Source organism: Thermobia domestica, chromosome 5 (genome assembly GCF_964235325.1).
Source record: "Thermobia domestica chromosome 5, izTheDome1.hap1.1, whole genome shotgun sequence".
NCBI lineage: Eukaryota > Metazoa > Arthropoda > Insecta > Zygentoma > Lepismatidae > Thermobia > Thermobia domestica.
Genome location: NC_137458.1, coordinates 37,840,917 through 38,129,274, shown reverse-complemented (window position 1 = coordinate 38,129,274; position 288,358 = coordinate 37,840,917). Strand labels below are relative to the sequence as shown.

At 36.5% G+C, this 288,358-nt stretch overlaps 2 protein-coding genes across 2 annotated transcripts; one reads left to right on the top strand and one right to left on the bottom strand.

The window, feature by feature from the left end:
- Positions 1 to 101,256: 101,256 nt before the first annotated feature.
- Positions 101,257 to 141,965, bottom strand: MED17 (mediator complex subunit 17). The gene is made up of 10 exons (XM_081758529.1): positions 141,766 to 141,965; positions 127,736 to 127,921; positions 126,941 to 127,076; positions 124,369 to 124,549; positions 121,101 to 121,292; positions 117,309 to 117,514; positions 115,768 to 116,027; positions 113,540 to 113,849; positions 104,923 to 105,071; positions 101,257 to 103,383 (listed from the first exon to the last, which is right to left on the bottom strand). Exons 1-10 carry the CDS (start codon positions 141,852 to 141,854, stop codon positions 103,173 to 103,175), a joined length of 1,920 nt encoding a protein of 639 aa, XP_081614655.1. The 5' UTR covers positions 141,855 to 141,965; the 3' UTR covers positions 101,257 to 103,172.
- Positions 141,966 to 142,008: 43 nt separating this feature from the next.
- LOC145685868 (pecanex-like protein 4) lies at positions 142,009 to 278,489 on the top strand. The gene is made up of 14 exons (XM_081758528.1): positions 142,009 to 142,250; positions 230,429 to 231,051; positions 234,405 to 234,589; positions 236,797 to 236,932; positions 239,147 to 239,318; positions 242,816 to 243,292; positions 247,125 to 247,258; positions 248,108 to 248,363; positions 254,646 to 254,888; positions 255,702 to 257,012; positions 260,518 to 260,656; positions 263,913 to 264,111; positions 273,699 to 273,848; positions 276,258 to 278,489. Exons 2-14 carry the CDS (start codon positions 230,554 to 230,556, stop codon positions 276,393 to 276,395), a joined length of 4,038 nt encoding a protein of 1,345 aa, XP_081614654.1. The 5' UTR covers positions 142,009 to 142,250; positions 230,429 to 230,553; the 3' UTR covers positions 276,396 to 278,489.
- Positions 278,490 to 288,358: the final 9,869 nt, after the last annotated feature.

Here is a 288,358-nt window from a genome sequence, read left to right as displayed (position 1 = left end):
GTTTACAGAAGCTATAGTTTATGTTTACAAGTGGAGCGCTACCACCACGATACCATGACAATTGCTATTCAAACTCGTATCATTGCCGAAAGCCACTCGTTTTCACTACATTAACTGACGCGCCTGCTTCCTTCGCTCGCACCCCCTGACTGACGTTCGGGCTCCGGCTTCGCCCTGCTCTGACTGTTAGATAGCATTCGTAGTTTCCAGCGGCCACCTAGCACAACTTGGTTTGCGTTTTTTGCACTATAGTTTTTATGCTATATATCCGGACCCCGTATTTGTACGCAAATCGTAAAAGAATTGTAGTTTATCATCAATTGCTTGTGATGGTTCTCTTGAGGGATTTTATTTATGCTACGTGAATAATTTTCATGTCGGTTAACGTAAATCATTTAGGAAACAGTGATAAATTATAATTTTTCAACAATTATTTCGAGTGGTGCACCTAAAGTTAACCTGTACGATCAGACGATACCTCCTCAGTTGTGTTTTCACTTGTTTTGTTTTCACTTTCTCTCACCTGATGTCGCTTAAATCGAAATCTTACGAATTTTCTTTCCGAAATAGAGCGTGCTCTAAACAAGAGAAATCTCATAGGATCGTTCAGAACACAGGAAATGACATGAGATCTGATGCCATACACGTTGAGATTTTGACTCTAGGACAAATCGTAAGAGATTTCCTAGGATCTATCTTATAGTGTATAGCGCGCCTAAGGCGCGCTATACATTACGAGATCAATCCTAGGAAATGTCTTAGGATTTATCTTCGGAAAAATGTTATGACATATCTTGTAGGATATCTTACCCTTGTGTGCCATACACGTGAAGATTTTTCCTGTCTGACCGAATGACGTATATCAACATTGTGAAATAGTTCTATTTAATAAAAGTATAAAGTTGAAGAATTACTATGCTAACCACACTGATATTAATATCAGGCGCTATATTGTTAAATTGGATACCTCTAAAAAGAAAGAAAAAAAAAGCATAAGTCAGAAGGGTGCTGGTATACTTTTGGCGCACCACATTTTAGAAGATTTACAAGTAAAATTTAATACTTTGCATGAAAAGACATATTTATAAGGAACAAATTTTTTGGAAGCAACATAATTTAATACAAAGAAATACACCTGTATTTTATGTTTACAACTGTAGGGTTACTAGTGTAAAATCATTATAAATGTTTTAACGAGGATAAAATAGGTTAGAGACAATGTTGAGCAGAAAGGGTCCAGCTATTTTTTCTAAGAAATGCTATAATTTTGGTAGTTTATATTCACATTAGTTTAGTTTAGGTTGGTTCAGGTTAGTTACAGTTATGTTACGTTAGATTATATTAGTACATGGGTCCAACACAATTTTCAAAAAGTGATAGAATTTCGCTTACTTCTATTAATATTAGGTTAGTTTAAGCTAGTTAACTTCATTAGGTTAGATTTAGTTAGGTTGTGTTAGGTCTAAGTACTTGCATCTTCCATTTCTCCTGTAAATTTTGTATGTTCTGCTTACTTCTGGACCCCTTCTGCGAAACTTTTACGTAAGTGAGTGCATATGAAAGTTGACCGGTGTTACTATTTTCCACCACCGGTGTATTTCTGCATAGTTTACAGAAGCTATAATTTATGTTTACGAGTGGAGCGCTACTACCACGATACCATGACAAGTGCTATTCAAACTCGTATCATTGCCAAAACCCACTCGTTTTCACTACATCAACTGACGCGCCTGCTTCCTTCGCTCGCACCCTCTCACTGACGCTCGGGACTCCGCTCAGCCTTGCTCTGACTCGGTTAAATAGCATTCGTACTTTCTAGAAACAACCTAGCACAACTTGGTTTGCGTTTTTTGCACTATAGTTTTTATACTATATATATATATCTTGACCCCGTATTTTTACGCAAATCGTAAAAGAATTGTAGTTTATCAACAATTGCTTTTGTTGGTCCCCTTCAGGGATTTTATCTATGCTATGTAAGATATTTTCATGTCGGTCAACGCAAATCATTTAGGAAATAGTGACAAATTATAATTTTTCAACAATTATTTCGAGTGGTACATCTAAAGTAAACCTGCACGATCAGAAGATACCTCATCATTTGTGTTTTCATTTGTTTTGTTTTCACTTTCTCTCACCTGATGTCGCTTAAATCGAAATCTTACGAATTTTCTTTCCGAAATAGAGCGTGCTCTAAACAAGAGAAATCTCATAGGATCGTTCAGAACACAGGAAATGACATGGGATCTGTTGCCATACACGTTGAGATTTTGACTCTAGGATAAATCGTAAGAGATTTCCTAGGATCTATCTTATAGTGTATAGCCGGCCTAACTTTAAGCTGGAGATTTATGATTCATGTATCCTTGGCTTTGTAAGGGACAGTAAACTGCAAAACAAACAACCATCAAAACTTCAAGAGTAAAATACTATCTACGAGTTTGTGAATTAGTATTGCACGAGCAAGTGAATTGGTTTGACAATCCTACGAAAGTAGGTCATTAGGCTTGTAATTTAATAGTAAGTACCTGCAACGGCTTAAAAACTTGTGTAACTTTGCAAGTATTCACACCCTTGTGCTCTTCCATTGATATAATTAAAATAAAAAGGACTGCATTGGTTCAGTGATATAGCGTTCTGCTCTGTCCGCTTCCTGGTCTGATCAAGGGCATTTGAGTTTATAACGAACAACATCGTTACTATGGACCTTTTCGGGGTACTTTCGTTTCTCCTACATTCTAACTCCACACACCATGAAATCAAATTTTAGTTATTTTAAACCCTGATTGATGTGCATGAAAGAGTTGGCAATATAGCGTAGGTCACAAAGCAGAATGTTGCCTTTTGTTCACGTGTTATTTTTGGCTTCGCTCTTTCTAATGTACGCCTGTTCATAGAACATCCTTTAAAAACGGGGGCTTACGTACAGTCACACCTTCACCGTGACTGAAAAAAAAGTTTGTAAGTACTTCCCTGTGACGGGCTGGAGATAAGGAAAAAGGCTGGAGTTTTAAATTTTAATACTGACCATGCGTGTTTCGCATGAGGGAAACGGGATGAATATATTCTGCTCTTTCCAAAAAAAAAAAAAAAAAAAGACTAATTCAAATTATTTCAAGGCCAAAGGAACTAGGAAGAAAAATTTTGTTCCAATATATTTGCCTTGTGACTCCCATATAGAGATTATTATGAAAGAAAACATAACACTTCCTAATACACTTCATCATCTCGGAATTTATGATCTCCTGGTGTATGATTCGTAACTTTTTTTATTTTGCAAGCATTTAGGCATGGTCAGATTAAAGGGGCCTTAGGGGGCTGCACGCCCGGGCCTGCAGATGAACAGGGAACCCTACTCTGATCAAAATTTCAACTGACTATCTAAAAGGAATCATAAAGATACAATCATAAAATAAAATGTGATAAAAAATTTGAAATATGTTCCCTTAACTTTCCTAGTGAAGTTTCACAGAAATATATTAGCTGAAGTCAGCAGGGGCCATAGCATATTTTTTCTAGCCCCGGGCCTCCGGATGGATTAATCCAGCCCTGCTGGTTTGGTTCTTTCTAGGATCACCCAGCCCTTACATACAATGTAATCACACATTTCTCGTGACTGAATCAAGTAATCCGTTTTGAACGGTGCGCGGGATCTCAGGTGTAGAGTAGGGCTGTTCCGATAATCGAGTAATCGATAACAATTCGATAAAATTTCAAAACCGTTTCATCGATAAAGAATTTTAATTTTATCGAATTATCAAACTTTCGAGATTCCCGAAATGTTTGAGACTCTCGAAATGTTCGAGACTCTCGAAATGATCGAGACTCCCGAAATGTTCGAGACTCTCGAAATGATCGAGACTTCCGAAATGTTCGGGACTCTCGAAGTGTTGGAGGCACTCGAAATGTAAGAAACATTAGACAACTTCGAGGCACTCGAACTGTTCGAGAATCTCGAATTGTTTGAAAGCAGAAAATACAGAAATATATCAATATGATCGCATTTGTCGAGTCGCTTGAATATTTAGAAAAGTTCGGGATTATCTGAGTGTTCGAAAGAAACGATGTATTCGAGGTTATCATAATTGTATATAATATGTATTACATATATGTATTAAAAGTTCTCTCCTTAGCAATGTAGTGAAGGAAAAGTTTTTTCCCCACAGATCTGTACAAGGTTTAAGCAGTCTGTCAGAAGAGAGAAAGAGGAAGAGAAAACATGCATCACCCGAATGGAATTGGAATCCAAAACAACATTAGTCTACTAATAGTCACTTTGCCGATTGCGCCAATAACGGGGCAGGCAGAAAAATAATTCCATGTCGAATATGATTTCAACAAATACAACTTTGCAATAACTTATCAGATGAAAAAAGTTGTTTGACTAGTTTGGCTGCAAGAAGAAATCATTGGAGAGGTGAAGGAACCGAACTGTTCATCAGTACTTTTGATAATACCCGAAACTTCGATAATACTCGAAATGTCGATAATACCCGAAACTTCGATAATACTCGAAATGTTGATAATACCCGAAACTTCGATAATACTCGAAATGTCGATAATACCCGAAACTTTGATAATACTCGAAATGTCGATAATACCCGAAATGTCGATAATACCCGAAACTTCGATAATACTCGAAATTTCGATAATACCCGAAACTTCGATAATAATCGAAATTTCGATAATTTCAAATACTCGAATGGTTTCGAGTAACCGATGACAACTCGATAAATTTTCACTCCCGAAGTTCGATAGATCTTCAGCCTTATCGAACACTCCTAGTGTAGAGGAAGTAGGATGAACCCTAAGCTCTAAGTCCTAACGTGGGAAGTGGCATGATTTGTTCTGCTTCTCGTATTTCTGGATATTACCTACATTTATGGCCTTATACTCGTCACGTCTGAGGGATGACGTCCCCCGGCGAGCATACTATCCGAACGAAAGAGAAGGAAGAAAGGGTAGCGGCTTGCCATCTATATGATGGAACATCCTGGGAATTGTCTGAGTTAAAAGAGGAAAACCGAGGGAAAACCTCACTCAGAATGGCGGGCCTGAAAAAGCTGTTACACTTTGTCGACCGACTTTTCCCACCAGGGGTCGAGTATGGAATCAAAGCTGAGAGTGTTAGCAGTCAGTATTTAAGTTAGTAGTTTGTAGCAAGAATCCCACAAGGTTGAATGGATTATACCTTACATAGCGTCATTGAAATTTTAAAGGGCCTTTCAAAAACAACTTAAAAATAAATTTAAAACTCATTAAAATTAAAAAAAATGTTAAAACATACCTGAAATAAGTAGGTCCTATAATTAATACAAGAACAATATGTTTTAAGCAAAGCTGGGCCCTGGAAGAGAACCGGCCATTGAGGTACCAGCCATTAAATTAGTTAAAAGCAATAACTGAGACATTTTGAGCATCTGTGTTTGCGTTCTAATGCAACGTCGTAGTTATGAAGTAAAGACGGTCTATTTTAACGTAGGTTGAATCCGATGCAGTTGGGAATGCACAGACTACCATGCAAACTTAACCATCACAATAGAGCATTGCTCACCATACTATCTCTTTTCCCAGAGTTCGGAGGAGAATTTAGGATTTAGATTTCTGGGCGTTCGACATCTATGGCCATTTAGCCCGTCACGTATGAGGGATGATGTCCTTCGGCGAGCATACTATCCGGGGAAAGGGAAGAAAGAAAGCGGCCCGGTACTTATAAGTTAGGTACCATCCTGGCATTTGCCTCGTGTGAATGAGGAAAACCCAAGAAAACCTCATTCAAGATGGCTGGTCTGAAAAAGCTTTTTACACTTTTCCGACCGAGTGCTCCCACCGGGAATCGAACTAGGAACCGCTTCCTCCGAAGGCGAGAGCGTTAGCGACTACGCTAAGCTAGAGTCATTTCCAGAGAGTTCGATTACAGCAATGGTTCACAACCATTTTTGACTGACGACCTAATTTACTGAACAACCACTACATCGCGAGTATAGTGCTCTCAACGGGTCGGGTTGAAGACCGACCCGACCCGACCCGTAACCCGAATTGACTGACCCGACCCGAGCTGACCCGACAACCCGATCCGAGCTGACCGGACCCGAGTCGGATCGGGTCGGGTCAACCCGACTCGTTTGAGAGCACTATGGTCACGACACAGGGTGAACGCCAAAATGCACTCCCATTGGGAATTAAACCCGGACCACGTGTACCGAAGTCTTACACGTTAACCACTAGCTAGATCAAGCGGGAGATTTGTATATGCATCTTAATGAATATTCGGCACTTTTGAGGTTTGGTTATTTCTTTTTATAACTGATACTAATGTCCGACGTGGGAGAAATTTATTTTTTTTTTTTTCTTGCTTTAGTTCTATGTGACGAAATTTTTCTTCAAGGTCAGTGTTCTCACCTGCTCGGACGGCAGGGGGTCTTCTCGGAAGGCAGTAGCAAGAGTCTCTTGGCGGAGACAAAAGGAAATCGTTTAACTATAATGATAAGGGTTGAGGAAACGGGAGTATTACTGGGAGCTGGCTTTAATGCGAGGCTGAGGAATTCAGAGTTGATTGACAGGTGCCCCACCCCCGTCATCCAGAAACGGTCACTCGGTGGACCTGGGCAGGGTTGCCAGTGCGCTGTAAAAAATCACCTAATACTCACTTAATTCAAAGAGTTTATGCAAACTGTGCAATCCCTATCGAAAGATTTTTTTTTTTAATTTGCGTAAGCAGTTACCGTGTTTGAATACATTTTGCATATTACTCACCTTCTATATTTTATAACCACCCGCGTGGCGGAGCGGTCTAGCATTTTAGTTTCGATTGCAACATAAAGGGTCAATTCCATTGGGGATAGTTGAATGCGATGGTTCAAACCCTGCTTTATGCAAGAAAAATGTAGATCCTACATTTAGAAGCTTCTAAGCTTGTTTAGAGCGATAATTCTTATTAATATAATAATAATAATAATAATAATAATAATAATAATAATAATAATAATAATAATAATAATAATAAATATTAATTCTTATTAATAATAATTATATCTAAGAATATTCCACTCTTTCGGAGAATTTTTGTTAGCTCTAAAAATAGCATTGTCTTCTTATAATACATTTATTTACAATCTAATTACAGAGCTTATACATAACACTTGAAATATATAAATTATATACATAATTTCCTATTAACAGTTTAGAAGTGCAATGAAGAATATACCGGTATGTGTTATGTTTATGTTCGATTAATCATTATCACTAGAGACCAGGGGCCTTATGCAGAGTCGTTTTGACGTGTGATTAGTGACATGCTAAAGAGTTCGACTAACATATGTTTCCTGCAGTACTCAGGTCTTTAGTATGACACTAATCATATGCCAAAACGACTCTGCATAAGGCATCAGATGTTTAGGCATTAAAAACCTGGAAAATAGGTGGGCAAATAGGCACTTAAAATTTACAAAATAGGCAGTAAAATAGGCTCTAAAATGTAACAGAAAACAATGAAGATAAATACTCAATACAATTTTAAAAAATTAAGTCATAAATAATGTTCAAAGAATATAGAAACGTGTATACGTGGACACACGCAAATTAGACTGTGATTGTGATAACAGATGCTTCAGTTTTTTTTTTTTTTTTTTTTTTTTCTCATTCGCTTCTTCGTCGCACTGCACAATGACCTTCCTTATTACTTCTTTAGCTTTGCTATGTATAGTTTGCCCCCTCTTACGCTGTGAAACCATTGTCAAATGAATAATAAGCAACAAAACCGCGACCACAACAACACTCAACAAATAATCAACTAACTCTTCAGAATGACATTTATTTTACGACCGGCAACGCTGACATAGAAGGAGGGTAAGGGAGTGTCGCAAGAGTCAGGCAGAAAAAAATGTTGAAAATTTCCCCCTCTACCTCAGCCCCCGCTGATAAACAAGCTAGCTCCTTATAATACACCTGTGATTTTTCCCAACCCTTTAACTTTCATTCCAAAATAGGTTCTTATAATTCCGGGACCCGCGCCACTTTGATTTTTCTTTCTCGGTAATTAAAACGTATTTTACAGTATATATAGATGCAAGTAAGAAGATACAGAATATGAATTTTGTAATTTAAAATTTAAAAATACAGTATGATAATTAATTATAGAGTACTAATTTTATCTCATCACTTTCAGCCCAACAAATGAAATTCAAACAATTCGCACCCTGGGTCTTGGTCATCAATACTTCGTCTTATTCTTTGTCTTGCACAGTCAAGTCTTGGTCCTACATTTCGTAGTTTTGATGGTCTTTCATGATATACAAGAGCCAAGAATGCTCGCCTCATCGGTACAAATGAAGACCAAGTGTGATTTTGATTATGGTCTTTCAAACTATACGGAAAGCAAGAAAATATGCTCATCGCTACTTGGTGATCACCAAAACATGGCCAAGAGCAAGATTACTATGCACTTCGGTTTGCATATCCAATCTTTATCTTGTTTTTGTATCGATGTTCTTGGGCTTAACTAACTAACTAACTAACTCTATGGCCTATGGAACCCAGAGGTTCAATGCCGCGTTCACAAAAGCTCTCCACTGACTTCTATCCTTAGCTAATTGCATCCAGTTTCTACTTTGTATTCCTATCTCTGCGAGATCCATCTTAATATTATCCTCCCATCTGCGCCTAGGTCTTCCTAATGGTCGTTTTCCTGTGGGTCTACCAGTCAAGACTTTGAAAGCGTTTCTACTTTCTTCCATTCTAGCTACATGACCTGCCCACCTAAGCCTCCTAGACTTGACGACCCTAACAATGTTGGGTAAACCGTATAAACTATGTAGTTCCTCGTTATGAAGCTTCCGCCATTCCCCATTCTCGTTCCTCTTGGGTCCGAATATTCTTCTCAGGATCCTGTTCTCAAATACTTTCAGTCTATGTTCTTCCCTCAGAGTAAGCGACCATGTTTCGCAACCATACAGAACAACAGGCATGATTATCGTTTTATATATTTTAAGCTTCAAATTCCTCGACAGAATTCGCGACGACAAGAGATTTTGAACCGAGTAGTAACACGAATTCCCTGCTTTTAGTCGACATTTAATTTCTTCGTGAATATGATTTTCCTCTGTTAATATTGATCCTAAATATTTGAAAGTATCCACTTTTTTTATCAAAAGCATTATTTAATATTTTAACGCCTCCACAATTTGCCGTATTACGGTCCCGACGCACTTCCATGTATTTAGTTTTCTCTGCATTTACTTCTAAACCCATGTCCCTGCAAGCGTTTAATAAGATCTCTGCATTTATTTCTACTGTTCTCCTATCCTCCCCTATTAAATTTACATCATCAGCATATGCCATAACCTGGTGAATGCCGTTCAACTCTAGGCCCTGGTTGCTATCTTTGATTTTCCTTATGGCGTATTCCAGCACCCGGACTTTACTTTGGGATTCACTTAAACATATCTTAATTAATCTAATTAGCTTTCTCGGTATTCCAAGTTCTGTAAGAACGTTGTATAATGTTTCTCTCCTAACCGAGTCGTAAGCCTTTCTAAAATCAATAAATAGTTGATGTACCGGGGTATTGTATTCCCACTTCTTTTCGAGTATTTGGCGAATGGTAAATATTTGGTCGATAGTTGATCGATTTCGTCTAAATCCGCACTGATAATCTCCAATAATTTCATCCGCGTATGGGGTCAATCTTGCTAACAGAATATTTGAAAGGATTTTATAGGATGTTGACAGAAGAGAAATGCCTCGATAATTATTACAGTCAGTTTTGTCGCCTTTCTTGTGAATTGGAACAATGATTGACTCTTTCCACTCTTGTGGCAATTCTTCCTTGTTCCAGATAAGGAGAATGAGTTTGTGTATCTTGTTCCACAATTTTTCGCCTCCAGCTAAAATTAACTCAGCCGGGATTTCATCTACACCCGGAGATTTGTGTTTCTTTAATTTCTTTATAGCGGCTTCCACTTCTATTCGATTGGGTTCTGGAATATACGGTTCTGCGGTGTGTATCTCCTTTTCTCCACGCACATTAGTTTTTGGCTGCGTGTTCAGCAAATCGTCAAAGAAATCTTTCCATCTATTTAAGATGCTATCCGTATCAGTGAGCACTGTTCCGTCAGATTTCTTTAATATATAAGCACGAGGTTGATAGCCTTTCTTAAATTCGCTGATCCCCTTATACATGTCCCGAATATTTTTATTTTTACTATTATCTTCAAATTCCTTAATTTTAGCTTTCAAAAAATCCCGTTTCTTTGTTCTAAAAGTTTTGGAAGTTTCCCTCCTGATATCTGCGAAATTTTGTGTGTTCTTGGGCTTGGTGAAATAAAATGAAATATTCAGTTTAAGGTCCCTCGATTCTGCACCGAGGCTAAGGGATATGGTGACCATGAGAAATGAATGAAATGGTGGAATGAAGGAAGTGGGAGGAAACAGGAGAACCCCGAGAAAACCCACTACACGGCGTTTCTCCACCACAAAGCCCACTTAGCACAAGCTGGGATCGAACCATGGACACCATGCACCAGAGTTGAATTTTCTACCACTGAGCCACCGCAGCACTGCTTGGGCTTGGTCGTCCATATCCAATCTTTCTTTTGACCTTGCTTAAACAACTTCTAGTTTTGTTCTAAACCTAGACTCCATATTGGCGTAGATATTAATATTACAGTCGATTGGTAAAATCAATCTTCCACATTTTAAAATTAAAGTACACAGAAGTACAAAAATAAGCATTTACCATAAAAAAAAAAAACACTAGCTGCAAGTGTTCAAAATAGATTTATGGTTTCTATAAAATCAATTGAAAATTGCTATCTTTGATTAGGCAGCTAGTGAAAAACAGCAGCTTTCGACTCCAGCCGAGTTTAAGCTCAACCTAAACTCAGTTGACCAAAGTGAACTGACCCGACCCGACCCGACAACCCGACCCGAGCTGACCCGACCCGAGTAGCCTGACCCGACCCCACCCGTTTGAGAGCATTAATCGCGACACCCTTGATTTCTTTTATTAATAATATTATGAATTTTAGTAGCAGGGAAGAGAGGGAGATTATATATCGAAGTGGAAGATGGTTTATATACCAATCGAAAGCACTAATGACGCCTATTACAAAACTGTAATAAAAATTTTCTGAATGCATATACTATGCGAGTTATATGGATATATAGAATGTCCAGATAATCCGTTACCACCCTTGAAATCGCAAACGATAAGACAGATGCCAAAACTGGAAAACATGTGTTTGATCATTTTAAAAGTACAACGTATCAAAGCAAAAATTCTTGTCACAAGGCCACCCGCAGTGTACTGGGCGGGGTCCAACTCAAAAATTACAAAAGGTAAGGGTGTCAAGTAGCGTTTCAATATCGTTCGAAACTTCTTGGGAAATGAAAGAAGATGGAACAAGTCTCAATACTCTAAAATTACCTTGTGCAAATGGCGGCCGGTCAAACTGTCAGCAAAAACGTCATTGTAAAGTCGATGGCCACCCCCAAAAAAATCCTGAAAGGGTGAGGCAGATGTCAAAACAGGAAAACATGTGTGTCATCATTTCAAAAGTACAATGATTGGAAGTAAAAATATTTGTCTCAGGGTCCTCCACAATGTCCCAGGCGGGGTAATGTTCAAATTGTTCAAATGGCAAGGGAGGTCAAGTAGCACATCGTTTAAAGCTGTTATTAAATGAAAGCAGATAGAACAAGTATGGACGCTCTATGATAATACTGTGCAAACATCTTGCATTTTAGTTGTTCTTTCTGTAACCGGGTTTTAGTTTATTTTCACTTTAATTCTTGTACTCAACGGAAAGAAAGGAAATGCCCCTACTGTGAGATTCTGCTCTTTGAGCCCAATAATATCTAAATAAAGAAAAAAATATTAAAATAAAAGCAAATTAAGACATAAAGAAAAGAAACGACAACATTTGACATCTTTGAGTATAGAACTGACTAGTTAACATATAATGTACTTCCACGAACATAAATAAGAAGAGGTTGGAGCCATCAGAAGTAAAGACTCTTACCTCTACTTATTTATGTTTATGACTGCACAACAGTGGTACTTATGCCCGTTATCTGGTTTATCAATTATAAAATGATTCAAACGAAAGAATTCCTTGCACCAGGAAGAGCAAATACGTACAAATGCCTCAGAATGAAAACAAGTGCCGATTGCAAAATGGAAAGTGAACGTGCTCAGAAAATCGAAATGAAGATGTACATTTTGACCGGCCGCCATTTTACACAGGGTAATTTTAGAGGATCGAGACTTGTTCCGTGTTGTTTTATTTCTCAACAGCTTTATTTGACCATATTTGCCATTTGAAAATTTTGAGTAGGACCCCGTCTGGAACCTTGTGGAGGACCCTGGGACAAACATTTTTACTTTCAATCATTGTACTTTTGAAATGATGACACTCATGTTTTCCTGTTTTGACATCTGCCTCACCGTTTCAGGATGTTTTTGGGGGTGGCCATCGACTTTACAATGACGTTTTTGCTGACAGTTTGACCGGCCGCCATTTTGCACAAGGTAATTTTAGAGTATTGAGACTTGTTCCATCTTCTTTCATTTCCCAAGAAGTTTCGAACGATATTGAAACGCTACTTGACACCCTTACCTTTTGTAATTTTTGAGTTGGACCCCGCCCAGTACACTGCGGGTGGCCTTGTGACAAGAATTTTTGCTTTGATACGTTGTACTTTTAAAATGATCAAACACATGTTTTCCAGTTTTGGCATCTGTCTCATCGTTTGCGATTTCAAGGGGTGGAAATGGATTTTCTGGACACCCTGTATATTCATATAACTCGCACAGCATATGCATTCGGAAAATTTTTATTACAGTTTTGTAATAGGCGTCATTAGTGCTTTCGATTGGTATATAAACCATCTTCCTCTTCGATATATAATCTCCCTCTCTTCCCTTGTCAGTTGACCAAAGTGAACTGACCCGACCCGACCCGACAACCCGACCCGAGCTGACCCGACCCGAGTAGCCTGACCCGACCCCACCCGTTTGAGAGCATTAATCGCGACACCCTTGATTTCTTTTATTAATAATATTATGAATTTTAGTAGCGTAAGAATATAAGTTTCTATGAAGTAGTGACTCTAGTATTGAGCATTGTTGCTGCCGCTAGAGGCAACACTATATCAAAGATTTATTTTACTAATCGTTAAATTAAATACATTATTTAATTATTTATTAAATAATTACATTACTTAATTACAATATTACAATTGTAATATTACATTGCAATTAAATAATTACACTCTCATAATAAATGCAGCATAATATGATTCAATTTATGAAGTAAGAGCGAGAAAGTTTAGTGCGGTTACCCGTACCTTCAAACTAACGAAGATATTATTTAAAAATGTCTTAATTTATTATTACAATGAAGTAAATTTTATATAATTCATGTGTAAGTGAAGAATAGAAAATAATTTGAGTATTATTAATATAGCGGGTTACCCTTGGAATTTACTGATTTGAGTTTAGCGTCCCTTTCAGCAGAGAGGCTATGAAGGTTGGAGAACGTGAGATCATGTCTGATATGGGTCCTGCTTCTCCAAAGGCGAGTGGAATCACGTCCAAAGGTGCGTACAATATCCACATAGCCAAGAGGAAACTGCGTTTGTAACGGCACGTGGCAACTACTGCACTGTCGAAGTTCTGTATGGTGGTGGCCGTTTTCAGAATTTCTTAAGCAAGTGAATGGAGCATGGACATGTCCGAAGTGCAGAAGTCATAAACATCGACTAAGTATACTAGTCCTAAACTGCAGAAGTCGCAATTGCCAATTCCTGATTACGCCTTTCTAGGATAACAGCTTTTAGCAAGGCCATAACCAGCAGCGCACTCTGTCGATTCAATAGACGCTTTTAAAATTCATAGAGGAAGAAACAATAAGGGAAAAACATTATAATACTAATCGATACATCTGGCAAATGGCGAATCAATTACGAATGTTGTGTCATCATCTGCAGTGATTTATTTGTGGATTTTGTAGAAGGGGGAATATTTATGCAAGATTGTGTTCCGTATAGCAGAACAACTTTAAAGTGGAGTTCGGACGTTATTTTTAAACTTACCTACTTTGAAATTATGGTACTAGTTTGATAGGTGACCCCCAAGTTCATCTTTTTTTTCTCACTTTTTTAATGCGGTCTATAATGCGGTTTCCGGCTTTGCACTACCTTCAGACGAAAGCCTGTTACTTTGTGTACCGGAATTACTTGCCTTTTCATTCTCAGGAGCTTTTCTTTTATTAAAATATAGTCTAATATCCATTTCCTTATAACGTACTTGTCAACGAATTTACCAATTCACAACTGCAGTGACTGCTCACTGATAACTGAAAATGTTTATTGTTATAATTATTGTTACTGTGCTACTCAAATGACGAATGATAAGCAGTGGTATCAGCTGGAAGATTTTCCTTCTAGAAACAATTCTATAAACAAGACCAGCATAGTTCGGGACAATAAACATACCGTACTAAAAAAGTAAACAAAAAAGTTACTAAAATATGAAGTTGAATCATTGTACTTATAATTACATGGGCGCATGGGGGGATATTCAAAATTAACAAAAATTGGCTACTTACCAATTAATCCTCTCTTGAAAAATTTAAAGATTTTGACGTTTCGGAATTCCCAGCTGGTTCCTTCCTCAGTGGCAAGGTAAAAAGGAGTAAAACGGAAAGGAGATAGAAGGAGTAAAACCAGGAATACATACCACTATATAAAAGTAACTTATAAAAAAGATACTGAGATGAACAGAGCAGAGTGAAAAAAGAATGAACTGAACAAAAAAGAACGCGGAAAATAGACAGCTACTCCTTTTATCTCCTTTCCGTTTTAATCCTTTTTACCTTGCCACTGAGGAAGGAACCAGCTGAGAGTTCCGAAACGTCAAAATCTTTAATTTTTTCAAGGGAGGATTCATTGGTAAGTAGCCAATTTTTTGTTAATTTTGAATCATAGTACTTTAAAACAGATTGTATAGCCTAAGAAAGGTGGAAAATATCTTCCCAGGTTGGGAAGACTAAATTAAACTTAGAGACAGGGAAACCAAAACTTAGAAGGGGGGATATTCCCAGGCTTCCCTGGCTACAAATATATCCCTGGTCATCTGCATTCAATGTAAGAAGTACTATAAATTCCTGAACGATGAATACGCACGTCTGATTATCTTGAAACTGCTGCTATGGAGAGACTTAAGAAAAACGGTAGATGGATCTCTTGCAAATATTGACCAAGATGAGAGATAAAATTGGAATTCGTTTTACATTTTGAATTGTCTTTTGTCCTGTTTTAGAAAACAATATCTTAAGTGTTTAGAGCAACGTTTCCCAACCGGTGTGCCGCGAGGAAATCGAGAGAAAATTATTAATTCTATAGCAATCAAATTGCAAGTCATAGGAAAAATGTATATTTGTATTTCACATTACTATGAATCTGTCGATGTGAGGAATAACCGAGGTTTGAAGCTCCAGCACTCACAGCAAGACATTGCATCATTCTGGATTTGTCTCTGGAGAAAACATCCAGCTATTTCTACAAAGGCTCTGAAAGTTTTCATTCTCTTTACTACATTTTACTTAGGGGAAGTAGGATTGTCTGCACCAAACACAATCAAGTGTAAGAACAGGTCACAACTGTTAACTCCTGAACACGATATGAGAGTGTGTTTGTCAACTATCCATTCACAATTGAAGATTATGAGAAAACATCAAGCTCAAGTTACACATTAATTTTGAATCGTGAACCAAAGTGTTTTACTTATTTTTCAAAAATTGTAACCTTCAATAGATATTATTGAAAAACTATTCATTACTATTATTATTGAACAACTCTAATCTTCATATAATATTTAAGAATTGTAACGTATATTAACCATGTTAATAAATTGTAAGTTTCATACTGTGTTACTTTTCTCGACATTTTTAATGTTGAGAATAAGTATTGTTATCATTGTTATGACCATCATTGCTTCTTTATTATTGCAAACTATTCCGTAACTTGAAATTTTAAAATATCATTCAATCCTTTCGACAAAGCAAACATGTATGCAAGTTACCTATATTTGCGTATTAACAGTACGAGAAATTTCTTTGTTCGTTCGTTCTTGAGTGATCTTCCTTCTTACTGAAAGGCTAGATACAGTTTTCGAAAGAGGAAGTGTATTTTTAATAACCTGAATCCTATATTTCATTGTATGTAATTGGTTTCTATTTTTAAATTAAAAGAAAAATAAGTATAATGATTTACCACGGGAAAAACTAGTGATCGAGCTTTCTTCTCTGTTAGAAGGAAATCAGTAATCACAGAAAAAAATACCATGGTATTTTATATTTACAAATAATAATATCTATGAGTGTGCCGCGAGAATTCCAGTTGTACCCGTAGTGTGCCACAAGTTGAAAAAGGTTGGGGAAAAGGCTGCTCTAGACGAACAATTTGGTCGAGAAGCTGCGAACAGTTCGGGTTTCAGGACTAATAGTTTTTAATATGCTGGTGGTCGTCATCGAAGTAGGTGGAAGCAGTGAAAGCTGAGCCCATAATCTATCCAGGTTAAAATCCGACGCATGAACTCCCAATTCCTGCTCTAAATAATCTCTTGAAAGATGCTCACAACATACATCATCTTCACAAAACATCTTCTCGAGTTATATGAGTTGTTTGAGGCCTGGATGATTGAAACGACGTTGTACTTCATTCAATAAATAGTCAATGATTTCGATGTACTTTTTCGAAGAACTGATACAGGTTCTAGAGTAGCTGCTATAGAAGATTATCAGTCTGCTCCAACCTAATTGGTGTTATCTTTGATCTTGATGAAGTGGACAATTTTAAGTGTAGTCTGTCTGCATTTTCCTTTGCTTGCTTATAGATGTTTTCAAATGCACTGTTTGTTCGTGGGTTTCTCATAGTATCCTCTAGAATCGCTGTTGCTTTTTTAGCTCTAGAAGCAGAAGCTTCAGAATTTTGAAGCACTTTTGCCAGTTGTTCGCAAGGTACAAAAGCACATATAGTGACTATCAGAAAAAAATATTCCGAATTTGTTCATTATTTTCAAATACCCTTTTAGTATTACTTTTTGACCGTCATCTGGACCACTTGTATTACTGATGATTTTTGTCAATATGATTTGAATTCGTTTGTAGTAGATTGAAATCTGATTAGAGATTTTCGTCTAACACAGCAGCGAGTAGGACAAAGAGGCAGCAAATGTTTAGGTTGACTTTCGTTGTTAGTTTTACAGGGTTCAAGAACGATGTCGGCGTTTGTTGTTTCTCGTTTGCAGAATCCAGGTTGATGATACAAACGTCTTTCACTATGGCTGGTACGTCACATAAAGATTAGTATTTTCGTGCTACTTCCTGAATTGGAAGATCTAATGCATGATTACTGCAATGAATGTATACAGCTTTCGGATGTTGAGTCAAAATTATCTTCTGCACACCATTCACTCGTCGTGACATATTAGCTGCACCATCTTAACACTGGCCGCGGATATCTTCTGCATTCAGGCTAAGTCTCGTTAGAATATCTTTAATCGCGAATTCTAATATTTCCTATTTTGTGCCATGTAGGGTAATCATTCCCATAAATATTTTTGGGGTTTGATGAGTCAGAGTCAAGACAGTGCACACAGAGACAACTGATCTTTCTTTGAAATATCAGTCGTGGAGTCTGCTATGATTGCATAAAATTGAGACTTTTTAACTTCTGCTACCAAGTCTGTCTGTATTGCATGTGCCATAATCTTCAAAATTTCATTATTTCCATCAGCACTAAGCCAGTTATCCTGTCGATTAATCCATTGGCTGAGAACAGGCACATCCATTTTTCTTTCATCCAGGAGCGACATCAAATTACCCGTACTATGCAAATGTCCACTGATTGCTTGACCACTGTGAGCTAAATATCTAAGACTACTAATTATTACAAGCAGCGACTGTCTTCCTTATTCTTGTTTTCTACGAATTTGGTCGGAAAGTAGAGCTGAAATAGATGTTTTGTTTCTGTACTCATATCTTAAACTAACGGAACGACAATGGACTTCGCATTTTTTCATGTGCTCTGAATTATTAAGCCTACGTCATACATTTTTACTCCTCACTATAAAATTTACTGCACTCTGCATATTGTTTGCAAGAACATTAATTTCACTTTATAGAAAATGTATTTAAATGTCTTGTTACTTATTTAAACTGTTATACTTTTTAAACTTTAAAATCTCGCTCAACGACTCGTTTCACATTGCAGACTTACGATTACTTAAACAACAATTTTTAAAGAATTTACAATGTTTTGAGAATGTAGACCAATGGAAATAAAGAGAATTTTCAATTCTTTTTCCCAAATCTTTCTGTCTAACATGGGGTCAGAAAAAGCGCCCGGTCCCATGTCTTCAAGAGAAAGATGAATCTGGAATAAAGAATTTTTTCACATTACCATAGTAAGCAAAATTTAGTTCATATAATTCGCCGGCGCCCCTGCACTGGAATAACTGCTACGTGATATCCCGGCTCCTCGCCCTACCCGCCACTCATCTTCCGACGAACAAGCAGTCCAAAGTCAGTCATATCGTTTAATCTTCACCGCTTTGTTTTCGATAACGTGATTTGTTAAATAATTACGGCCGTATTTTCAGTTGGTTGTAAGTAGAGTTACAAAATAAGCGTTATGGAGATGGAAAATGAAGGTACTTACGTTAATACGAAGCATGTGTAATTGAACTAGTAGGTATAGAAATATGTTTTAAACGTTATTGAAAACAACCATAAATAAGGCATTATTTTGTGGTAAAATGTTGTAACCAAAGGTGTTTTTGTGCGTGTTCCGCGCACTTTCGGGTTATTATTCCGGCACCAAAATAAAGTTTAGTGTTTCCTTAAAATGACAGAAAAAGAAAACGTTCCACCTTCTTCCACTATTTTGTTTACCAGATGTTCAAACTTACTGATATTCATGTTTGTATGTTCTATTTGTTTAAATATGTTCTCCTTTCTTTTCATGAATCATCCAAAATATCAAAGGAAATAATTAAAAGGGCATTATATGATATAATGCAAGAATGTCCCAGTAAGAAGATAGATGAAAAGAGGTTATTTTTGGAGGAAGAACATATAGAGTTGACCAAATGTCCAGAAAGTGAACTGCCTCAACTAAAACATACCTTAAGTCATTTCAAGTCGGAGTTTAAGCAAAAACGAACATCTATTAATTATATCCAAGAACGTTTTCTAAGTAAAAACGAACAATGGCTGAAAAACTCAAATTACATTTGCCGTTTGGACTTCAGAGAAACCAGGACGACCAACAAAAGAATTTAGCGAATAAGTGACAGAAGTAAGCGGAGGAAAACAAAACATTTGAGAGAGCAGGTACCTGCGGAAGAGTTAACCTATGCTGTTCACATGAGTCAATGTGCTGAAGGAAATACAGACGTATCTAAAATCATTAAAGATATAACTTCAACACCGACAAGAGCTACAAAGTTCAGACACGCGATCGCTTCGGCAAATAAAAATGAAATTAAAAGGTACACACCGTCTGAGGTTTTGGTTATCTTTGTGGAGGGATATTTTACTCGGAAGCAATAGGAAATTCTACATACTGGTAGTGCAAACAAAAGTATTTATCCTTGCTACTCACTCATAAAGAATGCAAAAAAAAAAAAAAAAAGAACGCTATCCGAAGGAGCAATCAATAAGAGTTATTGAGACATGTATTGAAATTATCTTGCAAGATTTACTCGACCCGATTATGTATGTATTTGGACGAGGTCATAGCAACTTGTACAGAAGAAGAACTTGAAACTTGTCAGAAAATGGGGCTGTGACGGATCCCAGCAATCCCAATTCAAACAAAAGTTTGAACATAATACAGATAGTGATGCAAATATTTTCCAAAGTAGTCTTGTTCCGCTACGATTACAAATAGACAATAATGGGCAGAAAAGAACCATCTGGCAGAATCCAGGACCATCATCTCCGAGGTTCTGCAGACCGATCAGGATACGTTTCATTCACGAAACTGAAGATATAACAAAGAGGATATATAGAAAACCAAGCAAATAACTTAAACTGAAATACCGACTGTTAGTGGAGTACTTGCGATTTCACACATCTTGCTACCAACAATGGTAGACGCTAAGATTTGCAATGCAGGCGACCAATACGTCTTCTACTATCAGGTGTTATATTTGTGGATTAACCGCCAAAGACTTCAACAGTTTGAGTAAAGGTAATGAAGTTGAACCTGATACTTTGAGACAGGCCCGTGCTGGTATACTAACGAGGGCGGTGGACCAGTCTACCAAAAGGGCGCCCATACAAACGTGAATACGTATTATATATAATACTAATCAATCAACTTAATTAGTCTAATAAACTTCAGGAGGTGACTCCTGACACCGAGATAAAATGAAAAGTATATACCAACCTGAGTGAAGAAATGCCCCGGAGCTATGACCACCCGAAAATTTTCGGAAAAATGCAAAAACAGCCATACTCGAGAAAAAAATGTCGGATCGAAATCCTGCAAAAGGGAATGTCCATTAATTTTAGTCGTAGATTCCATAAGTGTACAATCGGATGTAGTGCAGTGGCGGTACAAGAGTGACTCCCAAAGAAACTGGAATATTCCATCGAGTATTTTATCAAACGTTGAATGAGGAAAATGAACAACAATCAAGTACAAGATTTCAACAATGAAAAGTAATAGATCAGTTGATCTATTTTGTCTCTCCACAGAATAAACTCGAAAGAAGAATTTATGTGAAAAGAAGTCTACAGTTATATCTTCTAGGCTAATGCTGACGGATGATAAACGAACGGCTTCCTGTCCAAGTTACAAGTGTGTGGAAATGGATAAAATAACTTTGATACAGATTAGGTTTGTAACGACTGTGCATAAGACAGTCAGGCGGCAAAGATAATGTATGATGAACGAGGATACAATGGATTTTTCACACAAAACAGGGATTCCCACAAATTGTGTGAATACAATTTGGGCAAAAGTAAGCTGCATTAAAAGATTTCCTCCTCGTAATACGTAATTCCGTGGAAAGTAGTTCCGAGCACAGAAGTAATGAAACTTGACGAAACAAGCTGTTGCGCGTGTTGCACAATGATGCAAAGAAATACAGTTTCAAACTACCGATTTATTCTGTTTTATACAAAGTAGCATAACTATGAAATACTCAGACGTACCTTATACAGTATTTGAGCAATGCATACGTGTACACGAGACAGCTGTGAATAATAAGAGTTCACAGTTTGATTTAGTAGACCGTTGGCCGCATTGCAAAGATGACATCGGTGAAGCAATTTTTTTCGGCGTGAGGTCAAACACACGTGAAATTTCGGAGATGACTCCCGTAGCTATATTAACTCGAGCAACAAGTTCTTCGGCTGTCGTGGCTGATATTACATACAAGACATTTCATACTCCCTTCCAAGAAAAGAAATCAAAGGAGCGTGAGGTAGGGTGAACGAAAACAATGAAATGAAATCTTTAAGTTTTACGTTCCACGTTATGCCGGTTAGGCTAAAGGAGACGGTGATGGTGAGATGAGTGAAATGGTGGAATGAAGAAAGCGTGAGGAAACGGGAGAACCCCGAGAAACCCACAAGCGCGGTGTTTGTCCACCACAAAGTCCACACGGCGCGAGCTAGGATCGAACCAGGGACCCCAAGCACCGGAAGTGAACGCTCTACCACTGAGTCGTCCTCTTCCAATTCAACGATCTGTAAATACTTCACTTAGGTAGGTCTGCATATTCCTGTCAAAATGAGCAGGTGTACTGTCATGCTGGGAATCACATCTGCTGTCTTATGTTCAAGGGCACATGTTTTAACAATTTTGGGAGATCATTACGCAAAAAATATAAGGTACGCACTCCCACACAGGCGGGCCGATAATAAATAATACCCTACCACAAAATTATCCACCATACCGCACGCTCACACTAAATATCTACTGCTGATCATTCACTAGAGTTGCATGTGGATTTTTACGCCCTACACATGGTTATTGCTAGTTTCAGGACGATCTCTGATCACTCCCAGTACGCTGTCTTCAAATTCAACTGTCTACATGGTGCAATTTCCTCCGATTTCTCGTAGGGGAAATTTAAGAGACAATACCTCTCGAAGGGAATATGAAGACATGGAAACAAAGCAGGAAACGTTACTCCCTTTTGAGAGCGACAGTCACGATATAAACGCCTCGCCTCTGGGATATTTCCCCTTGACTCTCCATAAATGAGGTGCATATCTGCCAGCTCGTGGACAGGGTAATCTGTCATTGCGCAGGCACGTACAGATTAACACGACCAATTTTACTTAAACGTCAACGTCTACGCTTCTGCACGACCGTATATACCTGGACACAATCCTCTACAGTTGAACGCAACACTTCCTGTCCTGTTATACAGCAATTCCACATGTAACACCAGAGCATCGGATTATGTACAGTGAGTGTAAAAAGTATTCATACAGGCAATATGTTTTTAAAGAATGAGGTTTTGTTCCATTTCCATGATATGTGATTACAACTCACTGAGTGATTAAGAAAATGTGTTCCAAAAGGGAGACTTGGGGGAAGTGTAAACAACAAATGCTATTCTGCCCTTGGTTTACAGAGACAAAAAGGAAAACTCATGATAATCCATGCGAAGAAAGTACTCATACAGTATCACAACTCTCACATGAATACTTCACTCTCCGTGCACAGAAACGAACGACGCGCATGTAAAGGCACTCTAGTTTGTTCTACATTCCCATGCAATGCATTCAAGTTCACAATATTACCGTGGAGTTTGAGAGTGCGGCAGTATAGGGCATAAAGGTCCTAAAACTACAGAAGAGGAACGAAGAATTATACGTAATTCGCCTGCATAACTAGTGTAAATCACTTTCTGAAATTGCAAGCATTGTTGGTAGACCTAGAGGAACTATTCAAAGTATTACTGATATAATGGTATATACAAGGCGTCTTCTTAAAATCACGTAATTTACGTCTATCGACATTAACGTGTTCCCAGTCTTTCTCACATCTACAACTGTTTTACATACACTTGTTCGGAAATGCCTTAAATTCCAGGAAATCCGAACAATTGTGATTTGTCTTGGACTTCGGCGCAGGTGCTCGAATCTATCCGAAAAACTTGAGTTATTTCTACTCAGCGCCGTAACTTAGATTTTTTCTGGGGGACAAGCATTAATATGTGTATAGGCCCCCTAGAAAAAGTTTTTTCTAATTCTTGAGTGCCCTCTTCACATGACACATCTTTCTCTTACTCTCTATGGGCCGCCAGAGCCTGTGGGCCCTACCCCACGGCAAGGTCTCCGGGATCGTTAGTTACATCCCTGGGCCCGTTCAAGACATGACAAATTAATTAAGGGGACAATATTGACAAATCTCAAAGCCACATGAATAAATATTATTTCTAGGGCCCCTAATAATAGACATTTGTTACTGAAAAGAACCCATGACTCATTTTTATTTACTTGTGTGTGCTGTTTTGTTTATGTAATGTAGTGAACCTGTTTGATGCTTCATTTATAATTTCATGTTTGTATCACACATGGAGTAAGAAAATTTTGTCTTAAAGTGGAGCCCCTCGAACGGCGGGGAGCTTCCCTGGGGGCAGTTCCCCCTGCCCCACTACTCAAGGCTATAGGAAACGCAGATCTAGAGCTTACGGTATGATCCGAACTATATGCGCTTTCATCTGAATCAAAACCAAGCCTCCCGTACCAAAGGCGTGCATACTAACCATATAGCCAAGAGAAAACTCAATTCGCAGTGGAAGAGCGTCATACACACTACACTGCTCCAGATCTCTCCTTAAGAGACCTAATCACTGCGAAGTCAAAATACCGCTAATTTTACAATAATTATGTGATATATTGAAATAGATAAAATATAATCGAAATGTGGAACAAAAGTGCGCTAGACAATATTATTTTGCATGAGGTAACGTTATCACGAATCATCCGTTTACAGCCATTTAGAAACGCGAAAATAAAAGCCGATTTTCTAAAAGGCTGAAAATCGAAAGCAGATAAGTGAGTCATGATAAGGTATATCGTGTAAAATATTGTCTAGCGAACTCTTGTTCCACTTTTCGATTATCTTTTATCTATTTGAAGATATCACATAATTACTGTAAAATTAGCGGTATACAAACGCGATCAGAAGAATCTTTAAAATGATGAATATAGTGTTGCCACGAGACGAGACACGAGACGGGACAGAACCCTCTTAGACGAGACACGAGACGAGACAGACTATTTGTTCCGTCTCGAAAACGAGACGGGACGTCTCTTGAAATGTCTCGTCTCGTCTCGTGTCTCGAAAATGAAAACGCTGGCGGGAATGGCCAAGATTGAAATTGCCAGTGGTCATATAGTTTGCAAAAGGAAAATCCCCTTTGTGAGAAAACATGTTGAAAAGCCTTTATAGAAAAGTGTCCTCTGTCTATTGAATGAAACAATCGTGATACATGAGCTTCCAGGAATATCATCCTTAATGTCTTGTCCCCAATGCCCCTTGCTGTAAACTGAGGAATTCTCATTTTTTTATTTCTGGCTGGAATGATGACAAACAAAATCAAAGACAGGGAAGATTTTTACAAGGTCAAGAAACCGAACTACCAACCACCATCTATTCAATTTGAAAACTGGGTAAGGTCTACACTTGTCTTTATTCTCTGGTGGCGGTATTCTTTTTGCTATATGAACCGAAAACGGCAATTGAAGTATGTCATCTTGCAACTAAAATTTTGCCTTCTCTCTCTCTCTCTCTCTCCCTCTCTCTCTCACATACATACATACACACACACATAAAAACACACTTTTACCATTTTACCAATCGCTCGCTTATTATACAGCAGTCATGTTGTAAAATTCACCTCTTCGTTTGGAAGGCGGGAGGACGACAAAAGAAGCAAAGATATTATCGACGAACCCGTCAAATTGTTTGCTTTCAGCAAATTTATGATACTAACAATGACACTTTAGGTGAAGAGGTGTTACAGGGGGACCTTCGTTTTGTTACGCGGAAATGTTTGATCTGACCAGAGTGCGAAATTGCCCTCTGCTTCGAGAGGAGGGGAATACTTCCCTTTCCTAGTGAATACTTCCCTTTCCTAGCGCACAATTTGAAAACTGGGTAAGGTCTACACTTGTCTTTATTCTCTGGTGGCGGTATTCTTTTTGCTATATGAACCGAAAACGGCAATTGAAGTATGTCATCTTACAACTAAAATTTTGTCTTCTCTCTCTCCCTCACACACACACACACACACACACACACATACACATAAAAACACACTTTTACCATTTTACCAATCGCTCGCTTATTATACAGCAGTCATGTTGTAAAATTCACCTCTTCGTTTGGAAGGCGGGCGAAGAACAAAGAAAGCACGACGAACCCTTCAAAATGTTTGCTTTCAGCAAATTTATGATACTAACAATAACACTTTAGGTGAAGAGGTTTTACAGGGGGACCCTCGTTTTGTTACGCGGAAATGTTTGATCTGACCAGAGTGCGAAATTGCCCTCTGCTTCGAGAGGAGGGGAATACTTCCCTTTCCTAGTGAATAATATTCATTAGGACCTGAATTATCTTCAGAAATTGTTTCTTACAGGCGCACTAAACCTCTCGAACTTGATAAGTGTAAAGAACATTTGGTATAATATTCATGGAACTCCGTTGAAAGCAGAAAATATCATGCGAATGATCAAAATTCGAACATTGAAGAATATAATTAACAGAAAAGAAATAGGATACCCAAACCATGTTTTTAAACTTGCTATAAAATGTATATCCTATATTTTTACTAATTCCTTACTCCCATGAAAGTATCCTGGGGAGGATATTCTCTCCATTTTTTTCGGACTGAAATCCTTTTATCCCGTACGATTCCCCCCCCCCTGACAGTACGAAAAAACAAATGTTGTTAAAATCCATACACATGACCCTTCAGGGACTCAATCCGGGGCCTTCAAGCCGATGGTCTATCGCCGCAGACCGCTCGGCTTGGTATGAAGATGTACGTTGTATGATTGCGAATAGATCCCGACAGTATAAGGAACTTTAATCCAAAATGGCCACCCAAAAATCAACTTTTTTTTTAGTCATTAGCTAATCTGGGTGTACTGTCATGAGTTTGTTACACAAACGGGGCAAGCACCACATAGTAGCACACACCCCGCGGTTATGGGAACAGATTTGAACCATGGAGATGAAGACTGGCCCCAAGCATTCTTTCGTCCGATGTGTCGTTCAGCTCCCATTACTATGGCACTTTAAGTAGAGCTTAGTGTGCAGTAACATATAAAATTTCAATCAAATACTTGCCATTACTCAATAAAATTATTTGGTTCCGAGCTTTAAAAATAATAATAATAATAATAATAATAATAATAATAATAATAATAATAATAATAATAATAATAATAATAATAATAATAATAATAATAATAATAATAATAATTGCAACAAATCTATATATGCTAAAATGGAAAGTAGTTTTTGGATTGTTATGGGTTAACACTGTGAAACCTAAAGGCTGGAATATATGAAATCAAAGTGTACATACATATCTATCTCTCTATTTATCTATATATCTTTCCATCTCTCTCTCCCTCCCTCTCTCTCTCTCTCTCTCTCTCTCTCTCTCTCTCTCTATATATATATATATATATATATATATATATATATATATATATATATATATATATATATATATATATATATATATATATATATATATATATATATATATACAGACGCTATAAAGCAAGTGGGCTGATAGTATACGATAGTGCCGGGGATGATGACACCTTTACATCGAACTTTGCTTGTCGTGTAAACATTATTTAACATTAGAGTCTTCATCTTCGACGTACCTATGAGCAATTTACTGTAGATTCGTGTATTGAAACTGGTGAAACAAATTTCAATGTTTTAGAATTTAAAAAAAAAAAAAAAAAAAACAGGGTCGAGAAGCCTCAGACAACTAACAGCCTATTTGTCCTTGCCTTGTGAGCTTATTTGAATTTATTTTTAAGACCTTTAGGCAACTTTGGCCGAATGGATGATGATGGAAAAATTAGTGGAATGAAGAAAGTGGTAGGATACTAGACAACTTCGAGAAAACACACACATTCGAAAAATGAAATGAAATCTTTGAGTTTTACGTCCCACGGTTATGCCGGTTAGGCTAAAGGAGACAGTGATGATGAGTAATGAATGAAATTGTGGAATGAAGAAAGTGGGAGGAAACGTGAGAACCCCGAGAAAACCCACGAACACGGTGTTTGTCCACCAGAAAGTTCACTTGGCGGGGCTGAGATCGAACCCGAGACCCCAAGCACCAGAGGTAAACGCTCTACCACTGAGCCACCGCGGTCCCCACACACATTCAATGTTTGTCCACCACAAAGCTCAAATGCACTAACCGAGATCGAACCGACTACCACATACACCAGAGGTGAAGGCTTCACGGTGTAGCTACCGTGACATTTCTTGTCTTGTGTGTTCTGGGTAATACTTGTAACTTACAAGGGAAGAGAGGGAGATTATATATCGAAGTGGAAGATGGTTTATATACCAATCGAAAGCACTAATGAAGCCTATTACAAAACTGTAATAAAAATTTTCCGAATGCATATACTATGCGAGTTATATGGATATATAGAGTGTCCAGATAATCCGTTACCACCCCTTGAAATCGCAAACGATAAGACAAATGCCAAAACTCGAAAACATGTGTTTGATCATTTTAAAAGTACAACGTATCAAAGCAAAAATTCTTGTCACAAGGCCACCCGCAGTGTACTGGGTGGGGTCCAACTCAAAAATTACAAAAGGTAAGGGGGTCAAGTAGCATATCGTTCGAAACTTCTTGGGAAATGAAAGAAGACGGAACAAGTCTCAATATTCTAAAATTACCTTGTACAAAATAGCGGCCGGTCAAACTGTCATCAAAAACGTCATTGTAAAGTCGATGGCCACCCCCAAAAAAATCCTGAAACGATGAGGCAGATGTCAAAACAGGAAAACATGTGTGTCATCATTTCAAAAGTACAATGATTGGAAGTAAAAATATTTGTCTCAGGGTCCTCCGCAACGTCCCAGGCGGGGTCATGTTCAAATTGTTCAAATGGCAAGGGAGGTCAAGTAGCACATCGTTTAAAGCAGTTATTAAATGAAAGCAGAAAGAACAAGTATGGACGCTCTACGATAATACTGTGCAAACATCTTGCATTTTAGTTGTTCTTTCTGCAACCGGGTTTTAGTTTATTTTCACTTTAATTCTTGTACTCAACGGAAAGAAAGGAAATGCAAGATGTTTCCGTGTGAGCTTCTGTGAGATTCTGCTCTTTGAGCCCAATAATATCTAAATAAAGAAAAAAATAATAAAATAAAAGCAAATTAAGACATAAAGAAAAGAAACAACAACATTTGACATCTTTGAGTATAGAACTGACTAGTTAACATATAATGTACTTCCACGAACATAAATAAGTAGAGGTTGGAGCCATCAGAAGTAAAGACTCTTACCTCTACTTATTTATGTTTATGACTGCACAACAGTGGTACTTATGCTCGTTATCTGGTTTATCAATTATAAAATGATTCAAACGAAAGAATCCCTTGCACCAGGAAGAGTAAATACGTACAAATGTCTCAGAATGAAAACAAGTGCCGATTGCAAAATGGAAAGTGAACGTGCTAAGAAAATCGAAATGAAGATGTACATTTTGACCGGCCGCCATTTTACACGGGGTAATTTTAGAGGATCGAGACTTGTTCCGCCATTTTTTTATTTCTCAACAGCTTTATTTGACCATATTTGCCATTTGAAAATTTTGAGTAGGACCCCGTCTGGAACCTTGTGGAGGACCCTGGGACAAACATTTTTACTTTCAATCATTGTACTTTTGAAAAGATGACACACATCTTTTTCTTTTTTGACATCTGTCTTACCGCTTCAGTTTTTTTTTCTTTCTTTGGAGGGTGGCCATAGACTCTACAATGACGTTTTTGCTGACAGTTTGACCGGCCGCCATTTTGCACAGGGTAATTTTAGAGAGTTGGGACTTGTTCGTCTTCTTTCATTTCCCAAGAAGTTTCGAATGATATACTACTTGACCCCCTTACCTTTTGTAATTTTTGAGTTGGATCCCGCCTGGGACTCTGCGGGTGGCCCTGGGACAACAATGTTTGCTTTGATACGTTGTACTTTTATAATTATCAAAAACGTGTTTTCCAGTTTTGGCATCTGTCTCATCGTTTGCGATTTCAAAGGGTGGAAATGGATTTTCTGGACACCCTGTATATTCATATAACTCGCATAGTATATGCATTCGGAAAATTTTTATTACAGTTTTGTAATAGGCGTCATTAGTGCTTTCGATTGGTATGTAAACCATCTTCCACTTCGATATATAATCTCCCTCTCTTCCCTTGTTAGTTGTATCTTGATTAGCATGGTCCAGCCTGCTACATTTTACTTTCGTTCCCATGGTATGCTGCTATATTTTTACGAGACAAGACGAGACAAAACGAGACAAGAGAGACGAGACGGGACAGAACCTCTCGAGACGAGACACGAGACGGGACGAGCACATTTTTTCGAGACGAGACACGAGACGAGACATGCTTTGCACGAGACGGGACGAGACAGCCTGAAGTCTCGTCTCGTCTCGTCTCGTCTCGTGGCAACACTAGATGAATATTTATTTTTAAACCATAATAATGATTTGTTCGTTACTTCTATCTCTGGTGGGTAGGGTCCCTGGACTTTGTGGTGGGCAAACATTGTGAGTGTCAATGTTCTCGGAGTTCTCTCGTTTCCTCCCACCTTCTTCATTTTACCATCATTATCCATCTTATTATCACTGCCTTCTTTAGTCTCGGTCAGGGGCGCCCGAAGAAAATTTTCTAGGGGATCCTATCTCCATGATTGCTACATTACGTCTGGTATTTCTGGTATTTAATATACGTCGTTTGCTATATTACGTATTCATTTTCGTAAGCCACGGGGGGCGAGCCCCACCCTGCCTCTCCCTTCAGGCGCCCATGGTCTCAGTGTGTAATCGTGGAATGTTAAGCTAAAAGAAAGTGGGGCTCGCCCCCGAAGGTATTTTTAAACTAGAACCAAAAAAAAAAAAAACTTTTTTAAAACAATTTCATAGCAATTCTACCTTTTGCCAGGAAGATATATTTGAAAATTTTTAAAATGCTAGAGTAATTCTGATGTTTTTTTTTTTAATGTAGAGGGTTAATACTAACTAACTCTAACTAACTAACTAACTCTATGGCCTATGGAACCCGGAGGTTCAATGCCGCGTTCACAAAAGCTCTCCACTGACTTCTATCCTTAGCTAACTGCATCCAGTTTCTACTTTGTATTCCAATCTCTGCGAGATCCATCTTAATATTGTCCTCCCATCTGCGCCTAGGTCTTCCTAATGGTCGTTTTCCGATTGGTCTTCCATTCAAGACTTTGAAAGCGTTTCTACTTTCTTCCATTCTAGCTACATGACCCGCCCACCTAAGCCTCCTAGACTTGATGACCCTAACAATGTTGGGTAGACCATATAAATTATGTAGTTCCTCGTTATGAAGTTTCCGCTATTCCCCATTCCCGTTCCTCTTGGGTCCGAATATTTGTCTCAGGATCCTGTTCTCAAATACTTTCAGTCTATGTTCTTCCCTCTGAGTAAGTGACCATGTTTCGCAACCATACAGAACAACAGGCATGATTATCGTTTTGTATATTTTAAGCTTCAAATTCCTCGACAGAATTCGCGATGACAAGAGATTTTGAATGAATAGTAACACGAATTCCCTGCTTTTAGTCGACATTTAATTTCTTCGTGAATATGATTTTCCTCTGTTAATATTGATCCTAGATATTTGAAACTATCCACTTTATCAAAAGTATTATTTAATATATTAACGCATCCGTAATTTGCTGTATTCCGGTCCCGACGCACTTTCATGTATTTAGTTTTCTCTGCATTTACTTCTAAACCCATGTCCCTGCAAGCGTTTAATAAGATCTCTGCATTTCTTTCTATTGGTCTCCTATCATCCCCTATTAAATTTACATCATTAGCATATGCCATAACCTGGTGAATACCGTTCAACTCTAGGCCCTGGTTGCTATCTTTGATTTTCCTTATAGCGTATTCCAGAACGAAGTTAAATAATAATGGCGACAACGCATCTCCTTGTTTCAGGCCATTTTCGACGTAAAAGCTCGTGGACAAAAATTTTCCTACCCGGACTTTACTTTGGGATTCATTTAGACATATCTTAATTAATCTAATTAGCTTTCTCGGTATTCCAAGTTCTGTAAGAACGTTGTATAATATTTCTCTCCTAACCGAGTCGTACGCCTTTCTAAAATCAATAAATAGTTGATGTACCGGGGTATTGTATTCCCACTTTTTTTCTAGTATTTGGCGAATGGTAAATATTTGGTCGATAGTTGATCGATTTCGTCTAAATCCGTACTGATAATCTCCAATAATTTCATCCGCGTATGGGGTCAGTCTTACTAACAGAATATTTGAAAGGATTTTATAGGATGTTGATAGAAGAGAAATGCCTCGATAATTATTACAGTCAGTTTTGTCGCCTTTCTTGTGAATTGGAACAATGATTGATTCTTTCCACTCTTGTGGCAATTCTTCCTTGTTCCAGATAAGGAGAATGAGTTTGTGTATCTTGTTCCACAATTTTTCGCCTCCAGCCAAAATTAACTCAGCCGGAATTTCATCTACACCGGGAGATTTGTGTTTCTTTAATTTCTTTATAGCGGTTTCTACTTCTATTCGGTTGGGTTCTGGAATATACGGTTCTGCGGTGTGTATCTCCTTATCTCCGCGTACACTAGTTTTTGGTTGCGTGTTAAGCAAATCGTCAAAGAAATCTTTCCATCTATTTAAGATGCTATCCGTGTCAGTGAGAACTGTACCGTCAGATTTCTTTAATATATAAGCACGAGGTTGATAACCTTTCTTAAATTCGTTGATTCCCTTATACACCTCCCGGATGTTTTTATTTTTACTATTATCTTCAAGTACCTTAATTTTAGCTTTTAGCTTAATTTTAGTTTCTTTGTTCTAAAAGTTTTGGAAGTTTCCCGCCTGATATCTGCGAAATGTTGTGTAGTTATTTCATTCGGATTTTGTAGCCAGCGTAATTTTGCCTGTTTTCTCTTCTCTGCTAGTTTTATGCATTCCTGGTCGAACCATGGTTTGTTCCTACGTATTTCCGCGTGTCCCAATTTTTCTTTTGCTGAAATTTTAATGCTATCTCTATTTTCAATCCAGGTGTCCTCAACACTAGTGCACTCCGAATCTTCTAAGGCCGAGAATCTATTCGAAACTTCAATCTGGTATTTCTCTCTTACCTGGTTCTCTTCTAATTTTTTTAAATTGAATCTCTCCGTTTTCGGACAATGAATATTACCTTTATTCAACGATAACCTCTCTCGTATTATCGCTGCTACCAGGTAGTGGTCAGTGTCACAATCAGCCCCTCTAAACGACCGGACATCAATTATGCTAGATTGCCTTCTTCTATCTACTAAAACGTGATCAATTTGATTGTGTGTTTTTCCGTCTGGTGATGTCCAAGTGTATTTATGAACGTCGCGATGTGGGAATTTTGTACTCTTCACGATTAGGTTTTTGGATGTTGCAAAGTTCACGAGTCTAACACCGTTGTCATTACTTTCCTCATGCAGACTTTCGTTCCCTATAATCGGTTTGAAAATATCCTCTCGTCCTACCTTCGCATTGAAATCCCCCAATAGAATTTTCATATGGTATCGCGGGTGTTGGTCAAATATCCGTTCGACTTCTTCGTAAAAACTGTCTTTTATATCGTCATCCTTATCTTCAGTTGGGGCATGTACATTTAAAACAATAATGTCACACCACCGTCCTTTAAGAGTAATAAAAGAAAGTCTGTCAGTAACAAATTCAACCCGTTTAATTGCTGGTAATATACGTTTATGAACGAAAAACCCTGTTCGTAACTGGTGATTTTTATTTCCTTCCCCGTAAAAGAACGTAAAATTTCCGGAATTCTCAGATCCATTTCCTTCCCACCTAACTTCCTGAACTCCTACTACGTCCATCCTGTATTTCTCTAACTCACTCGTTACGGATTTTAACGCGCCTGCTCTATAAAGACTCCTAATATTCCATGTTCCAAATCTCATGTCCATTTTCTTTTGCTGAGGTCGTGCCAAGTTATCTGTCCTTGTCCTAGGCTTTTGTGAATATTTCTGAACAAGTGCTTTTTTTTTTTTTTTTTACAGGATGAGGTTGTTAACCCTACCCAAACCCTCAAGCTGGAGGACCACTATTAGTCGGCTTATTCAGTATATTCGCAGCTAACCTCTATATCTAGAGGCCTTCTCCTCGATCCGCAACCTGAGGACACGCCATGCCGTGGTGACAGGAACCCATTGAAAATATTTAAACCCAGAATGTAGTGGTAGCAAATTGTCAGCTTGGTCGAATTTTGGTGCCAAATTAGGATTTAGATTTCTGGGTTTTCGGCATCTAAAGCCATTTAGAACGTCACGTATGAGGGATTAGAAAGGATTGAGGAAGTGGCCTGGGACCTATAAGTTAGGTACCACCCCCGGCATTTACTGTGTGAATGAGGAAAACGTTATTGAGGATGCCTGGCCTGAAAAAAGCCTTTTACACTTTTTCGACCAAGTGTCCCCACCGGGAATCGAACCCGGAACCGCTCGCACCGAACGCGAGAGCGTTAGCGATTACGCTACGCGGGGTCACTTACCATGCGTTGTAAACAGCAAGTAATAAAACAAATGGCGCTGAGAGTTCTGAACGATATTTATACCAGTGTTGGGCAAATTTCAATTGAATTAACAATTTACAATTAATCTGTAAATTTAATTGTTAATTGCAATTAACAATTGAAATAAGTAATGGTTAATTGTTAATTGCAGTTGGCCATTGAAAAAGGAGAATCAATTGCAATTGATCAATTGATTGAAAGTAATTGCAGTGGAAAGTAATTGCAATTGAATTCTGTAATTCAATTGCAATTGAAATTAATTGGCAATTGATTCAATTGCAATTGATTTCCACAGCAATTACTTTCAATTGATTGAACAATTGCAATTGATTTTCACTGATTAATTTTCAACACTGTAGTTCAGAGAGGGCGTGGGGCAATGAAAACTTTAGCCACGACCAATTGACTCACCACCCGTCGTGACCCACGACCCACCGTGACCCACTCTGACCCACCACCCACCATAAACCACTCTTACCCACTGTGACCCACAGACCCACCAAAACCCATTGTCATCAACTCTGACCCATGATTCACGCCCTCTTCTCTACTGACTAAAGAGTTTAAACTTGTAATAAAACAAGCCCATAAAATTATCACTCATCGGAGTTTGAATTTCCACGATCAATCGCTCAAGCACCGCACTAATACAATAACGGCGGATCTGACCTTTCTAATATAAATAAAATAGAATTTGTTCGTGTGTCTGTCTGTCTATCTTTGTGCGGCCTGTGGACGAGACGAGTGGACCGAAGCTTTTCAAAATTTGGTCACGGGTAGCTTGGTCTAGGCCCCAGACCAAGACGAAGAGTTTTTTTTTTTCTAATTCCTTACTAGGGGGTCTCCAGGGGACGTTTACCGGCACCGGCCTGGGGACCAGAAAAGTCGACCGAGAGTTACCAAATTTTGGTCAAAGATACCTTGCTCCAGGTCCCACACCAAGGCAAAGCGTTTTCAACAAAATTCGAACCAGGGGGTCTCAGGGGGGCGTTTACCGGGACATGTAAAAGCAGAACGATATCAGTGTCGATTTCATAGTTTTCGCGGTCGCTGAGATCCATGGTGAAACTCCGATCGCATTAACTTCCAAATTCACCGTATTCGGCTGCGGGCCGTGGGTCAACGCAAGGGGGGGGGGGGATAACGAAACGTAAAAGTAATCCAAAATGACCGATATTAGTGTCAAATCCATAGTTTTCGCGGTTGCTGATATCAATGGCGACATTACCATTAGCGATGACTTTCAAATTCATCCACCGTTGTATGCGGGCCTTGGGTCACCAGAGGGGGGAATTCCGAGACATGTAAAAATAATCGAAAATGACCGATATTAATGTCAAATCCATAGTTTTCGGGATAGCTGAGCTCAATGGTAAAACTCAAGACCGCGTTTACTTTCATATTTAGCCCCCATCAGCTAAGAAAGGGGGGCATTATAAAGGGGATCACGAGACATGTAAAAATAATCCACAATGACCGATGTCAAATCCGTAGTTTTCGCGGTGGCTGAGATCAATGGTGATACTTTCATTAGCGATGATTTTCAAATTTAGCCACCATTGTATGCGGGCCGGGAGTCACCGGGGGTATGGAATTGCGAGACATTTAAAAATAATGGAAAGTGACCGATATTAGTGTCAAATCCATAGTTTTCGCTCTCGCTGAGATGAATGGTGATACTTCCACAGGCGTTGACTTCCAAATACAGCCCCCATCGGCTGTGCGCCAGAGGCATTGTTTTTTTTAATTGGAACCAGAGGATTATAGGGACTTTTACCGGCATATGTAAAAAGTAGTAGAAAATGGCAGATGTTATAGATATGCTACATTGACTTGATCCCTAGTCTTCCGTTGTAAGCGCTGCTATCGGCTGAAGGAATTCCACTCGCTTTCTCTCGCTTAGCAACAGCTGAACTCTTATTGGCCCAACGCGTGGGTGTGAGCGTTAGTTCGCTTTCTGTCGTGTCGTGACAAAACGCTGTAACTTTGGCGAAGAAGTTTTGCGAAAATGAGCCTTAAAGTTTTCATCCGAAAATGTGATCTGTATCGTGTAGAACCAGTGTAACTAGGCAATAATGGTCAACCAATCAATTTTCACCAAATTTAATCACACAACATGCATTTACGTAACATTACATGTAACCACGTGTTTCCAAAGTCAAGTACACTATTTCCAGTACACTATTTCTACACGATACAGATCACATTTTCGAATGAAAACTTTAAGGCTCATTTTCGCAAAACTTCTTCGCCAAAGTTACAGCGTTTTGTCACGACACGGCAGCATTTTTGCCACGGCTCAAGACATTTTGGCAGCACAATAGTGTCACATTCATAGTTTTCGCGGTATTGGTTGGGGGTTGGTGGGGGCCAGAGGAGATTTTTTCACAATACGAACCAAGGGGGTCTGAGGGGTGGTTCACCGGGACATGTAAAAGTAGTAGAATTTGTGTCGAATCCATATTTATTGGGGTTGTTCAGACGTATAGTGACACCCCCGATAGTGTATACGTTCAAATTCAGCCTCATCGGCCTTCCCAATGAAAACACATGTACGTTGTTGGACATATATTCACACAAAATATATCCAATTGTAGAATTGTTTCTTAATTGTTCTCCCGTTGTTCAGTTCGTTTACATTGATATTTTATCTGATCCATGCGAAGAACGGGCATAACAGCTAGTACGAAATGGTAAAGTGTTTGTTATGGAACAAATTACAATGAATTCAATTATATAGATAATAATTATAATTAATAATTATTTCCTTGTTGAATTATAGATACTTTTCAGTGGAAAACTTAATAAAATTTAAAAGTGCCAAATCAACGTAAAGTAGACCAATGTAAAGGAAAAATGTATAAAATTTTCCATATAATTAAGCTTACAAACTTAAATGGAAATTTAGCTTAATTACATGGAAATTTTTTGTGTCGTTTTGTGTGCCTATTTCCTCGTTTTCTGCGTCACCGGAAATGGGTCAATGTTATCCTACAAATATGGCGGAACAAGTTAATGCTGTTCCGTCAGGAACGATTTCGAGGTCGTATCCTTCACATCGTCTTGTGCGTGTTTTCTACCGCTTTGTAAACCTATTTCCACGTTTTGTGAATCAATGGTAGTGGGTCAAAATGGGCATTCAATGTGGGAAGAAAAATGATCCTCTCTCCCACCAGTATCGAATTTCAAGGTCGCTTTTTCGCATTGTTTAGTGCATGTTTTTACCGTTTCTGCGCATATTTTCACGTTTTGTAGGCCAACGAAAGTGGGTCAAAGACGACCTACAAATATGGCAGAAAAAGATATATCCATTCCACTTTCAAGGTCCATTTTGACCCTCTCCCACTGATGCACAAAGCGACACAAATCATGCATAAAAAATGTGAAGAAAACGACCTCGACATTCGATGGTGACGGAACAGCATTAAGTTATTCCGCTATACTTGTAGGCCATTTTGACCCATTTTCGTTGTCGCACTAAAGTGGAAATAGGAGCACAAAACAGTACAAAGCAGGCACTATACGATGCGAAAGAAAAGACCTCCAAATTCGATAGTGGCGGAACAATGGCTCTATTTCCTCACACATTGATGGACCAATTTGACGCATTTCTGGTGATGCTCAAAAGGTGAAAGTAGGCGAACAGAACGGTACAAAATACACACTAAACGATGCGAAAGAACCAACCCCGAAATTCGATAGTGGCAGAACAGTGAGCCATTTAACTCCCACTTTAAAGCCCCGTTTAACTCACCTCGGGTGATGCACAAGACGAGAAATAGGCGCAGAAAACTTAAGAAAAAGGCACTAAACGATGCGAAAGTAACGATCTAGAAATTCGATAGTGTCGGAACAGTGGGTCATTTTCGTCACACCTTGGAGGCTCATCTTGACACACTTCTGGTGACGAACAAAACGTGGAAATAGGGGCACAAAACGTAACAAAACAGGCACTAGTCAATGCGAAAGGAAGGACCTCGAAATTCGGTAGTGGCGGAGGAGTGAGTCATTTTCGTCACACTTTGGAGGCCCATTTTGACACACTTCTGGTGACGCGCAAAACGTGGAAATAAGGGCACGAAACGGCACGAAACATTCACTAGTCGATGCGAAAGGAAGGACCACGAAATTCGATAGTGACGGAGAAGTGGGTCATTTTCGTCACACTTTGGAAGCCCATTTTGACACACTTCTGGTGACGCACAAAACGTACAAAACAGGCACTAAACGATGCGAAAGAACCGACCCCGAAATTCGATAGTGGCGGAACAGTGAGCCATTTAACTCCTACTTTAAAGGCCTGTTTAACTCACTTCCGGTGACGCACAAGACGAGGAAGTAGGTATAGAAAACTTTTTTAAAAAAATAGGCACTAAACGATGCAAAAGAAACGACCTAGAAATTCGATCGTGTCGGAACAGTGGGTCATTTTGGTCACACTTTGGAGGCCCATTTTGACACACTTCTGGTGACGCGCAAAACGTGGAAATAAGAGCACGAAACGGCACGAAACATTCACTAGTCGATGCGAAAGGAAGGACCACGAAATTTGGTAGTGGCGGAGAAGTGGGTCATTTTCGTCCCACATTCGAGGCCCATTTTGACCGTCTTCCAGTGACGCACAAAACGTCGAAATACGCGCACAAAAGGGTACGCGATGAGAAATTAACGACCTCGAAATTCGATAGTGGCGGAACAGTGGGTCATTTTCGTCCCATCTTGGAAGCCCATTTTGACCCACTTCTGGTGACGCACAAAACGTGGAAATGGGGGCACGAAACAGTACGAAAATTCAGTAGTCGATGCAAAAGGAAGGACCTCGAAATTCTGTAGTGGCGGAGAAGTGGGTCATTTTCGTCCCACATTCGAGGCCCATTTTGACCGTCTTCCAGTGACGCACAAAACGTCGAAATAGACGCACAAAAGGGTACGCGATGTGAAATTAACGACCTCGAGATTTAATAGTGGTGGAACTCTTGGTCATTTTCGTCCCACCTTGGGGACTCATTTTAACCCACTTCCCATGACGCACAAAACGAAAGTAGACGCACAAAACGGCACAAAACGATGTGAAGGAAACGACCTCGAAATTCGTTGGTGGCGGAAGAGCAATAATTTGTTCCGCCATATTTGTAGGCCCATTTTGACCCACTTCCGGTGATGCACAAAATGTGGGAATAGGCGCACAAAGCGACACAAAACACACACAAAAGATGCAAAACAAAGAACCTCGAAATTCGTTGGTGGTGGAACAAGTTAATAACGCCGTGAGCACCAATATAAGTATATACTGTAGTTCTTACCAAGGGGCGCGGTGGGTCAGTGGTAGAACGTTCACCTCCGGTGCTTGAGGTCCCTGGTTCGATCCCAGCTCTCGCAGTTTGGACTTTGTGGTGGACAAACACCGTGCTCGTGGATTTTCTCGGGGTTCTCCTGTTTCCTCCCACTTTCTTCATTTCATTCATTTCCCATCATCACCGTCTCCTTTAGCCTAACCGGCATAATAGTGGGACGTAAAACTAAAGATTTCATATCATTTTTTGTAGCTCTTACCATCAAGGCTGAGAACTGCACGGTCCAATTTTTTAGCCAAAGTAGAAGCCCAACAGGAATAGTGGTCAACCGGCCCGGCTCGGTTCAACTGAGCGTACAGCTTGAGCTGGCTTGGTTGGGATTATCCATCGACTGGGCTCAATTGAGCCAATGGCTTGAACCGGCTCGGTAAAGACGAGTTATCGACTCGGCTCGATTGGAGCCAATGGCTCGAACCAGCTCCGTTGAAACGAGTCCATAGGCTGGGTTCGAGTTAGCTTAACTGAGCCAATGGCTCGAACCGGCTCGGTTGGGGTAAGCAATCAGCTCGGTTCGGTTCGGCTCGTGTGAGCCTTCGGCTCGAGCTGGCTCGGTTGGATGAGCTGTTGGCTCGGCTCACTTCTCGGTTCGGCTCGATAAGTGAATGAGCTGTGAGCAAGCCGCTTGAGTCGTTGACAACCCTAAACCTGGGTCGAGCAGTTTTAAACATGTTTGGCTGGAGTCCCATAACTTCTAACAATTTTTGGCTCGAGCCCGAATACTTGCTCCTCCTGAACTCAAACCAAGAACCTCGTGACCGATGTCCTTGCCTCCTGAAGATTTCTTGACTACCGAGATCGACAGTTAACTAATTTTTAGTATTCCGATACAAACCGCCTATATTCCATGTTTATACAGGTACACGGTGTTATAATAATAATTAGCTATAGTAGTAGTAGTAGTATCATTGATAATTATATTGTCTATGTAGGATACTTGAAGATAGTAGTACTTGGAACTACACAAAGGATTTAACTCGAATTGGCTCGACTCGACTGGAAACTCGATCCGAATTCAAGTCGAGTTGGGGAAATTTTTCGAGCCGAGATCTCGAGTCGAACTCAAAGATGTCTGCTTCGAGTCGAGTCGAGTTTTAAAGAAAACTCACTCGAACTCGCTCGTGCTCATTCCTATTGTATGCATGACGGGCATATAGAGTTCTTTCAAGGGGGATAGAACCATAAACATAATATATTTAAAAAATACTTAGTTTCACGGCTTTCTTCCCAGGGGGGGAAGGGATGGTAGGTATGCAGCATTTCTTATAAGTACCTTATTTGAAATATGTAAAACAGTACCAAGTGGACAATACAATATACACACATCTTATCTTCAGTTTTAATTGCTGATTTCAATTGCAATTAACAATTACAATTAACAATTACAAGTTTCAATTGTCAATTGCAATTAACAATTGAATGTTTCAATTGCACCCTTTGCAATTGACAATTAACAATTAAAAGTTTCAATTGCCTGGTGACCAATTAACAATTAACAATTGACGAAAATTTAATTGCAAATTTTATGATTGAATTTAATTGCAATTGAAATTAATTGTCAATTACAAATTGAAATCAATTGCAATTGAAATCAATTGCAATTGATTTCAATTGATTTTGCCCAACCCTGATTTATACGTACTTAGAGGAAATGGATCATCACAACATTCCTTTAAAAAAAAAAAAAAAATCCGTATCACATATAAAAAGAATGTAAACATGAAGGGGATGAATCTATTAAAATCTACCTATGGAGTGGCATGAATCACATCAATTCATCGCCTGCAATGTCAGAAAATTTAGTAACGGATGGCAATCAAGGTCATTTCGACTTCGAGGGTGAAAAAAATAACGCATGGTTGTTGGGCCAATCGCGAAGATGAATCTTTCTTTGTTACAGTATATGACCTTTCTTTCCTGACTGCACTTCTTCATTGCTAGTGCTGTGCAGGTGTTGCGAAATTACCAGCCAGCGTGAATCCTTCCAGATCAAGGTAAGCATGAGTTTTGAATCCATCTTCCGTAAGTAGAATTCAATGAATGAAAAAACCTTAGCGTGAGATATTGTAACTACAATTTAGGTATTTTACATTAGTATATTCTCCGCATCTACTGTAGATATGTTCTAAATGAAAATTGGATTGTATGTTAAAGTACGAAAATTGCATTGAACAAAACAGATGTACGAAAAAAAAAAAAAAAAAAAAAAACATCTAGAGGCATAAGCGTATTAGACAGGAGAAAGTGTCCCATTGAAAGTTTGGGCATCTATTAAAATCACGTTGAGCAATTCAGATTTCCCTACTGACTTTTAGATGTTGAAAAGCCTACAAGCATTACCGTATTTACGGATTGGGGCAATATGGACCCTCGCCCGGAGTTTTGGAAGACAGCAAATTTTCTCCAATCATTTTTTCATACTTCCCTTCAGTAGTGACCAAATATTAGTAGGTAATTAAATTAATTTTAATAACGGAAAGTTACTTTTTTAACATTTCCACTTAAATATTCCCGATGGGAGAGCATATTGAAAAGACTGGTTTGGATTCCACTTTAACCTGTAGATCCACGTTTCAAATAGCCTCGCTGCTGAAAAGGGACGCTACACAATAACCAATCCACTTAAATATTTATTATTGACTTCACTCTAAAAAAAATTCTACATCGATATTTATTCATATTGAAGGGACGGCATTTATTTAATGAACCGGGGCAGCAAGAATGTTAAATATGGCCTTCGAGACGAGAGTTGAGGCTGTTTCGTCTCAAATAAGTGTCGTTAAAGAGAAGTCTCGTCTCGTAAAGTGTATGTGTTTCTTATGTTGGAAGAACTCTTATCTCAAGAAAATTATGTCTCGTCTTTTCTTCTGGGTTATTTAAAGTAACTAGTAGGCCTACTGTAATTGAACATAAGTACAGGGTAGAAAAAATCACCTTTATAGCTTTTTCTTCTGTACAGAATGTGAACATAGCCCTTAATAAAACACGCAATTAAGACAATCATGGTGTGGCAGTGGCGTAGACAGTAACACATTAAGGACATTAACACATTCTTACACACAAGCATGCATATTATACACAAGGCATAAAAAAACTCTGAGCGCCAAGCAGAGCCGTAGGTAGGAGGAGGGTAAGTTGATATCAATGGGGTGCCCAACGAGCAAGAAGAAAGAAAGGTGTCGGAAAAGAGTAAAGGACGTAGCGCTCCTAAAAGAATAGGCATCCTATTAAATCAATATTGTCGGTTTGCAAAGAAGTATATTTGTTAAAAATTTTCTCGCTCGCTCCGCTCGCAACCCGAAATTTTCAATAAAAGTCACAATAAGTTTTTACTAAATACTTAAAGAAAGTTATTATATACGATTTGTTAATGACGATGTATATACAAAGTGTCGAGTAATGACTTATAGTGTATGCAGGAGCGTCTTCAAAATCGGAAACCGTCCAAGTCTGAAATACGTGTTCAGCGTTTTGATGGTGATGAGTCTGCTTAGTTAATTACGCTTATATACTCAATCAGATTAATCGCGATGGTGAGAATGAAGGTATGAAAATGAGAGGAGTGAAGAGACACACGCAAGCTGCTGTTTGTGCAAGTATATTAAAAATGAAGGTAAACAAGGTTAATAATAACATATTCAAATTCGTAGAGTAGGGGCTAAGAGGGTGAGAACTTAACCCAACGAATTTCGTCTTTTTCAAAAACTAATCACTACCAGTGATTTTAAAATTCCATTGAAATACGAAATGCTTCCAATTTGAAGGAATTTATTGGGATCATTTCTCCATCAATCGCTTGTATCGCCAGGATATGTTTTCTGTGCATACGTATCAGTTGTGCTCTGTTTTATCTATCTACATACAGACAAAGCATAAACCTTCTGAATTTCCGTTATATTTTACAAAATATTTTTTTATCGTAAAACAGCTAAGTAACTCTATGGCCTATAGAACCCGGACGTTCAATCCGCGTTCATAAAACCTCTCCAATGACTTCTGCCCTTACCCAACTGAATTCAGTTTCTACTTTGTATTCCTACTTCTGCGAGGTTCATCTTAATATTGACCTTCCATCAGCGTCTAGGTCTTCCTAATGGTCGTTTTCCGATTGAATTTCCAGTCAAGACTTTGAAAGCATTCCTGCTTTTTCATTCTCGCTACATGACCTGCCCACCTGAGCCTCCTAGACTTGATGATCCTAACAATGTATGGTAAAGGATGTAAATTATGTAGTTTCTTGGTATGAAGTTTCCGCCATTCCCTATCGCCATCCCCCTTGAGTTCGAATACTCGTCTCAGGATTTTATTCTCAAATACTTTCAGTCTGCGTTCTTCCCTTAAAATAAGCGACTGTGTTTCGCAACAATACAGAACAACAGGCATGATTATCGTTCTATATATTTTGAGCTTCAAATCCCTCGACAGAATTCGCGACGACAAAAGATTTTGAACTAAATAATAACAAGAATTAGTGTTGCCCCCATTGAAAATTACTATAACAAGTGTAACTATACTCTGTTCAGCGTAAGCTCAAAACTCCGATAAACAAAATATTTGTATCCTGCCGCTTGTCACAAATACGATTGGCTAATGATCTATCACTCCCACTCCCCACGGGGGGGAGCAAATTATACACGTGCATTTTCACAGTATTGTCTCGTGTTGTCCAGATACTTAGGGCAACAGCAGAAAAGAAAGAAAAAAACTTGAAAGATTAAAAAATAAAAATTAAATTTAGCTGGTAAGCAATTGTTGCTTAGCGAGTAAAGGTTTCCCTTGTTGGAGTTTCACCACAAAACTCGCGAAACCGGGATTCATGTGAGACATCTCTCAGACTTAAAAGCAGAAGACGCCTCCACAGCTGGGGCGTCATTTCAGACTTCGCTTGAGGGGGGCAAGAGCACCACCGACATAGACTTTCACGTTTTGTACTAGTATATTAGTAGACAATCTATTAAAGTATATGTAATCCGCAAACTCTTGCCGGGGGGGGCAATTGCCCCCTCCTGGCCTCCCTAAATGACGCCCCTGCTCTATAGTTGAATTGGCGCCATAATTACTGCGCATGCTTAGTGTTTATTTGTATTGTTTCATTAACCACACTTGATTGCAGTATTATTAGATAACCCCTATTATATTTTTGTCTATTATAATAATGTAGCAGTTTTATATGGAACTTCATAGAGAAAGTAATAATCAAATCGTATGGACTATTTTGCGGAGGAGTACAAGCGTCGGTAGGCCAACAGCAAATCAGCGAGATTTAGTTTCACGTGGCTTTGTTTATCGCAGTTTAGAGCTTAGGCCGAACAGGGTTTAGAATCTATATTGCCATGCTCTTATTATTGGTGATTGTGGCCATTTCTTAAGCTCTACCTAAGAGTCTATCTGATCGAACCCATCTATCGATCGTCATTTCTAGGAACTAGATGGAATTCGGAATGCTCCGTTACAATAATATCCATTTTTAACTTGACCCCCCCCCCCCCCGTTTCCTTCACACAAAGCTCCTCATAAGAAAGAGTAACCAAACGTTTACTGTGGCTTTTTATTTTTAACGATGGTTCTTTTTCTCGTTTCTTTTTGTTTCATCCTTCCTTATTTTTTTTTTTCATTTCTGGTCTCGAAGAGGCTGGACCCCCCGGATCTACCCCTTCGCTACGTGCCAGTCAGTGAACTTCAATGTATTTAATTTTTTCTGGATTTACTTCTAAACCTGCAAGCACTTAATAATGTCTCTGTATTTTTTCTATTGTTCTCCTATCTTCTTCTATCAGATTTACATAATCAGTAAAGCCCGGAATTAATGACAAAATGCCGTAAGTGCCATTATTGCAATTTTCATGATACTTTCAGGGAAAGTGCAATTTCACAATTTAGAAGCAATTTGTTGTCATTGTCACAGGTTTTCTCTTCCACTACTCTTTGTTTACTTGTGAATGACAGCATACCACAGATCTGAGTCTCGCTCTTATCTGGCCAAGCGATCTCGGTGTCTGAGAATAAGACCCCTTTCACATTATCCGGTGATTTGCCGGATCCGGTTTCGGCCCCTTTCATATTATCCGGCGTTTTGCCGTGGATGAAAAATATGCGAGCAGGGTTGCTGTGCAACTGAAGAAACAAAACTCTGTGACTCTTGTTGTGTTGTGGTGGTTGTAATGGACAGACGCAAAATGTGTTTTCTACTCGCCTTGTTAAGACACAGGCAGAAAAAGAAAAACGTCAGAGATACTTATGGGTTCACCCTTTTTTAGAGAAGCAGTGTCTTGAAGGAGATTTTTCTATACTGTTTTCACAATTAAGGGAAGACAAAGGAAAATTCTTTAATTACTTTCGTATGTCTATCGCATCAACTAATGTCATTCATTAGTTTTGTTAACTTGGCTGCAGTGGACAAATGCAAAAAAAAAAAAAAAAGCGTTTTATCCGCTTTGTTACCAGGTCCGTAGCCAGCCCAAAAATTTAGAGGGAGCCCGGTAGAAGTTAGGGGGGGCCCGACCCAATCATAGTATACTTCATCACCATATTATAGTTCATTTACAAGCCTACCGTGAAACTTTTAGGGGCCAGCCAAAGTTTAGGTGGCCCGGCCCCCTAGTCCCCCGTGGATACGGGCCTGTTTGTTACCGAAATGAGAGAACATGCCACATACAGAAAAGATGTGCACTTTTTATTAGAGAAGCGGTATTTTGGAAGACATTTTCCTATACTGTTTCCACAATTGATAAACTTGGGCAAAATAGCGGCCCGGTTCTGGATATTCAAATACCGTTCCGGTATTCAATTGTTGTGACTTGAGAAAACCAGGCTAAAGTCCTCTCGGGATAGTCAACCGTTGAGGTCTATCCGAAAATCTCAAGCCAACATTCAGCCACGGACTCCAAGACTGGTCTGTAGGCATTCTCCTTCTTCTTCTTCTTCTTATTATTATTATTATTATTATTATTATTATTATTATTAATATTATTATTATTATTATTATTATTATTATTATTATCTTTTATGCCCGTTCTTCGCACGGGTCAGATAAAATATCAATGTAAACAAACTGAACAATGAGAGAAGAATTGAGAAACATTTCTAAAATTAGATACATTTTGTGTGAATATAAATCCAACAACGTACGTGTTTTCATTGGGAAGGCCGATGAGGACTGAATTTGAACGTAAACACTATCGGGAGTATCAATATACATCTGAGCGACCTCGATAAACATGAATTCGACACAAATATTGGTCATTTTCTACTACTTTTACATGTCCCGGTAAACGCCCCTGAGACCCCTCCCTGGTTCGAATTGTAAAAAAAAAAATCGCCTCTGGCCTTCAGCCGATACCGCAAAAACTATGAATGTGACACTAACATCTGTCATTTTCTAGTACTTTTACATAGAAAGTAAACGCCTCTGTGATCCTCTGGTTCCAATTTTGAAAAAACAACGCCTCTGGCTCCCAGTCGACGGGGGCTGTATTTGGAAGTCAACGCCTTGTGAGTATCACCATTCATCTCAGCGACAGCGAAAACTATTGATTTGACACTAATATAGGTCATTTTCGATTATTTTTAAATTCTTCACCCCGGCGACTCCTGGCCCGCATACAATGGTGGCTGAATTTGAAAATCATCGCTAATGAAAGTACCACCATTTATCTCAGAGACCGCGAAAACTGTGAACTTCACATTAATATCGGTCATTGTGGATTATTTTTACATGTCTCGGTGATCTCCTGGCCCAAGTTCCTTAGCTGATGGGGACTAAATGTGAAAGTAAACGCTATCTTGAGTTTCACCATTGAGCTCAGTGACCCCGAAAGCTATGGATTTGACATTAATATCGGTAATGTTCGATTATTTTTACATGTCTCGAAATTCCTCCCCCTCCCTCTGGTGACCCCCGGCCCGCATACAAATGGTGGCTAAAGTCATCGCTAATGTTAATGTTACCATTGATCTCAGCGACCGCGAAAACTATGGATTTGACACTAATATCGGTCATTTTCTACTACATTTACATGTCCTGGTAAACGCCCCCCTGAGACCTCCTGGTTCGCATTAAAAAAAAAAAAAACGCATCGGCTTGATCTGGAGCCTGGACCAAGGTATCCGTGACCAAATTTTGGTAACTTTCGGTTCACTCGTATGGTCCCCAGGCCGCACAAAGACAGACAGACATACACATAAAGTTTTTATTTTATTTATATTAGATTATTATTATTATTATTATTATTATTATTATTATTATTATTATTATTATTATTATTATTATTATACTATATCGGGTTTATTCTTTTGTTTTAAGCGTTCCGACTATTGACTCAAGTCTCTTTAAAGCACTGCTCTAGTCCCTGAATTCAGAGGACTATTCAAGAAATTACAGCCAGATAATTATAAAATATAGAAAGTACGGTATATTTATCAAATATCACATCATGAATTTTGTCTTGCTTTGCGTAGCTAAATAGTACATAACTATATAGCAAAAGACTGTATTGCTGAAATATTTGATAGTGTATATTTCAGGGGCGGATCCAGGACCGACTTCTGGGGGGGCGGTGGGTTGTCATACTGCTACTTTTAAGAGCTCCAAACTTTAGGATGGGTTTTATTTATGTATATAAAATAAGAAAGTTTCCGGGGGGCGATCCGTGTATCGCCCCCTGGATCCGCCCCTGGTATATTTCAATTTTGGGTCACCACAAATTTATAGAAGCTCATTTGTCTAGTGTTACACGGACATCTCCCAATCTTCTATTACATAGAAAAATAATAATTTATATTGATTTCGACACCGGTAGTATTGGTCGTTTTCAACTAATTTTACATGTCATCTTTCCCCATATATTGAATGTACAGGTTTGGTTAATTACTCCAGATGTACTGGGCTAGAACATAACCACATACACAAACACACTCCACACACACACAAAACCACACGCTCCCACATTATAGCAACCACTTTCTGCTTTCCTGGCAACACTTGCTTTCTCCCCCAACACCCATCCGGTAGTTTGCCACGTATGTGAAGAACTTATTTCTTGTAATGTCCCGCTTGGCTATACACGGCTATTTGCCGCGCCGGATTCTAGCAGGGAGATCCGACTGTTTTTGCTCGCCGGATAAATGTCCGGCGACGGCCGCACACATGTGAAGAGCTTCATTGCTTGCAATGTCTTTCTACGTCGTCCGGCAATTCGCCGGAAACGGATCCGGCAAATCGCCGGATAATGTGAAAGGGACAATATGGGTTCACCTTTTTTTTTTTTTTTTTAGAGAAGCGGTATCTTGAAAGGAGATTTTTCTATACTGTTTCCACAATTGATAAACTTGGGCAAAATAGCGGCCCGGTTCTGGATATTTAAAATACCGTTCCGGAATTCAACTGTTGTGACTGAGAAAACCAGGCTAAAATCCTCTCGGGATAGTCAACCGTTGAGGTCTATCCGAGAATCTCAAGCCAACATTCAGCCACTGACCCCAAGACTGGTCTGTAGGCATCATTATTATTATTACTAGTTGTTATACCCGTTCTTCGCACGGGTCAGATAAAATATCAATGTAAACAAACTGAACAATGAGAGAAGAATTAAGAAAACATTTCTAAAATTAGATACATTTTGTGTGAATATATATCCAACAACGTACGTGTTTTCATTGGGAAGGCCGATGGGGGCTGAATTTGAACGTAAACACTATCGGGAGTATCAATATACATCTGAGCGACCTCGATAAATATGAATTCGACACAAATATTGGTCATTTTCTACTATTTTTACATGTCCCGGTAAAACGTGATCAATTTGTGTGTTCTTCCATCTGGCGAGATCCATGTGTATTTAGGAACGTCCAATGTGGGAATTTCGTACTCTTCACGATAACGTTTTTGGATGTTCCAAAGTTCACGAAACCAACCCCGTTGTCATTACTTTCCTTATGCAAACTTTTTCCCCCCATAACCGGTTTGAAAACATCATGTTGTCTTACCTTCGTATTGAAATCCTCTAATAGAATTTTCATATGGTATCGCGGGACTTGATAGAATACCCGTGATACTTCTTAAAAAGTGTCTTTATATTGTCATCCTTATCTTCTTTTGGGGCATGTACTGTTATGTCCAAAATGATTGTCGCATGTCTATAAATATGTTGTGTATATAAATGTGTATATATTTAAACATATGTATATAAACATGTATATAAATATGTTTCCCGATTATACACATAGTAACACTATTAAAAGTACCCTGAAAAATCATTTTCAAATTATATTCCCACAACAAGACAGTTATAGATATGCGACAATCATTTTGGACATGACTGTACGTACATTTAAAATAATAGTATCACATCACGACCCTTAAGAGTAATTAAAGAAAGTTTATCATTAACAAATTCAACCCGTTTAATTGCTGATAGCCCTATTAAAAGAAACAAATTAAAATGGTATTTGTGTGGTCACATAAAGCATAAAATTACAAAAGTTTACGATTATTATTGGAAATTAATACTGTCACCCATTTCGAACATTTTAAAAGCACATAATTTCTAATGTATTGAAATTTCATTTCTTATCGATAATATGAAACGTTACAAATATAGTAGTATTGTAAATTTCCGTAACTGTTCTTCAAGTGGATTTGTATACAACCAAAGGTAGTTTGGTCAAGTTTAACAAAAAGTCCAAAATAAGCCTTTTGGAAACAGCTCGTACACATAATGGTGTGTCCAAGCAGCTTGATAAAAAATCAGCGTAGCATAACAACAAAAGCTGCTTCCCTTATATGTTTAAAAAAAAAAAGCTTGGTGTGGTAAGTGTAGGGGGCGCCGAATTCCACCCGCCCCGGGCGCCGAAATCTCTACTAAGGCTCTGGCGCCAAGTCGCCATGGCGACTGAAAATACGGGTCTGATGCCTAGCCAGAACAAGTACTATTTGTATCAAATCGTATTTGTATTATTACGGTGCTTAGTTTTAACAACTGGTGCCTAAGTCAGTAGGAAATTTTTCGAACACTATATGGCATTATAGAGCATTCATTATATCGGATATTCTCAAAATGGCGCCCACGGTCCATAGAGCACTATTCTACAGGTCAAAATAAAGCAAAAATGTTATATGATGGAATGCTCTCCGGGGGCTCGTTCAGCCGCTATGGGGAATCAAAATTTCACTATGTGGCAACGTCGCATATTAACTTGAAACCATTAGCAGCATTGTTCTTCAAATCTATCAAACAGTTACATCGATTGTTAAGGTAATAAGTTGTACTAGTGTCAACGCCTATTGACTGTCATCTGATCTGGCATGAATCGATGTAATTATTTGACGGATTGGTAGATCTAATCTATGGTTCTCTATTTGCGACGTTAGTGCAATTCGCGTCTTCAAACGAGGACCCGAAAGGTATACAAATATATATATTGTTTGGCTTATTTTGACTTGTAGAATAGTACTTTGTGTTCCGTGGGCGCCATTTTAGAACACCCGATATATACTGTCCTGTGAATTATAGAATATATATGTTGGAAACAGTCATGATTCCAGAGCGGAGCAAGGAGATGGGTACCTCCTTTCGGGTACGTCTGTACCTTCGGTTGCCCTCACAACTAAATGGTCCAAATGGATGAATCCATTTGCGGGATGAGACACAATGCATCTGATAGAGGATGTGAAAATGTGTATGTTTAGTAAGGTTATAGCGGCTGAGCGCCATAAGGGGAGTGGGTCAAAGTTGGTAGGAGAATGGCTATACTATGTTATAGAAATACATCAAATACCTAGGTAAACTATTGAATCGTAAATCGTAAAAATAGTGAAAGATAAATAATGCAAACGGTGGTACTTTCACATTTAGGCAAAAGAAGAATTGGCAGAGTAGATCACGAACCTCCGCCGCCATCTCGAAATCCGCCATTTTGAAATATTGATATTTTTTGAAATGGAAAGATAGTTATGCGGCACATGTGTTAAGACTATGTTTTGATCAGAAATGCAATGCTGCTGTCCATTTTGTCATATCCTAACCGTTAATGAATTATGGCCTGTTTTAACTCTTTGGTTACCATCGCAACGCATGCTTGAAATGGCCATCCTGTGCAACAATGGTGTGTGCCACACGCCTCTTCCACTTCTCATGGACAGCCAACAATGTCTTTGGAACACAGAAGCACATACATCCTCAATCCGCTGCACAAGAGCGGAAATTCCGGATCTTGTAAGAGTAGACTATGGCCTGTAGGTGGACTCAGAGGTAGAAGTCGAGATCCGGAGAGCGTGGTGGCCACTCCATCAGTCCCCGACGCCCGTTCCACCTCCCTGGTGATGTGTGATAGAGGGGCCTATTAGGGCGCCTAGCGTCGTGAAGAAGCCAGCGTCCAGTATTGAAATAGCGCATCTACCATTTAATACGTGATAGGCGAGCTCAGGCTAATTGGACGGCCCTCCGTCATTTAATACGTGAGAGATACCTGAGCGTCGTTAAACGTCGGTGTCTTCACCATTTAATATGTGATAAATTTGTCAGGGCGCCAGGCGTCGTGAAAGAGTCGGTGCCCTTGGTTAATTTATGGGACTTGGGGGGAAAATAGTGAAAGTAATCCACTATTTGAGAGACTGCAACTTAATATAAGGTGGGAGTTTACCTAGAACTACAGTGGTTCGGAAACTTCCACCAGCCTATCAATTCAGAGAATTGGTTATCAGCCTTATCACAGTCTCTAACGTCCCATAATTCCTAGAGCCAAGGTCCAGGAATCGCTACCGAGGGTACGTTGTATATATATATTCGCACTCCTGTTCCTTATTCATGTTGCTATGGCTTTGCTTTCCTCTATTGATTCTTAATTTCAAGATTTCGTAAAGATGTTTCTCCATTGCATATAGATATGTTCTCTCCACCACACAATTATATTCAGATAAGGAGAAGTTACTAATTTAGAATTGCTTGGAATTACTTCGGATACCAATTTCTGATATTATAAGTTTATTACAAGAGTTTCTAAAGTCATTTACATAAAATTCACAATGCTGAATGCATAGATTAAACATTTTCAATTAGTATGGTTTGATCGAAATCTTGTTAAAGTTAAATAAATTTTTCGTTATTAAAACAGTGTTATATCTTCTACAACAGACTATTTAATACAATTGAGAATTAAGTTCAGGAACGCTTTGTCTCTTTACGAACTAAGTCAGTTTGCTAAGAATTATATGATAATTATATGGCAAAGGAAATCGCAACTAGTATAAAATCAAGAGAGAAAAATTTTAAAGCTCCGAATAGCAATGGTGTAGTGGTAGTGCATTCATCTTGCTTAAATTTTTACAAGTCCAAATAGAAGTTACTTTGAATGAATGCAACTAAGCCGAGAGTCAGCCTCGCCCTGTTGGCGGCTCTGACTCGATCCATTGCCGGCGATAGCTCCAGATTCTAAGTCCGTATGCTTACGACTTGTCGCTTCTTGCGAATGTTCATTGGAGCTCGGCAATATTACTTTGCGGAAAACAAAGCTAGCCATTGACCAAGGGTGCTGACGGAAAGTCTCCCCTGTCTGCTATCGCTTAGTAAGAAAAAATACATCTTTCTTACCAGGAGCGATAGTCTCTACGTGCTGCACTTATACAAATCGTAGCCAAACTGAGCGTTAGGTGTGGTGCTTGATTTGACTCGTCACCCCCTCATTCCCCTTGTAATTCACATACTGTCAACATATGTAGACACGAAGCGTATTTTTTACACAACTGTGGCAACAATAATATAACTTGTGATATCAATATATTTACGGAATAGGGTACATTTTGTTGCTAGGTAACATGGGACATTGGAAGGTTTTACAACTGATTTGAACATTTTTATTGTAATATTTTACTTATAGTTACAAATGGCTACTTTATTGGTTAAAATAACAAAACAAAAAAATACTCGACCGGAAATCGAACCAGGGAACCTTTCCACGTGAGCCGTAGATGCACCTCACTCTGCCACACCGTCACTTGGTAAGTTTACGCGTCGTATCACATATGCGATGAGTCGAAAACTTTAAGACGCTTTTTCTCCGCTGTTTTTGACTATTGCGCTCTCTCAGTTTGTAATATTAACACTTTCAATGTACACTACTATCTCGCGAAAAATGGCCTCGAAGTTCATTTATCAAAGTCTGCTTTCTCCTTGTTAGAAAGGGACAAAGTAGCTAACATTTGTATATAATATATGATGTGTAGGTATACAAGTAACTCCATTAATCAAGCTTGCATCATGAGAGAGTTTGTATTATTGGAGATTGGTGTCATTGAGTGGTGTCATAGAGTAGACACTGCATTTATTTAGAGTCACCAAACATACTCTTTCCCCGGACATGTACTATTTTTTCTTACTGGAAAATGCGTTCAGGTGGCTTTTTAAAACATTGTTGCATGTCTGGATTTTAAAAGAAAAATAATAACAAAGTTATTCATTACAAATCATCTCCTAAATGACCTTGCGCAAGTGTTGTGTTTTGTGTTTGGTACTGTTGATAACTTCATACGACTTCGTTTGTTTTATCTTTTAGTTTACCATTCTTTGCATTGGGTTCAGTATTGCCATATTGAGGAACAAATCTTATGGCGTAGAGAAGTTTTTTTCTCATCGAGGAGGATTGAGGGATTATATAACGAACTATTACAAAGACATTTGACTTTTTCTTAAGAACCCACTTCAAGGAGCAAGTTAATTTTTATATAGTGATGTGTGAAGATATTTAACGTTTATATAAAACCTTTCTTGATAGTTTGCTTTTAATACTAATACTTGAAATGATGTATTCTTTCTTTGTTGCATGAAATTTGATAATCTTGCATTTATAGGAACACATATCAGGAGAATTTAGGGGTACATCAAAAACCTGGGAGAATGTCTACCGATGTATGTATTACTAGCTACATATATTTACTCTTTATACACCCCGACCACTCCCTCTAGATATACATTGTATCACATGTTGTAAATCTTATTTTCAGTCACCCTGACACTCTCATTTACATATAGAGATTGTTAGTGAAATAATGGTAACATATGTAGTTTGCAACATGTATGATGCGTGGTAACATTGAGGATGCATTTGTAGCACCTGTCTGTTGTTAGTAGTATTGTTAGGTAATCGTCCGTAGTACGTTAGACGAGGTAGAACGGAGGCGTGTGTTGAAGTGGGCAGATAGTGGGTCGTATAAATAAAAACGAGCATTTCCTTCTGAGCATTTGCTGATGAGCAAGCTGAGTATCGAGCACCTGCTCTTTGTTTTGGTATAAATAAAACTTTCCCCTACTCGTTGAGCAAATGCTCCGTGACAAGTAGCAAGTACTCAATGAACTTGCTGTCTTGTCTGCTTTCTACAATAGAAGGAAGAAGAGTTTTTAATTTCAAATATTAAAAAATATTTACAAATAAAGCAGTTTCTAAGATACAAATTCCAAAATATTTAGCAATATATACAAGACATTTATGCATAAAACTATTTTTTAAAGATATTTAACCACTCGAATGAAAAATCTCAGGAATACTTTGGAACATTTGTAGCTTGCACAACCTGCTTGTTTACACAATAAGCTGGTATTGCAGAAAGTGATAGTTTTTTTTCTATCAATATTATTTTTTCAGAAAAAAAATATTGACCACGTAAGCATTTAAAATACGCTCATCGCTAACTAATGTATCATTGATAACTAACTATTGTTCAGTATGTCTTAACCACTGAGGCAAATCCCGTTGGATGAGAGGGACATGCCGCCTTCGATCTTGGAACTGGGACACTGTCCACCCCAATAATCCGATTTGAAATGTTTTTTTTGGGGGGGGGGGGCGTTGAAATGTAATGATTTGTCTCCGATTGCCACAAAGGAAAGTAAGATGAAATTGATGTCCCCCAGAATAAGCCTTAAATCTGCCCACCTCCCAATGTTGAAGACAACTCTGCACCCCTGATCTTCCACAGTATTGTTTTTCAACTTCATAAATATTTTGAATATTACTTAAAAAAAAAAGAAAGATTATGGAAACGGTCTTACCCCTCCCCCCCCCTTAATGTTCAAGACAGATTTGCGCCGCTGGTCTTAACTAGTTTTTACTTCGATTTGTCATACTGGCATTAGCAGAAATAATATAACATGCATGTCTTTCGAATGTATCTTATCTTCAAATATTGTTAATGATCCTAATAAATGCATGTTGCACGTATATCAAAGTTATTTAAGTTTCGTAAGGTTATAGTGATAATGACAAGAAGAGTGCTAATTTAAACACCTAAAGAATAGCCCAAAAATGCAAGGTGTCTTCACAGGAAATTATTATGTTGTAGTGTTCTAATTTCATTACCGTAGAAAATGATAACCCGCAACTTTATTATAGTTATTTATTATTATTATTATTATTATTATTATTATTATTATTATTATTATTATTATTATTATTATTATTATTATTATTATTATTATTATTATTATTATTTACAAAACGTATATTTATTTGCACTAAATACTTCGTCTATTTTACGAAAAGCCAGTCAAAACACGATAGTTTATGAGCGTTAATGTGTGTTTTCCTTATAGGACTTTTAATAGTGTCACTATGTACCCAAACATGCAAAGCCTTGTATCTCAAAATCATGTCAGTGTGGGATATCATTATTTTCTCCCAAGGTCTTCAATTTTGCTTTCTGCTTAATTCCCTGTGCAACTATCCAGAAGATATTTGACACGGTAGGCTGAGTAACGCCAGTATCTTTTTGCAATACCACCTGAAAATCAGGATTTCCCTACGTACTTTAAAACAAATTTCATTTTTTCATAATTCGTCAGAGCACCACTTCGTCTTTCAGTTGATTCGAGAAGGAAGTGTTGTGGAACCATTTAACATTTTCCTTCATAAATCTGTACAATTCTTTATAGTTAAGAACACCAGAGTCCCTTCACAATTTATATTCTTTACGTTTTCTTTCGGGAATCACCGTAAACTCGGCCATTTCGCTTTTAACAACTTTTGTTGAGTAAGCTGAGCAAGGTACTGAGGAACCTCAAAAAATCTTAAGCACTTGCTCCAAAACCTGAGCATTTGCTCGGTTTTATTTATACAAAATCTAGAGCAGTTGCTCACCAGCCAAGGACAATGAGCATTTGTTCACGAATAGCTTGAGTAGAATTATTTTTATTTATACGAAACTGAGCATTTGCTCCGAATTTGTGAATTTTAAGCACTTGCTCACTTTTATTTATACGGCCCAGCGGGAATGCGAAATGGAATATTTCTCTGAGTTTCAAAGAGGCCGAAATGTGGATGCGCGTTAGTTTGCACAAAAAGGCCAGTCAGTTGAGTGTGCCCCAAGAAACTGAAACGGGCTTCGTCACTGTTTCATATTCTCCTCCATCCTTGCTGACCATCCACAAGACCTCCCAGCCTAGCAAATCGAAACAGAATTTCCTCGCCACTACTTATGTTGCAGAACTGCACATGTATCGCACGGATGAAAGAAATCAAAGACCGGCCATACGCAGAGAGCCAAACAGTACAAACTACAAAAATTTATGATTTGTCTCACAACAGTAAGTGTCATTCTGGTTCTTATACAAGTCACCATATCAGAATACTTTTGAGTAATTTCTTTTCTTAATCACATTACATTTATTGTTACTACAAATGCTAAATACTCGTAACAGAATAGTGAAATTTTAATAGTAGTGCACATTAAATAAAGTCCCAAGATTTATAGCCATTATGGGGCTATGGTGTCAAAATTTCTTTCAGTTGGGTGACTTGTGTGCGGCACATTGATTTGATTTTCTAGATAAAAATTCGATATAAAGGTTGGTCCAAAAGTGTGGAAACATTCTAACAAGTGGCAAACGCTACAAAATATTACCAAAGTATCAATGTAGGTGGGGAATAGGGATGGGGGAAATGTTTGAGGACACATCGCAATAACGTCCGCCATCTTGAATTTTACGCAGTTGTCTTAAATAGAAACCATAGTATATGATATGTCATTTTAATAGCATATTTTCATAGAAATTGAATGGCATTATTATTTTTACTCTAACGCTAACTAAAACGAAGTTATGACTTTCTTTGATTGTATCGTTGCATGTGATGGCTTTGACGCACGCAAAGTGCATTGAGATCGTACGTAACTCTGTAGAATGAAGCACCAGGTTGATCGCAGACGATTTTAACCACCGTCATAAGGAAAGAACTCTTACCAGCAATGGTAATGTGTTCAAAATGCTGAAGAAATTCCAAAAAATCCGGATCTGAGGCAGACCACGCACTGCGACAGACGAGGCAACAACTATGGTAGTATTGGCATCATTCAGTAAAAATTGCAAGAGAAGCACGCATAGGGTAACCTGTGACAGTGGTGTTAGTCATATCTCAATCATGCACGTTATGTCACTGAATAAGTGGCACTCTTATAAACTACAACTTCACCAACACTTCACAAAAGACGATCCAGATCGTCGACTGGAATTTGTTCAATAAGCTACAAAGCCCCACATTCATGAGCTGCGACTAAACCCCACATTCACCTCTCACTGACTATTTACTGATTTGGTAAACTTTTACGTTTCAGGTGAGGTAAACAAACAGAACTGCTGTACTGGTCGAATAATAATCCGCATTGGTTTGATGCACCAGCAGGTGTTACCAGCAAGGTAATGGTGAGGTGTTGCGTGTGGGAGACTTGCACTGTAGATCTATTCTTTATCAGAGGTTATCGGCTCATGTTAGAAGATGACATCTTGCAGTTACTTTCTTGAAGGATATTCCATAAGATTTTCCACCACGATGACGCCCAACCCCATTACAGTACCTGAGACCATGAGTACGTCGATCAGCAATTTCCTAATGTATGGATTGGTGGACGAGGTGCTGTTGAATGATCCCTCGTTCCTCTGAACTGACGCCATTGGACTTCTACCTGTGGAGTCTTGTGAAGTAAGTTTGTACACGGTAAAAATAATAGATATTCAGGATCTTAAAGAAAGAATTGTGAACGTAGGTTGCAACATTACACTCGACACTTTACGGAAACTCTTATGTGACTGAAAATTCAGAATGTATCTGACAATCAACCGGAATAGGGAACATTGTGTGATACTTGCCGTATAACTAAAATGTTTTGTTGGAGACAGAAGAAACAGTCGTTATTTTGTAACGGTCAAGGCTAAAGTAGAAATAACAGTGCCACTCAATTTCTACGAAAATTTGCTGTTAAAATTACGTATAGGCTATCGTTTCCACTTAAGACAATTGTGTAAAGTGCAAGATGGAGGCCTTCAAGATAATGGATGTCATTGTGATGTATTCTCAAACATTTTTCGCCATCCCTATTCGCCAGACACATTGTTATTTCGGTTATATTTTGCAGCGTTTACCACTTATTAGGATGTTTACACACTTTTGAACCACGGTACATTTAATCCAAGTAGTTTCCCAACCGTTTCCCCTTGCTAGATTAACGGAAATCTGTGATTCCATTGGACATAGAACCGCAGAGCACAAAACTGACATTATCCGACAAACTGATTGGCCGGATCCTAATTCTACACTTCGGATCATTTTAATCAACGCTTTATATAAGCATAATCAAGAAAGTTCTGTTGCTTTTTGCCGAGGACTGTGTTTCATTGGCCCTCACACTGTGAGCTAAATGAAAATGGAGATAAGTCGGTCAGTTGTTGTGGGTATATCCAACATACTACGTGGTTGTGACAGTTCAGTTACACCGTGAAGTTGCGTAAGGACAGAATGAGCATGGGAATATTAATGGTAGATAATTAACAACTGGCATCAACCACTTCTGTAAAGGTAATTTCCTACTCTCATTAATCAATCAAATGTGTATATGTATACATTAGCGAGGGAGCGGGCCTACCCAAAATTAAAATTCTAAAGCCGCCCCTGGTCCTCATGTGTGTTTGGTGGACTGATCGCGGTATCATGTATCGGGAACTGCTACCAGCTGGTCAGAGCACCAATGCAACCGTGTACTGTCAGCAGTTAAGCCGTGTTCAAGAAAAAACTCTAGAGCCAGTACTTCTGAATCGCAAAGGCATCCTCCTGTTACAGGACAACTCTAAGCCCCATGTGGCTAGGATGACCCGGGACACCATTCTACGCCTTGTATGGGAAATACAATTGCATCCGCCATTCTCCCCGGACATTGCACCGTCCGATTATCACCAGTTCCATTCCTTGGATAATCACCTTAGAGGACACCAGTTCAAATCCCCAATAGAGATGTAAAATGCACTTGATACCTTTTTCGCTTCACGGCTCATCAAGTTCTACCGCGATGGAATCCATGGGCTTCCAGAACGTTGGCAGAAGGTCATCAATGCTGATGGGGACTATTTTCGATCATCCAGGTACGTGTTAGGTGACATATCGATGCTCAAAGATGGTGAGTGAAAAAGCAACAGAACTTTCTTGGTTACCTTATAGTTGTAGTACTTAAACTATGGTCCGCAGACCAATGGAATCCTTGAACGGAAAGTCAGGTGTCCGCAAATCAAATCAAATTTTATTTAACTTCGTTACGAAAAGTGCGAGTATAATAATCATGTAGCTTAATTCGAATTAATTTTTCATTACAGTTAAATGGTAGCCCTTCACGGTCGATAGTGTGTATATTGTAAGAAAAAATAAACCATGTGTAGTGCGCATTCAGATTATGATTATGGGTCCTGTAAAATGCACATTATATCAAAGGGTTTCTCGAAGTTACAAAGTGAGTTTTTCTTGAAGATAGCTAAACTGCCCTAACACACGTTTGCTTTTCGTAATTTTGATTCTCGTGCTTTTAATCTTCAACGCCATTCTCTTGCTACTTGGCAATACATCTTTTTGAACCACAATCTCTGACTAACACACGCAATGTCAATAAGATAACCAACAACATATATCGATGGGTTTGACGGGAAGTACGATAGATAAGAAAATATTTCCTCGTACTAACGTGACAAGCCGATATTTATTTTTCAATTTCCATATATTGTTTCCAATATTCTTCAAGACAGCTGACTGAAAAAAGTGAATGTCTCTGAAATAGACAACATCAGTAAGTATTTTTGATTGTTTTAATTTATCATATTTTACAGTGAACATATATATTCCATTGAAAGTAAGTATCTAAGCAGCTTAGTGAAATGATGTTATGCAATTGTCGCCAACACTTACAAGTCGTCACACTTTGAGAGCAGCTGAGCTCTTTCGAGTATACAGACTGCTAATTACTATGTTCTTTAATCATTTACTAAGGATTTTGGGTTATTGAAACTGTCTATTTACGAGAGAAATATTAACTTTTAACTACTCTTATAGGATCTTACAAACCCCAATCCTTATGCATTCGTCTTTAAATGTAAACGTGCTCAGTGGATGACGGTGGTTTCTTATCCACCGTCGTAGTTTGGGGTGCACTGTCATCGTGTGAATGGAAACAAAAAAGGCACCTTAATATTTTGCATTATAAGTCATGATGATTTCAGAAGGTTTTCCCCAAGAGGGAGGTTTCAATATACTGGGGGTGAAAAGTAGTTTTACGAAAATACTGTGAATCTTCATTGAGCACGATAGGCTGTATGATCCCGGGGGAAATTTCCCCAGGCCACCTTTGAAATCATCATTGATTATGATTTACTTGGGGTCTGATATACAACATCAATGATTAAGTGTTAGATTATGCAAGGGAATTGGATGGCAACACTGATTCTTAAATTTCCCTCAATAACTTCCCTTCCAAAGACATCACTGTCACATGTTGCATACCGTTGGTAAAACAATTACAACACCTTTCAACAATTCCTCTGTTTTACCTCTGTAGAGTAAATACAGGGTGAGTAACAAGCGTAGTAAGTGATATATATATATATATATATATATATATATATATATATATATATATATATATATATATATATATATATAATGTGTGTGTGTGTGTATGGTAATTTATACATAAAACTCTCAAACGATAAAATAGTTGCTACTGATCCAGTGATATAAGTGCCTTTCAAGTGTGCCCTCGGAAAATATGTGAAACATACTTCGGCCCCACCCTCGCCTCCCTCTCACGAAGGAAACATTCCCTCTGCTTTGGGGAAAGAAGTAAATGACATCGGTTGTGTTGCCAATTTGTCATTCAGTCTTTTGGTCTTGGTGAGTGAAGATCGTAGGCTAATAAGACAGGGCACAGTTAAACTGGTGAAATAATTCAATGTGACAACCCTGTATGCATATAACATTGAAGGATCTCTGCCACAGCTACTTATCCCTCCTCTTTCAAACCAGGTACGGGGAAACACACATCAACAGCAGCGCCAGAAGGGCATACTTGAAATAGAAATAGAAAGGATTCGCTCGGCCGTTTTTTTTTTTTTTTAAATAGAGCATTTCCACACTTTAACCAGCATTACATCCCTGATTTAAAGTGACTATACGCTGAACTATAAAAATATAATTGGGTATAAACATACCCCGTATACCCTCCATTATATCTCTATACTACCTTCTGTGGCTCACCCATTTTTGGAAAGAAATGAAATTTCGCAAAAAAACAGTGTGTGTACATGATGTTACAAGTTACTTGATATTTTTTTTTAAGCTTCCACTTTCCCCTGCCTTTGCCATTCCATATGGTCTTATTAAATAGCAGACGCTACTGCCTCTTACTCGTAATTCTCTCTCTACTACTTTTTAATTTTTTTTTCGTATGATTTCTATCCTCTTTTTATGAGTGGCCTCAGTTTGGGTGAGGCGAGGCTTACCTTTTATTGGCATGATACCTGAAATAAAATTTAAATCATGCCCTATTCTTTCTTTTTCTTATTGTTTTTATTTTCCTTTTTAAAACATTGAAAAGATACACAAAGGGCATACATACATACATACATACATACATACATATATATATATATATATATATATATATATATATATATATATATATATATATATATATATACATGAGCAGGAAACACCTTGCATAAAATGTAAAAGTATGAGCTGAAAAGAGAAAAGAAATAATTAGTAAATAATTTAAACAAGTATTACCACGATCGTTTTTTTTTTCTTTCTTTAAATAGTTATCTCCCCTGTATGGATTTATTTCTTGATGTTATTTATACCTGCCTTTCCCACTAGAAAAGAAAGTTCTTTGAAAGGAAATCGGACTTCCAGATTTCCAATTTTTCATTAGTTGTTAGTTCTGGAAATAAACATCAGAACTGTTTTTGTCTATCTGAATTTCTCTCACCAGCTTTGTAAAATCTTATTTTCTCTCTTCTTTTAAAACACTTGTTATATTTTAAAATCCTGCTACCACTAGCAAAACACTAAACAAGGCACTATACACTAACAGTAACACAAATAAAGAACGTGAGATTTTAAGTCCTGGAATTGTCATCAGAACTTAGTTTTGTTTTCTGTTTGATTAGTTTTATTTTCTTCTAATTTTTTATTTCTTTATATTTACAACGTAGGGTGTGGGTCTTGTTAATTTCTCCTTCTTTCATCGTTTCCTTCCACAAGTTTCTTGATACATGTCTTGCAACAAATTGTAATTTTCCTAATTTCATTTTATCGTTTATTATAGTTTGTATATTATCCCTTTTTAATTGGTCTCTTATTTCTCTTATTTTGTTATTTGTTATATAATTATTGCAATTCCAGAAGACATGTTCTGGTGTTTGTAATCCATTACATGTACATTTATCGTCATTAATTATATTAAGTCTTCTAAGATGAGATTTATATGGTCCATGTCCAGAGATGTATTCTATTAATTCACTACTTATTGTCCCCATTTCTTCTCTTATTTTTAAGTTTGGGATAATGGTTCTTGTTCTTTGTCCCTTTATCAAATCCCTCCATTCATCTTCCCACTTCCGTTTAATCAGTTTGTTAATATCGTCCTCGGTGCTTGGCAATTCTCCCGTAATTTCCAATATCTTGGTTCTCTCATTATTCTTTAGCCACGTCTTAATACATCATCTTAATATCTGAAGGTGTATGGGTTTTTCATTGACCAAAAGTTGTATTGTTTCTGCAGAGATAGTTTTTATGATGCCATGGGTTCTAATTAGCATTAATCTCTGCACTCTTATTAATTTTTGCCTTAAGTTTTTGTTTAGAAACAGTCTATGACCCCAGATTCCGGCACAATATTTTGCAATAGCCATTAGAATAGCTTTGTTATACAATTTTAAAAAAAATTCTGTCAATTTTAAAATCTTTTATAGCGACTGTTAAGAGTTTATTGGCTATTTTTTAATCTTCTCTGTTGTTTCAGTTATATGTTTTTCGTAGTTTAGCCGTTTGTCTAGCCATGCACCTAAATATTTGAATTCATTCACAATTCCTATTTTAGTGTTCTTAATTTTGGTTATGGGTTCTCTCTGTAGAGCTTGGCCTTCGTTTTATTAATCGATAGAGTTAATTTATTTTCTATACAACATCTTTCTAGATTTTCTAATATTATATTTCTTTTTTGCTCTATTTGTCTTCTTGAGGATACTGTCATCACAATTGCTAAATCGACCGTATATCCAACTATGCCTAACGTTTCTTTTAGATTGTTTAGTTTTCTTAAACATGGTTGGAAAGTAATGTCCCACATTGTAGGTCCGCATATTGAACCCTGTGGGCATCCTTTGGTGCTTATTGTTGTTATATCTTTTCCTGGAGATTTTAATGTAATCGTTCTGTCAGTACAGTAATCCAGCATGATGTTGTAAAGAGCTTTACTAATTTTTAGTTTTTTGAGTTCTTTAAAAAGTGCGGGCCACCATAGATTGTCGAAAGCACCACTAATGTCGGCATAAATAACAACTTGGTACTTTTCCAGTTTACCTTCTTCTATGAGGTCAATTAGTCTTTTTACAGCTGTTTCGGTGCTTTTTCCTTTTCTGAAACCATATTGCAATTTGTCATTATTTAAAATTCTGTTTTTGTTTATTCTTTCCACAATGGTTCGTTCGAAAAGTTTATTTATTACATTTAATAAGCAGATAGGTCAATAAGATTTTGGATCGTCATTTTTCTTGTTATTTGACTTTTTTTTGAATATGATTAAATTTGCTTGTTTCCACCTTTTTGTAATTTGCCCGTTTTTAAAACACAAGTTGAAGAGTTTTACAAGGTATGGTGCCCATGTGTCAGCATTATATTTAAAAATTTCCGATTTTATTCCATCCGGTCCAGGAGCCTTTTTGCTTTTAAGACGTTTTATGTGATTTATTATTTCTTGGTTTTCTATTACTTCTATTCTCTCTTCTAAAGGTGGTAATTGCATTTCTCTTCTTATGAAACTTTGTGAGTTATTATCTTCTTCAGGTATATCCTGTGGTAATGGAAATTTTATTAGATAGTCTATTCTTTCTTCCCAATTATTTGTATATGTACCATTTGTTCTTTTTAGAGTTGAGAGGGTGGTAGGTATTTTAACTTTATTTTGTAGGGTTCACCCCAGGGATCTAGATTCAAACTAGCTTCAATGTATGTTTTCCAGTTATTTTTCTTTGATTCTATTATTTTGTTTTCATATTTTTGTTTTAACTCTCTATATTTGTTTAATCTGTTTTGTCTTAGATTATTTTCTGTTGTATGTTGATAAAGTTTCCTAGCTTCACGTGTTTTTCTTTTCAGGTCTTGTAGTTCATTGGTCCAGAAGGTATCTGTTTTAGTGTGTAATCCTTTAGTTGTCTTTTTTGTTTTTTGTTGAGTTTTTAATTGCTAATTGTACGTGAAACTAATTCAATCTTGTAGAAGCTATTGTCTGATCAATGTTTGATTCCCCCTGACTGTTCTTAAATGTTGGTGGATTCCCTTCCTCATTTATTATTATTAGGTTATTATTCATGACCAATTCTTCAACCATTTCCCCTCTATTGTCCGTTTTATTGCCGTGGCATAGTGTTGATTTGGCATTTGAATCCATACATATTAAGATGTTTTCTTCTTTATACATTTGACAAAATCTTTCTATATTATCCAAAAAAGGTTGTATGTCCATGCAAAATTGACAATAACAGTTGATTAATTTAATGTTCCCTAGATTTGTTCTCAAATCCACACATACCGTCCAATTATTTCCAAATTGTGTTATATTTAATGTTTTGATGTTTTTATTTCTGTTTATGATTGCAGCTTTTGGTTTCTCACCTACGTTTTGAGGAATCTGGATCTCTCCTGTGTGGTTTTTCGCAATAATTGCTTCACAGTCTCCCATGTTACTTGATAATGTCAAAAAAGGACTAAATATCAAGGAGAAAGTTTAACTTCTTAATCAGGATTATGAATCAGATTTCTAGGCTTTCGGCATCTATGGCCGTCATGTATGAGGGATGACGTCACGCAACCTAGGAAACTGAAGAGGAAGAGGAACGGGGAAGGGGGGAAACGGCCTGAGACCATTTTGTTAGGTACCACACGGCCTTTGCCTGGTGTGTATGAAGAAAACCCAGAAAAACCTCACTCATGATGTCTGGCCTGATAAAAGCTTTTACACGTTTTCCACCAAGTGTCCCCATCAGGAATCAAACCTGGGACCCCTCGTGCAAAAGGCGATAGCGACTACGCTACGCGGGACCACCGTAGGTTCCTGAGAACAGTTTCAAAGAGAAAACAGATGAAGAGTTGAAAAGGACATGATAGTGACGCTATGGGAGGAGAAAGTGACAGAATTTTCACTGAGCTTTTGCATTTCATATTTGGAGATGAAAACAGCAATAATAATAATAATAATAATAATAATAATAATAATAATAATAATAATAATAATAATAATAATAATAAATAAAAAATAAAATAAAATAAATAAAATAAAATAATTAAAGCTTGAAGGAAATATCAGATTTCTAAGAAATATTCAGCCTTTGGAGATCTAAATTCAGAATATGTTTATTGTTATTTGAAATTAACATTATGAAACCACATGTACACTCTTTTGTTGATGTCTTCCTGCCAAATTTCCGGCAATACTATAATCCTCTCGCTATAAAACTCTCTCTCTCTCTCTCTCTCTCTCTCTTTTTTAAGTGATACATGGTTTTCACAAGCCTCTTTTGAAATTAAATGAGCACCATTTAAAGAGTCTTGCAGAGACCGAAAAACACCATAATCGGACGGTGCCAGATTTGGTCTATATGGTGGATACATTAAACCTCCCAACCAAGTTCTCTCAGTTCTTGGCGTGTCGAAGATTTATGCGATCTGGCGTCGTCAGTGTGGTATATGACACTCTTTCTGTTGACCAGTTCCGACAGTTTCTTTTGAATTGCTAGATACAGTTGCGCTGATAGTCGACAGTACAGGTCCGAGTCTATCGTTCTGTCCGATGGCAGCAGCTCATGGTGCGCGATGTCCGTCCAATCCCGCCAAACGCATAATAATAGGCGTTAATGTGAACTCTTCTCGTTTCGACCACGATCATTCTCGTACATATTTGTCGTAGGTTATCCACTTTTCAGCACTTGTGATCAACCAGTTCAGAAATGATTCTAATTCGTTATGTTTCAGTAGAAATTCATAGATAAAGATTGGATCCCTTTCTTTCTTTCTTTCCTTTTCTTTTCTTTCTTTCTTTTTTTCTTTTTGTCAGATCATGTGGCACCCAATCGTCGAACTTCCTTTTGTAGCCAACTTTCTCTAAATGGTTCAACACTGTTGGATGATGAACGTTTAAGTCATTTTCGATGTTATAACTGTTTACGTGCCAGTCTTGCTCGACTTTTGCCATAACATCATTCACTTTTTCTATGATGAGTCACCCATTGCAAGGAGCAACTTGGACTTCGAAATTTCCCGAAGGAAAGCGGCTGAACCATATTTTGGTTGTTACTTTTGTTAACGTATCTTGTCCATAAAAATCACGAGGTTCTTCATGATTTTGCGCAGCATTTGTTCCTTTATCACGGTAAAATTCATAAATGTAGCGCAGTTTTAGGAGAAGTTCACTCATCTTTACGGGGTAATACTTTACATCTGACTTTAAAAATTCGACCACGTTTTACACATCTCCTAACTTTAGCTATCAAATGGCGTTAGAACTAACCCGCTGCGACTCAAGCGCCCTGAGATTTGGGACATTAACGCTATCTCGTGTGCAAAAAGCACAATAATTTTTAGATTACCTAATAAGTCAAGTATTGTTGAACGTCTTATGCAGTCTCATATTTGTCAACGTCACACTAATCACTTCTCATCAGATTTTCTTTTAATTACTTGACATTTTTCATGAATATATGTACTTCAAAACAGAAATAGCGTAAGGATGTAGGGAATGTCCTCGGAAAACTGACTAGAAGACACAGATGTCTTGTCTCGCTCTTATGATTAGAATTTTTTTTTTTTAAGTTATCATAAAGTTTAATATTGAAGAAAGAAATAATTGGGGCCTGTTAGACCCTACAGGAGTATATGCGTATCTACTTTCACTAGAGTACTTAGGGGTTAATCTACTGGATACCATGACGGCCCCTGTCATTCTTGGACAATTCGTCGACAGCGTCACAAACTGTCGTATCTCAGTTTTCTAAACTTTTCAGGAGAGCGATTTTTAGGTTTTCACACAACTTTGAACAGCCATAACTCAAAATCTATTTTACCGAAAGGAGAGAAAATTTACCAAGTTATAACTTAAATCATAAGAAATCAGTGTAGAAAGTTTTATGGAATTTGCCTGTAAAAGCTTGTGTAAAATTTGGCGGGAAAAAGATACGACAGTTTGTGACGATGGTAATCCTCTCTTGTATGAAAGATACGACGCATATTTTTTATACTGAGAACTACATTAATAGATGAACAATCGGAATATATTGCACTTTTATTGAAGAACTTCGTGTTTATTACACAAAATAATTTAACAAATGCTTCCTGAGTTTCTTGAGGGTAAAACGAAATTCCTGAGAACACACAAGAAACACAATATTAAGAGCATACTAACCATAACATAAAATAATGCTATCAAGTTGTCATTGCCAGGATATAAAATCTTGCAAAGTAATTTACAAATTGCATGCTTTGATATTGCACTTGAGAAGGATGGCTAATGTGGTAAGTTTCTCTAAAATTGAACATGTTCAGGGTTTCGAATGATTGGAGTTGGGCCCGGACACGAGTCCTCATAGGCGTGGGAGACCCGGGTTCGATTCCCGGCGGGAACTCATGTGGTTCGGATTCCACGTTAATCAGTAGGTCCACGTCTTATATAGCCTCGCTGCTGAAAGGGGCGTTAAAATCAATCAATCAATCAAATAAAACGAGTCCTCGTACTTCTCTGGAGCGATAATTTTTGACAAGTCTGCAAAGTAGGAACTTCTATCTGGTGGATACAATCTGCGTTCTTTTCAGGGAAATAGTTATGTAAGTGTCCTCAAAATGGCTTGTCTTAAACTGAATGCAGTTTGGATAGTCTTTGTTCACTTTCACTTCGCGCATTTCCGTCCAATAGATTGGATCTCCATTTTCGTCACGTCTAACTGACAGAATACAAAGACATTGGGACAGAGATCTAGTCTCATACATCGCTTCTGTCAACACAATGAACGGTATATGGGTACTTTTACTTTAACAATCGGTTCAAGTTGCGAGGGTACAAAATTGCTGCCACAGTGCTTAATAGATGTGCTTATATACACTGTGGACTGAATCTCCCTCATTTTGTCCATGCCTAGATTCAAAGAATCGGAGAGAAATTCTCTGATGTTCTTACGTGTTTGCACCGCATACCCCCTCATAGCAACCAAGCTGAACTCCTACTAGGTCCATCCTGTATTTCTCTAACTCATTCGTTACGGATTTTAACGCGCCTCCCTATAAAGAATTCTAATATTCCATGTCCCAAATCTCCTGTCCATTTTCTTTTGCTGATGTCGTGCCAAGTTATCAATCTTGGTCCGAGGCTTCTGTGATTGTTTCTGAAAAAGTGTCCTTTTTTTTCTATTACAGGATGAGTTTGTTAGGCTCACTCAAATCCCCAAGCTGGAGGGCCACTCCTTGTCTGCCCGCGACTGCTCATTCAGTATCTTCGCAGCTAACCTCTAGAATATATCTAAAGTCCTTCTTCTCGATCCGCAACCTGGGGCCGCGGTGGCTCAGTGGTAGAGCGTTCACATCTGGTTCATGGGGTCAAGGGTTCCAACCCTGCTCCCGCCAAGTGAACTTTGTGGTGGACAAACGGCGTGTGCGTGGGTTTCCTCGGGGTTCTCCCATTTCCTCCCTCTTTCTTCATTCCATCATTTCATTCATTTCTCATAATCACCGTCTCCTTTAGTCTAACCGGCATAACCGTGGGACGTAAAACTCAAAAATGTCATGTCATGTCAATCCGCAATCTGAGGACGCCCCATGCCGTGTAAATATATATGTATACAGCCCCGCATTGATCAAGTATAACATTCTAGCTTATGAGTTTATTTACTTCGGCTCTTCCGAGCTTAAGATATAAGTAAAAATACATTAGGAACACATGATAAAGAAACTAAGTCTACCTGATGGATAACAATAAGAAATGGTGTACAAAGCAATGAGTTTATCAGTACGGGACTGTATACTTACATTTGGGCCACATTGTATATATATAAAAAATGTTTTGAATATAGGCGTATCTGTCGAGTTGCGAAAGATCTGTTGCTCACAAACTGTCGTAACTCAAGATACGACTGTTTGTGAAAATGGTTTATATGCTTCACCTTAAGATACGACACAGTGACGTCATCACCACCGTCAAAACAACGCACATTACAGATGTGTCGTTTTGGGAAATTGTAGAAGTCAGTGTATGCAACCACATAGTAAAATATCTCAATTTTCGATTTTTTTGAGATACGACACTTTGTGACGCTGTCGACGAATTGTGGAATCATCTGACATGTAGACAAGTGTTTGGAGGTGTTTCTCAACAGCTATGGAAATGGACTTATTGGGCCTTATGCAGAGTCGTTTTGACGTATGATTAGCGTCATACTAAAGGCCTGACTACTGCAAGGAACATACGTATGTTAGTAGAACTCTTTAGTATGACATTAATCGTGCGTCAGACCGACTGTGCATGTCGCCCACTATGTCTAATTAAATACATTAAAAATTATCACGATAGTATTTTGCTGTATAGGATAAATGACAATTAAGGTAAAAAATAATTGTACTCTGATGTGTTAATGAACTTGTGCATTATCTGCGTAATGAAATCATAATTATCAGCCACTCGCACTAAGTTTTCACCTTAATAGGCTTCCTTCCAGAAAAGAAAAATCCGAGGGGAAAAGGAGGAGGGTAAATCAAAATATGATGGGCTTCTATTTTGGTATATTGATTTATCTGATCATTAATATTAGTTTTGGAGGGATTGTTTGGTTTGACACTCCATAAAAATAAAGCCCCCTCAGAAATTAGCCTGGAAGAAATTACGATTCTTAACTCTAATTTTTCAAAGTTATTTTATGTATCCTTAAATTTTCAATTTTCCAAACCTTTCTTAAAAAAAGAAAAAAAAAGTAGGTAAAGAAGCTGGACACTATCCTCCTACTCTTCTGATTTAATATTATCACCTAGCCAGAGGCGGCTCTATAATGTAGTCACATAGTCACGCGTCTTCCCAATTAATACGAAGAAAAATAATTAAGAAACATATGGACATTTATTCCTATATACTAATGAGGAATGACCGAAAAAAAATAGTTATTTTAACATGGAGTCTGATTGATATATTTGGACTCTGATATCTGTGAGCTTTGGGAACATAGTATGAGTCACGATGCTTAATATTACTCCCTTTTCCCGAGTTTTGACTCGGCTCTTTCTAGCAATCGTCTTTCTCATAGAACAGCCCTTTAAACTCCTGGATTTACGTACAATATAATCACACTTTTTTGTGAATAATAATAATAAATCCTTTCATTCAGCAAGTGGGACTGCGGTGAAGAGGAAATAGAGCAAGTGTAAGCTCTTGACTGTGCTGACACACTCAACACGAGCTAAGTGGGTCCACTTCTCGCACACATACGAAAGAATTGCTCATATTGTATCAACAACAACAGGAATATACAGTAGAATTTCGAATCATTGTTTATTTCCGACTCTCACATACACATTATTATGAAGGAAAAAAAAAAATATTTAATGTTTTACAATGTGGGAATTTTATAACATTTACTGTGTGTTTAAGCAACACTATTTTTTCAAACATTTAGGGAACGAATACATTTTCTTGAACTACATTTTAAATTGGTTTACCATTGAAATGATACTATTAAAGCAAACATACGAAACCACAGATAAATATATAAGAACTACACTTCTAATCAGTGTTCGAAGAGGAAAAAATGCAGAGGCGGTATGTTTTATTACGATTTTGACCCGACATACTGGCTATCTAAATGTTGAAATGCAGTGAGGGTATGTTACCTAAAAGATTGCATTTCTATTTACATAATGACTGAAAACTACTGCAGAGCTTCTCTTTAGTTACGGGAGGAAAGGGCATGGTTTATCGCCCTTTGATACCTCCCCAACAACTTTCTAAAAAAAAAAAAAAAAAAAAAAAAAAAAAAAAAATCCCCTTATGTTGTATTATAGAAAATTATACATGAAAATGCTCAAAAACCGAATGTTTATATTAACAATTTCCTGCGGGAAAGCTCCCGGACCCCCACTCGACTGAGGGGTATTCCAAATTCCTGGAAGAATCTCCCCCACAGCAGAAAGCTCATAAATCCGCTCATGCTCAAAACACGACATCTATATAAATTAAGACAAAAAGACACACACGCACATACATACGAAAGAAGCAATTGAAATAAGCCACATCAAAATATAAACTAGATGAACTTCTTTGAAGATACCTCATTTTAAAAACAAAAGGTAGGAAAAAGATTATTAGAAATCATTTCTACATAAGAAATATAATCATTTTACGTGCAAAGCTTTTCGTCAATCACTGTCTATCTCTCCCGTGTCGGTATGTCTTGATCACTGAAAAACCAAAGGTGGTATGCCTTCATCACTAAAAAACCAGAGGCGATAATGGCATACCACCGCATACCGTCTCACTTCGATCACTGCTTCTAATTGAATATTATAAAATAAAGTTGAGAATAGTCGATTGTCAAGTCATGTAATGTTGGCTTAAGAGTCTTCATCCCGGCGAAATTAAAATACGGCTAATTTTACAGTAATTATGTGATATCTTCAAATAGATAAAAGATAATTGAAATATGGAACAAGAGCGCCCTAGACAATATTATTTTGCGTGAGGTACCGTTATCACAAGTCACCTAGCGGCTTTCCGTTTTCAGCTGTTTAGAAACGCGAAAAAAATGCCGATTTTCAAAATGGTTCGAAATCGAAAGCAGATAAGTGAGTCGTGATAACGGTATCTCATGTAAAATAATATTGTCTAGGCCGCTCTTGTTCCATATTTCGATTATCTTTTATCTATTTGAAGATATCACATAATTACTGTAAAATTAGCGGCATTTTAATTTCGCCGGAATGAAGACTCTTAAGGCAGACAACACTCAGGGAGTACAGTAAATTCAATCCCTGTAGACTTGTGGAACTTCATGTGTATTTTGAAGCTTCCTCTTGAATATATAGGGTGGCCCAAAAGTAGGTATACAGTCTCGTGCTGATTGAATCATGGCATATTATATCATTTACTTATTTTTATCCATACAGGTTAACTTAGTTTCTTCATTATTTTCAAAATTTATTTTCACTTATTTCTTAAGCTCGGAAAAAATCGAAGCAAATAAATTCATTAACTTAATCAATTAAAACATCATACTTGATCGATGTAGGTCTGTATACCTACTTTTGGGCCACTCGGTATGGTTTGGAAATGTGTCTTCAGTCGGGTTCGATTCTTGAGAGGAACACGTGTGATTTGTCTGCCAGTGACCGATCTAGAAGGTTAAAACTGGGGACAACCAGAATCCGGATTATGATAGGTATATCATATGCTTCCTATAAACTTTAAAAATATATATAAATAATAACTTAAATTATTTTAGTCACTCAAAAAACTGGGAGGGTCTAACCATCCCTCCTCCGCCTCCGGGTTAGATCAACCACTGAGGTCTATGTCTTGGTGCTGAAAATAAATTATCGAAGGTATTGCGTGTAGACCTACTTGTTTCAATGAATCATAAGAAATATGATCGTGTCCAGGGGAAGAAGTGGGTCTGAAAAGGTAGGGGGACGGTAGGTAGCGGCATGACGTCACACCGTCCTTCTGCCTATCTTTGCCCATTGTAAATTTTTAGGAACTGGGGGGGCGCCGTACATATTTTTGGAGGTGGGAGGACGGCGTCCCCCTCACTTTTACCCCTAATCGTGTCCCTATTAATAAGTTGATTTTAAGTTTTACGTCCCGTTCAGCAGCGAGGCTATATGAGACGTGGACCTAATAATTAACGTGGAATCCGAACCAGATGAGCTCCCACTGGGAATCAAACCCGGGTCTCCCACGCCAAAGGTGCGTACGCTAACCGCTTAGCCACGAAGGAGCTCTCCCTATTAATGAATATTATACTACAGCAACGAAGGTAGTTAACTTTTCACAAACACTTGGATTTTTGTATACTTTTCAAATTACACTTTGTTGTGCTCTTTTAAGTATGCAAATGTAAATAACCGAATGATTTTCTCAGAATCAGTTGAGAGTGGGGGACATTGTGGCTCAGTGGTAGAGTGATCATATCTGGTGCAAGAGGTCCTGGTTTTATCCTCTCCCACGCGAGTTTGTGTTAAACAACATCGTGTTCGTGGGTTTTCTCGGAAAATTTGCTTTTCCTTCCACATTATCATTCCACCAATAATTTTATAATTTATTTTCGTTACTTGATTTGTTTTCTTTAGCCTAAAGGACGGTAACGTGGGACATAAAACTAGAAATTTCATGTAGCCGCGGTGACTTAGTAGTAGAGCGTTCAGTTCTGGTGCATGGGGTCTTTGATTCGATCCCATCTCACGCCAAGTAAATTGTGTAGTGGACAAATACCGTGTGCGTTGATTTTCTCGGGGTTCTGCCGTTTCCTCCCACTTTATTCATTGCAACATTCCATTCATTTATTGGGGGTCGCGATGGTTCAATGGTAAAGCGTTCACGTATGGTGCATGAGGTCCTTGATTCGATCCCAGCTCATACCAAGTGAATTTTGTAGTGCACAAATACCATGTGTGTGTAGGTTTTCTCGGGGTACTCCCGTCACTTTCTACTTTATTCATGACCACTCTATTCATTTCTCATCATCACAATCTCCTTTAGCCTAGCCGTGGGACGTAAAACATAATCGTGGGACGTAAAACACAAAGATTTCATTTCATTCTTAGAAATTTCATTTTATTACGTAATCAATGGATAAATATTCCTTCAGAAGAAATTGGTTAAGTAGTTGTTAATTGAAGAGCTTATTTTTCAAAAAGAATTGTTTCACTTTATTGCAAAATTCACTTTTCAACTGTTTCTAAATCTTTGGAGAGAGCTCTGTCGGATTATGCATAGGGTAATGCAAACAGAAATGTTTTTTTTTTTTTTCTTTTGGATTAAAATCATTAGTCCAATCTACAACATCCACTTCGTTCATTCACCTAAGTATTAATTGGTTCATATTAGCTTTGCTAACTTAAACTAGAAATACAAGTGACGGAACAAATCAACATATATTTTAAAATAATAACTAGTGTAACAACTAACTGAACATATTGGTTTCATCAGACACTGTCATATGCTGACTGGTATTTTGTGCTGATTCTTGTTTTTACTTTTGACGACGTGCTTTTCTTGCTGGCGCGTGCTTTTTTTCATCTACGTCATTAATCGAGTCGGAATCTGAAGATTCAGTGGGTTGTTTGTTCCTTAACTTTGGGATTTACAGATTTCCAAGACTGCAAATTGCTTGTTTCTCATCGTTCCCGTCGTCTTACGTTCGCTTTAGTTTTTTTTTTTTTTTTTCAATTTATATTAAAGCCGAAAATAATTCTTCAACACGTTTAAACGTTTGGTATCTTACCCATTCTAAAAAAAAAAAAAAAAAAAAAAAAAAAAAAAAAAAAAAAAAAAAAAAAAATGGTTGTGAAGCGGAAATTATAAGGACGATAACCTTCTCCACTGCTAAAGTGTCATCAAAACGTTTGTTTAATAACTTATTGAAAACAAAATTAGCTACCGATTCATCTGGCCGTTGAACACATTCCCTTAATTGACCTTCTATATCCAAGTAAGGAGTGGATTTTTTAATAGTCTTTAATTGATACCAGCCCTTAACTGATCATACGATAACTGAGAAATGTCTCTATGCTCTCAATATATCTGCAACCATTTTTCGAAGAATTGATATTGGACATATTATCATCATATTCATCAAGATAACTCCCGGCGGGAGCTCACGTGGTTCGGATTTCACGTTAATCAGTAGGTCTCGTCTCATATAGCCTCGGTGCTGAAAGGGACGTTAAACTCAAAATCAACTCAACTCATCGAGATAGTTTCTAATATCGTCCCTGTTTTTACATTCTAGTGGGAGAGTGGATATGCTTCTCTAGATATTTGTACTTGAATGTTTCTTGCTATGTCAGAACTTTCTTGACCGTCAGCTGTCTGACTTTGTGCTGACGTAGTGTTTGAAGTCCCGATTGTGAACCAAAGCGTGGCGTACGAGTGTGGAATAGGCCTATGTATTTTTGTATAAGAGTTTGTTTCTTGTAGAGATCTGTACGGGCCGAGCCCAATCCAGCCCGAATGTACCAAGGCCCGGCCCAGCCCGGGCCCGAAAAGTTGTGCAGTTTTTCGGCCCGAGCCCGGCCTGGCCCGATATTTTTTTTAATTCTTGGCCCAAGCCCGGCAAATTTTAAAAGTTTCATTTTGGAACATTTTTCACGGGCACACTTCTTCAACGTTTATTCCAATTACCGTATCGTTTAACGAAAATCAATAGTTATTAAAGAATTGCAATTAGTCGGCCCCAGCCCGGCCCGACCTGAAGAGAAATCAGTGTCGGCCCACCCAAGCCCGGCCCGTGCAGGTCTCTAGTTCCTTGTTACATTATTTCTTTATCTTAAAAAATTCGACGTTAATATTATAATTGACCTATTTCATCAACCGGCATGAAAAATAGTTTAATAAAACTTAAACATATCAAAAATTGAACCATTTATTTTTATAGGCCTAATCCAATCATTTCATGACTCGAAAAAAAAAAAAAAACACAGAAAAGAAAGAAAAAGAAATCGAAACAATGTGTCTAATTACTCATTAATTCTAAAACTTCTGTGAACTCAGAGTTAAACCCAGTACCCTACAGGCTCATTAAGACTCTTCCACCATGCTATTTTGTGAAGAATACTAAATACTGAAGTGTCAATCGAGAATCGAACCCTTGATTGTAGGTTCTGTCTGTCTGAATTTTAGGTTAATTTCTCTCAGCATATTGCGAGAGATGGAGACAAACATGAATTGAAGAGAATACAATTGAGTGACAAAGAGATTTTAATTTTATTACTTGTTCTCATAACGTGTATAAAGGATGCATTTGAGATACAAAGTAAGGAATCTGAAACTATCAGAAAAGGTTAATACAAAATACAGTTACATTGTGTTCCTTGTGGTAGATAAAATAAACCTCGAAGGCTTTCGCCTCTTCTTGACTTATTTGACTTATATACGAATGGCAAGTTTAGAGCTGAAGTGTAGACTTGAAGGGCCTTATGCAGACTCGTTTTGATGTATATGATTAGCGTCATACTAAAGGCCTGACTACTGCAGTAAACATATATTAGTCGAACTCTTTAGTAATCACGCGTCAGAACGACTCTGCATAAGGCCTGAAGTGTGTTGAGTGAACGTACATGATCCTTTTTATATACAGTAACATTGCGGAATACAATCCGCATGTCTTTCATATTTCCTTGTCTGGAAGTTAACGTATATGATAGAATAAAATAAGTTTTGGGATTATTTCAATAAACCGGTTTAGATTTTGGAAACAACTCTGGCTTAATTTATTCAATTCAGACAGTTGGCATTTTGTACTCAAGTCAGCCTTGAATTGTTTACATAAATTCTTACAAAAACCTAAATATTTACAATAATTTCGGAGTTTTAAAATTTGGTATACTACAATAGGTTCACGTCTCATATAGCATCGATGCTGAAAAGGGATTCTAACTTCAACGAACAAACAAATTACCAACAGTGGCCTCGCATAGCAAGGTCGCTAACGCTCTCGTCTTCGGTGCGAGCGGTCCCGAGTTCGATTCCCGGTTGGTCGAAAAAGTATAAAAAAGCTTTTTCAGCCCAGCCATCCTGAATGAGGTTTTTCTCATTCACACCAGGCAAAAGCCGGGGTAGTACCTAACTTATAGGTCCTAAGCCACCTCCTTTCTTCTCCAATTCTTTCTTTCTTCCCTTTTCCCCGGATAGTGTGCTGGCCGAGAGACGGCATCTCTCATACGTGATGGGCTAACATGGCCTTAGACGCCGAAAGCCCAGAAATCTAAATCCTAAATCAACAACAGTATTCAAAATAATGTTTCTTCTGATATTAAGAATTTATTTTACTGTTTGCAACTGAATTCCAAATATCTTGGTTTCAGAGCAACCAAATCAATCACTTTGTCACAGACGTTTGCTTGATATTTCATAGTGGATATAAGATTCTATTCAATTAAAAGTATATATTGGCATTCACATATGACTAAACTACGAAACACAGGAGAGCTGTCATGGGTGTTCTTTTCAAATGAAACTTTTTCAGAAGAAGAAGAAAAAACTGCTACCTTATATTGGTTCAGATTTCTTTCTTTTTTTTTCTTTTAAAATAATGAACACTGTATAAAAGTGTATCCATAAATTACTTAAGTTACAGCTCCCTTATCGTATAAATTGTTTATTCTATTAAATTAAACACCATTAATCTTGTACAACTCGTATATTTATATTATTGTTTTTTTTTTTTTTTTTCAGATTTGGATTCGCAATATGTGCTGACTATGCAGGAAAGTACAATGACGAACATATAAAATTATTGCTTCCATTACGTTTATACTATGATTATATGCCGCAAATTACCATGGAAACTACTTTTGACATTTGTACTCGTCTATATCACATCATTCTGCATTATTTTACCAATAGTTGGCAGAAAATTACCCTATTCAGCTTACTATATAAAAAGAGGAAACGAAAAAGCTACAGCCATTGAAAGAAATGAAATTAGAATTGCCGAAGCTGAAAAATATTTAGAATCCTTAGATAGTACAAAACTTCAAAAATTTTATTCTAGTCAACTTCAGCAAAATGTTGATGTTATGTTTGTTATAATATCCAAGAAACGAAACAAAGACATTTATACTGGTTATCTGATTCAAGTAGTATCTTCTTTGGAGCAGCAATTACGCCAATTTAAAGGTTTCACTACTACTGTGATCATTTGCAATACTGAAAAGGATCTCCAAAATTTCAAGGAGGCAGCTATAGTAGAAAAATATTACCCGTTTATACATCTATACAACATTTCTTCCTCAGAAGATAATACAAAACGAGAACAAGAAAAAGTAGATTTCAGAACGTGCCTTGAAAATGTATATACAATGTTGAATTTCACTTACCTAGCTGTGTTACAAGATGACGCCTTACCTCGAACAAATATGTTACAACATTTACATTACATCATAAAATACAAACTAGAAAAAAGGTACGTGCATGGAGAATTAGTGGATAATACAGATGATTGGTCGTACATAAGACTATATTATCCTGATGCGTGGCAAGGTTATGAAATGGTATTTTATAAGATGGTAGAACTGATGTCCTTTGGATTTCTATTTGGAGGGATCACCACTTTCTTTATTACTATTAGTCACAAACAATCAACAGCTGATTATATGTATTTAATTTTAATTTTTTCACTTCTTGTAACATATGGAATACTTTTTGTGTTTCTTGTCGGGAGGCAATATTTCATTGAATTTCGTCGAACATCTTCACAATTATTGTCAATTTTACCTGCAAAAAGGTGTTGCATGCCAGCTGTTCTTTACCCACGAAGAGAGATTCCACTCATAATTAAACATCTAGAAACAATAACGTGTAGTAGCAAGAAACCTTTAGATCTCGCTTTAGCAGATTTCGCTGCAGCTCGTGGCTTAAAAACATATCTAGTTGAACCTAACTTATTCTTGCATATAGGAATGTATTCGACACTGACAAAACCAAAAGATGCTCTTCATTACCAGTACTGAAGTATAATATTCATTGTCTGTAAATTAAATGTTGCGAATTTAAATATTTTATCTTTTATAGGTTGTAACAATTCTGCTTAGCATCATTAAGGTATGAGTTGTCACCACAACAACACATGTACACACACAAATAAATTAATTAAATGAAAAAAATAGTAATAGCTACATGAAAAATGTGAAACACTTTCGGAAGCCATATTGATCCGTCTAATGAAAAATACTCTCGGGTCTGAAAACGTAACATGGACTTTGTTTTTAAACCACAGTGTTCAATTAATTAAAAAAAAAAAAAAAAAACAATATTATAATCTAAGTGTATCAAATATTATTGTTTTACTTTGATCACATTTTTATAGGTAGAAGCGTCTATTTATAGGGTGAGTGAAATATAGCTATCTATTAGAAATACTTAATTACTTTAACACTAACTGATTAATATTTGTATTAATCACTTCTTGAAGATTTGGGCAACAACTGAAACACGAAGTCCTTGAACACTGCGTTACCAATTTTGTACCTGCATAAAAAGCCGTCACACTTCCTAACGATATGCGAAATAGGCAAGATCACAGTGTCAAGCGTTGGGCTATTATTGTCTCTCTAAAATGAAAATATATTAGAAATTCGTAATACAATTCTACCATTTGAGGGATTACAATATTTTTATTTAATGCAAATGCTGTGATTTTTAAATGAAAAGTAAAAACTTTTTAGTAAGATGTTCTTCATTCACCTTATATAATATAAAATCTGAACCTTCTAAATTGAAGATTTCATACAGAAGTGTTAATTTGAAGTTTTCCTTATTTGTAGCTGTCTATAGAAGGAAAGATAACTATGCCCAAGCGTTTGGCAAGCATGCATGCATCTCCTTAGCATGTGTGTCATGGTCTGAACGAAGAAATCAAAACGTTCCACAATCATTTAATTGAGACTATGAGAACCTAGAATATACACACATCCTATATTTACAAACGACGAAAATTACATTTTACTTTTACGTTAAGTCAAAAGACTAACCATTGCAATATATCAAAATTTCAGTTCTCGCATTAAGGAATAAATAGAGCTGATGTATTAATAAGCCATAAAAATCATCTCCTCTTGAAGAAAGAAAAAAAAAAGCAAATATTTTAAATTATGCTTACACAGCTTAAATAGAATTCAAACACATTAAGTTAAATTTTTAGAGGAATGAAAATGGTTATATTGTGAAAAGTATAGATCTTGCTATACAATAGGACAAAAAGATTTAGATTTGTAGACTGTAAAAAAGTAGGAAACGAAGGAACAACATTTTTAGAAATCATAGTTTTAACGAACTGACTCAACTTTCGAAATATTTAAGCATATACCAGAGTACATCGAAGACCTTTGGAGATCACCTAAGGTAAAACGCAACTTTTGAATATATACTTTTTCTGTCTACATGAAGCATGTTGTTTTAAAGTTTTATATAATAGTTTTAATGAGTAACAAAAAACTAAAGCACACCTTACTGTAATTTGAGAGAAAAAATCAATAAGATATACACTGACATCATAATAATTTTTTTTTTCATTAGCAATAAAGTTACTTGATTTTGGTATTGAGCTTTTGCTTCTGGTTTTAATTTCAGTGTGTTTGGTTCGCAATATGTTTTATTTCTACGTAGAATGTAGTGTCATAATAGTTGTCAATGTAGTCCAACATCGTCGCCCATTTATGTCATTAAACTAAAGAAGACTAAACCTGAGTGCATGGGCGGAATTTTGCGACAAAAGTTATTTTCTTCTATTATAGAACCTGTAGATAATTACAATTTTACTGTTTTTTTTATTTCTTTCTTCAAGCGGATCCGATTTTTCGTAGCTTATTGATATTTGTTCTTTGTTTATCTAACGTACTTAATAGGTGATCAAGTTTTGTGATTAATAAATGTAGTAACTACATTTCAAATATTTTAGACTTCGATGATTGGTTGAATAAAGACAACTTTACCTAATATTGAAACTGACCACTTTTCGGTCCAAAATAAAATAAAGCTGAGTCAATCTTAAAATATTCCAGATGTGTATTCCGAAATTGAGTAAGAACGCCCGATGACGCCTCAGCTGATAAAAGACTGGACTTTTATAATAATAAGTTAATAATCATAAAGTACAATGGTATTGTACGCAAGTAATTAGATTAGGTTTATTTTTTAAATGTAATAAATGCGAAGAAGCCAGTGCTTTTAATTTAAGGGAAGTACAATTATCAAAGTAAATATATGGTAGTAATAAATTAAAGTGTGATAAAAAAAAAATAATAAAAAGGTTGTTTGTTACAAGAATGTACGTAGAATCTAATTTCATCTAAGTCCAGTACCTTAAATTACATATCTACGTTTCACATATATTTGAAATACGTTCAAAAGAAATTTCAATATCAAATTGTGGAAACATCTAAACCTATTTTGAATATAAATGAATTATTCTATGTATTTTTAAGGTACACTCATACTTGATGGTGCACTCTGTTGCTCTTTTGGAAAGAAACATAGATTAAAAGAATGCATATTCAATAGAAACTCATTGAATACTACGAAAATAACTAAACAGGTGATTAAAAATTAGTAATTTATTCAGATAGTCATTTTTCTGTTAAGATAGGTAAGTCCAGTTTACTATATTCAGCAACAGATGGCAGGAAATAATGCAATTCAGTATTTATCGAGATTCGAAATAAATAAAATTAGTCAACATACTAGGAGAAGAACTGACGGAAGAGGGTGCAATTGGAAGGGGAGTTCGACAAGGATACTGCCTCTCGCCAACACTATTTAATGTCTATCTAGAAGAGATAGTGAAAAAGAACCTATATGATGATGATGGCATTTCGGTAGGAGGTAGAATGATTAGATGCATAAGATTTGCAGATGATATGGCGCTTGTTGCAGAATCTGAAAAGAAAATCAATAAAATGTTAGAAAAAATGAGAAAGGGCTTTGAAGAACATGGGATGAAAATAAATGTTAGAAAGACAAAAGCCATGGTGATTGGAACGAAGCGGTATGTGTCAAATATAAAAGTGGGAGGGGAGCAAATAGAACAAGTGAATAGTTTTCGTTATCTGGGTAGTATTCTTAGTAATGACATGAAGTGCGAACGTGAAATAAAAGCAAGGATAGGAATGGCGAAAGAAGCCTTTAGGAGGAAGAAAAGTCTGTTTTGTGGGACCTTGAATAAAGAGTTGAGAAAAAGACTCATAAAATGCTTCGTGTGGAGTGTTGTACTGTATGGGGCGGAAACGTGGACATTACGTAAAGGTGATGAAAATCGACTGGAAGCCTTCGAAATGTGGCTGTGGAGAAGAATGGAAAGAATTAGTTGGGTCGAGCGGAAAACGAATGAGAGAGTGTTAGAAATGGTGGGTGAGAAAAGAACACTTTCAGATATTATTAGGAAGAGGAAGAGAAACTGGTTGGGACATTGCCTAAGAAGAGATTGTATCATGAAGGACGTCCTAGAGGGTATGGTGGCGGGAAAGAGAGGGAGGGGGCGAAGGAGACTACAATTAATGGATGATATAAAAACAAAGATCATACGCGAAGACGAAGAGGTTAGCGGAGGACCGTGGAGCATGGAAGCTTCTCAGCTGCGGGAAGTGACCTGCCAATAAAGGCAGAATACCTATGATGATGATGAGTCAATATACGCATTTCTTTTTGAATACATTTGCAATTATTGCTGAATAATAAAGAAAATAGTGTAGCACAATTCTTTTTCTTTGCCAATAGCTCAATATTGAATAAAAATCTTTTAAATATATACTACACAAGAAATGAATATTTACCAGCTACAAAATAATCAGCGGTACTGGTATACTTTGCAGTGACCAGATATTAAATAAATAAAATCATTCTACATTTATTAAGAAGAATGCATCATCATGCTCTGAATTAAATCCTAATTCAGCTATTAGGTAAATTATTAATGGATTTACTCTCACATTGAAATCATGAATTTACATTACGACGAAGAAATAAACCATTCATTCTTCTTAATTACTTAAATCAATGTTTATACGCTTGTAATTAAAAAAAAAAAAAAAAAAAAAAAAAACGTATTCAAAATCTTGTAAGAAATGACTATCTTATTCTATTTTGCTGTCCTGTCAGATTATCTAAACATGAAATTGTATTGCAAATATAGTTGTATACAGAAATCAAATACGGTAAACGGTAAATTTAAATGTTTTCCTAAGACCTTTTTGCTATAGATTTTCATATCAAGATAAATTCCATATTTCTCATTTTAAACATGTTACCGATCGAATTTCAATCTATTACGGATTGAACAAGTGTAAAGTATTGGCTGTAGATAATGGAAAGCCTGCGAAACAAATGCTCATGTTTAAAATTGTAAACTGTCTGTAAAATCCACACTTCACTTCATATTTGAACTTTGGAAAATACTTGGAATTGCACAGATTTTTTACTCAATTAGAACCAAGTAACTTCAAATTGGCACTTGGTCCATTGGTTCTAGAACGTGTTGAAACTTGCTTCTGAAGCACATGCCAGCCACAATGTTAAATCGCTCGTGTCGAGTAGGTATCTGTTAGTTGAGAATGTTACTTTATTTTGAATCTATAGGAAAGCTAGTAAGAATACGAAAACTGTTACTATTAATTCATGTGGCTGAATCAAATCGCAAAAATATATAATTTTTTTAGTGAACTAGAAACAATTTATATGCTTAACGTTCTTCATAATGGGTAATCCTATTCCGAAACTACTGTCTTTTTCGTCTACTAGAAAGAGTTACCTGTGTGCAAACAGGGTAACGCCCACTTACATATGGGAATTGATAAAGAAATAATACTATATTCCGTTTAATTTTAATCAATTAAAGGACCTATCCAGTTTGCCATAAAGACCAAACTGTGTCACGTGATCACGTCAAAAGTCACTTTTGCGTGCTAAATCGAGTCTGGAGATTCCAAATCCAGATGTAAGAGATTTCAAGCACGAATTCACAGAATATGCATATACTTTATCATTATTATTGATTTTACTCAAACAACTTTTGACAATGTTCTATTCACATTTACCTTACGGGCTATACATTGTTTTTAAGCTCTTTATTATATCTTTGCAATAAATTTTCAATTAGCCATCTTCTTATTATAGTTCTTAAGATGTGTGAACGACTTCATTGTTTTTTCATTGACTTTCCATAGTATTTAATGTTCACGTTTCATGCTTTTCGACTATGTTCCATCCATTTTAGGACAATTTACGTTTGGAATATAAAATCTACATATTCTCTTCTAAATTTGAGCTGAATTTCAGTAATCTCTCCCAAAGTCTTTTCACAATATTACAACCGGATAGGAACTTATATGTTATTAATAAAAACTGTTAAAATGCAATACAAATACTTCTTCTAACACAGGGATGCCTAATTAATTTATTGAAAATTGGCAAATTAAACCTAAATCATCTGTGTTATCACAAGCTATGTAACTAAGTTCTATTACTACTCTCCACTGATCACATACTTATGTGACGTAAGCTACGATGACCGCCACTTGATTGCAACTAAAAAATACAATTATTTTAGCTAAAATGCAATGAAAAACTATAGAAATTTGTCAATGTACAAACAGAATGTGAAAACATTAACATGTTATAAACCGGAACGAATTACCTATTTCAAAATTAATTAAAAGAATCACTACAAATCACAACCTGGATTGAACTTTCGTGATTTAACCTTACCTACGTACATTCTTCTGAATTGTTATAGTATACATTTTTGAGGAAAAAATATTTTATGTAAAAAAAAGTTTGATATAAGAAATTGTAATTTAATAATAGTTTTATATTTTTATATATATTTTAAAAATATTTTTTATAATAATGAAAAAAGAACAAATGTTACATTTCAAAATCATTATTTGCAACATGATTAGTTATAGGATCTTGCAATCATAACTCTTCGTTTCTATGAGATTCGTATATGACGTTTCTAAACAACCGAGTTATTTGTAAATTAAGTTGAGCTGTGAAAGTACGAGGAAGAATCAAATGAAAACAGCAATTACTTTTTCATCACTATTTTACTGCAGGAAGAATGTTCGTTTGTACATTATTTCTCTTCATAGTTCCCTTCCAGTCCAATGCACTTATGTCATCAGATTGGAAGAGTTTTCGTGCACCGCCGATTGGAAATCTCCATCAGACTTGAACCCCTGCCCTTCAAGATGCTCCTTTAATGGACCAACGATATGGAGATTGATGGTGCCAAATCCGGTGAGTATGGAGGATGAAGGAAGCACTTGAAGCGAAGTTAGTGATGGTTTTCATGGTTACACGAATAGAATGAGGACGGGCGTTGTCGTATTGAAGCAAAACATCTGCACACGGCAATCCCCTTCGCTTTGTGCGTATTGCTGGCTTCAAATGGTTGTTAAGTTCGCTGTAGACGGCATTAGTTACTGTGGTACGTAGTGGCATGTAATATTCCAGAATAGGATCATTCTTATCCGAGAATAAAGTCAACATGATTTTCCGTGCAGTGCTGCCTGCGGAATTTCTTTGGTTTCGGCGAAGAAAAATGTCACTATTCTTTGCTTGCATGTTTCATCTCCGGTTGAAAATGGTGCATCCAACTTTCATTCCTGATGACAATGTCAGCTAGAAACTCCTCACCTTCCTCTTCACAATATCTCAGCATCTCTTGACATGTGTCAACCCGACGATCTTTCAGTTCCTGTGTCAACTGTTGAGGAATCCACCAGGCAGACACTTTCCTCTCACTCGTACTATGTATTGTACTGAACCGAAGCTCACATTCAGCAAGGAAGCCATTTAAGGCAGGGTGACACACCGGTTTTCCTTAATAAGCCGATCTGCTGCGGCTATGGACTTCTCTGTTACAACTTGATGAGCCTGGCCCGGACGGGGAGCATCATACAACAAAGTCGTACCTTCTTTAAATTTCTTGCACCATTCGCAGACTTGTTTCTGTGACAAACATGTGTCCTCATACTTCGTTTTCATTCTCCGATGAATATCAACCGGTTTCACACCTTCATTCCATAAAAATCGAATAACTTCACGCTTTTCCTCCTCGGTGCAACTGCGTAATGGTGCTGCCATATTGAATCAGCTGTTAATCAGCTCCAACCCCATCTACCGGCACTGATTCGTATTACCAACTCGAAAAGACGTCAAGGAGTGTGTTGGCAAATTTCAAGAAGTCTAGAAAAAAAAAATGGCACTTTTGCGGTTTTCACTTGATTCTCCCTCATACTTACTCGTAATTAAGTCTGATGGTGCGTTTATATTTGAGACGTGTCATGACATTTTTATTAACTTCACAGGTACTATCAAGCGTGTTTATACTTAATGTCAAGAAAAATACTGTAATATTAATCTGAGATGTAAACGAACCACAATTTCAGGTCACAAAATGATAAAATATTAACTACTTTTATTGGTAATATTTCCTTCTCCAAAAACTTTCGAATTAATGAATCGTATTCAATGTATTATTTTCTAACCTATATATATATATATATATATATATATATATATAAAGTTTAGTTTTATGCCCATATAGATAAAACTACTACGAATTATCTATTTGTTCATTCAGGCATTATTGATGAGGAAACAATTTCCATTAAAGGGAATCCACCTGTATACATCTGACTGTACCATCTGGACCACAAGATAAAACTCATTCATACAAACAGGGTTGGCTGGTTTAAACCAGCTGTTATATATATATATATATAAACTGGTTTAAATAAAAAAAAGAACGAAAAGTGTTTAAATCGTGTGAACTTCATGGTGACGTTTCCGCATATCAAACCATCCGCATTATGTTTATCTACTTTTCACCTTTTAATCAAGGGGTCCCGTGTTCAATTCTCGGTCGAACCACAACCCATCTTTCAAGTGTAAACCAAGTAGCGATTCGAAGTGTCCCTTTAAGCCAAAGTCTTCTCCATGATAACCTTGGTATTTCATAAGGATGTTAAGCCTAAACATACGAAATGAAACCAAATTATATATTTCTACTTGAATGAATGCCTGTTGTTTTATAAAGAAGCCAAGATTGCTTAAACAAATTGATAGAAATTGGCAAAATTTATCAACTGCCTACGTAGCTTCCAACATCAGCTTGGATTTGACTTTGTAATTTAATACCTCAGTTTTAGCGTAGTGATTATGATACGTTGACCTTAAAATTTCACACACAAATACGTTTAAATAACAGGATTTTCCCAATGGCTAAGGCGGGAGTTTCCCGATTTATATACTACTCTCCACTGATCAAATACTTATGTGACGTAAGCTACGATGACCGTCACTTGATTACAACTAAAAAATACAATTATTTTAGCTAAAATGCAATGAAAAACTATAGAAATTTGTTAATGTACAAACAGAATGTGAAAACATTAACATGTTACCCGGAACGATTTACATATTTCAAAATTAATTAAAAGAAGCACTACAAATCACAACCTGGACAATTGAACTTTCGTGATTTAACCTTACCTACGTACATTCTTCTGAATTGTTATAGTATACATTTTTGAGGAAAAAATATTTTATAAAAAAAGGTTTGATATAAGAAATTGTAATTTAATAATTGCTTTATATTTTTATATATATTTTAAAAATATTTTTATAATAATGAAAAAAGAACAAATGTTACATTTCAAAATCACTATTTGCAACTAGCTGTTTAAAAAAAAAGTTTAAATAATAATAATAATAATAATAAAAAAACGAAAAGTGTTTAAATCGTGGTGACGTTTCCACATATCAAACCATCCGCATTATGTTTATCTACTTTTCACCTTTTAATCAAGGGGTCCCGTGTTCAATTCTCGGTCGAACCACAACCCATCTTTCAAGTGTAAACCAAGTAGCGATTCGAAGTGCCCCTTTAAGCCAAAGTCTTCTCCATGATAACCTTGGTATTTTATAAGGATGTTAAGCCTAAACATACGAAATGAAACCAAATTATATATTTCTACTTGAATGAATGCCTGTTGTTTTATAAAGAAGCCAAGATTGCTTAAACAAATTGATAGAAATTGGCAAAATTTATCAACTGCCTACGTAGCTTCCAACATCAGCTTGGATTTGACTTTGTAATTTAATACCTCAGTTTTAGCGTAGTGATTATGATACGTTGACCTTAAAATTTCACACACAAATACATTTAAATAACAGGATTTTCCCAATGGCTAAGGCGGGAGTTTCCCGATTTATATATAATTCTGTATAATGTTTTTACTTGTGTAACTGTTCACCTTTTTGTCCTTCTGAAATGACTCTTGACAATTATATTAAAAAGTAGACCTATGTAAAGATCAGTACAACGTATTTTTATCAGGAGTCTGACCAATTAGCCCCCGGTTTCGTGTCCAAATGGACAATTTCTCTTGGATGTTAGCCGAGAAGTGGTTTGGATTCCACTTTAAGCTTATGTGACCCCTTCCAGCATAACCTTGTTGTTGCATAATAGCACCAAGGCGAAACAAACTAATTTTAGTCCACATCTAATATAAATACATAGAGTAAATTATTTAAACCAAAAAAACCTGGTTTAAACCAAAAAACTGTTTTTTTGGTTTTTTCAATAAAAATCATGGTTTTTGCCAACACTGCATACAAGTGTCAAATATGATGCTTCAAGCATGCAATATAGGAAATATTTAGAGTGAATTCTCGTTGAATTTTGTGAGAAGTTCTGCTAAAAATAAACTGTAGGTCCAAATAAAATATGTGCAGTGCTTACTTCAAATACAGTACTATGCCACTTTGTTCGATTGAACTCGTACAATATATACAAGGTCTACCATTACGTAAAGTTTGTTCGGTTGAACTCGTACAATATGTACAAGGTCTACCACTATGTAAAAATTGTTCGGTTAAACTTGTACAATATATACAAGGTTTACCATTATGTAAAGTTTGTTCGGTTGAACTCGTACAACATATATACAAGGTCTACCACTATGTAAAGTTTGTTCGGTTGAACTCGTACAATATATAATGTCTTTCCGTCATTGAACTTTCAGAGAAAAAAATACAAATGAACAACGAAAATATGAAACAAATTTGTAACGATGTGCTTTTTGAATATTTTAAGTTGACTTTTAAACTTTTACTAAATAGTTGTAATCAGAGGAAGCAAACTAGGCTTGTTTTTTTTCCTTTCTTCTGCTGGTGGCACTAATGGATTATTGTCTTTGAAAACAATTTAAAAATCAAGCAACAAACGTAAATTATATTGAAGTTATACTTGAAAATTTCGTAGGCGAGCTATAATTTGCCCAAAGATGTCATAAAATAGAGGATCTGTCTATACAACAAAATCGTGAAGCCATACATCATAGTTTCGTCACCCCCAATCTGCCCGCTCCGCCCAAGAAGAGCACAATGTTTTGACCCAACATTCATGTCGGAAACGAGAGTAGCCAAACTGTTTTTTTTTTTTTTTTGCTTTATTGAGTTAATAAGATGAAGATACATATGAGCAGATCCTCTATTTTATAACATCCTTGAATTTGCCGCTGGTACAATCCGCGGCAAAAAACCTGCAACATGAGCATATAAGTTTCTTGTGAAATGACGAAGTCTTTTGCTCCAAAATAAGTGTGCACGGGAGGAGGCCAAGGTTTATCCTGGCGTGATTCGTTCCACTTAGACGTTATGTTCATTCTCTGTGCTGTTAGGCGTAGTTTCACAATAAACTTACATCCTCATGTTGCAGGTTTTTTGCCGCGGATTGTACGATCTTAAATCAAATATAGTTTTATGTAAAAGTTCCACGATAAGTGTTCACACACTGTTACCAGCTAAAGAGTATTAAATGTAACGTTCCTACGTTTATAAAAAAAATAGAACTATTTTGTATTTATTAATTTTCAATTAATTGTAAGTTGAAACTAGAAATAGGAAATGAACTATAAGGCATTTGTGATTACTTGTTAAAATATATTATTGTTAACTGTTACAAACATTTGATTTTAATATTCAGTAAAAGACATTATACTGACATATTTTGTATAAACATTGTTTCTAAACAATATTTTCTCTAATGTACACATAATAGATTTGTACATAAATCTATTGTATTATTAAAACTAGTAATTGTTCTTTCTTCCTTCCTTGGTGAATATGGAGGCTCTGTGATGGGGGACGTTAATCTATGTATTAAAGTGAAACCTCTCTTAACAGTTACCTCCACAATACAGACAGATTTCGTCCTGGCAAAAAACTATATTTATTAGTACTGAACAGAACCCTCCTTTTTATGGACACGGACAGTATTTTCTCCAACGTATAGTAATTTCTTGATAAATGCCTGGAAATTTCTTCCTTACAAAACATCTTGACACCCTGCTTTCCGTGACCTCGAGCTGACCTCTTGAACTTCGTCTCGTTAAGGTGTTGGGCGCTAGTTTTAAACGTCACTACGTAGTCCTAAATTCAAGCATATGTTCTGCATTCACTAGAGAGAGGATAAGGCAAAGACTACAGGAACTGGATCAGCAAGAGAGAACCTTTAGGAAGGAATGGAATACTATTCGCTCACCAGAAACACATTTTTATGATACCATTGAAAAACGTTCGTCCACAACTTATGTTACATCTGTTAATTTACTTGCATCAGTCAATAATAATATCATTAGTTCGGATTATATGAACATTCATTTCAATATCATCCTTTGCGCGCTAGTATGATTACTGAAGGTAAAGCCACAATTCATAGTTTATACTAAGCTCCCCAATATGCGATAATAATAGGTTCTAAACAAAGGATATCATAACGGAACCCTCTTAGATTTCAGATCTACGAATCTACTAATCCATGTTAATTTTCCGAAAAATAAACGCACTGCTGAACAAAACTGCACTTATTTAATATAAAAACACATTTACACGTGACGTTTCGATCTTCTAGCCAAGATCCTCATCAGACGTACACTCATACGTCTCAATAGAGTGTACGTCTGATGAGGATCTTGGCTAGAAGATCGAAACGTCACGTGTAAATATGTTTTTATATTAAATAAGTGCAATCTTGTTCAGCAGTGTGTTTATTTTTCGGATTTTATTTGCAAGACGTATGACTATAATTGTGTGTCAGTATGTTAATTTTGTAATCACCTCTTCACAATAAAACTGAATATTGTTGGTAGACAACAAAATTATATTAAAATTAAGTAAACAAACTATATATTTAATTTCTATGCGATAAAATTGAGAGAGTTCTCACTTTTATAATTTATTTTTCGATTTTTAATCAAAATTCTAACGTTGTTTTCCCTTTCCAATTATTACGCCAAAAGGTGTAACGATATGACTACAGACCTAAGTCCAAGCAACCTTTATTAAAGTTTAACTATCAAATTGTTACAAACGTTTTTTAGTAATTACAGCACATACTGTAACTGAAATGGGATTGGCTGTTTTCAAGTGATAGGCGGAGGTTTTGTATTGATAGACAAAATAGGTATGAGGGGAAAGCGTGTATTGGTATATCGCTTTTCCCTCAGGTATAAAGCTTTTTCCTCATATCTATTCATCCTATCAATACAAACCTTGGTATACATATGTCTTATCCCCCAAGGTCCGTAGACCCTACTGTTCCGCGCTTTTACAGGTCCCTTCATAACTCACTGTTTCTGCGTAGCCACTTTCTCCAGCTGTTGTGTGACGTCACCGCGGTGAAGCAGGGACAAATATCGTATGGTAAATCAGTGTTCCACCGTAGCGATTTGCAAGGAAAACAAATTTTAAAAATGAATGAAAAAAAAAAAAAAGACTACATACAGATACAATATGTACTCACTTTAGCATTGTGCAGCACTTGAATAATAGTTTTGCATCCAGCGTGTTAAGAATATCCCTCGTCCGAAGTTCCCGTGTTTTTCTATTTAAAAACGGAATTTTGAAGAATATCCTTTTCTTCTCAAATAGTATCAACATGGAAGTGTCTTTCTTTGGACATCAAATAGTCGTCCAAACACACCTTTTTTTTTTTATTGACAGTTTGTGTGTGTGTGTGTGAGAGAGAGAGAGAGAAATTGTTGAAATAAAACTTCATGTATTTTTTTTATTGCTTCCATCCACCCGGAGAGAAGGTGAAACGAGACCACCACATAGCCTCATATTGCCACTATTCAACTTGGAAACAATTGCGACTATTTAGAAACCTGACACATCAACTTTCGACATGATTTCGAAGACCAACTTTTTACTCATAGTTTTATCGAAATCATAATACACTGGCTGTTTCCACGCATCTGTCAAGCCTCCAATCCTTGTCACCTGAACATTTATATGCGATCTCAAAATTAAATAAACCTCTTGATCATAGCACACGCGCCCCTTAACATTCATTTCATGAAATATAAACAATTAAAATTTCTCCACATTCTTTAAGCGGAGGCCTCCATCAAAATTTTTATAGCTGGAGTAAGAATACTGGAGAAAATTGTAATTTTTGCACACAACGTCGAGGTGTTGACTCATTGGGTAGGGGGATTCAGACTTGTAACAGAAAATGACTATATAATTTATCACTGAGGCGCGTTGTGTTAATACACGAATGATACCTTAATCCAGCGTTTCCCAACCGGTGTGCTGTGAATGGGCCGCTGGTGTGCCGCGGGGAAATCGAACAAAATTATTAATTCTATAACAATCATATTGCAAGACATAAGGGAAAATTTATATTTGTATTTCACATTACTATGAACCTTTACTATGAATCTACAATTTTAAGTTTCATACCGTGTACAATTTTAATGTTGAAAAAAGTATTTGTTATCATTGTTATGACCATCGTTGCTCCTTTATTGTTGCAGACTATTTCGTAACCTGAAATTTTAAAATATCATTCAATACTTTCGACAAAGCAAACATGAATACAAATTACCTATATTTGTGTCTTATAAGTAAAAGAGATTTGTTTGTTCGTTTCTTATTTAGTGATCTATCTTCTTAGTGAAAGGTTGGATACAGTTTTCGAAAAAGAAAGCGTAGTTTTGCAAACCTGAGTCGAATATTTCATTGAATTATTTTCTATTTTTAAATTAGAATGAAAAGTAAGCATAATGATTAACCACGGGGAAAAACCAGTGACCGAGCTTACTTCTCTGTGAGAAAGATCATTAATCACAGAAAAAAAAAATACCACGGTATTTTATATTTACAAATAATAATATCTATGAGTGTGCCGCGAGAATTCAAGTTACACACGTAGTGTGCCGCAAGTTGAAAAAAGGTGGGAAACGCTGCCTTAATCAATCCATCTTAGTTTTTCTTGTCATTTATTGGCTTATTTACTTGGTCCGGCGTACAACTTTTTTTTGTAATATACCACTACTCGGTTTTTAACTACTCTATTGAAAGACCATGAGATTATGAACTGACATTTGAAATTCTTTTTAGTATAATTAACTCTTTAATTCTTTAGTATATTTGCTTTCCAGTTCTTTTAACTTCGTTTATAAATTTATTATTATGGCTTTGTACATACTGTCGGGCTTCAGTTTTTCGTGAGCTTCTTCGTGGCTAAGTGGTTGGCGTAGGCGTCTCTGGCATCAGAGAGCCGGGTTCGATTCCCGGCGGGAGCTCATGTGATTTCGGATTCCACGTAAATCTGTAGGCCCGCGTTTCATATAGCCTTGCTGCTGAAAATGACGCTAAACTAAAGTGAAATCAGTTTTTCGTTCTCATCACGCAAAAAGGAAAGCTCTTTCTTTAGTTTATGCCCTTCGCTGTCCACAGAACAAGTAGATAGGGATGCGCACGAGACAAGATTTGAGGCTGTCTCGTCTCGAAAATGTGCTGTAAAAGTGATGTATCGACTCGAAAAACGTATATTTTTATATTGGAGGAGCTGTGTCTCAACTCGAATTTTCTCAGGAAAATTCTGTCTCGACTCGACTCGTGCGCATCCCTACAAGTAGAAGATAACACAGAAAAAGAGTTATTTTTTTGTTTAAGTCACAATAGTCACTTCATCCGAATGCACCCCACTGTCTGATTTGTTATTTAAAAAAAAAAAAGTTCAGTGAAGGCTTAAGATCTCGTTTCAACTTTTTCTTGGGTGGAATATTTAGAAGCTCAGATTTTAAATCACGTTCATAAGCTTCGGGAATAAAATGATAGGATCAGACGCGGGCATTTTCAACTTTAAATGTCTTTCCGACAGCATTTCTTTAGCCAAACTTTCCGCCGAGGATCCGAGGAAAATACATGATAAATAACTTCAGAACCTTTAGTATTGCGACAAGCACTGACAGTACAATTCGACATGCTTAAAGTCGAACCCTACAATAATTAATTTTTCTCAATACAAGAAAACAAAATTCGCTCAGTTCGCTGCAAAAATTAAACAAACAAGCAAGGGTGAATGACAAGGACCTTGGGTGAAAGCTGTTCTGCTCCCGCCGTGACGTCACACTTTTACTGCCGTCTTCGGTTTTCAAAGAAGGGTAGTTATGACGCGACCTTAAAAGAGGAAAGGAACAGTAGAGTCGACGGACCTTGCTTATCCCCTATAGTATTTTTCGAGATACTTTTGGATTGTGTGCTTTACCCAGGGCCACTCCAGAGGGGTCAAAAGTTGATGGGAGGTTTTTTTTGGAGGGAATTTACCCAACATTCTCCCAATTTTTCCTGTTAAAGTATGTAATGTTCTTCAATATACAGCACCTCTGGAAAGCTTGTTTCATGCTGAAGAGAATGAACTATAAACCATGACTTTCCGATGAACAGTATTGATGCAATAACTATTTCACTGCGAGTCTACGATTTTTTTCTTTTTTTTTAATACTAACAGGGTTAATGGGCCGATGGCACCTCATTTTTTGTGCTTGAACATATCTTTGTTATGTTTATCAAATGGACTAGGTTTGATTCGGATGCCCGAATGCCAGCTTCATGTTCGTTCCTTGTAAGTATATTCCGCTAAGCCTATGCGAAAAACTGTCTAACAAGTTGTAACAAACTATAACGGATCTATACAGTCCGTTACAGTCCTTATTAAAAGTCAATGAATCACTACACAGAACAACTACAGAGTAAACTTAAATTATTCTTTGCTTTGTCCACAACAAATTGCTTCCTGGAACTTATTTCTCAAAACTACTAGTCTTGAAACATTAGTGTAACACTTCTCAAAATAAAATATTTTACAAGTGTATATACCATAGAATCATAATAAATCAGAGGTATCAGATTAGTACTTCAAATTGACTTCTAGTATTATTTTAGTATCTCTACTTCACAGTATTTTTACGACTTGTAAAAAGCATATTACAAGACTAGTAGTTTTGAGAAATAGGCCCCTGGTGGAAATCCTAAAAGGCTATAAACGAATAACTATTAAGTTTCTCTATCCCACGTTAAGCTATAGGTCCACGTCTCATAAAGCCCCGGTGCTAAACTCAAATCCACCCACTGATCTTTTAGCAAATCTTTCTTATGAATACACACTAATTACTTTCCTCAACAACTTTGTTAAGATCAAGCCCGAAATATGGTGGCCAATAACTCAGGAGCCAAAAGTTTTCACTTGATCAAATTTGAAATGTTGGTAGACCTAAACAAGCTTAATAGGCATATGAAATATCAAAGTATACTTTGGTTCTTGAGTTATAAATTGTCAAGTTTGGAATTTGGACTTTCGAGTCCAAATTCCAACTTTGATGGCAAATAACTCGAAAATGAAAGATTTGAACACCATATTTCGTATGCGTACTAAGTTCATAAAGGTCTCCCTCACCGTGCCGAATTTGGTCAGAATCAGACGAGTTTCATCAATCGTTCTTTCGTGAAATATCTTGATTTCACTGAATCTTGAGTTCAAACCAAACCTTGATGGCCAATTTGGCAACTAAAGATCTGTATACCATACTACAACACTTCATACTATGATTGAATGTTCAAAAAGCTTGTTGGTGTCTATCATCATGACCATGGTCAAGATTTAGCATTTTATTAAATTCATACCCAAGTTTAATGGCTAATAACTTAAGAACCAATGGCCTGCGTTCCACAATACTCGTACAACAGCTGGACAAAAAGTAATGTTAAAATTGTATAATTAGTATCTGACTTCATGAACAGAACTACTGTTACATTTCTTCAATGTGATAGCCTCCCATCTCTTATCACTTCTGCCAGACGTGTAAAAGGCGCCGTACACTGTCAGCGCGTCAATCTTTGTTGATGTCCAAAGGGACCGTCATAGATGATATAGATAGATGATAGCTTCTCTTGTGTCGTCGAGGTGCTTCCTGTGAAAAGGCCCTGCGCCCACGTGTCACTTCAATCTTCATCCACGTATGTTGCTCATAATTCCGAAACATATTGTTATGGGCTTTCAATTTCCTTCCTACAACACTGCTGCTTTTGACTGAATAACAGAGTAGTAACCACTCACCATATTTCATCGCCTAACATTCCATTATCAGCTACTGAACCTTTGTATGCTGAGGCACAGCTTATTCAACCTATGTATTTTCAAGCATGTATTAAGTTACACCAGGGTGTCTATTAAAATTCCAAAATGAAATTTCGTGACTTTTTCGTGACCTTTCCTTTACCAAACCTAAAATTTCTTAACTTTCTCAAATACGAATTTGGGTTCGAATTAGACCGAGTTTTCATGCATGCGATAGTACCATGCTTTGCTTGCAATTTACTGGCGTCTAAAGCCGACCATAGACATTTTTGGTGGTAATTTTTTACCTTTTATAGAACAAAATTTTCCAATCTGTACTTATAATTGTACAGATTAAAATAAATTTGTGACCTGAAAGCTAAATTTCTTGAATTTCATGACCGTTTTCTGATTTCGTGACTTTTTCATGACCTTCATCACCGATAGACACCCTATACACAAAGTCTGCTTCAATGCCAAATTTGTTCAAGATCCTCTCATTACGTTTAATTCTAAATTTAATGGCCAATAATTCAGGAACTTAAGGCCTGCACACCGTAATATTTCATGTGTATTAAGACTGCATCACAGTCATCTCTGGCGGGGAGATGCGTCCCTCCGCCCCCCCCCCCCCCCAAAAAAAAATGTAGAAGAGAAAAATTGATGATGTCTGTAAGTACTTATATGAAAGAAGTAAAGAATACCGAAAAATACGTAGATGTTATATTTGTTGTTAATTAGTGGTATTACAATAGTGAATATACAGTATGTATATGAAAGCAGCGATTTCTTGGCAGTCTTTTGAGTGTCGTGATATGATGAAAGTAAAACAAAGGAGTTGGAAAAGACTACACTCAATGGATAATATTAAAGCGTATAATTAGTATGTCAAAACAAAGCTATTGAACGCCAATGATAAGAAAGAAACAGAAAAGTTGTCAGATTCCAATATTGTGCTGATTGAATAGAGAAAAGTAGGAAACAACAATTAGATACTGAATAGTTTAAAGATTGGGAAATAACACCTGAAATTTCGACGAAAAGCTTATGAGTTGAAAAAAAAGTAGATACAGGAACTAACTCGTTGCGAGAGCATTTTCAACTTAATGAGTAAAGGTACGGTATCACGAAGGTAGCATAGTTAAGAAGCGTGGATCATAGAAGAAATTCTGGAAAACTAGGAAAAGAAAAGTGTGAAAAAGACGTTACACTGAAGAACGTAAAATAATATATAGAAAATTGAACTGTGAATTAAGAAAAAAATCAAAAGACGGTAAAATATAGAATAAAGATGACAAAAGATACAAAAATTTGAATAATGTATATGAAGGTAAGTTTAATGAAATAAAAGGGTAGAACGAAAAATTGCTACAACAACATAGGAACTAAAGATGAAAACTAACGAAATACAGCATGAGATGATGAAGAAAAATGAATAAATTTTGAGTTTAGCGTCCCTTTCAGCAGCGATGAGACGTGGATCTACAGCTTAACAAGAGATCCAGACCAAATGATCTTCCGGGGGGAAGCGAACCAGGATCTCCTAAAAAGGCAAAAGGCGCGTACACTAGCCACTTAGCCACAAGGAAGCTCCAGTAAAAAGAATACACTGAGTTGTACTACAAGAAGAAAATACTAAGAATCGAAAAGAAATTGCAATACTAACGAACTAGTTTAAGAAAATGTAAGCGAAATGAAGAATGAAAGGGTAGATAATATGTTTATTGCCCTTCTAAAAATAAAGAAGAAGAGAAAACGAAATACTCAGAATTTCTAATCAAATGACGAGAAAGTAGTCTTAAGACTTCTTAAAGAATGTTAAGAATTTCAATATTTAGAAAATAAAATAGAACATATGAGAACTGTAGAACTACCCTGATGCAATCACGTAAGAACACACAGCAAGAATTTACGAATCTGGTTCAAAATTGGTATGCAAGGGAATGTCACAAGTTACGTCGTGTCTCAAATCCCCTCGGTGCCGAGAAGGACCATTAACGTCTAATTAATCAACACTTTTCAAGATTTTTAGCTTTCTCAAGGTCAATAACTAACACTAGAAAAATACAGTTGATTAATTGATGTTGAGAGTGAATTTTTCTGGTTAATCCTTAGGTTTTGCTTGTTTCTGCATGCCACTGAAAGTGTAAGATATTTCTTTTGAAACATTTGGTCGACTTTAAGACTAAATAGAAATCTTATACACAAAAATAAAGAAGAGTAATGACATTTTGGAAAAAGTGACTCATTTTTTGTTTTTCTCACTATTGGGGATCAGTGAAACAAATATGGCTTGCTTCCATACTGTATGAGTATTCCACAGAAACTGCATATTTCTTTCAGAACATTAGCTCTAATTGATACGACGTATTTGCAGTACAAGTTACTCATTTAAAAATACAAATTCAGTAAATGGATCCAATTGAAACAGTTCAAATCTAGGAAAAACAGTTATATGGTATAAATAAATACGAGATTTTACTTTTTCTTTTTTTGTTTGTTTGCTGCGTTGTCGTTTTATTTTCTGCTCAATATTTCATTCAAATTTGCTGCCATAAGCTTTGTCGAGGGAACGAATTTCCTGAGAATAAACATTGCATATTGTTCTTCGTTACATTCTTGTTCTACTCTTCTATAAACTCGTAAGTACGAATACTCCTTTATAGTTCTAATTTTGTATAAAATAATGTCTAAAATTAAGAATGCAAAATATAACTATCATGAACCACTGTGAACTTCGTATGGGCTTTTTTCCCCCAGTATGGTCAATTCTCGTAGTTTTCTTATTTGTAAAGTGTGAATTTCCGAGGCATAGTTACCTAATCTGCATTTTTCTTTGAATCTCAAAGCCATACAGTTATCCCATTGTTTACTAATACTGCCTTCATCAAAGTTTAACTTTGGTTCTGACGAAATAAGATTCATATGTATATTTTTCTATAGAGACTATAACGACTGGTGAAGATTGAGTTCTACACCAATTATAGAAATGTTTTGCTTAAATTCTAATACGTTGGGAGATTTCAGTACGATTCATGGAGTGGCCTTCCGAACAGCACACTTGAGAAAATGTCAAACAACAAAAAATAACACAAAAAAGCTACACAACAATAACAACACTAACTAATTTGAACGGTACCTATCATAGAAATTAACGGATAACAATAGTGTCTTTAGTATATATAATGTTTCAAAAATAACATCGACAGTGTTTGGGAGGTGATTCCTGGCACCAAAATAACTTCAATATAGACCAACATGGTTGTAGAATTGCGTCCTTTTGGCGCTGAGACCAGCCGAAAATTTGTCGAAAAAATAATCGATAACAAACTGTCAGATCGAAGTCGGGTAAAAGGAAATGTTCATTATTTTCAGCCGTAGATTCCATAAATGCCTAATTGGATGTGATGCAGGGGAGGTGCAAGGATCACCCCCCCCCCCCAAAAAAAAACTAGAGAATTCCTGGGGTATTTTTATCAACAGCTGAACAAAGAAATTAAACTACGATCAACCACAATATTTGAACGAACAAGAAGCTATATAAAGGAGATGTTCTTCGTATAGCGCGAGAGTTAACACTGACCAAATTACGTAGATGGGGATTGACGATGGGAATATTCTCTCACGCTCTGTTGGGTGATGAAATAGGCAAATCTACGTCAAGCTTCACAACTCCTTGCGATCACTATAGTAGCGATAAAGTTTTGTGTGGTAAGTTAATCTTAATGATAGTGTGCTTCGATTTGCTTAAATGCTCTGATAATACGGAAACTGCATTCCTAATATATTTCGACAAAGATATTTTGTACGAAAACCTCAATTACACAAAATGAAATGCTCGGAAAAGGTGCATAATGACTAAAAACATTTCGCGAACAACTATGGTGAATTAGAGAAGTAAAAAGAAAAAGTTTTCTCGGAACAATACATTGAATTCGTATATCAACCTATATGCTACGATATTTCATTCCCAAATAAAAACGCGCTCAAAATGTGATGCTGTTGAATCTCATGAAGAACTAGTTTGGAGATTTTGCAGTATAGTACAAAGCAAGTGATTATTACACAAATTAATTCTCATGATTTACTCGTGAATTATTATGAAATAATTAGTGTGTCAAAGAAAATGGGAGAGTCGGGAAATCCACAGACAGATATCCACCATAAACTTAATGAACTGGGATCGAACCAGAGGCCTCCCGCTGTTATAACAGAGTCTACTACGATGCAATGGATGCTGCACACATTCTGAGTTTGTCACAAAATAGGACATGAAGAAAAAAGCAATAACAGAAAATTTGAAGAAATTTAATGAATAGAAATCATATATCTTCATACACAACTATCTATGAATATTATATATACAGAACATTTACAACTCTCAGACAACCACCACATGTATACATTCTTCTATTATATTAACAAAACTTTTCAAATCAAGCCACAAACACCGTACTTCGCAAGACATTAAAATCACGAGATAGGTAAAACATGTATCTCGTATCAGTTTTGGACTCTTCGCACCTTGATTTGTACTCTTGTCAATGCACATCTATAACAACGCGTGTAACGATTTATATAGGAAACTTGTCACTCTAATATACATAAATGGTTTACTGTGGTGTACAAGAATATTACAAATTTACTTCACAAATTCAGAGATTCAATCTAGGTAAATTATTCTTATTTGGTTTGGGGGTTTCGTTAAATTAATTACTTCTGACGCATATTCTTTAATGTCATAGGGGACGATGGTTTGTCTATTGACACTTCATGATGCCTCGAGCTACATTACACACGATTATTTGAGGAGATCAACACACAGTTCACAGAAAATCGGACAATGAATTGTTATGAGCAACCGACTACAGATGATGCGTTGGTTGTTCCGGGCAAAGTAGACACCACAACACTTACTGAGAGGTAAAATGAGTTATTGTGTTTGACTGTGCCTAAGGACACAGCACTATCAACGAAGTTGCTGCCTAAACGGAGGTATCATATTAATATACCAGCAAATATGGACATTCCCATCAATCGAAAATCAATCATAACCATTGCAAAAAAGAAGTGGACATTAAACCTGCACCGTTCGTCATACACTGTAGCTGCAAACAGCTTCACAACTATGCAGGAAATTACTGTACGCCCCCTAAATCCTTTTGTAAAAGAAAACCTTATGGTGAACTGCATGCGGTCAACGTATGCAGCTATACAGTTCAAGTGGCCACTGATACCCAAGTAATGGTTGTTGACGACTGGAAATGTGTTAGGTGAAGAAACGAGCTACACGAATAACGCTATGCGATGAGTACATTGACAAACTCCAATGACTAATGGATGGAAGATAAAAGATGGGAGTGTCTCGGTTATATTCTGAGGATATTTCAATCATGCTGATATGTGCCCTCTTATTGAGATGACGTTCTTACACGAACCTCAAATGCTACATTGAACTGCCGGACAACCAACTGGTATCTTGTGTGGTACGGTACCACTACAATTCGAGCGTCCATTAGACTTAAATTATGTGAACAATGTGAAGTGTGTTCTCCAAGATTAACACATCTCAACTGGTGACAAAATTTCAATAATTTTCACTAAAAACCATCGTATCTCGTTTAAATAAAACACTAGAAAGTCAGAAACTTTATCTACGAAATCTGTTTACCTGTACGACTTCTTGCTGGATCACATTAATTTTTTATATATTTGGATTTTCATGAATTCAATGCTAGACCAGTTTGTGCATGTTATCCTATTTCATGTAACTGTGAAATAGTATTAGGTGTGTTTCAATGAGAGGTATCCTTTTCCTGCTGATGAGCTTTCATAGCCAGATCAAGATATGTATGAAAACAGAACAAGTTCTTGAATTAAGACAAAAATTGCTGTACAAAAACATAGGTAATATATATATTAATATAAATTAATACTACATTAAGTAAATTGGAAGACTGGAGACATGAAAATCGTATATGGGATATTTTTATAATTAAAAAAAGTACAGTAATCGATATACTTTGTAGGAAACAAATTTGTGAAAAAAAAGTAATATTGCCACTCATTTATTCGATTGCAAGGATGAAATGAATACGATTATTTACGGAGAGCAATGAGATCACGTTCGCCAACGAACGTAATGCCTCAACTGAAAAAGTCCCACAGTAATTATCCAAAACACTGATCACTCCATTTGAAATACTTATTATGAGCTAGTCAAACTCGCCATTAGAAGCTCCATTTTATTAAGGAAATTCTTTCCTTCCATTTTATCCCACCGGACTTCTTTGAAACTACCGCCAAGATTTTCCCACTTTCGCTCCTTCACTAATTGTCCAGGGAAAAAGTCCTTTCTTGGGGACTGAGCGATTGCCACTTGGACGCCCGTTTGAGGTTCACACCGAACAGCAATAATCCTGTAAGAAAAACGAACAGAAACGTAAATAACGAAGAACATATTAGTACCTGAAAAATAATCTATGTATATTGTGGGGTTCTGCTCAACTCCCTGAGTTTCGGGCTGGTATTTGACGTATGAATATACATTTTATTACCATGAAGCAAACTGAATAGACTGAAAATATTTTGTAATAATAATGTACTGAAATTAAAAATACGATTTCTGTTTTATTTTTTGTTTATAATTTTAGAAAGATACAAGAATTTGAAATTCTACTAAATTCGGAAAAGAATGAAGCCAAATCAATGTATATATGTAAGATTTCAAGTAAGTCCCACTTAAAGTACGACAAAAGAAAAACATGTCGTAAAATCGTTGTATACTTCGGCTTATAAATATATATATAGAGTGATTCTTTCAGTATTAAGCACAACAAATTCCGAATATTTTAAAGATTATTCACTAAGTTTTGATAATGAATACATGATTACATGCCTTGCTCCACGAGAAGCACGTTAATACTAAAGGAGATGCTTGAAAGGCTCGAGACCACTATCCCGGCAGCTGAACTCGACGCTTCACGTCTGCGAATGTGGCCTTAAGATGTGCTCACTAATGGTGCTGCTTTATTGGAGCTTTACTACCACAATACTTCCTCAAAAATGCGGCCTAACACTGTTTAAAAGAACTCTGTCCTTTCAGTAGTTACAAGCGATAAATACGCGCTCCTCTGTATTGCGTGGTAGTGAAGGATTGCAGTGTACACAACAATGAAAGCAGTGTTGCGCAACATGGTGCCATACACCAATTGTTGCCTCGATGACACCAAGATATCTTCCTTTTCCTTCACAACGTCTTACGTTTCTCTGATACAAATTTCATAATTATAAGTTTACAACTTGCTGAGGTATTTGCATTTTGGTTGAATTAGAGTTTTAGTGGTTCCTTTCATTATATGAGACGTGGACCTAAATTTTAGGCGGCATTCGAACCACCATAATGCGTTTAACTTTTTCAGGTCTTTCGCACTTGAAATTGAACCTGGGACTCCACGCACCAAAAGCACATGTACTAACCCCCTGACCAGCAGGGAGAAACTATTTGCATTTTCTTGTGTCTAGTACCGAAAGAATCACCTTGCAAGAATACATATATAGCTTCTTTAATGGCTAGAAGCGTATCAGAATATGTCCGAATTCGCAAATGACATTTTTGTACCACCATGATGACATAAAAGTTTTACTCGCAAGTACGCCTCTACATATTTACCAGTTTATCAAAATCTTTCGGTAGTTTTAGTGAAGTGTACAATTAGTATTTTAATCAACAAGACTTCACAAAAATTTCAAGTGGACAAGAATACTGTAAAATACATTACAACAATATAATTTATACTGCAGCCTCCATTAATGATGTTAAATGGCATAAATCACTTCTAATTTTGTGGATATGTAAGCTTAAAAAGGAACAAATGTTACTGAAACAGTCATCCAGTTAAAGGTTAAAGACTTGTGAAAATAAATACATAAATAAAAAACAATTAAGTTTAAGTTACCTGTCTCCTGTTGGAGAAGCTAATATGCAGCTGCTTGCGTTACCCAATGGTTCTACAGTTCCAATACCAAGGTGAGCACTGTTGGCTAAAAACTGCCATCCCATGCATTTTGCTAACGCTTGAACTGCATTTATCTGGTGTTGATAAATCTGCAATAATTGAATGGAGATTTCACAAAAACTTTTATACATAACAAGCTCCAAAATAGCTGTAGTTGAGCTGAACTTGGCTCATAGGTATATTAAATACGAAAACAAGTTATCAGAATAGACTATTAAAAGATTTGAAGGTTATCATCATAGTAGTGGTGCAGATAGGTATTAATCAAATAACTCCAACTCAACAAAGACTTGTCAACTCTTACGACACACTTAAAAAATAAATAAGCAACTTCTAAATACGAAATAACCTAATAATAAACAGCATTATTCTTATCCTGCGTATATTTATATTTTTTTTTTTAACCATGAATCTTCAGAGGAAACATTCCACTTCTAATTAGATATAGTATGATAAATACTTCTCAACTCTCTCATAGCAATTATGTAAATACCGGTACTCTCTCTCTCTTTCTCTAATCTTGTATATAATCTTGCAGTTATTTTCTGAACTACAATACCTCACAAAATACACCTTAATATTTAATTCACGGTAATACTCGGTCTAACTCCTCCGTGTTCAGGCTATTTCTTCTCACTACTGAATGAACGAAGTCGATAAAAGCGGCCAGTACACATTACTAACCCAATTCATGCCCTTTGATACAATGCTTAACATCACATTTATTACTCTCAACTATCAGTAGCTCATTTCACGAATCTTACAAGGTTATAAGTGCTTCTTTCTTACAAGGTTTCAAATATTATAGAACCGAAAAGTTACTACCATAGTACAATCCATTGTAAGTTATTATTTGTAATCTGTCATATATTTTAATTTTAATATGAGTGGAGCTGGTAGTGTAGAAACAAGCCTCAAAATTGGTATAAGTATTATTTTTAAGGTTCTAAACAGTCAAAATATGACATTAACCACTTCAAATTTCAAAATGGCGGGCAATTTTTCAATATGAAGCATATTTGAAGCTTAGAAAAACACTTATTATAAAACAGAATACACTGGACCAACTTCAAAGATCTTCGTATCGAATACTACATTTTTAGTAGCTATATATCAAACGTAGAATAATAGATCAACTTTAAAATGTCCACCATATTTCCGTTATAATATCCACATTTATAAGAACTTCAAATCTTACTATCATTTTAACTATATTTTTGATGTTTCCTTTACAAAATCACAGGCACCTTATTTTTATGAAAAATACATGATTTTACTGCTAGGGAAAAGCTTTGTAGGTAACCTAGTGTGATAAGACACTGGTGACAGGTAAACAACAATATCGATAACGCAATCGATGGTTTTTTAAGCATACTACTCGTTGAATCATGACTGTGTTCACTGCCAACCCTTGTTCTACGTCATCCTTCCTTTCCTAATTGTATTCGTTCTGCTTTTCTCAGATTGTAAAACTGCGCCCTACATCATACAATCTAAAGTTGGAAATGACTGCTCTAGATCGATTTTCTGGAAGAATGGAGGAACACTAACTGCTGTGATGAGAACCTCTATGTCACTAGTTTTGACCATAAAAACTTCTCTGCCTTCTTTTGCTGTGTGTTTGGTATACACAAAGATTATGATAAAAACTTCATAACTCCATGGTGGCAGTGCATCTAGACTGATTGGAGTAGTAGCAAGCTGGGATTTCTGACAGTTAAGGTGCTTCCCGCCATCACTACAGGTAGCTGGAAAGTCTGATTCTCGTAACGTCAGTCAGGTCACATTCTCTACTCTGACAAGAGATAAACAACTTGGGGAATAGCTAGCAATCCTCCTTAAGCACGTTATATATTGAAGAGATAGGCTGGTTCTCGTTTGAAGAAATCAATACAATTCTTCTAGATATGCTTATAGAAAGTGGGTTTCTCTACTTAAAATTCGCTTATGAATTCCTTAAATTGGACTATTTCCCTTTCGTAATGAGTGTAACTGGGGTGAGCGATGTTCTGTGTAAAATCTAAACAAGTCCCCACTCTCGTTCGTAAAGGGATTGTCCGTATCTGTAATAACATGAAAATGTTTTTCAACGTTCTTCAGAACCCGTGATGTCTAGTGTGTTTAAAAAATAGGCTCTTTAACAAGTGCTGTATTCTACTGGGCAATCAACTGATTGATTTCAGGACTTGCTACTATCCACTTCTCAACGTCGATGGATCTTTTGTCACAGTGACTGCTCCTCCATCTCCTTTGACAACAGCATTGGGCTGCTCATAAGCTTAGACTATGGCAATTGCTAGGAACTGTCGACTTGATCTGTGAACCACAAACAGATCATTTTTAAACTCCTAGGATAGCTCAGGGTGTTTCTGTTCTAGTGTCACCATGTGTTTGAGGTGGTTGGCAGCCACCGTGCACTTTGTGTTCCCTGTTGGCGAAAAAAACATGGAATCAGTACAGATAATGATAAACCGTAAAAGTTGAAAGTGACTTCTAAGATTGGATCAAAAGAAGTATCATCAGTTCCATCGAAAACACCAAATGCTTAGTATTTGATATGAAGAACTTTGAAATTAGACTAGTATATTCATTCTGTTAAGTGCTTTTCTATGCCTCAAATATCCACTATCTTGAAACAAAGGCCGCCATCTAAAGTAAACCCTTTTATATTTGTGAATTTGACATGTGTACTGCTAGAAGTGTAGTATTCGATACCAGGCCCGTATATATATATTGTGCGTTCCTGTGCTCTAAATAACTTGCCGCCTCCTGTACAAACTTATGTCTCAAACAAGGAAACAAACCGTGATTTTGCAAACATACCAGCTCTTGTTGAGTAGCAGTTAAGATATTACAAGTTACAAAAGTTACAATGTAATTTTAAATGGCCTAATTCTCTCAATGATGAGAGCTCCTTCGTGGCTAAGCGGTTAGCGTACGCGCCTTTGGCGTGGGAGATCCGGGTTCGATTCCCGGTGGGAGCTCATGTGATCCGGATTCCACGTTAATCAGTAGGTCCACGTCTCATATAGCCTCGCTGCTGAACGGGACGTTAAACTCAAAATCACCTCAACTGTCTCAATGATGATTATGATGTGGTGTTCTGCCCGAAATTAAGTGTTTGACCCGAAGGTCTCTCAGCAAGGTGAATCCATAGTAGTTTGCCATTGCTTTCCATGGGATAATGATGATGTACTGGGGACGGGACCTACAGCTTAACTTGATATCCGAACCACTTGTGTCCCGACCAGAAATGGAACTCGGGGACCCCTCGATTACAAGGCAACGAGCTTAACCAATTATCCATTGGGGCACATTCTCTCAATACTAGGATGCAATTTATTAGTGTAGGTTTTAATTTACTGTCTGGAGAAAATGCATCCTATTAATTCTTAAACAACCGTTATATCACTTATATTTCATAATTTCGCTTGAATGATGACTGAATTTCTTAATATTTACTCTTATAATTGTAAGAGTAAAATATTAATAAAAAAAAAAAAAAAAAAAAAAAAAAAAAAAAAAAAAAAACTAGGCAGTGTTTTTGACATTGTTTATTTTAAACTTACCACATAAGACAGTTTTTGGGTACCAGGGCCTTAACTTGTGGGGTGCAAGGGGGCAATTGCCCCCCAGGAAAGCTCCCCGCCATTCGAGGAGGGTTCACTTTCAGACAAAATTGTCTTACTCCATATACGATAGGAACATGAAATTATAAATGAAGCATCAAATAGGGTCACTACATTACATGAACAAACCAGCACACAAAAGGTAAATAAAACAAAAATGAATCGTGGGCATATTCAGTAAAAATGTCTACAATTAGGGGGCCTTAGTATTTATTCGCATGGTTTTGAGATTTGTCAATATTGTCCCCTTAATTAATTTGTCATGTATGGAACGGACCCAGGAGCGTGCGGGAGGGCCCATAAAGAGTAAGAGAAAGATGGAAAGAAGGGGCCTATTTTCGAATTTTGCGGGAGGGCCCAAAACAACTTTTCTTGGAGGCCCAAATATTAACACTTGTCCGCTCCCCAGAAAAAAATCTAAGTTACGGCGATGTGGGTACCCCAACAACGAGGTCTTTTTGCACCCACGCAGACCTAAATAAAACAATTAAGGGAACACAAGATAATTAAAATGTAAAAGGTTCACGGAGACAATGTGTATTAAACATTGGTCACAGCATACTGTACCAATAAAGAAATGCTACGACACAAAAACATTAAGGTAAAACCAAGATACAAACAATAACATAACACTAGGAATGAGTTAATTAAAACACAAGTAAAAACAACCAGACAGGAGATAAAATTAAATGGCATGCAAAACTTGAAAGTAGAGAGCAGAGTGAGCAGCAGTCCAGAGATAAAAACGATTGTCATCGCTCAGGAGCAAGTGTAGGTCGGCTGGAAGGTTGTAAAGGTCTCGATGCCGGGCCAGAGCGGGACAATCACAAGGAGATGATGAAGACTTAAAATGTTGAGTTGAGTTGAAGTTTTAACGTCCCTTTCAGCAGTGAGGCTATATGAGACGAGATCTACTGATTAACATGGAATCCGAACCACATGAGCTCCTGTTGGGAATCGAACCCGAGTCTCTCACGCCAAAGGCGCGTACGTTAATCGCTTAGACACTGTTAAAATGTCAAGAGTTAAAATGTCTCCACAAAAAACACATTCTGAAGCTGCAACTCGACGTAAAATATATGCATGCGTCAAATGACTGTTCAATACGCAGTCGAGCTAAAACTATTTCTTCTCGACGAGACGGTCGGGAACTAGAGGATCAGACTCCTAAGCGTGGTTTAATAGCATGCAATTTGTTGGCATGAGCGAGATTCCATTCCGACTGCCATTGTTGTAAAAGACGAGAGTTGAACACCGAGTAAAGATCAGTATGGGTTAAGTGCGTCATGAGTGCAATACCATGAAGAGCGCATCTTTTGCCACATAATTTAAGATTATAGTGAGTTTAGTAAAAAGCATTTTATAAAACTTTATATGTAAAAAATTATATTAGCTTACATGAAATTTTAATGTTTTCAAAGCTTTCAGAGAAATGATCCAAATGACTTGATCCAGGTCCCTAGGTCACACCTGACAAGTAAACCTTACGTTTGGGTGAATCGAGTTGCTGACTGAGACACATATGAGCAAGTAGTACTAAATGTGGTCAGTATTTCACTGAAGTTGTAGGTGCGAAGCTCCAGGGGTTTAGGAGATACAGCTACCAGAACATCACATGGAAGTGCAGAATAGTCTTCATACAGTTGGAGGTAAAAGCTCTGTAAGACCTCTTGTAACGACAAAAGGTGAATAACAAATATATGGATACATATTGGGATTAGGGGGAAGTCATATAGTAAGGGTATACCTGACGGCGGCCATCTTGAAATCCGCCATTTTGAATTAAGGTTAAGTTTTTAAAATAGGAATAGGGTCATGTGATACATGATTCAAGGCGCAAATTTAAACAGAACAATGGTGACATTAATTTTGATTTACGCGCAATTGGTAAAAAGGTACAGGGAAATTAAGTATTGTTGCAGCATATGTATTAGTCCTTTACCCCACCTTGTAAATTTTGTGTTAATGATAATAATTAAATAAAAAGCAGGTGGATAAATATTAGGTCTATGGTAAGAGTTGCCTTGATGGCGGCCATGTTGAAATAGATGTGAACAGGATACAAGAAAAACAACGAAATGGCGTGCAAGTACAGCATCAAACAACTAACATTGTAACGCCACCATTGTATTTCTGATTAACGTCTAGCCCGAAGTCATCTATTGCATTACTCTATTCCCATTTAATTTTGTGCTGGTTAATGGTAAAGCAAAAATGGTTATACCGTTGGATTTATGGTAAAATTTGCTATTAATAAGGTGTCACTATTATGCGATTTGTTTAAAACTTTTGTCTGATTCAAAATGGCGGATTTGAGCATGGCCGCCATCAAGGCAACTCTTACCATAGACCTAATATTTATCCACCTGCTTTTTATTTAATTGTTATCATTAACACAAAATTTACAAGGTGGGGTAAAGGACTAATACATATGCTGCAACAATATTTAATTTCCCTGTACCTTTTTACCAATTGCGCGTAAATCAAAATTAACGTCACCATTGTTCTTCTGATTAAATTTGCGCCTTAAATCATGTATCACATGACCCTATTCCTATTTTAAAAACTTAACCTTAATTCAAAATGGCGGATTTCAAGATGGCCGCCGTCAGGTATACCCTTACTATATGACTTCCCCCTAGTCCCAATATGTACCCATATATTTGTTATTCACCTTTTGTCATTACAAGAGGTCTTACAGAGCTTTTACCTCCAACTGTATGAAGACTATTCTGTACTTCTATGTGATGTTCTGGTAGCTGTATCTCCTAAACCCCTGGAGCTTCGCACCTACAACTTCACTGAAATACTGACCACATTTAGTACTACTTGCTCATATGTGTCTCAGTCAGCAACTCGATTCACCCAAACGTAAGGTTTACTTGTTAGTTATGACGGTGCAAAGTCTCCATCAGAGGCCTTTAAAAAAAATATGAAAACGACCAATATTAGAGTTGAATGAATAGATTTTGAGGTCGCTGAGATGAACAGTGACAGTTTTGATCCAATTCAAGTTCAAGGTCATACTCCACTTCCCAGGTGTGTGTGTGTGTGTGGGGGGGGGATTTTAAAGGTAATCGAAAACGACAGATATTAGTGTTGAATTCATTGTTTTCGAAGAGTTTAATGTGATCAGTTTTCATGATGTTCAATTTCATCCTCACCCCTTGGGGTGGGGGGTGGGAGGATGACTTTTTTTTTTTTAAATAATTAGATAAGCTAGCTAATTAGAAACTACTGTAATTAGAGCGAATTAAACACATTAACATATTTTCTCTCGCGTGCGCGGGACTCTGTGGGTTGCTAGTTGTAAATATTACTTTATTGTGAATCTTTAAAAAATTAAAATTTTGCCGCCCCCTAAATTCTGCCGCCGTGTGCTCTAGTACAGAATAGCACTTACCTAAATACGGGCCTGTTCGATATAGACAAATAAGAAATCGGTTGTTAGGCTTATAAAAAAAACACTGTATTTTATATACTTAAGATACATACAAAATATGCAAATACATGCAAAATATCAGAAAACTTACTAAGTTTGATTGTGAACTACTACAAATGTTCAATATGCTCTCTTTTGGCAACCTTGCAGATATTCAAGCGGTAGCCTATTTCTTGGCATATAAGCCTAGTATGCCACGGGTAACAGTGTAGACTGCATTGGTTATGCGCGTCCTTAGTTCATATATTGTACGTGGTAATGGAGGATAGTAAACTGCATCTTTAACGTCGTCCCACTGGAAGTCTGGGTAATGTGGGTGGTCATGACAAAAGTTTGTCATCATCATTACTGCCGCGCCCAATGACACTTTTCTGTTCAAAAATGATCCCAGCTTGCTGTGAAAATGCGATGGAGCTCCATTCAATTATAAGATGTAGGTGTTATTATTTTCATCCAGTTGAGGAAATAACCGCTCGATCAAACATATCAAAGAAAATGAATTCTGTAACCGTTTCCTCCATGAAAAACAAGGGATCATAAACCATTTCTCTTGGTACAGCACAAAACATACTCACTCTAGGGGAGTCACGAACTAACTCGATAAAACTTTTGTGAATCTTCCATTCCCAAAATGGGCACACTGTATATGTTTAATTTCCACTTACATGGAACGTTGCCTCGTTTGTAAAAACCAAGTTCTCGGAAAAGATGTCCTCGGTCATGAACACTTATATATTAGTATAGAATTTTTAACGTGCACGACAATCGTCGGGTGTTAGCATCTAAGTGAGACTTATTCCGTATGGTTTCATATATAGATATTTAGATAGAATACGCCATAACGTTGTGGGTGGGTGTAATTTCAAGTTCCTTGGATCACGCAGAAATAAATTTCTTCGGGCTCCGTTAAGTATGTAACACAAACTCGTTCCCCATCTTCATAAGCTGAAGGTCTACCATTATTTTGCTGCTGGAAACACAGCTTCTTTTCTTGAATTAATGGAATCGTCGGACGATGCATCCTTCCCATAATGCGTACGAAAATGTCGCTGCACCGCTGTTGACGGTCCTCGTTGTGTGATATCCAAGGACACAAAAAGTCTTTACAGTAACAATATCTGCAATACTGCACAACTGCAAAAACTGCCGCCTAGCGGTGGGATCTAAAAACAAGTATCGAAACAAACAACGAACAAAAACCTGTTCAGTTATGCTACACTTATGAGTTTCCATTAACTGTGTCGATTATCTGGATCTAATGAAACAATGACGAAGTCCTGACAATCGTTTGGAAACTTTGTACACGTACTGCGATGTGTTGAATACACTGAAGAAATCGATATGGTGAGATTTCGTCCCGCGCGAGTTTGGCCTGCGAGGTTTTGCCTAGGTGAAATTTTGTGTCGTGGGATTTTGTATCCATACTGTCTATTTAAAACTAGAGTAGCATATATAAAGTAAGATTAAAAAATAAAAGATTACTTACTTGACAAAAAATCAGGTCCCTAAATTCCTGAGGTTCATAAGACATATGCATAACTCTTCCGTCCCTACATATACATTTCAACGATCGCTCCAGAACATGCACAACCAAAGACGTACGACAAACAGTGTCGTATCCGTGAGTCATTATATTTATTTTCACACAACACTGAGTTGGAGAATTCAGTGCGTTCCAATGTGACACTATCAACGGGTCTTTCACTTCCTTAGCTATAGTATCCAAAACATATTCCGTTCTCATGCGCATAAAATAGTGCTGTGCCTGTTGTACTATTTGTTCCAACAATGTTTGGCTGAAATGAAAGAAAAACTTAATTTCGTTGTAAAAATACTATAAAATCTTACAAAAAAATAATTCATACCAACGACGGTCCTCCGATAAGACGAAACGAAGAAACTTGTTCATTATTCAAATTTTCAGCAAGAATTCGGGTGTTGTCACAAGATGGTCAATTAAAGCAAAAGTATTACAAACTATTGAAAAGAAGTATATACTTATTGACAGTTCGTCTTTTGAAACTACCTTCCTTTTCGAATGGACAAAAGTTTAACGTTTATTTACTTATCAGAACCAAGGCTATATGAGACGTGGACCTACAGTTTATGGTGGAATCAGAATCACAGTAATTCGTTCCTATTTCAAGGCTCTCCCACCAAGAATAGTTCTCAAGACCCTGTTCACCAAAAATGCGCTCGCTAGCCACTAGACCAGGATGAAGAGCTATCCTTCCTCTTTGGATTTACTGCAATTAATATCCTACTTCCGAAGATGGGAACCTAATTGCTGTAAGAACTTAAGTAGATAACATTTCTGCATCCTGTCTGGTTGGAAGACCAGAATTAGTATATGTTAATCTAGTTATTTATTTATAATTAGAATCAATATTATTATTATACCGATTAACTGTATATTAAAGTAATCACTAGAGCTAAAAGTTTAACGTGCTGCACCATAAAACCATTTTTGTACTTTTTTCACTCTTTTGCCGCATTTCTATCTGTCGGTCACGCTAAATTCTACAATGTTATGTACACTGCAATACATTTAAGTTACAGGTTGCATAAATATCTAGGCAATATTTAGATATTGTTATTAGACGAGTTGAAGATTTACAAGGTACATTCGCGAAGTGTCTCCTCGGGATTCGTATAAAATTGATTCAAATGCAAAGTTCTCCGCGGACCAATGTGTATTGTACTAATTTTAGAGGCCCATGCCGATAATTTGCATATTTATGAGCCTTCACACATTGGACATAAATGGGCATATGCGAAACAAATTCTATTAAGTACTGCTTCTCAGACACATGTTTCCATTCCGACCACCATCTTGGATCCGCCACATTGGATTCAACTTTGATTTTCAAATGGGAATAGGTGTGAGTAATACATCAAATTCATGTACAATTTTCTCGGAAATTCCCTGGTGTAGTGAATTTTATCGTAGCTCGTACCATTTGCAAGATATTGCATGTTAAATCTCTGCAGGCACTTTGCGAATAGACATTGCAGAATAATATCAGTTACGCTTACGTTTTTGATGTTGACAAATCAAAACAGTTCCTAACTGGAAAAATACTGTAGGTATAAACAAACTCTTTATAACATTAGCGTTATAATTTTATTGCATTTCTGTGAGTGTTTGTTATTACTTCCATGTTATACTAACAAGGACGTATTGTATTATGGTCAAAATGCCTAATATGAATCCAGATACAATTTGTACCTGAACATGTGCTCCCACTTAAAATTTCACTTTTCACACCTTTAAAATGCACAATTTCACAGAGAAAATTAGTGGTAAGTGATATCGAATTCATATGTAAAAACAATTAAAAATATATTCTTAAATTCTGTCAAAATGATTCGATACAAAATCTACAAGTGTTGAATGACGTAGTGTGTGTTTTTGAAATACTTGTGGCTATTTTCCATTTGTAAAACTACGAACACAACAACAAAACGTAGCAACAATTATGTTCCCACTTACATTTAGGACGCGTACATGATCACAGAGAGAACTAAAATATAGTGAAAGCCTAAGTAGGAGCACCAGTCCGGATACAAGGTAAGATTTTAATTTTGCTTGTTCACTTATTACGAAATTACTGACGAACTGGATTATATAAAAGGATATCTATTTTGCTCAAGATTGTTTTGTGTTTTTAACTGTTTCAAACACGAAGTGTGAGAAAATTCCTTTGTACTAACCTCTGGGTCATCTGAATCAATTCGTATCTATCAGCTCCACCAGGTCCAGCAATGCACCTTCTTTTACTTGGTCCAATTGGACCTGATGACGGATGTGGAAAAGGATGGTACGTATTCTTGTGATGAACCTCTCGAAGTAACTGATGTAAGGAATGTTCTAACACATGATCATGTTCAGGCTGTTGAGGTGGGACAGGTGGCTTTTTATCCGTTCCTGTACTATGGCGTAAACTGATTATTAGCTGGATTCCAGGTAATACCTTAGGAAAAAATAAATAAAAAATATAAGAATATAACAGATAGCTCAGAAAAAAATCCTTATACTACACAAGAGTTTAATTATATTCCAGGGAAGTATTCGGAAAATAATTGGTACAGTTTTGTTATAACATTAATTTGCCTTAACTTTCAACTCATTTTCTCAAGATTGTCAAAATGAGTAATGAATAGATTAAAATAAAATCGCAGACTAAAATGTCAATGTTATGGTTTCTACTAATTCGGAACCGAGAAAGATATGAAAATCTCACAGATAAGTTCCGATATTTTAAATCCACTTATTTTTGATTTAATCCTTTTATTATTAACTTGGATGTAGTTTATAGTCCAGATGAAGGCTAGAGTAAATTAACATAATAAGCAGTGCCGTGCAATAGGAGGGGCGAGCGGGGTGACGGTCCCGAGCGCAGAAGTAAGGGGGCGCATAATTCGTGAGGGAAAAAAGAAAAGATATATGTAAAATGGAAGGAAAAAATAATAAAAAGCGCTCAAAATCAAGGAAAAGCGGGATTTATTTTTGAAAACTTTCTTGCGCTTCGCTGCTGGTTTGTCGACCTCATTTATACGTACGTGGGCGCCGTCGTATATTCTCACCCCGGACGCTGATTTTCCATGGCACGGCACTGATAACAACAGGATATATATACATATTAAGAGGTAAAGAACAGCACCTTTCATTAGATACCGGAGTTATAAAAAGACTACCATTTTGTACGCATCACAAAATTCATTCACAAATTCTTCGTAATGGGTACTAGACATCTCACTTAAACTCCCTCATCGTTAAGCGATTGCGTACGCGCCTTTGGCATGGGAGACCCCGGGTTCGATTATCGGCAGGAGCTCATGTGGTTCGGATCCCATGTACAGCTGTAAGTCCATGTCTCTCATAGCCTCGCTGCTAAATGGACGATAAACTAAAATCAAACAGACATCACACTGGCTAATTGATAAGTGTTTATTTGTTTTTCAATAAGACGCAAAATAAATAATCCAATAACAAGTCATAATTTTACTTGTCCAGGCATCCTTAAAAATGGATATTCTGTATAATTTTTTTTCAACAGTATTCTCGAAATGGACAGAAAGATTTGGTTACAAGTACATGTATTTTTTTAAAAAATGGTGTTTTTTATAATGTAAATTAATTGTTTAATTATCACCAAGTTATTGACAAACTGGATTATATGAAAGGATATCTACTTCAGCTAAAGATTATTTTATCATCTCACCTGCTTTCAACAATAAGTGTCATTACTTACTGTTGCCATTATCTGGTTCCCAACCACCATGTGAGGTATAGGACCTTGCAACTGCACAGCTTCTTTAGCTAACTGATTAAAAAGTTCTTTACAGAACAGAACATTCTGCGCTGCCTCGAGCTTCTGCTGCCAATGAAGATCAGAGTTTGTGCTGGTAGGTCCTGGACCAAGAATATTCACTATCGAGCTACACAAATCTTCTTGGTCTGCAAGGAACAAAACAAGCATAATCATACACTAAATTACTGAAGGTGAAAATTTACTTAAAAGTGGAAGAATAGATACAAGTACTAATATTTATGTACTTTATATAGAGATAGTGTTACAATATTACATAAAACAAAAAAATAAAGTTTACAATATTATTAGTATTTCTATTTCCAAAGATGAGACATGTACTAATCAATAAACCCCATCGAGCTGAACAAAACACACGAGTAAATGTAAATCCTCATGCGTAGTTTAAGAGAAAATCGACAAAAATGATAGAAAACGTACAGCATGGTTTTAAAAATGATCGAAAACGACCGATATTAGTGTCAAATAAGTAGTCGTCGGGATCTCTAAGTTAACTGTTTACAGTACCGATATCGCTAATGTCCCCACAAGAAAGTAAAACCGCCTAGCACCCCTAGGGACACGTAAGAAGGGAAAATGTACAAAAATAAATAAATAAAAGTGATCGATATTAGTGGCTACTCCATACTTTTTGGGGTCGCTGAGATGAATGCTCTCCGATGCTCTTTAAGTTTACATTTATCTCCCTTAGCACCTCTACGAGGTTAAAGGTCATACGTTAAAATAATCCAATGCGACCGGTATATGTTAAATTCCGTTTTCCAGGTCGCTGAAAGAAGTAATCACACCCCTGACAGAGTTACAGCCCAAATTCAGCCGCCACTGATGTGGGTGTGAGAAGACGTGAAAAATAAAATGCATAAGATGAATGAGATTAACGTTCGAATTCATCAGAATTCATCGTCGAGTACTGTATTTTCTGCGTCATAAGCTGTTAGGTGCCATTCCCGATGACATTTAAGCCCCAGTTTAGACATGAACTGGCATATCAGCTGGCTTCAGAATTTATAGGCGTTGCTTGTTATTTATTCTACTCAATTCCTTATTCTGTGACAGGGCCAGCGTCAAAGGTATTCTTTGTCGTTAGTAATTCTACTGTTTCTTATTTTTTGACAGGAGCAACGCCAAAGGCGTTACTCGTACATCTATCAAACTACACACAACAACAAAACAACACCGACAACGTTTGGGAGGTGATTCCTGATACCAAGATAAGACAAGAAGTATAGACCTACCTGGATGCACAAATGCTTCCTTTCGGAGTTATAGGCTGCCGAAAACATGAAAAAATGAACTTTAAATGTCCATAGCTCCAAAACTATGGGAACTACCGCAATCGGGTCAAGACTTCACTTACGAACTGATATGTGCTCTATCCAAAAATCCATGTTTCAGAATCCTAAGGTACTCACGCAACAATTTTTATAGAGAGAGTTTCGTTACGGGCATTTAATTTGAATTACTCACCAACTACCTCTATAAAATTGTTGCGGGAGTACCACAGGATTCTGAAACATGGAAAAAATAAAATGAAATCTTTAAGTTTAACGTCCCATGGTTATGCCGGTTAGGCTAAATGAGACGGTGATAATGAGTGACATGGTGGAATGAAGAAAGTGGGAGGAAACAGGAGAACCCCGAGAAAACTCACGAGCACGGTGTTTGTCCACCACAAACACTGAAACATTGATATTTGATAGGGTATATAATAGTTCCTAAGTGAAGTCTTAACCCGACTACGGTAGGTCCCATAGTTTTGGAGCTAGGGACCTTTAAAGTTCATTTTTTCATGTTTTCGGCAGTCTATAACTCCGAAAGGAAGCATTTGTGCACCCAGGTTGGTCTATACTTTTCGTTTTATTTTGGTGTCAGGAATCACCTCCCAAACGTTGTCCGTGTTGTTTTGAACCCCCTCCCCCCCCCCTCTCTCTCTCTCTCTCTCTCTCTCTCTCTATATATATATATATATATATATATATATATATATATATATATATATCACAATTACCTAACAGTTTCAACACAATAACAGTGTCTTCATCAGACTTCCACTCCTTCTGGCTATTTCGGAACGAGTGGAAGTCTGATGAAGACACAGTTATTGTGTTGAAACTGTTACGTGACTGTGTGTGTTCTTGTATATATTATCACATAGCCATGCTCAATGTGTTGTGTTTAGTTTGACAACATGCAAACAAGGCCCGATAGAATAGTATCGTACATCTATCTTCCAAATCAAATGAAAGAAAATCTTTCAGTTTTATGTCCCACTGTTATGCCAGCTAGGCTAAAGGAGACGGTGATGATGAGAAATGAATGAAATGGTGGAATTAATAACGTGGGGGGAAACTGGAGAAACCCAAGAAAACCCAGGAACACGGCGTTTGTCCATCATAAAGCCCACTTGTGATGAGCTGGGGTCGAACCAGAAACCCCACGCACCAGAAGTGAACACTCTACCACTGGGCAACCGTGCTCCCATCTATTTATCTATCTACCGATATACGTGTGTATGTATGTTCCACCTTAACTCTGAAATGCATGGAGTTACTCCAATCAATCAAATTTGGCACACGTATAATTTACAATCTGGGAAAAATGCTGTGGAGTAAGACACCTCTAGCTTTACTAGAAGTGAGGATAGAATGAAGAGACATGAAAAAATAATCGAAAGTGACCGGTACTAGTGTCGAATTCATGGTTTTCGAGGTCACTGATATGAATACTGACATTTCCGACGCCGTTAAGTATAACTTTAGCCCGCAGTGTGGGTAAGACACCCGCAGCACTCCAGGGTGGGGTCGGAAAAAGGGTGACATGTACAATGTGCGGCAAAAAACCTGCAACATGAGCATATAAGTTTATTGTGAAACGACGAAGTCTTTTGCTCCAAAATAAGTGTGCACGGGAGGAGGCCGAGGTTTATCCTGGCGTGATTCATTCCACTTAAACGTTATTTTCATTTCCTGTGCTGTTAGGCGTAGTTTCACAATAAACTTACATCTTCATGTTGCAGGTTTTTTGCCGCGGATTGTACAAATATTCGAAAACGATCTATATTAGTGTCGAATATGTAGTTTTCGGAATCGCTAAGATAAATATTGACACTTTCAATGCTGTTTAACTCTACGTTCAGCCCCCATCGGCATGGTAGGTAGGTGAAGAGTGAATATCCAAAATGAACGAGAATATTGTTGAACTGGGTCGGAAAAACGGCTGACCCATTTGAAATAACTTTTGGAACATAGTATCTACTCAAGGTGCGTCTTTCATCATGTTAGTTCATGAAATGAAATCTTTAAATTTTACGTCCCACGGTTATGTCAGTTAGGCTGAAGGAGACGGTGATGATGAATGAATGAAATGGTGGAATGAAGAAAGTGGGAGGAAACGGGAGAACCCCGAGTAAACCCACGAGCACGGTGTTTGTCCACCACAAAGTCCCCACAGCGCGAGCTGGGATCGAACCAAGGACTCATGTTACTTCAATTAAAGTTCGTATTCTATGGGGGTACAGTGCCAAACGTAGAGTATCTTATGAATTATTATCACTAGTTTCATTGCGTATCCTAAGAGGGAAGCAGATTCAAATATTTCCCACACACTTATTCTTCCCGTGCGAAGAATGGGTATTCCAGCTAATAAAAAATACATCATACAATAAAAATAATGATAATTAGTATTTTTGTTTTCAAGGCTTCAAAATATATATACCTTTATGACATAATACTTGTATATAGGCTGCTCCTTGTAGTTCTGACGGAACAGTAACACGCAATGCAGAACTAGCTTTCGGAGGGTTTAGTGTGCTAGGAGAAGTAGGCGGACTTGTGCTGCTTGAAGGCTGAGGTTCTTCTTCGGCTTTCGTCACTTCAAACATTCCAGTATGCGCATACTTCGAACCAGCTGCAAAGAAACAAGCAAAAGTAATCATTACTAACTTCATTTTGTACTTCGAACACAAAATTAAAATAAATACATACATTAAAAAAACTATTTTTCAAGTCAACATACTTTAATTTAAAAAAAAAACTAAATATAATAATAATAAATAATAATAATGATAAAGAACTGGAGTAGGGATAAATCTTAAAATAAATTTTTAAAATAACGTCAGTTTTATTTAGTTGTTTATTAGGTAACAATTAATAGCACACACTATATGATGTTCTTAGTATTACGTATTGTTGTGTTGTCATAACACGCTACTCATTGCAGCACAGATGACGATTCCCGTTTCTTTCTCCACAAACCCAATGTTAAACAGTTTGAGTTGATTTTAACATCCCTTTCAGCAGAGAGGCTATATAAGACGGGACCTACTGATTAACGCGGAATCCGAACCACATGAGCTACTGCACTATGTTAAACAGTTTAGCCAACATATTACAGTATGAAAAAAGTATTCAATATTATTACTGTGACTCCTAATTTCGACATTTATTTTACTGTTATCTTCTTTGGAACACTCAATAGGGGATGGGCAAGAAAATTTTTAGCTAATAATCAGTATTTGCATAAAAACTGTAAGTAATTGATCTTCTACAATGTTTAAAACTTCCAAGAACCAGCTAACACTATCATATGACACTGCATTCCAACATTGCGCCTATTGTGAAATTTTTCAAATATTTCTCTGTTCTTTCACTTTCCTTTTTTTCTCCTACTTTTTTTTATTTTTTTTAAATCTCCTATCTGACGAACGGTTTAGCGAAAATGCTCGAAGTACCTTTTTCTTATCTTTTTACGCACTGTGATTACATTTTCAATACTTTCTGGTTCGTAGTATATCATTACGTTAAAAAAAAGTAATAGTTGGCATGGTGACATGCCATCAGCTGGCGCACGTTTTTCCCGTATGAATTTTCGTGAAGCCTATTCCAAAAGAGGAAAGGTGGGAAGTATCAAACCTTTTACTATTATTACATGATCAATTTAATTTAACGTTAAGGGTACAAAACTGGTTATGTGTATTCTTTTTGATACAATGATTACAAATGTCACCAACAACCATGACTTCAGTGTGGCTAATACACAGAAGAATGTGCGTTGGAGATATTTGTAAGTCGGTTTTAAAATGGGATCGTCACACAAAAATGGGATCGTCATTTTACTACTTTCATGATTAATATTTTTATTGTGGTGACAAGTCATTACTTGGGACAGGTTTCCATAATCGGATGTTCGGAAATTCTCTCTCTCTCTCTCTCACACCACACACACACATACGGGGTCCCTGCTGCTACAGTGAATACAAATATATAATTTATTCCTTAGAATTCAAAATGACTGAAGCACAACTAGGAAAAAAATGAAATGAAATCTTTCCGTTTAGCGTCCTACGATTATGCTCATTAGGCTAAAGAAGACGGATGATCAAGGCAAGTGAATGATGGAAGATTTGGTGGAATGAGAATACGGAAGGAAACGGAAGTGTCCTGAAAAAAACAGACACGATGTTATCCACCTCAAACTTACATAATCAGGTGTCGAACCAGGGACTCCACGCACCAGAGATAAGCGGTCTATCACTAAGCCACCATGCCCACCACGCACAACTAGGAGAAACAAATTTTAAGTCTCTTTTAAATGATCATTACGCAAAATACATGTTGTAGCGATAAGATTTTCGGTACGGTAAAAGGTAACACTTGAAAATGAAAAATGAGATGAAATTCTTAGTTTACATCTCACAACTATGTCCTGCACGACAGTCGAGACAGACGATAATTGCAATATTGAAGAATTGACGGAATGAGACTGGAAAAATCTCGAGAAAATCCACAATCACAATGTTAGATCATCATAAAAGCAAATGGTCAGGGATTCAACCACGACCTTCGCAGCAGAGGAGATGGGTGTATCTGTATGTTACCGTGGTTTAGGGAATGCTTTTGTTATATAGATCTTTAGAAAATTCAACATCTGTGAAAGAGATGGGGGTAAGAAATTTTACTACTCTTTATTTTTTTCTCCGTGGAAGTAATGGACTCGATTTGATACATGGAAAATTATTGCTATAGTTAATTACGAATACGTCCTTCACGTAGATCAGCCTTTCTCGAACTATGACCTACGAAGTCTGCTCTTGTAGTCCTCTTAGATCGAACAGTAGTGACTGAACTAAGATGATAAATAATAAAATTCAAGTGAACTGAGTATCACATACTATAATTGAGAATCATGAACGAAGTCTGAAAATGCGAACGTTTTTCACTTTTCCTCCCAAACTTCAATTACATATTATATTATATTACATTATATCTATCTATCTATATACAGGGTGTTCATGAACTATACCGACAACTGTATGAGGTGATTCCTTACATCAAAATAAGAGAAAAAGTTCATATAGACCTGTGGGGAAAGGTGCATAGTTTCAGAGCTAGGGCTGTCCAAAATGGCGATTCAGTGACTGGAAGTAATAGACGATGCACAATTTGTCACTTATCAATCACGAGTTAGTGACTAATCATGAAAGTTACTTTATTCAGATAGTGACTGACGTAATCTCGAAGTTAACTCTTCGTTAGACGTTCATGTAGCTCAAGTTACGTTCACTGCAACAGATACAAAGATGATCTACACTCAATAAGATAGACGACGGGCTTTAGCTTAGTCTCTGGATCTATCGCCTGTTACCAATCAGGACTGGAGCTGGAGTTGCACCCAAATGTCTGGATTCTGGTGTCATCTCATCATGAATATTTCAGATATTTAAAGATGAGAAATCTTTTTGTGTTTTAGCGTATCTTTCAGTGTATACACATTCAGACGTATCATTGACCACAATAACAATCGGAAGCACTTAGTATTTCTCTCTAATTTACAAATCATTAACCTAATTTTTTCAGAGGTTATTGTCAGAACATATAAGAGGGAACTGCACAATAAAAACTCTAAATAAGACTGAATTAAAATCAGATTTAGCACATACACATATACATATATATTAATATTAGATTATACGCTTTCAACTCACCTGTTCTATAACTCAGGTCACCAATAATTGAATTATGTACCTTCTTTAGCCTCCAATTTTGTCTCAATCTAAGCAACTCGATGTGGAAATCAGAGGTTGTTCTGTTCAAAGCCATTTCAGTCTGTGATGTTCGTAATCGATCAGCACCATTCAACAGAACAGACGCAGCTCCTGCCAATGCCTGAGGAAAAAAATATACAGGATCTCATTTTAAATTTAATATTACGAAAATAATTAAAACTTGATGCTGAACACACGGAACATATATATCTCTATGACATTTATTAGTCTACTCCATAAATGTATTTTTATTTTATCCTTGCTTTTCGAACAGTAAGCAGTTCTTTGTCAGAGTATAGACGCGGTCTGAGTCTTCGCTTTTACGTTCTTGTGTAACGCTGAGGGATGTTACGTTCTTGTGTGTGTAGATGATGTACAGTATCTACTACTGACGTGGGCTCCGAACCACGATCGCGCTTGAATCCGTTGTCGTCGGTAGGTGTGCAGAGCATCATCCGACGTCAACTCTTAGTGAAGGGTAAGTTAAAAATTATCCGCAATATTGCTACAACTTTTCTTACGTTGTTCAAATTGACCTCCATGATCGTTTATTTTATTGTTATGCTGTTGTGGTCATGCTATGAAAGTTTGATCCTAATTCCTCCATTTGTCTTCCTTTTGTTGCGGACATTACAAGTTTGAACCTAAGAGGAACAACGAACGGTGATCCGGTTTTTGTGATCGGATGTGTATCAAGGATGGAATATGTATCAAGGCCGCCATCCATCAAAGACTTTCGGGACAATACGGGAACAGTATCTTGCCGCAGCGGAGTGTCTACGAATGGATTGAAAAATTCAAAACTGGTCGAACAAATGTTACGGCTTCTTCCTCACGAGTAACACTGTGCGACCTCGTAGTACATGCAGTTACCTACCACACTATCTCGCCTGCAAGCGAGCTGGCTTGTAGAATGAGATCATCGATCCTTGCCGGACACGGTTTGAAAGCGGACTTAAAATCAAATCAAGTGAAACTGTTTTGATTCTACGAGAAATTTTCCTTATTTTTCAGAATCGAAAAATCTATGCCTTTATTTAAAAAATAAACAATCTTACTATTTCTGATTTCTTCTTAACCTCTATTGTCAAACTTTATACACGAACTGAGGTGAACCGTGATGGTTTAAAAAGATTAGATGAATATTAATTGGGGAACTAACCATATCAAACCACTAAAGGTCAAAGATCTATTGTTCCGGAAACTAAAGCTAGTGACCGATTCAATCTAAAGTCAAATCAATTGTTCAAGGCATCCAATAAATCCACTTTGCAGGTTTTCTCAAGTCACTTTAAATTAGGAATGCATTCCATGCAATAGGAAGAAATAAATATATAAAAGACAGCTGCCCTTCTACTAGATAGGAACTTATCCCCAAACTAAAGCATTTGCTCGGCCTAGGGCCTCGCGCCTCTCATATCCCTAAGGGATTTCGAAATATGGCTATCTTATTATAACAATTGCAATCCCCACAGTATCAAAAAAACATGAGTCTAATTACTTTAAATGAGAATTCCAAATACAGAATTTTATGTTTTTAACCTTAAGAGATTCCGAGATATGTAATAATTGTAATTCCCACCTTTTTGGTGGAATGAGAATGCGGGAGGAAACGGTTGAGTTGAGTTGATTTTGAGTTTTACGTCCCGTTCAGCAGCGAGGTTGTATGAGACGTGGACCTACTGATTAACGTGGAATCCGAACCACATGAGCTCCCGCCGGGAATCGAACCCGGGTGCGGGTGGAAACGGAAGTACCTCACGAAAACCCACGGACACGATTTTGTCTATCACAAACTTGGCCGGGGATCGAGCCAGGGACCCCATACACCAGAGGAAAGCATTCAACCACCGAGCCACCGTACCCCCTAGACTGAATTTGAGTTTAGTGTTTCGTTCAACAGGGAGGCTATATGAGACGTAGTTTAACGTGGGATCCGAAGCACATGAGCTCCGGCCAGGAAAACGAATATACTGTTAACAGTTGATTGTAAACAATCATATTTGTCTTCTAACGGCAAGACATGTACTCCTAACAGAGACACACACTTGACGTTTAGGAAAATCTACAACAACTTACGTTGCAGGCTTGTCTTTCACCATCAACGATATTTAAAAATTACGAAGCAATCTTTAGCAAACAAGATTGAAAAATGAAATCTTTAGTTTTACGTCCCACTGTTATGCCGGTTAGGCTAAAGGAGACGGTGATGATGAGAAATGAAGTGGTGGAATGAAGAAAGTGGGAGGAAACAGGAAGACTCCGAGAAAACCCACGAGCACGGTGTTTGTCCACCACAAAGTCCACACGGCGCGAGCTGGGATCGAACCAGGGACCCCAAGAACCGGAGGTGAACGCTCAACCACTGAGCCACCGCGCCATCCTAATCAAACGAGATCGAGCAACTCGCTGCGAGTAAAAGGGAAATGCATCCCATCTTGGTTGTGTGCTGAAAAGAAACTACCACATGAAAACAATTAACAGAGTCACATTGCTAAGAATGCAATAATACCTTCTTTTTTGCGTACAACTGTGACATTGGCTTGGGATCTGGAGGGTCTTGCTGCACAGGGTCTAACACCATATATCGCTTTTCTTTTGCAATAGCAAGAACATCTGCTAGTACACATACTTCTGTCAAGGCGTTCCTGAAATTTAAAAGTGGTACATAAGATCACTTTGTTTAATAATTGTAGTAACAACTATCACTAAGATTTATTTTATTCTAGTGTTCTGCAATTTTTTCCTAGTCGCGGCACAACGTAAGTTATCCATGACTTAATACAGTACATCAAAATGTTATTCTCCTCAAAACATATTATATGACAAAGTACATTTATTAATAATTTAAGAACATGAATTAAAATTTCTTATGGTAGATAAATGCAAACGGATGATAAAGCATTAAGCTCGGTATATGAAGTTATTCTACTGCAGAAAATACAAGAAAAGTTACTTTTCTATTACTATCACAGTAGATCATTCTACTCATGCCTTCAGTATCATTCTTGTACCTGTTCATTTACTTTTTCACTGAACTATGATAATGAATTCTACACTTGTCGTTCAATCGACACAAGTAGACAGAATTTTTAGACTGTGCTGTAAACTTTTCAGAAGTCATAAGTCCTCAACGAAATTTCCAAGTCCGAATTAAAAAAAAAAAAAAAAAAAAAAAAAAAAAAAAAAAAAAAAGACGGGAAGTATATTATATGATACACTTCTACTGCGTCATGTTGAATCCTGGTATATACTGTAAACTATTTGTCTCTGAACTTAGAAAGATTTCATTTATTCCATCACTTACCTTAGCTTATTTCTCACGGAGTCCCAAGGCCATAGAGAAGATTGAAATGACGCCAAATCTTTCGCTCCAGCGTCTTCATCGCTTTTTTCTTGTTCATCTTTCACCTTCGCTAGATCTTCAACACTCGCTTTACTAAAGTCGATCCTTTGAGCTAATTTGGCGAGATTTTCCGAGAGTGACAATGGCCTGGAAAAGTTTAAAAAATAATATTTCAAAATATTAAAAAGAGTATAAATAACACATATAATTATTAATTTTGCAACCTCCAACTACATGTTATTATTCCGTTCTATAACTGAACAGAATCTGTAAAAAATGCAAGGTGGCCTGTTCAGTCAAAGACGTGATGGAAGTTTGCAGTATCAAATTCAACGCCACCGAAGAAGACAAGAAAATTTGTTGAAACAATTCTAAAATTATTAAAAGTAACACATTCACAGGTACGTTTTATCTAAAGATTTGTTCACATCTGCTGATTGAAGCTATAGGTACATACTTGTAAGAGACAAATCTAGATTAGCTTCTCATTTATTTACATTCACTACGAAATCCCTCCAACTTCGCACAGTAATTCTCTAAATTCACACAAACATTCGCACTTTACGCATCAGGAATCTCCACATACTCAGAAAAAATATAGTTACCGAAGCACCTATATAATAATTTTATTCATCCTTTTGAGCGACCAATTGTCATCATTCTCAGTTCGCGTTCCTTTACAACATTGCGTTGCTTGTAGAACTACATAGTTTAATTAGTTTTCTCCATTGTAGTAATGGCGTTAATGGTTTTGAAATACCACCGATAAAAATATATATATGTCACAGACTTCTTTTACTGGACAAGGAAATTTAAGGGCAGATACATCAACACTATTTCTAAAATAGAGAAAAATTGATCTATGAAATTCTATAAGCAGCATGATGTCGTATGGAACATGCACGAAGGATGATTGAATTCTAATGCGCTGTTTTTAAATTTGTGTCGCAGAAAACTCAGTGTGGAAAAATGCAACGACGTAGTCTTTCCACAATCGGTTCACCTTGGGAGCAATGATGCACACACCACATACATGTGACCTTGGTGCCATAATCCCTGCCTACACCATCACGCCTTGGCCATAGCGATCAGGTTATGAACATTCTATTATGCATAACATGTTCCCAGTTCTCTCCACAGTAACTGGTAGCCGGAATCACTTGTCACAGTGAAACGGGATTTGTCGGAGAATATCACTCCGGACCATTCTTGCTGATCCCAACCAACACGTTCCTGACACCACTGTAATGGTTCGAAACGATGGCGTGGTTGAAGAGGGATGTATTTAACAGGTTTCTGTGCATACAAACCAACCTCATTTAAACGCTGCGAAATGGTTCTGACAGCTACATGTCTACCGGTGGCGGTTGCAAGGTCTGCAGATATCTAACATGGAGTGCACTACCTGTTCCGTTTCGCCATCAGGGATACATATCGATCGTCTTGATGTGTGATCTTCCTTTGACGACCAAGGGCATACTTTCTCATTGCATTTCCACCTTCAGCGGCCTTTTTCAATTGCGAGATGACATTTTTTGACACTCCTATTGCTGTCGCTACAGTAATGACATTTTGACCGGCTTCCAGACATCCAACTGCACATTCATGATGGTATGCATGCATTATGCTTTTTTGAAGCCATTATGCACTTAATTATTGCTCCTCCACACTGAATCTCACAGAACTGAGTTCCACCACCTACGGCGCTATTTACGTCAAACACTTTACTGCATGCACTTTCAAATGAATGAAAAAAAAAAAAAAAAGCTTTCGTGTACTACCTTTCACACAGATAACAGGTCCTGCTCAACTACGCAATCTGCACTTCATTTGACTGTAATTGGTTGCTGGAAATGCTACGTAGCACAAATCAGTTGTTCCTTTAGCAACTGTCAAGCAGTATACAATAACGAGAAAGAATTATTGAGGTTTCTAGAACGTCGCGATTTAATTAAATTGCAAATTGATTGCCGTAAGTTTGAAGTTGTGGAAAGAGAGGACATCATATTTTTTCGGTGTAATCGGCGGCTTAATTGAGTAAAGTGCTTTTGGCGTGTGTCTGCCTCCCCATAGCAGAACATGCCGCGATCTGCGATTTGACCGCAGAAAATGTGCCGCGCCTGTGCAAAAAGATTGCATGAGGGAAAAAAAATAGTCAAAAGAAAAGTATAAAAACATATCTGCTATGTGTAGATCTCTGAAATGCACAGACGACTCGCATAAATATAGTCTGAACTGATTTTTACATCGCGTAAAGCATATTCTTAACGATCACAGGTGTTTATTCTGCAGAAAATTTTTGACTTACAAAAGCTTGTAGTAGAAAAGAAAGAAGGTTCTGCCATTCGTGGATTTTTTAAAAGTCAAAGTTACGTGTGCAGCAGATTGTTCATTTTATTTTCCTTTGGTGTTATGTTAAGGAAGTTCGCCAAAGTTTAACTGAACATGAACTTCGTTGTTCGTCTCGGACAGTTGTTGACTGGGGTAGTTTTTGTAGGGAGGTTTGTGTAGAGTGGGTGTTGAAGAATTCGAGAGCTATCGGTGGTTCTAAAGTTGTGGTGGAAGTTGACAAGGAAGAAAAAATTTAATAAAGGTAGGCGTGTTGATGGACAGTGGGTTTATTAAAGGAACGCCTGTTGATGGACAGTGGGTGTTTGGTGGTGTGGTGGGTAACAAACTGGAACTTTTTTTTTTTTTTAAGTTCCTGTTGCTGATCGAGGTAAAGATTCTTCGCTATCTGTCATAAAGAAGATATTGCCTCGTACTATTGTTATATCTGATTGTTGAAAGGGATATATTGTTTGATGGGTGAAGGTTACGTACATCTACACGTTAATCATTGTATAGAATTTGTACTTCAGCAAGTGGTGATATTCATGAAGAGAATAAGGCACACTTGAATGGCGAAGAATTGGTAGTTCATACACAGTCTATTGTAAGTCGTTGGCGCAGTGTGAGTTATTCCTTAATTTGGGAGGAGACAGGACCATTTTGAACGACATTTGAGCTAGTTTTTGTTTTTCCACACTCATAATCGAAATAGGATTGTGCATGATTTTTTGCTTGCTGTGCATAATTTATATTTCTCAGAATTCTGATGCATGCTGTGGATTGATTTTTGATTGCTGATTTGATCATTTTAATACTGTGGTAAATAGTCTTTTTGATTTTAGTGTATTAGAATTTTGGGGGTGTTGTGAATGTGTAATAACTTTTTTTTTGGTAATTCTTGGGGGAGGCCTGCCCCCATTTGTTAATTCTGATATAGCCGGAGTGTGCTTTGTAAACTTTTTAACAAAATAAAAAAATAATAAAAATAATGAAAATAATGATGATGAATTGTTGTGTTTTCTTGTATGATGTTCCCTTTCCTTGAGATTACATGCTATGTTGAATGTATCACTGACTAGTGACACCGAACCTACTGGGCCCGTATGGGCTCGTCATCAACAGTCACTGATACAATCACCAAGCCAATCATCTACGGAAAGTAGAACTCAAATTTGGCCCGAAATATAAAGCTTCCAAACTCTCTTCCATCTCAACTCACAGCCCGACATCCAGGCCTGCAGTTCATCATTCACATCCCATCCGGAAATAGGCTGTGAACCACGACTACAGACGCAGGACACCGACCTCCGAGTGGAGCTGGCACTGAGCACAAAGAAGATCTTGATGTTGTCTGTGAAAGTCCTATCTGAATTAAAAAAAAAAAATCTTTTGAAACAGAATTTTGAAATAAAAAAAAAATCCAAACTGAGATTTTGATTGAAACTGATAAAATGAGAAATTTCTACAGATTCGGTTGTTTTCAACTCGGTCACACTAAGGAAAGTCTCTTCCCTGAATTTCACAGCTATTTCATTTCCCCAGTAAACTTAATTCTGCACATACTGCTCTTATTTCTATCATGCTTCGCATGCATACCAAAACATCGACTACATATTTCTACTATGACTTCTTAAAATTACAAGCTAGTTAGATTTCGTATTCGAAAAGAAAGATGCATTCACGGCTAGTAAGTTTTATTTTCTTTCAAAATATTCATGAATGTAGCACAAAATATTCGTTAACAGGAAAATATTTACATTGAACTGACATACCCATCCGAATAAAATTAATAAAATCGATTTCTATACTTCAAAGCCAAAAACATTATTTACTTTCGTTTATATTCTCGAAATATTATATTCTTTGATATTCATTGAATATTCTTGCCTTCTAGAGCATTTCCATGGTATCGACACGCAAAACAAACAAAAGAGTACAATAGAAAATACAAAACACTACCGAAAATAATAAATTCACTGCCTACAGATTGTGGTTAGCTTAATTTGCCTTTTGTTTACATATATTCCTTGGTGCTTACACTCTTCTGTGCATCGATTTCGTGGCCGGCGTAGAGGATTTACGCTCTTCGCGACCTCTTGTCAGCTCGGACCCACATGACAATCTAGCACAGGCAAGACATGCATATAATATATTCACACAACTTAAACCTAAAGCCCTAATCTAACTAAACTAACTTAACCTAAACAAGTATATATATATTAATAAAAAAAAAAATCACACATACATTTCCTAAAGCACCATACTTAACTTGCATTTATATTTTATTTTCGCTACCACATTTCTACCGAAGACGCAGTGGTTAGTTTTGCATTAGTGTCGTTCTGAATTAATTTCTTAAAAGAAGGAAAATATTTACTAGACATTATCAACATTGCATTTTGTAACTTGATGGGTATCAGTTTTCTAAAATAGTACGTAGGTTTAACCTATTGATGAACGTTTTCGATTATCGGTACGCAAGATGCATGTACCCTTGCACTAGACAAATAGCCGTGATACTGACACTTGTTTACATATTCAACATTCATAATCATTCTACGTCAAACCAAAGAAAACATGCCAAAATGAATAAAGGTTGAATTTTGAGCAGAATTACCGAAAATGAATAATTTCTAGATTTTGGGGAATCTAAAACATCTTTCATCACTGGGGAAAATGTGTGTGTGGTACACACATTTTCTTGAGATTACGACAATCGCTCTGTGCTGAGATTCTAGCTTTCTTTTCCCCCCCATCGAATGAAAACACGATGTCACATTGCCTAAATCTACATGCGTGCGGCGTTGAGGGAAACTTTACGAATTTAGTGCTTCATATTACGAGAATTACACGAACACCAGAAAATATATTCACTCATGATAGTTTGCCAGAACAAGGAAAATTTTGAAGCCAAATACCTGAGTTTCACTTTCACTGTTCCTTACTTACTTGACATCCTCTTCTTACACCAAGATTAAACGGATATGTTAAACAACAAAAAAAAAGTCCTGATAACTTCCACCCGAGGTTCCTGGGAAACTCGTGATACGTGGTCTCAAAAATAATTTTTGGAAAACTCCTTCAGCACCTTTCCAGAAAAGCCGTCGAGCGTGGCTTGACTTCTTCTTCCTCGGGTCTGCACCACTACTCAATATTCTTTCTCTCTCTTCCACCGTCTCCTCTTTCTTCTCTTAGGTTCTCTGGTGGACCGAGAACGCAAAATTTGCTAAGGAGCTCATTCCATACCACTGGATAGCTATAGGCTAGTATCCGTTATGTTATGCGAAATTTCTTCACAATTGTACTATTTCCAGATTAATAATTTGTTGAAACACCAAATGTCGTACAGTTATCTCTTCCAATATTCGCCAAAACGAAGAATTTGACACAATTTTCACGTGATTACAAATTATTCCACTTTTTAGCAGACGCTAAACACTGCACGTCTGACTCTTGAAATGGCTGACGCCGTAAGACAAAGAGTTACGAGAAGATGATCCCCAATTGGAAGATAATTATGACGTAATCATAGGATGATAGGCTTCTGCGTGAAGATCAAAGAGAACCGAAATCTCAGCCGCAGCTGTGATTGTGGATTAGCCAATCAGATAATTTTACTTCGAAACAAAGAGATGCACCAAGAAGAAATTATGGCTGACTTTATTAATTTGGAATTTTGAAGAAGATTTTACGAAATAAAATTTTTTACTTTCTTGTGAAGATTCCCTATGCCGAAATATGAATAGAAATGAACTGAAAACCATTGAAAACGTTGAAATATACACTTATTTGTCTAAAATAATAATATATTCATGGATAAATGCGTAAAACATATAAAATATAATTAATAATCATGTAATCTTCATCTAACCTATATCGAAATGATCTGTTTTACTAAATTGCGCAAAATTCTCAACCTACGGTTTGCTCTACTATAAAATAAAAGTTTCTATTAACATTCTAAATAAATTTTAAAATTTTCCTACCAACATACAAGGTGTTCAAAAGCATCGGGCCATGTTACATTATGCTGAGCATAAGGTAACATCCTCCGGGAGCTTCGGAGAAAAAAAAAAAATCTGAACTTATGAGTTCTTCTTAAGTTTTTTTTTTTTTTTTTTTTTTTCGTTACTACTAAATTACTAGAGACTATACAAGATAAAACATCTTTTTTTTTTTTTTTTTTCTTTCAATTCTAATTACAACTATACATTCTAATCAAGCTTAACCTAATCTTAACCTATAACTGGTTTTTTTCTTTTTTTTTTTTTTTTTTTTCATCCTTCTAATAATTCCTTTCTTTTCTCTTCTGAACAGCGAAACAGTTTCAGATTGTCAAAACTCTGAACTCCTATATTTTCTCCCTTCAGAGTCTGCAATCTCGCTGAATTTCGAGACAGAGATACCACTTGGTAAGGTCCGACGTATGTGTGCATAAATTTTGCAAACACCTTTTTGGGTATTGACGATATATGGTGAGTTTTCACCATCACCAAAGAACCTTCTGTAACGACGTCTTGCTGTTTCCGCAGCTTTCTTTCCTTCTTCGGTTCTGCTGCCGGAACAGAAACTACAAATTTCTTGTTTTCATTTACTTGCACCGTCTCTTTGGGCCAAATGAAGTTTTCCTTGAAGCTCTTGGATGCTGAATACGTTAAGAAACGCTCCGCTGGAGTACATCCGAGAGCATCACACCAAGAGTGATTACACAAATCTTGGGCTGCTTTTAGAAAATTACTCCATTTGGACTGGTTCTCGCTACAATTGAGAATCCTTCCAGATGGCATGTAATTTTCTAAAATCCCCGAATTTCGGAATCTGCCAAAACATTGAATTTTGAATTTAGAAGGTTAGTATCAAAATCGAACGAGGTTGTTTCCAAATTGGAATTTTGACTACTCGCTAACCGATCTTGTTCTTTCTGGGGAGTTGAGGAATCCACATCGCAGTCCACACTCTCCCCTAATGAGGGCTGCGATATGCATTTCCCAAACTATTCCCGTTTGTTTCCGGTGGCTGAGCCATCGTCGGTACGAATGACGTGTATTGCGGAGGCCATCCAGTGGACATCGCCATGTTCACTCCTGGGGAAGAAGTGGACGTGGGAGGCGCCACTCCCCCTCCAGGAAGTAAATTCGGCGCGTAACCTGGATAGGCTTGCGCTCCTGCTGAGGTCATCGCGTTTGGCGCGCATGTCTGAGATGTACCCCGCGGATACCCATAACTCATCGCTGCTGGATAGTAGCGTTGGTTGTACCCATACGGAGCATTCCGATTTCCATTATTCTCTCTCACCCAATTCGGTCTTCCTTGATTGGGCCATGGTCTTCGAGACTGGAAGTTCCTTCTTCGACCCCGGTTTCCGGAAAATCGGTCATCTCCTTTGCCATTGGAATTTCCTTCCTTCCTCTTGCTTTCGTCTTCCTCCGTCTGAGACGAAGTATCTTTGGTGGCTTGTTTCCCTAACTTTTCTGTCTTTTTGACGACTTTCGCCTGACGTACCTGAAAGCGTCTAAACTTCTTGTCCGTGACCGGTTCACTAGGCTCTGGATGTCCCTCTATTTCAGCTATTTTCACCATAAGGTGTTGAATGTTCTTTGGCTCAACAGCTCTCAACAACTTGGCGTCACCAGCTGGTAAGCAATCCAAGACTATCTCTATCAGTTCACTTTCATCCGGGTGTTGTGCCACCGCATAATATTCTGCCACTATTTTCCACGCAAAGTCCGTTAATCGGCTGTACTTTGCTCGATCGTATTTCATTCCCTGAATGAACTTCTTTTGCAACCTTTCCATTCTCGCCGAAAAATAGTGTTCTCGGAACAGACGCACAAAATCCGCGTAACTATTTATGTCTTGACATACAGTCTGGAACCATGTCTTGGCCCCAGCTGTTAAGCAACAAGGTACCAAGGTTAGACGTTCGTGTTCAGATGCCGAAATTACCTTGAACGTTTGTTCCAAATTTTCTAGAAATGTTCTAGCCAAACCGTATTCACCAGAAAATGTAGGTAAGTGATTTAATTCAGAGAGTCTTAAATTTAGAGTTCGCTTACCAATGCCTTCCTCGCTTCTACTGGGGTTCACGGGAGAATTGTGGCCAACCACGGGGCTCTTTGCACCCAATTGATTTTGACCGAAAATGGAATAGTGTTGGTAATTTTGTCCAGAAATTAAGTTGTCTGGCATTGATACCACCGCGTGACCACATATTCCCTCCTGAACTCCAGCACACGAAGGAGTCATGTCTGCTACACTACTAGAGGACACCACATGGTTCAACCGACAACTAGGATTGGAAAATCCTGACACCTGAGGCGAAACTAACAATGGATTCGACCTCCTGGACAACGCCTGACTACCTATCGTCTCAACACCGGACATATGTGACTTGTTTAAATTCAACGTTCGTGAAGACAATTCAAAGGGAAGGACATTTGTGCCGTGTATGTTGGTCGGCTGACAGACAGAGACAGTCACCGTGGGAATAGTACGAGTCTCCCCAACTGAAGAGACCGGTACATCCACTTGGATGTCTGACTCGGTCCCGTCAGACTCGATTCCATCACCGACAACAAAGTCTCGCGCTCGCTTACGACCACACCGTTTATCTTTTCTTTGGTTTGTTTTTCCCTCTAACGTCTGAATCCTGGCTTCAAGTGCCTGACACGACCTTTGGGTACTGAGTTCGAGATGTGAGAACTCCTTTGTCAAGTCGTCACATCGTCGATTTTGCGCTTCAACCGATAACCGGAGACCTTCCTCAACGGCATCTACCCGCGCGTCTATTTTATTCTGATAATTCCCAACAGAGGTATATAAGTCGCGAACTTCCGACCTAACCGCCTCTACGTCTTCGTTCACATGGGCTACTTTTTCATTTATCGTTTGTAACAATTCAAATTTTACATTATCGAATTTCTCATTCATCGCCTGGAATTTACTATCAACCTGTTTGCTCATCGCGTGAAAGTTACTATGGACGTCCTGAAATTTATTATCAACCTGATTGCTCATCGCCTGGAATCTTTCGTTTAGGGTTACAGTTAAAGTTTGACTGAAGCGTTCCATCATGGCCGCAAAGTCCGTTAGTTGCACATTCGAACCGGAAGCTACGTTTCCACGACTTCCTTCCTCCTTATCAGAATTGTTCGGACTACCACGCGTTCCACGTTCGCCTTCATCACTTTCAGTTTCCGAAGATTTCGGCAGTGGCAACACTGTCGCCTGTTTCGCCAGGCAGGGCTTACATAACCACGGCTCACCGCTTTTGTCTAACTCCTGTACTTGTTCCTCGGACAAACCATAACATTGGGCATGTACCCATCTAAAACAGCTGTCACAATAAACGCTAAATCCAGCAATTTCGTCTGAACAGCATATATATTCACTCGGATGCCGAGATTCGTTACTTGATCTGCTACCCACAGACATTTCCACTTTCATGAAGATTGTTTCCCACAACATCACGCACATATAGATTCAGAAGTGACCATGTTTCATTCAATGTAGCGATTGTCGTAATGATCCCCATTACAAATACTCCGCTGTGATTGTTTGCTTTCCTTAGCGCTCGCGTAGGATTGAAACAACAGAAATCCTGGATAGGGGTCGCCATTTTAACAAAATAAAAAAATAATAAAAATAATGAAAATAATGATGATGAATTGTTGTGTTTTCTTGTATGATGTTCCCTTTCCTTGAGATTACATGCTATGTTGAATGTATCACTGACTAGTGACACCGAACCTACTGGGCCCGTATGGGCTCGTCATCAACAGTCACTGATACAATCACCAAGCCAATCATCTACGGAAAGTAGAACTCAAATTTGGCCCGAAATATAAAGCTTCCAAACTCTCTTCCATCTCAACTCACAGCCCGACATCCAGGCCTGCAGTTCATCATTCACATCCCATCCGGAAATAGGCTGTGAACCACGACTACAGACGCAGGACACCGACCTCCGAGTGGAGCTGGCACTGAGCACAAAGAAGATCTTGATGTTGTCTGTGAAAGTCCTATCTGAATTAAAAAAAAAAAAATCTTTTGAAACAGAATTTTGAAATAAAAAAAAAAATCCAAACTGAGATTTTGATTGAAACTGATAAAATGAGAAATTTCTACAGATTCGGTTGTTTTCAACTCGGTCACACTAAGGAAAGTCTCTTCCCTGAATTTCACAGCTATTTCATTTCCCCAGTAAACTTAATTCTGCACATACTGCTCTTATTTCTATCATGCTTCGCATGCATACCAAAACATCGACTACATATTTCTACTATGACTTCTTAAAATTACAAGCTAGTTAGATTTCGTATTCGAAAAGAAAGATGCATTCACGGCTAGTAAGTTTTATTTTCTTTCAAAATATTCATGAATGTAGCACAAAATATTCGTTAACAGGAAAATATTTACATTGAACTGACATACCCATCCGAATAAAATTAATAAAATCGATTTCTATACTTCAAAGCCAAAAACATTATTTACTTTCGTTTATATTCTCGAAATATTATATTCTTTGATATTCATTGAATATTCTTGCCTTCTAGAGCATTTCCATGGTATCGACACGCAAAACAAACAAAAGAGTACAATAGAAAATACAAAACACTACCGAAAATAATAAATTCACTGCCTACAGATTGTGGTTAGCTTAATTTGCCTTTTGTTTACATATATTCCTTGGTGCTTACACTCTTCTGTGCATCGATTTCGTGGCCGGCGTAGAGGATTTACGCTCTTCGCGACCTCTTGTCAGCTCGGACCCACATGACAATCTAGCACAGGCAAGACATGCATATAATATATTCACACAACTTAAACCTAAAGCCCTAATCTAACTAAACTAACTTAACCTAAACAAGTATATATATATTAATAAAAAAAAAAATCACACATACATTTCCTAAAGCACCATACTTAACTTGCATTTATATTTTATTTTCGCTACCACATTTCTACCGAAGACGCAGTGGTTAGTTTTGCATTAGTGTCGTTCTGAATTAATTTCTTAAAAGAAGGAAAATATTTACTAGACATTATCAACATTGCATTTTGTAACTTGATGGGTATCAGTTTTCTAAAATAGTACGTAGGTTTAACCTATTGATGAACGTTTTCGATTATCGGTACGCAAGATGCATGTACCCTTGCACTAGACAAATAGCCGTGATACTGACACTTGTTTACATATTCAACATTCATAATCATTCTACGTCAAACCAAAGAAAACATGCCAAAATGAATAAAGGTTGAATTTTGAGCAGAATTACCGAAAATGAATAATTTCTAGATTTTGGGGAATCTAAAACATCTTTCATCACTGGGGAAAATGTGTGTGTGGTACACACATTTTCTTGAGATTACGACAATCGCTCTGTGCTGAGATTCTAGCTTTCTTTTCCCCCCCCATCGAATGAAAACACGATGTCACATTGCCTAAATCTACATGCGTGCGGCGTTGAGGGAAACTTTACGAATTTAGTGCTTCATATTACGAGAATTACACGAACACCAGAAAATATATTCACTCATGATAGTTTGCCAGAACAAGGAAAATTTTGAAGCCAAATACCTGAGTTTCACTTTCACTGTTCCTTACTTACTTGACATCCTCTTCTTACACCAAGATTAAACGGATATGTTAAACAACAAAAAAAAAGTCCTGATAACTTCCACCCGAGGTTCCTGGGAAACTCGTGATACGTGGTCTCAAAAATAATTTTTGGAAAACTCCTTCAGCACCTTTCCAGAAAAGCCGTCGAGCGTGGCTTGACTTCTTCTTCCTCGGGTCTGCACCACTACTCAATATTCTTTCTCTCTCTTCCACCGTCTCCTCTTTCTTCTCTTAGGTTCTCTGGTGGACCGAGAACGCAAAATTTGCTAAGGAGCTCATTCCATACCACTGGATAGCTATAGGCTAGTATCCGTTATGTTATGCGAAATTTCTTCACAATTGTACTATTTCCAGATTAATAATTTGTTGAAACACCAAATGTCGTACAGTTATCTCTTCCAATATTCGCCAAAACGAAGAATTTGACACAATTTTCACGTGATTACAAATTATTCCACTTTTTAGCAGACGCTAAACACTGCACGTCTGACTCTTGAAATGGCTGACGCCGTAAGACAAAGAGTTACGAGAAGATGATCCCCAATTGGAAGATAATTATGACGTAATCATAGGATGATAGGCTTCTGCGTGAAGATCAAAGAGAACCGAAATCTCAGCCGCAGCTGTGATTGTGGATTAGCCAATCAGATAATTTTACTTCGAAACAAAGAGATGCACCAAGAAGAAATTATGGCTGACTTTATTAATTTGGAATTTTGAAGAAGATTTTACGAAATAAAATTTTTTACTTTCTTGTGAAGATTCCCTATGCCGAAATATGAATAGAAATGAACTGAAAACCATTGAAAACGTTGAAATATACACTTATTTGTCTAAAATAATAATATATTCATGGATAAATGCGTAAAACATATAAAATATAATTAATAATCATGTAATCTTCATCTAACCTATATCGAAATGATCTGTTTTACTAAATTGCGCAAAATTCTCAACCTACGGTTTGCTCTACTATAAAATAAAAGTTTCTATTAACATTCTAAATAAATTTTAAAATTTTCCTACCAACATACAAGGTGTTCAAAAGCATCGGGCCATGTTACATTATGCTGAGCATAAGGTAACAACTTTAGCCCCAGGGGGAAAAATTTACACGCTCAATTGGAAAGAATGTTATCCATAGCATTGGATGAGTTGATTTTGAGTTCAACGTCGCGTTCAGCAGCGAGCCTATATGAGACGTGGACCTACTGATTTACGTGGAATCCGAACCACATGAGCACCCGCCGGGAATCGAACCCGGGTCTCCCATTATCGGGATAGAGCTGGAGCGGGTTTTGTAAACTTTAACCCTGAGGGATAACTTAAGAATACACGCTCGTTTCAGTTTGTATCAAAAAGCACGCGTAGTTTTTTTTTTTTTTTTTTGCATTTTTTAAAAACTGAGATAACCTAATGTGTCAGTGAGCACATTTTGTTTTAAATATGGCTGTGCGTTTCTTCGGGTGAAAATAGTTCCAACGAGCAAGGGTACTACCTACGCCATTGTGTTGTAACTGGAGGAAGCTTTGTAAAGTTCAGCCTCGGGTTAAGTACCACAGAGTAGATCTTAATCAAAACAATTAAAATTAACCTAACCTAAACTAATCCAAGTCTTAATATGCTGAACCTATTGTGTGGCAAATAAGTCGTTTTTTGGACTATACTTTTGATGGCGTGTGTACGCACGCTGTATTTATGTAGAAACCATAAAGGAATTAAAATTGTTCAACAAATACTTTTGATGGTTCCTTCGAATTTCATCTATGCAAAGGACGGTATTGTCCTGTTGGGTCGCCCAGTGCAAATGTTTTGGAGAGTAATGCGAAGGAAGCTAGTGAAGAAATAATTTTTCTAATTCTTTCGAGTGGTGTACCTAAACTGACCCTAAACGCTTAAAAATACATTTGAAATGAATGCCTTTCTGATCCTATATACTTCCTTTTAATTACTCGAATTGGTATATCCAATAAAGCCGAAATAAGTTACGGAATTTAACAGTAAATACTTCGAAATTATCCTTAAAAACTGTACTTACGTCTGATATATTTCTTGTCCATCATACGTAATTTCTTGTATTTGGTTTTCAATTGGCGCCTCCACACATATATTTACAGACAATGCCATTTTTGCTTCCAATATACAAAAACAAATAAATTTACGTCATTATATACTTAACACAAACGCTTTCCGCTTGTGTCGGTGTCCGCTCTGCTTTTAGCGTTCACAGCACCCCCAAGCGTTAGATAGAACAAGCAAACAAATACGAATCGAAATGCGATAGCTGCATATCAAACCAAGAAAATAATTTTTAGATTATATAAACATAGTTTGAAGTAGTATTTTTTCAAAAAGAAAACTGTGAATATGTTTTCTGAGGCTTAGTGTGAGTGGACTATTACAGTTCCGTGTTATATGGTGTGAAGAGAACAGTATTTAAGATGTCTCTGTTACTAAACTAAAGTGAATAGTCAGAGGGATTCCCTAAGCATCAATTTTAACAGTGATGTGAATGAATAAAAGGTAAGCGTTAATAATAACGAAACAATAGCAACAATATAATGTGGTGCAGATAACCGATATGTGGGCTAGAATTTGGAAATGTTACAAGTAAAGATTATTCACGAATTAAAGTTGAATTTTATATTTTTATCTTGAAGAAAACATAGGTGAACTCAAGTTTAGGCACACCACTCAAAATAATTATAGAAAAAAACATGATCCAATAACTTCCCTCAAAAGAGTTGCGCTGAGCGACATAATAATACCGGACAGCATACAAGAAAGTTCATGTAGGCCGCGAGAAGTAATTGTTGAAAAATTTGGGTCTAAATACACCGTTGGGACATACACCATTAAAACTACATTGCAGAGAAAAACAACGTGTGCTAAGGTGCCACTAAGCGAATGCAGTCAGAGCGAAGCCGGTGGACCCATGCATTCGAAGGGAACAGGCGCGTCAGCAACGATGGGTAATCTAAGCGATAATAATGCAAACATGTTGGATTTCGCGGTAGTACATGTTCCTAATATAATAGTGCTTGTAATGGTTTCACTCTAGTAATTCTACACTTGTAGACATAAAATACAACTTTTGTTAGACTGGGCAGGCCAATAATTTACAACGCTAGTGTGGCTATTGTAGCATATATGGAGATCCCATATCGTAATGGTTTATGTATTATCGGTACCTTATTATGAAAAAGTGGTAACATGACATGTTGGTAATCAACAATGTACCAAGTTACACCTCCCACAAAATAACAAACTAAGAATACAAATGTCACAAGGATATGCAATTTCCATATATGCAAAAGTTAACTTTTGACATAAATCTTCTAACACGCGCATAAGTACCGTCGCTGACGCGGCTGCTACCTGCGGACGCATCCCCTCGCTACCACTGCGGCTACTGCGTTGTCTCAGCTAGATAGTATTCGTGCTTTTTGTGCAGTTTTACTATGCGGATCCACAGATTGCAACATGTACAGAAGAATTTGGGCAACGAGAAGAGAACCCAGCCAACACCTGCAGGGCTTCTAACCCGTTCCTACTACTGCTATTACTATTCTTACTCCTACTCCTACTATTACTTATATTTATGTCGAGAGCAAACCCTATTCAACTCCTGGGTGGCGCGGTGGCTCAGTGGTAGAGCGTTCACCTCCGGTGCTTGGGGTTCCTGGTTCGATCCCACCGTGTGAACTTTGTGGTGGACAAACACCATGCTCATGGGTTTTCTCGGGGTTTTCCCGTTTCCTCCCACTCTTCATTCCACCATTTTCACTCATTTCTCATAATCACCGTCTCCTTTAGCCTAACCGGCATAACCGTGGGACGTTAAAGATTTCATTTCATTTTCCTAATGAACTCCTGCGGAGCTTCTAACCCGTTTCTCCTCCTCCTTTTCCTACTACTACTACTTCGTATACTATTGGTTGATTGATTTTGAGTTTTACGTCCAGTTCAGCAGCGAGGCTATATGAGACTTGGATCTACCGATTAACGTGGAATCCGAACCACATGAGCTCCCGCCGGGAATCGAACCCGGGTCTCCCGCGCCAAAAGCGCGTACACTAACCGCTTAGCAACGAAGGAGCTCTCGTATACTATAGATCAGTATAGTAAAGTTGTATGGTGCTTTTAGTGGGCCCCCCTAGCACAAGTTGGTTAGTGTCTTTTTGCACAATACTTATTATCGCGTACCTACACTGAAGTCCTCCTAAATTAAATCTGCAGAAGGGAATGGAAGTATTTTTCATCCGTCAAATTTTATTACGGAAGATCTTTTGTAATTTTAAAATTAAATTTAAAGTTACTTATAGATAATTTGCAATCTTCGTTACCAGCGATATTAAATCGACAACATATCTACATAAAAATAAAGCAAAAAAGTGCACTTCTACATACTCAGGAAGTACTACACCAGGCACGTAATATATTTTCCTGGGCAGAAATACTACGGTAGGAAATAGTATTTAATACAGTAATCTTTCATACGCACTCCTTATTTTAACCGTCGTATAGCACTTGTAATGATTTTACACTATTAGCCCTACAGTTGTAAATGTAAAATACAGCTGTATATAACTTACTATTTAATTCAGCCCCCTGCAGAAGTTTGTTCCTTATAAACTTGTCTTTCCGTGCAGAGTATTGAATTTTACCTGTAAGTTAGGCAAAATGTGTTGTGCCTAAATTTGACCAGCACTTATTTGTACACAACAGTCCGCAGTGCAAATCGCTAAAAGACAACACAATATTTAACAGACTACGCTCGTGATTTTAATGAAGTGTTGGATGTAAATACCTATCATAAGGGAGCAAGAATATTCCTTCCAAGTTGCTAGTCCTCTTATACCAATGTTGTGAGATGACGCCACTTGCTGCTAGAGCAGGGATAGGGTAGCCAATATTTTTGCACTTTGATTCAACAAGTTACATGGATAGCCACTGGCGTACACAGTTTTTTGAAAAGAAGAGAAGTTCACGGACTCAAACTCATATCGCTTCAAGACACGAGCCATACCGGTTAGGGTGGAGCGTTTTGCATTTTTTTTTGGAAATTCGATGACGGCTAGTGCGGAAAAGGTGCCATTAGTGGCACCGACCTTACTGAATTTTTTTCTTTTTTTCTTTATTTTTTTTTTGGACAACCCCTTACCCTGTCCCAACGGACTTAAAGTTTTTTTTAAGTGTTTGGTTAGGCAACACGCACAACACCAATTACAGAAAAGCTACTTGTGGTCGTTTTTAGAGTTACCTCATGGCTATAATACAATTATTTTATTATAAGAAACTTGTAGCAATGCCAGTAAATTACTTTAAAATGTTTATGAGTCAAAGTACATCCATATTAGCTCAGTTGTTGGAATTAATGTCCAGATTTTGTTTCGAATACCACGTTAACGATGATTATAGGCATAGCCCTTGATATAACACGATTTTCTTTGTGCAAATTTTCCCTTATTTTGCTCTGTACGCAAAATAACCCAGAACTCACCAAGAGGAGGCGGTTGCACTTCGATTTCCGCCCACCTACCCACCCAGTAGGCATATGTTGACATTTCACCTTAGGTCACGTAGTTGTTCTTGTTCTAGACTTCAGTTTGGCTCTAACGTAGATATCTCTTGCGTTCTTGCCGCACTTTTTTGACGCTGCCTCGGACACCAGCTTCACTGTGCATTCCACAGCTTGGCTATGGCAAGGGAATGTTGTTAGAGTAGCTGATGTTTGGGTGTTTTCTTCAAGCTGCTGATCCGTTATGTTTCGTGTGATTGGCGGCTCTGTTACACATTTAGGCCAATTAAGCATGTCGTAATAATTTTCAGCTGTAAAGTTTAATTTCGGAGCAATGAAGTCACGTGGGCGGCTTGATCTCGGAGCCTTCTGGCTACGGCACTTTTTATCCTTCTCCAGTCTAACGTTCGAATATGCGAATTTTCATCTGCTGTCATCGCTGTCAGTAGATTTTCATGATGAGCGTAGTATCCATTTGTTTTTAGAACAGAATGAACTATCTGTTGTAGATTTTCTGGCAGAAAACGTAATAGCTTAACTATGCTAAACAGATGCATGGCGCCCATTTCGCGCGAAGGATTTCGCCGTATTGAAAACCAGACGGGAGCGTATACTTTAACAATGTATTGGCAAAGTAGACACAAACTGTAACTAGGTTTATCAGTACTGATGTAGTGGTGAAGCATCCTACAGGCCAATGTAAGCCATCGTGAATGTGGTAATGGTCCTAGTTTTCTGTTTGCTAAATCGGTAGTACATATTCCTGTAGCAACAGTCTTACAAATTTCAAAGAGATAATTCTGGTCGCTGCTTAAACCATCTGGTTTTTCCATTTTAGACACCCATTCAACGGGAATGGGTGTAAAGGAGACGATCGGTGAACGTTCACAATCCTTTAATTTCTTTCTGATGGGGCCGGAAAAAGCGTTGGGTCCGGCCGTCCACCATCCAATTCGGTAACCAGGTGTCGAAATGGCAACTCGTTGGTATGAAGAAGGCAAATGAAATGCTGCAGTTCCTTTCCTACGGATCTTTGTATCTGGCTTATCACGTCGTTATCCCATTATGTGTTCGTTGCTTCACCATCGCTGCCGACTGTCTCAAGACTTTACACGTCGTACTGGTTCTTCTCTAAAAGCTCCAATATAGAGTCGGCAATATCCTTGCCAGTGCCTAACCGGGCTCCGATAGAACTATGATATGCTTTTCTGTAACCTCTCGTCTTCGTAGTTTGCCGTTAATTTTTTCTTGCACAAGAGTTGTATCCTTTTTTCCGTCGAAGTAGATACTTGTAATCGCCCGGCCTAGGTGAGCCTTTTCTTTCTGGATCTTCTCACCCAATTTATTTTTTCCTCTTCGTACCTTAGATCTGTCAACAACAAGACTTTTGTCCTCTGGCGTTATGAGTCTCGCGTCCTGAAGTACGGCAGAAGCGATCAAAGCAACCTGTCTGTCTGAAGTTCTAAACGCTGCCTCCGCTGTATTTTGAAGACAGATGCGCTTTAGGCTATGTTTCCTTCTTGGTCGCGCCTCGAAGTCAGATCCCGACATGCTTCCCGATTCAACAGCTTCACTGGATTCCCCTAACAACGACAGTATCTATGACCTGTGCCTATGCCTAATCCCACTAGTTGATGGACTTGCTTCAACACTTCCAGCGTCCTCCTTGGTTGTCTGCCCCTTAAATCTGCTCACTTTACGGAAAAACATCTTTGACAGAGATTTGCTTGTTCAGACGTCAATGTTACCAATGCTCATTTTCCGTGATGTTCTCTGGTCCAAAAGAAACTTGAATTCTCGTTTTGGAATCTTGCGTGTCCTCTCACAGTTGCAATCTTCGGCGGTTTTACATTTGCAAGACGCAATATCAAAAAGACACTTTTCCGCGTGTGCAACAAAACCTGCACGAAGTGTTGCTTTTTGTCCTTGTCGACTGAAATGTTTTTCCTTGGTGCGACACTTATTATAAAATGTTTTCAGCATGCCAAAAACTCTCTTGCCAGAGGAATGCTTGCTTTACCCCAATAATTACAACTCTTTGTCCAACTATAATAGTTTACAAATGTCAGTCACTGGTAATTTAGTTACAGTTTTGTCATCACTTAAACCACTTCGGAACCAATGATAATGTCGCATAATGTCAGCGTACGTGGGTAAATGCACTTCACTCATTTCACTTGGAGTGCCAAATAAGTCTCGTTTCACACTTTCCCGCGTTGGTCTGGTATGAGGCTTTTTCTTCATCTTGTTTTCCATTGCTTCTGAACTTGGAAACAAAAGTATACAAAATGTCTCTGAATCGTATCGCACTAAGAAGACTGTAACTTTAGGTACAATGCACAAACTCTCTGTCTTAACAGAAACAGTACCGAACTAAAAACGTTAAAGCTTAGGCTGCAATAAACTGGCCTGTTGGATTGGTTGGCCGAAGTACGCAATATTTATACCACCGCCGAACTTCGAGCGAGAATATTCTAGAAATGTCGGCGTAGGTTCTAGAGCCAACGAGGCGAGCGGGAGGTGCGCGAATCTTCTGGACGGAGCCGGACGTTGCGACGACGCTCGAATAGTGTGGCCAAAGTAAGCAACCACAAAGTTGTGTAGTCTGCGGCTAGGTGCTGTTTGCTGTCGGTGTACATAACAAGCGAAGAGTTGCCAAAAACAAATCGTTATATCAAGAGCTATGCCTATAATCCGTTAACGTGGCATTCCAAACAAAATCTGGACATTAATTCCAACAACTGAGCTAATATGGCTGTACTTTGACTCATAAACATTTTAAAATTATTTACTGGCATTTCTACAAGTTTCCTTTTAATAAAATAATGTATTATAGCCATCAGGTAACTCTAAAAACGACCATAAGTAGCTTTTCTGTCTTTGGTGTTGTGCGTGTTGCCTAAGGAAACACTTAAAAAACTTTAAGTCCGTTGGGGCAGGGTAAGGGGTTGTCCAAAAAAATAAGAAAAGAAAAAAAAACAAATCAGTAAGGTCGGTGCCACTAATAGCACCTTTTCCGCACTAGCCGTCATCGAATTTCCAACAAAAGTGCAAAACGCTCCATCCTAATACCAGTATCTTAATATGGTAAATATTTATTTTTCCATAAAGAGGGGGGGGGGGGGCTAAAAGAAACCTTTGCAAAAAAATGTAATGGTATTTTTCACTTATGTCCCACGGCTATGCTGTGTAGGCTGAAGAAGACGGTGATTCTTCTTTGTTTCTGCTTTTCCCATGTTTATATGGGGTCGGCATTCCAGTGTTTGATTCTTGTTCTCCACTCTGCTCCATTCTGAGCGATCTCTATTCTCAATCCCCTCTTTCTCAGATCATTTTGTATCTTATTCTTTTCCCTCATCTTGGGTTTCCCTTTTACTTTTACTTGATACTTCCAGCCTTCCAAGGCTCTCCCACATACCCGTCGTTGCTTCGTTCTACTTGTCCAAGTCATCTCAGCTTCCATTCTTGGAACTTTTTATTCAAGGGTTCCACCTTAACATTTCCTTTTATATATCCGTTTCGTATTCTATTCTCTCTTGTCAGACCACACATCTATCATCTCCGCCACTTCCAGCTCCCTTGCGAGTATGGGGATATTGTACACGTCCTTGGCACGGAAGACCTGGTTCGATTCCTGGCGGGAGCTCATGTTTGGCTATCACGTTAAGCTGTAAGTCCACATTTCATATAGTCTCCGCGCTGCTGAATGGGAGGCTAAACTCAAATCCAAGGTGCGCCACTTCCGTTTTCTTTTCTTGGACCCTTGTAATTGCTCACGTCTCACTACGGTGTATCGTGGCTGGTCTTATTACCGTTTTATATGTACAGCCTTTTATCCTGGGACTTAACTGTCTTGTCACACAGCACCCCACTCATCCTTCTTCGGTTTAGCCAGCCAGATCGTATTTTTGTTGGATTTCTGTATGTAGTCTTTCATCGTAGTCAAGATACGATATTTAACTTTCGAGGTAGGTAGCAACTTCTCTCCTTATAGCCGTAAGAAGCTCCCGTCTCCTTTGTTGAGTGCCATACATTCTGCCTTTGTTCTCTTGTCCCCATCCCTCTTATTTCCAACACTTTTCTCCATCAGTTTCTTCTGCACCTTGCCGTTGGATGTTTCGCATGTAACGACATCATCCGCGAACAGCATATTCCTTGGTGCTCTACTTTTTATATCCCTCCTCAACATGTCAATTACTAAATGAAACTGAGAGCTGATATACGATACGCCAACTTCCACAGCAAAACCTTCTTTTATACCCACACTACTCTTCCCTTGGGGGTCTCTGCTCCTGCTTACATATCCTGTACCAACTGTACATATTTCTCAAAAACCTCCTTTTTCTCATGCATTGCCATAGTTCTTGTCTGGGCACTACGAGTATATTTTGCAATCTTTCAAAAACAAGTTGCAACTCCGCTTATATTTCTATATATCATTCTATCAACTGCCTGAACGCAAAGATCGTGTCAGTTGTTCCTCTTCCTAGCATGAAACCAAATTGTTCTTCTTCAAAAGTCGTATCTCTCCTTCAACTCTCTCTCCCTGATCTTCATAGTATGAGATATTAATTTAATTCCCCTTGTAATTTCCAGTCTTCATATTACCTCTATAAATTGGCATTAACGCACTCTTCCTTGTGTTTTCACAACTTTTTCATGAGATCCCATAAGATTAATATTCCTTATTTACCCAGGCAGAAATTTCAGATTTCCAGGATTAAAGTTAGCAAAGTCATTAGCCCCCACTTCCTCCGAAACAAAATCGTAAATACGCCACTAATTAAAGTCAGTTCTTGCGTCGATCCGTGTTTTTCTAAATTCAAAGTCTTATTAGATCGCGGATAATATTGGCAGGGTTGGTAAAAACCATGGTTTTTATTGAAAAAACAAAAAAAAAAAAAAGTTTTTTGGTTTAAACCAGGTTTTTTTGGTTTAAATAATTTGCTCTGTGTATTTATATTACATATGGACGGAAATAAGTTTGTTTCGCTTTGGTGTTATTATGCAACATCCAGGTTTTGCTGGAAGGGGTCACATAAGCTTAAAGCGGAATCTAAATCGCTTCTCGACTTATATCCGAGAGAAATTGTCCTCCATTTGAACTCGAAACCGAGACTAATTGACCATAAATGTTATACGTCTGCCGACTCACTGGCAAAGGATTCCTGATAAAAATACGTTGTAGTGATCTTTACATACTTGTTAATATAATTGTCAAGAGTCATTTCAGAAGGACAAAAAGATAAACAGTTGCACAAGTGAAACCATTATACAGAATCACATATGGATAACTTCAAAATATTGCAGAGTACAGAAGAACTAATTTAGTCCAAGTTAAAGAAACACAACGAATTAATTTGCATATCAATAAGAAAAGGAATAAAGATACGAATTAGTTGAGTTCACTTTGGCTTTGACTCATTTATACATAAATAGATGCAAAAAGATTCTTCTGATTTCAATAAATGCCTCTCGTGGGGTTTGTATGACCCCTCCCCCCAAAAAAGTACGGCATTTGGATGCATTTTGCCAATAGTAAACATAATGAAAACGAAACAATATTTAGATTTTTTTCTCTAATTGCAGTTGCATAACAAGAATAACAAACTATATATATATATATATATATAATATAAATCAGGAAAGAAACTTTCATAAACTTATGAAAAAAAAAATTGCTTTTGTAGTATAATCTCTTTGAGTAATGAATGAGGAATCTAGGTCTGAATACAATACGAATAATATACGGGAGTGAAACGTGATAACCCACAAATGTGTGTTCATCAAGATTTTAGGAACACTTACACTTTTACGAACATTTTTTTTTTTTTTTGGTTTAAACCAGTGTATTTATTTATTAAAGAAACACCTGGTTTAAACCAGCCAACCCTGACTATTGGTATAGGATTATTAAATCTTTTCTTGTTGCGAACACGTGAAATTTCATTTACTTATTTCAGGTTTCACATTGATTTTATTTATTTATTCTATAATTCGTACTTGAGGTCCGTTGCTTCCATAGTAGTTGGGGATTCAATGCCCTGGGTCAGTGATTCGAAATACTTAATTCATTTCACCGTAAATCACATATAGCGAATCTCGGACAAGGTATTGAGGTCTGAACTAATGGAGAATATATCCCAAGAAGGTGATTTTGGACAAATATTGAATCCTCTTTTCGGAATAGTCAAGGGAATTTGGAAATGCGGTGTACATTGTATGTACGCACCAAACAGTTAATCTGCTTATTGTTCTCGTAATATACAGAGCGTTTTCTCGATCCAATCACTAAAAGAAAGTGAAAATCGGAAGCATTTCTTTCGATAAGATAAAATTCATTTTATTTATTTCTGTTATTTTCTTCGACATTTCGGTTCATTCATTTCATACCTTGTTTTATTTGTTTATTTATTTAAATTTATTCCTCCGCGTATCTTCCATCATATTATCATACATCACCACCATCATCATTATCATTATCATCGTCATTATTATTATTATTATTATTATTATTATTATTATTATTATTATTATTATTATTATTATTATTATTATTATTATTATTATTATTATTATATTTTTTAAGTCATACTTAGCTCATTCCTGTATGTCCATTTAGGTTACTTGGCGACAATTAACCTTTCGTTCTCAGGTACTTGCATTAACATCTGGTCTGGCTCTAACTTAAAGCTTCTTTTTTTCTTCTTCCTTGCAGCCTACTTGAGAGCATAGGCGTACAATATGGTCACCAAATTACTCCTAACACGGTCTTCCATTACTTGACGCTCATCCATTTTACCTCTCATAATCCCATCCTGCAACTCCTTAGCCACAACAATTCCAACCCATTCTTGCCTCTTGCATTTGTACCACTTTAGAAGAGCTTGTATCTTTCGTCAATCTCTTGTGATTTGTTTCCTTTCCATCGTATCTCTTGCAAATATAGGATCTTCACGATGAGAATGAATGAAATTCTGGGACAAAATGAGAGAACCCGGAGCAAACAATTATGTTACACGATTTTTGTCCACCATAATGCACACTTGACGCGAGCTGTGTGGCGCTCTCGCGTCCAGTCGCTGACAGTTCGACTCTCGCTTATTTTAGGTTTTAAGTTTCAAATAAATAAACAAATAAATAATAATAATAATATGTTCTCAGAAACAAACAGCTACAACTAAGTGGAGTGGTTTTGCTAACAAAGTCAAAAGGATGCCACTGAAAAGGAAATCCGTCCAAATCCCATTCAATTTAGTTATATCTGAAAATAGTTTTACACTTGCCGAATATCGCCAGACGGTAACTCGCAAAGCCGTTTTTTTAATGTTAAAAAACAGAACCGTACAAGCATTTAACATGAACAAATCACAAATACGAAATAGTACTGTTTACTGCATCAGCTCTTGTCAATCAACTGCGCACAAAATTTTCCCTGTGATTACTGCCAGCAACTTAAGAAGAAGACTACAGTGGCCACCTTAGAACAATAATCCAACCAATCCGCACTATCAGGTCAGACTGACTTAGTAATTTTTTTTCTAAGACCAGTATTCTTTTCCGCTTAAATTTCACTCGAAATTTGCAGAGATACATCAGTTGTAAGAGTATTTGGTCTATCTTCATGCATCTTTCTTTCTGCCTTACGAGTCTTGAGATTTTCAGTGCTTAACTGACGAGCGGTCCAGAACTGCAGGCTGACTATACTTTTCAAATACTGTTGCCAATTTGTTTTTCGCTCCAATTAAATAAGCACATCTTGAGAAATGTTCCTTGTAATAGTCATATTACGAAGTGTTATTATTATTAAACAGATGTTTTAACCATACAAAAAATATCATACATTATTTCTTTTATGTGTTATTCAAATAGGAAAGCATAGTTGTTTAATTTATATAAATATATTTTTGTAGTTACTTTTTTTGTTTGTTTGATTTGAAGGACCACACAGAAATATACATTAAGTAATAAGAAAGAAGATAAAACGTAAACCTACGCGTTATATCTTAATACAATAGGCAGAGTCTGTTGCAACAGTTATTAAAACTGAAATCTTCATACGAAAAAGATTTGCACTGTCGGTTGAAATACTGATCACCCAAGTGAGCAAGCATAGGATATTGGTTAGCGTTCTTGCTTTTCAAAGGGGAGATCGCGGTTCGAATGTGATGCAGGTCATTCAGACAGTTTTCCTCAGTTATTGGAGACAAATGATGCAATGGTACCTTTAATCATAGGCCATGACGGCTTTTCTAACTCCATCTCTCCACAGTTATTCGTTGTTGATTATTCAAATATAGATGGATTTCGCAACCTATATATGGGATATTGATAAATGAACAAAGTAGACTACTTCCATTTGGTATAGATTAAGGAAAACCCAAAATGTTACCATGTTGCCTTGCTTTTTTATATTGGTAATGTAAGAAGAACGTTATATATATATATATATATATATATATATATATATATATATATATATATATATATATATATATATATATATATATAAAGGTTGTTCAGCCTACGTTTGGCCGATTTCGTTCCTTCCCCCTCCCGGGCAGAATGGACTCACCAGACCCGGCTCGTGGCGTCCTGCAGTGTTGTGCAGTGGCTTCCTGGGAATGGAGTTGTTTTTCCGCGCGGACGACAATGACGCACAAAACAGGACCATTATTGTGAGTGTTGTGTTAAATTTGTTTCCAAGTGTGTGAGTTTCCGCTCTATGACCAAAATGCTGCCCAAACTAAGCCGGTTTTGGGAAGGCTATGTTGCGGCTCTTTATGACTCAAACTTTAGTGCTTCTGTCATTAGAAAACAGTGCAAGAAGAATGGTTGCAAGATCAGTTTAAGTGGAATAAAAAATGTTATTAAAAAGTACAAGGGCAACGAAGCTCCGCCATTTGGGTCACCGACGAAGTTGCCTAGGAAGCGGGAATGCACCAAGGCCACCATCACCATGCAGAGGAATCTTCGCAAAATGGCAATGCAAGAAAATCCGCCAACACAAATGTGTATGGCTAATCGTCTTGATGTGTCTTTGGGGACTGTGAGCCGGACGTTACACCATCAACTCAAGCTGGAAAAAGTCATACGAACGGCATCTGGCAAAACAAAGGTGGATGTATGTCGTAACGCTCGATGAAGCATGGATTTACCTTTCCGACTGCGGCAAACCGAGAGCCATCATGTACCGAGGGAAAGGCGCCAAGAACTTCAGAAGGTGGGTCCGTGTTTGTAAAGAATCCTTCCCAAAAGGATTCATGTTTGTTACTGGCTACTGTTACCGAGGTAAACTGAAGATTCGTAGGGTGGCGAAGAATTGCAAAATAAATTCGCAGTATTTTCAGGAGCAGATCATACGGCCGAATTACGAGCATGAGATTCCAACAATGTACGGAAATGACGTCAATCTTCACATGGACAAGGCCTCATCGCATACCTCACGATCGTCCCTCGCATTCTACAGGGAGAGGAGGAGGCAAGTGGTATACAGGTGATACCTTTCAATGAAGTACCTGTTAAATCTCTAGATGCAAGTCCTATGGACTATTGTGGATTTGGATTACTGAAGCGGGCTTTGGGAAAACGGCGTGTGACAAGTGTGGAAGGACTTTGGAAAGCTGGGCAAAGGGAATGGGACAAGATTCCCCTCCCAGTTCTTCAGAGAAGCCTATTACAGTGGAAATTACGCTGTCGGGCTATTGTTAGAAACCAAGAGAAACACATCGAGCACTTACGGACCTGATGCCATGGATTCTTCTAAATTTTTAGGTAAGTCGAAATTGGCCAAATGTAGACTGAACAACCTCTGTATATTGCAATTTAGTGAGTTGTTAAATACATATACAAGTCTGAACAAAAAGTATCCGACCTCCTTTGTTGATAAAATAATAATAAAAAGGAAATATGTACTAGTAAACTTCGGCTTGTGTTTTGTCCAGGGTAGACCCTTCTGACTGTACACATTTGTTCCAACGGCTTTTCCTTTGTGATAGGAGTGTTCTTTCTAGACATAGCACATCTTGGATTTCCCCTTTCTCATGAACTCATGATCGTGAGACAATTGGGGAATATGGCCTTTATTTAAAAAAATTGCCAAATTTTTGTTTATCCTTGGATTTACTAAAGTTGGTATATCGAAATGACCTTAAACAGTTCGTTACATACAAAGAAGTATAAATTCATTTATATTTAAAGTAAGATCTAGCATATCCCAGAGCTCAAATGTACGACCGTTATTTTTTGTTATTTATGAATGACTTGCTACGTATTGTTAAATTTTCACTGATGATGTTAAGCTGTACACGAAAATAATGAATTATATTGATTACTTAGTGGTACAGAGTGGTTTAAATAAATGTCATGAATTGTCTGGAAGAAATAAGCGTAACTTTAATATAAGCAAATGTTTTCTAATAAGGTACCTTAGACAATATAATTGTGTTAATTTCGAATATAAAATGAATAGTAAATTAATTAACACAACAGTTTAGGTGGAATATAAGACAATAAATTTACTTATCAAGCACATATTGAAACATGGAAAAATGAATCATAACAAGTAACACAACATTGATACGGAGGCCGCGGTGGCTCAGTGAGTGGTAGAACGTTAATCTCTGGTTCATGGGGCCATTGGTTCGATCCCAGCTCGCGCAAACGAACTTTGTGGTGGATGGGTTGTCTCGGGGTTCTCACGTTTCCTTCCACTTTCTTCATTTTACCATTTTCATTCATTTCTCATCATCACCGTCTCCTTTAGCTAACCGGCATAATCGTGGGACGTAAAACTTAAAGCAAAAAGAAAAAAAGGAAAACTTGGAACATTATTTGATATTTTTATTAGAAGCTTCTTTTACCAATGTTATGCCAAGAAAATCGAGAGAGTTCAAAATAAGTTCTGAGGACATCTGTATTTTAAGAAGTATAATAAGTCCTCATATAAAGAAAATATATCATATTAAAGTCTGACTTCTGAATTTAGATGCGATTCTTTAACTATTAGGATACGAATTACAGATCAAATATTTTTTGTTTAAATTGATAAATGGTATATTAAGATTCCATGCCAGCAAACCAATTACGAATTCGAGAGATATTTTGACCTAAAAATCCAGTTTAATTGTACGTCAACTCACTACTAATGAAGATTCAAGAGATCACATTATAACAAACGTTAGTAAAAAAAAAAAAAAAAAAAAAAAAAAAAAATCAATGACATGTAGTATGTTTTTTTTTTTATCTCAACTGGAAAATATGTTTAAAGATAGTTAATGCAGAATTGAACTTTACAGATCGTATCTTATTTCTTGACTGTTTTTATGTATGAATTATACAGGGCTCCAAGAAAGTTCTGTCGCTTTTTCACCCACCACCTTCGGACATCGATATGCCACCTAAGACGTACCTGAAAGATCAAAAATAGTCCCCATCAACATCGACATCCTTCTGCCAACGTTCTAGAAGGCCATGGATTCCATCACGGTAGAACTTGGTGGGCCAGGAAGCGAAGAAGATATCAAGTGCATTTTGCACCTGTACTAGGGATTTGAACGAACGTCCTCTAAAGCGATTGTTCAAGTAGTGGAACAGGTGATAATCGAATGGTGCAATGTCCGTGAGTATGGCGTATGCAGTAGTGTTTCTCATCCAAGGCGTAGAATGGTATCCCGGATCATCCCAGCTATGGAGGCCTAGCGTTGTCCTGTAACAGAAAAAAAAAACCTGCGCTAGTGAATAGGAAGGGTGTTCTTGTTCACTTAGACAACGCTAGACGTCATAAGCAAAGATGACTCTGGAGGTGATTTCTTCTCTCGGCTGGGAACTTCTGCCACATCCAGCGTATTCACCAGACATCGCTCCATCAAACTACCATTTTTCTTTTGTCTATGGGCAACCATATGCGCAATCCACAATTCAAAACTTGAGAAGAGGTTGAAAACGCGGTGGCGCGGTTTTAAAGTCCCAACACAAAGATTTCTTCAAAAATGGCATCTACATGCTTGTAAAATGATGGGAGAAGATTGTAGAAGCGGATGGTGTATATTTTGCGGAATAAACATAAGGTAAACGCATTTTTTTCGGAACTTTTCTTTTTTGTACTGAAACCTCACGAACTTTCTTGGTTACCTGCTACAAGACGTTTCTGACGTCCCATTAAACATCAATTAATCAGTCTACCAGATATTTTAAAATTATAGTAATATTGTATTGCAGCATTGCACATAGAAAAAAAATGTCAATTCCCAGAAACAAAGAAAATGTCGGTCACTGCTCGCAATTGCGCATTACCAAATATTTTTATGCAAGTACTTTATTACTTTTTAAGAAGTTTGGTAATTGGTTTTATTACTTTTAAGAATTTTGGTAATTGGTTTTATTGCTTGTTAAGGGGTTTGGTAATTGGTTTTATTACTTTTAAGGAGTTTGGTAATGGTTTTACTACTTGTTAAGGAGTTTAGTAGTTTGATAATTGGTTTTATTCCTTTTTAAGGAGTTTGGTAATTGGGTTTATTACTTGTTAAGGAGTTCAGTAGTTTGATAATTGGTTTTATTCCTTTTTTAGGAAGTTTGGTAATTGGGTTTATTACTTTTAAGGAGTTTGGTAATTGATGATATTACTTTTTAAGGATTTTGGTAACTTGTTTTATTACTTTGTAAGGAATTTGATAATTGGTTTTATTATTTTGTTAGGAATTTGGTAAATGGTTTACCAATATTCCTTTTTATTGTATATTTTGCCATGTCTATCCGTGCGTTTGTCCGTCAGGAAGGCAAAAAAATCTCAAGTACTACTGATGGATCATAAATTTTGGCCAGGAAGTAGGGGTTCAAAAAGTTAAGAATCAAGTTCGTTGGTGAAGATGATATTCAAACCCGAGGAAGTAGAAATCAATCATTTGCAGTTTCAACGTGATCGCTATAGAGCAAAACGATGGTAGATAGCGAATAACTTCCTGCAAGGGATTAAACGTCCCAAGAATACACTTCACCTCCATTATTAACTCTCAACTAAAACCGGAAGTGATAGGACTCGACTACAACTTCCGGTTTCAGTATTGATTTACATAAAACAAAAATGGTAAGAGCGAGAACCTTTTTTTTTTTTTTTTTTTTAGTGGAATCGATTTGGCGTTCTGAGAATAGCCACGCTACTCTACTATTTTATTATATTTTTATTATTATTATTAAGGTTTCATATACGGTATTTCAACCCTGCAAATTAAACGTATCCTTTCAAAACTTGAAGAATAAAGAAAATAAAGGGAAATTTGGATATACAAATTACTTCCTTACTGTGTGCGCAAGGAAAGGTGGCTTCTGACAGTTCGGTAGAGCACGTGGAGTTCTGGAGGCACTGTTGCCAGAGGCTCCGTAACAGAGACAGGAGCTCTGGCAACAGACTTAAGACATTTAACAAGTCGTCTCAAGTACCGTACCGGCAACAGCGCGGTCAGTGACCTTCGTTGCCTAGCAACAGAGTGAAAGAATACTCCTGTGATTGGTGAATAATCCTCCCTCTGGTTTTGTTTACAACACGCGCAGCTATCTGTCAGAGGCCACCTTTCAGTAACTCGATAATAGGAGCGGATGTTTTTAGAACATTGAAACATGTTTCAAGAATCCAAAAGAGCCAATGAGTGACTTTATATTTGCATAATGCGAAACGTCTCAATAACTACAAGCAACCGAACATAATGTGAATAATATAATGATACTTCTAACATAGAAATATAGCTTAGTGCACAGAGTTGTAGTACGTTGTATTTGGGGTACCTGAAAGAAAATGTTCTTAGAGTAAGCAAGAAATTGCATTGGTAACACTGTGTGAGAGAATATTTTTGATCGATTAATAATAAACAATCAAAACTAGTTTGTCGTGGCAGACGATAACATCAAATGGAAATATTTTGCCTTTGTTGCGATGAACTTCCAGGTTGCTTACGCCGTGAAGCACGTTCATAGTTATTAAATAAGAAATCAAACACTCAAACAGTGGCGGATCTAGAACGTAAAACCTAGGGGTGGGGGCAGCCAGAATTCAGACTATAATAAATATATCATGAGTTCTATAAACTTCCAAACATGTATAAATAATAGCTTAAATTATTTTTGTTACTCAAGAAATTGGAGGGCCTGGGCCCTCAGCCGCGGGTTAGGTCCACCCCTGCGCCGAAGCATTCCCAAAAAGGTACGATAGAGCCAGGATTATCCGAGCTAATGCGGACCTAACTAACTTCGGATAATGCAATTTCTGTAAAATGAAGGTTAGTACTGCACTATAATTGTAAATGAGTGAGGTATACAGTGTAATAATTAAATAGGCCTATATTAATTGCTGTATAACACGTTCAGTCGTTCTAGTGTAAGTTAAAAAGTAAAACAATAAAACATGATTTCATTTTTTTTTAAATAAAAACTCACAATAGTATTTTTCAAAACTATACATAAAATAGTCACTACGTGCGGGGAAGTGAACGTTCATTAAAGGAGAAAAATTAGAGAAAGGATAACTTAGATTTTTCGAATATAACAGCGAGAGTAGCTCGATAGTTGTCCGTGTTAGAGCTTTATGCTAGTGATCCAGGGCCGGGTGTTCGAATCTTTTTCGATTTCTTTTGATTTTTTTTTAATGTTAATTTTTACCAATTGCCGCATCGCGTCGACTTCTGATCTTACACTTCAACGCGCACCATTTAAAACGCTAGGCAGGGGATGCCAGCGTCGATTTCCGGTGGTCGAGAGTTGGTGGTTCGCATGACAGTGATTCGAATTTCATTTCCAATTCGCGAGAAGTCTCGTGACGGCCCAGTCCAGTGTAATCATACCTAAGATAAATAAAAATAAATAAACATGAATTAAACTATTAAATATAGACAATACGTTAATTTTAATTGTGTTTACTCAGATTTCATTGAATAGATATTTATTCTAAAACAAATTTTATGTTTTGAAAAGCGCATATTCTGAAGCAGCTCAATACTTGGCGACATGCATAATTCTTATTTTACCTATATAAATTCTTTACAACAGAAATTAACATTTTTGTCAGTGATATAAATGAAAAAATAATACACCATTTTTTCCGAAAAGATCCCATTCTAAGTAAGAAATGCTTGAATAAGAACTAGGTATTCATTAATTACAAATTTGGAGCAAAGCGATCTACCGTTATTGATTATTCATAGAATTTTGTTATGCATAAATTGTTTTCCTGAACAAATACGACATGCACTATCAGCGAAAATTATAATGGATTTGAAAAATTGTGTTCGCAGGACAATATGAAAAGGACTTCGCCATATTTCTAATTCTAAAAATTCTGTTTTCAATTGTTTAGAATGAGAATTCGCGAGCCAAATATTTTTCCAAGGTTGTGTCTTTGAGCATCTCATTTTTCGGTGATTATTCCTCAATGGTATGCCCAGTCGGAACATGCGACCCTTACGACACTCAGCGCACACTCTTGAATCACCATGTCAAATTTGATTGAGAATGGGTCAGGCATCTCGGAGGAATATCCTGATAAACGAACGTCTAAGTCAAGTAAAGAGGAGCTTCGCTTTGAAGAATTATATTCATAGAGCAAAACGAAAAGGGATTCACCCTATTTCTAATTCTAAATTCTGTTTTCAATTTTTAGAATGAGAATTCGCGGGCCAAATATTTTTCCAAGGTTGTGTCTTTGAGCATCTCATTTTTCGGTGATTATTCCGCAATGGTATGCCCAGTCGGAACATGCGACCCTTACGACACTCAGCGCACGCTCTTGAATCACCATGTCAAATTTGATTGAGAATGGGTCAGGCATCTCGGAGGAATATCCTGATAAACGAACGTCTATGTCAAGTAAAGAGGAGCTTCGCTTTGAAGAATTATATTCATAGAGCAAAACGAAAAGGGATTCACCCTATTTCTAATTCTAAATTCTGTTTTCAATTTTTAGAATGAGAATTCGCGGGCCAAATATTTTTCCAAGGTTGTGTCTTTGAGCATCTCATTTTTCGGTGATTATTCCTCAATGGTATGCCCAGTCGGAACATGCGACCCTTACGACACTCAGCGCACACTCTTGAATCACCATGTCAAATTTGATTGAGAATGGGTCAGGCATCTCGGAGGAATATCCTGATAAACGAACGTCTAAGTCAAGTAAAGAGGAGCTTCGCTTTGAAGAATTATATTCATAGAGCAAAACGAAAAGGGCTTCACCCTATTTCTAATTCTAAATTTTGTTTTCAATTTTTAGAATGAGAATTCGCGTGCCAAATATTTTTCCAAGGTTGTGTCTTTGAGCATCTCATTTTTCGGTGATTATTCCTCAATGGTATGCCCAGTCGGAACATGCGACCCTTACGACACTCAGCTCACGCTCTTGAATCACCATGTCAAATTTGATTGAGAATGGGTCAGGCATCTCGGAGGAATATCCTGATAAACGAACGTCTAAGTCAAGTAAAGAGGAGCTTCGCTTTGAAGAATTATATTCATAGAGCAAAACGAAAAGGGCTTCACCCTATTTCTAATTCTAAATTTTGTTTTCAATTTTTAGAATGAGAATTCGCGGGCCAAATATTCTTCCAAGGTTGTGTCTTTGAGCATCTCATTTTTCGGTGATTATTCCTCAGCGGTATGCCCGATCGGAACATGCTATCCATGATGACATTCAGCGTGCTCTTTCGAATCACTATGTTAAATTTATTTAAGAATAGTTCAAGCATCTCGGAGGAGTATCCGGATAAACTAACACCTAAGTCGAGTAAAGAGGAACTTTGCTCCAATTAATATTAAAAAAAAAAAAAAAAATGTATGTGTAGGCTAAGTTCCCGTTTCCCGTTTGAGATTGTAAACAACGAACAAAAATTAGGGAGAGAATAGGTCTCCAACCACTTCGTCACGAATAAAATGTTATATCCACAAAAAACATTTCTTTGGCGCGTCAAACGAAAAACTATTAAAAGCAACTAGTGTACTATTACTCTCCTTTGAAGAAAAGTGACGTTGACACAGACTTCGAGGCAAATTGAGGTTAGTTTTGTTCATTGTGAAAAACCTGCAAATTACTGCTATGGAAACCATCGTGAAGCGTTTGAAGTTCGCCGCAATGCATTTTGAGAGAGAAAATAATGGTTATTTTTTTATTCGTTAACGTTTATCAATTAAAGTGATAAAGTGCACAAAGGCAAGAGAGGAAAGGGCAAATGTATAACTAGAGGGAGAGAAAATCGAAGACGTTAGGAATTCCCCTATTTAGAAGTCTAAAACGGATCAGAGATGTGGACATTGAAAAAAGCAGAAATATCCAAGGTAGAAGCATTTGAAATGTGATGTTGGCGCAGAATGCTGCGGGTATCAAGGACCGAAAGGAAAAGGAATGAAGACGTACTAAAGGAAGCTAATGAAGGACGATAGATCATGAAGATAATAGGTAAAAAAAGAAACAGCATGCTTGGCCATCTTATTCGGCACTCCAATTGGATCACCATGTTGATAGAGGAAAAGACAGAAGGGAAACCAGGAAGAAGAAGGCTAAAGATGCAGTTACGCAGTTACAAAGAAGAGCTCTCTCAAAGTAAAAAACAGCTCTCCCAAGGGAGAGAAAAGTTTTAAAATTTCCATGTTGGCCACCAACCTAAGGGTGAGAAAGAAGAAGAAGACAATTAAAAATTAATTACAGGAACATTTAATTGATCGTTTATTTTCTAATGGATTAATTAGAAGTCTAGATATATATAGGGGAAGTCAGTTGAATATGAGCATAGTTAATGAAAATTCTAATATATCTAAAAAATGATGTATTAAAGAAAGTAGAAAGTCTCACCAAAAGAAAGCCTGATCTTTTGTCTACAAACGCGAAAAAGTACAAGGTTATACTTACTTTTGTTCGTGAGTAATAAGCAGGTTAATCATATAAGTGCACAGTGCTAATATTTTCCGTAGTACAAGGGTAATATGAGCACTTCGTAGGGCAAATATGAGCAGCATTTCTTTTCTACTATTTTCACATGAAATATAAAGCAGATACAAAAAAAAAATGTACAAAAAAGAAATGAAACGTAAATGATGACAATAACTAGCGAAAGATAATTGCACATGCACATAAATCATTGTTCACTTCAAGGGCCGTGTCTATTGGTGTGACCTAAATAACTAGGCATTAAATCTGCTACAATAATCACAAACAAAGAACTCAGGGCACTACACATTCACACAAAGAACATGATACCAGTCTTGGCACATATCACACTCGATCCATTCTTCCCCATTGGAGTTTTTACTAAACTTTCCTTCACAAATATGGAAATACTTTCATTCTCCTCACACTGTGTGGATGAGACTGTCCTCTTACTTGGCGTAGCATTTCTGGCGTTTTCTCAATGAAATAATTATTTTCCACTTGAGCTTTAGATTTATTTATGGATGTCTGCGAGCTTTAGATCTATTTATGGATGTCTGCGAGCTTTAGATTTATTTATGGATGTTTGCTTGTTCCCCTTCTCCACACAAACTGTGACAACACCCATCCCACACAGGGCTGAAGTGATAGACCGGAAATACGCGAAATGTATCCAAGATAATCATAAATTTGAAGATTGTATAATTTATATTATCCATGTTATTACGGAATGTCTACTTTAGTTAACATCTGCAAAAGCTCCTCACGTCCATTTCTTTCATTACTTTCAAAAGAAAAAAACATATGTGTGCCCGTACTAAACTGATTCAAAAGCTCATATTTCACTGACTGTTAATGATATTTTAATGTGTTGTGGTCGACGACTCTTTTTATAGAAAAGATGTGAGCGAAAGACTGGCGTTGTGTTCCTAGACAGATCTGACTATAAATCCAGTGAAGAATTATATACAACGCATAGATAAGAAGTTTTAGCTTATTATTCATTACCCTGATTTAACTATAGATCCAAAAAGCTACTCTTTTTTGTTCTACTACCTGTATACTTGTCTATGATTTCACAACTGCAGCGAACGAACTTAGGCTACTCTGTGCAAAATCATGTAACTCCAAATAATGCTACGAACTTCGTTGTTTTCCTCTTGCGCAAGGTATAGGTGTGCTGTGTGAGTTTATGCTTCGTGCTGCTCATATTTTCGGACTGCTCATATTAAACTGACTTCCTCTATATGAAATATTAACAACATCATTAGAGCCGTTTTGGAGAAAGTCGCATTCTTTATTTTCACCCTTCAGTAAACTGCTCTTAATTTTGGGAAGTAGGAAGAAAATACTGAAATAAACCTCTAGAGAATCCTCTAAAATCGTAAATATAAAATTTGGTGCGAATGCGTCGAACGGCACGGTCTTTAAACAAGTGAACGCATTTACATCCAGACGAACAGATGGACAGACATCCAGAAATTCAAACCACATGAACTCTCATCGGGAGTTAAGCCCAGAGCTTACCCACAAACGACTGAAAGACAAGAAAGCTCATTTTTTAAAGGTCGGCTCTACCATATGTGCAATACGTGCATTTGTACGGAGCGGCAAAATCTATCATAACTATATTACTTAAAATAAATACTTCTTGTTGGAAACAGGCTTCATGATGATGGTAGCTAAATTTACTAAGCTAACCTATTTGAATACTACATTCATAAATCATGTTTAGGTTGCATTAGTTTAAGGTCACATGGACAGTGCTAAAGCAAATGGTCAAACAAATCCCAGGATTAATTGCTTGATTGTTGTCAAATACAAGAGCTCAATTCTCGAAGAGAAGCGAAACCGGTTCCATGTAGTTAGTTATCATAGTTTTGATATGAAAACTAGTCTTGTCTTTGTCACAAACAAATACCTTATCATTGGAGTGGAAACATGTTTTTTGTTTTGTTAAATTTCTTAACAGATGTAGAGGAAAAATTAAGAAAGAAAGATAAAAGAGCTAGTTGTACTGGAATTGCAAACTAATATATTGAGATTGAAGCTCTGTATTGAATTCTATATATATATATATATATATATATATATATATATATATATATATATATATATATATATATATATATATATATATAAAGGACTATCATCTTTCCTCTGCAGGTGTGTTTGCATTATCTTTCACCAATATAATAGATTATTATTTAAAGAAAGAAAAACAAATACAACGATATTGTATTGGTAGTGTTTAGGCCTTTCTGAGCGTGAGTGCTTTTTCGCTCCCCTTTGTTGTTCATGATAGGGTAGCATACTTAAAGTCGTGGCTTTTAGGATTTATTCTTTCTGAAGAAAAGAGGCGGTAAATTGCCTAGGGCCGGTGTAACGGTATCATTTTACCCCCGGGACAGGTTTACCCCCGGTAAAACTGTACTAGGGGGTAAAGATATCCCGGCTATAACGCGGGACCAGATTACCCCCGGGATCAGATTACCCCCCAAATAAAACACAAGAAAATGAAGTAATACTCGAAATATTGTACCACATTTAAGTTAAACACCTTACAACACTAATTAGTTGCCCCACCACTTTAGTCCTTTCTCTAATTATACCCCTCCCACAAGAAAAGCGGCAAAATAGCACTCACAAAGGAAAAATCGACGCTATTAATGCTGGTTTCACTTAAAGCGTATCTATGGCATTAGCACATATACCTCTATACTAAAAATTATCAGAAGACGAAATTCAGCAATTAACATAGGAAATAATAGAGGGGGGTAATCGTGTCCCGGGATCAGATTACCCCCCTAAAAAACAAGCAAATCAAGTGATATTCGAAATGTTGTTCCATATTTAAGTTAAACACCTTACAACACTAATTAGTTGCCCCACCACTTTAGTCCTTTCTCTAATTATACCCCTCCCACAAGAAAAGCGGCAAAATAGCACTCACAAAGGAAAAATCGACGCTATTAATGCTGGTTTCACTTAAAGCGTATCTAAGACATTAGCACATATACCTCTATACTAAAAATTATCAGAAGACGAAATTCAGCAATTAACATAGGAAATAATAGAGGGGGGTAATCGTGTCCCGGGATCAGATTACCCCCCTAAAAAACTAGCAAATCAAGTGATATTCGAAATGTTGTTCCATATTTAAGTTAAACACCTTACAACACTAATTAGTTGCCCCACCACTTTAGTCCTTTCTCTAATTATACCCCTCCCACAAGAAAAGCGGCAAAATAGCACTCACAAAGGAAAAATCGACGCTATTAATGCTGGTTTCACTTAAAGCGTATCTATGGCATTAGCACATATACCTCTATACTAAAAATTATCAGAAGACGAAATTCAGCAATTAACATAGGAAATAATAGAGGGGGGTAATCGTGTCCCGGGATCAGATTACCCCCCTAAAAAACTAGCAAATCAAGTGATATTCGAAATGTTGTTCCATATTTAAGTTAAACACCTTACAACACTAATTAGTTGCCCCAACACTTTAGTCCTTTCTCTAATTATACCCCTCCCACAAGAAAAGCGGCAAAATAGCACTCACAAAGGAAAAATCGACGCTATTAATGCTGGTTTCACTTAAAGCGTATCTATGGCATTAGCACATATACCTCTATACTAAAAATTATCAGAAGACGAAATTCAGCAATTAACATAGGAAATAATAGAGGGGGGTAATCGTGTCCCGGGATCAGATTACCCCCCTAAAAAACAAGCAAATCAAGTGATATTCGAAATGTTGTTCCATATTTAAGTTAAACACCTTACAACACTAATTAGTTGCCCCACCACTTTAGTCCTTTCTCTAATTATACCCCTCCCACAAGAAAAGCGGCAAAATAGCACTCACAAAGGAAAAATCGACGCTATTAATGCTGGTTTCACTTAAAGCGTATCTATGGCATTAGCACATATACCTCTATACTAAAAATTATCAGAAGACGAAATTCAGCAATTAACATAGGAAATAATGGAGGGGGGTAATCGTGTCCCGGGATCAGATTACCCCCCTAAAAAACAAGCAAATCAAGTGATATTCGAAATGTTGTTCCATATTTAAGTTAAAAACCTTACAACACTAATTAGTTGCCCCACCACTTTAGTCCTTTCTCTAATTATACCCCTCCCACAAGAAAAGCGGCAAAATAGCACTCACAAAGGAAAAATCGACGCTATTAATGCTGGTTTCACTTAAAGCGTATCTATGGCATTAGCACATATACCTCTATACTAAAAATTATCAGAAGACGAAATTCAGCAATTAACATAGGAAATAATGGAGGGGGGTAATCGTGTCCCGGGATCAGATTACTCCCCTAAAAAACAAGCAAATCAAGTGATATTCGAAATGTTGTTCCATATTTAAGTTAAACACCTTACAACACTAATTAGTTGCCCCAACACTTTAGTCCTTTCTCTAATTATACCCCTCCCACAAGAAAAGCGGCAAAATAGCACTCACAAAGGAAAAATCGACGCTATTAATGCTGGTTTCACTTAAAGCGTATCTAAGACATTAATACATATACCTCTATACTAACAATAGTCAGAACACGAAATTCAGCAATTAACATAGGAAATAATGGAGGGGGGTAATCGTGTCCCGGGATCAGATTACCCCCCCCCTAAAAAACAAGCAAATCAAGTGATATTCGAAATGTTGTTCCATATTTAAGTTAAACACCTTACAACACTAATTAGTTGCCCCACCACTTTAGTCCTTTCTCTAATTATACCCCTCCCACAAGAAAAGCGGCAAAATAGCACTCACAAAGGAAAAATCGACGCTATTAATGCTGGTTTCACTTAAAGCGTATCTAAGACATTAGCACATATACCTCTATACTAAAAATTATCAGAAGACGAAATTCAGCAATTAACATAGGAAATAATAGAGGGGGGTAATCGTGTCCCGGGATCAGATTACCCCCCTAAAAAACAAGCAAATCAAGTGATATTCGAAATGTTGTTCCATATTTAAGTTAAACACCTTACAACACTAATTAGTTGCCCCAACACTTTAGTCCTTTCTCTAATTATACCCCTCCCACAAGAAAAGCGGCAAAATAGCACTCACAAAGGAAAAATCGACGCTATTAATGCTGGTTTCACTTAAAGCGTATCTATGGCATTAGCACATATACCTCTATACTAAAAATTATCAGAAGACGAAATTCAGCAATTAACATAGGAAATAATGGAGGGGGTAATCGTGTCCCGGGATCAGATTACCCCCCTAAAAACAAGCAAATCAAGTGATATTCGAAATGTTGTTCCATATTTAAGTTAAACACCTTACAACACTAACTAGTTGCCCCACCACTTTAGTCCTTTCTCTAATTATACCCCTCCCACAAGAAAAGCGGCAAAATAGCACTCACAAAGGAAAAATCGACGCTATTAATGCTGGTTTCACTTAAAGCGTATCTAAGACATTAATACATATACCTCTATACTAACAATTGTCAGAACACGAAATTCAGCAATCAACATAGGAAATAATGGAGGGGGTAATCGTGTCCCAGGATCAGATTACCCCCCCCCTATAAAACAAGCAAATCAAGTGATATTCGAAATGTTGTTCCATATTTAAGTTAAACACCTTACAACACTAATTAGTTGCCCCACCACTTTAGTCCTTTCTCTAATTATACCCCTCCCACAAGAAAAGCGGCAAAATAGCACTCACAAAGGAAAAATCGACGCTATTAATACTGGTTTCACTTAAAGCGTATCTAAGACATTAATACATATACCTCTATACTAAAAATTATCAGAAGACGAAATTCAGCAATTAACATAGGAAATAATGGAGGGGGGTAATCGTGTCCCGGGATCAGATTCCCCCCTAAAAAAACAAGCAAATCAAGTGATATTCGAAATGTTGTTCCATATTTAAGTTGAACACCTTACAACACTAATTAGTTGCCCCACCACTTTAGTCCTTTCTCTAATTATACCCCTCCCACAAGAAAAGCGGCAAAATAGCACTCACAAAGGAAAAATCGACGCTATTAATGCTGGTTTTACTTAAAGCGTATCTAAGACATTAATACATATACCTCTATACTAACAATTGTCAGAAAACGAAATTCAGCAATTAACATAGGAAATAATGGAAGGGGGTATTCGTGTCCCGGGATCAGATTACCCCCCTAAAAAAACAAGCAAATAAAGTGATATTCGAAATGTTGTTCCATATTTTAGTTAAACACCTTACAACACTAACTTGTTGCCCCACCACTTTAGTCCTTTCTCTAATTATACCTCTCCCACAAGAAAAAGCGGCAAAATAGCACTCACAAAGGAAAAATCAACGCTATTAATGCTGGTTTCACTTAAAGCGTATCTAAGGCATTAGTACATATACCTCTATACTAACGATTGTCAGAACACCAAATTGAGCAATTAACATAGGTAATAATGGAGTTGTAATCGTGTCCCGGGATCAGATTACATCCATATAAAAACAAGCAAATCAATTGATATTCGAAATGTTGTTCTATATTAAGCTAAACATCTTACAACATTAACTAGTTGCCCCACCACTTTATTCCTTTCTCTTATTGTACCCCTCCCACAAGAAAAAGCGGCAAAACAGCACGCACAAAGGAAAAATCAACGCTATTAATGCTGGTTTCACTTAAAGCATATCTTCGTCATTGGTACACATACCTGTATATTAACCCTAGGAACACCAAGGTAGTTTTGGGTTACGTGGATAAGCAACGGAAAGTGGGAGTCTCTGATTCCTACAGCATAGAAGTCATTATTTGTCACGAAAAGTAATTTATTTTGACTGATGGGAATTTGAGATGTGTAAGACTTCATATATTTTTATTCTCTATTATTATGAGGTTTCTAAGTACAGTGTTGCAAACTGTATATTTGGAATTGTTTTAGTTACCAATTTTTATTTATGTCGGTAAGTATGACCTACTTACTTTACTTGTTTTTGTAGAAAAAGTATCACAGATCAATAGCAACTTAGTACAGTGTCGTGTTTGTACAAAGGCGGCTTCTAAAAGCAATTTGGTGGTGGTGCAGAAAAGTGGGGAAGAAGGGGGATGAGTAGGGAATACTTCAGTATTCCAATGAATTCAGGATTAATCTTTTATAATTCTATCCCGATTATCCTTGGAATGGCGATTTTTTTTCGCGAAAAGATAGACATTGTGAGGGACGTTTATTGGACACTATAGGGAATCTCACCAGTAAAGCAGTGTTGCCAACGCAATAATTGTTACAGTTTTTCTAGTAGCACAACGTCAGGGTTTTGCACCTATGGAATGAATATGTAAAACGTAAGCAAACAAGCTACGACTTCTCTGTCAGGTTTGTAAACTAACACACTACATCATGAATATTACAAGGGATACATTGCAAGAAACGTACCAGTGATTCCATTTGTTCAATTTGCATTATCAAATAAAATGTTCAAATCACTGTTCTAAGCATCAAAATCAGAAAGTGTTATTTCCACCTTGCTATATTCGAGCTAGTGATGGGCGAAAAACCGGAAAAATATCTTTAGGTTTTTCCCTGAGTTTAAAGCCGGTTTTCCCCCATTTGGGGAAAATATAGGGTTTTTTATATAACGACGAGAAAAAAATATATTTTTATCTATAATTATTTTTGTTTATAAGTGTAGCTATCTCTCTTGACAGAGAAAATTGCATGTTCTCTCGCAATATAATAATACAGTTCTCATAAGTTTTACTATTATATGAGGTGGAACATGAGTTTTTATGTCTGATGTTACCCCAACATGTTTTGCATTAGTTCTTAAGAAAATCCGTAGATATTTGTGCAGAAATGAAGAATATGTTTCCTTTTCTGGTCATCTCCGACAATCCAAACTTACAGACAACTTGAAGATGTCTGAAGAAAAGATTAACAGAAGAAAGAGATTAGAAAGAGTGGATACTACTAGATAGGCAAATAAAAACGATGCTTTAAGAACTGTGTTGTCCTGTTTTGATGTGATACAAATTCTTTACAATCCGAGTATAGACATAGATCCATATGGCGATACTAAAGCTACATGTAAAGGTTTGCTCAAACAACTTATTATGATGTTGTTGGTGCAGTGTATATCTCTACTAAGATATTTAATGTTCTTAATCCTGTGATGGTTTGTCTTCAAGGCACAACAGTTGATTATAGAATAGTTTATTCAGTGATTGATGGAATGAAAAAAGAAGCTTAGATCACTAAGTAATAATGAATCGTGGAATAATATATGTTCAAAAATAGATACATTTGGTGAAAAAATATTATCTCCAGCATTGGTACTGTATATTAACAACTGTCGGAATACTAAATTCAGTAATAAACATAAGAAGTAATGAAGGGGGTAATCGTGTCCCTGGATCAGATTAGCCCCATATAAAAAAACAAGCAAATTAAGTGATATTCGAAACGTTGTTCCGTGTAAAGTTAAATACCTCAGAATAGTAATTAGTTCGTCCACCGGTTTAGTCCTTTCTCTTACTATAACCCTCCTCCAAACAAGAAGGGGCATAATAGCACTCACAAGGGAAAAATCAACGTGATTAGTGAAGGGTTCTTTTAACGCATATCTCCAACATTAGTGCTCATAAATGTATACTAACAATGCGGAAGAGTAAATTCGGTAATCAACATAGGAAATAATGAAGTTGGGTTTCCTGGTCCCGGGATCGAATTATGCCACACAAAACGTAATCAAATAAAGTGATATTCGAAATGTTGTTCTCTGCTAAGTTAAGCACCTCGAGACAGTAATCAGTTTACCCGACGCTTTATTCCTTTGTCTCATTATATTCCTCTGAAGGAAAGCCAGTAAAGGAACCCTGAGGCGATTACTATCCACCATAATGTGTTATTCTGCATTGCTGCTCACTTCTTTCAGATACTGATATTTGTAATAATGTATAGGTACGTTCTTTTAAGGGGAGTTTAAAGTAGATTCCCCAAGAGATGACTGGAAATTTTCCCAAGTATTAGAGTATATTTTTGTAGAAAGATACATTATTAAAAATAAGTCAAACAGGTTCAACAGATCAATATTAAAACTTTGCTCATAACCAATTGAATCTCCAATAAGAATAATTCGTGCAGTTATCTGATAGTTCGTTTCTTTTCTTTGTCAAAGAGGTAAATTTTTAATAAAGTATACGGACGGAGTAGTAAAGTACGGAGTATCACACTAAACGTCCTCGCTCCAATTTCTTAAAATAAGTGGTGATATTGTGGAGATGTTTAACATTTATTTGGAAAATAGAATAAAAGAATATATTTGTGCAGGTAAATTTTTAATAAAGTATACGGACCATCACACTAAACGTCCTCGCTCCAATTTCTTAAAATAAGTGGTGATATTGTGGAGATGTTTAACATTTATTTGGAAAATAGAATAAAAGAATATATTTGTGCAGAACTTCATTTGAGGAAATTTTCCGTCCCAAAACTTTGTCCATATTGTATATTAGAGTTAGTTATGAAATATTACTAGGGTAACTGAAAGTAAGTTCACCATTGAAATGCAATTTATTTCTAATGAGTTTGGTTTACAAAAGTAACTCATTTATATATTTACTAACTCATTTATAAATTATATAAAAATCTCAAGAACTCATGGATCAGAAACAATTTTGGCCAAAATATAAAGGATCAAAAGTTATGAGACTAGTTTGTTATTTTCTCAACTATCTACTCAAATCGGAAGTGCTTCAAATATACCATTTTCAGTTTTACTGTTGATCACCCTATAACAAAAACGGTAAATAGATAATGAGATGTGGTTTTCAGCAATCGATTAAGCGCCTCAAGAACATACTTCAGGTCCATCCACATTTTTCTACTAAAACCGAAAGGGGTTCAAATTCCCTATAATTTCCGGTTTCAATAAAAATGGAATTACATAGAGCAGAAACGGTAAAATAAAGAAGCGTTTTTCTCCAGTCCATTAAGCGTCTCAAGGAATAGCTTTCATCTAATTCGTTAATCTTGAACTAAAACTGGAAGTGGTAGAAATTAACCCCAATTCTGGTTTCAATACTTATCTCAAAACAATAGAAATTGTAACATATAGCAAGAACACATCTCGAGAGCTACTTGATGGATCATCACCAATTTTATCCTAAATATAAAGGATCAAATGTTAAAACTCGTTTGTTATCAGAACCATGTATTCAAGCCGGAAGTGGTTCAAACAAACCATCTCCGGTTTTAACATTGATCGCCATACAACAAAAACGGTAATAGAGAGAGAGAAGTAGTTTTCTCCAACCAATTAAGCGCCTCAAGAATATATTTCAATTTCACCCGCAACTTTCTACTAAAACCAAAAGTGGTTCAAATTCACTACAACCTCCGGTTTCAATAAAAGGTGGTTTCAGATTTACTCCGGGGAAAGACTTACAATTCCGGAGGATGAAAACAGTACTGTAAAAGTACTGGATACCTACCTGATGGACCTATTTCTAATGAGCAAGCTGCTATGAACAAGGTAACAGAATTAAATCTTGTTGGCGCTAGTGGCGTTCACTTATATTTCAACAATGCAGAGGATTGCAATATAGCAGCTATATTGGATTTCAAGTACGGATGGAAAAATATTTTTACAATCACTACATGATAGTCTTCATAATGATTATTGTTTATAGCTGACACAAATAGTCATATATATACAAAACCCTTCATTTGGTTAGGGGGTTTGCCTCCAGACGCCTATAATTTTGCTCGACCTACCGCTTCGCCCCTCATTGAAATACCAACTTTCATGTCTCTAACCTTTCGGAATTCTATAAAATACCAAATTTTAACTCATGTACATTCATGTCCAAACTGATTGTCGCATATCTATAACTGTCTTCTTGTAAGAATACAATTTGATAATGATTTAGCAGGGTACTTTTGATACTATTACTATGTTTATAATCGGGAAATGTATATTTTTGGTAAAGTTCATAGGAAAAGAATTATAAATACGAAAATTAGAATGAGTAATACAAAATATTGGTAAATGGACAAGAAAGTTTTATTTTCGTTTTATTGTTCTTATTTACTATTCTTTTGACATGCAATTTGCCACATACATGTCTTTTCCGATTATTCACCTACCAACATTACAAGAAATAATGGGCGAATTCCTTATCAAATAATATTCCCACAACAACATATTTATAGAGACATGCGACAATAATTTTGGACATGAGTGTACCAGGGACCGGCACCCCCAATTTAACCTCAAATTCTACGTTTGTTCGGCCTACGGCCTCGCACTTCATAAACTTCTAAGCAGTTCAAATAAGAATCTTCATGTCCTTTACCTTACGGGATCCCAAGATATAAACATCTTATTACAATAATTATAGTCCTTATCCTTTCCCCCTCCTTTTCTTCCTTTCTAGGACACATATCAAAAACGGTGAAATACGTATCAAATAATTTTAAATCAGGAATCGAAATATCAAATTACGTGTTTCTAAACTTCACAAATTCCGACATATCGAGATTTCATTATAATAATTCTAATCCCCATCCCCAAGATATTAAAGTCTAATTATAATAATTACACAGTAAAAATTGGTTGTGTTAATTCAACTCAATTTTAACACATGGCAGTGGTTCCAGCATGACTATCACTATGCGGTGTTAGTTCAACACATACCCCGCGGTGTTGGCGTTTAACACATGGGATGTGTTACGTCTTTAACACATAACCGGTGTTGAGCCGTGCCGTAAGCGTTAATGAACCACAAAATTACTCCCTCAAAATATGTTAAATCGCCTATATGCGTAATGTGTTTACATTATGATGAGTCTAAAAAAACATTTGAACAAGTAAAAAAATATTGCAGTGGCGGGGGAAGGGCGGGATCCACCAACCTTTCGATAACTAGCCACGTGCTCTTCCGACTTGGCCACGGGAAGCGATGAAGAAAACGTCGCCTGTAGAGGGATAAATTGTTGAGGTCTTTTGAATTTGGCTAATCAGAGTGCTCCTTTAAGCCGTGTATATTCGACGATAACCGTTCGGAATAAGATAGTCTAAACTCTGCCCGCCATGTATACCTGGATTTGTTTAAGTATTTCTTTCTACTGTGTTTGTCTGTAGCTTCAATTCATAAACCTTTATAATTAAATACGGCATTCACGCAGAAAACAACAGCGAAGATTCTACACTTGTGTTAATTTAACACACAGGTTGTGTGTCATTTCAACTACCGGCGTTTGACACACAACTCCGAATGGAGAGTTAGTTGTTCTAATCACTTGTTTGTGTTATATTTTAACACAGTCGCGTTAACACATAGGCATGTCGTTGAAATAACACAACGATTTTTACAGTGTATAGTTCTCATCTTTTTTCCACCTCTTTTCCTACTTTCTAGTAAGTGTCAAGAAATGCTGAGACGAGTGTCAAATTATTTGAAAACAGATATCCAAGTTACAAATTTCAAGTCCCTAACCTTAAGGAATTCGGAGATCGGATCATATTTTTCAAATACTTGACACCCCATCAACCATCCCACCTTCCCCGTCGAATTTCCAGAAACCTCTTCTTTCGTGGTACGCTTCATCTCAAATGCTGTGTACCAGTAGCGTAGCCAGGATGGGTGTTTGGGGGGGGGCAAGTACTGTTATAGGTACATATAGAAAAATTACAAACAAAAAATATATAAACATAAAAATATATAAAAAATTACAAATATCAAAGTACGAAAGTACATTGTCGGACCTCTTTGGGAGTGGCCCGGCCGCTCCGGGCCCCCCTTCCCTACGCCACTGCTATGTACTATCCAAATCTCAAGTTACACTTAACCGGTTTTGCCTTGCGTAGATCAGCCACTCACTCACTCACTCACTAAGGACCTCGTACATTTTCTATAGACAGTTAAACTCACTGTGAAAGCATAAAAATGTATTTGAACATACTATACAATCATGGTTATATTAATGTATACACACTACTTACATAGTACACAAAGACATGTAAAATTCATTTTTAAAAATTCAAAGGACCTCTGAATATTATATCAGCTGTTATTGCACACAAGATTAACTGACCACTTTCTCAAATATAAGTGTTTCAATTACAATGCAAAAGACGGGCAGGTATCATATCAAACATGTACTATAGATTATACTGTATTAAACGAATACTTAAAAAATGGATTGAGAACAAGTTATGCAGAGTATTTGTGTAAATACTGCAAATTCAAATTTCATTCAAATACTGAAAAGCAGCTTAAGTAATTCTTGTGCTAATGGTGCAAATAAAAATTGTAAAAATAGCAAAATAAAACCATGCATAACAAAAATGCAACTGAATGTTATTCCGGAAAAGATCGTTTCGTAATAAAGAACCAAAATTATTTAGAATTTCAAGAATTTTACGGTATATATAGTGTTAACTTACATGAATAATAAAAGAAGTTTTAAAAAATTGCTACTTGACAGAAATTAAAAGCAACAACAGCAAAATAAGGAAGATAATAATCGACATTATAGATAAAACTGGAAAGAAACATGTAGAATCAGATTTATTACTCACTAAAAGGAGTTTGGTAAAGTATACACATAATCTTATGTTAGTAGTCGAAACACTTAATGAACGTTGGTTCAGTGTTAATAGGAAGTAGTTACCATAGAGAAAAATGATAAAATATTTTTTTTTTAATTTAAAGTTACGAACTAAAATGGCTAACTGCATATTTTAACTGCAATTACTGAAAGCTTTATAAATGAATTTACTACAAAAGTGGCATTTGATGTAGATAGGTTATCGACAAGCTTATTAAAACACATAAAGCATAATATATATTAAAACTTTTGCACATCTTTAACCTAAGCTTAGGAACATACGAACTTCCTGATGGGTATGAGATTACTGTATTAAAACCAGTCATATATTAAAAGTACAAACGCTGATCCCAGTAATTGTGAACCAATATCAATCTATTTACTATTAACAGAAATAATTTACAACTTATACAGCGAATCAGGCGATTCCTTATATCAAACAAAAAAAATCTAATCAACATGCGCCTCCTTCCTTCGGAAACGCTTCCTTGCACAGTTATAATCCTCTAAAAACTCACAAAAATCTACTTGTAGAACGTCCTAGATTGAAAACTATGGGAAATATCGCAAGCAGTTTAAGGAATTAGACCAAAACGAGTGCACGCTCTATCACAAAATTCGTTTTATAATCTTCTGGTACACACAAGAAGAGCACTCAGTTAGTACTGAAAAGTGTATTCTACAAATCGTTACGCCAGTATTGGGAGGTTGTGATATATCGTTATTTAAATAGAGCACTTACTAATCCCTGTCTAATTCCTTCAAGTGTTTGCGATAGATCCCATAAGTTTCAAGCTAGGGTGTTTTACAATCTTCTCTTTTTTGCTAATTTTTGGCAGGTTATAATGAAAGGAGGAGTTTCTCGACCCATTTTATTACAACTTCTTTACTTCATTTGATATAAAGAGTCACCTTCCGAAGTTTGTAGTTGAATATTTTTACACCCAGTAGAAATAATTTAAGGATATGACGTAAGAACCAAAATTAAAATATACAACCAGATTTATCTAGAATTACTCAATTAATTAATAGTAAATATACATAGCTCAAATTTAAGAAAATAATTCTTAATTTTTACTACCATAATTGCAACAAGCTCTTAGAAATGCGTACATGTTCAATTGTTTTGTTCCTAAGATGCAACACAATATTTTCATAAACATTTACTATTCAACGCTTTTCACGACATTATAATGAAAGCCAGAGGAATTTTCAATGTATAAAGAACCATGAGGTACTGAACGTTTGCCTTTAAATGGAGTCAATACATGTGGCTTAAATACTTGCCACACACACCTTTCAGTATTCGGAATTTTAGTGTAGACATAAATATTCGTTTGCAGCAGTGAAGCAGTTGCCAAAATTTCCACATCTGTTGCCCATGTACCATTTACTGAAACATTGTTTTTCGTTACGTAATTCTCTATCCCAGAATAATTATCAATTAAGTTCTTCACATGCTTTCTACTCATGTACTGACTCACAGCTTGTCGCACTGCTTCGTAATTTTCTTGTCCTCCTGTAATGCAAAATGATATCGACCTATACCAACAGTTGCCGTCTCCTTTGATAATTTCCAGATCCTTTGGAGTTCGTAGAGGCACCTTTTCAATTTTTTTATCTTCAACATACGACTTAATAGGAATTTTTAACTTCCTGCTCATTTTCTTCTGCCATTCAGAATTTATTGGAAGAAAATCGAAATTCCTTCCACAATTGTATTCAGTGCTAATAATAGATACATCATCACTCTTTTCTTTCTCTTGTACTTCACAGTTGTTTATGTTTATTGCGCTCATATGTTGATTTACTTCACTGTTTGTAAGATCATAATTATTTTCATTTTCTTGAAGCAGTTCAGGATTTTTCGAGCTTTTTGTGCTAATATGTTCATTTCCTGCAGTATTTGTTTCTTTTCCTGCGCACTCACTATTTTCAATACTACTGATTTTTTTCATAAAATTCGTCTTCTGAACATTCTGGTTTTTACTAACTACATATTTCTTCAAACTCGAAATATGAGCTTTTGATTTTAATTTTTTTCCTTTCTCGTTTGCCAGTGTACAAGTCTGATTTTCATACAATGAACATATAACATATGGTCCTGACCATTTTTCCTTTTCCCAACCTCCTCTTCGGTTATTTCTTCTTAAATTTTGCAGAAGAACTTTGTCACCTACAGCAAAATTGTGATTGTTAGAACGTCTCTGATCATAGTATTTCTTTTCCCTCTTTTGTGCAACATTTATGTTCTGCATTGCTCTCTCTTCAATTTTGCTGCGAATTGCGTTTATATTCCGCAAATGATTTTTAAATGTACTGCAATCAAATGGTACATTTTCATCTTCCTCACAGTCGTCACTCTGTAGTTTTTCGAGTTCCTCGTAGTGTGTTGGGCCCATCATAACGTCTACGGGGAGAATAGGCTCTCTATTATACAAAAGAAAGAACGGTGAAAAACCAGTAGAATTATGTTTGGAAGTACGATGAGCAAATAGTACTCCGTCAATTGCGTGTGGCCAATCTTTAATTCGTGATCGTAACACATTAAGGAGTGCATTCTTTATTGTACGATTTTGTCTTTCAACCAGTCCATTGGCTTGAGGATGATATGCAGTTGTAATCCGCTGTTTTACTCCTGTTAGTTTTTGTAATTCTTCCGTCACTTGATTGACGAATTCTCGTCCTTGATCGTTGATTTGGGTGTTGAAACACCCATGGCGACAAATAATTTCATATAAAAACAATGCTACTTCTGTAGCTGTTTTCCTTCTTAATGCTTTAGCTTCTGACCACTTAGAAAAATAGTCTATTGCCACAACAATATATTTATATCCGTCGACTTCAGGAAGTTCCGTTATATCAATTCCTAGCTGCCCCATTACTTTCTTGGGGATACTTATGGGATGCAATTTAGGCAACACTTTCAGTGGTGCAGGGTTTACCTTCTGGCAAGTATTGCAAGACAGCACAAAATTTTTAATATCTAAACTAAAATTCGGCCAGAAATACCTATCAGATATTATTTTCTGCATAGCATTTTTCCCCCTATGTCCCGCTAAAGCTACAGATTGCACACTAGATTCAGAGCCTTCGTGTACTAATTTCAGAATATCCTCTCGCTGCTGAACACTACGTATTACTTGTACTATGTTGTTTTCTGTGTTTAAAGCAGTAGGGGTTTTACTAGTTCTTCTATAGAGTAATTTACCTTCATGTAGCACGTAAGGTTTGCACTGGCGACGAAAGTTACTTTTCTCATCTTTGGATTTCATATTTGGTGGATAACAACCCGATTTCAAATACTCAAACACATGATCTACAGATATAGTACTTCTTCTCTTATCGTCCTCTTCTTGTAGGATCTTGTAATTATTTGTGTTCTTCTGGCTATCATCTTCTTTATTTACTTGGCTGTATCCTACCGACAAAATATAACATATATCTCAGTTTACATGAAAAGTAATTTTGTACTTAATGAACAAAAACATACGCAATATAACTACAATAAAAACATACGCTATAAGTTTTGCAAGTTCTAGAATTGACCACATTAGGTAAATAACACAATATGCATAGTAGAAAAATTGACTAGAACAAGCTTCTGGTAACCATATTAGCTTATTGCACTAGGTTATTTATAACTTCTAGAATATTTTCATTAATTTATTAAGATTAATAACCAGGATGCATGATATAAAAAACTAAATTCTAAGAAAAAAAGGAAAATATATGATTTTAAAATCTGTCAGTTTTTAGATCTTATTTGCTACTTTTTATTGAATTATTCACTTAAATATAATTATGCTGTAACTTCTTAATGAGATTATATCTGTGGCGGTCCTGAACAATACGCACATGAGTCGCTCTGCGCAGACTATTCTAATAGTTTTTCTTTAAACTTCCACGCGTATGATTTTTGATATACTTAATACAAGCATAGCTAATAAGATATCTCCACCTATTGAGTTGGTGCAACATTATTGTAGAACTTCGGATACTTCCACTTTGACACGCCACTGTGGCCATGAAACATACTCACTGTCATTGAGTAGCAGTTTTCGTCGACTCAATGTAAAATTTACGTTTTCGATTCACATATCGGTATAGGAATTATAATTCGTTTTCACGCCATTGCTGTATTCAAATTTACGGATACTGTTACAGAATATGGCCCACTATCTGTATGTCGTAATAGGTATCATTCAAAACTTAAGTTCTGCATTCTCTAGTTTTATGCATAATAGGAAATACTATATCAGAAATACAGCATGACTTGGTGCTTTCGTTTACTTTCAGATCTGAGAAAATAATACATCAAAATACAGTATTTGCAACATCTACGTCAACAAAGGTACGCGGTGGCTAAGTGGTAGAACACTTTAAACTATGTGTGGAGTATCTGGTTAGATCCCACTTCTCGTAGAGTGGCTTTTGTGGTGAAAAAACATTATATGTTTTTTTCGGGATTCTTCCCTTTCCTCCCACCTTTTCAATCCACAATTTCACTATCATCACCACCGTGGTGCTAGTCGTTTCCGAGCATAAACATCGGACGTTAAACTAAAAGAAAATAAAAATTAAGTTCGGTTACAGACACGATAAAACAACTACAAGCATAAATGAAGTTCAAGGTATTAACCCTAGGAATACTAAGGTATTTTTTGGTTACATGGAACACCAACGGGAGCCCTCTGAGCTCCACCACCAAACTTCCATTATTTCTCACTGAAACTAATATATATTGTGTGTAGAAATACATAAGTAGAGGACGTTGGTTGTTTTGGGACCATGAATCAATTTCCGAGAACCTTTTGGTCGTTACTATTATCGCTCATGAATTATGACCATTAATGTCCGAACCTGAAATGGTTGATTTCTACCACTTCTGGTTCAAGTAGGAGGTCGTAGATGTGACCTTTTATCGAGGCATACTTTGTAAAATTCGAGTCCAGTCGGGACAGCTCGGAAAAATATCAACTCGACTCGAATGTGTCGAAAATCTTTCTATAATTTTTAATATTATTTTGAAGAAAGTAATTAAATCACTCAAAAACAGCCTTGAAACCAATTCCAGCATTTATTACTTTCGAAAGGTACAGAATGCATAAACTTAATAATTAATCTTTCGAGACCAAGATTTAATTTTCAACAGCTCAATTCAGTTAATTAAAACTAATAATTAATGTCGTGATATTTCATTGTACTTCAAATGCAATAATAATAATATTTAATTATCTAGTTTGTATAAAACTATTATCCGGAGCCTATATCTAGTTTGTATAAAACTATTGCGGTATAGTAAATTTCATAAATTCTCTGAATGAACTATTGGCAATTTATAGTAATTTAGCATAGTTATAATTATTGTATTTTCGTCCTCATGAACGCAATAAGGCTACATAATTTCTGAATTATTTGCTTCCCCAACTATTTTTGAGGTTTTAATGTGTTGGAGTATATCACGAGTTACGGATAATATATAATGTAACATTTGTTGTACATCACACATTGTGATACAAGACTATTTTACACAGTGCATTACAATAAATGGACTGTTTGGATGGCAAGAACTAATACAGATAGGTTCCTTTCACTTCTATAGATAGGTATTTTTTAAAAGGATTTTTGTAAACATTAAATTATAAAACAATAAAGTACATACAGTAGTTATGGTTTTGGTTCCCAACAGAAAATAAATATGGATTGTTCATGAGATATTGAACTTCAACTTTCACTCTTGGAAAATTTCAATTTTGGTATTAGGCCACTTGGCATCAAAGCAGTTCACTGTAAGATAAATACGTTACTCACTTTACTCTAGTAACATAGCTGTTCAGGAGCCTGGGATTTCCATCCTCTCAAATGAAAGCTGAACGATTGCTTGATACATGCAGACTGTATAGAAGTAATTGTGTATTAAGTTTTCGAGCTTAGGTGCGTATCCGTATTTACAAAGTGATATAACTTTCAATATTAATTTATTTAGCTTTAGACCTATTTTCTAATTGACTTAACACCGATTTCTCTGTTATCATGGAGGTGTTCGTTCACTAGACATCGATTCTGTGCACTACTGAAGGAGGGATGGGTTTAGTAATTTTTATTATCCGAAATTCATGGCTGAAATGTATTTCACTTACTTACTAGTCATAATGTTCTGGCTGATGTGTGCGTATATTTTAACTCGTATATTTTGTCTCGACTATAATTTCGAGACGTCTAGTCTCGAGTTCGAGTCGAGTCAAGACAGAAACTGTCGAATCAAGACACGAATCGAGACAGAAACATATTTTCGAGTCAAGACAACATTTTCTCGAGACGAGTCGAGACAAGGTTAAATCTCTACTCGACTCGACTCGTGCGCATCCCTACTAGGATACGTTCTGTTCATTTTCAACAAAGAGTTAATATACTGAATTTCAGCTCCGTAAGTTTAATCTCTGGTACTTAAGCGAAGAACTCATTGGCTTGGCATTCTTCGACGACGAACTGTCCGCGGAAACAAAGCAAGAAATGATAAAAATCTTAAATACATATACCAGAAATAATGAACTTTCAAAACGCCTGGATATACCTCGAGATGCTCTTGTTTCACTGCAGGATGCCAAGATCGAGAATTTGGTAACGAAGAACACAATGCCGTTTTTCGAATGTCTGAGTATTCGAACAACATTTCTTGCACAAAATACGGAAACATGGAAATTCACACTGACTACTTAGCTGGTTATGAAGTAAAAACCACGCACAACGCGAAGTTGCCCTTATAAAAAAGGTTATTATCACCAAGGACGAGGAACAGAAACAGTACATGCTTCAAGCTATTGCGGAACACAGAAGCAATATCCATACTGTTCAAAGAATACCCTATCTAAATAAACTCAATATGTGAAAGTGAAGTGTATAAATAGAGTAAAGAATAAACTGTACAAAGTTTTAATAATGCAGATACAGTCAGTACTTATGTGCTTTTATGTATAATTGTGTGATATGTGTATAACAATGTGAACAGCAAAATATATAACAATATATATATATTATATGTATAACAAAGTGTATGTATCAGCAGTATTCAAATTTTCAATCGGCTTGCGCAACCATTAAAAATTGTTGTAAAATTTTAAAATTTTGCCAGTATATCTATTTTCAGTCGTATAATGAATTTAAAGGGTGCCGCAGGTGGTGAAATTCGTAAAAAATATTTTCCCCTAATTTTTGACCCACCCTAATATATATATATATATATATATATATATATATATATATATATATATATATATATGTGTGTGTGTGTGTCTGTGTGTGTGTGTAATAACCATACTTGTATATCTGGATTCATGTTCAACAGAAAATAGGTCTATATTGTATTCTGTTTTACCCCAAAATTTTCGGCCAAACGCTTTATTGAAAATTTCTGGATACGCGCTTGATTATGTACTGAAAGTTTGAAATCAAGTTCTGCCACTTGAAGAAAAATGGAATAGGAGAATTGCTGTCTGATTCTAGTATCAGGTGTAGTTGGGGAGCGCTTCTGTTCGGTTGTCAGGGGGAGTCTAAGACGAGTTCTTGTGACAACTAGCCTAGTTGCGTCGCTGTAGACATCTAAATTAGAAATAGCACATAGACATCTGAAAGTGAGAGAAAACTGAAATTTCACGTCAAGTTCCAAAGAGAATATACGACAGCGTGACTCCTGTCCCGAGCGTGTGTGGAAGGTGACGTCAATGCGCGAGTAGGATGAAAACTACTGCGCTGATGGACTTACCTTGTCTTATTTCTACCATGGATTTGTTAGAATAAGGCTTATAATAATAAAGGTTTTTTGCTTCTAATTTTCTTGTTTTGCTTTATTTTTCTCAAATATCGTAAATAATGGTTGGTTAATACACTGGTTTGTTAAGGAAAACACAAAGAAGTAATATGAAGAAAACATGGAGTTAACCTTCTTACGTCCCTCGGGTCCATTTTGACCCAAAGCGATTTTTCAACTTGTTTATCTCGGACACTATGTGAGCTGTGATCATCATACTTCATGACTTTTAGTTATTTTACCAAATATGTGTTCTGTAAAAATTTCGATTCAAAACTCCATCCTGTTACGTCATAGTTAAAAAACTAACACATAAGTTCCTCGGGTCCTTTTAGACACATTAGTTCAATGAATATTTAACTGAGTGAAAAATCATTATTGAATGGATTTTTGATGATAATACCTCCACAAAATATTGCAAAAATTATTATTATTATTATTATTATTATTATTATTATTATTATTATTATTATTATTATTATTATTATTATTATTATTATTATTATTATTATTATTAGTTATTGCACTGTCCGAAAATAATTTAGTTTCTTCCAGTATACTGTACTGGCAAAATTGTTTATTTTTTTTTTCAGATACCCTGTACTGGCAACATATTTTAGGTTCATCTTGCATTAGTTTTTATTCGTAGTATTGCTTGTTTCCTCGTTGCGCAGTAATTAGAGTCTATTTTGGTGTCTAAAATGACTGGTTTGACACTAGAAGAATTCAAAACTTTGTTACTTTTTCTGACGATGAAGAAATGACATCTGAAACGGAGAATCGATTATCAGTGTATGATTCTTTGTCTTCGTCTTCCCTATCTGATGAAGATTCTGGAAAGCTCTGATTGAAAACTACATCAAGATCTCCCTCGTGGCTAAGCGGTTAGTGTACACGCCTTTGACGTGGGAGACCCGTGTTCGATTCCTGGCGGGAGCTCATGTGGTTCGGATTCCACGTTAATCAGAAGGTCCACGTCTCATATAGCCTCGCTGTTGACAGGGACGCTAAACTATAATCAACCCAACTGAAAACTACATCAAACAAACAACAATGTTCTAAGAACAAGTGCAGCCCAAGAAATCATACGATCGCTCCGTGGAGAGACCCAGAAGTGTGTTCATCCAACGACGAGTAGCCCTGATGTTTCGAGGAAAAGATGTATATGCCACATGTAAAAGGGAACAGACAACAAAAGTACGATCAAATACAGTTTGCGAAACAAATTTATCTGTGAAAGACATTCCAATCAGATTTGTGACCAATGTCAAAAGCAGTAAAATGGATGTTGACATGTTTCAAGTAGCATAAAAGAAAACAACCACTTACGTGGATTTTGTTCTCAGAGGTTTTCAATAAAAGTTAACAGGAATGCATGACCTAACCTAACCAAAAGTAACCTAAATAAAACCTGCTTGCAGCAGAACATTGTAAGTCAAAACGTATATATATATATATATATATATATATATATATATATATATATATATATATATATATATATATATATATATATATATATATATAAATTACATATGTGGGTGGGTGTGATGTTTTAGTGTTCTAGATGCAAGTGCATATCTAGCGTGTTAAATTTTGTTGAATAAAAAAAGTGTACAATTATTTCTAACTACTTGATTTCTACAGGAAAATATATCATGTATTTCAAAAATATAGGGAGCCGAGGACATCCCTGCACCAGTGACGCTTCTATAGATTTGACCCATTTTTTGTTATATTTGACACAAACTAATCACAACACTATTGCATGTACAAATATGGTGTAAAATACAAATTGAAACATTAAAAAAAATGAATGGGTCCATTTTGACCCAGAGGAACTTATGTGTATGCAAAAATCAAGGGACGTACAAGGGTTAATAATGAAAATGTGGAAGTTACAGCGTATGTGAACTTTTTCTGCGGAACAATTTGCTTTCCATATTTTACCTCATAATATTTCCAAATGTAGCGAACATTCCTATACTTCTTCATTCAATTCAAGGAATTAAAATGCGTTATTTGCTGTCCTTTCTCCCTCCAAAATAGAAGTAGAAGAAGAATTATGAAAAACGTAACTGATTGTCGTGGCTGAGTGGTTAGCGTATTGAACACAACGGAAAAAGTCCCGGTTCGAATCCAGAGAAGGTCAAGCTTTTTAAAATTCTTTACTTTCAATTTCAATGCATATTCAAGATCCTCTAAGAAGAAAGATTACTTCTCTTTGTGGAGAAAGTCATAGATGATGCTCAAATAAGAGTGATTTGGAAATCAATGAAGGTAGATAAAGATTTATAAAAGCAGGTTTTCAATTAATCTAAAATTGATATTTTGAGCCAACATATATGTAATTTATGATCAATGTTTTCCTTTTTTCTCACATGTACAGGAGACTCGGAGTCGATTCCTGATGGGAACTCTAGTGGTTCGAATACCAAGTTAAGCTGTAAGTCCACATCTTATATAGTCTCAGAGTGAAAAGGATGCTAAACTCTAATCCAACCATCCAATCTCACATGCAATATGCAATGATATGCATTATTAATGATATACATAATAATCTAGTGGAGTTCTAATGCCATTGATATAAAGTATTTATTGTCAAACATGGTCCAAACACTAGAGATGTATCTCAGAATGGAGAAACCGTTCGTGCATCTGTACTCCATACTAGGAAGCAGAAACAACTGGTTCAGTGCTACTAACCACTCTTGTCGAGGAGAAATTTATCTTCCTTTCAGTTTGGAATCCACAACACTTACTAATTCTGCAGATTTGCATAAGCAATAGGATAAAGTGGTAACGAGGAACTGTTTGAGGTTGTACAAGAAGCGAATGCAAAATATAGTTTCAAAAGCCGGGCTCAAACAACAATAATTTGCAGGATGAATATAATTCCAGTAATAATGCAAAGTACATAATATGAAAAGTAATAAAAGTACAAAGTACAGTATATTATATTCATTGATACGAAATAATTTAAAATTTGATTCCTGAAGCCTAGCGAAAGTTTTGCGAAGTTAATTTTGTTGTCTCATATTATATGCACAAGTCATTACGTCATGTGTTTTATAAAACACGTTGAAAAGTCTTGCAGACCATATTTCACAAAACGAACTGCGAATATTTCAGTTACGTGTAATGCATACTTGAAATCTAAGGAAAACAGAAACATACGTTACTAAACCTAAAATTGCAGCAAAATACAATTCGGCATTATCTGTACTACAGAGTGAATTTCTGTACTAGATTATTAACCATCGTAAGTACTTAATTTTGAAATCAAAATCACTTCTTGTCTTTCGTTGCCGTTGTTGAAATTTTTCTATAAATAGTATAACTGCAATTAGTGATAAACTGTGACTTGAGCTATGTTTCTTCTGATTGTATGAAAGCGTTGTGTTGTTTACGCAAATTGTGAATACACTATTTATTTTAAATAAATAATTTTAAATAATATGAAAGACCAGCTCATCAGAACGGTTACTTCCATTATTCGTAGTATTTACTGATAGCCTTTAATATATATATTTTATTATTAATTTTACTAAGTTGTGGAACCATTTCAATAGTGACACGCATGATTATATTGCAATTTCTCAGTACAAATGGTTAATAATCTAGTACAGAAATTCCCTCCTTCCATCTTGTCACCATTTTAGGTAAGAATTTCATAAGGTAAGAATTCCCATCTCGCCTAAATTAGTGCAAATTATACTTTTGGAGAAGTATGTGCTGATAAGTCGTTAAGAGAGACAGAATTATGCTAAATGCTTGGATACACAAATGCAAAACCTACCAGTAACATCCTGTTTATTACCCTTCTCATCTTGATCAGAGGAAAGAAGTATAGGCTTGGCTGTATCACACTCCAAAGCATTTTCCTACAATATAATAGAATTATATCAATTTTGGCAATCTAAGGAATGAAGTTATATTTAATTTTATGATCTCCGAGCATAGGGATGAAATTGATAGTGAGTAATACATGACGAAACTAAGAATTAGACATCTTATCCAGAAAGTTATACAATAAGATTTCTAATTTATGTTATAGTATAGAAGACCTACTTTAACCACTTTTCTGCACGTCTATGTACACTAATGGAGAAAAGACAGCACTTTCTAGGGAAAAAAATAGTAAGAGTTATGACTATTTATAGGTACTGTATTGTTGGATACATTAGCATAACACAAAATTTACCAACTAGATTTTCATTTAGATACGTTTACACATATTCTATTGTGGAGAAAAGCCCATTTTGGTGCACGCATTCCCGGGGTACGATTCCCAGTGGAAGAGAATTGAATGCCTAGAATACTTCTGATTCTGGAGAAAGTTGTAGATCCACGTTCATATAGTCTCTTTATTAAAAAGGGACAAAACACTTTAAAAAATAGTGATATTACTACTATCTTTTTTTTTATTAAATGAATTAACCACGTAGAGAAAGCTATCGCATCTGATAAGCATTAATAATAATTTTTATGTTACGTTTATTGCAAATTCGGTATTTTACGTAGAAAGGTAACTGAAAACAATTATTTCTTATGCCACTATTTCCTCTGTTTAATACATAAGAAGAAATAGAAATAAAGGGAGAATATTGGAAAATGAACGCCATTTAGTAGAAAATGAATATAATGGGTAGTTCGTATATGTCAAATAAGTAAAACATGCGAGTCACAGTACTAAACGTTCACGTTCTCACTTATTAAATTTATTAATGTCATAACGGAGTTATTACACAAACATTTATTTGCGTAATATGACCGTAAGAATTTTGGAGAGAGAAATTTTTAAATTTTGAAAATTGTTTATGTTGTAGTCTTGTTAATAAATTAGTTAGTAAAGAAACAGGAAACAAAGGCAAGTGAGCACTTTTTGAAAAACTTGTTAGAAAAGAACTCACTCCTCAAAGGAAAGTACCTCTTGTGCGCTTTTTAATGCGAAATCATTTATGCTGTATTGTGGATTTTTTAATGTAACATTTATTTATGAAATATGAACAAATTTGCCTGTGTCGCTTTTGAGAAAATTGTCCGAAGAAATATCCGCAATAGAAGATTACATCTTGTAGACTTTGTCTTAGTGAATTTTCCACAGGTATGGTTTGTTAATGGAACGTTAAATTATGTAATAAGAACAAAATTGTCTGAGTCATGTTGGAAAATTTGTCCGAAAAGAACTCATCCCTAAGAACAAATGACTTTCTGTGAACGATGTAATGAAAAATCAATAATAGCTAATCTTTTTTTATAAAATATGATCAAAATTGTCTGCGTTGTTTTTAAGAAAATCGTTTGTAAAGAACCCATCCCCATTACTACTACCACTTTTTTTTTTGTTTTTTCCAGAGGTTTTGGTTTTACAAAAGTTTGGTTTTATATAAAAAGCAAGTTGGATAGAAAACTGAACCGGCTTTGAAACATAAACCGCTTTGATAGAAAACCAAACGAAATTTTCAAATATTAGTTTAGTATTTCAAAACCTAAAAAAATTAAAATAAAATAAAATAAAATAAAAATTAAAGGTATTTGCACCAACCACTTATGAGCCGAAGTTGAAACATAAAGGTATTAATTTTTACTTTTCTCGCTTTAGTAGGAAAAATGCTAGATGAGCGGAAACTTATTTTTGGGACGGTGAAATATCAAAAGCCATTTGTTACCATTTCTGACCTTTGATGCTCTATACACGTGTAGGAAACAAAATATTAAAACCTCAAGTTGTAGTGGATTTTCACCACTTTCGGTTTTACTTACTCTATAACGATCAACTTAAAACCTGAAATGGTAGACCTATATTTTAACGTTCTGGGAGGAGATGGTACCTATTGTTTGGCTAGTGAATTTATTTTTAAACAAACACTTCTTGTTTACTCTGACATCTGTCAACAAACAGACGACTTTTTATACTTATGGATAGCATACAGATACTTATGAATTTGAGAAAAAGACCTACAAAAAAAAAAGAAAAAAGAAACCAACTTACCATACCAATATGGCTTTGTATCTGCTTTCGCCCCCCGAATAGTTATGATGCGACGTAGAATGTAGGGATGGCCACAAAGTTCCGGTTCCGGCGGTACCAGTTCCGCAATAAACCGTTTTTTGGAGATCCAGTTTTCAAAACCGCTTCCGGAACCAGTTCCAAACCTGGAGCCGGAAAACTTGGTTCCGGAACCGGAACTTAGGAACCGGTTCCAGATTTGGATCCGAACCTCCCCCTCCCCTCGAAAAACCCGCAAAAGGATGAACAAAGTTGATCTTCAAAACACTCCGAAGAGGACCACCCGCTTGTGTCCTCCAGAAAAAATTGTGGTCCACCAGTGGGTCGTTTAGCCAAATGACTTTAGCCAATGAGTTTGCCAGTTACCCAGTTTGTTTAGCTAAATGGGGCAAGCGGCTCCGCCTGCATGTCACTTCCACCACTTCATCTAGCACACTGGTCACAGCCTGAAAGCAGCGATTGCACCTTGAGAAAAATACTGACAAATTTGAAATACACGGCGTTGCATGAAAATTTTACATTACATTACACCTGAAATAGCCGATTGGAAAATCCGTTTATGCAGCCTTACGAATAATTGAGGATAACAAATAGCCATGGGAAAATGTATTGAAATGTTTAAATTTTTGTAGGATATTCCTCTCCCGAAAAGAGGGGTGGCAGACTCAGAAATTTCAAATGGAAAGGAAGGTCGACTGAAAATTTGCAAACGTCAGTAGCACTCATCAATATACCAACAACTTGCACTTTTAACATTATTTTCTCAGTACAACAGTTCCAAAATGCCGTTCCTGTAAAGTTCCCACAAAATCCGTAGGGATAATTCATCCTTCATATCGAAATTTTCATGCAGCCTCCCCTTTATTAGCACTGTTTGATAATGTCGAAATCATGGTTGAATAATAACCCCCAAGGCCTTTAAACCGTGGACATTATAAATAAATTCCCTCAGAGTCAGAGGTGCACACTAAAAGTAGTTTTTCAAAATTTGCCGCGGTTGGTCTGGAAAGGAAAACTTTCAAATTAAAGTTGTATCTATTGTTGAGTGTTGCTTATTTTTGCCAGTTGTGAGTCAAACTTTTGACCCACCTTTGAATTTCAAATTTGAGACTCCCTCCGCTCTCCGTTATTTGGGTGGGGTCCTGCAAAAATTTAAATCTTGCTATTAAATTTCCTCCATGGCTAGTTGTTGTGTTCAATTATTCGCGAGGCTGAATTTCAAACCGTTTTACCAGTATTCCAGGTGTGAACGTTTTCCTGGAATGCCATGTAGAAAGTGTGAATCACCTTCTGCATGAGATGCTTCGTACCAGGAATCACACCCGTATAGTGATGGGCAAATTACCGGGAAGATATTTTTTGAGAATATTCCCGGGAATTTATGTACAATCACAAAGAAAATTACATTATATTACTATATTATGATTTCAAAGTTAAATTTGTTCTTTTTCTTTCTTTTTTAAATCAGAGTATATTACATTACTCTTGTTTCCAGAGGATTCTTTAAAATGTATATTCTGAACAGGGTTTGAAAAAAATGCATTTTTTTTAAAAAAAGAACAAAACATAAGTTTAAAACACAAAAAAATGTTTAAAATGTTTTAAACATGTTTTAAAATTGGGTAATAACTTATTTGTTAAGATTTCTTGCTTTTTACTAGCAACCCGTGGTTATTCAAATTATTATATATACAGGGGGTAGACTAAAATCTAAAAACACTTCATACAGGACAGGTAAGTTTAGTTTAGCCCCCCCCCCTTGTACAACACGTGTTGCGGTTGCCGATCGTTTTTTGTTTTCAATGTGTTATGTGGACCTTCCTCTTCCGTCAGCAGAAACCAGTTCACCTGTGAGTGTCGTGGTGTGAATGTGGTGCGGTAAAAATGGGCAACCTGACAGACTTCCAAAGGGGTATGATCGTTGGTGCCCGTCTGGTTGGAGCTTCAGCGGCAACAGTAGCGAACATTGTGGGGGTATCAAAAGGTACTATGTCCAATGTCACGAAGGTATACACAATTCATGGACAAATGATGTCTGCAAAGCACAACAGTGGTTGAAAGACAATCCTGTCAGATAGGGACTGGAGGGCATTAAAACGGATTGTAAAACGGACGTATACGCAAAAAGTGGTGGTTATCTCTTAAGTTTATATAGACGGATAGGAGGGTAATTCAGTAAGTACTGCAAGTGGCCATTCAAAATCCACATAACGAGTTTCTTCCCTACTTAACAGCCCTTACACATGTCTTAGTTTCTGGCTGTGCAACCGTGCGTAAATAAAATAATGATAAAAATAATGCGACAATAAAAGTTGATAAATATGCCTAATTATATTACCATATATCAATTATAGATCTAGATTTGTTAACATACCTTAACCAAAGAGCTTACTTACCGTTTTCTTTGATGATTTTTCTTCCATCTGATTTGGGTCACTCCACGGTCTCCAGAACATATTTACGGCGTTGTTTATAAATTCAAGCAAATACCGGTGATTGTCACACACGTCTGGAAGTAGACATAGGGTTAATAATATACGGAAAAAAAGAAACATTGTGGTAAAAAAAAAAACTTTTGAAAACAATCATGAACACCTCAAGATATCTTATTTTCATATAAAGAAACGACTCCAGTAAAGAATTAACAGTTATGACTGAAAACATCGTTACGAACACTTCAAGTCAACACTTTAAGCAAAGGTGCCCACTTGACGTAAACTCATTCAACTTCACTCTCACATTACTTCGATCTCCCACTCACCCAACTTCACGATCACAAAATTATTCGAACTGACGCTCACTCAACCTCACGTTCACATAATCATTTTATACTTTACTCAACCTCACGCTCACATAATCATTGCAAACTCATGGTAACTCCACCTGACACTCACACCACCAATTGAACTCACGCTGACTGAATCTCACCTCATTCAACCTTACCCTCATATCATTAGACCCCTATTTCGAACTCACGGTCGTTCAACTTTAAGCTCAGAGCACCATTTCAGCCTCATGTTCACTCAACCTCAAGCTTAGAACATAATTTGGAGCTCATACTCACTCAACCTCAAGCTCACGAGTTTGAGGTTAAGTGAGCGTGAAGTCCTAGCTCATGAGCGCCGACATCATGAGTTCGGACACCTTTTCCTTCAAGTACCTATGTTAGTATTCATATTCTATTGTGGTCATATGTATTATGGCACGATGCACGAAGAACGTGCATCTAGTTGCCTGAGGAAACCGAACCCTGAAAATGTGAAATCCGTTTCCCAACAATGCTATATTGTGGCTATGATGATGGTGCAAGTGAATAGCCTAATGATATTTAATAAACAGCCTAGTGATATGAGTATTATGCAATAAAGAACCTACCAAACACAAATGAGTTACATACAGAGTTACGAAAAAGTATGACACTTACCTTTCCCTTTCTTCTTCGATGATCTGGTACTTAGAGATTCATGTAAGCTTCGATAGTCTTCCTTCTTCACAAGTCAAATCCAAACAAAACTTTTACTTATATATGTATTGCAACTCATTGTTTCAATTTTGCGCCACCCCTCCACATTTTAATCCTGTGCATGCAATAGATGAACAACCAGCTACGCAGTCAATGTTGCTAATTCTATCTGAAAAATGCTAGACGCACAACTTTCCGAGACGTACAAGGAATGACAAAAGGAATGAATTGAATCAGAGTTTACCATATCTTTCAGCAGCAAGGCTATATGAGAAGAGAAGTGACAGCTTAATGTGAAATCCGAACCCCATGAGCTCCGGCTTGGAATCGAACCAGGTCACATAAGCTGAAGGTACGTCCCAAGTCAATTAGGGATTAATAACTTTGATAAAAATGAACGGAAGTCTTACAAAGAAGGAAATCTGTCATATAAAAAGCAAACATTCCTTACTACCTCGCAAACTCATTGTACACTCGAATCAGTGAAGTATTTAGGAGTAGGCCAACAAGGCAAAGCCTCAAAGGGAACCGGAAACTTCAAGCTACATAGGCCCATATGGTCGCACTTTGCCAGTAAAGGCGGAGATAAAATTAGAAATGTATTTGTAGTGTGATTAATAACTACTCTAAAATACTGTCCAATTTTTATTGGCATATAGTCAGATTATATATATATATATATATATATATATATATATATATATATATATATATATATATATATATATATATATATATATATATATATATATATATATATAGGGTAAAGGCACCGAATATGGAATACTTTTTGTTTCTTCTTTATTTCTCAGAAATGCGTATTTCAGAATAAAAATATTATACATCATACTACTTGCGGTACTTTTGCAAAACAAAATACAAGTATAAAAGTTTGTTCCTCATTAATGATTTTTTACAATATTACAAAATTGAAAGAAACTCAATTTCCCATATTAGGCAATAGTATATATATATATAGTGGCGTATTTAGGGGGCTTAAGCCTCCCCGAAACCTTACTTCCTATAGTAAAATATATGAAATATCTTACAGAATTTTCCCACTTTCAGGCAAAGCACCCCCCCCCGAAAGTTAGCAAAGCCCCCGAAACAAAATCGTAAATACGCCTTGTGTATGTATTCATTCTAGTCAGTGGTGGATTTAGGCATCTTCTGTTCCTATGTCTTGGGCCTATATATATATATATATATATATATATATATATATATATATATATATATATATAGATAGATAGATAGATAGGCCCAAGACATAGGAACAAAAGATGCCTAAATCCACCACTGACTACTTTAGAATGAATACACTACAGGATACACGAGGGGCAAAAGTTTCCTCCAAATTAATTTCACATCATTTATGAATTAATCAGAATTAACAAAGTTGCTGAAATTACCTTTGAGAGAAAACGTATTATTCGCATTAACAATATAATAAATAAATATCAATATTTCCTTGCAGGTATTGTTGTTCAATCGGTTACAAATGAAACAAAACAAGAATAACATCAACCATGTATTAAGATTAAATAAACTTATAACTAAAAGAAACTCGACATAAAATTAAATTTTCATCTTCCAGTTTCGTCCCTTAGGGTGAAGGGGGATAGTAAAGTAAAATGAATTATAATGAAAGAACCCATGTAATGAAAACTGGAAAGAAAGGTAAAATAAAGCGAAAATACCAGAGTAATTCAGTTTTTGTACACAATAATTTTTACATGAAACCACCTGCGATGAAGCACAAGACGAATATCACCAGAGATAATGGCTTTAGTTACCACTTGATCACTGGGGCACTCACATGGCCCGTTAATCCTATGCTGGTGGTCCTTGGCCTTAGACATGTAGAACCTCGTGAAAGAATTTAAAACTTCAATCAACTTCTAAAATTTTACCTTCCATTACGAAAATTTCAGTTCTAATTTACCAATTTTTATTACTAAATCTACTTGTACTACTTCCAAATTAACCCTCATAAGTAGGGTTTCAAGATTTGTAGGAAAAAAAAAAAGAATACATGTCCATCCAATATATTCATAAGGGCCGCGGTGGCTCAGTGGTAGAGCGTTCACCTCTGGTGCTTGGGGGTCCAGGGTTCGATCCCAGCCCCCGCCAAGTGAATTTTGTGGTGGACAAACACCGTATGCGTGGGTTTTCTCGGGGTTCTCCCGTTTCCTCTCACTTTCTTCATTCCACCATTTCATTCATTACTCATCATCACCGTCTCCTTTAACTAACCGGCATAACCGTGGGACGTAAAACTCAAAGATTACATTTCATTTCAAATATATTCATAATTATGCACTTTTTTCCGCTGAATATCAGAATTAATTAAATAATAGGTTAACATTGGTGAAAGAGTGGCCGAGATTTGACTATTTCTATCAGTTAACATCAAGACTAAAAATTCCAGATCGTCCGGAAAAACCGGAACGTCTGAAAGCTCTATTCATTCGATAGTTGAGAGACATGGCTATAAAGTATATCGTAAATAGTAGTAATTGGTGGGGGTAATTTATTATGGAAGAAGAAACTTTCCTCTTTCCAAATCTTTTAAGCAAGCTTATATTCAACAAAAATAAACATATTATTATGGCATATTGTAACATCAAGTAAACTTTGTTTTCAAAATTGCTCATCTTTGCTAGGAAATGCTACTTATACACTAAGTATCAACCCAAGTACGTAACATGCACAATATGTGAAATAAGACATTCTAAACAATAATGGTTATGGGATACAAGTGCTTAATGGTACATGACATGAAAGATTTTCGGCGCTTTTGTCTTTCTACAATATGATTTACGTATGTATCAAAAATATTCTTTTTTCGAAAATTAAAAATATGTGTTTTAGATGATTTTATTTATTTATTTATTCCTATATTCTTTATTTATTTATTGTTTTTTTAAATATAAGTAGCGCGATTTCAGGTTTTGTTTGGGAAGGGAGTGACACAACCCACCTATATAATGCTTTCGGGTTTTTCATCGGTATTGATTAAAATTTATACACACATCTCAAACCCAAGAGGGATCAATTACCACCTGCCTGTCCCTAAATGAAACCGCCTGATTATAATACTTTGGAAACTACGTATACTCTTCATTTTTAACGAAATTAAAACATTTATGAAACTAAATAATCATAGTAACCTCAAAGTTGGCAACATTAACAGATAACCTTTCCCGATTTCTATACACGCTGCATCTTTTCAAACTGCTTGTGACCTTTGTGATTTCTTTGACCGCATTTCGACTATTTTTATCCATTGCCTGTAAGCCGTGAGAAAAATAAACATTCAGATGTGCGATAACATTGGATGTTTCTGGCGGAAATGAAGAAAGACAATTCATACCAGAAGGATCTTACAAATACGTACAAAAGGAGAAATCCTCCTTATGGAAGTAAAAGAAATATACATACATGAACAATTCATGGAGAAATGCTTAGTTTTACACAGCTGCATTTTTGCGTTGTGGTCACTGATCGACACCAAACAGGTGGGCCACCATGCTGTGAAATGTTTCCTTTGTAATAGTTAATCCTTATACTCTCCTTTTATCATAAACATTCCAAGTAAATGATAAATCAGTTGGGTCTTTTTGCCGCCCTGTGACCATTCTTTCGTGCATGCGTAAGTTAGTACATGCGGCAGACAAAGGTTGCTTTCATTGTCTGAAGGCTTGTTCCCTAAAGCAATGTGCGATTTCTTTTCATTTGAACCCACCGCTTGGTCCAGTGGAGTCCTCTTTGCTGGGCTAGTGGCTAGCACGTGCACCTTTGGTGTACGGTCCAGGGTTCGATTCCCGTTGGGAGAGTCTTTATGATTTTAACTGTACTCGATGTTTCTGTGGTCGTGTCTCTGTCATTCTAGGTGCTTGGAAAAGCAAGTTAAAGGAGTAAAGCAAGTATAATTAGTAATAAATTGTTCAAGTTACTGAGACACGTTAAAACAAGTGACCAGCGCGCTTTCCGTAGATGCGCGTGGCACCGGGTTCGATTCCCGGTGGGGGTACTGTTGAACGAAAAAAGTGGTTCGGCTTCCACTATAATCAGTAGGTCCACGTCTCTTTTAGTCAATATGGCATAACCGTGAGACGCTAAACTCAATACCATACCATTTCTTTCTTTTTAAGAGTATCTGATACATAGAGATAATTTTCACAAGACATAGTACCACTTCGAATCTTTCACTGCATCAGCCATACATATTTCACGCCTGGTTGTATTCTTCACGGTCGATTATTTATTGATTGCTGTAACGTAGAGATGTAATCGAGACGAGATTGCTTACAGTCTTGATCGACAAAAAGCAGTGTCAGTCTCAATGCGAGTAGAAAATCACCATCTCCGTCTTGTCTCGATCAACATATACTTGACTTGATCTCGGACTCGAGAGTCAAATCTGGTTCTCGTCTCAATAGTCTTGAAATAACTTATGTGATATTTAAAACCTATACGTAAATAGTATCATCTTAGAGCCTATAGTTCCACTTGTATTCTTTCACTTTATTCTTGGGGCACACTTTCCATATGCTCGTTATTAAATCCACATTGGATGGATGGATCAAAATGATCAAGTTTATTCGCAGTTTGCAAAAAGATTCTACCTTGTTTTAAAATCTTGTCTCACATAGAGCTCATGAGGTTCGGATTCCTCGTTAATCAATAGGTCCACGTCTCATATAGCCTCGCTACTGAACGGGACGTTAAACTCAACAACTCATATGGCCTCGGTACTGAAAAGGAACAACAATCTCTAATCAATCAACCTAAGTATTATTGTTTAGTTTCTGTCTATTGAATCAATTTTATTCAACAAGAACATCTAAGAACGCGGTAGACAGCAGCAAAGCTATCTTCAATAAAATTGTAATGCAAATTTTAAGAATTTTATTTTATTACCTATTAAATTATTCTTTGACTCTTCTGTTCACTGCAGAAAATCACGCATATTATAAAAACAAACTAAAGTGTCTTTGGGCACCTACTAGGATTATTTTATTCAAAATGGATGAAGTGCATTCTTATGACATGATCTCATATTTAGAGTTCAGTTGATAATTTATAATACTGGCTTCCTCCGAATTTCTGATCAGCTTAAACACTCAACTTCGTTGTTCATGGTCCCTGATTGGATTCCAAAACTAGTTAGGTTCACATTTCGACGTCTTGCGTTATTCGGATCCGTTTAAATGTAATGCATTGCACCTCTATATAGCATAATTTTCTTTTCGTGCCTAACCATGTGAGTAGTTACATATTGCCGCTTGACTCGTATTCCCAGCGAAGTATACTGTTAGTTCTAATTTTAGATATTATCATGGAGAAACAAAAAGTTATGCAGAAAAAAATATCTTGTAGCTTTATATTAATTAGCTTTACATTATCTACTTTGATTTGTTTTGTTACGGATAATCTGTATAACATATTTCAAAATGTACGCTGTACTTTAAGTTCTTTTAACCCTTTTGAACCTGCCCCCGACCTCTCAGTACAAACGACTTCCGTATATCAATAAAAAGTACTTCGTTTGTACCGGTTTGTATCGCAAATATTTTTGTTTGTACTGTACTGCAGTATAAGAAATTAAGAAAACAAAGTGGGCCCCCCACAATGTTCTAGAATCGGTTTAATTGGCTCATTTGAAAGACCTTTGTTTGTACCGGATTGCACCGTAATTTGTTTCGTTTGTACAGTCTTGGATTATGAAAAATTAACGAAAGAAAATGGGGGCCCAGGTCAAGCAGGCCCTCAAATCACTACTTAATATACCGGATACACATGCTTTTTGTATGTCACGTGAAAGTACTTGGTTAATACTGTATTGTACTATAATGAGTTTTAGTTTAACCATAATAGATTATGACAAATTAAGAAAACAAAATTGGAGGTGCGTGAACTTGTTACCCACCTCCCGTTACAAACGATTTAATTGGTACCTTTGAAAGATTTTCGTTTGTACCGGATTGTACCTAGTTTGTTTCCTTCGTATCGTCTTAGATTATGATAAATTAACGGAACAAACTTGGAGCCTAATTCAAGCAATTACTCAAATCAGGTTTTAAAACAAGGTACATATGACTTTCGAGAAATTTGAATTTCTCATGGCAGGTCAACCTGGCCAATTTTTGACGTAGATGCAGCTCTGGCCTGGGAATGCTTTTAGCTATTCACTTTGAAGGTACAACCTAGGGAGATGGGGGAATTATAAAAAGTAAATAAAATTTAAAAACTCTTGAACAAAAAGACCAATCTCGATCAACCCTTTAACATATATGACGTTCGTGTCTGTGATGGATTTTTCCATTTCATTTTTTCGGAACAACATAGAGGTTTGGAAGGACTTGGAGATATACAAAAATCAATAAATATAAAAATAAAAGTGACCATATTCGTGAGTTAATAACTCTTGAACCACCCGATTGATCTCAATCAAATTTTCAACAAAGATGAAATTCAAACCTGAGAAAATTTTTGTTACTTCATTTTGATAGTAGAACTTAGGTGATGGAAGGATTCCATCCCATCTCGCCTAATCCCACCTCGCCTAACGATTTATCAGTCACTGATGTCTCCAAGATAAGAATGTCAGCCATTTTAGGCGAGATGGGAGTTCCCATCTCGCCTACTCCCACCTCGCCTAAAATGGCGGTAAGACACAAGAAGGGAATTTCCGCACTAAAGAGGAAATTCCTCCCCTAGCATTTTAACCAGATATTTCAATCAATATTTTCAATCTTGATCAAGTACAATATAAATATTTAATAAGTACTATACAACAAGAAAGCATAGGAGGAGGGCGATGTAGCGAAGGTAGTTCACTTTTGGTTTGTTTTGGGCAAACTGGAAGGTGCTTAGCAAACAGGAGCTAATCAGAAACAGGATAGAAATGTACAGGGTGCTTCAAAACAACACCGACAACGTTTGGGAGCAGATTCCTGACAGCAAGATAAGACAAAAAGTATAGACCAACCTGGGTGTACAAATGCTTCCTTTCGGTACTATGATCAGCCGAAAATCTGCCGGAAAATTGCGGAAAACAACCATAACTCGAGAACAAAATGTCGGATCGTAGTTGGGGGAAAGGGAATGTTTATTATTTTTAGTCTTACTTCCATTCATGCACAACTCGATGTGGTACAGGGGCGGAGCAAGGGTCACCCCAAAGAAATTGAAGAAATCCTGAGATATTTTATTAAACGTTTGCTACAATTTCATACGATTAAATTAACTACAGTTAAATACGATATTTCAACTAACAAAAGTCTTAGAACGTGGTCCAAGTTACAAGAACATCGGTAGAATTCCAAAAAGAAAAGATAAGTAGATATAGCTACTTGATTGATCTACTTTGTCTCAGTACAGAATTAGCTATCGAGGAAGAACTGAAGTTATATGAAATGCATAACCTTTAAATGTTTTGCCTTCTAGGCTAATGAAGACAGAGAAGTCACTCATGGCTATGTGGGTAGCTTACGGGACCTGTCACAAGAGACCCGGCTCCGATTCCCGGCGGGAGCGCAAGCGGTTCGAATCTCACGTTAATCCGTCTCTCCATGTCTCATATAACTTTGCTACTCAAGGAATGCTAAACTCAAATCCGATCCAATAAGAGACAGATAATAGATATAAGCTAATTATTGGGAAATAATTCGTGAAATGAGAATGTAGGTGAAAACAGATAATCCCGAGAAGACTCACTGGTACGATGGTATCCACCACGGACTTTTATAGTCTGGGATCGAACGAGGTCCATCCCTTACCAGAAGTAAGCGCTCTATCACTAAGCCGCCGTGCCTCTACTTTGAAGAAAACGCTGTAATTCTGACAGAAGTATCTGTCTAGAAAACATTGCGTGTGATAAACCAATATAACTTACAAGAAGTACAAACGCTCAGAATGTGGAATTCATCGAGTTTCCTTCGTTCGGGAAAGGTAAGTACGTTTCTGTAAGTCGGTTTCTCTTAAGTGGTTGCCCGCATCTCTCAGAGATTGGGGGGCAGATGACTCAGTGGTAAACAGCTTGCCTTTGGTACGTAGGATCCGTGGTTCGATCGAGAGCGAAGTATTTTGTGGTGGACACCATCTTATAGTGTCTGCGTTTTTTTCCGAGATACTCCAATTTCCTTCCACATTCTTATTCCACCATATCTTCCATAATTATTCGCTTGCCTTAATCATTGTCTATCTTAGCCTAAAGAGCATAATAGTAGATCGTTAAACTGAAATATTTCATTTCATTTTTCAGAGGTTGCTATAGTTTGTCGATGGATCACCGTTAAGATAGCTTTTAATACGTTGTAGATATTAGTATTGCTATTATTTGTAAGGAAGAAAGAATCTATGGGGCTCATAATTTTCGAAAGGCTGAGGACTACAGTTGTAGGTTGATTGTAAAAAATGCTACAGGTACGAACTGAATTTGATTTGAGTCTTTTAGCATTATTAGTTATATTATGGACAGGAAATAGTTCAGACAATTTTCTATTGATGGAGGAACGATGAAAATAGTTCTACAATGACTGAGTAAAGAGGTTCATAGCCAGGTGAAAAAAACGTAGTGGCAGGATCATGCGTCGAAAAATAGCACAGGTTACTTCAATTCATGTTTGATAAGGTTTAGGCACTAATATATGAGGATATATATTGAGTACCCTTCATATTAGGATTTATGGTTTAATAGGCATTTCAAGGTAATTTCTACAAGACCTACGTAATCAGCAATAGTGAGCTAAATTGCATAGATTGCTTCATTGAGTCAGTAGCTATTTCTTAATCTATAAAATATTCAGTGAAAAATATTTTAAATTCGGATGAAATTCATATAGGAACTCACTGATAGATTCTTAACAGTAACGACGCCAGTATTAATTAATTTGATTGAGGTAAGCGGAGGGACAAAAAAAAAAAAAAAAAAAAAAAAAAGAGTAAATTTTTGTATACGAAAAGGGTAATTTTATATTACTTCACTGTATCATAGTACAATTTATCTGCAGGGGCGGGCGTCGTCACCGGGGATGGACGCTCTTCCTCCTATTCCCTTCTGGTGTTGTCACTGATTCTTAACTTTTACATAATTCGGGGTATTGCAAACGTATTAGGCCATGAAAAGTAGAAGGGCACATCGAACGAAACTTCTACTAGAAGAACTCTTAAGAGTAAGGCGGAAATAATAGTCAGATAACATATATAATAAAGTTAGAAGTTCGCATGATAGTAAGTTCAATAGTGAATTAGTTCAGGAATATAAACACACTAAGGATATATTCTGAAATTTAAAAAAAATGAAAGAAAAAGAAAAAAGAGAAAATAAAGATAAGAGAGAAATTAAAGTAATGGATTTGTTATAAATAGACTTCGGATCGATATGCACTAAAAACCGGCAAAATGTGCATGCAAATATGCACAAAAATCACGAAAATATGCACTGAAAATATGCAAATATGCACCAAATATGCACCATATGCATCAATCAAAAGCTAAAGTTAAATGAGGAATTTTACTATCTTTGGAGAAAAAAAAGTTGTAATGCTTGAACTACATTGGTGTATAACTATGATGCATTCGTGCTAAAACACAGCTATGTAGTTTTCGGTGTTTTCTGGCAAAATCAACATTTATCAGTCCCGAAACATTACTGCACATCGAAAATGTTCTTTCCGTGTAATGGGTCGTTAAGGGACAGTGTTTCAAGGAAGCATTGTTACTTGCCGATAAATCCGGAATTCGTGCGTTGTTGTTCCCACGAACACTTTATTTACATTAGACAAGAATTTTATGCCCGGATTTTTCGCGTCTATTGACTGTGTGTTTCGAAGAAATGCTTGTCCGATTATTCTTGTTGGCGTCTGTTTCGTTATTGAATCAAACAGCTCAAATGCACTACAAAGTCCTAATCATCGCTCTTGTAATCTCGTTATGATCTTTGAAATTGAAGTGAAATGAGTATTGATAAACGCAAGGTCGCTTTCAATGTTTTCAGCTTTGCAAGCGTTTAAGGCTTCCTATATATGCGCGGATCCAAGGGGATGGCTATATATTTACAAATAAAAAGAATACGCCAAGTATCTGTGCATAAAGAATAAGTATACTCAGAGAAGTAAATAAACATTTCAGGCATAAGCATATAATAAAACCTGCCTTGCAAAATTGAACAGGACTCGCAAAAACTTGCGTTGAAGGTTTTAAAGTTAACGGAGATAGATCTATGAAAGAAATAATTAAGGTACATACACATAATGGACATAGTGAGATAAAATGTTGTACATAGGCCTACCGTATTCAATTACAGTATTTATTTATGCTATGAATTAATGCACATAAAATTTACAGTGAACAAAGCAAAGTCTGCATACGGTTTCCAAGGCCAAGACAAAAAGTAGATGCTATGCCCCTTTTAGCGCCCCTCCCTCTACTTTTGCCTTCCTTTTTATCTGTTTTGTATATATCTCTGTGTTACATGTCTCTAGAGCAGCTAGAGAACGATATATTGGTATTTCGGAATAACTGTGTAAATTGCATTTTGTTCAAAAACTTCCACGGTATCTAGAACCTTATGTGGCGGTGGACTAAAGGTCAAATGTGTAGGGTAACACATTTAACCTTTACAGACAACGTAGTTCATATACTTAACCTCTCATAGAATAACCTATCATAGAATGCAGCGTTTAGAAATTTTTCTAAACGCTGCATTCCGGAACTTGAAAATTTCCTTTAAAAAGTATATTTTAACATCCGTTGTTAGCAACTAGGGATGGTCACAAAGTTCCGGTTCCGGCGGGACTGGTTTTTGGAGATCCGGTTCACAGAACCGGGTCCGGAACCGGATCTTAGGAACCGTCCCCAGACCTTGATCCGAAAATTCGATTCCAAAACCGGTTGCAGACCTGGATACGAAAAACCAGGTTCCGGAACCAGATCTTAGGAACCGGTTCCAACCTAGATCAGAAAACCTGATTCCAGAATCGGATCTTAGGGACTGGTTCCAGACCTGGATGCGAAAACCCGGTTCCGGAACCGAACCTTATGAACAGGTTCCAGACCTGAATCCCAAAGCTCCCCAAGGACCCGTAAAGGAATCACAAACTTCACCTTCAAAACACTTCAAAGTGGAGCACGCGCTTGTGCCCTCTCCGCCCATTCCCGCTTGTACACCCCAGAAAAAATGGTCCCCAGTGGGTGTTTCGCCATATGAATTTGCCAGTTTGCCTGTTTAGCCAATGAATTTGCCAGTTACCCAGTTTGTTTAGCGAAATGAGATAAGCATTCGCCGCCTGGGCGCTGCCTGTCGTTTCTATCATTTCATCTAGCATACTGTTCACAGCCTACCAGCAGCTAGGGTTTAGCGTAGATATGGCCACAAAGTTCCGGTTTCGGCGGAACCGGTTCCACAAGAAACCGGTTCTTGGAGAGCCAGTTTTCAGAAACGGTTCCGGAACTAGTTCCAGACCTAGATCCAAAATCCTGGTTCCAGAACCGGATCTTCTAGAACCGAGTCCGTTCAAAGCCGAAACCGTAAAATATTTCCGTTTAAAATAAGTTTCCGTTTAATAAGGAGTCTGTTGAAGGCAGTGTTTACTCTATTAAAAGCCTATATTTGTAAACCTTATGTTCTTGTTAGAAAGAAAATAAATCTACTTGAAATCACTTTTGTGGCCAATTATGTGTAAATCCTAGAATATTTTCTTCTATCGTAACATTGTCCGTCTCAAACAGCAATAATTTACAGTGTATAATATTGATACTTAAAATGGAATAAAATAGAGCATTAATAGGAAAAAAAGGTAAAGTTATCGAAAACATAACAGAAGACTTTGTAGGAAAGTTACTTTTCGAGAGACCTAGGTGAGCATCAAAGCAACACAAGCTTATATTGAGATTGTAAATAATCTTACATAAATTCCTTAAATGATAACTTGGGAACTTATCCCCGGTAAAGGATAAAAACCTCTTATAGTACAGCCCAGTTCCAGTTTCCTCTTATTATACAGAGAATTATCTATAGTTTTTGTGTAATCCTTAAGAACAGTGCGAACATTTGTGACAAAACCCATTATAATGCAAAAAGATTGAGCACTTATAGTTTTCCAGCTATGGTAGAGATTTCGCGATTAGGGAGTTTTTAAAAAATGATGTTACATTCTGGTATTAACATGGAAAAGTTGGACAAATAAACATACACATATACCGGTTGAGTTGATTTTGAGTTTAACGTCCCTTTCAGCAGCAAGGCTATGTGAGACGGGACCTACTGATTAATGTGGAATCCAAATCACATGAACTCCCGCCGGAAATCGAACCCGGGTCTCCTACGCCATACACATATACCAGTTGAGTCGAATGGCAGAACCTTACTACACTCGCTTGAACTATCTGTTTTTCTCTGTTAATTTTAGTTCTTTCTTTAGGCCACATTCAAAGTCTTAGACGCACAGTACATGTGACAAGTTCTCTTATCCTTTAAGGTGAGTCGTCACTGAGCTCAACGAAGCTGGAGATAAGTTTAGGCAAACAGCATACAAAATATGAAGATTTTTACTAAATATGAAAATATTATCAAATATGAAATATTAAAACACACCATTTCGATTCAACACACCATGAGACATTAGAACTATTGTTCTTATTATTGTGTGCGGCATGGTTTAAAAATTGAAATTTCATATTTTGCTCTGCTTATAAAAACTGATGGTTGTTTTCATATGATAATTTAGGAAAGTAGGCGGTTTAAATGTTATACAATAATACTAAATAAACTGAGCAGTGCCTCTTCCAGTTTTGCGGGAGCACTACTTCGTGGAGTTCTGAGCTTGCCCCCCCCCCTGGAGGAAACCGAAATAATACGTCTGTATTATAATAATAAATAGAATTGTACCGTGTAAAAATAATGTGTCCCTCAGAATACTAAGTGTGCCCCCGGAACCTTTTTCTGAAAGAAACACTGTTACAGAGGTCGGCATTCAATTTGTTTTTAGTATTCAGATACAAACCGCCTATTTTTCATGTTTATGCACGGTGTTCTTATGATAACAATAATAATAATAATTTGTAATATTAGTAGTAACTTGGTAATTATATTTTCTATGTAGGATAATTGAAAAGAGTACTTGAAACTACACACAAATTTTTTCCAGCCGAGTTCTCGAGTCGAGTTAAAAGATATCTGTTACGAGTCTTGTCGAGTTTCAAAGAAACCTCGCTTGAACTCGCTCGTGCCCATCCCTACATGTCAGCGTGTAAAGATGTAATATATATGCCTATTTAGATTATTGTTTTAAACAAAATAAATATTTTAAGCATGATTTTTGTTTAAAACAAAGTACAAGCAAACATAAAAAACGTTCTTTTTTTAAAAAAAAAAACTTGTTTCTTTTCAACCACGGTATTAAGACAGTTGTTAATATACAGCTATGAGTACCAATGCCGGAGACATGATTTAAGTGAAACCAGCATTAATAGCGTTGAATTTTCCTTTGTGAGTGCTATTTTGCCGCTTTTTCTTGTAGGGGGGGTATAATTAGAGAAAGGACTAAAGTGGTGGAGCAACTAATTAGTATTGTAAGATGTTTAACTTAATATAGAACAACATTTCCAATATCACTTGATTTGCTTGTATTTTTATATGGAGTAATCTGATCCCGGGACACGATTACCCCCCTCCATTATTTCCTATGTTAATTGCTGAATTTCGTCTTCTGATAATTTTTAGTATAGAAGTATATGTGCTAATGCCATAGGTACGCTTTAAGTGAAACCAGCATTAATAGCGTCGATTTTTCCTTTGTGAGTGCTATTTTGCCGCTTTTTCTTGTGGGAGGGGTATAATTAGAGAAAGGACTAAAGTGGTGGGGCAACTAATCAGTGTTGTAAGATGTTTAACTTAATATAGGACAACATTTCGAATATCATATCATTTGGTTGTGGTGTATATGGGGGTAATCTGATCCCGGATCACGATTACCCCCCTGCATTATTTCCTATGTTAATCGATGAATTTCGTGTTCTGACAATTGTTAGTATTGAGGTATATGTATTAATGTCTTAGATACGCTTTAAGTGAAACAAGCATTAATAGTGTCGATTTTTCCTTTGTGAGTGCTATTTTGCCGCTTTTCTTGTGGGAGGGGTATAATTAGAGAAAGGACAAAAGTGGTGGGGCAACTAATTAGTATTGTAAGGTGTTTAACTTAAATATGGAACAACATTTCGAATATCACTTGATTTGTTTGTTTTTTTAGGGGGGGGGTAATCTGATCCCGGGACACGATTACCCCCTCCATTATTTCCTATGTTAATTGCTGAGTTTTGTGTTCTGACAATTGTTAGTATTGAGGTATATGTACTAATGTCTTAGATGTGCTTTAAGTGAAACCAGCATTAATAGCGTCGATTTTTTCTTTGTGAGTGCTATTTTGCCGCTTTTCTTGTGGGAGGGGTATAATTAGAGAAAGGACTAAAGTGGTGGGGCAACTAATTACTGTTGTAAGGTGTTTAACTTAAATATGGAACAACATTTCGAATATCACTTGATTTGCTTGTTTTTTAGGGGGGTAATCTGATCCCGGGACACGATTACCCCCCTCTATTATTTCCTATGTTAATTGCTGAATTTCGTCTTCTGATAATTTTTAGTATAGAGGTATATGTGCTAATGTCTTAGATACGCTTTAAGTGAAACCAGCATTAATAGCGTCGATTTTTCCTTTGTGAGTGCTATTTTGCCGCTTTTCTTGTGGGAGGGGTATAATTAGAGAAAGGACTAAAGTGGTGGGGCAACTAATTAGTGTTGTAAGGTGTTTAACTTAAATATGGAACAACATTTCGAATATCACTTGATTTGCTTGTTTTTTAGGGGGGTAATCTGATCCCGGGACACGATTACCCCCCTCTATTATTTCCTATGTTAATTGCTGAATTTCGTCTTCTGATAATTTTTAGTATAGAGGTATATGTGCTAATGTCTTAGATACGCTTTAAGTGAAACCAGCATTAATAGCGTCGATTTTTCCTTTGTGAGTGCTATTTTGCCGCTTTTCTTGTGGGAGGGGTATAATTAGAGAAAGGACTAAAGTGGTGGGGCAACTAATTAGTGTTGTAAGGTGTTGAACTTAAATATGGAACAACATTTCGAATATCACTTGATTTGCTTGTTCTTTAGGGGGGTAATCTGATCCCGGGACACGATTACCCCCCTCCATTATTTCCTATGTTAATTGCTGAATTTCGTGTTCTGACAATTGTTAGTATTGTGGTATATGTACTAATGCCGTAGATACGTTTTAAGTGAAACCAGCATTAATAGCGTCGATTTTTCCTTTGTGAGTGCTATTTTGCCGCTTTTCTTGTGGGAGGGGTATAATTAGAGAAAGGACTAAAGTGGTGGGGCAACTAATTAGTGTTGTAAGGTGTTTAACTTAAATATGGAACAACATTTCGAATAGCACTTGATTTGCTTGTTTTTTAGGGGGGTAATCTGATCCCGGGACACGATTACCCCCCTCCATTATTTCCTATGTTAATTGCTGAATTTCGTGTTCTGACAATTGTTAGTATTGTGGTATATGTACTAATGCCGTAGATACGTTTTAAGTGAAACCAGCATTAATAGCGTCGATTTTTCCTTTGTGAGTGCTATTTTGCCGCTTTTCTTGTGGGAGGGGTATAATTAGAGAAAGGACTAAAGTGGTGGGGCAACTAATTACTGTTGTAAGGTGTTTAACTTAAATATGGAACAACATTTCGAATATCACTTGATTTGCTTGTTTTTTAGGGGGGTAATCTGATCCCGGGACACGATTACCCCCCTCTATTATTTCCTATGTTAATTGCTGAATTTCGTCTTCTGATAATTTTTAGTATAGAGGTATATGTGCTAATGTCTTAGATACGCTTTAAGTGAAACCAGCATTAATAGCGTCGATTTTTCCTTTGTGAGTGCTATTTTGCCGCTTTTCTTGTGGGAGGGGTATAATTAGAGAAAGGACTAAAGTGGTGGGGCAACTAATTAGTGTTGTAAGGTGTTTAACTTAAATATGGAACACCATTTCGAATATCACTTGATTTGCTTGTTTTTTAGGGGGGTAATCTGATCCCGGATCACGATTACCCCCCTGCATTATTTCCTATGTTAATCGATGAATTTCGTGTTCTGACAATTGTTAGTATTGAGGTATATGTATTAATGTCTTAGATACGCTTTAAGTGAAACCAGTATTAATAGCGTCGATTTTTCCTTTGTGAGTGCTATTTTGCCGCTTTTCTTGTGGGAGGGGTATAATTAGAGAAAGGACTAAAGTGGTGGGGCAACTAATTAGTGTTGTAAGGTGTTTAACTTAAATATGGAACAACATTTCGAATAGCACTTGATTTGTTTGTTTTTTTAGGGGGGGGGGTAATCTGATCCCGGGACACGATTACCCCCTCCATTATTTCCTATGTTAATTGCTGAGTTTTGTGTTCTGACAATTGTTAGTATTGAGGTATATGTACTAATGTCTTAGATGTGCTTTAAGTGAAACCAGCATTAATAGCGTCGATTTTTTCTTTGTGAGTGCTATTTTGCCGCTTTTCTTGTGGGAGGGGTATAATTAGAGAAAGGACTAAAGTGGTGGGGCAACTAATTACTGTTGTAAGGTGTTTAACTTAAATATGGAACAACATTTCGAATATCACTTGATTTGCTTGTTTTTTAGGGGGGTAATCTGATCCCGGGACACGATTACCCCCCTCTATTATTTCCTATGTTAATTGCTGAATTTCGTCTTCTGATAATTTTTAGTATAGATGTATATGTGCTAATGTCTTAGATACGCTTTAAGTGAAACCAGCATTAATAGCGTCGATTTTTCCTTTGTGAGTGCTATTTTGCCGCTTTTCTTGTGGGAGGGGTATAATTAGAGAAAGGACTAAAGTGGTGGGGCAACTAATTAGTGTTGTAAGGTGTTTAACTTAAATATGGAACAACATTTCGAATATCACTTGATTTGCTTGTTTTTTAGGGGGGTAATCTGATCCCGGGACACGATTACCCCCCTCTATTATTTCCTATGTTAATTGCTGAATTTCGTCTTCTGATAATTTTTAGTATAGAGGTATATGTGCTAATGTCTTAGATACGCTTTAAGTGAAACCAGCATTAATAGCGTCGATTTTTCCTTTGTGAGTGCTATTTTGCCGCTTTTCTTGTGGGAGGGGTATAATTAGAGAAAGGACTAAAGTGGTGGGGCAACTAATTAGTGTTGTAAGGTGTTTAACTTAAATATGGAACAACATTTCGAATAGCACTTGATTTGCTTGTTTTTTAGGGGGGTAATCTGATCCCGGGACACGATTACCCCCCTCCATTATTTCCTATGTTAATTGCTGAATTTCGTGTTCTGACAATTGTTAGTATTGTGGTATATGTACTAATGCCGTAGATACGTTTTAAGTGAAACCAGCATTAATAGCGTCGATTTTTCCTTTGTGAGTGCTATTTTGCCGCTTTTCTTGTGGGAGGGGTATAATTAGAGAAAGGACTAAAGTGGTGGGGCAACTAATTAGTGTTGTAAGGTGTTTAACTTAAATATGGAACAACATTTCGAATATCACTTGATTTGCTTGTTTTTTAGGGGGGTAATCTGATCCCGGGACACGCTTACCCCCCTCCATTATTTCCTATGTTAATTGCTGAATTTCGTGTTCTGACAATTGTTAGTATTGTGGTATATGTACTAATGCCGTAGATACGTTTTAAGTGAAACCAGCATTAATAGCGTCGATTTTTCCTTTGTGAGTGCTATTTTGCCGCTTTTCTTGTGGGAGGGGTATAATTAGAGAAAGGACTAAAGTGGTGGGGCAACTAATTAGTGTTGTAAGGTGTTTAACTTAAATATGGAACAACATTTCGAATATCACTTGATTTGCTTGTTTTTTAGGGGGGTAATCTGATCCCGGGACACGATTACCCCCCTCCATTTTTTCCTATGTTAATTGCTGAATTTCGTGTTCTGACAATTGTTAGTATTGTGGTATATGTACTAATGCCGTAGATACGTTTTAAGTGAAACCAGCATTAATAGCGTCGATTTTTCCTTTGTGAGTGCTATTTTGCCGCTTTTCTTGTGGGAGGGGTATAATTAGAGAAAGGACTAAAGTGGTGGGGCAACTAATTAGTGTTGTAAGGTGTTTAACTTAAATATGATACAATATTTCGAGTATTACTTCATTTTCTTGTGTTTTATTTGGGGGGTAATCTGATCCCGGGGGTAATCTGGTCCCGCGTTATAGCCGGGATATCTTTACCCCCTAGTACAGTTTTACCGGGGGTAAACCTGTCCCGGGGGTAAAATGATACCGTTACACCGGCCCTGCATATTGGGCTATAGACAATGGAAACAAAATTTGTTTCTGTCTGTTAGAGTGGATTTTTTTGATTTTGTTATTCCACTGTTCCTGTGAAATATCTTGGTAGGGTGATCGTAATTCGCTTGTACTGGTGAGGGTGGCCTGAAAAACTTTTGTCGTGAAGGTACTAAGGAGAACAACTCAAACCCATCGTCATCTCGTCCTATTGATAACGTTCGTTTTCACAGGCTGTTGATATTAAGTCAACCTAAAAATATTTAAGGGCTGTACACAACGAAAACAGTCTTTAATAATATATCAGTAGTGTATTTCCGTTATTTATAGATTCCCGCTTAATACACGTTATCGTAAGACTACATTCGTTTTCTGGAACTACTTCCATCTTGTTTTACTCTTAAATACTGCCATTTCGTTTAACCGTGAAACTGTTATAAAACTTGAATAAATGAAAATATTTAATTGTTCAAGAATAAAATAAAGTCTTTGGAATTTATAGTTGGGGTAGTTATTTTTCTCCTTTATATTTAGATAGCTTATGGGAAACTTAAAACGTGACAAAAACAGCTTTTATCCTTCAAAAGCGCTGATCGAACTTGAAGAAGGCGGTCAGTTTGTTCAAGTTAAAAATAGTAATAGTAGAGCGTATGTTTCCTTCCTGGCAGTAAACATGCAAATCTTTTTATTTCTTGCTGAATTATTGATTGCGGTGAAGTGTATAGCTGGTTGCCTGCGTAGCAGGATATTGATCCATTCTTTATGAAGTCAATAATAAACATGTGACATGTCAACGAAGGAAAAGTAACGTGCATGATATTGTAAGTAGTGTATAATTTAGATATCTTTATTATATTTTTGTGGTAATTAGGCAAACATTAAGAAAACATTCTGTGATTTTCAGTCTGTGTATATTACCATGTTAGGTATTGTGTGTAGAGACGTAAATAATATACGTATGTAAGTCCCTTGAAAGAAATATCCGCAATATCTTGGATATGACCAACGTTTTGGCTGTCTTTAGTTTTCATTGTGATGTTAGAAGTGACGTTAATTCGTGAGGTTAAAGATGTTTTAAAATATTGGTAGATTTTAAATTTCTTGGTCCATTTTGTTTGTATATTGCTATAAATATATAATTTTGAAAATGTTTACCTGATGACCTTAAGAGAGGCTTTTGATAAATTCACCGTTTTACCGCAGTTTCTAATCAGTAATTGTAAAATCAAAACCAGTACGTAAATTTGAACTTGGTATACATCTGGTATTTAGAAAGTGTTATGAAACAACAAGTGGTTATCATCTTTGACACGATGTGTATCATTGTATAATTTGATTCTCTGTGAGTTATTGCATCATACATTGGGCGGCCAGATTACAAGATGACAGTAGAATGTTCTACATATAGACTATAGCGGCAAATTTCTTTCGTAGTATTTTCTGTGTAACTAAACTCGGGGCCTTCTCGTTGTTTTGAGCAAGTGAGGGTATTGCCCCAGGCCTCACCTCATAGAAGAATAGAGTTGGGTCTTTCAGGAAAACTATCAAGCTTATTATTTCTGATTCATTCTTGGGATTCAAAGCATTTAGAGATGGAGAAACATTTGGTATTAATTTTGCTAAGTGTACTCGTGGTGGAATATCACTATCATTGATGCGAAAAAGTCAGGTTGGTGCAAAATAATTTATTCATACTGGAAATGGAATTTTTACTTACATCATCGGCCCCACAGATTAGTTTCACTGCAGGTAGTGCTTGTCACGAGACAAGAAGTACCTTTGTAAATTAACGTACGGTATCAGACGAGAGATTTTACGAGTCCAGTGGGCAATACTTGCTCACGTAAGTTTTAAACCTGAAACATTTTTTTAATGTTACATGATTCATAGTATAAAAGTTATACATTGATAAAGTGATCGTATTAACACAATGAAGAACATTTATCAACGTTTAAAGATACGAAAGTTATTACACAATATAACCCAATAATAATAATATGGTTAAATGCTGTCAGTGGCGGCGGTTGAACGTTAAAAGTGGGGGGGGGGGCAAGATATGATCTGAATATTTAATATCAATGTTAGTTTTCCTGGTTGCTTGTAACACTTTGTTTGACGAAAGGTTGTATAACTATTAGGATACTGTCTTTTTCAGTTATACCCTATATCTTGTTTCATATTTTATTAAGTAAATTGACAAGAGCAACGCACGCAGATACTAGCCCTTTGTACTCTTAAACAATGAACTTGTAAGAAGAGATTTGATTCCTTGCTCATGAATATCTGACTGGAAAATTGTGTGATCAGATTAGGGGCCTATTTAATAACAAATTTGCAAAACAAATAAACAGAAAGGATAATATTAATCAAATAATCATAGTAATGAATAACGAGGCTTGTTTTGCAAAAGTTATATTCAAACTGGAAATTAATGAACAACTTATATTTTTAATTCCACGAATGCTATTGTGTGTGTTATTACTCTTAGAATGATAGTGAATACTATAAGCATATGCTACAACATTTAAAGAAATACTTTTGCAGCTTCCCGAAACATGTTCGCTACCATTAAATACAGTTTTCACTTTCTTGGAATATATCAAAACTCAGCAATACTTAGAGTCACTCCACATTTCAGTTATACAAAATAATCCTAAAACCTAGAATTATGCTGAATTCACTAAATTTAATTGTATATACAAAACTGTATATGTACACCCCTAAACTCGTATATTACACTGCAAAATTAATATTCCTTACTGAGCTCCTTCGTGCCTAAGCGGTTAGCGTACGCGCCTTAGACGTGGGAGACCCGGGCTCGATTCCCGGGGGGGGGGGACTCACGTGGTTCGGACTCCACGTTGATCATTATGTCCACGTCTCATGTAACTTCGCTGCTGAACAGGATGTTAAACTGAAAAAATCAAATCAAAATATTATTATTAGAAAGAAGAAAATACATTTTAGGAACTGTCGATTTTTGTAGAGGAGAGGGTGCAAATGTGGAAACCCAGTTTGTACTTAATTTGTAAAAGAGCAGTGAATCGTTAATTTAACCTGGAAAATTGTTTGAAAATGCCTTAGAATGTTAGAAAAATGGGACTATAATTCTCAAGTGCAAAACCCATATACGTAAAAAATAAAGAAATATTTAGCACATGTACTAGCATATTTCGATTTTTTTAAATCTGAGGGTAATGTGGAAACACCCTAAAATTACAGTAAATAAATGTGTAGACACATAATGTTGGATCATAATATGTTTTTAATGATAGCATGCTTTTAATCTGTAGATGAACAAAGACAACAAAAGATTTTAAATGATTACAAAGTTAAAAAGCTGAAAGTTACAAAGTAAACAAATTTCGATTCAAGGTTTTGTTGTAAATAGACAAAGATGTTATGTAGGCAAGTCCTGTTTGCAGAAATCACAAATATAAATGCCTATTTCCACACCGGCACACTAAGAGTGACTCCATTTCTCACATTATTGACATTTAATCCAGAGTTCACCACACATATCTTTCGAAAATGGATTCCCATATAATATGCACAGAGTGTCTTTTTGGCTGTTGTACTCCAACTGGAAGAGAGACTGCCGAGTTTTTTTTTAATTGGAGGAGGCACTTTGGGCATTTTTCTGGTTTTGTTACCGCCTGCAGGCGGTTTCTGTTTAGGTCTAGTCGTTAACTCTTACGGTTAGATAAGAATTCTTCGAGTTGTTTATTGTACGGAGACGATCTGAAAACAGTGCAAGAACTCGGCTTACGATCTGTATCCGAAGTTTTCCTCTTCAAAAGGAGTATTTTCATGATTTCATATGGTGACACGCAAAATTTAGAAGAGATGCTCGGAACGTTAGGATCCTCTGAAGAGATGCTCGGTACGCTGGGATCCTCTGAAGAGATGCTCGGTACGCTGGGATCCTCTAAAGAGGTACTCGGTACGCTGGGATCCTCTGAAGAGGTGCTTGGTACGCTGGGATTCTCTGAAGAGATGCTCAGTACGCTGGGATCCTCTGAAGAGGTGCTTGGTACGCTGGGATCCTCTGAAGAGGTGCTTGGTACGCTGGATTCCTTTGAAGAGGTGCTTGGTACGCTGGGATCCTCTGAAGAGGTGCTTGGTACGCTGGGGTCCTCTGAAGACATGCTCGGTACGCTGGGATCCTCTGAAGAGATGCTCGGTACGCTGGGATCCTCTAAAGAGGTACTCGGTACGCTAAGACCCTGTAATAAAAATCGTGGAGACAATTATTTGCCTTTTTCCGCCTCTTTGTCAGTTTCCACTTTGCTTTACTCCTAAGCCTTACCCCTCTGCCCTGCCCTCACTTAGGCCATGAATCAAAAGTATCAAACATATACTTGTATGATTCAAATGTGTGTTATCTTCAATAAATTATTTACTACTAATAAAACAATGTAATGGACTTTAGGGTAAGGGAAATGTGGAAACGTTTCCACATTTTCCTCATCTGCATGTTTCCAAGTTATCCGCACTGTAGTCAAATTGGATTGTACGAGTTAAGTTAAAATCACGTTTGCTTGTGATTGATTAAATGCCACCAATACCTTCCCAATAACTCCTTTTCACAATGCTCTGATATGTATTACACTACATCTATGATACTTTAAACTTAATAATACTGCACACTTACCTCCGAAAATTTTACGAAAATGTGTAAATAACAATCGACGCACCACCGTTAACTACACTGGCCGAGCGCTTCATAGTGTTGTGCTGTACCGAATGGGGACGAGGGTGATTGTTTACGGCAATCGCCGCAAGGGTAAAGCTCTCTGCAGTCAACATATGTTACGTTTCCACATTACCCTCACGTTTCCACATTTGCACCCTTTCCTCTACAATTAACCCTTTGGGGATCTTATGGTACATTTTGTACCATACGCGTTTTCCATGGTACATTGCGTTATTTCTCTTCTATTTGAGCTTTTTTCGTCCGTTTTTTTTTTTTTTTTTTGTTGTTTTTCAAGTCCAGAGACATTGTAGAAGACATTGCGTATGGTTTCAGACCGTCCTGCGTCCAGACATGGGAGGTGATGACGTCATAATCTTAAAATGTATTTTTTTCCTTTTTAAGCCTATGTTCATTATTTTTGGCGGGCTCATTTTTAAACGTAGAAGATTGAAATTTTGCACAAACATTCAGTCCACCGAGTAGTATTTACCAGATATTTTCTTCCGATGTCAGTGCTAAAACAGGGGGGGGGGACCAGAGGGGCAAAGGGGTAAAAAAGGGATATTTTTACCATAAAAATCCCGTTTGTCGTCATTTTCGCGCCTCACATACATGATAGGACCACGTGAGTCATACCGTCTGAAAGGCCGTTCCATTCTGAAGAGAATGACGGTCGAATTATTATTCTAGGGTAATTAGGGATGTCTCAGGGATTTTTCGAAAAATATACTTCTATATAGGGAAAAATGGGGCATTGTCAGTATATATATTTTTGGCGGGCTTCTTTTTGAACGTAGAAGATTGAAATTTTGCACAAACATTCAGTCCACCGAGTAGTATTTACCAGATTTTTTGTTCCGATGTCAGTTTTAAAACAGGGGGGGGAACCAGAGGGGCAAAAGGTTAAAAAAGGGATATTTTTACCCCAAAAATCCCGTTTTTCGTCATTTTCCCGCCTCACATACACAATAGGACCACGTGAGTCATACCGTCTGAAAGACCGTTCCATTCTGAAGAGAACGACGGTCGAATTATTATTATAGGGTAATTAGGGCCGTCTCAGTGAATTTTTATCCAAATATACTTCTGTATAGGGTAAAAGTGGGGCATGGTAGGGAAATTTTTTCTGGCGGGCCTATTTTTTCACGTAGAAGATTGAAATTTTGCACAAACATTCAGTCCACCGAGTAGTATTTACCAGAAGTTTTTTTTTTATTTCTGCGTAACAACAGGGGGGGTCCAGAGGGGCAAAAGTTGAAAAAAGGGAAATTTTGCCCCAAAAATCCCTTTTTTCAGGAATTTCCCGCCTTAGATACATGATGGAGACATGTGAATGGTACCGCCGGAAAGACAGTTCTATTCTGAAGAGAATGATTGGCGGATTATAGTCCTAGGGTAATTAGGGGTGTCTCAGGATTTTTTCCCCCTGAGATCATAGTGTTTTATGGTGATTTGGGGCATTGTGGGAATTTTTGATAAAAATTCTCCCGCCCTTACTATTCAAGATAGAAACTTGAAATTTGGCACACACATTCAGTATACCAAGTACTATTTATCAGATTTTTTTAGATGGCTACGATCATACAGGGGGGTCCAGGGGGGGGGGCAAAGTTCGAGAAAAAAATTTTTCCCTCCGAAATTTTCACTTTGACATTTTTTCCCGCTTCTGGTATATGGTATGAGCATGCAAGTGGTACCATTTGAAAGCCAGCTCTATTCTAAAGAGAATGAGGTACGAACCATGATCCTAGGATAAATACTGACGATGCGGTAGCTGCTTGACTGAAAGTCTCAAAAATAGCCCAAAAAGCCAAGAGCTCCTAAGGGTTAAAGAATAACTTGTAAGGACTTCTTTTCTTGCGAAATGTTATCTCAATTAGTTCCAGAGCGGCTGACTAACATATCGATCAATTGCAAGAAGAAATGAAAGTACGCTCGAATTGTGGCGCTCCAATAGGTTAATTTTTGGGCCATTTTTAGTGGCAGTTCAAACGCAATGCCTGTAGCTTTCTTCAAACGCAATCCCACGGGAAGACAACCAATACGTACTCAAAGAACGACAAATATTTTATGGTACCATTTTTATTCTACGAACCAATAATACCTACAAAACTTTATATTTCCAAATGAAACAATAGGGGTCTATACATTAATGCGTAATTTCAAAAAAGTGGGGGCAACTTCCCCCCTTTGCTCCCCCGAATTGCCGCCCATGAATGTTGTTATACTATACCCTTCGTGGACCTTTCGTGACTCTTGGATAAAGTTAAGAAAGACAAAAAAAAAAAAAAAAAAAAAAAAAGAAAGAATAAATTTAGTGCATGAATTTACAAAACGAGACGAAGCAACAAAACTTCGAGAATCGAGACGAACTGAGAGACGAAACCTTATATCTCCTCTTGTCTCGTCTCGTGAGCAACACTAAAGGTTCCCAAACTCCGCAAAATCAACGGGATGTCCGTGATTAGACCATTCTGATCCCCAAATTTGATTATTAGTTTTCGTTTTTCCCTTATCTTAAAAAAAGTAAGTTAATAATAATAATAATAATAATAATAATAATAATAATAATAATAATAATAATAATAATAACCTGAGAGGCTAAGCGGTTGGCGTACGCGCCTTTGGCGTGGGAGACCCTGGTTCGATTCCCGGCGGGGCGTATGTGGTTCGGATTCCATGTTAAATTGTAGGTTCACGTCTCATATAGCCTCGTTGCTGAAAGGGACGCCGAACTAAAAATCAATTCTGTGTAAAATAAAAACTTTAACGATGTGGACTTACGATGATGAAAGAATGTTAAAATAATTAATACTCAATACACTTTCTTAATCGGACTCTTTTTGTCTCAGACTGTAAGCGTTATGATGTAGATTGGAGATTTAATAGACCTAACTACGTTAGACTAAAGAGAAAAAAATGAAACTCACAGTTTTACGTCCCATAGTTGTCGACGTAGGCTGATGGAGTCGGATAATAATGAAAATGAATGCTTATGAAAGAACTGGTAGATTGAAAATATGGAAGGAAAGGGTAGAATTGTGAGAAAGTGCACAATCACTCTGTTCTCCACCGCAGACATTAGATCTAAGAAGGTATTCCACATCTCGTAGCTACTTCTCCTTATTCCTCCACAAACTTTCTTCTTTTCAGAACCGAGATTATATGAGACGTGAACTTTACCACTTAACCCAACGTTTCCCAACCGGTGTGCCACGGCACACTGGTATGCCGCGAATGGACCGCTGGTGTGACGCGAGAAATCGAAACAAAATTATTAATTCTATAGCAAACAAATTGCAAAACATAGGAAAAAATGTACATTTTTGTATTTCACATTACTATGAATTTCTACCATGGAAAAAATTACTGTAATTGTAATATATTGTTCTACATCTATTACTGTGTAGCAGACAGTATTACGGCTCGTACACATTTCCACGCTTAGCTACTATGTTACGCTTCAATTGAGAGTCATACTAACACCGAGAAATGGAAGCACTTGTACGGTACAGGTCAAGTGAATGTTCGTAGAATGACAGAACAACAATTTGTTCAACAGCTGTGTTTTGATTTCGACGCATCGCAAGCTGTGTGATTGCAATAATATGCACCGGTTTTGGTTAAAACAGCAAAATTAAAAGTACAAGGCATTTGTTTGTTCGTTCGTTATTTAGTGATCTTCGTTCTTACTGAAAGGTTGGATACAGTTTTCGAAAAAGAAAGCGTATTTTTAAAAATCTGAGTTCTGTATTTCATTGCAATTGTGTTCTATTTTAAAATTAAAATAAAAAATAAGCACAATGAATTAGCATAGGGGAAAACCAGTAATCGAGCTTTCATCTCTGTGAGGAGGAGATCAGTAATCACAGAAAAAAAAAATACCATGGTATTTTATAAGTGCAAATAATAATAATAATAATAATAATAATAATAATAATAATAATAATAATAATAATAATAATAATATCTATGAGTGTGCCATGAGAATTCAAGTGACACGATAGTGTGCCGCAAGTTGAAAAAGGTTGGGAAACGCTGACTTAACCGAACCACGCGAGCTCTCACCAGGAATCAAATTTGGGTCTCCCGCACCGAAAACGCGTGCGCTTAGCATGTAGTCACGAGGGATCTTTCAGGGACTTCTCACTCTCAGAAGAAACTTTATAGTACTTCGGCATAACATTTTCACTTCAAGCAAATTCTCAACACGAAATTCAATAAATAAAACAGAACGCAGTTGCAACTAAACATGTTTATCGTTTCTAAACCAGTTAAGGCCCGGTTGTTATTACCTATCTTCACCACTCAATTTTTTTTCTGAGTCTCTTCCAAAGTGTAAAAGACTTTATGTTCCACAAGCACGTCTCATCTTTCAGTAACTTGAATTCCGCCTCTTAAGTGTTAGCTTTCTTCTCTGATCTAGTGGTTATCGCGGGTACCTTTGGTACATGAGATCCTGGGTTCGATTCTCGGCAGTATAGAGTATCGAACACACTACAGTAATTCCGATTAGTGGCGTATACAAGGAGGGGTTTCGGGGTTTAATCCTTCTCCTTGAGGAAGATATTAATGAAAAAATAAACATTTACGATACTAAGAAATATATACATAAAAATCACACTTGTCCTGAAAGCATATGAGATTGAATGTATGAACCTACCGTTGATGAAATTTTGCGTACGCCACTGGCTCAGAACTCATTTTAAATTGTATTTTTCGGCCTATTTAGCCTCGCTGCTGACAGAGATCATAATCAGGGGTGTCCACATACCAGTTTTAGGGTGCACCGGTTAGATTATTTTGGTGAACTTTTTATTTTATTATGGAAAGTGATACAATCAAACTGGAGAATGGTAAGTTTGGGGAAGAGAAAAGTACATTTCGGGGTCAGAATGGTAAATTTGGGAGCCAGAGTGGTCAATTTAGAAGGAAGAGTGGTCAATTTGGAAGCCAGAGTGACAAATTAGAAGGAAGAATGGTAAATTTGGAAGGAAAGATGATAAATTTGAGAGCAAGAGTGATAAGTTTAGAAGGAAGAGTTGTAAATTTGGAAGGAAGAATGGTAAATTTGGGAGCCAGTGACAAATGAGAAGGAAGAACGATAAATTTGGAAGGAAGAATGATGAATTTGGGAGCAAGAGTGATAAATTTAGAAGGAAGTGGTAAATTGGGAGCCAGAGTGATAAATTTAGAAGGAAGATTGGTAAATTTGGAAGGAAGAATGATAAATTTGGGAGCAAGAGTGATAAATTTAGAAGGAAGAGTTGTAAATTTGGAAGGAAGAATGGTAAATTTGAAAGTCAGAGTGATAAATTTAGAAGGAAGATTGGTAAATTTGGAAGGAAGAATGATAAATTTGGGAGACACCTCTTCCTATAACTCTAGACTTTACGTAGGGTCTATACACCATATTGCCGTTAATATTACTAATTAAAAATAGTTTTGAGACAGACTATAAATACTAGTTAATGCTGCAACGACATCAACAATGCTTAACATAACGTGTGTTGCGATGTCATGGGCATTTCTAAAATGTGTCGTGAATCAAAAAAAGGTTGGGAAGCACTGGTTTAACTATGGTGAAACATGTTTTCCCTATTAGACAACCATTTGTATCATCTTTAACTCTCAGAGTATGTGAACTGTTCTCGTAAACATGGGCGGCTTTAGGATTTAATTTTGGGTAGGCCTGCTCCCTTGCTTATGGATACATATGCACATTTGATTGATTAATGAAAGTAGGAAATTACTTTTACAGTAGTGGTTAATGCTATTTGTTAAATAATTATCTACCATTAATATAAATAGTGGAAAATATATTTAGTCTATACGGTATATTTTAGTGCTTATATATTTTTTCAAAATTTTGGGGTAAGCTTGTGCCTACCCGCTAAAGCCGCCACTGCTGGTATACTCGTCCCGCTAGTATACCCAATTGATAGAACTCCGGGGAAATAGTAGGCCATATTCCAAGGGAAATTACCTACCACTACAGAACCATTTCATATATTGTAATAATGGACAAGTCGCTGCTCCGATCTGTGAAAACCACTCTTCCTTAAGCTCATACTCATTGAGGTGAATTATGAATACTTCCACAATATGATCCCTGTAACATTCTAAATTTGTAACCTCGTCGAATAAAATTAGTCAGACAACATACATACGACTTGAGGCATATACATATCGATCTTCTATTTGCGTAGAGTAGAGAAATTTAATTCATGCGAATTATCAGTACTCCCTAGACAGCTGCTTAGATGTTCACGTACTAAGCAAGATGAAAGCATGCATCATCGGTGAAAAAAAGGTAATAATAAGGATGTCTTCACCTTTATCTATGAGGGAAAATCTTAAACTAACGTAAGAGTACGGTTATACCAAAAGTTTCATATTTCATCCTTCCCTTTCCCTTCTTCAACGGGACAGAAAAAGCAAAACAAACTCATTGTTTTAAATGGAACCTGGTGATAGTGCAAGGTGAATCAAGCTTCATGTCTGCTTTCCTTCAATAAAATCATATTTGTTTTTCGTAATGGTCGATCAAGTGAACTGCACACTAATTGACTTCTCTCTCTCTCTCTCTCTCTCTCTCTCTCTCTCTCTCTCTCTCTCACACACACACACACACACACACACACATACATACACATACACATACACAACAGTTCTGTTTGCCCAGTGACGTTTAAAAAAAAGTTTGCAAGTGTGTCCTTTATTGCAAAGACTGGTGCTGCCTGAATCGCAGAGAACTCTTTGAATGTTTTTGCTGCCAACCCTGATTTGCCTCCAAGTGAGAAAAAAATATCGCTAAACTCAGCATAAACTCGCTGCTCTATAAATGATAAAGGATGATTCGAGATAGGGGAACTGAAATGAGAAGGATGAAATAGGAAAATTTCGCCTATAATGGTACCCTATTTGTAAAAGTCATCGTGGGACCGCAGATCACTTTCTTGCAGCTGGTGTTTCTGACTCGTGTGTGAAAGTTGTTTTAACATCTTCGTCAGGCTGTTGTAAGCTACATTCTATGGTACAAATTGTGTTTTCTGGCCTTTTTAGCTCCTTGTCCTGTTTCATTGACTTTCTCTTCTGAGATTAAGGGTCTCGAGTGCGTTTAGGATCTGCAGTGTGATCCGTTTCGTGAAATTTCGCTGTAAAATTTCGTATATGTGCAAATTTCTTATCGTCAGGGAAAACATGCTACTCCAGTTTTTATTTGGGATAGGCAGTTGTTCATATCTCTCCCTATACCTAGGTATAGCTATATATATATATATAAATCGAAAATTGGTTTGTACAAACCAAAATTGGTTTTGACAGAAAACCGAATCGATTTCAAAACTGAAACATGTTTTTAATAGAAAACTGAAACGGTTTTTAAGCAGAAATCTGTATTTAAAACCTAAACTATTTTTAATAAAAAGTCAAACCGGTTTTCAAAAATATTTCGGTTTCAAACCGGTTTCAAACCGGTTTTCAATACACGTTTTCTCTTTTTCTAAAAACCGTAATACCGGTTTTTGTTCCCACCACTAGTTTTTACTGCTTGATCTTGTGCATCATTATCACTTGACAAATAGAGATTCACGCTCTTACTCAACTGTCCTAGAGCGAGTGTACCTAAGCATTCTACGAGATAAGCAAATAACGCCACTTAACACAATGTAATAAGGTATTAATAATTTCATATTTTCTGAATTTCTTATTGAAATTTAGCTGCTAGATCGTATAAGTGCATAAGTTTGTGTATATATATATATATATATATATATATATATATATATATATATATATAAACACCAAAATATTATGAATCAATATAGTTGTAATCTTTGTTTCATGCATTTTTTTAGTATGCCTTACGAACTTCCGATTATTATCATCACATGCATATGTTACACTCAAAAGAAGAAATACATGACCAGTCACATGATTCGGTTGGTTGCACGAACTAAGATCAACTTTAAAAAGATTTGCGAAACATATTTCTCTTACCTTGTCTTCTGTCGGATAAACAAAAAGATCGATAGAAAGTTGTAATATCAAAGTGTAAGAAATACTTCCATGTTTCTAGTCTGAGACAAACATTATATATTTGTCCAACATGTTTATCTCAGACAAGAAACATTTATATATAAGAAATTAAAGTAATAAATCGAATATGCATAGATTTGCGGAAAATTATTATTATTATCAAATTAAATTTTAAATTAAACCTATAAAAAGTATTTTATTACAAATTTTAAATAAAGTTAAGTTGGAAATAAAATTATGATAGCAATCTTAATTCTAATTATTTACGTTACTAGTTAACCAAAATAATTTCTCAGATAAAGAAAAAACCTCTTGTATCATAATATACAATAAAAATAATATTTGTTTTGTGTTTCGATGTAATTGTATTCGGCATCATTGTATAAATAGCATTTATAATACATTAACGATCAATTTCATTAACGTAAACGAATATTAGTCAAAATTTATTCTGTGAAATGGAACTGATTAAAATAAACATGAACTAATTCAAATTATCAGTTCTAATAATTGCTCATTCTTCTTTCACAGTTATATCATATGTGTGGATGGCTGACATCGGTACAACTCTTTGAGAAAATTTGTATTTTTGTGCCATACATAAATGCACTCAAGATGATTTGCCATATTATTATCTTAAATGTTATTTTATTTTACATTTCAAGAACATGATTTCAATAGTTAAAATCCGTCCCAGTGATGAATGAAACAAAATACTCCGATTATTGTGCATTTGAGCAAGTTTCAATAGCCATCTTTTGAATTTGACTTATTTTGTTTATAGAGTATAACATGCCCTTTTCTCTCTGTATATAAATGATTTCAAAAAATGAGGTGTATTTTATATGCCGATTGAAAGATTTTGGTTATATCAGTTTTTGTAAGTTTTCTCAATTCTGTGCAGTTTTCAATGCTTCTTTAAGATGTCCAAGAGCACTCCAGTTACGTACAGTTCAGCGACTCAGAAAATGCTAGTAGACCTTCTCAAATATCGTTGTTTCCTTCCTAATATATCACTTTATAGTTTTAAACATAATATAACGTGTTTAATTTTCAAAAATGGACACTGAAAATGGGATGGATCTTATATGCCGACAAAGACGGTGTGTTTGTGAACATTATTCAAAAAGAAAAAAATGACACTTTTCCATATTCATTTTTAATAGAGGGCTTGATCAAACGTATAAGGCTTTAATAGATGGCTTCGTATAGTTTGTTTGCTGGTGGACAAAGGCGTCATGTCGGACATTTTCGAAACTAAGGAAGAAGCTTAATGGTTATAGCAGACATTGCATCATACATATAAAGGTAACCAAGAAAGTTCTGCCGCTTTTTCACCCACGACCTTCGAACATCGATATGTCACCTTAGACGTACCTGGAAAATAAAAAATGGTCTCCATCAGCATCGACATCCTTCTGCCAACGTTTTGGAAGGCCATGGATTCCATCGCAATACAGCTTGGTGGGTCGTAAAGCGAAGAAGGTATCAAGTGTATTTTGCACCTCTACTAGGGATTTGAACTGGCGTCCTCGAAGGTGATTGTCCAAGGAATATAACGGGTGATAATCGGACGGTGCAATGATGGATGTAATAGTGTTTCTCATCCAAGGCGTAAAATGGTGTCCCGGGTCATCCTAGCCACGTGGGGCTTAGCGTTGTCCTGTAACAGGAGGACCCCTTTGCAATTCAAAAGTGCTGGCTCCAGAGTTTTGAGTTTTTCTTGAATATGGCTCAACTGCTGACAGTCCACAGTTACATTGATGCTCTGACCAGGTTGTAGCAATTTCCGATGCACGATGCCGCGAGCAGTCCACCAAACACACAGAAGGACCTTCTGGTGCAGTGCTGATTTCGACTGTTTTGGAACCGGTTGGGATACTAACCAATGATGACTGTGCCGTGGAGCTTCGTACAGGACCCACTTCTCATCACATGTCAACACCCTATCCAGAAATGGCTCCTTCCTAAGACGAGACAGCAAAGAAACACAGGTGTCTGCTCGCTTTGCCTTCGGGCCCAGAGTCAAATTATGTGGGACCCATTTACCCAACTTGTAATATTTTCAAATTTGATGAAGGTGCTGTCGAATGGTTTCTCCACTTACATTGAATTGTACTCTCAGTTCCTCACATGTCTGGCCATTGTTCGCCTCAATTGCTACCTGAAGATCTTCATTTTGTATAAAACTTATGCGTTGGTCTTCCGGCACGTGGTGCTTCTTCGAGTGTTTCGTCATCGTTCTTAAACTTGTTAAACCACCACTGCACTGTCCACGTAGTTACGACACCCTTACCAAAGGCCTGGCATATCTTCCGCTCCAGTGCAGCGGCGTTTGACCCCAGTTTGAACTCGTACAGCATACACGTCAATATAACGCTCTGTGGAGGTCCCATGTTCACTCTGTTCTTAAGCAAGTTTACGGTGTAGCTGAACTGACACAACCAGGTAGTATATTGGATATACCCACACCAACAACTGACCTTCACCTTATCTCCATTCGCATTCAATTCACGATGTGAGGGCCAATTGAACACAGACCTTCACAAAAAGCGACAGAACTTTCTTGGTTACCTTTATAGATAAACACAAAATGACAGTAAATATAATAAGAAACCGTTAATTAATACAGTAAACAAGTAAGCGAAATCCGAACTTCACGTTTCATTGTGACATTTCAAATATTTAATAGTGTATTCTTACTGTGGACCATAAATATGGTTTTCATTACCTTAAAGACGAAAGTGAACTTCTCTTTATCTTGTGCAAATACTTTAACGTTTTTGTTGGCAAAGTATTGTTAAAAATAATCGATTGAATTTGAAGAGATTGAAGAGATTTTTTTTTTTTTTTTTAATAAATCACAAATGCTAACATTATTTTGGGAAACTTTACAACTGTCTTCAGTCTTTCGTATAGATAAATGTTACAAGTCACTCGTTTTATATATACATATTGCAACATTTCGTCATTTTATATCTTTGTTTTTCCTATAATGATAAATTGTGTTGGAAACCCTATTCAGTTCCTATCCGAAATGGTAAAGAAGTTCTGATTATATATATATATATATAAAGGGGTAGGAATGTTTAAAAGTTCTGAGCCCTTAGATTTTGGTGGTACGTGTGCGGTGGACTATCTTTCAGATTTTACATCAAGGTTATATTTTATTACAAACGGAGTCTTCGGATGTGAAGAGCTTACCAGCATTAATATTATTTTCATATGGATTTTTTTCTTTCTTCTGTCCGAGATTAGCGAAGACAAAATCATACAGTTAAGGAGAACTAGAGAAAAATTTAGTACCCACCACGCTAGAGATTAAATCCATGATTTTATAATTCCAATGAAGGCATTCTATTTTGTACTGCCTCATACTCCGTGTGCTTCTTCGTTTGAATCAAGCAATTTCGTCACTTCCGGGGACAAAGAAAGTGCGAGGTTCCAAAAGTTGGTTTTTCGATTCCCAACAATATAATTACTAAGTAAAGGGAGCATAGACTGGTACGGAATTCACATTTGTTTTTATGTAAAACGTTTCCTTGCCCATGCGCGACGACTATGTGGGTGCTCCGGGGCTCCAGCACCCACACAAATAATCTACTGATTTGTCCAAATCAAATGGGCTCAGCTAATTTCTTTCTTCGAAAATTTGACCTTAAATTTGATGACCCAAAACTCGGGAATGGAAAGCCTACACACCATAATATTTCATCTATATACTAATCTTGTCAAAGTCTACCACGATACCAAGTTTTATACAATATACCATCCTTGTTGATTTTTCAGGAAAAAATCAGTAAAGGACGAAGGTATTCGTTTTTCCCTCCTCATGAATATATAAAGGAAGCTACGGAGTATATACTTGTTTACATTATGTTGTTACATATTGTTTTATTTCTGTCAGAGAAAGTTTAACTCTCGCAGGAGACAGCATTCTAAGATATCATTTTTGAACTCTTATTATTCACAAAGAAAACAGGACAAAGATTTGTCCTGTAGAAACAAATACATATTATAAAAACTTGCTAACACAAAATAAAAATATTGAGAATGGGATCATACATATTCACGATTAAAATCACCAATTTCGAAAATGTGGCACTTTGTACCTTCCTCCTCCCCCCTGTTCGTCCTTCTAGGTGTAAACTATTATTTGACCGGCAATTTACTCTCTTCTGTAGTATGTGAAAAGCAACAGGGGATGGGTAAAATGAAAAGACGAAAAGAATATGAAGGTAGTATTGTAGACGATTTTATTTAAGGTTCTTTCTCTGTTTGTTTCAATTTTTTTTCCAATCATTAAAATATATACCTACCCGATTTTCTTTAAATCTACATAAGTGCTTGTCTTCGATGATAATACAATATCTTATCATCAAGATCTCTAAGTGAAGTACATCAAAACTATTTTTTTATGTTGCTACACTAATTATTTTTAACTCGAGAACACAACATTTTTCATCAGTTCAGTTTCAGTAATCCTGATGTGACTGATGTGTATTTTATTTCATACCTTAGCTGGTGCTTCTTTGTGTGTTGTCTGTAGAAGCTGTCTCATCTTAACAATGTTTTCATCTCCAATCCATGTGGCAAAACAAATAGAATACATTCATTAAGAATCTTCCGTTTCAGACACTTCGACAGTTTCAAAATAGGGGAATCTCTAAGCAGACATAATGAACAAAGTACTTACCAGAAAATGTTTAAAACATATAGTATAACACAATTAAAAGGAAATTAAGCATGAGACCTTTCACTAAACATTTCATTAGATGGGGGAGGGAAAGAAGTAGGAAAAGAAAAGTAATAACTGAGAAGCGCTCTGTTTGGAAGCCATATGAAGATGATGAAATGAATTTTTGCAAAGAACACTGGGCAGAATTCTAGCGGACCAACCCCTGAATTTCAGTTCCTGTATCAACTACCAAACAAACTACAATTCATTGCAATACCTGAGTTAGAGGCTGTTTAGGAGTTCGAAAAAAAAAAAAAAAAAAAAAGAGTGAGTGAGAGAGAGAGAGGGAGAGAGAAGTTAACAATACCTATAGTACAGCTCATATTCGATTTTTTTTTTTTTAAATGTTCATGGCATCCCTATCAGCCCCCATATTTTTGTAAATTGCTTATCTAATCCTATTTTGCTTGTTCTTGAGAATTAAGATTTTTTTTTGTGTGTGAATTCCAAGATTTTTAATGTGAATTAGAAATGACTTCTTTGCAAAGTAACTGTATAAAATAATGTTCTTATTCGTTATTCTTCGCTGAAGTCCATAACCATTCATGATTTTTTTTTCTTTCAGGTGTAAGCCATGCAGGTGGCTACCAACCAGTTGAGCAAAATGCAAATAATTATCAAGAAACATGGAAGAAGGAAATGCAGGAGGCACTGGCACAGGATACCTAATAATTGAAGAATAATGAGAGCATGGCAGCTCCCCTTATTAACGACTACAAGAAAGAATTTGTACGTAAAAGGCTAATACAAACCTTTCTTGGAGGACCTAAAGTCGTTCTTGGCTACAGTGCACCATGTTACGTCTATTTAGTGCAGATTGGCATCTTTTGCTTTCCTGCATTCCTTGGCACCCTGTTCACTGTCATTGCCGAAAATGGGTTGATGAAACCAGAACTTTACTTAACAGTGTACGGCGTTCTCATTGGAGCGTTTGTAATAACGGTGCAAGTAATAAGTACCTGTTTTCAAGAAAACTCATCGGCAGTGTCGAAATTCAGAGCGAACAACTTACTAGCCCAGGATGACGAAATAGAGTTTACATCTTTTCGAGGACCACAAACATGGGAGTTTATTGTTCCTTTGAAAAAATACAAAGTTAATATTATCGTTCACGCATTAGTGTGTGGAACTGTGTGCGCATTTTGCCTGCATTTTCTGAAGCCGTCCATTGTCAGTGAATCATTTGTGGTAAGTAATAGATATAGTTCTCTTGAGATAGTGGCCTAAACGAGGTGGGTAAGGGAGGAAGAGAAGAATTGGGTGCGTAGAGGAATTTGTCAGCTCCCAAAGATGCTGATTAGTTCTTCCCCGCTTCTTTATTCTTTTGAAAATATTGCAGAGATCAAATAATAATTTTACAAATGGTATGTGCTCATTGTTAGGAAAAATTAAACAACAGTTTGATGCAAACTACAGTTAATAGTATATATTTTTCGTATACAGTAAATAAATAACATTTTCAAACAGAATAAATACTATCAAATGCATCATATTGGAATTCTTTTTAGTGTGATAAATATCTTTTTTTATTATTATTATTTTTTCGAAACTCGCAGGGACGTACGGAAGGGGGAGGACACGGGGGTCCGAACCCCCCCCCCCGAAATTTCGACTTTTTAAAAATTTAGCCTAATTTTAGGGGCAATTTTAGCAATTTTAATATAAAATAGCTTCATATTTAGTTTGGACCCCCCCCCCCGAAATAAATTCCTGGGTACGCTACTGGAAACTCGTGTAAGAGAGTGTAGTTTCAGCATAGTATTTTGTTTAGCTCGATGTGATCTATCAACCGATATATACGAGGAGCAATCAAAAACAAAGTTGACACCTCCGGAACATACACTTTTTCTATCGCTCCTGCGATTGGTGGAAACACCGATGAAAGGTCTCTTTTGGTATCTTCCGACGTTCAGTCGTTGCATTAGTTTTGTTCTCTTCTACGTTGGCGAAACGGAAAAAGCCCATTTTTAGCTTTGGAAAGAGCCAGACATCCGATAGTACTAAACTCTTCTTAAGGCTTTCAAGCTCTCTAAATCAGATTTTCCGCAATTTGCACATGGACATGATGTTTACACATTGCCCAATCTGCGAAATTGCACCAACTGATCACCACACTCCTCCATTCAGCTACACTATTGGTACACTGCCTGTTAAGACGTGTTCACACTTGTTAAATTCTGAATTAGGCAACCTAGGGACTGTATTGTCCAAGTATTGTCCAATGCCAGAACTACAACATTCCGGGAACATTTTGATTGCTCCTCGTATATACAGTATATACATGAAATCTTTATTTCAGCAGAAATTCAAGTTTAAGCGTTAATGGTAATTTTGGCCATTATCTTATTAACCATACTGTATACTATTTCCGTAATAGCGTCATAAAGAAGAGGTTGATCAGGATATTCTTCACTATCAGTTTCATGTTTATAGTTGGCGTGGTTCTTACAAAGGGGATACCTAGTCTAGTGGTTAGAGCGTAAGACTCACGTTCGCGTGGTCCCGGGTCCGATTCCCGGACAGTGCTTCCCAATTTTCGGCGTATCAACGTTGCCAGGGTTGCGTGAATACACACTGATTATAGTCCGATTAGCAAGGTCATTTTGTACAATAATTATGTAGATTTTAGAAAAAATCGAATAAAGTCATATCATGTCTTAGTGACTAACGTGGTTTATACAGGACCAAAGGAATTGCTGCGTGTAAGATAAAAAGATAGTATTGTGAATATGTATACAGGTAACAGGTTCTTTATATAAATTGGTTCAATAAATTGGTTGAAAATATTATAGTTAATAAAGAAGTAATTACTATTTCACTATTACTTAATACCGTCATTATATAATAAATATAGTAGTGCAAATAATATACAGGATATAAATCTGTTTGAAGTTTCATATTATAGTAGCGTACGCAAATTTAGGAGAGACTCAAACACTCAATCAAATCTTATATCTTTTCAAAACAAGCTTGGTTTATATATATATAGTAAATGTTTATTTTTTCATAATTTATTCCTCAAAGGAAATTTAAACTCTGAAATCCTCCTTGTGTACGCAACTGTCATAATATGTTATATAATTAACTTTGAATTTCTTGTTAATTATGCTTAGGCGTTCTTCGTAGGGGAAAGTGGTAAGATTTCCGTTTTTCAACTTTCGTAAGTGCTTGTAATGATTCCCATCAGCATTTAATATAATCGGTATATATTTTTCGAAACCGACCCTGCTGTTCTTCTCCGCAGCTTCGGAAGACTAAAGCACTAACTTAGAAAGTAGCCAGTGTAAAACAATATTTTAAGGAAATAGATCACAAAAGGAAAGGAAAATTAATTACAAAAAAAGTTACAGAAAAGCGAAAGTAAAATTAAGTACAAAAGAAGTTATAGAAAAAGGAAACAAAAATTAGGTATAAAAGAAAATTTATAGAGAAGGAAAATTAAGTACAAAAGAAAAGTTACAGAGAAACGAAAGTAAAATTAAGTACAAAAGAAATAATTGACAAAGGAAACAAAAATTAAGTACATATAAAAGAAAATTTATAGAGAAGGAAAATTAAGTACAAAACAAAAGTTATAGGAGAAAAGAAATGAAAAAGATCGAGTTCAAATGAAAATCTGACATTTTAATCTCTCAAAGCATGAAGAAAATGTTTTTTCATTTTTTTCGTATCATTTTATATATCACTTTTTACTAAATATTATAACTTTTTCCACTTAATTTTCCTTTACTTTTTCTATATCTATTTTTAAGATTTAGAATTTACATTTTTGGCTTTCGGCATATATGACCATATTAGCCCGTCACGTATGAAGGATGACGTCCCTCGGCGAGCACACTATCCGGGGAAGGGAAGGAAGGAAGCATCCTGGGACCTATAAGTTAGGTACCACACCAGCATTTCCCTGGTGTGAATGAGGAAAACACAGTAAACCTCATTCAGAATGGCAGGTCTGAAAAAGCTTTTTACACTTTGTCGACCGAGTGCCCCCAACAGGAATCGAACCCACCGAAGGCGAGAGCGTTAGTGACTACGCTACACGGGGCTACAAGTATATCTATTTTTGTAAGAGTTTAGTGTATATTGGACATTTTTAAGGTAGTTTTTTGAGTCTCTCAAATGTACAGAGGAATACATAAGAAGCTGACAAAATGTTTGTGAATATGAATATTAATAATATCACAAGAAGCACGTACTGTTTGTATGGATTCTTTGCGATTAATTAAGATCGTGAATCGTGAAAAATTCGTAAATGGTGAGACGCTTTCGTGACGTTCATTGTATTATCTTTATGATAGGATGCAATCTTCGGCTACTGTCAGAAAACTATTTTTTTTTAAAATATATATTCCGACAGCCTGATATACAGAATCTCGCCTGCGCAGCAGGATAGTAAATTAAAGAGTTGTAACCGTTACGAGATTTTTCTTTTGAAATTTAACACAGATTCATATTACCACTACAAGAAAACTGTTTTTGTATTTGGTTTAACAAATAGTATACAATATGTTTTTAGGAATCTTTGTTTTTTTCATTTCCAGAGTCAAAGTTCTTTGTGGACCATAGTTCTATGGGGATGGTTTACAGTATGTGTTGCTCATTACCCGTTGATCGTCTTACCTCCTCCAGAAACTGCAACATTTCAGCCACTGGATACTTTCGAGATTGCAACATTATCACGTCCATTCCATGTTGTTTTGTGTGTTGCACCGCAGTGGATCAGGTGGTAGGTATACGTTAGAGAAAACGGATAATAATATAAATTTTCCCAAAACAATTAAATAATTTAAATGTTTTTTAATGATATTTTCACAGCGCTAGAGTGTTGGTTTATTTTAATCAGACCGTTTTTCCCTCTTCTTTTGAAGAGGGAGATTTTTTATCGCGTTTATTTTAATGTTTTTTTTCTCAAAGTTTGTTTCGCTAGTTACTACATTAGCTTCCTTAGGAATATATTAACATATCATATTAAACTGTCAGCATATATGCTTCTACAACAATGAGAAGGGAATGTGTGTTATTGCTGTAATACTATAATGCAGTGCGTTAATATACTCGTGACGAACACGGTAAAGTAACTAGTGAAACCAACCCTCCTTCCGTCCTTCTGCAAAATTGTTTAACTATAAAAAAAAAAAAAAAAAAAAAAAAAAAATCTATGAATTGGCTTGTTGACGTTAGAACATATAATACAGTAGTAAGTTGTAACTTAGCTGTAATTAGTTGCTGTATTAAAAGTCAAATTTTTATATTGACCTCTCTCTAATTAATCTAGTTAATATGTATCCTCCTATACTCTTTGACTTTTCACGTTTCTTCTACTAAGAATATTCGTGTAAATGGAGAAGATCCAACATGTCATTACGTGTGTGCCTCAGTAAACTATATTACCAGATACAATTATACAGGTTTACTTGTTTGGACCTAACACCATGGATGTTCTGTAACACTGGATCTGGTAGGATATTTAAATATTTATACTTGGATGTGTTGTTGAAGTATTGCAACACTCTCATAAGAATACATACACAATTCCCTTTCTTATCTCTATAATTATTATTTTTATTGTGAAACTAAAATAAAGTGATTTTATTGTAATTCATTAGTAATGTTTTATAAATTTGAATACATAAAATAAACTATTATAGATATACTTTGACATGATTCTAAGTGTATCAAAGTAAAACCTCAATGTACTTGATCTTAACAATTAAAGTTGTACTGAGCCAAGTTGTACTGTATCTATATACTTTTCTATCTATCTTTCTACACTTTTTTATCTTTCTATATATCTACAAGTTTTGAGAAAAGAACAGCATTGTAGTGACATTTAGACAATATAGAATTGCATTTTGCAGATTGTCTTAGGCTGCTGTCACATACAGCTGTGACAAAGTACGGTTGTAACAAGGCGGTTGTTGATATTATACTTGATCATTCAGGGTCTGGTTCATAGTGACACCTTTGATTCAACTATGTTCTAAAACGCTAAAACGCTCTAAGCACATATATTCATCTCTTAAGCTCCTGTAGCTAATATACAGCGTTCCCGGTAAAAAATCGCATCCCGTTGGGAGATGATAGGATACGTTATTCAAAGCAGAAAAGTTCCTATGGTGATGTGTTCTATTCTCAACGGTTTGAGAGCTGCATGTTGTTAATCGTTTTGACATAGTTATTCTACAGTGGTGAGACATAGCTACGGTGGTCCTGAATGATTGTGGAATGGGGAAGTGATTAAAAGAAGAATGGTAATAGTGTTGCCATTCAATTCTTTTAGGGACGCCATTCAATTTCCCTCAACAACTCCCCTTCCAAATACACCACTGCTATATGCTGTATACTATTGGAAAGGCTATTCCACATCCATTCAAATGCGCTATATCTCACTTCTGTAGAATAGCTCCAAAATGAACGATAAATACTTTCATACAACTTAAGGTCAAAAATGGTAACCAACCTGTAACTCTCAAACCGTTGAGAATAGGATACATAGCCAAAGGAACTTTTTTCTTAGAGTCGCCTTCCCTATCACCTCTCAAGTGACGTGGTTTCCTCCCGGGACACCTTGTATGTGCTGAATCACAGGGCTAAAGGAAAATTTGAAGAAGTGAAGAATATACCCATGTTTGGTGGTTTAGTATTATCATGAAGCAGAATATAGAACTTCTGAAAGAGAGATGGTGTCCAAATTTGTTTTCTTTCTTTTTTAAACATGATTTGTAAATAAGTCGAACTTTTTTTAATAGGGAACTGCATGCACTGTTTTCTAAATATAAAGCAGAAAAGCAAACCACTTTATCTGTAATTGTAGTTTCAATATTTTTCTCTGTTTCTTCCATATCAATAGTTTCTTCGTAACTCTTTGATTGAGTTTTGTTTGTTTGTTTGAGTAATACTCGCTAATTGGTTAACCTGTGTCTTTTATTTCAGGTTTATGGAGGAGCCACCAGAATGTTTGCTTATACTGAACCGTATAACATATGTGGCGTTTGTATTTTTACCATTTCTCTGGCTGTTCGGTGTCTTGCCTCCTGTAGATGCATTTTTGTTATGGATCGGGGAACAGGTATAAGCACATACTTATTTGTTTTCTTAAGTTCATAATGCTGATTGAAAAGTGGTTAACAACAAATAGGCTCTTTGCTTTCATGTAAGTTAGCAAAAATCTAACCAATGTGTTGTTTGTGCGTGACCATTTTATACGTTAATTGAGTGCCTGAGAGTGAGAAGGGGCTATACCACACAACCTGAAATTTTGATGTAGATACAGTTCCTGTTGGTGCTGCTAACAATTTTTCCAATTACCCTGTTGATATTTGAAAGCAAATAAGCCATTGCCCAATGACAATAACCATACGTTATGCATTTTGTACTTAGTCTAATAAAATTTCATTTTTTCCAAAACTATCTGTTTGTGGCATAGTCCCTTCTCACTTTCAAGCACTCAATTATACTCTTTGTCTGAATGTCTCTACCGGCAGAATTAAATATATCGCGACACTAATGAATTGTGGTTTGGAAAAGCATTGGATAAAATTAACCTTTAGAAATAAGATGACGAGGTAACGGGTTACCATTTAAATTACGATACAAAGTAAGGCATGGCAGTACTCTTGAAGTAACTGTAACGAGTTATTTTTATGAAGTAATAGCATCACTTTTTCAAATTTTACCTGTAAGGAAAGAGAACGAGATTAAAAAAAAAAAAAAAATCATTGCTGAGAATAATTATAAGTATGCTTCTAATTATTCTGTTAGGCCTTGTTTCCATAGTGCCAAACTATACACAACAACACACTGAGCAAGGCTATGTGATAAAAAGAAAGTATGAAAACACAATCACATAACCGTTTCAACACAATAAATGTGTCTTCATCAGACTTCTACTCTTTCTGGCCACTTGGGAGTTCATCACCTCTTACATACTTTCCGGAGATAAATTTTTAATTAGGCTCCGCCCCTGCATTAAAAAGTAACACTTGTGTTATTAATTTTAACTTGTACAGCTATGCACTTGTCCAATTAAAAATAGACGTTTTTACTGGGTACATTCTTGCCCTCTAATTATCCTTGATATGGTTCCCTTATTAATTTGTTCTCTTTCCTTCTTCTTCCTTTTCCTTTCTTCTTCTTTAAGTAGAATCTTCGTCCATTCTTTATTTATCGCGAATCCTGCATTCCAATACATCACTTGCCTCCCGCCTTCATAATTTTCCTAGCTTCTTTCCATTGTCTCACCAATGTCCTGTTCTTCTTCCATGACTTCAGGTCCTGTCCAGTGGTTTGTCTTTTTCTGATGAGTGTTGTTGTTCCTTTTCAATCTTACGTCATCTTTATGCTGTTTTATCTTTTCCTCCATCTTCTTTTTCGTTTCTCCAATAAGAAACTGAGAATCTTCCGTGATCTAATGCTTGAGATTTGGAATTAGATCACTTAGCATTGTTTCTCAAGGAGATACGGTGAATTGGTAATTATCAAGGTTGGCTGCCATCAAGAGCGCCGAATCTGGGGGGCCCGGGCCCCCACAAAGCTGATGTGGACCCCCTATTGTATTTATGAATATACAGTATTTGACATAATTTGAATGTAAATTTGTCTTAAAATTCTCATATATATACCGTCTGCATCGGAATGCCCCCTTCCCCGAAATTTACAGAGAAATCGGCGCCCATGGCTACCGTGAATTAATGGAACATTCATTTATAAACTTTTTTTTTTTTTTTTTGTTTCAAATAAACCAATAAATTTAAAAGCGAAAATGTAAAGTAAATGCGAACTTTATGGTGAGAATAAATGTAAATGATTTATTGAAACCAAAGTATTTTCTGCATATATATATATATATATATATATATATATATATATATATATATATAGGGGAAATTATACAATCATGGGCACTCTGATAGTGATGGGTATCTATATATGAATGTTTCTTTATGCTATTAACCAATGTTTCATTACTTCCTTTAGTTAAATGTAAGAAAGTTCTATCCTATCGAAAATTATGAAAGCTAATATAAATTTGTGTAAATAAATAAAGTTTAATGTTTTTTTCTTTCTTTCTTTTTGAGTAACTTCATAAAACGAACTTTTAACTTATCCAGTGCTTTTCAAAACCTAACATCATTGTTCTCATGCTTAGAAAATCTTCCATAATTGTGAGAAAGTGAGAGAGTGTCACTTAAAGAGCTTTCTTAATCTAAGATAATGTATTAGCTTAATGGGAGTTTTTCCACTTCTATTTGCAACTTTTTATTTCTCTTTTATTTCTTTTTAGGCTGTAGTATTTATTTTCGGCGGCTCTCCTCGAGCAAAGACAAGTAAATTATTTGCTTCTCTGTGTCTGTCGCTTCTTCAGCTACTTTTGTTGTGGTATTTGTGTACGGAGGATATTCAACTTCTCTTTTTGATCTCAGCTATAACAGGATACCTCTTAAGTGTTGATTTAGGTCAGTATTGCATCCACTTTCAGTTTAATTTTACTTTAACAATGGTGAAAATTTTCATGCTGGATTATCACTCAGTGATAGATATATACGTAGTGTTAAGAATTTGGCATACAGGTGATGACATTATCATGACAATCAAATTTCAGTGTAGTGTGATATTAAACAAATGAGAATGGAGAATTTTAATTACTTTAAGCCTGCTCTCGCAACTAATATTAAGCAAGAAAACAAAGTATTATTGTAAGGGAAAAAGCAGGTGGAGAAACCTTTCAAGGGCTGTTTTAGTGACGTAGAAAAAAATCCAAAAGAAAATAAGTTTAATGTTTTTATGAAAATCAAAAACAGGGGTAAGACTTAAGACTGGCCAAACATGATTGAAAATACAGTATATAAGCGAAGGTAGAAGAACAAAGGAAATCCATTCAGATTTTAGATTTTAATTCAGCATTTTGTGAATTAGTGTAGCCTTCTTAGGTTTTAAGATGGGAGAATGATTTTACTTCATTATATCAAAATATTATAAGTAAAAAATTGTATTTCTTTAAATGAAATTGAGAAGTTGTGTATTCTTGTTATTGATTGGTTGATTAGCTGCACATATGTATATAACCGCAGTGGCATTCAACAAAGAAATATGAACTATGATGACATCTGACGTAAATATTCAGGTTATTGTGTAGTATGTGTATAGCTGTAAATCTTTACGTATATGTTTTAATAAATTATGTTAATTTGGTTCTGGAAACATTAGATACTCATTTCATTTGTATATTCTACCTTAAACTCATTTAAATAGCAGTGTTATTTATTTGTAATCTGAGCTTAATTAGCCAAAATAAGAAAATATTAAAAAAAAAAAAAAAAAAAGAACACCATAGTAGGACGGGGAGAATAAGAGATCGTATAGGAATAGGAGCATTGTCTACTAAAATATATGCACAATACATGAGGGACAAAGCTTGTAACGATATTATGACTTGAGTCCTGTCAAAACAATGATGTAGGTCCACACTGATAAATAATATCAATTGTTTCACTCTCTCATATTTCTGTTTAAACCATATTAACCTAAAAAAAAAAAAAAAAAAAAAGCCACGCTTTTTATCCAAATTTTAATTGAAAATGTAAGGTGCGACCAAATTTCACAACATTACAAAAAATTGATTTCGACATACCGTCATATTTGCATGCTCTTTGAAATAATGCTCTTTTCTAATTTCGAATCCTCGGCTCCTCATACTTTCATTAAGTGTACAGGATGGTACAAAATTAACCCGACAAACTTTCGGCGATGATATCTGATATCAAAACATGATGGGTCCAAATTCGCTTAGTTTTAGATGGTAGAAACGTGCGAAGTATCGGGAGAGAAGTTGAGTTTTAACAACAGTCAAATGCCAGTTAAAGGAAATGAGAACCATAGAATCCATCAGTGTTAAAAGTATGGACGAAGAGACACTGTAGAAGGGATCCTCAAGGAATGTAAGGGAGTCTCCATTATTTTCTAACATAAAGGCGAGTGGAAGTGAGACTGAATGCTACAACTACAATGCAAGAAGTCGCCGTTGGTATATCGATATCTTCAACAGATGCAAACTGGCGTTGGAAATTAATAATTGATGTGAGGCTGCATATATACAAGAAGTAAGAAAGGGGAAGAACTAAATCAACGAAGAGAGATCATATAACATATATACGGGGTGCCCACAAAGTCCACTTACCCCTGAAAATTGAAAATAAGTAACATAAACTACTAAACGTACGTAAATAACTGAATGACATGGCTTTCGAGAAGTTTTATTGAGATAGGAAACATTAAGTGACCAAAGGGTCAGCCTGTCGACCGTCATTCTCATGACAAAGGATAATACGCCGCCAGGTTCTGTGCGACATTTTGCGGAGCATTGCAGGTGTAACTTGAGTGAAAGCTTATTTCACAGCTTCAGTCAGTTCGGCAGTGATATCGTAACGGTTTTATACAATGATGCCCTTTATGAACCCCACAGCGCATTAACACAGTTGGTGAGCTCTGGGCTTCGTGATGGCCAGGTAAGTGGTGCGGGCAGATCCGGACTACCATGACCAATCCAATGCCCACAACGTTCACACAATCTGAAATAATGGAAAACTTTACATTAGCATTTATAAAGGGGTAACGGGAAAACTTATATTGTCATTTATCAAATGGTAACAGGAAGATTATATTATCATTTATCAAGGGGTAACGGGAAAAACTTACATCAGCATTTATCAAGAGGTAACGAGATTTTGTGGCCACCCTGTATATATATATATATATATATATATATATATATATATATATATATATATATATATATATATATATATATATATATATCACACCTTCCGCATCACAATTAGTTCTTACGAAACATACATTGTTTGCTAAATACTAGATATATGGTACATAGTAAAATAAAATTACTATATTTTTTCGACTTAAACTAGAAAATTTTTTCTTTCTCTCCTTCAGATTTTAAAGAAGTGGATTGTATTGAATTTAAATGTGCGGGTTATTTTAGGGCCAATATAATGCATGCTTTTTATGTTGTTTTTTTTCGCAATTTTTGGTAATACATAAGAATTACATGAAAATGTATGTGGTTATTTTTTTTTATACTTTTCTTGTAATGTGAAAGATAACATAAATTTTGGACAATGCTCAAAAATTGCAAGGAAATACGTTACTAATTTTTTTTAGAGGTAAAATATAAGATTTGTCTAATTTGTGTTCTTTATGAACGAAGATGTTAACCTATATTTCACGAATTTCACCCCAAGAACCAATTCGTGTTTTGACCTTTGGAGTAACTTCCGGTACACTTTATCTAGTGATAAACAGAAAACAATATTTTTCTAGCATAGTATTATTAAAATAAGGAAAGAAAGCAATTGAGGCAAATCTTCAATTAGGAGTAATGTAAAGTGTAGCTTTAAAAAAAAAGTCACTATTTAATTAACTCTATGGCCTATGGAACCCGGAGGTTCAATGCCGCGCTCACAAAAGCTCTCTACTGATTTCTATCCTTAGCCAACTGGATCCAACTTCTACTTCGTATTCCTATTTCTGCGAGATCCATCTTAATATTGTCCTCCCATCTGCGCCTAGGTTTTCCTAATGGTCGTTTTCCGATTGGTCTTCCTGTCAAGACTTTGAAAGCGTTTCTACTTTCTTCCATCGTAGCTACATGACCTGCCCACCTAAGCCTCCTAGACTTGATGACCCTAACAATATTTGATAAACCGTATAAATTATGTAGTTCCTCGTTATGAAGTTTCCGCCATTCCCCATTCCCGTTCGTCTTGGGTCCGAATATTCGTCTAAGGATCTTGTTCTCAATTACTTTTAGTTTAGGGTCTTCGCTCAGAGTAAGCGATCATGTTTCGCAACCATACAGCAATAATAATAATAATAATAATAATAATAATAATAATAATAATAATAATAATAATCCTGTACATATTGTTATTTTCAGGTGGTGTCTTTGACTTAGTGGTGCGCTCAAAAGAAATCAAGAACCAATTTGGCAGTAATAGTAAAAGTACAAAATACGTTGCAATGAGCGTTCATGGAGTAACATTCCCGCAGACTTTACCCTATCATTCAGTTCGTTCTTATAGACTGCTTGGGCTTTGTGAAGTGGTGATCCACGTAGTATTGCTGATTGGAGTTTCGTTGTTAGTTCGATATGAACACGAAGTTATTAATGACTCAGGTGTCTGTTGGAAAAATGAGACGGAAAATATGACATTGGTATTTAATCGAGGAGAAGTAGGAACTCAGCCCTTGTCGTATACGTGTGTGTTTTTATATATAATTTTAATTTGCACAAACGAAATCCAGAAAGTATATTTATTTTTTGGACTCCTTCGAAATCCATGCTTTTTTATTTGTGGTAGCCAAATCATGAGAAAAACAATGTCAGCAATGAAGTCAATTTTGTTATACATTGGTAAGTAAAATATTGTAACATAAACATTTCGTTATTTAAAGTAATTTGTTTAAGGTGAAATTTAATTTGATAATTGTATAAATACCTGCAAAAATATGGTTTCAGCTCACAATGTTCTTTTCTTCAAAAACTGGTTCGATTTGTCACCGAAACCTTTTCACTTTTCTTCAATAGTTTTGGGTTTTTACTGAAACCAGTGTGATTTTCGCCGAAGCCTGTATCCTTTCTTCTTTGAGTGTACTTATTTCCAAACAAAATGACGAAGAAGAAAAAAATTTATTTTAGAAATTCGAAATTTTTTTTGAAAGTGTTTAAAAACCGGTTCCGTACTTTCTAAAAATCGAAAAACCAGCTTTTGTGCTCACCACTAATTTAGACGCATTCTTGATTTGAATTAAATTGATATAATCATGCGTCAGTTGAGTTCTTTCAGTAGAAAACTTCTTTTCTTAATACGTTACGAGGTAGCACAAAACTTCTAACCACTTACTTGAATTTTAACCCGTACCTACTCGAATTTAATTAAAGTTTTGTTCGATATCGTACAAATAATTACCGGTACTATCTTTTCTGTAAATGTACTGAAATTGTATAAGCAAAGTGAACATTTTTTTTTCTCGTTTAATAACATTATTAAGCAAACTGAAGTACTCAAATCGTTACTAGCTTCGTTCATAGAATTTAAAAAAAAAAAAAAATGAAATGAAATCTTTGAGTTTTACGTCCCACAGTTTTGCCGATTAGGCTAAAGGAAATGGTGATGAGGAGTAATGAATGAAATGGTGGAATGAAGAAAGTGGGAGGAAACGGGAGAATCCCGAGAAAACTCACGCACACGGTGTTTGTCCACCACAAAGTTCACTTGACGGGGGCTGGGATCGAACCCGGAACCCCAAGCATCAGAGGTGAACGCTGTACCACTGAGCCACCGCGGCCCCCATAGAACTTTTAAGATGAAGCTGAGAAATGGCAAGATGATATGACTAATCTGGCAGTGCCAATGTACTTATCTTAGCGAGATCATTTCGAGAGCTTTTTTTGCTCTAATTTTTGGTCGCTCCAAGACAGAACTCACATATTTATTAATCTATAACCAATATTAACCCTCATACTACCAACGGGGTGGGGTGGGAGGTACTTTGTGCCCACTTCAGTATATTTTTTGTAATTATTTTTCTAATCGTTTCTTTAAAGTTATAAGAAAATATGTCATTGCTCAACATGTTTAGCTAAAGTGTGTACCGTACGGTGGTTCAAATTGAACGTTAGTGTATCTCATAAAATTTGCTATTTTAAGTTGGTGGGCACAAAGTACCCCCCAGTGAATAGGAGATGTGACTGACATTTAGAAGTGTCACTCCTAGATGGCAGCATAATAAATAGCTGTTAGTCTTATTCCGTGTACTGTTCACTTTAGTCCCTGTAAGTTTTTGTGAGAGTTTCTAATGTGTTTCTTTTGCGAGATATATTTAATCCCAACAGGTGGGCACAAAATGACCCCCCTTCCCTCCTTGGTAGTCCACGTTACAGAAAATACCTAAGTGGTGCGAGGGTTAAATAAAAGATAAATCATGGTAGTTGGTCAAGAAAAACCTTACACATTAAAAAAAAAGATGAACAAAACTAAATAAACGAAACACAAAACTTGCTGTTTATCGACTGTCAAACCATCATTTCACATAATATAACCCATGCAAATTTTATTACTTATTAACCGTTTGAGTGCTATGATCAATTACTCCGTTATCACACCCCTGAGTATGTGCATAATTTAGACTAAGGAGTAAGTTCAAACTTGATGAAACTTAAATTTTTGAGTGAAGCTGTTAATAAATAATTCCGGTTTTTGTCAAAGATGCCTTTATCCAAATTTAACTTGGGTTTCTTCTTTTTTATATAATAAGAGTCAGGTACATTCCTTTTCATATATGATATAGTTTTTCTAATGATTTTAATCTTCTAGACATCCCTGGATGTTTGAAAAGTCCTGAAATCGATGAATTCTAATGTTTAGAGTCTTTTACATGTCTTACATTCTGGTGTAGATATTCCTGTATTCATACCAGTGTAAGAGTTTTCACATTGATATGTAGTTTCATATACTCGCGTATGAACATTGTTCTTAACTTTTCTTTCCTTCGAAATTTTTCACTGTAGTAATTGAAGATATATAGTTTGCGTGAAAATCGTACTTGTTAGCAGGTTTATTTAAATTTACACATAATTTTGGCTAAAAAAAGAATAGAAATCCACTTGTTATGATTATGTATAACCGTATTATTGGACATCTCATGGATATCCAAGCCCTTTTTCTTACTTGTCTAAAGCATCTCAAGTATATCCTTTTATTTTCCCGAATTCAAATGTAATTTTTACTTGATTTGTAATTTTATTTTCTATGTAGACTAATCTATGAACTCTTAAAGGAAGGATTATTTAAGGATGCGAATTAAAGCATGTTTAGAAAAATTTGCAAACTTACCTTTTATTTGCTGCATATAATATTTAATTCTCCGTACCGTTTCTATGTTTCCTGACATCTTTCTCAGCAGATCTGAGCAACTCATCCCAATTCTTAAAATTTAATCTTGCATTTTATATCTCTATCTCTAAGATGGAAATATGAAAATATTTCACAGAATTTAAAATTCCATTAAGGCTCCGAAGTTCATTTCAATATCTTTGTAAGGAACTTGCATATTTTCTTTAATATTTCTCACTCACAGACACTAGTTTTACTAAACTTCTAACAGTCATGAATCATTAAAAATAGTAATTATAAAGGAAAAGCGTATTACGTACTTTTAGTCCGCCACTATTTTACTATAGGTGGAACATAGAAAATATTGAAATCTCAGATTACAGTATGTTTGTTTTGTATGTATTTGTTATTTTTAAAAAAAAATAAAAAATCCCTAATATTTCATAAAGTATTGTACAACTAAATGCTTTGTCTTAAGTGTACATAATATTTGGACTATATATCCTACTAGTAGCTGAACTATCCGGCATTGCCCGAGAAAAAGTTTTAATAGTCTATAGTTTTTCGAAATTTGTCCAGAAAACACTGCATATATAGCCATAACAATTATGCCGTACTAAAGTAAACCTGAATCGAGGAATGAAACGTCACTTATAAAATACAATTTTTGAAGACACTAACATCAATTATTGACAAGGAATGAGATACATCATGATTTTGTATTGGTACACTTATGTTTAATCTGTATCAAGTACCTGGCGAAACATTTTCTACACAGCGGTCTCTTTCTGCAGGGACGTGCGCAGGAAGTAGGTCCTGAGGGTCCGGATTTCTTCCCCCATCCCCACCTGAAATCCCGCCTTTTTTTGTAAATTTAGTCTAATTTTAGGAGTAATTTTACAAATTTTAATTTTACTATAATTTATCCTCATGTTGACTTTGTATCCTTCCCCCTAAATAAATTTCTGCGTACGTCCTAGCCTTTCTGATGGTTACCTAGAAGTGTGCCAAGACAGCGGTGGTGCGTGTTTGTGTAAAAGACAAACAAACATTCAGCTTTGTATATAAGAAAATTTGTGTGTTTCCAGTATTAACTTTCGTTCAGTTAAGAAGGACTATAATTAGCAAATACCTTGGTATAAATTTATCTAACCTCAACATAAAGCTGTCCATGAATAACATATAACTACTATGAAAGTATATTGCATCTTAGGCCTGGGATAGCAAAGTCCAATCTGAATTTCGTCTAGAAATAAAGGATTTCGAATTAAAAAATGAGCAATGTTTATCTGTTCAATATTATGTAGTAGACAAGTAAATAAAAGGAGATATTTAATTGTATTTTTACAGGTATTCCGTTCTTTATGATGATATACATTGAAGTTGTGTCGAAACGGGATTGTATCCTCAGGGAAACATTTGTAACGGAAAGCACTCTAAATCGTCTGGTAACTACATTGGCTGTTATTAGGGCTTTTCGATGGGTAAGTGTAACAGTTGTTACTTCTCGTTGTTGTAACTGAATTAATGTTTTGAAGTAGGAAATAATTTATATAGATGCTAATTTGAATTCCAAGCACATCATAATAATAGTATCACTGTTCGCAAATTGAAAAGTTTCGATGCATAACAACCTCTCCTAGTAGTTTTTTTGTGTAATTATTCCGTTGTTAGTATCATTTATCAATTGCAATCTTTTTCCTCTCCTTATTTTTCATTCCAGCAAAACTTATCATTCCTTAAGATACTATTTCTTGTCAAGTAGTGTCATAACTACCATTAGTTATTATACATAATTACATACAAATGATAACGTAATGCAACATTTCCTTCCTCTTGTTGTAATACTTTTGTAGTTCAAAATCAGTGGCGTATTTAAAGGGGGCTTCCGGGCTTAAGCCTACCCCCTAAAAAAATACTATTTTAAAGTAAATGAAATATCTTGCAGAATTTTCATGTTTCCAGAATAAAGTTAGCAAAGCCCCCCTTCCACCTCCCCGAAACAAAATCATAAGTACGCCACTGTATCAAAACGATATATCTAAACCAATAAACTGGGATCTGGAATGAAGGAATAGGTTGAGAATTTGATGTCGTTACTGATGCCTACTCAAATACTCATTTGTCCTCTTTGATTAATACTCCTCGAACAGTATTATTACACTTTGAAACAAGACAAATTTTTCAGAGAGGTTAAGAAAAATAATTAGCAAATTTTAACGTGTATGGAAAATGATTCATATATATATATTTTTTTTTTTCGCAAACACTTTTTTCTTCTTTCTTTTTTATTTTAAAAGTGTTTACAATGTACTCAATATTTCCTTTTGCAGATATGGCAGATGCCAGATATTGCTCTACTGGATGCAGTGTTGCTAACTCTCGTCGATAGTTGTTTGCTGTCTTCTTATTTCTATTCTTACATTCCATTCTGGAGTACCACAAGTCACATCGTCAAATTCATGGTTATAAGTTTCCTTAGAGATAGAACGTCGCAGATTTTGAACAAATCGTATTTAGTTTTGTTACTTCTTGTGTCGCCATGCATTCCTCATAATCAAATCAAGGATAATGATTGTCATTTATTTAGTAAGTAGTGTATAACTATACATTTTTTTCCCTTTAATTCATTTGTTAGTGTTAGTCAAAATATAGGTTGAAGTAATTTTACATTCAAAAAACTTAATATTAAAAAGAGGGGAATAATATTCGAAGTCGAGAAAGGCCTAAATTTAATGGAGGTGCTTTTGCAGCATATACGTAATGAGACAGGAAGAACACTGAAAAATCTTCAATTATTATGGCCAACTACGGGAATTGAACCATGATTTCCAGAGAACCGGTAATGCTAGTGGGTCATCTAACTGCATTAATATTGTGTTTCTTTCTTTCTTTCTTCTCTTATTATTATTATTATTATTATTATTATTATTATTATTATTATTATTATTATTATTATTATTATTATTATTATTATTATTATTATTATTATTATTATTATTGTTGTTGTTGTTGTTGTTGTTGTTGTTATTATTATTATTATTATTATTATTATTATTATTATTATTATTATTATTATTATTATTATTATTATTATTATTATTATTATTATTATTTTATAAGGACAAAAAAGTAAAATGAAATGAAAAGAAATCTTTGTGTTTTAAGTCCCACGCATATGCTAGTTATTCTAAAGGAGATGGTGATGATGAGAAATGAATGGAATGGTGAAATGAATGAAGTGGGAGGAAACGGGAGAACCCGGAGAAAACCTACGCACACAGTGTTTGTCCACCACAAAGTTAACTTGGCACGAGCTGGGATCGAACCAGGGACCCCACGCCCCGGAGGTGAACGTTATACTACTAAGCCACCACGCCAGCAAAATTGTTACTCAAATTGTATATAATCTGTTTAAATGACCTTCTCAAGGCTGTTCACTAATTCTTAAAGCCTTTTTATCCCGTTCTCTTAATTTTTGTTAATAGGTATCATAATGTGCGGTATAACAGCTTTGTATGTTAGCCTGTTTAGTATGTATACTATTAAATAAAATAATACACCGTGAATTTAAGAAAAAACCCTCTGAATTGCCTTACTTTAGCTCTCCCGTGCAATCTTCTTCTTTTTCCGTCTTTTCCTACTATGGGTTCGATGTTTCTGATGAGTCTTCTCCATAAAGCCCTGTCCCGGAATGCTTGCCCTGTTAGACCTTTCTCCTTAAAGTCTTCCTAACCATGTCCATCCATTTTCTTGTTAGTCTTCCTCTTCCTCTCTTTCCATTCGCCAAAACCATCATGACTGGTCATCTAAATAAAACCTCAGTTTTCCGCTGCGGTAAATGCGTTAAAAAACTTAGCAACAAGCAGCAGTAATTATCTTTTCCTGTATTTTCTTTGTTATTGGAGTGGGGATTGCGGAGTAATATTGAACTTTCGGTGATCAGAACTGGCACTTTCTTAGAAGCCTTTTAGCTAAAAATGAAGTAAACAGTTCTCAACCCGAATTTTTTCGTGTTTGCGCAAAAGATGCATTCTTACAAAAATTTGTAATCGTCTTTATCAATAGTTGCTTACACGAGGATAGGACAATGTTAAAGGTTATGACTAATTTTGTAAGAATGTGTCATTTAGATTACCGTGTATTAAAAATATATTTTAAATTTTCTTTTTTTGTCATCATACATCAAATAAACAGAGGAAAAAATATAGTAAATTTAGCCACTTACATAGCTGTGAATGTTCAGTAATAAAAGACTTGCTGTAGAAAACAATGTAAGGGCCACCTTGAAATTATTTCTTTTACTTTATTTTTTAAATACGTTTATGCCTTAGTTAGATTTTCCTACTTGGTTATATGCTAGGTTATATTTCTAGGCAATAGTTTTATTTTATTTTATTTTTCGCTTGGGCACAATTTACTTCTTTTGTCTCTACTATTACAGTAACTATTGTGTTTGGCACTTACATCGTTTTCTACAGCGAGTCTTCAATTGATGATAATTATAAAACAATATCAGTGACTTTAAGGTTTTTCTCATACATTGTTAGTAGTATCAAGGCGACCATATGACTCAATGGCAGTAGTAGCGACGCAAAATAGTCTCTGCAACCAGCAGGCAGTAGCAGTACTCCCCGGTTAAAAAAGTTGCCGTAATGATGTAAAAACATGTACTTCTTTTTGAGATTTTTCGTATAATACAGAGTTTACAGTGTCTTGTATTATGACGTCATTAACATGCGTTTTGATATTTTTTTTTTTTTTTTCTGGCTGAGGTTGAAGTAACCTCTGAGATCTCAAAGGTTGTGATTATCTCCACCCAATTGTCATTCATAAATAAAGCTTTACAATTAATGTTGTTTAAAAAAGTTGGTTAAAATAAATTATTAATAAAAGTGATTTAGAACATTAGTATTTAACTATAGAAAAAGGAAAGAAAAATCTGACAAACTTACGTATAAACATACACGTACATACAGAGTACACATGCAAGTTTTTCAATTTCCAAATGCCGTTACCATTTGTTAACTAACTGTAATAGGGTAGCATTTTAGAAAGAGTTCAGTTCCTCAAGTACAATGTGTTTCAAAAAGAATGCCCTGATTTTAGAAGTCCATATGTATTGATAAAAACACTACAAAAATTTGATAAATTGCAAAATCTTCAAGTTTTAGCTATGCTATTACATGTGTCCACCAGCAGCAGCACGAACAACATCTAGACGATAGCTAACTTCGTCATAAACTTTACACAATGTATCTGCGTTTACAGCAGTTATGGCGGCTGTTATTCTGTTCTGTTCAAATTGGCGATACCGACGACGAATGTTTTTGGGTGCAGGCAAATCAATGGCAAAACGCCGACGAAAAGCACACTGGACCGAAATCACTGATTCAGTCTGTGCAAACTGCAGCACACAAAACACCTTCTGTTGAGCGGACGCCATGTTACTTCTGACTGACTGCAAACTGAGAAGACGCATTGACTGATATCTAACGGCGATTTTTTGAAACTACGCCCATTCAAATAACACTCATTCCCTTGCCGGCACATCCCATGTTCCGTAATTATTACCGTCCAAAATCAGGTGATTCTTTTGAAATACGGTGTATATTTCTATTGCGCTTGTTACTCGTTATATAGCATTACAAATTGTAGTAACCATAACACTCAAATTATTTTAGCTTTGTAAGAACATTAGAACCTAATCCTTCACCTAATCCTATTCCATGAAAATATCAATCTTGATCCATACAATAAAGATATGAGTAACTTTAAGTTATGCATGATTGTGAAGTAAATTATGTGAGCATATTGTACCGTATTGTGTTTTTATATTTATTTATTTATTCATGTAGTTTTGTAATTTCTTATATAAGTTGTTGTAAAGTTTCAGTTTTAACCTTTGTTGTCCTTTGTTTTTGTATTCTTATTATAAGTAAGGAAAAAAAAAGTAATCCTAGGCCATTGTACATTTATTTTTAGCGTAAAGTATAGTTTTATTCTACTTACTTCCTTTCTTTTTTTTTTTTTTTTTTTCCTCTCTGATTGATAAGGAGCTCATGATTATATTTTCTACTTAGCTGCAGCTCGTCAGAGTATATCAATAGTTTAAAAAATCTTTGCATTCGTAATGTGAACGGTCTGGAATTTGATTCGATTAATCTTAAGAGCAAAACAAACAAACAAACAAAACTTCGATACCCTTAAAATTAAAGAATTTTGCAGTAGTAGAGTTTATTTATAGTTATACTTTAGAAGTGTCTCACAGATAGATATATACAGTACTCAGAAAAAAAGGTATGAGTTGTTATTAACTGTTTAAATGTGTAATTAAAGAACTGAGAAGAGGTAAGAGATATGTCTTACAGAAGTAATATATTTTTAAAAAAGAGTGCAATATAGTGATTTTATGGCCTCTCTTGTAACCGTTTTCTTTGCATGATTCGAAGTGTTTTTTTTTTCCTCTGGTACTACAAACCTAATGACATACAAAAAAAAAAAAAAAAAAACTATACAAAATCATAAAAGTAATCAACATACGACATAATCATGTAACAAGAACTTCACGAACGAGCTAACGAATCAAATATGCATGCAAGAGGAAAGTACAACCAATAATGCCCAAACTAATCATTTACAGATTGTACATTGTGTATCTAAAAGGACCATACAACTTTGAAAAATCATATTGATTAAATTATTTAGCTTACATACAAGATTTTGGTGTTCATTTTGTAGCAAAATACATTTTTTTTTTCTTTTTTGTACCTCATACCTAAAGAGATTCAATGCGGCATCCCATCTGAAGTCGATTACCTGCAGCATGTCAGGTGTGATTTGTTTAATTGCGAGGTAGATCCTAGCTCTGAGCTCTGGTAGAGAAGCCGGTAAGGGTGGAACAAACACGATATCCTTGATGAACCTCTTAAAGAAGATATCAAGAGGTGTCAGAGGAGCGCGGTGGCTCAGTGGTAGAGCATTCACCTCTGGTGCTTGGGGTCCCGGGTTCGATCCCAGCCCCAGCCAAGTGAACTTTGTGGTGGACAAACACCGTGCTCGTGGGTTTTCTCGGGTTCTCCCATTTCCTCCCACTTTCTTCATTCCGCCATTTCACTCATCCCTCATCATTACCGTCTCCTTTAGTCTAACCGGCATAATCGTTGGACGTAAAACTCAAAGATTTCAAGAGGTGTCAGATCCAGTGAACGTGGGGGCCATACAATTGGCCCACCTCGGCCGATCCATTTACCTGGACCAGTAAAGGCAGCTATCTTTGTTCTAACTGTTGCTAGCGCTTGCTTGTTTCCTAGCTAGTGTACTACGTGAGTCAAAACTTGATGTAGTTCGCTACAAAATGACACCAAAACCGTGTCTGTGATATAAATGAATAAATCAATATGAGGTTTCAAAGTTGTAAACTCTTTTAGATACACCCTGTAAGACAAAATCGGAGGAATCAACCGTTTCTATAATTTTCATATCATGCACAGAATTTAAATATGTCTCGAATTTTTCATTGTAATAATACATTACTCATTCCACAGGGTATGTGCAAGGAATGTTGCAAAGAAAGAACACAAGAAGTGCCGTAACACATTAGAACATATTTCCAGAAGTAACATAAAATCGTAGACAGTGATTTTTGAAAGAATTACCGTAACCAAACAGTTGAATCAAGACTATGAAAAGCATTCATTATATGCAGTAATTACCTGTTGATGTGTACTTGTACTTTAGATGTGAAATTTCTTGAAATTTTCATAAATAAATTAAAATATCTTCCAAATATCATGCAATAACTAAGAATAAAGTACATTTTGAACTAATTACAGAACAAATTAAGATTCGTTAGTTGAAGTTTATTTCATACTATACGATTTTAATGCATTCTTGGTTATCTATTGTCACTGTTTTGTATACCTATTCGAAACCAAAGTTTTTGCTCCCGATATATGAGCTAGCAGATCAGTCCCGGGCCGGACAACGTGGATGCTTTCAGATGTCTAGAATCAATATTAACAGACCAAAACTATATCCACGAAGGAATTAAATGTCGAGTGAAAGCAGGAAATTCGTATTATTATTCAGTTCAAAACCTTTTGTAGTCCTGAATTCTGTCGAGGAGTTTGAAGCTTAAAATATATAAAACGATTATCATGCCGGTATGTGCTGTATGGTTGCGAAACATGGTCACTTATTCTGAGGGAAGAACGTAGGCTGAAAGTACTTGAGAATAAAATCCCGAGACGAATATTCGCACCCCAGAGGAACGGAAATGGGAAATGCCGGAAACTTCATAATTTATAGCGTTTACCAAATATTGTTAAGGTCATTAAATCTAGGAGGCTCGGGTGGATAGGCCAAGTAGCTAGAATGGAAGAAAGTAGGAACTCTTTCAAAGTTTTAACTGGAAAACGACCATTAGAAAGATCTAGGCGCAGATGTGAGGTCAATATTAAGATGGATCTCGCAGTAATAGGAATGCAAAGTAGAAACTGGATCCGGTTGGCTAAGGACAGAAGTCAATGGAGAGCTTTTGTGAATGCGGCATTGAACCTTCGGATTCCATGGGCCATAGAGTTAGCGAGATAGATAGATATAGCAAATCACAATATGAAGTTTATCATTATATAATTGTTCTACTGCAAACTAAGAAAGAATGATGTCACGGGTCCTTTGGCTGGAAGAATCAAGTTAATCCCTATTTGGGAAATTAAATGTGTCAATTTGTTCTCTAACATCTTTCCCTACTTAAAAAGCAAATTAGTAAGTAAAAAGAGAGGCTTTTCTCTAGGTTTTTCTATTTGTATATTGGTTCTACCATCAAGTTGTCCGTACTGATTTGATTTTATTTTACTTTATTTTCAGTAACGAGTGTGTGTTTTTTACCGTTGACCACCTTAACCATTTTCGCTTCCGCTCTGTTGTCTTCACCCTTACTCCCTTTGTTTACTTTACCTCTGTTTATTGTTGGATTCCCTCGGCCTACTAAGTTCTGGCCTGGGGACATTGGTCGAGCTGCTAGTACGTGTTCAGACTCCGTATATTATCAACAGATGGTGCCTCATGTAGCGTCATCCCTCCATTCTGCAGCGAAAGCTGGCGTCTTAGGTAAGTGTTCTCATATATACAGTTTAGAAATAAAACATTTTCTTAAAAATATTTTGTTCATATATTTTGACTTTTAGAATGTAATGTTAAATTCTTGGCAGTTTTAGGAGCTATATTACGGGAAAGTTGTTAACTCTGAGTTAAAATAGAACTAAACTTTTAGTTTTACATTCGGCGTTTATGTTCTGTAGGGTAAAAAATGATGAACGATAATGCAAATAAGTAATGAAATAATTAATGGAAAGAAAAATATGAAGGGGAAGGAAGAACCCTGAGAAGTTCCACGGATATAAGGTCCACAATAACTAAAAGTTATTGGTAACTTTTTCTTTTTGCTACTCTGACTTAAAATTTGAATTTAATCAGAAGGGCGTCAAATAATTAATGTGTATTATCTTTATTTGTTTAAAAATCGGGACATAATGTGATTAAGAAATATTTTTTTAAAGATCTCAGACTATGAAAATCGTGTATAACGGAGCATATATTCACCCTATGTACGTGTTACATTAGTTCTGTGTTGTAAGTTATTATTATTATATGCGTATGAGTTCTCAATTGTATAAAACGTACACATCGCTGAGATTGTAGTATTGATTGGATTGAAATTAACCCTAATTAAAGAACATAAAATGTAATTTTAAAAAATCGTTACATTTCAATTGTTTAACTAAGTATCCTAAATAAAATATTTCCATTTCTACAGTAAATTTGTTACAATGTTTCGTATAATATGAGGTTATTTAGTTAAGTATATATATTTCTACTTGTAATCAAAAAGAAAATGTTAAAACACTTTATATTTCTTTACAGGAGTAGTCTATCCGGGGGATCATTTTTTATTACGAATCGATGATCGTTTATTGTGGACGATGGTTTTGGAAAGAGACCATGGCTGTGTGTACTATAGCATTAAAGGACTTGAACTTCAAGAAACTTCGTGCCATTTTCAGGAAGCTAGTCAAGTGGACGATATTTTTAATCTTGCATTTGGTAACGGCATGAACAACGACAAACAGCAACAAGTTGTAAATAGTTTTTGGTTAAACGCGCTTACCCCTTTGTGTACAATTACCGTTGAAAGTTATTCGTCTGCAAGAAATTCATTGACCGGTGTGATTGAATCTCCGAATACACTGAAGTATGTGTCGGTGTCGTTTCTGAAGTGCTTTGTGTGGGTCCTTATTCATTATTGTGCCAATCCTATGGAAAAGTCTGAAAGTGTCGCAAGTTTGAGAAGTCCAGAACTAGTTAACAAATTACCAAAGATAAATAAGTCGATAGATTTAGAACTAAGACAGAATCGAAACTCAAAATCTCAACGTGCTTCCAGTGCCGAAATCAAAGAATTAAAAGTACAAAATTTACAACTAAACTTAGAATCTAGTGAACTTGAATGGTCGTGCAATTCAAGTAGACCTGATAGTGCAAGCGGTGATCCCACGAAGTGGGCTTCTGTCAGTACGTTTTGCAGAAGTTTAAATCGTAGTGAAGACCAAGTAAAACCGTTAGTTGGGAGTTCGTTTAGTATCCCGACGCTTAAAAGTTGGTCAGATGAAGACGATCCGTTAGAGGAGGTGTTGAAACCTAAAAACCGTTTACCCCCGCTTCCTCTGAAAATGGAAAATCTTGAGAAAGAGCACGGCGCCGAAATATTACCGTTGCAGTCAACTCTTCCTGGAATCCTGAACGCACGAGAAACAAGTGTTAGTAATGGCCTCTGCCAAAGCAGGCAAGCATGGACTAATAACGTAGATACTATGAGTGCTCTTAATGAATCCGGAATTTTGTCTGTACAGACGAGTTCAAATCACACAGAAAGAATTCCTAATTACAGAGGACCTTTATCGTGTGCATTAGCCCCTTTCCAAAGATGGTTACACATTCCAGTTGAGGAAGCTGTTCTCGATAATCTTCAAAAGGATTTTCCTAGTGAATGGTATTCATATGTTGTGCAGTTAGTGGCGTCGGAATACAACAAGAAAAAGAACCAAAAGAAAGAGGCGGATGAGAATGAAGGGCGAATCGAAGGAATGGATGTGGAAAATGCAGTAAGTGATCCAGCACTGGAGGACGTCTACAGGAGAATTGTTCTGGGTTGCTACAGCATTATTCATGCCAAAGGTAAGTTAACGTATAAAGAAAGTATATACAGTAAATACACTGCTTAAAGTTTACATGAGTTTCAAATGCGTAGTCATTTGAAAAGAAAAGATAAATCGATATTTTTCCAGATAGGTTTCGTGTGTTGATAAACCTAGTATTAAACCAACTAATTTCACCGCTCTAAACTAGATATGATACATATTTAGATGTTAGTTCATTATCTAAACTAATAGTAGGTCCTGATTCTGCTGAACTAGCTATTTATGTTATTCAGAGTGCTTCAGAAAAACTTTTCACTTATAGAAAAGTAACTTATAACAAAAAAATAAATAAATAAATAAATAAATAAATAAATAAAATAAAAAAAAATTAAAAAAAATCATCCCCAGAAATTTTACAAAGCCTTGAAGCAGAATTCGTTAGGTACTGTTGCAATCAAATTTGCAGCTTTTTCGGAGATCTATTACGTGATTGCATTCCCTTAACAACATTGTTTTTCATCACCTGGAGGCAGAAATAACAACATGAAAGAGTGCGGCCAACAAAGCATTAGCCATGAATTTACTCGAACTTGAGTGCAAGCGATAGCATCGATGCATAGAACACGACTCTGAAGGAACCAGAGTGGTCAGATGCATCGTTCCTGCGTTATCGCGTTCCAAAGTGTTGGATGCCACGAGAAGGCGCCAGTATCGAGGCGCAGCTGCGAGATCGCCTCTTAACGCCTCGAGGTTATTTGTATAAAATGTAAAGCTATCACGTTATAGTGGTCACATATATAACTCCGTATCGTATTAAACTCGTTGATCAAGCTCGTTGTTGCGAGTCTGGAGCACATACAATAGGATGTTGTTCACACATGGCCACCATTATTTGGTACTTCTCTTACGGACACAACTATGAGTTTGTTGTGCCCGGTCATTGATAGTCCAACGTTTCACTTCGCATTGAAAATGTTTCCGATAATGAGGATGTTTCTGATTGAGTTTCATAAACTAAAGTGCCACGTCGATTTGAACCTGGATGCTGGCGCCATCTCCTGGCATCCTATACTTTTGGAACGCGATATCTCAGGAACGGTGCATCTGACCACTCTGGTTTCTTCACAGTCGTGTTCTACTCATCGGAAGCTATCGATTCCAATCACGTTCGGGCAAATTCATGGGGAGACGAAATTGGGGGACGCACTCTTTGACGAGCGAGCCAGACGTGTTCGAAACCATATTCTACAAAATTCATGTCTGAATTACCTATTAAAAGTCTATTTGCACTAATAAGTTAAAAAAAAAAAGCATGTAAAACAAGTCACGACTCAACTATTCCAAATTAAATTAAATAATATTTTCAAGGGCTACGACCTGACTTACGGTTATGCCTATTAGGTTAAAAAAGACGGATGATTAATGAAAGTGAATGATTATTAAAGAATTGGTGGAATGAAAATATGGTAGAAAAGAGGAGGATCTTGAGAAAATACACAAACACGATGTTGTCTAGCATAAACTTGCGTGGTCGATGATCGAACCAAGGACCCCTCGCACAAGTAGTGAGCGCTTTATCACTGAGCCATCGTACCTCCACGACCCTGATTGCGTATTTGAGTATGCAAATTCTTTATTAACCGGCATTATTAAACACTTGATCATTAGACAGAATACCTTTAGTCTCTAATGGCAACGTCACGGCTGCAGTGTAATAGCATTAAACTGAACTTACCAATTAGAGCGACGATTTTCAAACATTGCTGAAATTGGTAAGAATTTGTTTGGTGTGATTTTTAGGATCGTCCGTACAATAACTCTACTTATTGAGATTCAATAATGAAAATAATAATAATAATAATTTCACTTCGTTATCTAGTACTCGTATTTGATATTTACGAACAAAATGTTTTCGAAAGAAATGTAAGAATTTTGTTTGGATACATAATGACGTCATAAATACAGGGGCGGCTTTAGGATTTTAATTTTGGGTAAGCCCGCTGCCTCGATTATCGATACACATACACGTTTTATTGATTAATGAGAGTAAGAAATTACTTTTACAGTAGTGGTTGATGCTATTTGTTAAATAATTATTTACCATTAGTATAAATAGTGGACAATATATTTATTCTTTATTGTATCTTTTAGCGTTTATATATTTTTCAAAATTTTTGGGTAGATCCGTGCCTACCCGGCCTACCCGCTAAAACCGCCACTGCGATAAACAGTATCAATATAAACTTTCTTGTCACCCTACCTTGGTGTCCAACATTATGCTTCGTTGTTTCTCTTTATAATCTTATTGCGCCTTAGGGTTGTCAGGTCTTATGTTTTCCCTGTCAATTTTACGTTAATTTTTAAAATTTTTCCTGTAAAACAATTTTTTTCTTTTTTTAAAAAATCAAAAGAAGTTGTGGTCCTGGACATTATATAAGTTAGTGGGAAAAAGACTTAGTTAGATAAACTGATTTCTTACATATTGTCAACAACGCAACTCGGCGATGTTAACTTAATATTCAGAGAGAAAATGCAACAAAATGCAGTTTTATTTCCTATCTAACGACACCCAACCTTATGTTTAAAAATAGTTTATTTTTTTTTCGGTCGTAGCCTTCATCGGTCAACTTCGTCTGTGTCATACTACAGTTCCGATCGATCGTGATAAACTGATGTCAGGAAAAAGTTTCTGTAAACTACTAAAGCAGGACTTTAAGTAGTTGTAAATTTCGATATGACTTTCAAGGATCTTTTGAATGTATAATAAAGTATGTATGTGGGATTGTTAAGAGATATAAAGCCTTCATTAAAATAGAATTGAATGACAACAAAGATTTGGGTAATATACTTCGTTGGTTGGATTTTGAGTTTAGCGTTCCATTCAGTATCGAGGCTGTATGAGACGAGGACCTACAGCCTATTCTGGGATCCGAACTATATGAGCTTCCCCCGGAAATTATAGTATGTTTTTCTGTTTATGTGTGTTGCAGTTTTAATGAAATTAACCCAATTTTCAATTAAAATAATTCTACATCACTATATGAAACCACATATGTGATTATTATATGTAAATACAGAATATCTTCTTTTCTCCCCCTTAAAATCGTAGAATCGTTTTATTTGAAAACCTGGCAGCCCTACTGAGCCCTCGTATATTTTTCCGTTGAACACTCTGAAACTTTTATTTTCACTAATCATAATCAACATTCTAACAAGTTACCCAATAACACAAAGATGCTAGATAATTCCAAAGTTCAGTAAATACACAATAAGTTGACCTGTCATTTAAATTTGTCAAGTTTTGTTAAACTGGCCACAAATCGAATCGGAATTATCAACATACGCACGTTTCACTGTTAATTATAAATGCTAGCTCATTAGTAAGTTTTTTTATAATTGAAAACATATATATTGAAGAGAATTAATGCATTCACGTATATAGGAACCTAACTTTTAGAATTTTAACTGGGTAGTGAAACTTAGTGAAGTATATCGTGTGAAATAGTCTATTCTTAATGTGAATTTTCTTTTTGTCATTTCAGAAGTAGATTACTATGGGACAGAAAACGTAGGTCCAGGTCACGTCCATAAAATATTTCAGGGAGAAATTCCATGGTCTCTGCATTCAGAATGGTTGACAGGAGAGAAAGAACTACTTCTTCTGGTGCTTAAGGCATATAGGTAAAGAGAAGTGGTTAATCGTGTTGACTGATTAGCTTATTTATTTTTAATATTGTGGAAGTTTTGGCGTGTATCTGAAAAGTCAGGAATATTTTCTTGCAATTTGTAGAGTATACTAAGGAAAATGTATGGCAAATTATTATTAGTTTAGTAGTAAAATTAACCATATTATATCTATATATTTATCTAGTAAAATTATTGCAAGAACTTTTCTATTTTCTCCGTCGGTCACGATGTACGATGAAACAATTAGTACCAAGAAGACATACCAAATTGGTCACTTTTAAGTGCGAAGAAATTGTAACCTGTTGACAGGAAAACAGAGTACAAACACTATCTCTAAAGCACTCACATAACTAATTTGTCAAAAATAAAGCGCATAAAATTAGAAGAATATATCTTTAAAAAAAAAAAAAAAAAAAAAAAAAAAAAAAAAAAAAACAATAAGAATTCATTATCTAGTAAGCACTCAGAGAACTTAAACGAAGTTGGTATCGCATTTCACATCTTAAGGAGGCATCCGTAGTGTAGTGGTTAGAGCGTTGGACTTACGTTCACGTGATCCTGGATTCACTTCCCGGCTGGTGCATCTCTGTTTTCGACGTCCACCTAGCGTCGTGAGGCAAACTGGGAAGACACGTAAAGGTGACAGCCGCTAGCTTCTGATACGCCTGTTAGAGGCTGGCCGACGCGACGCGTTGACCACGTTGTTCGTCATTATTCTGGACATAGTTCAGCCGGTCGCTAATAGATGGCGTTGAAGCTGCTCAGTCTCGTGAAAGGCTGTTGCTAAGTGGTTATTATTATGCTGTTAGTTGCTCCTTAGAGAATTTTTTCAGTATCTGCATTCTCGGAAAGGCAAGGTGTGATACAGTTTTGGTAACTTTAATTTTTCGGTAAAATTATTGATAACACTATCTAGCTTTTATTCAGATTACCTTCAACCAGATTTATTGTAGGCTTTTATGTCCTAATATAGGTTGTCCGGAAAGTCACGCAACCCGAACTTTGAAGCATCAGAACTTTTGAATTATAAGTGCGAATGAAATGAAAAACTACCACCCAGGGAAGACTTGTCTGTGTATTTTTAACATATAAACCATTCGGAGAGGATTCTTTCGACAGCCCCCTCCCCCTTCCCTGGTGAGACCTATTTTATTTGGAAGTTTTAAGATGTTTACGGGACGATGCACGGAGGAAACATCCAGAACTCAGGCGAGCAGGTGACTGGTTCCTTCACCATGACAACACTTCCGCACACATAGTCTTGTGTGTGAACCGCTATTTGGGCTCTCAGGGGTGGGCTATCGTTCCTAGACCTTCGTATTCACCAGACCTAGCTCCGTGCGACTTCTTTCCATTTTTGGGAATGAAAAAATCTAAAGTGAATGCGTTTTAATGATGTGGAGGCTGTAAAACAGAGCTTCGCAGAGGGGGCACTGAACGATATCAAAGTTGAAGAGTTCCAGAGGTGCTTTAAACAGGGGTGAAAAGACTGGATAAATCTATCGCATCTAATGGAAAGTACTTTAAGGAGACTGAAAGAATTTTGTAAAAAGAACTTAAATAAATTATTTTTTTCAGAACTGAAATCCGGTTTCTTTTGGGTCTCCCCTTGTATATTCGTTCTTTAAGAAACTTAAAAAAATATATATTTCCATTTGTCCATAAATAACGCCACATCTATCTCCAATTCGTGAATAATTTATTTTCATAAGTCTCTGCTGAAATTATACACTGATGTGCAAAACTTAAGGGCGAAAGTAAGTTTCGCATGGTGTGTCACTCCCAGGTGGTATAGTTCAGTGAAATTTGAACCATACATAGAAAGTACTGCTGCAGTATGATACAGGAAACAACAGGAAGAAAAACGTAATTGAAGGAACAAAACTGACACTTTTACACAGAAACAATATGCGACTCATGATGGCCATCCTGACACTACAAAGGGAGTGAAATGGTTCTTAGAAGGGTTTGTGTTCACTGCAGACAGCGATACGTGCTCTGCAATGTGCTTCCACACTGCTCAGTAGGTTTATAATGAGATGTTGTGGTATGGAGCTTCATTCCTCTACCAACACTGTTGATAACTGCTGGATGGTTCACGGTAGATCTAGACATGTTACAAGAGTTGTCTCTATAGCATCCTTTACGTGCTCTGTGAGATTCAAGTCTGAGGAACGGTCAGGCCAATTCATTCGCCAAATATCCTCTCGTTCCAATAGCTCCGCCCCCTGCGCTGTTTGATGCAGTTTCTTATTATCATGCATAAAGTAGGAAGCGACTATATCTTTGAAAAGATGCATTAGGTGAAGGAGTACAGTGTTACAAAAACATTGACCGGTGAGTGTACCGCGTTCTAAAATTGGGAAGTCGATATGCCCATGCAACATTATGCCTCAATACACAAGAACACCTGAACCACTAAAACAATCATGTTCGACATTTATTGCGCGTTCTAATCTCACCAGATGAGTGTACATCCACTACTGAAGATTGAATCTGCTTTTATCTGAGAAGAGAACGCGATCTCACTCCTCCTCGATCCAAACCTAATGTACTTGGCATCACCGCAAATGGTGCCGTCAATTGTAAGTTGTCAGCGAAACACGACGTAATAGCCGTAGGGCAAAAGACACTCTCATCCAGTCGACGTATCATTGTAAAGTGTGACATTGGGCGCCTTGCAGTCCTGTTAAATATGAACCTGATTGCACCTGATGTTTGACGTCGATCCCGTCTTGCCTGTTGCACAATGTAGCGGTCGTCCTGTGCTGTAATTGACCGTGATCGACCATCACCTCTCCTTCGCATAGTATTGCCTGCAGTTCGGAACTCTCCCCATGCATGTGAAAGAGTGCTGTAGGCAGTACCAAACTCCTGGTCTACACTCGTCACACTTCGTCTATTTTCCAGTTTCCCATGATTCTTGCCCGTGTGGGGTCACCCAAATGTTATCTCCTAGTCATGTTATTGTGTGTAATACCACCGCAATGTACCTTAACAGTCTTGACACACTGTCTCGTCTCTTTCATCTAACTGTTTCGTGTTGGGGGAGCAGACCTATTTGATGCTACGGTCACGCTGACGTCAGACAATGCAATGTCTTGCTCGCTTTACACATATGAGAGGCCTCTAGCTTTCATTCATCTCCATCAACTATTCAATATTTTATGTTTATCTATCTTGTCCTTAAATTTTGCTCACAATTGAATATTATGCCTTGTACATAATTGACAATTATTTATTTTCGCAGGTATGCAGTTAAAATGGCAATAGACCAAGCGTTAATAGGAGAAATAACAACTTTACAAGAATTAGAAGAATATTTAAACGACTACGATCACAACTGGTTTATAGGTAGTGAAGATGATCCTGAATGGAATGAAGCCGTGTTGAAAGAAATTCCAAATCTCTTCTCATTGGGATTTGTTGGTGTCCCCAACAGCTCGATGGTAAGTAACTGTAAATAAATCAATAAACAAGAAAAAAATCGTACGTTAAAACATCTGCAAGACAGTCTGCGTACAGTTTCAAGGTAATCATTCTCTTCCTCGGCGTATCTGAGGCCAAATTGATGCTACATAAAGTACATGAGGTATGGAGTTCTTTGTTTACCCATCCTGCACAAGAGTTTTTTTCTCCTTAACGACTCTTTTTCATTCAAAGCTGTATCCTCAGATTCAAACTATCTTTAATTCAAATTATATTTAGCTATATAAAAAATAAGTTACAGAATTTGTTACTTTTTAACTAAATAACCTAGTTCTACTATAAAAAGAAGAATCATGCTATAAATTTAATAAAACTACGCTTTCTATTATTACTCACGAAATATAATGGGTGTATCAAAAGTCCGGAGACATAGGCCAACTACTTTATGAGTCAAGATACGGAAAAATGGAAAGAAATCTTTTAAGTTTAACGTCCCACGCTTATGCCGGTTAGGCTAAAGGAGACGGTGATAATGAGAAATGAGTGAAATGGTGGAATGAAGAAAGTGGGAGGAAACGGGAGAACCCCGAGAAAACCCACGAGCACGGTGTTTGTCCACCACAAAGTCCACACGGCGCGAGCTGGGATCGAACCAGGGACCCCAAGCACCGGAGGTGAACGCTCTACCACTGAGCCACCGCGCCCCCTAAAAATGGAAAGAGAAGAAAGTTGTTGCAAGTAGGTGGTTTTCAGTTTAATATAATGGAATTTTTCTAATTGCACCAGCCGTTTGTGTTCCACACTAGCAAGGTGTCCAATGTCAAATGAAAAAGAATGTAGCTAGTTAAGTAGGCTGTTTGTTCCCTTGGGCTCTCGTCATTCCAACAATATGGTATTGTTCGAAAACGGATTCTAAATGTCCTGGGTTCCCTCACATAATAAATAATATGTACATTCCCCGTGTCATTTCTGCGTAGCTTTAAGATCTTATTGCGTTCATCTCTGGTGCTTGGGGTACCGGGTTCGATCCCAGCCCCCGCCAAGTGAACTTTGTGGTGGACAAACACCGTGCTCGTGGGTTTTCTCGGGGTTCTCCCGTTTCCTCCCACTTTCTTCATTCCACCATTTCATTCATCCCTCATTATCACCGTCTCCTTTAGCCTAACCGGCATAACCGTGGGACGTAAACTCAAAGATTTCATTTTTTTTTTTAAAGATCTTATTTTTAAGCCTGGTGAACTGGAAGCGGTGCTTTTTCTTCCGTTCGAACAGCCTGCTGAACTAAAACCGTTGCTTTCTTCTTCCGTTCGAACATCCTGTTGAATTCAAAGCGTTGTTTTCTTTCTTCCATTCGAACTACCTGCTGAATTGGAAGCGTTGCCTTTTACTCCGTTCGAACATCCTGCTGAACTGGAAGCGTTCCTTTTTTACTTCCGTTCGAACTACTTGCTGAACTGGAAGCGTTGCTTTTTCTTCCGTTCGAACATCCTGCTGAACTGGAAACATTGCTTGTTTCTTCCGTTCAAAGCCTGGTGAACTGGAAGTGTTGGTTTTTCTTCCGTTCGAACAGCTTGTTTAACTAGAACCGTTGCTTTTTCTTCATTCGAACAGCCTGGTGAAATGGAATCGTGTTTTTTTTTCTTCCCGTCGAACAGCCTGCATATCTTTTTCTTCCGTTTAAACAGTCTGTTGAACTGGAAGCGTTGCTTTTTCATCCGTTCGAACACCCTAGTGAACTGAAAGTGTTGCTTTTTCTCCCGTTCGAACAGCCTGGTAAACTGTAAGCGTAGCTGTCTCTTCAGTTCGAAGAGCCTGGTGAGCTAGAAGCGTTGCTTTTTCTTCCGTTCAAACAGTTTGCTGAATTGGAAGCGTTGCTTTTTCTTCCGTTTGAACAGTCTGCTGAACTGAAAGCGTTGCTTTTTCTTCCGTTCGAACACACCCTAGTGAACTGGAAGCGTTGCTTTTTCTTCCGTTCTAACAGCCTGGTGAACGAGAAGAGTTGATTTGTCTTCCGTTCTAACAGCCTGCTGAACTGAAAGCGTTGCTTTTTCTTCCGTTCGAACAGCTTGTTGAACTAGAACCGCTGCTTTTTCTTCCATTCGAACAGCCCGGTGAAGTGGTACCGTGGCTTTTTTAATTCCCGTCGAACAGTCTGCATATCTGGAAGCGTTGGTTTTTTCTTCCATTCGAACTACTTGCTGAACTGGAAGCGTTGCCTTTTCTTCCGTTCGAACTGCCTTCTGAACTGGAAGCGTTACTTTCTTTTCCGTTCGAACAGGCTAGTGAAATGGAAGCGTTGCGTTCTTTCTTCCGTTCGAACAGCCTGCTGAATTGGAAGCATTGCCTTTTCTTCCGTTCGAACAGCCTGCTGAACTGGAAGCGTTGCCTTTTCTTCCGTTCGAACTGCCTTCTAAACTGGAAGCGTTGCTTTCTTTTCCGTTCGAACTGCCTTCTGAACTGGAAGCATTGCTTTCTTTTTTGCGTTCGAACAGCCTGCTGAATTGGAAGCGTTGCCTTTCCTTCCGTTCGAACATCCTGCTAAACTGGAAGCATTGCTTTTTTCTTCCGTTTGAACAGCCTGCTGAACTGGAAGCGTAGCTTTTTCTTCCGTTCGAATATCCTGCTGTAGAGGAAGCGTTGTTCTTTCTTCCGTTAGAAGTACGTGCTGAACTGGAAGCGTTGTTTTTTTCTTTCTTTCGAACAGCCTGTTGAACTTTAAGCGTTGCCTTTTCTTCCGTTCGAACTGCCTTTTTTTATTTTTTCGTTTGAACAGCCTGCTGAACTAGAAGCGTTGTTTTTTTTTCTTCCGTTCGAACAGCCTGCTGGACTGGAAGCGTTGCGTTTTCTTCGATTCGAACAGCCTGGTAAACTGGAAGCGTAGGTTTTTCTTCCGTTCTAACAGTTTGCTTAACTAAAGGCATTGTTTTTTCATTTAACATAGGGGTCTCACAATGTGGAGCCGAAGCGGCTGATGCGATTGAAGAAATTCCACCAGTTTAGACTGAAAACCACGTATTTCCAACAACTTCTTCCCTTTCCATTTTTTCTTATCTTTGCTCATGGCAGAGTTGGCCTATGGCCCCGGATTTTTATATACTCGGTATATGCATTATGCTTATTTTAAATTTTACGTACCCACTAAGAAGTCAACGCGTACCCCAGGTTTAATATCACTACTATAGAATAGAAATGATGAAATGAGTTTAAAATTTGATAGTAAGATTTCCCTTCTTTCCAAGAATCCTTGATATGTATTCATTACACATTCTTCATTACTCAGTGGTAGAGCGTTCACCTCTGGTGTTTGGGGTTCCGGGTTCAAACTAGAGACCTGCACGGGCCGAATTTTTCGGCCCGAGCCCAATCCAGCCTGAACGTACCTTCGGCCCGAGCCCGGCCCGGTCCGATAAGTTTTTCAAAATTCTTGGCCCAAGCCCGGCCCGGGCCCGATAGATTTTAAAATTTTTGGCCCGATAATTTTTTTTAAAAAAAATTAGCTCGAGCCCAAATCTTTCTCAAAATTTAGTACTAAATTTGACCTAACTCTCAGAAACTTTCTAAACTTTGGTTCACAACCTGACGGTTGCGTCTCGAGTGGTACCATTGCCTCCTAGAACTTTGCCTGTCATCGAGAGAACAAAAACTCCATTCCCTGTAACAAAAATCTAACTTAATTGATTTTTAGCATAAATCAATATTGTTTAGCGACAGGCAAAACATTCCCACCCCTTCTTTTTATATTTTGAGTTCAGTGAAGGTCAAGGTCAGAGCTCAATATACCGCATAATGCCTGCAATCCTCTATAGTGAAAGTGGAGCCGCTAAGCAACACAAACTGTAAGTAGCTATTGTATTCTTTGTAACATTTTTCACGGACACACTTCTTCAACGTTTGGCTTTATTCCAATTATCGTTTAACAAAAGTCAATAATTATTAAAGAATGACAATTGATCGGCCCCAGCCCGGCCCAACCTGAAGAGAAATCAGTGTCGGCCAGCCCAAGCCCGGCCCGGCCCAAAGAAATAACAGTGTCGGCCCGCCCAAGCCCGGCCCGGCCCGGCCCAAAGAAATAACAGAGTCGGCCCGCCCAAGCCCGGCCCGCGGGCCGGGCCGGGCTTCGGGCCTCGGGCCAGGCCCGGCCCGTGCAGGTCTCTAGTTCAAACCCTGCTCCCGCCAAGTGAACTTTGTGGTGGACAAACACCGTGTGCGTGGGTTTTCTCGGGGTTCTCCCGTTTCCTCCCACTTTCTTCATTCCACCATTTCACTCATATCTCATCATCACCGTCTCCTTTAGCCTAACCGACATAACCGTAGGACGTAAAACTCAAAAATTTCATTTCATTTTCATTCTTCATTACGCATGAAATCGGAAGAGAAGAAGGTCTTAGTATCAAAATTTAAACTACCTTTATTCTACAGAATAGGCAAACAAAGAATTTCCCACCTCATGTCTTTTATGTAGCAGCAAAGTTTTCTTCAGATGCGACAAGAAACAGGTGAGAAGTGTCTTGAAGTTACGTATATGCAGATTTTATGTCTTTTGGGTATATTAAGGCACTAGTTCTTTTTCTATTTACGGTTAATAGATATACATTCTATCGTATAGAAAGCACTTAAGATCTTTAGTACGATAATAACTGTCCAGCGTTCGTCCTCGTGAATGAGTTCTCTAGTTGTAAGATGGGATTGTAGAATTACCAATAGCTGCAGCGGTGGTGATTGTAAAACCTTCCTCGAATGTCAAAGACACGACCTTCGAAGGCAATGTAGAGCTTATTTTGCAGAACCTTTAAGAGCAACTTTTTGTAATGGTAGAAAACAATTATAATACTATGTAATGTAGTTCTTAAGCAGCTAGGCAAAGTGTATTTTGCATGGAAATAGTCAATGTACAGGCAGATACATCTTTATTCTGGGTCAATTCATAATATACTTTTCCTACTTTACTCATTTGAACTATAGCTTTAATTTAATGTAATATAAGGCTTAGGAATTATTTACAGAAATCACTGAAATAAAAAAAATAAAATTAAAAATAAATATATAAATAAAATAAAAACAAATCGTTTCAAAATTAATCTCTTATGTTCGTTTTTTGATAAAAATTGATCCATCATAATTGTTTAACTTACCGCTTGTTGTGTCAAGCTGTAGTTGTAAACAGTTTCGGCAGATTCTCATGCCATCATCTGCAAGTTGGAGTCCTCTACTGGAAAATCGAAAAACATAGTACAGAATGAAATGTTATCTTTCACGTTGGCATGTAGAAAATTGAAGAAGAGTGAGGTCGTAAAATGTTAATAACTTGTGACTACACCTTTCGTCAATTCTGTAAATTAGAAGGCGATTTGCATAACCTGTGTCCTCACCAGGAGTTTATTTTTTAAGGGATTCTATGAAAGGTCGTTCCAGGCGAGGGTATCTTTTCGAGCTCTTATTATTATTTTTTTTTAACTATGATGATAATAATTATCATATTTATATTTATAACACTCATTTCCATATTCCTTGAAGAAAGATATAATGAATAATCATTCGCAATATTTCAAAGCCTATTCCCAGCCTAGCTATTATATTCTATGTTTGTAACTAGCTAGCTTATAAATACAAATATGACTTGATTTGCCGGGAAAGTAGTCTAGTCTTGTCATCTTTAGACTAGAGGATAATATTTTTAAGTTTCACGTTCCACAATTATGCCGGCTAGGCTAAAGGAGACGGTGATGATGACAAATGGGTGAAATTGTGGAATGAAGAAAGTGGGAGGGAACGGGAAAACCCCTAGAAAATCCTCGCACACGGTGTTTGTCCACCACAAAGCTCACTTGGCGCTAGCTGGGATCGAACTAAAGATCCCGTGCACCAGAGGTGAACGCCCTACCACCAAGCCACCGCGGCCCCTTTAGACTAGGGGAGAAAGTGATAAGGATACTAGAATGTAATTTCCCATGCAGAAGTAAAATAGAATTCCTCATGCTGAAATATTTTTAAAGAACTTGAAATAATGACTCTTCCCTTGATGTCTTTGTTTGAAAAATTAACATATATGAAAAAAGTAATGAATTTATTGTTAACAAAACATTCTCAGTTACAACATAAGAAATAAGAAAGACACTCACTTGCACACACACAGAAAAAACATATATAATAATTTAGTCACTCCTATAGATACTGTATTATACAATCTGCTCCCATTATATATATATATATATATATATATATATATATATATATATATTTGGTCTAGGAATTAATTCGTGCGGGTGGACAAGAGATGGCGCAACGAACGGAGCGTCCCACAGTACTGTGTATCCACACATGTGTTGCAAACCCCTGTCATCGCGTATCGTTCGTAGTATAGGGCAGTGGATTAAAGCGTCAACAACACCAGTTTGTAGTTAAGTGAACATGGCGCAATTTGTGCCTGATAAAGTGTTTTTGCGGGGTGTCCTGCTGCATTACTTTAACATGCAGAAAAGTGCGACTGAAAGTCATCGTATTTTGGTGGAAGTGTATGGTGACCATGCTCTAGCTGAGCGAACGTGTCAGAAGTGGTTTGCACGGTTTAGAAGTGGTGATTTCGGCTTGGCAGACCAAGAGCGAGCTGGACAGCCAAAAAAAAATTTCAAGACGAAGGATTGACAGCATTGCTCGAGCAGATTCGTGTCAAACGCAGGAACAACTTGCAGCAGCATTAGGCGTTGATCAAACAACAGTCTCCAAACGCTTGAAAGCCATGGGAATGATTCAAAAGATGTCACATTGGGTTCCACATGCATTGAAAGACAGAGACGTTGAAAGACGAAAAACCATTTGCGAATTGCTGCTTCAACGACAGAGCAGAAAGGGGTTTCTGCATCGAATTATTACGGGTGATGAGAAGTGGATCCATTACGAGAACCCTAAACGAAAAAAGGCCTGGGTGAAACCAGGTGAACCAGGTCCATCACAACCAAAACGAGATATTCACTGTGCAAAGGTTATGCTGTGCATATGGTGGGATATGAAAGGTGTGGTGTACTATGAGCTGCTGCAACCGGGTGAAACTATGAATGGAGAACGTTATCGACGACAATTAATGCGTTTGAAGCAAGCTCTGGCTAGAATACGACCAGAATGGGAGAACAGACATGATAAACTTATTGTTCAACATGATAACGCTCGCCCACATGTCGCAAAACCGGTCAAAACCTATTTAGAAAATGTCGGATGGGAAGTTTTACCCCACCCGCCGTATTCACCAGACGTTGCTCCTTCGGACTACTACTTGTTCGATTGCATGAACAACGATTTGATTGGACAGCGGTTTACTTCTTCAGAAGATATCGAAACATGGGTCTCTGACTGGATCGCTTCCAAGGATGAGGACTTCTTTCGCCACGGAATCCGTACATTGCCTGACAGATGGGCGAAAGTGGTGGCTAGCGATGGACAATGTTTTTCTTAAGGTATTTATGTATTTTGTGTTTGTACTACAGCTTCAATGTGTGCGTACCAACCGCACGAATTAATTCCTAGACCAAATATATATATATATATATATATATATATATATATATATATATATATATATATATATATATATATATTTGGTCTAGGAATTAATTCGTGCGGGTGGATAAGAGATGGCGCAACGAACGGAGCGTCCCACAGTTCCGTGTATCCACACATGTGTTGCAAACCCCTGTCATCGCGTATCGTTCGTAGTATAGGGCAGTGGATTAAAGCGTCAACAACACCAGTTTGTAGTTAAGTGAACATGGCGCAATTTGTGCCTGATAAAGTGTTTTTGCGGGGTGTCCTGCTGCATTACTTTAACATGCAGAAAAGTGCGACTGAAAGTCATCGTATTTTGGTGGAAGTGTATGGTGACCATGCTCTAGCTGAGCGAACGTGTCAGAAGTGGTTTGCACGGTTTAGAAGTGGTGATTTCGGCTTGGCAGACCAAGAGCGAGCTGGACAGCCAAAAAAATTTCAAGACGAAGAATTGACAGCATTGCTCGAGCAGGATTCGTGTCAAACGCAGGAACAACTTGCAGCAGCATTAGGCGTTGATCAAACAACAGTCTCCAGACGCTTGAAAGCCATGGGAATGATTCAAAAGATGTCACATTGGGTTCCACATGAATTGAAAGACAGAGACGTTGAAAGACGAAAAACCATTTGCGAATTGCTGCTTCAACGACAGAGCAGAAAGGGGTTTCTGCATCGAATTATTACGGGTGATGAGAAGTGGATCCATTACGAGAACCCTAAACGAAAAAAGGCCTGGGTGAAACCAGGTGAACCAGGTTCATCACAACCAAAACGAGATATTCACTGTGCAAAGGTTATGCTGTGCATATGGTGGGATATGAAAGGTGTGGTGTACTATGAGCTGCTGCAACCGGGTGAAACTATGAATGGAGAACGTTATCGACGACAATTAATGCGTTTGAAGCAAGCTCTGGCCAGAACACGACCAGAATGGGAGAACAGACATGATAAACTTATTGTTCAACATGATAACGCTCGCCCGCATGTCGCAAAACCGGTCAAAACCTATTTAGAAAATGTCGGATGGGAAGTTTTACCTCACCCGCCGTATTCACCAGACGTTGCTCCTTCGGACTACTACTTGTTCGATTGCATGAACAACGATTTGATTGGACAGCGGTTTACTTCTTCAGAAGATATCGAAACATGGGTCTCTGACTGGATCGCTTCCAGGGATGAGGACTTCTTTCGCCACGGAATCCGTACATTGCCTGACAGATGGGCGAAAGTGGTGGCTAGCGATGGACAATATTTTTCTTAAGGTATTTATGTATTTTGTGTTTGTACTACAGCTTCAATGTGTGCGTACCAACCGCACGAATTAATTCCTAGACCAAATATATATATATATATATATATATATATATATATATATATATATATATAAATCAGGTCTCTGTAAACAGCTTTAGAATTAAATTTAAAAGTTATTTGATAGAACAATTCTTTTACTCTGTTGAAAAGTATATTCAAAATAATTCGTATGGGTAAAATTAAATATATAAGATATATTAGTGAATTTAGAGTAATTCATATGTAATAATTGTATATATGAGTATGTATATATTTTAAATTGAGATTACCAGTTTTGTTGTATGAAAGGATGCAATAAATAAATAAATGAATAAATTATTACTTTTAGGTGTATCTAAATAAATCACAGCGTAACACAAGTGTAAACAACGGGTTTGCAGTTTATCCAAAATGTCAGGAATTTTTGAAATTACTGTTACCAGTAATCTCAAAACTATTTTTTTGAGTGGTTTTTATTTTTATTTATTTATTTATTTATTTATTTTTTAAGAAAAAGATACGAATCCTAAATTTATGTTACTGCATATTTTCTTTGAGTCTTCGTTATTGTTAAAAATTATATTTACTGATTCCAAATCTAATAATCTTACACTAGAATGATTTCTAGCGAGAAGAGAACATTGGTATGTGGCTACACTTTCGAGCTACGCGACTCGTGGAGAAAACCTTGTTTGTAATAAGTAACCAATATTGTTTTAACAACGTATTCTAGGTAAAGCCACAATAGTATGTATTGTATTGTTCTTTATCATACTAGGGAGAATATCGCAGTCACCTTCTAAGTTTGAGAGAAATAACTCTTCAGGTAGGAAGATTAAACAGCGAAGTGGTTCAAGGTTTGTGGGCATCTCTAGCACTTGAACTTCTCTATCTGACAAATGATGATGAGGAGAGGTACAGTATTCAGGTAAGTTATCAAAATGTTCCAAAAGTTAAGAAAATAGGCAATTTTATATGTGTAAAGTTTGGAGAGTAAAATGTTCTTAACAAGAAACAAATTTAACATCTCTCTCACGTTGAAATGTATATTGGTTTCGCCTTTGTTTTAAGAGGTCTGGATTTGATTCCCTGTGATTTGGAGTTCTGAGTTAACGTAAAAATGTATCATATATCATATAGCCTTTATGCTGAAAAGAATCACTTAACTCCATACAACAAACAAACATGTCTTATCATATTGAGGAACGTGTGTTCTTAAAATGCACCAATTAGAGTAAAAATATTTTGAACACCATTCACCAAGAGCAATAAATGTTGAAGTATGTTGTTTTCTGTGTCTATTGGGAGTTGAATGTTCCTTTTCAACATTAAAGCTAGTTCTACAACTCAATGTGGTATTCGAATTACAAAACGTTCCACCGGAAATCGAATCAGAGTCTCCATGATCAAAGGCGAGTTCTTTAATCGTTTAGCCACAAGGGACTTTTCATTGTGTTTAACTACGTTAATCATCATTGTACTGTCATCGACCAAAGTAAATAGCATATTTCATAAATGTATTTAAAATATGATGTCTGTTCAAATAGGAAATCATTTTGGAAAGTATTAAGAAATAAAAAAAAAAAGTGTGTAAAAGTATACCACAATCCACGAAACTAACGAGAATCGTATACTATCCATATACAGTATTTTTGGTCAGTTGTGTTGAACAAATTATCCTGTTTGAATTTTAATTTTACCTTGTCAGCTTTCCAAGACAATACACAAGAGAACAAAGTTAATATATTTCGGGTATCAAATTGTGCCTATCCTGAGGGAAATAAGGTAAAAAGAATAGAGATAATTTTATTTCAGGTTATATGCAAGGAAAAAAAAAAACAAAAAAAGTACTTATTGTGTCAGACATCCACAAAATAAGAATTGTCAAAACTTCGTATAAAATAAAAAATATCCCAAGTTTTCATTGTCATGTCATTCATATCCTGTCAGAAACAATCGGTATATTTATATTTATAATTTGGTATATTTTATATATATGGTATATTTATAATTTGAACAAAATGCTGACAGTCTTCTTGTAACGCTATATATAATCTGCACTGTAATTTTTTTATATGTTGTTTTTACTTCCTTGTCCTGGGGATGTTTACTTCTTTGTTCTGAGAATGTTTTTTGCCTGAACTATATCAACTTGTTTTGTTGCATGTTGTGACAAAATGACACGGTAAGATTTCAGTTGTAATTGTAATTTTCCTACGTTTAATTTCTACAACAATAACCAATTTTAGTTTGGTGTTCGGTAACTTGCAGAGAATCATATTCTCGCTGATAGTTGTATGTAATTTCGTTTTGTTGCACAGTGTTTCCAATTTCCAAAAACGTGGCCAAAAGGCGAAAATGTAATTTAGTCTTCCTAAAACTTACAAGTAAACGTCACGTTTGGGTGAATCGAGTTGCTGGCCGAGACATATATGATAGAGTAATACTAAGTGTGCTCAATATGTCAGGGAAGTTTTAGGTGCAAAGCTCGTAGGGTTTAGGAGATACAGCCACTAGAAGGTCACATGGAGGTACATGTTATAATCTATTTCAGTACGTGATCTTATGATCACTGATGACATTCCAGCTGCCAATATCTTCAATGCGAGTCAAAGTCATTTCGAGAAGGAATTCCATTCGTACCGGACATTGAGGAAGAAAAGGTCAGTGAAGATGAGAACAACAGTGGGATATGTGAGTGCAACATCTCATTTCTAGATGATAATACCGGTTGTGTTCATGGAAGGAGAAATTCTGCGTCCCATGTATGTTCTTTTGGTTGAACCAAATGGTAGATCCCTGCAGTAAAGCGAGCCGATCTGGCTAATATAATCTTAATCTCATTTGCTGGTAAAACAGCCATAATGAACAATCAGAATCTTAAGACTTCCTAATCGGACGTCATGTGGAAAAGCATTCCAAGTGATAGGAAGGAAGTTTTCCTGTTACTTGATTTATGGTCTGCAAAGACGATAGTATATATAGAAAAACTACAAACGCAAGGTATTGGAGTGTAATTGAAAACTTGAGTTTAATTGCATTCTAAGCGAGATCCGATATGACTTGTTCGACGCTTAGATTCAAATAGATTTCCACAACCAGGTATGTGCATTTAGCCTTCAAAAATGGTAATTTCTAACGGTAAAGACATCATCCCGACTATTTAGAATCTTAAAAGTCTCCAAATCGAAACTCCGAGTAAGGAAGTTTTGGCCTTGTTCTTGGTAATTGGATAAGTATTGTCAAGAAAGAGATTATGTACAGGTGGGTATTTACTTTTGTTGATGCTAATTAGAATGTGCAACTAATAAATGATTGTGTTTTATTTTCCATACAGGCTCATCGAGCAGCTTTACGCAACTTAACTGTTCAGGCATCAGATCCACCACTTGGGTATCCAATATATTCATCACAACCAATCAGGATGAGTCACAATTTCTTTGAAAAACTCTGTGATCCTGCCAAAAAAACATAGTCGTATTTATGGATAATGGAAGCACGTGTGATATTCTTTAATAATACAGTGCTTTACAAAGACTGTGTATTTAGATGGGACACGACTTTCTTTGTAATCATCTTTTATGTGAATTTCTATTTCTGTGCAAAACAACGTGCCGTTTTGAAAAGTAACTGTAAGTTAGTTGTCCTTCTGTTTTCGTTATTCGGAGAAATACAAGAAAAACAAAATAACATTGTAGCTCTTAATTCTTTACTAATAAACACGTTACTGCTCAATGAGTTCCAGTAAATCCAGTAATAGTGTGCAAATTGTATCCACTCGCTGCAGTATACAGTTTGAAAACAACTTGAGATGTATTCGTAATTAAATAATCTCCGAAAAACGAAAATTAAAGTATATCGTCCGTGTGCAGTACCGTTGTAGGAATGAACCTCTTACATGAACTCCCAAGCACGTCGGCAGTTGAATCTGATGCAGTTGACGGGTGCGTAGACTCGAAACTCGCAAAGTTGCAGTACTTTGCACACAATGGTTCCTTTTTCACAACGCTATTTCACCTCCAAGAGATATGGATTTCAGGATCACGTCTCCGATCCCGACTCAGTTATTATGACCGCTGTTAAATAGTTTCTAACGTGTACAACACCAGTATGTGCATTCTAACATATATAATGCCAGTATGTGCATGGATGTCCACGGAATGTTCATAATTGTCCTTATTGTGGTGGACGTTCCACAGTATAAGTAACCAAGTGAACACATTTTGCTAATTTCTGTTCATGAATGCAGTGCCAGTAGACTGTTGTATGCTTACGGTGTATTTATAATAGGCTGCTACAAAGTTATACTTCCCGTCCTGTCAGTTACCATAGTGACTGTACTGGGTCAGTCATCTGCATTTAGAACGGTATAGCGGTAGCATTCAGATTTTTACGATGTAAAAATTACTTGTAAATTGACAAATAACTATATTAACTTATTAAAGATGGCCATGAATTTTTTAGCAGGCTTTGATAGATTAAAAATAATAAAATTAAAATAATGGACTTGACTTGCAATTACCATTGTGTAATTACAGCATAGTTTCAAATAATAATTTTGTTTCCCTTGTACATTGAGAATAAATATATTTATGAGAGCAAAGGTTTTAACGCTATACAAAATAATACACACGTTTAACACGGGAAATATTAAAATACGTGCATAATAGATCTACGTATGCAATATTCGATTCGTTATACAAGAAATGAGCGTACTGTATTTTTTATTGTAATCATTCACTCTGAATCGGATCCCATAGCACATTTATTTTCAATGTATAAAATTTTTAAGTATCATAATAAACAAATTTTAAGTAATAAGCACGGTTAAAAAGAGAAAAGAAAGAAAGTGAAACTTACCTGAGAATCACCTGTTATTGTTAGGTTTTTATTTATTTATAATAATAATTAATGGCTTCAACTTTTCCTTTTATATCCATTGCATCTGCATTAGCATATGCATTTTAAAATAATCAGTTAGGTAGGGACTCCCTCTCCTTTTTAATTAATGCTAGTTCTATCAAAATTTTAACAATCCTAATTTTGTAAATTTCTGTACTCGCTTCTGTTGATGAAAGCCACAGTACAGTAAAACTGAGCATAGAAACTGTTATGACAACGACACAGATATGACGTCAAGACTTAATAAGCTCATAGTAAGTACGATATATGTATATATTCAGTTGGTGTCTACGGATATTCAAAATGTTGACGTGCTAAACGTTTACTCCATGTCCTGAAAATCCATTGAAAGAAATGGAATGGAGCTGAATGAAGATGTAATGTGCTGTAAAAATACACTTCTGCACTTTCGAGAAGGGGGATTGTCTCTTCTTAGGAAATTGGGAACTTCTCATAGTTAATTTTCAGATATCCCCTATTATTCAGTACTTTTTCATGCTTTAATAAGCATGGACGGGACGTAGATTGAACTAAGTAATGTTTTTCGCAGCCACTTTTCCACTTTTGCTGTGTGATTGCGTCATGACGTAGACTTGGGGTTTTCTTTACACTTTAACAATTTCAATGTTAGATTGAAAATTAAAAAAAAAAAGAAAAAGAAAAGAAAGAACAAGAATAATAAATAATGAAAACATCACAGTAAGTGATATCGGCGGAAAATTGCAAGCTTAAGGTTTCTATAAGATCCCCGAATGACTTCCCCTTACAAATGGAATCAATTCCTAATATTTCTTTTGCATTCAGGTAGTTATACCAGATGATTTAATCGAATTCAAATAAACAATTACCTGAACTAGAACTTCTCCATATTCAAATTACCTTCGAGCAGAGTTTTTTAATGTGTGTATGTGTTGAACATCCGTAAAAATTATTTGATTTTGATGCAATATAGAGTATATTTTCTGTATATCTTTCTAATTTTCCCTTTGCGTCGGGTTGAAATCGGAGTAAAAGGAATTAAATTCAACCGTTTAATTTAATGTGTGCACAAGGAGCCAGTAGCATGTTCCACATACTCTGTGATGGCCTATGCACAGAGAATTTAATTATTTTATAAATTTTTGTTGTCACTTTTTCGTTTTTAACTGCTGCATTTGGCAGAGAGACAGAGTTGTTTATGAACACTTTCTGTTGTTTTAAGTATGACTTCCTACACCAAAGAAAATTCTACGAGTCGCCGCTATTTCGGTATAATATTCTTCATTCCAATAGGCCGGAATTTTGATATGTAGTCTTATAGTCCACGTTTCTTGGAGGTAAAATCGTGTAGTGCGAAGAGCCGTTTTGTGCAAGCTAATCTCGCATGACGATCTCTACATCCTCCAACAGCATCGAATTCAAGTCCTAGTGCGATTTATAGGTCCGATCTTGTTGCGTACGGACGTAATGTAAAAACGATCAAGGAACATTTCTGTAAGAAAAATATGTCAATCACTAATCACGAATATACTACGAAAAATTATTCTTAATAATTTTAAGTATTGAATACAGACTTAAAAAAATAATTGCAAAAATGTAATATATTTATTGTATTGTTAACGAAAAATATACTATAAAAAATAGTTTTTGTTATTTTTACCATCCTGTTTATTCGATTGTTGACGTCCTCGTGATCATCTTATCATCTCTCTCTCTCTCTCTCTCTCTCTCTATATATATATATATATATATATATATATATATATATATACAGGGTTTTTATAAAGTCTGGACGGATTTAATTTGCTTATAATTTTCATAAAAATGCTCATAATGAAATCAAATAAAGTGCAAACGGTAGCGCAAGGATTAAATTTTTACTTGGCAACACTGTTAGATAAGCAGCAACTCTGAACACGTTGAGAGAGGGAGAGGGAGGGCAAGAGTCAGTTTCTCCTTTCAGCCATCATGTTCTCAGATGAGGCAACCTTCCATGTCTCCGGGAAGGTTAACCGACACAACTGTCGCGTTTGGGGCACGGAAAACCCAAAGGAATTTGAGACACATGAGAGAGATAGCCCTAAAGTGAACGTTTAGTGCGCTGTGTCCTATGATCATCTGATTGGACCTTTCTTTTTTGAAGAGGAGACCGTGAATGGAGATTCGTACCTGGATATGTTGCAGAAATACCTCATTCCGAAACTGGAGGCACGTGGAATCCAGAACGACATCGTGTTCCAACAGGACGGGGCACCCCCTCACTATGCAATCAAGGTGAGACAGTTCCTTGACGAGAAATTCCCTAACCGATGGATTGGCCGCGGTGGCCCGACCGCTTGGCCGCCAAGATCACCCGACCTTACCCCTGCGACTTCTGGCTTTGGGGTCATGTGAAAACGGAAGTTTATGCAAAGAAGCCAAGTGGTTTGGAGAACTTAAAGAACAAAATCACGGCGTCTGTGGCTGGCATTTTGGATCAAACACGGCGGAACGCTGTGAGTGGATTCCAGCGCCGCCTACGCGAATGTGTGGACGTAAATGGCGCTCAGTTGGAGGTGTGGCGGTGAATGAACTGAGCTGGTGCAGATTACAGGTAAAAATTTAATCCTTCCGCTACCGTTTACACTTTATTTGATTTCAATATGAGCATTTTTATGTAAATTATAAGCGAATTAAATCCGTCCAGACTTTATGAAAACCCTGTATATATATATATATATATATATATATATATATATATATATATATATATATATATATATATATATATAATTATTATCTACTAAAAATGAATAATTGAAATTGACAGCGGATCTAACGTAACTGTAGTCTTTAGTACCTTATCTTTCATACAACTCTATACATAACATGAGAGGGGACGCGGTGGTTCTTGGCAGAGTACTCACCTCTGATGCGTGGGGTCCCTGTTCCGATCCCAGCTCGCACCAAGTAGGCTGTTTCGAGTGTTCGAGGTTTTCTCGGGGTTCCCTCGTTTCCTCTAATTTTTGTTCCATCAGTTCATTCATTTTCATCATCACCGTCGATCATTTTAGTTTGGCGATAGACATTTGCATAAATTAGATCTGTGCGAGAGAAAAGTGGGGACCAGACCTGAAATTTCGAGCCCTAAACTAAGCAATAGCAGCTCAGTAATATTTTTAAAAACTTAAAATATCTACTTACTTTTTAGCTCCCTGCGTAAGCATGTGGGAGCTGATAGTTTCACTCCAGGTGTATGTATGTATGTATGTGCGTGTGTGTTTGGTACTTTATTTCTCGCTAACTACTGGCCAGATTTAAACCAAATTTGATGGACAAGTAGCACATCGCCGAAGAATAATGATCGCTATGTTTGGTGGCTTAGCTCTGCCTAGGACAGGCTGGGCTTGGTTTCTATGTTATATTTTATTTATCGGTAACTACTGGCCAGATTTAAACCAAATTTGATGGACAAGTAACACATCGCCGAAGAATAATGATCGTTATGTTTGGTTGCCGAACTCTGCCAAGGACGCTCGTGTTGGTTTATATGTATTACTTTATTTTTTGGCTACTACTGGCCGAATCTAAATCAAATTTGGTGGGCAAGTAGATCGTCTAAGAAATAAAGGTCGCTATATTTGGTGGCTGTGTTCGGCCAGGGATAGGCTTGGCGTGGTTTGTATGTGGTACTTTATTTCTATGTAGTTACTGGCTGGATCTGAGCGAAGTTAGGCAAGTAGTTCATCGCCTAAGAATATAACTCGCTTTATTTGGTGGCCGAGCTCTGGCAAAAACAGGTTTTTTGGCTTGGTTTGTATGTAATACTTTATTTCTCGGTAACTATTGGCCGGATCTAAATCAAATTTGTTGGGCAAGTAGCCCATGAAATTTGATTTAGAATGAAGATCGCTATATTTAGTGGCCGAGCTCTGTCAAGGAGGCTCGTGTTGGTTTATATGTAATACTTTATTTCTCGGTAACTATTGGCCGAATCTAAATCAAATTTGATGGGCAAGTAGCTCATGAAATTTGATTTAGAATGAAGATCGCTAGCTCGCCCTGTATGTGGTACTTTATTACTAGGTAACTACTGGCCGGATCTGAATGAAATTTGGTGGGCAAGTGGATCATCGTTTAAGACGTAAAGATGACTATATTTGGTGGCTGTGCTTGGTCAGGGACAGGCTCGGCTCGGCAGTATCTGTGTTCCACATCTTTACGCCCAGGGAGCTTCTGAATTAGGTTCACCGACTATGCTCCACTTGTTAAATCAGGATAGCGACAAACCTGGAGAAGTCAGGAAATTCTGTTAAGAATCAGGGAATTTCGAAGAAATTATAACCGATTCTTGGCTCTAAATTACTTTTTACCTCAAATGTATAAGACATTTTAGTGAACATTTATTCTTTACTTTGATATAATATTTCTTTGCTATTAAATACTAAAAATACAAGAACATTAGAGTGAGTTTTCTTTTTATGCATTGCACAACTTCTTGTGTGGAAACAGTACACGTGTTCGCCGACTTACTGGTGCCGGCCGGACTGATAAGAAAACAATAACACTTTGGAGAGTGTGAAGCGTGTGTGAAAGTCAGAGAACCACTTCATTCAGAATTGCCAAATATGCTTTAGTTACGAACAGTTTTCATTCTTATATGAACATACGAACCTACAATAATTTTATTCCATTTTACATTAAAGTTGGTTGGAAATGTTGATTTCGGACTGTCCATTATTTGATCTTTCAAATCGGCAACACTCCTAAATTTCACCGCATGTTTAAAGATTCCAACTGGCACTTTGTAATTGTTTCCATGGCTGATGTTTTCTAAATGTGTTACATTTTTAAGCGTTGCGATTTGTCAGTTCATGAACAGTGTAGCGATAAGCATCCAGCAATCTTTCTGAATTTTTAAGACTTGCAATGTAATTATTTATTTTAAACCAGGATACATGATAAGCTTATGAACCTATGTGATGTAAATAAATACAAATGAAATTATAACAAATTGTTGTTATATGAACACAAAATTGTCGGAAAATGTGGCCTACATGTTGTGCAAACGACAAACAATAAAATATTTTTAATAAATACAATTTTAAAGGAACAGCAGGAATGATAGAAAATATCAAAGAGGCATAATATAACTGTTCCCAGCACGCTGTTTATACCATGAACATAATATAAAAACAAATTACTTGTTTATAAAGAGGTATAACTTAATCGAGTTCCCGATCAAAACTGATTATAAATCTTACAAATATAAACTTACAACAATCGCTAGAAAACGAATGACATTTTTGTGACTAGCTAAAAAATATTGCCATAGAAAATAAATAAATAAATAAATAATAAAGAAATAAATATAAAACAAAACAAAAGACCATTGATTTACACAACAATCATATTTCGTTTTCCTTTTGGAAATGAATTTTCATGTGGTTACCCGTCTCACCTACTATCAGGGCCGGCCTTAGATGATGCGGGGCTCGATTGGGAACATTTTGCGGGGCCCCAATTTACAACTAACCTGCACCAAGATCTATAGAACCATTTTGAGGGCATTTTGAGGGTGGTCCGTAATTATATGGAGATTTTTTTTTATTTCTTTGCTCCCAACCCCTAAACTGATTTTGACTCAATTTAAGAATATTTAACCGACCTCCAAGCGACCTAAACTTTAAAATGCATTTATAATATATAGTACCGTATATGGCGAAAGTTTGGAATAGACCCTTGTAACTTCGAAACGTCTGCAGGAAAAGGGATCATATTTTGCACAGAGATGATGGAGATAGATCCCTTTGGGTTTGAATCCGAGATGGCGGACTTCAAGATGGCCGTCATCATGATACTACTCAGTTGCAGGTATGGATCACCTCCATTATCTCTATGCAAAATATGATCCCTTTCTCTTTGGTCGTTTCAAAGTTACAAGGGTCTATTTCAAACTTTTGCCATATATCAGGGTTTTTCAATGGGGGGTCGCGGATATAAGAGGAAGAGATAAATATAATTAGAATCTAATACCGGAAAATATTTTAAAATATTATTTTGAATTTTATTCTGATAGGCATATTTTTATTTTTATACATACGGTTAAGAACAACAAAAAATAGGTCTACTAAACATTTTTAAGTTTTTTTTTATCATGACAAAATTAAAAGAATTATGAAGTTTTAAAATTTTCAAACGGCCTCCATTTTGAAATAGTATGGTGGTCGGATTCGATATTTGTAATATGAATGAACTGTCCAAATTTGGTTTTAATCCATTCACTTTTAGGGAAGTTACTATATCTACTATACACAAGAAGTGGATTCTACTATTAAATAGTGATTATCTCCACAATAGGTAGCTCCTATATTAAAAATCCCACACAAGCTTATTACAAACCAGAAATTATAAGGGGGTCGCTGGCAAGAGGATGTGATAAAATGGGGGTCGTGATAGAAATTAGATTGAGAACCACTGCCATATACTATATATTGTAAATGTAATCAGAAGTTTATGTCGCTTGGGGGTCCGTTAAATATTCTTCAATCGAGCCAATTTTTTTCATGAGTTAATTTGGTCCGGCATGGAACCAGTTTAGGGGTTGGGAGCAAAGGAATTCGGATATTGAAAATTAAGGACCAACCTATATATATATATATATATATATATATATATATATATATATATATATATATACAGACTGTTCCATAATTCGTGTTATTTTCTACAGCGCTGGGAGAAGATGAATTATATACACTATTAATGTAAAATTTGGCACTCTTATTGAGAAATATCTGAATTTTTCGAATTTCTAGAGAAAATAAGAGAAAATTGCTGTTTAGCCCCCCTTTTAGGGGTGTAAACACGAAAGTTCATTTTCCTTATGGGAGATTCAATGTTAAATTTTAGAAGCAGTTTTCTCCAATAATTATTTGTGAAGATTTTGGAGCAAATGACTTGTATTTGTTACAAAATGCTAAAACAATCATTCACAAAGCTAGTAAAGCCGTCTCAAACATTATTTTGCGAAGGTCCCCCTTTTGGGGGGCAAGGGGCGTAAAAAGGTGGTGGGTGATATGTTACCAAAATCCCAAAATTTATTTTCGGAATGCCAGTAAGCGTGAGATTAATCACAAATGTCACAGAATTAATGCTCCAATGTCCTTACATGCAAGAGTGACTGATAATGGGGCTACAGCCCCCTTTCAAAAATAAAAAAAATCACCATAAATATCCTTAGTAGGGACATACGAGAAGAAGGTATTTTTGTTAATTAATGTGAAATATGGTGTCATTGTATCAAATGAGTATGCGGTTTTCAAATCTGGAATGTTATTTTGATGATAACGAACCGCCTTAGGGGGGCACAGGGGGCGAAGCACTCAATGATGGATCTTTATAAAAATTTAAAATTTTGTTCCGGAAATGCCAGTGAGCGTCATATTTTTTACCACTGTCACAGAATTAATATTCTAATGCTCCTTGCATGTGCCAGTGACTTATATGGGGCTATAGCTCCCTCTCAAAAATTAAAAAAAAACACCATAAATATCCTTAGTACGGACATACGGAAAGAAGGAACTTTTTGTCAATTAATGTGTAATTTGGCGTCGTTGTAGCACAAAGATATGAGTTTTTCACATCTGAAATGTTATTTTAGTAACCACTGCCTTAGGGGGGCACAGGGGGCGAAGCATCAGATGATAGACCTTTATAAAAATTCAAAATTTTGTTCCGGAAATGCGAGTGAGGGTCAGATTAATCACAAATGTCACAGAATTAATATTCCAATGCTCCTTGCATGTCTCAGTGACTGCTATGGGGCTACAGCCTCCCTTCCAATAATCATATTAAAAATTCACCATAAATATTCTTAGCAGGAACATACCGGAAGAAACTATTTTTTTTTAATCAATTAAGTTAAATTTGGTGTTATTGTGCTAAAAAGGTATGTGTCCTTTAATATGGGGTGTTACTTTGGTACCGCACCGCCTTAGGGGGCACAGGGGGCAAAACATAAAATGATGGATGTTTATAAATATTCCAAATTTTATTCTGGAAATGCCAGTGAGCATCAGATTAATCATAAATTTCGCAGAATTAATATTCCGATGTTTTTTGCATGTGCCAGTGATTGATATGGGGCTACAGCCCCCTTCCAAAAAATCACATAAAAAATAGCCATAAATATTTTAGCAGGGACATCCGAGAAACTATTATTTCTTGTCAAATTAATGTAAAATAATTTGTTATATTAGTAAAAAGGTACGCGTTTTTGAAATATAGAATGTTATTTTGGTGACACCGGATTAGGAAGGCACAGGGTGCGCAGCATAAGCATTTGAATCTTTATAAAAGAAATCCAAATTTTATTCTGGAAGTGTGAATGAGTATCAGGTTAATCACAAATGACACAGAATTAAGATTCCGATGCACCTTGCATGTGCCAGTGATTGATGTGGGGCTACAGCCCCCTTCCATAAAACACGATAAATATCCTTAACAGGGACACACCGGTAGAAGCTATTTTTTTAAATCAAGTAATGTGAAATTTGGCACTGGCGTTTTTTTTAATTCGGTATAATTTTGATAACGCACCACCTTTAGCGGCAAAGGGGGCGAAGCATAAGATTGTGGATCTTTATGAAAATTCCAAATTTTATTTTGAAAATGCTAATGAGCGTGAGATTTGTCACAAATGTCACAGAATTAATATTCCGATGCTCTTTGCATGTCCCAGTGACTTATATGGGCTACAGCCCCCTTCCAAAAATCACAAAAATTCACAATAAATATGTCATAATTAATATGTAAGTTGTCATTATGGCAAAACAAAAAAAAATATACAATAAACCTGGAAATTACTGTAAATGAATAACTTCTGTCAGTGTAACTGATTATGCATATAGCTTTGTTGTTATAGTGTCACTGGAATATAATCAAAGAATTTTATATTTTTTAAAAATCAATTAGGGTTCTTTTTATAGCAGAAAATCTTACACACAAATCAATCAAGTTCTACAAACTTAAGCAGAACCATCTCGAAATAGAACACAAAATGACAATGGAAAACGAAGCAGGAACAAAAAAAAAAAAAAAAAAATCTTAATGAAAAGTAAGATCTTAAAAATTAAAAGTGAGCTTTAAGTTTCAATATTGTTTTGCTTTATTCGTAAAAAGAAAAAGCATGTATTTTCATTACTTCTTACACAATAACCGTATTATCCAACTTTCAATATAACAACTTACTCGTAGGTACTGCAGACGTAATACACACGGACACACGGTTGTAATAGAAACAAATGTTTCCCGAGGAATGAGAATCAGTTGCTGGAAATTATTCTTTGTTCAAAACAACTCTTTTTGGCTCTACTATCAGTAATTGTTTAAAAAGATCATTAACCTAAGTGTAAAACCCATAAAATCAACTTACTTTTATTCGGCATGCCCTCCTGAACGAGCAAGACATAAATTAATGCGATTACTAAAGAAACTGTGAACACGTTCTCCAACATATCTGGAGTGATCATCTCTATACTGTGGACAATCCTCTGTTTCAAGTCCTCTACACTGTTACATGATTTTTGGTAGACAATTTGTTTTAGGAATTCCCACAAGAAAAAATCCCATGGTGTAAGATCTGGACTTCTTGGTGGCCATTCGACACTTGACCCCTAGAAATAATCCGTTTTATAAATTTCTCTCTCAAAAGATTTATAGTCGTATTTGAGCGATGCGCTGGCGCTCCATCTTGCATAAACCATAATTCATCACTTTGACCTAAATTTAAACGATCAAGTTCAGCAAATACTTTTTCTCTTAGTAGCTTTTGGTATGATGACGTTGTTACATTTTCATCAAAAAAAGAAAGGTCCTATCACCTCAGTCGCAGTTATACCACACCAAACCATTATTCCTCGTTTGTCCATTGACACTTCTGATCTCACGTTCGGCTGTATCGATGACCAATATCTTGCATGTGATGAGGACACAGAACCATTTAAGAAGAATTTTGCTTCATCGGAAAACATAACTTGAAATAAGAACACAGGGTTTTCATTTAACTTCTCGATAAACCAGTAACAGAAATAAACACGATCACCATAATCACTTGCACACAATTCAGAAACCATTCGGACCTTGTATGGTTTTACCATCAAGTTTCTTAAAATTCTTTGTAGCGTAGTTTTTTAATATTTAAGCCTAAGCTTCGACGAGCAAGGGATTTCCGCGGTGAACTAGTAACAGATAACAACACCTGTCTTTTTGTTTCTTCTGTAGATACACTTGGAAATCTTCCTGCACTTTTTCTAGATGCAAGATGGGCAGTGTGAAAACAATTGCTGCGGAACTGTTTACGTACAAACAGTGAATTTGCATATCGTGTACTTTTAATCCGAGTTCTTTAACTATACGAGATCTTGTTGCACTTACAGATTTTTCTGATAAAATGTACCATTCAATTACATTAGTACGCTGATCCTGAGTTAAAGACTGCATGATCGAAGGACACTACAGTATGAATGCACTCTTAAAGTATACTGGAAACGACAAGTAATTATCAAATGATTAAGC

Bases quoted from the DNA above. Each gene is read 5' to 3' on its own strand.
- MED17 (XM_081758529.1), bottom strand. From the start codon at position 141,854: ATGGCATTGTCTGTAAATATATGTGTGGAGGCGCCAATTGAAAACCAA. The intron at 121,293-124,368 runs GTGAGTTGAAAG...GTTTCTTTGCAG, and splicing joins TGACCTGAGTTATAGAACAG to CTGGTTCGAAGTATGCGCAT. The intron at 116,028-117,308 runs GTAAGTAATGAC...TTTTTTCCTAAG, and splicing joins GGAACCAGATAATGGCAACA to GTATTACCTGGAATCCAGCT.
- LOC145685868 (XM_081758528.1), top strand. From the start codon at position 230,554: ATGGCAGCTCCCCTTATTAACGACTACAAGAAAGAATTTGTACGTAAA. The intron at 231,052-234,404 runs GTAAGTAATAGA...TTTCATTTCCAG, and splicing joins TTGTCAGTGAATCATTTGTG to AGTCAAAGTTCTTTGTGGAC. The intron at 273,849-276,257 runs GTAAGTTATCAA...TTTTCCATACAG, and splicing joins AGGAGAGGTACAGTATTCAG to GCTCATCGAGCAGCTTTACG.